The sequence below is a fragment of the Sparus aurata genome, chromosome 6 (assembly GCF_900880675.1).
Source record: "Sparus aurata chromosome 6, fSpaAur1.1, whole genome shotgun sequence".
NCBI lineage: Eukaryota > Metazoa > Chordata > Actinopteri > Spariformes > Sparidae > Sparus > Sparus aurata.
The window spans coordinates 24,605,022-24,867,133 of record NC_044192.1 but is presented as its reverse complement, the minus strand read 5'-3'; the positions used below and the strand labels follow the sequence as shown (position 1 = coordinate 24,867,133).

The 262,112-nt window shown below is 41.3% G+C and overlaps 4 protein-coding genes and 1 long non-coding RNA gene across 19 annotated transcripts; 3 read left to right on the top strand and 2 right to left on the bottom strand.

Moving 5' to 3' along the window:
* Positions 1–4,090: 4,090 nt before the first annotated feature.
* On the top strand, positions 4,091–26,879 carry srpk1b (SRSF protein kinase 1b). 4 transcript variants are annotated; one of them, XM_030420285.1, is made up of 16 exons: positions 4,091–4,173; positions 4,834–4,888; positions 18,222–18,349; positions 18,548–18,656; positions 19,359–19,446; positions 19,557–19,644; positions 20,491–20,597; positions 21,194–21,359; positions 21,913–21,938; positions 22,051–22,288; positions 22,404–22,805; positions 23,397–23,491; positions 23,655–23,762; positions 24,731–24,800; positions 24,981–25,073; positions 25,389–26,879. In XM_030420285.1, the coding sequence occupies exons 1-16, from the start codon at positions 4,161–4,163 to the stop codon at positions 25,571–25,573; spliced, it is 1,971 nt and encodes a 656-aa protein (XP_030276145.1). In that variant the 5' UTR covers positions 4,091–4,160; the 3' UTR covers positions 25,574–26,879. The 4 variants fall into 4 exon arrangements, with proteins under 4 accessions (XP_030276145.1, XP_030276146.1, XP_030276144.1 ...); XM_030420286.1 differs by lacking the exon at positions 4,091–4,173 and adding an exon at positions 4,284–4,431; XM_030420284.1 differs by lacking the exons at positions 4,091–4,173; positions 4,834–4,888 and adding an exon at positions 8,347–8,606.
* A 262-nt stretch (positions 26,880–27,141) lies between these two features.
* On the bottom strand, positions 27,142–33,066 carry lhfpl5a (LHFPL tetraspan subfamily member 5a). Its single transcript, XM_030420288.1, has 3 exons — positions 32,447–33,066; positions 28,174–28,410; positions 27,142–27,408 (listed from the first exon to the last, which is right to left on the bottom strand). Exons 1-3 carry the CDS (start codon positions 32,847–32,849, stop codon positions 27,398–27,400), a joined length of 651 nt encoding a protein of 216 aa, XP_030276148.1. The 5' UTR covers positions 32,850–33,066; the 3' UTR covers positions 27,142–27,397.
* A 9,551-nt stretch (positions 33,067–42,617) lies between these two features.
* On the top strand, positions 42,618–107,151 carry kif21b (kinesin family member 21B). Of its 9 annotated transcripts, none has more exons than XM_030419469.1 (35): positions 42,618–43,069; positions 67,495–67,717; positions 68,619–68,801; positions 69,707–69,856; positions 71,770–71,904; positions 72,184–72,369; positions 72,880–72,995; positions 73,540–73,735; positions 74,848–75,037; positions 75,150–75,213; positions 75,496–75,726; positions 76,535–76,667; positions 76,762–76,897; positions 77,084–77,272; positions 77,374–77,573; positions 77,661–77,768; positions 78,389–78,705; positions 78,931–79,108; positions 79,524–79,727; positions 79,829–79,930; positions 80,450–80,615; positions 80,949–81,009; positions 81,230–81,278; positions 83,029–83,273; positions 84,548–84,616; positions 84,713–84,823; positions 88,648–88,686; positions 91,657–91,793; positions 92,408–92,588; positions 92,886–93,050; positions 93,756–93,873; positions 93,964–94,134; positions 100,397–100,596; positions 102,112–102,248; positions 103,840–107,151. In XM_030419469.1, exons 1-34 carry the CDS (start codon positions 43,029–43,031, stop codon positions 102,209–102,211), a joined length of 5,094 nt encoding a protein of 1,697 aa, XP_030275329.1. In that variant the 5' UTR covers positions 42,618–43,028; the 3' UTR covers positions 102,212–102,248; positions 103,840–107,151. The 9 variants fall into 9 exon arrangements, with proteins under 9 accessions (XP_030275329.1, XP_030275327.1, XP_030275328.1 ...); XM_030419467.1 differs by having other exon boundaries at positions 78,928–79,108; XM_030419468.1 differs by having other exon boundaries at positions 77,081–77,272.
* Positions 107,152–110,944: 3,793 nt separating this feature from the next.
* On the bottom strand, positions 110,945–114,934 carry LOC115583064 (uncharacterized). The gene is made up of 2 exons (XR_003984297.1): positions 114,817–114,934; positions 110,945–114,727 (listed from the first exon to the last, which is right to left on the bottom strand). It is a non-coding gene; the product is annotated as an uncharacterized LOC115583064 (long non-coding RNA).
* Positions 114,935–122,715: 7,781 nt separating this feature from the next.
* Positions 122,716–254,571, top strand: cpne5b (copine Vb). Of its 4 annotated transcripts, XM_030420713.1 has the most exons (23): positions 122,716–122,835; positions 123,005–123,283; positions 154,067–154,107; positions 154,474–154,520; positions 163,021–163,124; positions 165,784–165,823; positions 166,703–166,717; positions 169,476–169,552; positions 206,456–206,519; positions 215,866–215,969; positions 217,378–217,482; positions 230,353–230,394; positions 230,663–230,738; positions 233,051–233,104; positions 233,222–233,269; positions 233,769–233,830; positions 237,472–237,518; positions 240,066–240,247; positions 240,379–240,506; positions 241,891–241,993; positions 248,814–248,871; positions 249,452–249,525; positions 251,076–254,571. In XM_030420713.1, the coding sequence occupies exons 2-23, from the start codon at positions 123,165–123,167 to the stop codon at positions 251,262–251,264; spliced, it is 1,779 nt and encodes a 592-aa protein (XP_030276573.1). In that variant the 5' UTR covers positions 122,716–122,835; positions 123,005–123,164; the 3' UTR covers positions 251,265–254,571. The 4 variants fall into 4 exon arrangements, with proteins under 4 accessions (XP_030276573.1, XP_030276571.1, XP_030276572.1 ...); XM_030420711.1 differs by lacking the exons at positions 122,716–122,835; positions 166,703–166,717; XM_030420712.1 differs by lacking the exons at positions 122,716–122,835; positions 166,703–166,717; positions 233,222–233,269.
* Positions 254,572–262,112: the final 7,541 nt, after the last annotated feature.

Below are 262,112 nucleotides of genomic sequence, written 5' to 3'. Positions count from 1 at the left end.
TATATGCAACTCTGATGTATTTCACTATTTAGCTGAAACATCAGACTGACTGAGAAGAAGAACTTAAGAACTTAACCATTCATTAACATTGACTGTGACTGTGATTAGATCTGACTGAATATAAACCTTCAACTTCCTCCATCACTGACTTATCAAGTGTTGGGGTAAAAAACTATAGTCTTCCCTGATGCCTTCCAGTTGCTCTCCCGAGTCCCTATGCTCGTCTCTTTTTCTTTTTTCTTTTTTCCATTTTACTCTGTTTGTATCCTGACTCAATAGAGCGGAAGATCCACTCATAAAAGCTCGAGTCTGGTAACTAGCCTCTTGTGTCCTCACTGAGCAGTTACAAAACGTTAAAGTATTTGTATAGTATAACATTTTGATACACTCTTTAATAAATCAATGATTATCTTACTGTTTTTGCCAGTTGTCTAATGAGCTCATGGTTATTTATCTTGACTGGCTTTGTTGTAGTTTGATTTAAAATGAAGGAGCCTAAAGACGACTACGTGTGTTGCACAGAGGTTTGGTTATAAATAACATTGCCAGAAGTCTCCTCCAAGTCTTATTATTAGCCATTTGATAATCCTACTTTGATTTACTTTTTGCTCAGAGATGTGAAACAATGCACATGGTTTACTCCAAGATAACTGAGTATGCAGGAGAACTGTGGTAGAACACCATGACGCCTGTCGATACAAAATGGAACTGTGTTGACCAAAAAAAAATACAATCATGACTTGTTTTGGTTTCATAGAGCAGAGGACTCTTTCAGAGGGCATGTGAGAGTGGACGTGGACCAGCTGATCAGTCTACCGGAAACACACTTAACCATTCTCAGCATCCTTCCTGCTCCCAAACCCTGAACATTATTCAATGAGCCAGTGTGTCGACAATGGACTCCTGGACTGTTTGCTGTTTTTTTTTTTTTTTTTACAACTTGACAAGGTTGGTGTTGAATTCAATAAAAGGCAACATCAGACATCCAACATGATGATGTGTTATATGACTTTCTTGACTTCGGTGATCTGTAAGTTACCACAGTCAGTAATTTGCAGGTGATATGTGTTATAACATTTGACTGAAATCTTGGATGAGAGGGGAAATGTCTTCAAGAAACTGAAACAAGTCCAGTTGCCGACGATACAGCACCTAGATTTACCGTGACCTGGATGACTGAGAATCTTCATCAACACTTGGCTAAACTGCTTCCAAATCAGTCCAGTGTTAAAACTTGACAGTTTCAGTGACTACAAAACTTTTATTATAGGTTAATACAAAAAAAACCCCCAAATAAATAAATGTGTGTTTATGGCATGTTATTTGATTGATTTCATGGGTTGTTTGTCAATATCTATCAGAATTTAAATTGTTTTTTTTTTTTCTCAGAGCATCCTCTGAACTATGTCAGAGGAGTAGGTACAATAGACACAGCAAACAGAGAATTTATTTTCCGGCTGAGTGAAAGGTAACACCTCTTTCTATAAAAAAAAAAGCCTTTTTTTCTTTACTGGGTTACTGATGGTACAGTCATTGGGAGCTCTTATTTAATCTATGATTTTCCATGTCGGATCATTAGTTCAAAATGGTCAGTCAACACAAGCCCCTTCTTTTAGTGTGGACTGATCGAACGAAGAGCGCTGTTGAGTGGTGCATGATGTTGAGAAAGGAGTCGTCTGTGCATGTGTTTGATTACAATCATTAAAACAGGGCAATTTCAAACTTATAAAACTTTTATTCATGATAGTGAATGCTCTATTAACTCAAAGTGCCTCTAGGGTGTGTGGTTTCTTAGGCAAGTGATCCACTTTGCGGCTGACCTGGCAGGAGCAGACCTTAAGAATTGGCTTTCCGTTTCTCGGAATATTGCCAACGCTTTGTGCAACACGTCTCTGCCCAGTTCAGTAGAAAGTTGCTGTCATCTGCAAAGACCAACAACAGCATCCCACAGGCAGCAGAATACACACAGTACACCTGCAGGTAGTTTGGTGTTATTTTGGTGCTACAAAAAAAGGTAATAAGTAGTTCCTGTGATTATGACAAGTTGCTGCTAAATTCTATTTATTCTCATAGGCTATTAATAAAATAAAATATGTGTGAATTAGCAGCAGCAGGATTATTATGGGAACATGTAGACTTTATTTGAAGCACTACAGCTGCATTTCCTACATGCAAATGTATCCAGACATTACCAGGACTGTGCCAGATAATTAAATCATTACTGAATACTAATTACATGGCATTTTTTGCTATTAGTAACATAACCAATTGCATTACAAAACACATGTAATCTAATGTGAATACTTCTGGATTAGTTGTGGATTATGATAGACTCAACATTGAAAATATTGCACCTTACACTAAAAGCCACAATAAAATGAGTGTCACTACTTTCCTTTTGTTTCTTTAAAAAATCTGAATCACATTTGCCACAAGACTTTGTTTTAAATTCCAATGGGTTTTGGTTGCATATGATTTAATCATTAATGGAAATTTGCAATCCCAACAGCAGTTTTTGTCCTGGTGCCCACTGGCAGGTGAATCCAAACATCCAATCCAAACTACTGCTATGCTGTATTTACAAAAAAAAGTGTTTATATTCACTTGGTAAATGTCTCAATCTACATGCAAAAGATAACACATATACATAGTTGCCAACTCTCCCGATTCACGCGGGAGACTCCCGATTTTTAACCCTATCTCCCTCGATGCTCCCGGTCAGTAATTTCTCCCGTTAATCTCCCGATTTTACAGTAAAGGAAACAAGTAAGATTGTGTCCCTATATTTGTTGCAGTATCTGGCAACCCTGGCCTGCCTGTGTGGACGAGCAGGTGTGTGATTGTTACTGATAAATCCCGCAATCCGGCTTTTCCGACCTGAAAATGAGGCTCTCGTGAATCATGCAAATCCGTTTTTCTTTTTTTTGGGGGGGGGGGGGGGGCGTTGCGCAAGGCACGGTCGGTCGGGTATTGATAAACATAATGACATTGGATTTTGATGATGACGTGATTTTTGTCGGTTTAATATCACGAGCGAATGGGGAATTTAAGTTGCACACAGTGAAAGCACCACACCCCAAGTTATCTTGAAATCGATTATTATTGTCATTACTGCTATTTGTACCGTTGAAGTTGAGTGACTGAAATCCTCGTCATCCTATTCAAAGGCTGCAACGGGCGACTCATCGAACCGGGGTGAAGTTAGTTTCAGTTTGGATATTCTGTAGATATCGGGTTCAGCTGAGACTTTACTGAGGTTCTCCCAGTGTCAGCAGCAGGAGGACGGTCAGCTCACCTCTCAGAGCCTGGCGCTGAAACACTGAGACTGATTTAGGGACCGTCATTAAATTACTTAGCATAAATAAATTAATACAAAATAACTGCTGTTTTTTAGAATATCTTTCATGTCATGTGACCCAGTGACTCCAAACCAGCTGCAGATTGTATCAGTAAACTGGACGAGTAAGACACCTATTGTTATTGTATTTTAGTGCTTCCTCTATTTAATATGAATATTAATATGCAGAAATTATGATGAATTATTATGATAAATATTATGAATTATTTCTCAATAGCTTCCATAGCATGTGGCTCACTGACTTCTGAAATGCTCAGGATGTTAACATATTTTCAAGCAGCAATGTCAGCTTCTACACTATTTTGTCTCATGTCTTAGATTCTGATTCTTAAATTCTGAAAATGATTTTCTTTTCAAAAATCTCACGAGTAGGTGAGATTTAAAGGGTCATTTTCCAATTTTTTTTCTGGGGGGGCATGCCCCCAGACCCTCCTAGTGTTGCTAGGTTATCAACTCAGAGCACAGCTGCTATAAAAAAAATTAGGGGAAACACTGTTCTAAGAATTTTGGACATGTGTGGTTTAAAATACAAGGCAAGAAATTATGACAAATAAATCGCACACCTGGTGAAGGAACCTTGTTACTTGGGCCGATACACCGATGAAAAAAATCTCCCTATTTTTCACAACCCAATGTTGGCAAGTATGCATATAAATCACAGATATGATTAGTTGTTGTTGTTGACAGTTTCTACACACTCCGCCCCCCTGCAGCAAAACTCGCCGTTCATTTTCGCGCACTTTACAGTTCCGACATTTCCAACGGTTCCTGAATGCAACGTAGCTCCTGACTGGGTATCAGCATGGAAAGAAAAGGTAACGATGTTAACCGCTCCGAGATGATTTTTAACACGTATTACCTCAGACATATGCACTTTTCTTGAAGACATCTCTGTGGCGGGTTAACTCTTCAATGATTTTAAGAACGCGAACGAGCCGCGTAACAGTTGTTGAAAGTAAAAGTAGACCATGCGCTCTGCTGTGTGTATGTGTGTTAACAGTAAGCTAGCTGTAACGTTAGCCCTCAGACTAGCATCCGATCGTGGACGACTTTGTGCCAAAACTTCCATCCAGGTTAGAGTAAAAAAACAAAAACAAAAGGCGAACTGTCCCTGGATGTAGTGGCGGGTTTGTCATGGCTCGGCATGATAAATGACAAAAGCTGTTAGTTGGAGTGAAAAGCAGCACGTTTCTGTTAGCAGCTAACTTGAAACGGCTCTCATACGGGGCGACCCACCGCCCAGGCCGGTTTACTTTGCTTTTGGGGAGGCTGTTACTCTAAGCTTAGTACCTGCTAGCTACTCACAGCTGCTAATATAGCTAACCCGTAACTATGAGTATTATTACACCTGCAGCCTGGAGCACACCATGTACTCTATACCCAAAATCTCGAAAATAGCCGTAACAGCCAAGAACGGTATCGTCAAGATCCGGCTCAAGCTCATTGTCTCACACTGTTTGTCTCTGTGTTGTTAGTACTCGCAATGCAAGCAAGGAAGAAGAGGACAAGGCCCAGGAAACCTGGCAAAAAGTAAGTGGGGGAGCACCTGCCGCTTGAATTCATATCCCAGTTTGTCTCTCTCTGGTCCGTAAACACACCGCAGGAGATGTAACGTTACTCATGATAACTGCAATGTATAGGCACGGTTAATTTATTTATTTAAACTCACAATGCACAATAATGTAAGAGACGACGAAATAAACAACGCAAAGGTACTTCGACATCTAAGCACTCAATTAGGTTGTTTGGGGGTAGTAATTAAGTCATTTAGTTGTTGAAAGTAGTTCGTTTGAGTGCTTGACTGGCCATTATAAGAGCCAGTTTGCAAATTGATTGCATGTGCACGTGACTTAACATTTTTTTGTTGGGAATATTTGTTTTCTAACTCTACATTTAGTTACACATGTTGTGTTGTGAAAGTTGTCTGAAGTTCCATGATCTATGGAATGAAAACAAAAGTTTATTCTGACTTTGAGCATAAGACACCAGGTTAGTAGGGGTCTGTCTGTTCTCTGCAAATGAGATTTTTAAAAGCCTTAGTATTTAAATCAAATAACCCCCAAGATAACTACACATCAATATCAAATCCAATGTGGTTGATTTTGCTGTGACAATAAGAATATATAGCAAATCAATTAAATGCTACAATAATCAAATTGTGTGCCTCCTTGTCACCTCGCTCCTCTTTCCTCCTGCGTGTGACCCAGAAATTGATGTTAATGTGCCATATTGAAGGATGTCTTCATTCCTAAAATGCTCCTCGAGGAGAGAAGAGGCTTTTGGAGGCTGTATGGGGGAGGATATTCAGGTGTATTGTTTTTCTGCAATTCTTTTTGGCACCCGTGACCAAAAGAGACACACATTGGAATATGCATGGACCAATTATGGTTGAATGTGGGTGTGCAGAGGATGGATATAAGGTGGATCTGGGATTTGTTAGGAAAATGTACACCGGCTGGCATACGCAAGGTTTTATAAATCAGGATATTTTTTGCCGCAAGTACATTTCCTCATTTTTATATACACGAACATCTAGAGTGGATTCTCTGCAGAGTTTTATAAACAAGACCCTTTGACTGTTACAGTTCAGAGAAGCTCTGTGGTAAGGGAAGTGACCAAAAACTTGATGGTCGCTTTAGCTGTGGTCCGCACTAGCCCTTTTTACACAGCAACGCCGCCTTATCTCTGCAGCGTTGGTTCGCCGATTCTCCGCTGTTGGTGATTTACACGGAGCGAAGCATCTCCGCCTTAAAGACGAACCGCTGTGTAATTCACACAGAAAGCCGGCGCTGCGGCTCCTAAAGAGGCGTGATGGTTAGGGGTGCAACGGATCAAAAAAATCACGGTTCGGATCGTTTCACGGATCGGATCATTTTTTGGATCAGCAAAACAAAAAGACAAGACAAATAAACATAACTTTGTAAATGCCGCGGTGATAAGCGGTTGTTGAGCAGCCTTCGTTTTCACTCACTGTTAGTGAAACACTGGGGTGAAGTTGCTTCAAATGCGTGGCCGTGCTTGATGTGTTTCCACTGTCGTATGGCTTTCTTGTGCCACAGTGCCTACACACCGTCACGGTTTTATCCACTAACCTCTTTCCTTCATCATTATATTTGACAGTGAAGCCAAAATGCTCCCATACAGGGGATTTAAATGACGCGGGGCGTTCAAGCTCCTACGTTCCTCCGCTCGCCATGACCACGCTGCACTTAACAAGTGTGTGGATTGAACATGCGCACTACTTTTTTTTTTTTTCATAAATCAATCCACGGATCGCGTGTGTGCCAAACCGAAGATATTGATCCAAATGGATCACGGATCAATGATGATCCGTTGCACTGCTAGTGATGGTACACATCATGATGATGACATCTGTGTGTTTTCAAGGTGCTTCCCTGGTGTCCCCCTGTCAATCTAAACCTGCAGACAGTTTATAATCATATGGATGCTGTTATAATGTGTAGTGATTGAGATCCTGACCCACCAAACATCCTGGAAAGTGAAGAAGTTACGTTTTTTAAACTGGACGCTGTCTGACTCTGTCACTCGCGGGGATGGAGGCTTTTTTCTGGGGGAAAATTCACTGAAGTCTCGGTCAGGAGGGCTGACAGTCACAGTGATTTATTTTCATCACAAACGCTCGGTGAGTTGAAGTTGTTTGCTGGTGACAGACTCTGTTTTTTGGGCAGAAATGTGAAGAGCAGTCGGTAGGACGGGCTGGAGGACAGACAGGAGGATGGACGCTTCTCCACCTACAGCTGTTTTTTTTTTTCCCTCATATAAGTTGCCAAAGACAGTTCCAGTTACTACGTTACTTTTGTTTGGTCATGTAACATTGCTTTGTGGGAAATATATCTATTTTAAGTTGAGTGAGGGACCTGTGCAGTTATCAGACTGTACTATCCACACGCCACCGCTTCGTGCCGCCGGCTTATCCACTCATACTGGTTCAGTTCGCCAACAATACGGCACTGATACTACCTCCAGAGGCAGATCAGCACCGTAGCAAAATTTCACCACTCGCTGCATCTGAAACTTTCACACAGAGGAGGATGCGGAGAATTGGCGCAGGATCCCTGCATGCAAACAGTGTGAATGGGGCTAGTGAAAGACACGTTTGTTTAAAAAAAGCATGAAGGGAGCATGCTAACAAGCTAGCCACTTGGAACCTCAAGAGTTGATAGTCCAATAATAAACAACACCAGCACCTCCCTGCTGTTCTGTACTCCCTGTCCAGGTGACTGCTTATCTGCACTGTTTGAGTGAGTATATTAGCTAATGGCAGCTGCAGTTGGCAGTAGTTGGCGATTACTCTGATGATATGCTGTGCCCTATGTGTTCGTAATGATAGGCGACCAATTCATGCATATTGCACTTTTTTTTTTAATACATTTTTGCATTTTGTGTTGTCATCATGGTGTATTGAGTGTAGAATTAAGAGGGAAAATAATTTTAAAACGGTTTTAGCCCTAAACTGCAACCTAACAAATTATCTTTTGTCTTGCTGGAGGACTGCACAAGATAATAACATGTTAAATGTTATATTTATGTACATGAGTCATAAGTGATGTTTTCTAATTTCCTCTGCCAGCTTTTTTTTGTAAAACAGCTATGACTATTACCACATTCTACAATAGCCTCAGGTTGGTGAAAGCTTGTGCTTCTCTCTTTTTTTTTTCTTTTTAAGTAACTGCATTGGTTTAAATACAGCAGCGTCATCACATCCTTATACTCATAGCTATAAGGCTAACCTCTACTGCTGTCACAAGGCTACAGTCTCTCCTTGTTGTGAAGTAATTTCAAGTTTATTCCAGGGTTGACTTGGAGCAGCAGTTTTGAAAGTCTGTCATTATAGAAAGCTGAGAGAAAATGCAGATTTTCTGTCCATAACCATCAAGCATGTGGCGGGCATCCAAGCATAAAACGGCTCCTCTCTCTCTCTCCCCCTCGCTTGCCCTTACACCCATCACATTCCTTCCCTCCCACTCTTGTGTCAGTCGCTCTGTTGTGTTGTTGGGCTTTGCTGAGAGGACCTAGCAGCCACCGTTCATTGGGGAGAGGAGAGGAGAGCAGACCTGGCCAGGCCCAGCTCAAGTGTAACTCACCTATTGCCAAGTTTAGCTTAACGTAGACTGGTGTGTCACATACAGTAGCTTTAGCCAAGGGTCCTCTGGGTCATGTGGCTCCTGGACTGGATCTTCTCAATCAACACAGCTGTGGTGAAGCTAGCCAGCGGTCTTACATGCAAGTGAGTAGTGCAACGAATACATTTTGTTTGTATTTGTGTGTGAGGGAGAGGAGGCCAGGACGAAGGAAGAGAGACGTAAAAGTCATACTTGTCTCCTGTCTGTATTGCCTGTTGTATCGGTGAAAGTGGTGGGAGTTTTTCAGCCGTGTGTGTGTTTACAGTTAGGCTGACTTATTGATAGGCCGATCTATTTTTCATTAAGGAGCAGATGCTGACTGTTGCTGCTGTGCAAGGTACCTGACTACCTGCGTGCGTGCGTGCGTGTGTGTGTGTGTGGGGACAGGACAGGACTGATGATGTCCCTGGTGGATTTGGGCTGCCAGCTTTTGAAAGCGCTCATCGCCCACTGCTTCTTTTTCCCCACTGTTTTTCTGCATTGCAATATCGTATTTATTGGCATCACTTCAGATGTGAAACCACTTGTTTCTCTGACTCTCTGTGCCTCAGATGTAATTTTAGTGTTACATGCACACTCAGGAGACTGAACAGGAATAGCCAGCATTGCAGAGTATTTACCATCACAGTTGCTTTCTGTTGTGTTTTGTTTTTTTTATCTCAGCCTCTCCTCTCCCAGCAATAGCTGCAGTTCATTACATAACCCATCAAATCTTTTATCATCTGCAGCCCACTACAGCTCTGTGTCCCTCTGTCTCCCTCTCTCTGTCCTCACCCTGCAGGTTAACTGCTGCCCCTGCTTGTCATCCATCAGTTTGCAGAAATGTATAAATGTTTTTTTTTTTAATGTGTTGGTTGTATAGGCCTGTGAAGATATTGGGTTTCCGGTCTCTGTGAAGGGGGTTTGTTTTCTGTGAACTTGGAAAGAATACAGTGGTTGAACCGGTGCTGTAGTACAAAGATGTAGTGTCCTCTTTCTCTTGTTACTGGAGCATCACACTGTTTCTGCTTCGAGGCCCAGTTAATACATTAAACCGTGCTGCAAACATGAGACTCTGTCTCTTTTTTGTAGACCTCAGCCATAACTGGATTATTGCTTCAATAAGATATTGTGGGGGGTAAAAAAAATGTTATATTGCTTTAACGGCCACTAGAAAAATAAAGTATTAAATTATGTATCTGTGATTAAAATCGGCAGACCAGTGTATTGGTCGGTATCTATTTATTTGTACATCTTGGTGGCATGCTAACTAACAGCTCAATAAAATCACAACTACTTGCATGGCATGTACATTACAGTGCATCTCGGGACCATTTTTCTGTCAGAACCCGAGTCTGAGAGAGCAATAACGAGGCCTAACCCAAACTCATAAGGCTTTCTGTTTTCAATGTCTGAACTCAACTCAAGGCCGGCAGAGTTGATTTAAGCTGAAGCACTGACTTTGTGTTATCCTGTCATGCATTTGTTACCATGGTTACAGCCTGCCTATCTAGTAAAGGTATGTACACTGTGGAGTTACATCCAGGCAGTAACTAGTACTGACATGTCCGAACCCAACCTGAACATTGTTCTAAAATGTTTTGGGAATCAGGCCCGGCCTGTGATGGTTGGGGTATCATTGCTCTAATGTGCCTACTGTCAGCAGGTGTTGGGGTCCTGAAGTAAAGGTGCTGCGGCGCACTCATTTACACTTTGTGTGCATTGCACCTTCATTATAGCTACCTAGTGCTGCTGTTTCATTCTGCTGCTCAGGCACTTGGCATTGATTTTATCTGGCGGTAGGGGAGGAGAAGAGGAGAGGGGAGGAGGACGTCGTCAACTTTTTGGCCACTCGCCATCCCCAAGAGCACCTCTTCCTCTGTGCCCTTGTTTATTTTGTTCTAGAGATGTAATAGGGCTGGATGGGTGGAAACAATACAGCCAGGAGAAACCAGGAGACACTGACACACTCTGTCATGTCAGATGTGTGCACAGGAGTGATGGAGATGTCAAGTGCTTGTGGTTCTGTATTAGATTTCATTGGCACAATCACTTACCCATAGGAAATGTGGTCCGGGCTGCAGTGAAACCATTTATTCTGCCCTTTGTGTGCAGGACAGTTTCAGAACCAGCTTTGAAAAATATTTTGAGGAGGTGTGAAAGTTTGTGAAAGCAAATAAGAATCCAGTTTATTTCAAAGTAGGTCTTCACATATAGAGAATTTGCCCTGGTGATCTGGCGCATAACAATAAATAAAGTAAGTGTGAAAGATACAGAAATAAAAAGCAAGAACTGTAGTATAAATAGAAAATTGACAAGAACGTAAATACAAATGTTATGGTTGAAATGAAATAAGTTGACTGTACATTTTTGTCTGGGAATGATAAAAAGTATTGATCAGGGAATGTCCAAATTTCACAGTATGCAGTATAATATTTGTGCAAAACTGAAGTGTGCAAAGCTTTCAAAATTGGGGGAGGGACTATTTTAGATATTGCCAGTGGTAGTGTTGTTGTTGTTGAAGGTTACAGTTAATATAATTTTTCACAAATGCCACATGGATGCTCTCTCCTTCACTTTATTACTACCAGCTGTGACGGCGTGGGATGGTAATATTCTCACTTTGCAAGTCTGTGTGTGTCCATGCGGTCTTGTGTTGTTGGGTTTAGTGTTAGTATTTACACAAGGTAGTTTGGTAATTCCCCAGAGAAAGTGCTGCCTGTCTCTTAATCATAGAATGGACTGGATTGACCTGATTTGTTTCCACAATACACCAGAGCACGTCTGCACCTGTCATTTGCTTCTATGCACAAGCTGCAAAAATGCCATCACAAAAGTGTAATCTGAGGAGAAATGGCTCCACTGTATAAATGCATTTATTGGTCAATTTATTTTGCCAACTTGTATATCTCTGATAACTTAAATTAATGTTTATTACATATCGTGCAAACCTTGAATGACTAAATCACATTGTACTTGATCCTCACATTAAGAACCTTGGTGTTTGATATTGGCTCTTGAGGAGGAGGCATTTATTTAACTTTGCCTCAGCTCAGACATGAGAGCAGATCAAAGATCTGTCAAAGATTAACCTCTGTGTAGTGAACAAAGAGAAAGAACGTAGTTAGTGAATGACTAAAGCAGTGATAAGTAAAATAAAATTAAGATAAATAATGTCCATGTTGTTGTCAGATGTCACATGCTGCCATCAGCAACTTCAGTTTTTTTAATGGCAAAATGATGTTGAAAAACTAATGTTCAAAAAAGTAATTAATTACGTAAATGAAGCCATGCGATTTAGTTGAGAAGGTGGTAGATCATTTTTGGCACATTATTCCAGTGGTGCAGGATTGTCCTTTTTTATAATGTTTGGCAAGGGATTGTGATTACAAAACAAAAAACATCCAGAACAAAGTGACAACCCTCAACAACACAGGACAAAACATGAACATACAAACAAATGCTGATGTAATTTTTCTGTAGCCGTTACGTTGTGTGATCAACGTCCACGTGATAATGATACATTAATGCAAAATACCTTGTCTGTTGCCAGTTTGATAATTAATCCAATTTCATTCATCTAAAATTGTAAAGTAGAAACTCATCACATGGGCCACCTGCAACTTTAACATGAAAAGCAAACACTCCGTAGGCTGGGACATAATGAGCGTACAACAAACATTCTGATTAGCATTGTTGGACTGGCACGCAAACGAGATGGGTGTGATGATGATGATGGACAGACAGGGGGGCAAGAGGCAAGAGGAAAACATGTTGTTTGTCAGACAAGGAGGAGGGGGGGAGGTTGCTGGCTGATGTCGTCCCTCACCTGCAATGCAGTGCTGGCCTGCATCACCCAATCATCTTCAAGCTGTCAGTGAAGGGGGCGGGCCAGAGGCTGACGACAGCCAAGGAGAGTTCTCGGTCAGACGGAGAGAAAGAGAGCGAGAGAGCAGGAGGAAAAGTGAGCGAGGGAGTCAGCGAGTGCAGTGGTGCTCCAGGACTCAGCCTACAGCAGAGCTTCTACATTTCTCCTCTTCTTTCTCTTCTTCCTTCCCTGCACTCTGCTCCCTGCTGTCCTCTTTCCTCTGCTCCTCGTCTCTTCTGTTTGCCACCCCCTTCCTCTGCAATCTCGGCTTTTCAGTCATCAGCATTGATTGCTCTCTCTGCTGCTTATCCACACTACTTTTCACTATCCATTCTTCTCCCTTTTCTCCTTTGGTTCTCAATCGCTTTTTTTTTTCCTCTTGGCGGATGGAGTGAGAGATTTCTTTTAACACCTGCACTCTCTCCTGACCTCTTCCCCTGCATCACGTCCCATGGGCATCCGTGCATCTTGCAGGTAAGAGCAGGATGTGTGTGTGAGGGAGTGTGGGCAGGCGTGACAGCTACAGACAGTTAGAGGTTGTCTTGAGGCAGCTCCAGGTGTTCTGGAGTGCTGCAGAAGTCCTTGAAGTATCCTGCTTTCGGTTCATGTCTGTGGACCAGGGGACATTGATCTGAGTGTCCATGTGCCGCAGTGAAAAAAAAAAAACTTGCATTCATGATCTTGAGAGGCATAGATACCTGTCCGTCTTGTGGCACAAAATGTGTGAATGCTCTTGTTAGGTTCAAAATTTAGTTTTGATATGCTTAATGTTTCTGCCTTTTCCCAATTCACCCTTCACCATTCTGTCAGTCTATCTCTGCTCTGTACCTTGATGAAAATTGATAATAATGTTCCTTTGGCCTGGGATCGAAGGCTCATGTGTCAGTTTTTGAGCTGAGCTCTGTGGCGCTACTGTTTTGTGCTGGAAGCCATTCGTTAGTTTATGTTAGCAGACTCCATTTCTAAACAAACGGTCGCTCCGGTTGCTCTCTGATGGCGGAGTGCAAAGAGGCACCGAGACGAGGCACTGGAGAACGTGCATAAAGTCACATTCTTATGGTCTGTCGCGCAGTATCCAACCTGAGCCCTTCCCAAAGACATCCACAGTCCAGCAGCATTATTGTCCATAGTCTTGTATAGACGACTGAGAGAGAGACGGGGATTGTCACATTACAGTCCGCCCATATAAAGCCATTAAAAAAGTGATTGATACATGTAAATAACTGCAAGTTTTTTTATAACTTTTTTTTGTAATTGTGTTATCCCCTGAAGTGTTTTATCCTTTTATGTCCACTATCTGGCCAAGCCATAAAAATGTGGCGTGTGAAGGTTTTCAAAAGTACTTTTATAGATTCTACATCACATGTTACAATAGGATATCCGCTCCACCAAAGCTTATAAATACAACAGATGGACAATCAAGTTCTAACGAAAAAATGTGCTGACTGACCTTGTCCGTGCCAGCATGGTGTTAAGGTTGGGAATTAAAAAAAAAAAAGAATAATAGAAATGTTGATGTTTAGCAGCATTTGAGAAAGGAATGATAAAGGATTTTCATTGACTTTTGACGCTGTGGGAGGGATAAAGGATGGGTGTTTCTTTTTGTGCTAAATTTGTACTGTGTGTGCATGCAAGTAAATGAACAAATGTAATGTTTTCTTCACCTTTGCCACACACTGTGTGTGGGCAGAAAATGTTCTTGCAAGAGATTGAAATTGTTCAGCCACAGTCACAGTCAAGACTGACGGCAGTGATCCGTCTTCAGGTAATTTTAGTACTATAATGTCATTTCAAACTTTAATCATTGAAGCAGTTTTGCAGCCCCCTCACTTTAAATTTTCTTAAAGATTCTTTTGCTCATTCTGAGCGCATGAAAAATTGTGAGTGTGAGCACTGCGGTGACACCTTTTCTTTTTGGAGAAATTAGAGAACAATCACAGCAGATGCGTGAATGTGAAGATTAATTATCACAGAATTAATAAATCTCAAATCTTTGTGCCCTAGATATATGAGCCAGATAGATCATCAGGCCAATATTAGTGGCTGATATTTGGAAATATTAGATATATGAGATATCCAGTTCAGAAGTTGCTCCAAACACTTTGTTGTCAAAGTAGCGAATGACCTTATTTATTAATTAATGTCTGCAAGTCTGACTTGGCTTGTTAATGACCTTTCCCCCCCTCAGGAATGGTACTAAACAGTTGAGTTCAGCAGGCAGCCGAGCATGTTAATTTTGTAAGCATGTTTTGCTGTAATGCAGCCGCAGTTGGTAGTCTCTCTGCTCTGATTTAAGTCGGTGAGTGATTAGCTAGTCGATGCTAATCCTAATGACTTCAACATAGTTCACATTAAGCAGGTAACATCAAAGTATCTTCAACCAAAGTAATCAAACCAATGTGTTGCAGCCACTCCAGTCAAGTTCCATTGTTAGAAGTCAGTAAACAGTTTTCTTCAGAGTTTATAAGTGAAAAATTCAGCTGCCTCGACCCTCTCACAGCTTAAGAGATCATATGTGACTTGCTTTAATTAGCTCCAAATCCTCCTCAGCCTCCCCACCCTCTGTTCACTGTTTGACTCAATGTAGCACACAGCACTGTGGATGGCTCGGGAGATACTGTATGTTAGGCCACCATGTGTCTTTAAACAGTGTGAAGTAAAATAATGTTGTCTTGTCAGGGGAAACATCTGTCTGTGACGCATGCAGAGAGCAGTGTTTCTTGCTGGAAACTGTTGGCTGTTCTTACCTCCACAGTGCTCCACTATCAGCCGTCTGCAGTAACACAATGAAGCACCGTAAGGGCTCATGATGAGATGGCTGAATAACTGTTTGCTCAGATTCTTAGTCTTGTTTACTTATTATTGGTTGTTTGCTGATTATGTTTTTTTATGTTGGCTTTCTTAAGATTTTGCACAGCTGTTTGCATTAATGCAACATTACACTAGAAGTGACAAGCCAACGTTTTAGATGTTTGGTTCACATTCGAAGAACATTTATGAGTAACATAACAAATGAGGAGTGTCTGAGGCCATCTGTCAAGCATGGTGGAGGAAATGGTCTGGGGGTGCATTGTTACTGGTAAAGTGGGAGATGGTTAAAGCGAGTAAAGAAGTAAATCACTATTTTGCGACATCATACCACACCCTCTGGAGGGTGGCTGTTTGGAGCCAACTTCATCCTTCAACATGATATGAGGCTCAGAGCACACCTCCATACTATACAGGAGCTATTAGGGAAGAAGCAGTCTGCTGGTATTTTGTCTATAATGGAGTGGTGTGCGCAGATCTCAAGGTGTTAATCAAGCCAATCCAACGTGTGAGAGGTGCTCCTGGAAGCATGGAGTGAAATGTCTAAATATCGCCTCGAGTGTTGTCAAAAATAGCAAAATATGGGTAAAATATCGATACTAAATATTTGAAACTGTTTCAGTATTAAGTTTCCACAGTATCGATACTGGTACTAGCTGAGCTTCCTCGCTCTATCAGTCCTCCGACAGCGAGTCAGCACAAACAAACACGCTGCTGCAGTGTCCACATATGCCCGCATCCTCCCACTCCTCTGACCATTGTATGGCACCTTAAATCCTGTTTTGCTTAACACACAGTACACACATGTCTTACATAAGCGCATGCACTAGTCCAGTGTTTTTCAGTCCTGGTCCTGGGGCGTCTGTCCTGCATGTTTTAGATGTTGCTCTGCTCTCAAACACACATGAATCAAATGAATGGGTCATTATCAGGCTTCAGCAGAGCTTAATGGTGAGCTGATCATTTGAATCTAGCGTGTTGGAGCAGGGAGACATCTAAAAACATGCCCTAGTCTAGCTTTTCATGCCATTAATTGAATTTTCACAAAACCTTTTAGAATGATGCAGTATTCTTGTTGAATTCTTTAAATAGTACTACAGGTGACAGCATTTACTCATTGGTTTAAGGGTGTTGATGTTATTCAGCGTTATATTTTTAAGTCTGTGGTTTGGCTTCAGTGAGACAGTGCAGTCTCTTCTTTCAGCACCACGGACAGCACTGTGACTGAAGTCAGTGTAACAAACCAGACGCTTTTCCATTTATTTAGAAACGCCTCATTTAGATCTTCAACTCGAGGTACAGCACGTCGTGTTCTCAGAGTTAATGGATAAGCTGGTTGTAGTTACATGCTGCACCTTCACAAACTATGGGTGCCTCTTGTTGCACTTGTTTGATTTCTGACCTGAGTCTTGTGTGTGTCCTTTTTCTCTGTAATAGTCCAGTGAACTGCTCTATGTGAACAACTGAAGTATGGGTTTTAATAATTGAGCCCACCGTGTTTAACTTCACACAACACAGCACGCTCATTTAAGCATATTGGACTCACCATCAGTTACTCAGCAATACAATTAATGTTTAATGATATTAGGTCTTGGTTGAAGGGTTTAATACTGTTACTATACTGCTAGTACAGGTTTTGTGGTGGTGTTCGAGCCTCAGCAGGTGGGTTTGAAGAGGAATAAATCACATGTATCTTACCGTCCTTTACTTCCTGCTAAACCAATGGTAATACATGTGACTACACTGCAGAGCTTTAAAATGTACTTATCATACTCTTCCACACTGTTTTATATTAATACAATTCCACTTCAGAGTCATATTAATACACTCTATCAGTGTGATAATGTGTCTCAGTGGAGCTTCGAAGAAGATGGTAATTGATATTCACACTTTAAATCTAAAGAACTGTTATATAAATAGTATTGTATAGAGAGAGAGATATGTTGTGTTTGTTCTATTTTATATATATAACACAACATAATTTCTTTGTCTCTCCATAGATAGATGAATAGATAGAATTACAATATTTCAATATTCAATACTCAATAGAATATGGATTCAATAGAGGGACAACACTGAAAGGGAGATTTTATAGCATACTTGACGAGAAAACCCGAAATTTTATCGGCTGTAGTACAGTATTATGAGGATGTAATGCTCTCTCGTTAGTCAGGGAGATCTTGTTATAAGAAAAAATGTTGTGCCAATTTCTTCTTTAAGTTTAAGCTACAATTTCTTTCTCTCAAACATCTAGCATGACTTTAGATTCTCAAGATAGGAGGGAAAGAGAGGTGGAAAACGATTTATGAGCTCTGCAGCATGCTCTCCTAACCGGGACACTGCAGTGATCCTGTGCCCTTCACAGGCGAACAGTGTCTCTGTTCCGTGCTTTGTATGTATTCCATAACCATAAATGCACTTTTAGCACTTTTATTATATTGTTGAAATACACAACTAGTAAATTTAAATGGGCTTATCAATACAGGTTGCTGAGAGAAACAGATACTGTCCGGATTTTTAGGGCTGAAACAATGAACAAAATGGTTAAATGTTTCTAATTTAATCATTTTTCTGTCTAGACATGGTTGCTATCATGACTGGATAGTAGCTTTTTGTTTCGGCATTCAACTGGTGTTGTATCAATGACAGATACTAGAACATTGTCACTCTTCAAAGCCATAAAATCATCTTTTTTTTTTTTTTTTTATCAAATGCTCACCTTTTTGTTTCCTCTGCATTTTCTTTAAAAATCTTTTTTTTTTGTCTCTGCTTCTTTTCTTCTCCGTCCTTTTGTGCTTACAAGACACTTCTATCATGACAGATTTGTCAAACTGCCTCTGGATCTTTGCTTGCTTGTCCTTTTTGTGAAATGAGAATTTATCCTTATCCACTGTATCGCTTATGAGTTTCTCTGGATGAAACGGCAATGTAAGCCTTTTGATAAAATGTCTCAACTCTGAAAATGACATATCATAGAAGCCACAGTCTTGGATGTTAACTATTTCCTCTCAGTGATGCTTACGTCCATATCTTGTAGTTACTCCCCCTCTTCCTCTACCCTCAGACCAGAACCTCACGGTCGTGGAGGCGGCTCTCAGCCGGGCCAGGCAGACTCTCCACTCCCAGAGCAGGACGAGGAGATCCTAGGCTCTGATGACGATGAGCAGGAGGACCCCAACGACTACTGCAGGGGTAGAACATTTCTTACTCTTCTTTGCACTTCATATGTTAGACCTGTGTGCATATGCATGCCAGTTAATAAGCCTTAGTACAATCACAGACAGAAATGGGTTCTTGTGGCTATTGTCATTTATTTCACATTTTCGCATTACAAACAGCACACTGATAAAACAACATCACTTGAGTTTATCTGCATCTTTCTTCGGTCAGGTGGATATCACCATGTGAAGATTGGAGATCTGTTCAACGGGAGATACCATGTGATCCGCAAGCTGGGCTGGGGGCACTTCTCCACTGTGTGGCTGGCCTGGGACATCCAGTAGGTTTTGTTCCTTAACTTGAACATGTTTTCCGTAATAGGTCCAGAAAAAAGGGTCTGAAATAGAGTCTGGATCGTTCACAGTAGCTAAGGAGTGCTGTGTGGATATATTCGCTTAGAGATCCAATGTTTCTGTTAGGAATGTAAAATATGGATTCTTTTTTAGCGATAACAGATAATTACCTGCATCTCATGGCCGATAACAATATCTCATCATTTTACATTTTTGTATTCTAAAAGTAGGTTCCTAGCCTGTACTTTATGCACACCTGAGAAAGAAAGGCTAAGATGTGTGCAAAGATGTGATTTGATATTCCTGAGCTCGGATAAATCTGTGTTGTGTTAAATCTGGTAGACTTTCCCTCCTTTCTGAACCCTTCTCCTTTGTCTTGTTCTGTGCTTCTTCTCCTCCTCATCCTCCTGCCCCTCTATGTTTATTGACAGACCACAAACCAACTTTAAAGGTGCATACCACCACCTACTGTATGTGTGTGCAGAGCTGCGCTTGTAAAGTCAATGAAAGCAATTTGGCTTCATATTATAATCTATTTATCAGCTAGAATTTCAGCGATCCTGATAAATGGCTGATAAAATAAAATTCCAAACATCGGGCCGCTAACTTTTTGGTTCAATACTAATTGTGCATCATTAGTTTCTACTGTTGATATGAGTTGAATTACTGATTTCATGTGTGTTTTTCAGGGAGAAGCGCTTTGTGGCCATGAAGGTTGTAAAAAGTGCTGAACATTACACAGAGACGGCTCTGGATGAGATCAAGCTGCTCAAATCCGTAAGTCAGCTGGTCATCACATTGAGATCTTTTCACACCGGCTCATACTCAAGTTACTCCAGTGCCTGCAACTGTCACAACCTTGTTTGTGTGCGTGTTTGTTTTTCCAGGTGAGAAACACAGATCCAAGTGACCCCAACAGAGAGAGAGTGGTGCAGCTTCTAGACGACTTCAAAATTTCCGGCATGAATGGGACTCGTATCCTCTGTTGGGAAAGAAACTTTTTCTTGAGAAGAAAGTTCATGTATACCTAAACAACAAACATTGATTTAACAGCCTAAAACTTGGGTGCCTTTTAAAATGGTGCAAAGCATACAGACCAGTCCTCTGACAGTGCAGCTGATGATTAACATTGTCTTTAAAGGAAGTGAACATTGCTACAATAGCAACTGAAAAGCTTGGTATCCCTCCATTTTCTCCTCCCGACTGTTGCTGTGTCAGTGCGATGGATTTGACATACTGATTACTCTCATTCCAGGCCAAATAGCTACTTTAGTGTCAAACACTCAAGGACAAGACTATGCCCTGTCAGGCTGGAAGTTAATTGAGTTCATCCTTGTTATTGTGCTCGAAGGCCACGTTACTCCTACTTTGACTTCTACCAAAAAGACAGAGTTTGAGTGCAAACAGCAGTGACAAATTACAATTAGTGCCGTCATTTGGCAGTCCAAATTGTCCAGCAATATTATTACACCCCCAGGATTCACAGTCTCTCCCACGCCAACCAGTCTACAGCTGTGTATTCAGGCAATTTGCCCAGACATCTTCTGGAAAATGAAGTAAACTTTGTGGAGTCTACTGAAAGACTGTTTATCAGTTTCAGTCAGGCAAACTCGGCTGGCAGAAAATGTAGTTTGATTTTTCAAATGCAAGTTCTTGTACTTTTTGAATCGGATGCCCTGCAAAACATTAGGATGATTGACTATTATTCAAGAAAAATAATGTTTTTATGCGTGTACGTAATCCATTTACTGGCTTAGGTCTGCTGTGTATTGAGTAATTTTAGACGCTGTGCTGTATTACCTTGACCTTGTATTTCTTTAGATGTGTGCATGGTTTTCGAGGTGCTGGGTTATCACCTGCTGAAGTGGATCATCAAGTCTAACTATCAAGGCCTCCCCCTGCCCTGTGTTAAAAGCATCATACGACAGGTAATGTACAGCTAATACAAACATCTAAATATCCCTCATCATTACTGCTAGGAAAAAGAATGATTACATGTTTTGGTTTGAGTGGGATGTCAAATTTGAAAGTTAATTCCAGCAATTTTACTTGTTAAATTGTGTTTACGGGTCTTAAAGAATCACTCCCTCATTGTAGTGTAAAGCCTTTTGTGGCTGCCTCCAATGATGTCACTCAGTGGCTAAGTTGCATTGTGGGTAATGTAGGTGACCGTACAAAGAATGTACACGTTCCTCCATCCTCTAAAACTTGGCTGCCTACATTACCAACAGTGCAAGGTGGCCACTGAGTGACATTACTGGAGGCAATTTTGAGATTATGTGCAGCTTCCTTGGAGACAGAAAAGGCTTTATGCTACTTGTACACATGTGAGGTAGAACAATTTAAGACATGTAAACACAGTTTTATGTGTAAAATTGGTGGAGTTACCCTTTGACCTGCTTTTATAAAAAGCAGGAGATGCATCAGAAGTGTTTGGCTTATCGTGGCCCAGTTGTGAGATCGTTGGAGAGTCATACATTTTACTGTTCCCAGTGGGACTCATTTTGACTTCTCTGCGCTGCAGGTTCTGCAGGGTCTAGACTACCTCCACACCAAGTGCAAGATTATCCACACAGACATCAAACCAGAGAACATCCTGCTGACTGTCAATGAGCCCTACATCAAGAAAATGGCTGCTGAAGCTACGCAGTGGCAGAAGACTGGCGCCGCACCTCCTTCTGGTTCTGCAGGTCATAAACTTTGTTTCCTTCAGCACTCTGCTAAGCATCTTTTTTGCAGTTTGATCGGCATGTTGCTGACAACAAAGAGGTTTACAGGTCAAGCACTTTTCAGTGTTTGACTGACGCGGCACTTATTGGGTAGTTCACAACATTAATGCGAGCCTTTGTCTTCAATTATTTGAACAGATGTGTTAAAACTACTACATTTGATCAGTTGCAAATAGGCAAATTCTCCAGCTCTTCCAAAATCCTCCTCTCTGTGTACATTCTGAAAAACTAGTGGGATTTGACTTTGAATCACGCTGAGGATTCTAATAAAAGAGGAGCTCTTAGCTGAATGACGGTATGAGTCACTGCTGGATTGGTTATGGAAATTACCAGCATGCTCAGAGGAGTGTGTGACTCCCACTGAGCCGAGTGCCGCTGCAGACACAGACTATTAGTACAGCTTGGTGTGAATCAACTCAGCCACCCGAACAGAATGCTAATTATAAAAAGGCGAAGGATATACCACATATGTTGTTCACTAATGTAATCCTCGGATATTTTCTGTCTCCTACAGTGAGTACAGCCCCAGTCTCCAAACCAGTAAGTTATGTTTATTTATTTAACCACATCTAATGATCTTAGGACAAACACATTTAGAGTTGAGTCAGAACACACATTTTTCTTTTTCTGTTTTTCTCTCCACTTTGCCAAGATGGCCAAAATGTCGAAGAACAAAAAGAAGAAGATGAAGAAGAAGCAAAAGAAGCAGGCAGAGCTACTGGAGAAGAGGATTCAGGACATGGAGGGAGGGACAACACCTGAAGGAGGAGCAGAAGAGGAGGATGATGAAGAGACGACGACAACAACAGAGACCACCGAAGATGCAACATCCTCAGCCACCCTGTCCATGTCTGCCACGCTGCAGGACATCGCCAGCCATGCAATGACAGGTGGGTGACCAGTTAAGCTACAGTTTAAGAGATGTTTTTGTTGTTTTAAAAAATTAGAACAGGTGCTATCCACTGGTTTGTGCTGAGAGTTGACTCATCCACACTCTTCACACAGACTCGACTCCTGATGAGCAGCCGCAGCAGACGCCAGAAGAAAATGAATGCAGAGAGGATGCAGCCGAGGATGACAACAGGATGGAGGTGAACTGCAATGGACACGCCTCCACACCGGAGAGCGAGAGCAGCCAGGAGGTACAAGGGACCAAGCTGTCGACGGAGGAGCAGGAGGACCAACTGAACGCAAATCGACCAGAAAGTAACTCGGAGGCTGAGGACATGTTGGGTAACAAAGAAGAGCAACAGACCTGTAACGGTTCACCCGAGGACCCGCAGCATCTCCCTGCCTCCGTCAGCCCAGACTCTGTCACTGTGGAGCTGAAGGAGGGAGACAAGGAGGAGAAGATGGACACTCGCAGGGAGACCAAAAGAGAGGAGGAAGAAGACGATGGCAATATCGGTAAGTTAAATGTAGGGATTGATAGTATTTGATTTCCAATATATGCAGTTTATCTTTTACCTGCTTGAAGAGAACATCAAGATTCTCCATTTTGGAATATCATTACGCCCACTGTGATTGGATGGCCGACTGGCAGACATAGAATGTTTTTTGTACACACTCATTGGCCATAAAAAAGGAAAAAAAATTGAGTTGCATGAGCCTTTTGTATTCATGCTTGCCCAAGAATCTAATATCGCATTTAACAGCACATTACATGATGAGAAACAAACATTCACTGTAGTTTCAACTGTAGTGTCACTGTCGGCATGGGCTGTACAGTTTTCCATGACAGCAAGGAGTAGTAGAGTACTAGTGAGGCCAATACATATAGACTATCCCGTAACATCGATAACAGCCTCTACAAAACTGTTACATCTCAGAAAAAAATCCCGGCTTCAAGGTATACATAATCATCACTGTTATTATGAAGGCGATAAAACAGACAGATTTGTTTGGTTATACAAATGTTTTATTATTATTATTTCACAAAATATTATGTACTTGCATTTTCTGAAATTCTTCTACTTGATTCTCTCCTGTCTTGAACAGATGCATCGGCTAGTTTGTTAGTAGACCCCCTGGAGCCTGCTAATGCTGACAAGCTGCAGGTTAAGATTGCTGACTTGGGCAACGCCTGCTGGGTGGTGAGTGCAAATATACGTTAGCACTTTTATATTTCAGTGACCACTGTAAAATGCACCTGTTATTCAAATGTCACTTAATTAAAAAAAGCAGCACTGTGTGAACACCAGCTCAACAGTTACCATGTGCATCAGCATTCAGGCTCTCTCTCTTCTCTTCTTGAAGAACAAACATTTCACAGACGACATCCAGACACGGCAGTATCGTTCTCTTGAGGTGCTGACAGGAGCCGGATACAGTACACCTGCAGACATCTGGAGCACGGCATGCATGGTAAAACACACACACACACACACACACACACACACACACACACACACACACACACACTCTCTGGGAACCTGTAGAACTATACAGTACCGGTCATTGACCCTGACTGGAAAGAGAAACTGTGAAGATATTTCTGAACACAAGTTTATGAAATACATTTGTCGTTAAAACACAGTGTGTGTCCTTGAATGTCCCTCTTACTCCATAAAACACATGCAAAGCCTTTTTTTAATGTTTTGGAACCTGTATTGTTCACATCAGCTTTCTGCTTTTCCCCTTTTGCTGACTCATTGCTACTTTTTAAAGGCATGATCCCCACCCACACTGTTACTATACTTGGCAGAAACGTGTATCAGTGTTAGTGTGCACGTGGAGGAGATGAGATAACGAATATCTGTTAAGCTAATGAACAAATATAGCTCTACGGCAACACAAGTGGACAAAATCTCCACAAGGTACACACACGAGGAGCTGTAAAACCGTCTTTCAGTCAGTCAGTCAAACTTCATTTTTATGGCACCTTTCAAACCAATCAAAATGCATTTCAAAGTGCAATATATTTTTATTATAATTAATATATTCACAGTAGAAGTGAAGCCAACTGTATTCAAAAACAAGACGGAGCCAGCTGAAGCCACTGCGAGTGGAGCTGGCCCAGGCGTGTGTGAGCTGACCAATCGGAGTAGACTGGGTAATCAGGAAGGGCTAAAACAGAGCATTTCAGACAGAGAGGCAGCACTGGACAGTAACCCTAACCCTAACCCAACACACTTAAGCATGTAAACCTATTCTAGATCTAACCCAACATAAAATTGTGAACCCTAAAATAAGCATATTTTGTGTCATTTAAGATACAGAAAAACAACACAAAAAATGAAATGAGTTTCCAGGTTCCACCTGACTTGTGTTTCATTAAAACTATGAATCTGCCAGTTATTGAGTTCATGTGTGCGTTTGTGGTTATTCCTCAGGCCTTTGAGCTTGCCACTGGAGATTATCTGTTTGAACCCCACTCTGGAGAAGACTACTCCAGAGATGAAGGTTGGTACCCCAAAACATTTGGTTTTAATTAAGGATTAATCCAGTGGCATGGTGAATGTCAGGTTAATATGGAAGTTATAGACTTCATGTTATGAATGCTATGCAGTGAGTTATCGAAATGGCACTGTTTGCCGTGGTGCTTGATCATCGGTGTTGGTGTGTTTCTCCTCCTCCCTATAGACCACATAGCGCTGATCATCGAGCTGCTGGGTAAAGTTCCTCGGAAGCTGATCCTGGCAGGCAAATACTCAAAGGAGTTCTTCACCAAGAAAGGTAAACACGCCCGCCCTGCCACCAGCTGTCTGCTGCAGCTCAATCCAGTTGAGCTCTTAGAATATGCTCGGTATTTCCAGCAGAAGGTACTCTTTCAGACTGAACACCTGATGGCTCTGGGGAACAGCCATCTGCTCAGTTTGAGGACAGAGCTTGAAAATTAGATTTTGTGCAGTTCTTTACAGTTCATGGAGGTGCTGAAGTGGATTAATTTCATCCAAGTCAAACACCTTATCTACATCAAGCCATCTTTTTATATAAGACCTGTATTAAAGTAATCATGCTAATGCTGTTTTTTTTTTTTTTCTCCCCTAGGTGACCTGCGTCACATCACCAGGCTGAAGCCGTGGGGGTTGCTTGACGTATTGGTAGAAAAGTACGAGTGGTCCAAAGACGAGGCACACACCTTCAGCAGCTTCCTGCTGCCCATGCTGGACCTGGTGCCTGAAAGGAGGGCCACGGCGGCCCACTGCCTCTCCCATCCATGGCTCACGTCCTAGAGGCCAGCTGCACACACCTCCACCCTCCATATTGTGAACAGATAAATTAAGTTTGAAGATCCTGGGCTTGAAAACACACAGCAAACAAACGCATTCATATCTGCCAGACCATGAGACTGCATCTAGCCTGTATCCTCCTGTTGTGGCTCTGTGAGGCGACCTACACACACTTTCATTATTACAATAAAAAGAGAGACTGCTGCCGAGGCTTGGTCCTGATTTGGATTGCACTAGTGATTGAAGGAACTCTTGGTCCTCTCCCTATATTTATGACTTCTCTTCTTCATGGCTGCGCAGGACTTTTTTTTTTTATCTGATCCTAGCTCTTTCTCTGCAGCACATAATTCTCTGTATTTTTAGCTATAGATAAAGGATTTAAAAGGAGGTTGCACTTGTCTACAAATGCAGAAGAAAGCAGGATGTTAACAGAAACGTAAAGATCGCCACCAATATCACATACTGTTTAGGTAGTAAGTCGAATCTGTCTCCTGTTTACCGGTCATCACGTGAGCTGTGCCAGCTTTTATGCCTTTGGCTGTCAAATGTGTGCAAAGTGCTCAGAGTTAATAAGTGTTTTATGCTAACGGGCATGAATTAGAGACTAACAATGTTCTTAGCACTGTTAGCTTGATCCTTAAAACCTTTGTACATTTATATACAGGCAGAGCTACATGATCAGAAAGCTTACATTTCATCCGTTTAAAAGTTGTTCAGCAGGTCCGGAGAGACTCATCTGAAATCAAGTCTACTTTTCAGGAAGCTGTGTAATCTCAGATTTTTCAGCATCACCTCATGTTGTCTTAATAAAGCACTTGGAACAAAATGATGTGAAAAACATTTAGATTCCTTCTCTACTCCATGAAATGCAAATTTAATTAATCTGACATTTCCGACATAAGCAGTCAAACCATATGTAGATCCACATTCTCAGTACAGTCCAGTGTACCAAAGAGTCGGCCTTTAGTCTCTCCCTCTTTGCACACTTTCTTGAGACCGTCAGCGGTGCAGATTTAAGGCGCAAGCTGTAAGGTTTGAGCTTTCTCGCCCTCCTTTTTTAGAATTGCCTTGAAGAATGTTCCAGTCAGTTCAAGTTGTGTGAAAACAAAGGTTTCGTTCTAAGCTAAAGGCACACGGAGGTGTTGGATTAGAGAATAACAGATTGTACTAAAAACAAACGCTTTGAATCCCTTCAAAACCATTTTGCTTGTTTTTCTACAAAGTCTCCTTCTGTCCATGTCTTCTCTCTTAATTTGATTGTTAATTTCTTTTCTGTAGGTAATAAGAATAAAGATTTTTCAGAATCTAACTGGATTGTATTTGCCTCTTGAATCACCACCACAGAGTTTCCATTCTATCCAGAACTATCATTACCTGAAATACACAACTATCACTTGCATAATCCAAAATGAATTTTACTGTTTGGGGCATATTTTTATATGATGTCCAACCAAAATTGCTCTAAACTCTTCTTGAATGTAACATGTTGAGCTAAATATTGGATGAAATTACATTTGATATAGTGTCTTAACATTTATGATAATGATCTTGCGAAAATGACAAGGAACCGGTCATTTCTGTAAACAAAGTCCAGAAATTCACATGTTTTATTTCAAAACACAATAACAACTGAATTTATCTTGGACTGTGAGGTCTGAGCTGAGGTGGACGGTGTTAATAAGATGTCACAATTTTAAGGGACAGGATGAAGTTATTTTTAGATTGTAATTAACCATCCTGAATCCTCTGAAACATCTGAATCCCTCGTGCCAGCGGTGGTCCTCGTTAAGTCTCTTCCAGCTCCTCCCTCTGCTGTCCACAGGGGGATTAGGCGTTATCTGTAGTCGAGAGAAAAAACATTACTGGAAAGTATAGTACAGACAGTGGCGTAGCTTTGTGTTGTTACATTAGTAACTGAGCTGGATGTTAACATACGTACAGACTACACCTTTTACATGAAAAGGGTCTGCCACCGTGCTAGCAGCCGGACTGAATGTTTAGCGGGTGAATAGTTTAGCGTGTTAGCATGCCACATTTTGTAACTGGTGCTAAATGCTAAGTGCAGCTGAGGTTGTTGGGTACGTGATTGACCCGACAATGATGCTCAAGCTCGCTCAAGGCAATCAAGGGTAGCATGGTTCATCTTCTGGGGAACATGAATGTTTGTCACATATTTTGCGGCCATCCATCCTGTAATTGTTGATCAAAAACTAAATGTCAACCTCAAGGGTGCTAGAGGAGTGATTAATATATTGACTGAGTCATTTAAATTATTTGTTTGAGAAAGGGGTCATGACCTCAGTAAATCTTTGGGGTCGGACTGGTGCCAGCTGTATTGAAGTCTATGGGATATGTACAGAGAAAGGCACTAAAACCCAATATATCTTCAACGTATTACTTCTAATGAAGAAATACCTCCAGAAAATTAAAGTACGCGCTGCAGAGAGTAGGTTAACCACTGATATGAAACCTTTCACCTTTCCTCCTGCCAACATCCTGGACTCCACGCTTTTCCCTATCTCCTCCTTTCCTCCTGCTAAATATCCTCATTCCGGCCAGTGTCTTCCTCTCCCAGCTCTCCGCCCTCCCCTTCACTCTGGTACCTTTGCCCTCCACCTGGAAGTCCTCGGGCAGCAGCTTGTCCTGCCGGCTGCCCAGGCTGAAGGCCACCATGGAGAGGATGAGCGAGTCCATGATGCTGATAATGGCCAGGATGTAGGCCCAGCGCACCGTGCAGTTGCCCAGGGTGTATTTGTCGGTCCGCTGGCCACACATGCGCTTCACCTGCTCCGAGTCCCAGCCGTCAGGATAGATCATACAGCCAATCACCATGCAGGTACCTGAGAGCGAGGGAGGCACAGGAGAGAGGATTTAGACCTCACTGCCATCAGCAGTAGCTGTCGATTTATTCAAATTAATACACAAACTTCAGAGGATTTTGATGTGGGTGCTATTCTTTAGTACAAATTTGAGGTACTTGAGTATATTCTTTTAATGCCACTTCACTGCTGTACATGTGAGAGCTGACATTACAAGGGTACTTTGCAAATTAATATTTTTGCAGGCAAAAAATGTGGCTTTATAATAAAAAGTAACCAACTATAAGTATAAGAAGTGTTGTAAAAGTACCTGTCATTCTTCAGTAAAAGAAAGATATCGTGTGAAAATGTTACTTTGGCAAAGTGAAAATCAACCATACAATATCACTTGGATAAAAGTTGTGAAGTATCTGATATCAAATCTACTTAGGTTTCAAAAAAGTACAAGTTAAAGTAAATTATACATATATTTAAATTTTTGTTTATACTGGATACTATTGGTCTGCTATTATTATCTGGTCTGATATCAGAATGAAGGTTTTTTTTCTTATTCAGTTGGTGATCAAATAACTTCATATAGAAACGTGCTGTTTTGGCTCTGATGCAGTGTGCAGTCTGCAAAGTCACTTAAGTTATCAACTTAATATACTGCAATAAAAAGTGCAATATCTGTCTCCAAAATGTAGTGGAAATTGTACTTATGTCCAGTGCTTGAGTAAATGTACTTAGTTTCATTCCATCGATGCATACAAGTAGAGCTGAAACATAAACTGATTGACAGCAAATTAATTGCAGTTTATTTTGAGAATCACTTTTTTTTATGTAAAACATTTCATGGTTTTCAGCTTCTCCAATGTGAACATGTGATGATTTTGCTTTTCTCAATCTCAAATTGTTTGTAATCGTCTTGTGGTCATCTTGCAGTCCAGGACATTTCTCACTATTTTCTAAATGGTTGATTGATGGAGAAAATAATCAGCATATTGATCCATAATTGATATAATCAGTAATTGCGGTGCTGTACAAAATATTTCAAAATCAGCTCCACATCAACAAACTGACACTGTAAACCAACGTTTTAACATTACTGAATGAGTCATATAATAATATAATGATATACAATATAAAAGTAAAGCAGTCACATGGGACATTTTCTGTATGAAGTACTTTTACTGATAATCTAAGCACATTTTCCTGATCTTACTTACATACTTGAGCAATATTTTCATCGCAGGAATTTCGCTTTTAAATGTGTAGTATTGTATTTTTCCATTGTGGTTTTAGTGCTTCAACTGAATTAAGGATCTAAAATACTTCCTTCACTGACTGTGTTTGATTTTTATGTAACGAAATGTTGACTGGTAGGAGAGCGTCTTGCTGCTGTAGACGGGCAACATCACAAACCACCTTGTCCACCTCCACCGTCGAAACAAAGAACAAAACAAAGACGCCACCAGAGAAATTAAACAGCCTCTATATACACACTCCTCACATTCAGGTACACACACACACACACACGCGCACACACACACACACACGCGCACACACACACACACGCACGCACACACACACACACACACACACACACACACACACACACACAGGTGAGTTGCCTAGCAATTCCATCTCAGCTCCAGAAAGATGAACTTGTTCATCCATTATTGATTGTGCAGACAGACAGCCGCCCACCTCAGCATGAAGGGCCATGCAAGGTATCAGGTGATGAGGTGAAACATTACCGCACACACACATGCACACGCACACAAACACACCTCGCTTTCACTTTCTGAGCCTCAGACACCTTCACTGACTTGTGTTCTCACGCTCACTTTCTCAGGTTTCTTCCTGACTATAAGATAGATAAATGATTTAACTGTAGCTTCTCACCTGGAAGTTAAATGTTGACGCAACCTGAAATCAGCAGGGCTCAGTTATTCAATTACATTATATCAATATATCAATATATATATATATATATCAATATCTATATATATATATATATATATATATATATATATATATATATATATATATATATATATATATATATATATATATCAATATATATATATATATATATATATATATATATATATATATATATTCTTTTTTTTCTCCTGGGTTTTGGTATCTTTAAATGCAAAATGCAAAACCTCTTATGTGACCTCGAAGTAATCCTTTCAGACTAATTTAGAGAGCGGGCTGGATTCTAAAGAAATAATTATACAACTAGATACAATTAGAGGCTGTGTGTAATATACAGGCACAAAGAGTCTGGCATTCACTGAGGCACACACACTGAGGGGCAGGTGTGAGGGAGCAGGCTGAGGAGAAAGTGTAACAGCACACCTCCAGGTTAGTCTCATTATTTGTTTCATTACAGGCTCGTCCTTTCACTTGCAGCTACATCTGTTCACAAGCTGCTTCACGTTGCACAAAACAGACTCAGGTTTCAATTCTGACCTTGTGCCTGTGTGTGTGTGTGTGTGTGTGTGTGTGTGTGTTCAACAACAGAGAAGTCGCTGGAGGTTTTTACTGAAATCACCATTTGAAATCATCACTTTGGTCTTTCATTGATGTTCTGGTCTGACCTCTGATTATCCCAGACAAAGTTTTTTATTGTTCTCCTGCGGGACCCTGTTAATGCTGGCGTGTGGTTTTCCTTGTATTTCTGCATGAGGCTCAGATGTACTCCACTTTTTTCCAAGAATAACCAAAGGGCCAGTGATAAGCGGGGCCAGATGTCCTGAAATATCTCACTTTATATTCCACATACAGCTACAGTTATTACTTACACATCAGATCTACACAGAAAACCGGCACATTTTTAGAATGATACATTGTGAAGAAATAACAGCCCAGCCCAATACTTTTGTAGCCTTCTCGGTGTGTAACTGATTATTCAAAAGTTAGACCAAGTAAGATTTTCTATGTTTTCAAGACTTGCTTAAATGAACAGAGCTGAATAAATAACTCATTCAGAACTCAATAACTGTAATTGGTTTTGTTCCACGCTTTTGGGGTTAGAATTATGCATGAAGGGGAAGATTGAGTGCTATGATGTACTATAAAAAGGTCCTTGCCGGTGATGTAATATACAGCAAATGCACTGGAGATGCAGAAAAGCCACAGGATTTTTTTTCACTTTTTATCAAGGCTAACTTTTCGTTGTTGTCTTTTTATTAACTGGCGAAAAAAGGGCTTCCATACATATGCAACCCATTATTTGTAAAAAATTAAGTTGAGAACTATCTTTCTGTATTTTCTTCTTGGTTTTTGCACTACTTTTGTTTTGTATATGAAATGTTAGTTTTACTTCAAAGACCACAACTTGAGACAAAATTTTTAAAGGTGCAACATGTAGGAATTGACCACATAGTAAACGTATCCTCAAAACAAATGTGGGCAGCGGCATATCGCCAGAGAGACCGCCAACTGCTGCCTACTGTCGTGCAGTTAGCTAGTTAGCACAGTTAGCTGTGCAGCTAGCAGTCTAGACTGGGAGCTCAGAGCACTGTTGGTGATAACATTGGTAGCACGGAGCTTTGGGGTAGCTGGTTAGCATGCTACCCTCGATAGATATCTCTGCAAAATCAGAACTGTTGTTCTCTCAGTTTGTCTTGACAACCTTTTTTTTTTTTTTTTTTTTTTTTTTTTTTAAAGGTGCACTATGTAGTTTTGGGGAAGAAACTTTAATCAAAAGAGAAAAATCATCCTTGACTGTTTCTTTAATAGCTAAACAAACAAAATTAGCAAACTTTTTGTTTTTATGACAAAATAAATAAACTGAATGAAAATGTCATACTGTTTTACTTTGTTTATATGTGGCGGACCCTGCCACCTTTCTAGCTTCAAACAGTGTTCTGGGAACCGTATCCTCCTCTGAGAACAGCTTGTTTATTCAATCATGGAAAAAAGGTCCCTGAGTTTGTTTTATTACCTCATTAATATTTGAGTTTGAATCTCTTCTCCGAAACCACACAGTGCCCCTTTAACGTTCTCACCTAAACTTCTCTCACAGTGACCTGCACCTGGCTACGAACTCTGGTCAACTCACTGGAGGCCAGCTGCATCCAGGCGCAGATCTTGTACACGCTCCCCGCGTTGCAGAAGAAGAAGAGGCTGAAGCAGACGATGCTGCCCACCACCAGCAGCATGGAGATCCCCACGAAGAACATGGCCGTCTTGAAGGCGCCGGACGGGATGGAGCCGAAGTCCAGCGCGCTCCCTTTGCAGGTGAGCTCCGAGGTGAGCGCGTTCCCGATGCAGTAGTGGAAGAGGCCAAAGTAGCCGGCCTGCGGCGTGTTCACGCTGTCCCCGATCCAGTAGGGCTGGATGAACACCACCACGGTGATGACGGCGAAGGTGATGGTAAACACCGTCCACAGCACGCCCACGGCGCGCGCGTTACGCACGTAGTTGGTGTGGTAGATTTTGGCTGCCTCCTGCGCCGGAAGCATCGCTCCTCCACGGGTGTAAACAAGTTTGGGAAAACCTCGTTGTTGCGTTTTCTGTTGTCTGTAAAAGTGCTAAAAAGCGAACAGGTAACAGCCTTTATCCTCTCGTTACAACAGGAGCATTCTTTAAAACCCCTCTTGCTGGATGAAATATCAATCTAACATTAGAAATAACTCCACAGAGGAAATGTGTCTCCACACACCAACGTACTCTGTCCAGTGCGTTTAAATCGCATCTGTGTCAGCTGTGTTTCCTCTCAAGGGGGAGGCTGTGGTCTTCAGATAATGAATGATTAATGGTTAAATGATCCACAGAGTCGAGTAACACTTCTGATAAGTGGCTGTTCTCCTTTCACTTTTGAAGGTGCACTATGTCGTTTCAGGGAAGACCTTTTAAGAGAGAGAGAAAGATCTTCATTGACTGATTCTTCGACGAACCTTATAAACAGATTGTCTTTGTTTTCATGACTGAATAAACCAAATAAGCAAACTGACCTTAAAGGACAACACGGTTTCATACTGTTTTCCTCTGTTTATATTTGGCGGACCCTGCCACCTGTCTAGCTTCAAACTGTGTTCTGGGTGCCTTATTTTCCCCTGAGAACAAGCTTGTTTATTCAGTCATGAGAAAAAATGAATATTTCCGAGTCTGTAGTACTACACAGTGCCTCCTTTAAGGTCACAGGCTCTCATCGCTTTAATTTATTAAAGTGTTTAAAAGTTATCTTGGTCAGACCAACATCAAGTTTCATGTTTAATTTGCTCAAGACAAATGAAATAATGTGTCCACGATGTTTCAAGTCCGTCTTATATGCTCCTATTTATATTAAAATGTTACTACTTTGCCCACACAGGTCACACATCATTTTGTTGTGTGCTCTGCGATCCTTGCCACATACCAACTGTCCTGTTACTTCAGATCCAGCGACTCCCCATCACCTCACCTCCACCGCCTACCTGTTCACCAGTTCACACTTCTCCTCATCAGCACTGTAGTAGGATTTACATACCGGCCCATTTCTACTCATTCCTGGCTTTTCGGCCTTATTTTCTGCCTCACCCCTTTTTAGGATAAGTTTGTCTGTTTTTATTTGCCCTCCTGATTTTGACTTTTGTCTATTTCGGGCCATTAGTACACATCGACTTTGACATATCTTAATCGGCTACTATTCAAAAATTGCAGCTGTCTTTGAATAAACTGGTGAGCCAATGATGGAAACACACCCCAGGTGACTTGTATGTACTACAGTCTCACACCAGATGGAGCTACTGAGCTTCAGTGTAACTACATCACCATGCCAGTGATTCTGAACCCGGTTGAGGTTTCCACAAATCCCCTTCCAGACAGTCACCAAGCTGGGTGTTCATGAGTCTTTGATCACACAGATTAAGAAGAATAAAGTGACTAATTAACCAACCCAGTGGGGTTCATCTGAAGGAAACTGACAGGGTTTGAACCTCGTACCTTCACCGAACAAGGCAGATGTGTTTCTATTAACCATCACAGATACAAGGGTATCTGTGTATATGTTGCCCCGATATACGCTGATATCAAACCTTTTTTCCTTAGAGATTATTGTGCATTATTGTGCAAAAGATGCTTCGGAGTAATTAAATAATTGAATTCAAGTAAGTTTACTGTTTTAGTGCCCTGATGTCCTTTTAGACGATAAAGATTATTATTAAAAGGTTAAAAAAAAAAATCCTCCCTTTTTTATATCTTTGTCACAATTGTTTGACGACAACATTTGAGGGATTGTTGCAACAATGTGTGTGTATTGGCTGACATATCAGTCTCAAAATTCTTGACTTCCTTTTATCGGCATCAGCGCCAAAAAAAATTACATTTCAGTTCACTTGTGGGTAGGTGTCAAGTGTCAATGGTGGAGTAAATATAAATAGAGTAAATGACTATTAACTACAGCTCTCATATAAATGTATTAGACTTAACAGTACAATATTTCCCTGGCCTATAAACCCTTGAGCTTGTGTAAGAGAATGTCATACTTTCCTCCTTTCCTTCTGATGTTGTGTATTCACTCGATCGTCATCATCAATCATGGGGAAAAACCCAGCATGATATGTCACGTCTGCTGCGTTTATTTCAGCAACATTAAATGATCATGTCGATGTATCGTCACAGTCACATGTGGGCTGTGAATGCAGTTATGTCCACAACAACAAAAGAGGAGTTGTGCTGCTGCAACGTAACTCATTCGGTCGCTGCATAGTGTTTTTCCATGTTGCTGTTCCATGCTTTTGTTCTCGGTGTTGGCCCAGATACTGCTGCACTGCAACAACACATGACTGTATTGACTTAAAGAAGCCTTTTCACGTGCTCGATGCTGACATATTTGACCTGTCGTTAGCCTTCAGGTCCTAATCAGCCGATCCTTAGTTGTACAAAGCCTCTATCAGACTCCCTGGAGCCTGATTCTTGACCTTGAATCCATCATTTCCCCTGAATCATGTCTGTGATGTTCAGCCTGCTTCATATTCTTCTTTACTGTTTGAACACATGTAATGGGTTGACACATCTGCAGCGGTGTGTGTGTGCATGTGTGTGTGTGTGTGCGCGCATGTCTTTGTGTGCCCATGTCTTTGTGTGTGGGCGCTGGCGTGTCAATGCACTTAGCTTTATTAAGTGATACCGCCCCAGAGTGAGAGGCAGGCTGTTTATAATCAAGTTATTCAGGAGCAGCAATCCAATTTCCCCATGCAGAATGGAGTAAGATTTCGTGTGTGCGTGTGTGAGAGTGTGTGTGTGAAGCCTGTAGACGAGACAGAGGATGGGATTTGATGCTTTTCCTTTGCATTTTTATTTTTTTATATTGTGCGTTTGTACATGCCTGCGTTTGTTCTCCAAGTGGATGCATCAACTATGACTGTCCATATCAGTGAGAAGACTGCGAATCATGACTGACACCGGTCTTAGCTAAACTAAATTAAACACTTTTTGTTTTACTAAGTCTTTAAATAGAAACTGATTTAAAAAGTTATCTGTAGAGCTCTGTCACTTTGCCTTCGAGAGGAATTTAGGACTCTGGTGATGCTCCTTATCTTCCGTTTCGCCTCAGGTGGATGCCGTGCGTACGTGTGTGTAATTAACCCTTTGATAACCCCATTAGGCCTATTTGCTCCGAAAGCCTCTGAGAGCACAAAGAAGCTTTTCTGCCATTTCAGCATCTCTTCCTGTCCCTTTCTGCCTGCCTGCCTGCCTGCTCCGGAGGCTGTTTCCATAGAAACAGGGTGCAGGATTGCCCTCGCAGAAATGAGTCGGGGCAGGATGACAAGAGAAGATGAGCACACTGAATAATTAGGTAATTGTACTGATTTAACGACAGGTAGTTAGTCGGTGAAACTAGCTTGTGATCTCACTTTCATGAACCATTAAAATTCTGTTGTGTCAGGAAATGTTTGTTTTTTTAATCCAGAATTCACAAAACATACTTTTTCTCACTTTTAAATAAAGTCGGGGCAGCTTCTCTCTGAAGGTGTGTGTGATGGGGGGTTGTAAGCTGTCACAGATGGACTCCATTAGTCAATGTGTGAGTAAAGGCATGCAGTGGGCTCGGGGCAGGGGACCGAAGAACAACCACTCCTTGTTGACCTCCTCCTCTCATCCCACACACGCACATACAAACACACACACACACACACACACACACACACACACACACACACACACACACACGCTCTGGCCTCATGCCCTGTGATGCAGCAGTAACTCAGTCAATGAGTGTCACCACCTCTCTGAAACACCCCGAGGCTGCTGCAGCCACTACGAGCCACCCTCCAGCCTCCACCCCGGCTGCTGCCTGGTCACAGCCAAGGAGGAAGCATCGGAGCCTGGGCAGAAATGGACCAAAGTGTGGGTCAGCCTGTGCCCCCTGGGTTGGAAGCTGGAATGTAGGTCTGCTCGACAGGGGATCATGTTTCTGACTCATTGCCGATCGCTCACCACTCTTACATCCCTCTGTGACTGGTGATCAGTGTGTGAATAGTTTTATGAACATCCATTATATCAGGGAATGATATCAAACCATGTGTCATCATATCGGGATACATCTAAAATGTTTGTTTGCTGCAAGTGCTACAGTTTCCTTCACAGATTTAGATTAAACACACCACAAGGAACTTTTAACTGCTTATGAAACAGTCTCACTTTAACACTGATGCTTTTACATGACCTACGAGACCAGGAGGAAGATGAGCTATTTGTGTATAATTCTTGGGGTCTAATAAATCATAAAACAACTTTTTTTTTTATGACACAGTGCTGAGGAGGCACTGAGGATTCTCATGGGCTGAGGAGAGAAGCTGCTCTGTAGTCTGATGGAACATTATGGCACTAGAACAGTTTACTCGTCTCAACTTCATCATATTAGAGTTATTAATCTTACATTTCCACAAATAGCCAAATCACCACGTCCTCATGCACCCTGCAAGCTGCTGTTATATAAATAGTATAACAAAAAAGTTACCTGTTTGTTTCACTCCATTTAAGAGCAAATGCAGGCGCTGACCAGATCAAGATCTTCAAATACGAGGCGGGGGGGCTCATACTGCTTTTGTCCACAGGGGGCTCCAAAATCTGCAAACAATTAAGCTCCTTGTAGCAGCTTTAAAAAGAATACTTAAAACATTAGTGAAACATACTTTCTTGCCAGAGTCAGGGGAAAAAATAGATACCACTCTTATATGTGCCACTAAATAAGAAATGCTACAGCCAGCTCTAAACACAGCTGATAAACCACGCTGTTCTCTGGCCTCCCTCCCGCCTTTCAGCTGCTGCTGACAGGGGTCACTCATCCTCCGGAGCCGCTGGGAAAAGGTAGTAACAGCTAGTTTAACTCCATTTAAAGTTCACAAAATACACCGACGCCTAGCAGCGCCTCTAAAGGTAACTAACTAGCATGTAACTAGCCGGTTAGCATGCTAACTTCAGCAGATGTAGACGTCATAATGTCAAAACCTTCTTCCCATTCTGTGGATAATTTTTGAATATTTTCAGCTGAAATCCTTACATGTTGCACTTTTGATGCTAAGCTATGCTAACAGACCACAGCTTATATTCAACAGAAAGATATGAGAGCAGCAACAATTATGCAAGCATGACAGAAAACTTTATAGTGCACTCAAACTATCATCGCAATGTTTATATCAAGATTTGAAATTAAAAAACATTGTAATATGTGTCATTTAAATTTCACTCGGCTGGCATCAAAGCAGCGGCTCTGAAACTGGGGGCCATCCTGAGTCAGCGTCTTGTAATTGAGAGGTCGCTGGTTCGATTCTGCATGTTGAAGTGTTCTTCTACAAAAGGTCTGCTAAATGCCCTAAATGTAAATGTCGTGCCACTGTAGGGTGAGTGTGGATGACAAGAGGGGGAATATGGGGTGAAGGTGAGTTGACTGAATATGAGGCATCTGTCCGAGGCACCTTTATAGTTGCTTCCCCTGTCACTGTTAATAATTGTAAAAAATCGAGGGGTGGGGAGCGTGAACTTTGTCTTCTGGAGGGGAAGCCTGGCCTGAAAGAGTTTGAGCACCACTGTATTAAAGAGACTCACACCACCTCCTCTGTAAGCACCGAAAGCCGAGCTCTGCAGGCTGACACAGGGGTCCACACCTGAGAACCTAGAACCGAGAACCTAGGAGGACCTGCTCCGCTTCATGCAGCTGACACACATAAATCTGCAACACATAAGCAGCTCCTCTGGTCGCACACACACACACACACACACACACACACACACACACACACACCCCCACACACACAAACACTAACACACACACACGCACACACACACACACACACATATCAGACATCTGTGCGCACACTCAGCCACATATTCACTGACAAGTGAAAAAAAAAAAAGTGTGCACAATTCAACTTCCTGACTTTTCATTTCGCCGATTGCACCTCTTCCTCTGCCAGCCAGTGAGTCGTCAAATGTGCGTTTGCGTAATCCTGGGCCCAATTCACGCAGTTTTGTTACGGTAAAGAATGGCGGATTAGTTTATGGAGCTTCAAAGCCAAATATAGCATGTGAGGGGATTACAGACACATCAAAGAATATGGATGGAGAATACATTAGGGTGCAGTCTCATCTTCCATCTCCCCCCCACCGTCTTGTTTCTCTGCTTTTTTCTCAGAAGGAGTTCAGCGAGAACATTGGCAGTGGATGCATCCCGTTTTATTTATCTATTTTTTTAAATTTTTTTTTTGCTCAGCTTAATCCACAACACTGATTTATACGTTTAACAGTCTTATAACGCTGGACATTTGACAGCGGATGATGACTGTTTTTGGTGTTTCTTGTACTATTTTTTTTTCCGTCAGTGTGTGAATCAAATATATTTTTGATTCACATTTTATATATTCAACTTTAAAAAAAAGAAAAAAAGAGGTCGAAAAAGACTGCGGCACAGTAAAGTTGTGAGTCATATTCTTGTTTTTCGGGTCAGGATATAATCACACGCTGCAGGAAGGAAAAGAAGGGCCATCAGCTAAGATTCCTGCAGTGTGTGTGTGTGTGTGTGTGTGTGTGTGAGTGTGTGTGTGTGCGTGTGTGTGTGTGTGTTGCTGAAGGAAGATAAGTGCCAAATCCGAGCAGGAGAATGAATCGCCGATTTCACCGTGACTGACAGAACCCGAGGGCCGCTGGAGTGAATGTATCTGAACGCCTCTTATGTAATTAGGGTGCTGCTATTTTGACTTCACGTAGCCCTAAATGTGGGGATTATGCTGCAGTTTGGAAATTGCAAATATTAAAAATATCTTCAGGGTGTTATAACCCACACAGCTCGGTTATGAAATGTGCTTTTTACATGATAAAGTGCTGAGGAGGTGGTGGCACGCAGAGGAGGAATCAGGATTTAAAACCTGTAAACATGCCTGCAGAGGACTGAAGGGGACTTAACACATGCTTAGGAAAAATCGGCGCAGCCTAATTATGTAATAGTCCGTACGAGTCTTAAAAGTTCACCAGACGCAAAGTAAGGTGAGGGTGTGTGTGTGTGTGTGTGTGTGTGCCCGCGCGCGCGTGTGTTTGTGAGCGCACCACGCTTGTTTGTGCGCTTTGCTGCCCCACTTGCAGTGGCCCGTTCCCAGCACATCTAGGAGGATTGCAGCTTTATCCTCATAACTGGATGTTAATCTTGTGTGGAATCCAGCACTGCTTCCCCGTGGAGCGTGGCCTGTGCAGCACTAACACCGCCACCTGGTCCCCGGGACAACACACACACACACACACGCACACAACACGGTCAGACTCATAAGCTCCTCTGTGTTTCGTTACATAAAAAGTGATTGTGACTGTGTGCAGGGACTTTACTCTGCATCCAGACTGAGAGCAGTGTTTTTCTCTTGCACCACTGCACGGTCAGCTGGGCTGGTTTTCTACAAGCTCGTACACAAAAAAAAGTTTTTGGAGTTGTGAAATCATTAGCTGTATTTTTGTAATACTGGGAGATGACTTGCTGTACGACTGTCACTGGCCAACTGTCGGTTTTGAACATGAGTCATAGATCGTGAGGAGGATGAGGATTTGGAAAAGTTGGAGTTTTCTCCACGAGTGTGGACTTGACTGCTGCCTGGATACAATGATGTGGTGAAGCCAATTTGCATAGATCATTTAACACAGGAAACTGAAGTGGAGGGAAGCGGGCAAAAACATAGTGGTGTGCTTGTGTTACCAGGTACATTTGCTTAAATGCAGTGGTGTTCCAAACGTTATTAATGTAATTTAACCATATCTAGGAAATAATAACTAGTGAGATTATAATGAAGTTATATTTGCATTCCTTTAAAGCGGCACTGTGTAGTTTTGGAGAAGCAATTCAAACTCAGAAATATTTATTTTCTTGCAACACTGAGCAAACAAGCTTGTTCTCAAAGGATTATAATGTCCTCAGAACCCTGTTTGAAGTTAGTAGGGTGGCAGGGTCCGCCAAATATCAACAAAGTAAAACGGTATGAAACTGTCCTTTAAGGTCAGTTTGTTTATTCAGTCATGGAAACAAAGAGAGTTTGTTTATCTAGTTCGTGTAGACATCACAAATCAATGAATTTCCCCAAAACTACATAGTGCCCCTTTAAGGGCCATTGTAACTGGTAATAATTGAGTAATACCTTATACTTTGATATTTTCCTTAATAATTTACACTAAAAGATAAGGAATAAAACACTAAGAAGGAAGAGCAGCATCTGTGTTTGACTGCACAAAGAGAAAGGATTTCAATTTCCCCTTTAGAAGAAATCTGACTCAGCAGGAGGGGGAAGTGAGCAGAGAGTGACTTCCCATACAAACCACAGCAAATTAACTCCATCTTCTGCCCGAACATAATAACCTCTGCATGCTTTTCGGCCTTTGACCTGAAGGTGTTTGAACCTGCGGCCCCTCCTCTCCGTCATGGGAACAGGCTCCCTCTGTTTATGGCAGTTTAACGGACCTCAGATGTCGCCGCTGGCTCGATGTGCTGTAGGTTTGTAATCTTTACTGCCTGATGTGGGTGTGCTGCCGGGAGGGGCCACACCGGCCTGTCGAGCACGCTGATTGGCTGTTTTATGTTCGATGAAGGCGGGGCTTAATGAGCTGTTGGACGAACTGCGAGTCAATCGAACGCGATTACGCTGCTTTCAAATACTGCTCGTTCTTTTGGATAGTCGTGGAAAGTGCGGTTAAATTAAGGAATCAGCATTTTGTCCCTCAGTTCATTTGACCTTGTTGAGGTGGTGAATTTAACTAAGTGTATTTACATAGGTGTAAATTAAAAACAAGTCAAGTTATTGCACCTTACGTACATACTACTATTGTGCTTGTTACTGTAGTGATTTGTTAAACTTCTTTACAGATTAGTATTCTGCATAAGAAAATGTTCCACGCCTATACAATGTGATGAATAGTTGTAAATTAAACTACCCAACAGTATGTTAATCAGTTACATTAGCTCAACTAGGACCAGTTGCAACATATCCTGTTTAATGCATATGTAGGAGTAACACTATAACATACAGTAATATATACAACTAAGACGGGCTATTCTGCTTCAAAACAAAAACATTTATTTTAAAACTTGATACTTTTACTGATTTTAAACATCAAATTTAGTTTATTTGTTAGGAGGGGGCCTATTCAAACTATGAGTTATGTTGTCTGTAGTGGCTCTGCAGGGAGCTTTCTTACATTAATTCCACAATATTTTAAACAGAATGCCTTTGGAGCTTGAAAGAAAAGGACCATATGAATCTAACAAAGGATGCTTTCCAAGTGCTTTCCATTTCCTGGGAAATGTAGGAATGAGTGGTTTTAGAACTTGACCGATAAACTAGACCAAAAGTCAGTTTACCTCAGCCTTGTTGCTTTCATACATCTCTTGCGAGTCACCCAACTTAGTCACATACAAAATTGGTGGAATACCCCTTTCAGTAAAGAATGTGAATATCTCTTCAGCCTATGCCCATATGTGCCTTTATAGTACTTGCTTATTGTGTTGGGAATTTGCATAATGTAATAGAAATATGACTCAGAAGCTGAGCCAGCATTTCATCTATCAGTACCCATGGTGAATGTTTTAGTGTGGAAAGTGGTTAATGATACTTATTTATCATTTTCCTTTTTTCCCAATCATATTTCCAGATAATTATCCCCAACCCTCCTGTGGTACACCACTGTGATGTGGAGTTTCCACAGCCGTCTGTGCGACCTCCCCCGAAGTTGAGCTGAATAATTCCGACAGTCCATGAAGGCAGCAGCACCGCCTCTAGTGTACTGTCTCAGCGCCGCTCCAACGTGATCGCGTCTGTCTGAAAGCAGCGGTGTGGCTTCAGAGGAGCGCTCACACGCTTCGCTCGTACGCACTTGAAACAGGATGTAGCGGCTGAGACGGAGCACGGAGAGAGACAAGAAGCAGCGAGTTCAACTCCGCAATGTGACAAGAGACCGTTGAGCCATACAATGAGCGCAACAGCGGAGGGGAAGCAGAAGAAGCAGACAGGAGGAGTCCCAATGAGGCAGCTCACCGCCGGCAGGTCTTGACGGCTGCTCCCGCTGACCTGAGACACTCCGCACCGCCGCGGCACCGCACGGTCTGCAGGCACTGAAAACCAAAAAACCCCCAACAAAAGCCAACATAGCCGAAATACTCCAAATCCCTTCGGTGGACGTTGAAAGCGATAATGGCGTGTCTGGGCGACTGCTGTGTGAAGGTTGCGTTGAGGTAAGCCTCCCCTACTACGTCTGTCTACTGGAAATGTGCCGACCTTAGCAGACCACATTGTGTCTGCGCCTCCGGGCGGTCAATTAAACGCATCCCGCACACCTATAGTCTCATTTACTCTTTCACTCCTCAATGTCTTTGCTCATTGTGGCATACAGCGTGTTACACAGCTACAGGGAGAGAGAGAGCATCACACCTTGTTTGCTAACACATGGGTGGTGCTCTGCTCTGTGTTGAAAAGCCCAGCACCACCACCACCACCTCCATACGATTGTCTTCACGTATGGAGGGGAAAGAGTTATCCACAGCATCAGTGTGGTGGATGTGAAGCAGAGGGGTGCGTTCAGGGTTTATCATTGGGTGAGGTGACAAGGACGGCTGCAGACAGGTGCAGGGAGGAGAATGGGCGTTTCTCTCCAAACCATTTTTTATTTTTTTGCATTATTATTATTCTTATCCTCACATGCAGCTGCCTGCAGTCTCACCTTATCCTAAACCATGTCAACTGAACACCTTATATGGCTGAGTTGGCTCTTTAAAAGCTAAAAGCTTGTGCTGCTTTTGTTTTTTTTTGGGTCATTTTTTTTTTTTTCTTAAAGGCTGCCTCTGCAAATGAATCGAGCACAAAGAGATGCTCTCCTCCAGAGCTGTGTCATTCAATGCCTTTGTTGGAAATGGACCCAGAAGCTCGAGCAGCACACAGTAGCATTTTTTTGGATCGGGAGATACCGGCCCGAGCAGCCTATCGATTGTGCACGTGCCAGGACTGAATGCTTGATTTGAAAGATGAGCATATATAATGTGCATGTGCTGGCCCCCGTGAAACTGCGAGGCATGACTAGAGTGGGGTGTGTTTTGCGGCTGCGTCTGTGATCATGCTCATTTTGCAGTGAGGCGGTGGTCCGACAGGCAGAGCCGCTATCCTTTAACTCAGACCCTCCCAGACCTTGTTGTACAGGCCAGTGAATCCCACTGAGAGTCCTGCATGAGAGGATCGTACAGCACAGATGCAGAGAATGAAAGTAGCCTCTCGTACTGTGCAAATGTAAAGAAAGTCATAGTGGAATTTAACTACTCTTCATCGGGGATCCCTTTTAGGTCTTGGGACCCATTTATCGAACTTAGTGGGGGTGGGGGATGGGGATGGGGGGGTGAGAAGCCCTCGCAACCGATGGCCCCATTTCCCCAGGGGAGGCTTTCAGAGTCACTTGTCAATCAGCCGCTGAGTGAGTTTCCTTTGTGCTACTTCACAGCGACAACTGTAACAGGAAGTGGGGAGGGTGGTGCTGCCAAAAAAAAAAAAAAAAAAAAAGACAGCAAAGAGACAAAAAAGGTGAAAGGAGAAGTCAGAGAGAGGAACAGCTGGTGGCTGCTGCTCAACTGAAGTTATTGATTAGAGTCTGGAGAGCAACTCGGAGCCTGTTGATGGAGTGTAGCTGGATGGATGAATGAAGGTGACAGCTATGCACAAACACCACACGTCTGCCTGTGTGTTTAGCTGTCCTCTTTGAGATGACGCAACATCGACACGATCATTTCCTGAACCCGATCAAAAAAAAAAAAAAGGTCCAAGCAATATAATCATAGCAATCAGTTTTATTAGCACGAGTTTCATGTTGTAATTAAACAGCCCCGGCGTAATTATGCGACTTCGCTGGTGGCCGAGCTCCCCCTTCTCATCATGTGTGATCTGCGTGTGTGTTCACATGCCCCGTGAGTTGCCACCAAAAGCCTCTGCGCGTTTGACAGGAAATGGGAAGCCCACAAATAAACACGCGGAGAAGGACGACTTCCTGCAGCATAAGCGACGGTTTCCCCAAATTTCTTTCCCCAGAGAAAGTCGGGCGCTGATAAGAGAGGGACGGTGTTTAATTGCTCCCATGTTGTGCAGACCCTTCAGGGAGACTGCAGGACTGTGTGTGTGTGTGTGTGTGTGAGAGCATGCATTTGGAGGGCAGTGAGTTTGTCATGCGGGCCAACACACACACACACACACACATACACACACTCACACACAGTCTGTGTAGTCGGCATCCATTTCCTGAATGTCTGCACTGCTTTCCCCTTAAACAATGTCCACATAACCAGTGACATGACCTACAATCCTGCATTCAGACCTGACCTCAATGTGGACACACACACACACACACACACACACTGAAGTCAAGTCAAACCTGACGAGATGCATGTAATGGAACTCCCGACTAAGTGGCTGCTGTTAAATTGCATCTGGCTCGGCTGTTTTATCTGCTGCAGGAGCTTAGTCTGATGCAAACAGGCTATAAGACTGAGAAGTCTCCTCCATTATCTCAGTCATTTAAACCCCCACACACAGACATATGTGCAGTTTCACTTCACCTCGAGGGTGCCTCCTCCTCCTCACCCTCCAGCTGATCTCATGTTGAGTGAAGCTTTACGTCGGGGGCTGTCTCTGAGTACGCCTGCGCCACCCATAAATGTCAATAATGCAGCTTTTGTGTTTACGCGTGTTCACGACAGTTAAGACCAGTTTGCATATCGACCCGTCTCTCTGCTGTTTCTCCGCAGCTCCGGCACTTACTCAGCTTCAACGGCTCTCCCGCCAAAGTGCTAAGTCAGCCTCGGTGGCTGCGTATAAATAGACACAAAGACAAATCTGTTTAGTGCTCTTGTGGTCTTTGACCTTGTGACTGTTGCTCCGTGTTCTCACCTGAACAGACAGCTCCTCGAGGCTTTCATCTCCGTCTGATCTGAATGGAGAGACCTGTGGAGGACACCAAGGAGTGATTCAACAGTCCTGTGCGTTTCCTACATTTGTGGTTCGACATGATGACTGATATGGAAATAAATAAGACAAAATATTCAGTGTTCTGTCAAAACCCCATGTGTGCATGACTGGGCTGTTTTGGACAGCTGTGACGCAGAGCACTTTGGCTTAAAGGCGATGGGAGCTCAGCTGAGAGCAAAGATAGTATTTTTTATCTCTCTGGTCCACTACCAGCTCTAAAGTGGTGCATCGCACAAGAAAAGAAGGTTATCATAGATCCATAAAAGTGTTGCCACCTCGTGACCAAAACACCGGCTTCAAAACAAAACAGGAGTCGCAGTGGAATACAACTGCGGAAGGGGCCCCTCACAGCTGATACACAAAAGGCTTTAAATGGGAGGTTTTCTGTTTCTGGATGTATGTCCTGTGTAGGCAACCAGTCTCGCCTGTTTCCTGTGTGTGTGTTAACTGTTTGCCGCACAGGCTCTGTCTGGGTTACAACACCTCCCCAGGGGGGTTGCCTTTTAAAAATGACTGGACTCTGGTGGGAAACTGTGGATGTGTTTTTGTGAGTGTGTTATCAGCCTACAGTATGTACCGGTCACACAGTAGTGCCGCAATGTAATCTCCTCATGAGTGCATTCTTACACTCGGTCTTGACATTCACCCCCCCCACAGCGTTTTTACTGTCACTGGTCAGGAAAAGTGAAAACAGTTTTGCTTTGCTGATTGGAGTTGACGCTGAAGTTGTTTCCAATCAGTGATTCGGCCTCGCTCGAGGGCAGAGGAGCAGGAAACATGACGGGGCACACGCCCAAGTTGTCTGTCCGCAGCTGTGCATCACTTCCTCCTCACGCTGGCCTGCTGGTCATGTGTTTTTTTTTGTTTGGTTGTTGTTGCCCTTCAGACCCATCAGACCCAACAGTTTTGTGTGAATGTCCTTTGTAGCAAGCGTGCTAAAGACGGCGTCTGGACAGTAGGTACTGTATATGCAAGTGATGGAATAAACCTCCGACGTGAGGCCTGACAGTTGATAGAAACATCATGGACAATCAGGCTCAGTGGCTTTACAAGACGATTGTGGCGGAGGAGGTGAAAGAGGTCTGCAGGACAAAGAAGATCCCGAGGTTGTCGAGCGACATCACTTTATCCTGCTTCCCCAAACAAATACACCACACCTCTTAATGACACGTCTGATGACAGGTGTATAGAATAATAGAGCGATTTGATCGTGTTTATGAGACACCCGCCTGTCAGGGAAGTGCTGATTGCGTGCTGATGCATGGGGATTGAAATGGGTTGAGCAACAATGTGTTGTCTGTCGATGAACTTCTTCTCTAGTCCCAAATGGCGTGCTGCTGTTGCAGAATGACTTCCTGTAAGACTGCCGCTGGACTATCCATGCTTTCCTGTTCACTTCCTGCTCTGTGAGCTGCTGATGAGCCCACTGACACGATTCGGTTAAGACGGAAGCCTCAGCAGAGAGCGTGAAACTGCAGGAAAATAGACTTGAAGCTAAGCCTCGGGGCATTTTTCTATAAACCTTCGAGGAATCAGTGTGCTGCTCTGTAGCCCGAGTGAGAGAATCAGCTCAAGTCCTACTTTAGAGGAAGACATTTTTCTGCTCCCCTGTGACGAATAGGCCCGTTGGTCCTGACTAAAAAACTTGGAGAAAACAATCGAAGCAGAGTGTCTACATGTTTGCCTCATCCTTTTATTTTCTCTTGCTCAAGCTCGTCCGCGCAATAAAGCGTGGAGCTGTGACCGAAACGTTGGAAGCTCACCAGCTTTCTCCCCCACTTCGCCCACTCTTTGCACGTGCACACACAAACGCGCACATAGACCTGTATTTATTTGAATTTCATCCATTCGAATTCAGCGAGGAATGAAAGGCCCTTCAGTGTGAGCATTTGCATCTTCCTGTTATCAGGGTGTCATCGTACGTCGACTGGAGCTTAGCTTCCAAACAGCCCTAGCTGTCATCGTTCATTCTGCTTTGGTCAGCGCAAAAAATAATGAATTTCCTAATTCTTTAGCATTTTGGTGAGACTTAAATACATTTGTGCAGTCTGCAATTTAAAAAAAACAACAACTAGTTATTGTGTTGTTGTGGTCAAAAGAGGCATGTGAATGTGTGTGTGTTTGTGTGCATGTGTTTGGGAGGGGGGGTGAGGCGGAGCAGAGGCCCTTTAAACAGAGCACCTCATGGGTGAGCGCAGACAGAGGACACAGTGTGAATGAGTCTGATGTCACTGCAGCTCTTTGTGCTCTGTGCTGAGTTTGCACACATGCACACACACACACACACACACATACACACACGCAGATAAAGACACACATCAAGCAAGGGCAGAGAACTGGAGGGCAAAACAGGGATGAAGAACGGGAGGCCGTATTTTCAGACGGGAAGGGGTGAAAGAGTCAATTTTTGATGTCGTCTTTGTTCGATGAACTGCTCCCTCTGCTCTAAAAAGGAGCAACGCTTCCTGCAATTCAACACAACAAATACAAAGAGAAATCAAAGAGGCAAGGGGACGGAGGAGGGTGGGTGGTGGACAGAGGGAGGAGGAGGAGGGGCGGGGTAGCAAGTGTGTCTTCTGTTGTCAAAAGTGCTACTGTAGCGTGCAAATATGAGCTCTCAGCCAATCGTGCAATCAGTGTGCGTCTGCATGGGGTGCGTCCGTCCGTGTGTGTGTGTGTGTGTGCACATCTGAGCGTCGTGTGTGTGTATAAATAATTTGGGCCCAGCTGCACGTGTTTGCCATATTCCCACACAGGGAGGAAGATGCAGAAAGACGGAGGCCCTCAGGTGTTGTGTCTAGACTGTATATAGATTTTATTCACTTCTCTGTTTTAATGTTTAATGTTCGTCCTAAACAGACTCAGATTATATCCTCTTTGCTTTTTTTAAAGCCGTGAACTAGAAACATGACACAGCTTGCCAGTAAACGAGTGATTCCTTCTCCCTCCCACTCTTATTAATCACTTTATCTCTAGAAACACTAAAACGCATCATTTCTCAGTTGCCAAACTGTGTGATTTTACAGCATTGCGGACCGTAAGCAGGTCAGCGTTTCTGAGGGAGAGCTTCACTGTGCTCTCTCTGCCTCTTCACTGCGTCCATCTGAGGCGGAATTATTCATATTCACAGTGTTTTTCCTCCTGAATTCATTTAAGTGGATTTTTCTTTCGGGCCCCGTGTGACTTTCCTGGACAGCGAAGTTGGATTTAGCCTCCGATGAGGAGTTGTAGATATTAATATAAGACAAAGCATGTGAAGATCTCTGAATTTGGGCCAGGCTGTCTGCTTTGTGTTTGTGTGCATGCTTCAGTGGAGCTGCTGTCAGGGTATGAAGGGGTGTGTATGTGTGTGTATGTGTGTGTGTGCGTGTATGTGTGTGTGTATGTGTGACCAGCTGGCCCATAATCACCTTCAGCGCTAAGTAGCTTAATCGCTGCTGGAGTTTGTGTGTCTGAGTTTGTTTTGTGTTGTTGTGTGTCTGTGAATGGAGAGATGACAGCAGGGTGAGGACGCTTCAAAATTGCTGAGTTCAACTCGAAAAAACCTGGCAAACTTAAATGTATCTACTCTATAGCTGTAGTTTAACAATACTTCCAACACCGTGAAGTGCTAAATAGCAGATGTTAGCATGCCCAAATGGTTCACAAGGTAAACATTACAATGACAATGCTAGCATGTGATGCTGAGCATCACAATCGTAATGTTTGATGTGTTAACTATTTTGGCATGCTAACATTTGATTATTAGCACTTGGAGGTGTTATAAGTATTGGACAAATTAAACCAGGATGCTAGCATGCTAGCATTGTCATTGAAATGTTTACCACGTTAACTGTTTTATTCTAGCGTGTTGACATGCTAACATTTGCTAATTAGCTCTATGAGGTGTCAGAAGTATTAGATTGACATGAATTGACATCAGTATGCTAGCTTTGGCATTGTGAGCATATAAGCATTCTGATGTTAGCTGATGTTGACATTTAGATCCAATCATAGCTGTGCCCTCAGTGCAGCTATGCGGAGTCAAAAACACGGACATCAGACTTTTTCTGTTTCACCATGATGAAAAGTAAAGTCTATGGACACTAGCTTCTGTCGACTGTCAGCATTACAAGCCATTGCGTTGGCTAGTCCAGTACAGTGTTGCGAAGAAGCTAATTGCATCATTATTCATTTACATCACACACTCCTTGAGAAAGAAAGGGCAATAAGGGTTAATTTACGTCAGCCATGTGTAGCTTTTTTGTGTGAACCAACACTATTATGTCATTCTGCTGATTGGCCTTAACACAGTGAAATCAGCTTGTGAAGTGTTTAGACTGATTCAGGAAGTGTTATTAATGAGCATTGAAGTACGTACCGCAGGACCAAGTGCCTTTGAATACTTCTGTATGTTTAAAGACATCAGGATTATTTGCAGATTGTGTAGATGGGACTATGCTACCACCTTGAAGCCTGCACAATAAAGAGGCTGCTCAAAAGCAGCTGCAACTGCTCTCTCACCCGGGAAACAAAGTGTCTGGTGCTCCTGATGACTTCTGGTCACCCTTATTACTTTAATTCTGCCCAGACAGGCCAGCAGGATAAACTAGTTTAATGCCCTTTCTGGTAGAAAATAAGATGAATTTAGCTAAAGCTCATCATCTTATCTGCTCAGCCATCAGACTAATAATCATCATTCCAAGGCCAAGGCCTATCTTTAGGTTTTTCACCTTACCCAAAACACCCCTGCATAGACAAAGAGAATACACGTGTATGTGCATGTATCTGACTGAAAAGCAAGGTCTGTACCCTCTGGCTAGGTTTAAATTCCTGCAGACACACAGACATGGCGGCTGGCTACATTAGCACTCATGCTAAATGCTGTCTGACAGTGAGGGGGGGGGGGGCTGGGCTGGTGGTAATGCTAAGCAACCCTCCAGGGAGACAGACAGACAAGCAGAGTCACGGCAGGAGTCTGCAGCTCTGCAGCTCTTGTTGTACGCCGTGTGTGAAAGAAAAAGCCGAACACTCCCACATGTTTCGGCAGCTGTGTGTTTTCTTGACGTGCAACATTTATATACTTGAAATATACCTCCACAACATACAAGTATTGCACGACACCTTGCATTTTGTGTGGCTGTGTGGGCTGCAGTTGAAGTCTTCTCGGCTCCTAGGCATCTAAACTATCAGATAACACGTGAAACAGCAATTCACATTTGAATAATGCACAAATAGACGCATGTGAGATGCAAAGTACCACCTGTGAAAACATCGACTTCACATTAATGATCACTTTTTAAACACATGTTGACACATTTACACACAGGAGCAGGATGAGGAGTTTGTTTATTTTACATGCAAAGCAAAAAAACTGAGTAGAGTGCATACCTTCACCAAGGCGGTGAGTATAGAAACAGTCCCTTTTTGAACCTACCCATAGATACCAGACACCTAAATACACCTGATTTTGCCATGCCTTATTCCCTGAAAAATGTATTGAAAAACGCCCTATTCTTCGAGAAATGAGAGTGAGAAAGAATTTCTGGATCCAGCCCCTTTATCTAGGACCAGACCAAAAGTTAATGGGGTCTGTTCTCCATCATCCATCCAAGTTTAGTGGAAATCTGTTTTGTATTTTTTGGGTAATCAATCAACCAACAAACTAAACGGACATGGAGGAAATCATAAACTTGGAGAATTAAAAAAATGCATAATAAAAGCACATGTGAAAAAAAGAGTTCTGAACCCTCGATAATTTACAGCAAAATGTGAGCACCACCACATTTCTGCTCTTTATTAAGGACTGCTTGTCGTTGCCACTTTCCTTTTGATCTTAGATCTTTTTATGAACTCTGTACCGCCAGCGCCACTGCAATAATTGATTGTCACACTTGATCCATTTTGCGACCTAATTTGTTTGTCGAGTCCACCACTTTGCACATTTTAGGTATTCACATGTTGGTCCACACAAAAATTTGCACGAATGCATGAAGCACTTTGGCTAAATGCACCCAGCATCCATCACGAATAAGAAATGTTATTCTAATGGCCGTGTGCTTGTTGGAGTTAATTGGCATCAAGCTGACGTTGTTTAGGACCTCCCTGACCTTGACAAGGCCGTCTGTCACCAAAGTCTAGGAAAGGAAGCTAATTTGATTCTTTCTTGTGTTTCCACCTCCCCCCATGGAGCGGCAGACGGACCAGACAAGGGGGGGAGGGAAGGGAAATGAGGAGGTGGGGGTGAGGAAGTGGGGTGGGGATTGACCCAGAATCAACTCTGATGATGCGGACTGATGTGCCCTTGTAACAATGAGAGATGTTCATTTGAAACTGAGAGATGGTTACTAGCCTTTGACAGTGGTGAGAACTTTATTTCTTATTGAATGGCAGAGTTCACACTTTGATGATCAATACTTCCTCTATTATTACACAGTTATTACTATTAGCAATATGAATCATACTGTTATAGTCATAGTCAGGTGAGTTACCAATCTCAGACTTTAACATCAAAGTATGATGCCACTATCTTTCCCAGCTGATGTTCTTCATGTTGTATTCTGGTTTCATTCATAGCCTGCTCAGCTTTACGCACAACTCCGTCCCACTTTACCTGATATTATCAGCATAAAAATGTGATATTTGAGGCCCCTGGAGTGTCCCACAGATCCCAATCTCAAGTCTTGGCTCCACTCCACATTTTATCTTTGATGCTCTGGCTTGTTGTCACGGGACATGGATGTCTTTTCATGTTTTTCGACTGCAAGGACAATAGACAAAAGGCAAAAAGAAAACAATGAGACTACAGTTATGTATGGAGACAGACCTTAAACTTTCGATGACACTGTGTGTCTTTTGATAATAAATTCCTGATGGAGCTGGTGAGAGATTACAGCTCAGTTAGTTGATCTTTCTTCGACAGGCGACCTAGCTCTATCTAGACAATGTAGGACAACTCTGTCCTTGAAGTCTGGCTCAGTTAGGAAAACGCTCATGTTAACATCCATGAACCAGTTTGCTCATCTGTGCTCCAGTGTGCGACACTGCATGCTAATGCAACCAGTCAAACCAATGAGCAGAATGTATGTGAGTGCTGCTCTCCCTTATCGCTGGTTGCCAATCGGCAGCAGTGCCCGGGGCTACAGGGCCGCCAGTCTGCGAGGTTAGTTCGATAGATAAGGGTAACACACAGGCTGTGAGCTGGGGGCATGCGTGTATTGTATGCCATTGTATTGTATATGAGTGTGGTGGTGAATAGACTGCTAGAGCAGCATCAACGAGTGTGTTAAAATGCCTCTCAGAGAATATCCTCTATTGAAAGAGTGCTTGGATGTATGTGTCTGTATGTGTTCAGTTATCATTCTCTGTACTGTGGCAATAGACCTTTCGTTGTTCTCATGTTTTCACATTGGACAGCGTTGAACACCAGTCCATGAAATTGATGTCAGTGCTTTTTTAACATGGGATGTAATTTCATTGGCTGAGAATAGCTGTCAATCACAGTAGCTGTCAGCAGCGAGTGCTGTTAATGTCCTAAAAAAGTGAATAAACCATCAAATTTGAGAAAATGGAAGCAAAAAAGTGTTTGCCATCAGGTCTTATGTGTGTCAGAAAATACTAGGACTTATTTGGATACCATTTTGGTAAAGATTCAGTGAGAATTGCCTAGGACAGGATGGGGGTAGAGGGCGACCATATTTGCCTCTAACTTGCAGTCATTATTAAATTCTTTGCTATTGATCTAATTATGAGTTCAGCTGGGGAAAAGGACCAGAGGGGAGAAATCATAGGGCTGGACGATATATACAGTACATGTAATTGTTATCGTGTTATGGTCATTTTGTGTGCTGGTTTGAGACTAATTAAAAGCCCGGGGAGGATCTCCATCTCTTACCTCTTTATGGGTGCAGCCAAAGGAAAAATATTGCTCCCTTTTAAGAATATCACAAAAAATGACTTTCTGTTCGATATCAGTATTCAAACACTGGTTTTGACATGATTACCATGGCAACGGGAGGGAAGTTTCCAAGCTCTGAAGCATTTGGGTCAGCCCTAGTTGAGTCTGTTTCGAGTCTACACTCACATGACAGTAGGGCAAACACCAGCAGCGGTTAAAGATAATGTCGTATGACTACCAACAAATGGATGTAAAATTCTCAACTAAAGATGTTCAGTTACTGTCCCTATAAGACTACGTATAGCAGAAAATCCTCACAACTTCATACCTGGCATTGGTGAATGTTTGACTTGTAGAATAACAATTAATCAAATTGACTTATTGATTAATCATTTCAGCCTAAATGAGGATAATACCCACATAACAAGATTTTACACGGAGTATGTGGTTATTACAGTGCACCAGGCACGGCGGTCTGGGAGCATCGTCACGTGTGAGCCATTGTGGCAAAACAGACGCCAAATGGGAGTGGCAGACGGTGTCCACTCGGGGTCTGCCCGCCACCACCTGGGCAAGCCAGCTGTCCACACCCAGCACCAGCCTCTTGTGACCACTGTCCCACTTCCTTTACACATGCTTATGAATATTTGCTCATGATTCACACTGTCCTCTTTGCTTTCCAATCAACATAGTCTACACTTAGTCAGCTCTCCCCTCCATTTGTTTCATGCATCACTGCCTCAGTTTGTCCGAGTGTTCCTTATTAGTGCTATCTCCTCAGGTGCTCCCACCTGAGCCAGCCATTTACTGTCTGAACCCTTTCTGTCCCCTTGTCTCTTTCTTATCCTGGCACTCTAGTCGCCTTAAGCCAAGGTCAAAGCAAGCTAAATGCAATTTCTCACCCCATATTCAGTTTTAGTTGACGCCAGCTTATTTCATTCATAGCGAACACGGCCTTACCTTGCCAGGGACATGGCACAGTCAGGAGCCCATTGCTTATTTCTGCCATGGTCAAGCATATGAACTTCTGAATGTGTGTGTGTGTGTGTGTGTGTGTGTGTCTGTGCACTTGGCTGCCAGCCTGTTAGCCCGCTGGGATGTTGGGCCCATGTGGAGGATTGGAAACTGAAGTGAGAGACAGATTTTGAGGGACTGGCCTCCTTCCACAAGCGATTATCGAAGCATGTGCCGTTATTTCAGTCGTAAAAGAAATGCCCTTTAACCCCCTCTAGACTACATCCTGAGTCGTATTGTGCGACTACTTAACAATATAAGCAAAAAACTACATTCTCTGCATTCTCATATCAAAATCATGGATTATGTGGGCTTGAACCAACCAATCCCAACCATTAAAATGCTGACATTCACTCATCACTATATCTTCAACTTTAAGCAGCAAGGGACCAAGATCCATTGTAGCAACAGGATACTACAGTGCTTGAGAGTGTCTTCAGGTGTTAGCCACAGCCACTTTCAATCAGACTATCTTGGTTCCACTCGAAAAGACGTCATGCAATGGAAGCTAAGTACGGTTGAAATGTTGTTCTATGGGGACTTAAACTGATTACTATAAGAGCCTGTCGTAGACTTTATGGGAAAGGTGTCTTAGATGGATGTTAGTGGATAGACCAGCAGATGGATGTGGAGACGGAGAGATGAGGAGCTCGATTGGAGGCGGAGAGAGACGGCTGATGGTTTTATATGCGGAATCACCGCAGACGGCTGATCCAGGAAATCAATGGGAGCACTGATTAAATGGGAAGCAGGACAGGAGTGCCTACTGTAGCTCAATAATCAAAAATGGTGCCTTTCAGCTGCACTGTGGTCGTGTTTCAATGAGGGGGTATTACAGTAACTCTTTGATGAATAGGCTTTAATTAGGGAAGCGCTAAGATTCGAGAAGATCTTCATTAACATTGAATTGATTTGTGTTGAGATGAAGGAGCTGCTATCAGAAATCTAATTGGTTAACAAAATTGCGCTAGCTAATTAGGATGCAAAGGACTACGTACTATGAATATTCATGTCGCTTGTGATTACATTTAACAGGTGACATATTTTAAGATGTTTGAGAAGTATATCAAAAAATATAGATGAGCTAGAATATGCTAGAATAGTGGTGCCAGAAGGTTTAATTTCTATATTTAATGACTATATTTAATGCAGACATTAATGGTCCCCAGAGGCTTCATTTGACTGACTTTGATGATCCCATGATGTTTCACCTTGTGTCACAATGACGATGCCATTTTTTGTGTCTTTTAGTGAAATGTCTCAACAACTATGGGATGGATTGCAATCAGATTTGGGAAACATGTTCGTGACCTCGTGAGGATGTAATAACTTCAGTGTTCCCTTAACTTTTAATGTAATGTCATTTGTTTGAGTACTTAAACCAAATCCCTTACAGGTCTATTGTGCAGGATTTATTCGTAGTAAATTAAATATAATTTCATCATGATTATGTTTTCGCTAGTTTATAATTATTATATAATTACCTTTGAATGAGGCTTTTATATCTACAGAGAGGGTGGGCCCTCTTCCACCAGTCCGCCATGTTGCACTGCAACATTTCTATAGTAGCCCAGAACGGACAAATGGACAAATTGACAGAATTTTCAAAATAAAACATATTCTTATGCTATATAATCATTCTATATTCTATATATTCTAATTATAATGATATGTCCATCCACAGTACAAACAAGATTGAATCTGACTTGACAGCTCATCGTTTGGAAAACCCACTGATCAATTGACCTTGAAACAAATGCTCTTTTTCACATCCGTTCTGTTTTGATAGTCCTTTTGTTCCATTTTTTTCCCTTCCAGTTTTGACCTTAGCAGCCACTGGTCTGCCTCTGCTCCATCAATTGCTGCACCTCGGGGCATCTCTCATTTCATCCCACAGTCACTGATATGCCCAGAGCTCCTCATTTAAAATAGGCCAAGCCAATTTCCTGAGTTCTCAGGGCTTTTCATGTCAAACATACTGCAATCTTCATGAATTGCCATATTGTCCCTCCTCTTCTCTGTCCTTGTTCTCATTTTCACTTTCCCTTTTGTTCCCTCTGTCTGTCTCTTGGTCTGATTCTTTCACAAGCGGGACACAGAAAAGAGGCGGATACATTGAGAGAGCAACATGGGAGGTTAATGGTTCAAAGGGTGATAATCAGCTCCATCAGCAGTTGTGTATCAGGTGTACAGTGGGACAAAGGCTGTAACCAAGTGTTGAACACCTAATTACATGTCATGGTAAAGTCAGAAAAGACGGAGAAAAACAGCTTGCATTTCATTGTTTGGAAGTTAGTACTTTTTTCACACATTTGTTAACTTCTTTCTGAGTATCTGCTGAGTTATCTTGTCCCAGTTGCCGTGGGAACATGACCTGGGTTGCTCACGTTGACAGATAAGAGAGGAAACACACACTAGACATTTAGCTAAGTTGGACGTCTGTTTCTGATCCTGGAAATGACTTCTCGAAGGATTTTCTTCACCGTGTGACTAAAAGGACGTTACAGCTCCATACCCTCTTTTGATAATACTGTTACAGTCTCTATTTCTCTGTCAGTGAAAGTATTCTCATATCTGAAAAGGCAGTGTGTATCCCTCTCTGTGGCATGCACACACACGCTCGCTGCTGTGTCAGTTGGGTTAATCCTAATCTGAACTCCGACAATGACAAAAGCACTAATCGGAGGTGCGGTACAAGCAAACAGAACAGAACCAGATTACGACACTGCGCTCCTGTTTATGTAATCTCCGTTGGGCCGGCTGCGCGAAGTTAATCTCTTTCAGAGAGGGAAAGCGGTTCTGCTCGGTAAATTAAGCAACAATGCAGCGATGGTATTAACGCCGCTTCAGGTGTGGCGTGTATTTTGCATCCATCGGGTTGCGGGCTGTTATGTCGTCTTACTCGCCATTTGGTTTTACAGAAGTAAAACCAGAGGAACTTCATAAAGAAATGATTTTATTGTGTGTAATATAAACACTGTTTCTTCTACGGTATGCTCATAGATACGCACAGCTTTGAGTTTGGCAGCAGTTCAAGAATCAACTGTATATTCTTGTTCATCTTAAGATCAGACTGAGTGACTTGGTTGATAAATGGAGGCCACTGCCGTAAGTGTTTGTGCATTATTTCACGGCAAAGTACTGTTGCAGTTCATGAGAAATAAACCTGTAAGCTTGTAGTGTGTATGTGTGTGTGTGTGTGTGGAGCCAACACCCCAACTGCTGACTGTGTGGTGGGGCAGTGGTTAAGGGTAACCAGCAGGGATGCATCCTTAAGCAGTTTTGAAAAACCACTTGGCTATCACTGACAGGCACCAACAGGCATGGAATTAGAGGACAACACCTCTTGGCACGGTTGATACTCCTCAGAAGAATAATTATAAAGACTGTTTGATCTGTAATACACTGCATCGCAACATGTTCTGGAGGTTTTGATAACATGAATGCACAAGGCCGACATTCATTTGTATGATTATGAATAAACAAAGAACGTGGATTCCTCTTCCGCTGTAGACAGTTTTCCCACCAATATTGAGCTGTGAGACAATAACGGACACTGCTTGTTCAGTATTTCAGAGGGAGTGGCCCTCGCACGAGCACCTCGTCTAAGCAAACACTCATTTCACAAAGGAAATGAGGTGTGGGAGAGAGAAACAAAGAATACCATGACAGGTTTTACACCTTTCTCTCTGCTGAGCTGTTATTAATGAGTGGGATGACAACTGGGGGATATTAAGTCTCACCACCTCCTACTTTGTCATCCTGTGGGGGGAAGAGAGGGGAGAGCAGGGCATCAGCATGGGACAGGGCTGGGTTTTAGGATACAGATGCAGTGGATCTATCAATCCAGAAAGAAAAGTTATAAATCGTATATAAACCAGTTATTCCTGCAAGCAGAGGTACATACAAAGATTTTGTGTTTTTAAGAACTTGCAGTGTTTCTTTAGATGAATCAGACCAGATTACAACGAATCCTGCCATATTTAAAGGTGCAATATGTGAGAGTTTTAATGTAAAGCGACAGACCACCCTTTTCCCACATTGTCTCACCTTTAATTCTGTTGATTCTGTTTACTTTGTAAAATGAATATTTTGTGTTCAGCCAAACTTCCATCAACACAGAGTTCTGCTCGACAGGATTCATCTGCCTCATGTGTGCTTCACACATTTATATGTATGTGACATGAATCAGGACAATGAATGTGTGTGTATAAACCCCAGTGTGTGTATGGCTTTGTAGGGGATAAGCTGAACTGAAACATACGGTTGAATAAGTTCAATGAAGTATTTATGAAATCGTAATATTCAAGTACATTGTCAAAATCGCAGGAGCTTCAACTTTTTGATGAAGGTAGAGAGTGTCTCAACATGCCATTATTACCGAAGCATTGTGATGAGAGATGCAACTACACCTCCAGAGAAGCAACAGCCAACAAATGAAATTCTCCAGATCTAAGGGCACATGCTTATTAGATACAGACCCCAGCAATTTTTTCAGTGTATTTTTTTTCCTTCTGTCAAAATAATCACAGTATGTTGTGAGGTAAACTATGGGAAGGGGGGGCTAAAAGACAAAGATGTAGCTGTTGTTACAGGACAGTTTGGCATCTGTGATCCTCATGAATGAGAGGATCTGTGGGGAACATGATCTGAGATCAGCAAACTCCTTGCTTTCGCTAAACACAAAATCAATTCTAATTTACAGCCTATCTTATGCAGGATTTACAGTGTAAACAGAGCTTTCTAGTGTATCTTCCATTGTATACAGTTGATCAGTGTCTTTTACAGCACAGTAAGTCACCTGTAGAGCTTGTATTCTCTACCTGTCAACACAGCCTTTCCTGGATGGCAGACTGACTGCTCAGTCATCTGTCAAGAGTTATTAGATCTGCCGTCTGATGGGAGGGGGGGGTTAAGTGTGTTTGTTTGCATTTTAAACAGTTGTTAAGGAACAGACACAATGTCTTGCAACAGATGATGGATATGCTTTTCCATGATGAGGGCAATATTTGATCGATAGAAAGAAAGAGAGCCGCAGGGAGAGGAAGTGAGGCGCAGCGAGGAAAAGTCCACATAAGCGATTAGTCTCTGCTGTTATCAGGAGAAAAAGGAAATGGAACAGGCCCCACTGCTGCTTCTGCCATTCAAGCTTTTGTCCTGTCGCTCTGTTTTCACTGGCAACAAATAAGTGAGGGAGGGATAAAGAACAGGCAGAGGTGTGAGGACGAGGACAAGAGCACAGAGACAAAAGAAGAGCTAAATGATGCTTTCCTGTGCAGTATAGATAACGCTGAGAAGAAAACATAACAGGGTAAGACTGAGCAGTAAAAGCGGAATAATCCTTGATCGGAACACTAAATGAGAGTAGATGCTGTCCTCTGATAAATGGACAGAGTGTTAAAGGGAACATGAACGCAGCGGCTGGCTTCCTCCGCTGGCTCTGTGCCAGAGGAGAGACAACAGAGCTCTGAAACACTCACAGCTCGAGAGAATACGATTAACTCTGTCTTTTTATGTGTGTGTATGTGTGTGTGTGCACGCTGCGTCTTTACTCAAGTGTTTACATTAGGGAAATGAGCTCTTTGGCTATCACTGGCCTGTTCTTTGAAGGTTGAGTGAGCATGAACACGCACAAGCACACACACACACACACACACACACACACACAAACACACACACGCACGCACACACACACACACACACACACACACATGCACACAAGCGCGCGCACACACACACACACACACACACACATATTCACAGGCATTACTGGCACTCGCTTTCACTGGCAGCGATCACAGCGGCCTGATTTTATTGGGTCTCTGGGCTTGTTGGTAACACACTTGGCATTTGGTCCTGGCTACTTTTTGGATCTTGATTGGATAGCAGGTCAGTGGTTGCGTTTCAGGTCAGGATTGCTGTAAGATTGGCTCATGACGGGGTGTAAGCATTTTGTAATCTGCAATTTGCGCACTACTAATAAAAGGGGTACAATAGTGTGAATACAAACCCAAACATGCACATGCAGTCATTGTCAATGAGTCCCCGAGCACTGCGTGCAGTTCCCAAGGAAACAGGACCCTCCTAAAGCGTTCCAGCTGAAGGAAAAAAAACAAACTAGAAACGAGACTAAGACTCTTTATTTCTGTTACCATTCATCGTGTGTTAGACTGTGTCCATAGTGAAAATATTGTGGTACGAATGAAACGGCTCCTTCATGTGAGAGTATCGCACAATAAAAAAACCTATTCAGGAACATGACATGTACATTTCTACATATTCATCAATACAGAAGTCTGTCTTATATATTGTTTCAAATCCAATCAAAATTGAAGCTGCTACAAACAAGAGCTAGTTGTTTTTCCTCTTACAGGTTTTTCTGCAAAATTATGCAACTTTTTTTTTACTGAAAACACACTTGACTTGTTCATTACATTAGGACATTTAAAATTCTTTCAAAATGATGACTTCGGCCCAATCCCAGTACACCCCTTGCCCCTGCCACTGCCACTTAGCATGAAATAATCCAAACCAGTTTGATGGTGTCTCAATTGCTAACTTTACATTATTATACATACGATTTGTGTATGACAGTCCCATAGTTTGATGACATGCGAAAACCTGAAACTTGACAGAAGTCCAGTAGTGAAGTGGCTGCAGTTGGTACTGCTCCTCTCATGTCAGTGCAGACCGGCAGGGTCGGAGGACGGGTTGGCCTTTAAAGCGCTGCTAATGTTAGCGGCTGGTAACGCAAGGTGTTCTTTTTTTTTGATGGCTTGATTGATACATACATATATGAAGTTAGATATATAAATAAAGTTGTGAGCAAATTGCAATCGTCCATGCTTTTCTATCTCCATCAGATGAATGGCATTGTGATAATACCGGGATTGCCTCAGTAACACGAGAGAGATCAACCCAGCAAAAGACGTCCTGTTAGAAAAATCTGGTTGTATCGTAAATACCATTGATGACAAGTGATGACGTGGAGATCTCAACCACTACCCTTTGTAACTCTGTTTTGAGGGGCAGTTGGTTCACTTGAAAATGAGGAGTAGGAGAACATGATTTAATTCTCCAACTTTTTTATCCTCCTTTGAAAATATTTATCCCTGACAATTAGTATATTTTTCAACAAAATGCCTTTTTATCTTATTAAAGTGCCGATGATGTCAAAATCAATGTTTGAGTGTTTGTTTTATCATTGATGTCTCGCTCTATATCTCACCTAGATGTTCGTATCAAGCCACACAATGGCAATCGTCTATCAATATATGTTCTCGAGCTGGCTGTTTTTACAGGAACACCACACGGAACAAGCAGAATGTCATGGCATGTGTTTGATATTGTCACGATAGAAGCAACAGTAATAAAAACACAAATAAAGAGTAAAATTAGCAATATTACAATTTTGTAAACGTGTATGAGGTTTAATACCCAGCCATGCACTCAAAAAGCACATTTGACGTCACATTCAGCTGCACTTCTGTCGCTCAGCCCATATTTTACTCTCTTCAGCAGTCACTATCTCTGCTTACAAAACAAAAGTGACCCCATCTTGACCCGGTCTGGACCTCGCATGGCACTCCTGTAGCTGCTGCACCAGTTGTGCTTTATTCTGCTCAGTCAGGTCGCTCTGGTACTGATCCATCACTGAGACAGCGGCATCTCCATGAGCCTCACAGTATGTTTTGTGATGTCAGCTGGATGTGTGAATGATGGAGCCCCTCTGGCACTTAATGGCAGCTGAAGGGCTCCCTGCTAACAGTTTCCATATGCCCGAGGACACATAGAACTTTTTTTCCCCATGCCAGGTAGTAAATCAGACTGTAACTTTATAGTGGGGAATCTGGAGAGATTCATATATTTTTGTCACACCTGGAATGAGGAATTTAAAGAATTTTAAACTATGAAAGGCAGGAGTGGGATGAGGGAAGCCACAAATGTCAGAACGGTCTTGGTCACTGTGTTCAGTATTCTGAAAGGTCTGCTGCCTCTCTCACGCTGCAGATTACTTCACTCTCAAATCACGCTTCAATGACTTTTGCTGCTATCAAAGGTTGACACGGCAATTACTCTGTGTGTGTGTGTGTGTGTGTGTGTGTGTGTGTGTGTGTGTGTGTGTGTGTTTGTTTGTGTGTGTGCATTTTTGTTTATTTGTGGTTTTTGGAGTCTGGTCCTAATTAGCTCTGTTGGGTTTGATAATTATTGTAATAAGTGAATTCCCTCAGAGCTTGTGGATAATGAGTTTCTGACTTTGTGTGTGTGTGTGTGTGTGTGTGTGTGTGTGTGCGTATGCGTGTGTGTGTGTGATTGATAAATAGATACATAGATAGATAAATAGGTAGATAGATGGGTAGATAACTTTCCCAAGGGGAAATTAGGTAAATTAGATACTATGTTGTTACCTTTTAAATTCAAATATTTATATAAAAATGTATTAAAAGAGTACAGAAAGAGGAAGAAATACAGGTGTGTGTGTGTGTGTGTGTGTGTGTGTGTGTGTGTGTTTGACTGTTTGGTCCCCGGGGTATTTAAGCCATTTTCCTATTAGTGAGCAAAGATGAGAAGAGATAGACGTCTTAATTTGCTGCATCAGGGATCAACAATCTGCTTCTCTGTGTCTCTCTCCTCGCCTGTGACTCACACAGACATTTAATCAGGGTGTTAGGGGCTATTTTTAGCTACTAAATGTCCTTTAGTGAGTGTGTTGTCTGAGTCTGGATCTGTGTGTGTGTGCGTGAGCGTGTGTGGGTGATGTTTCTGTTTCGATCAATGTTATGGATCCCATCTTTTGTTGGTGCAGCTGGCTTAAATGGTTCATCCAGCTGAGCCGCAGTGTGCTTGTGTGTGTGTGTGTATGTGTGTGTGAATTGATTATTTATAGCTGTTCCATTTCTTTTCCCTGTGGATCATGGGCAGGCTGTCATTATTGTTTTTTGTCCCTTTGTATGTGTGTGTGTGTGTGTTTCCTGCTCTTGTTTGATGCAGAGCTTGTGAAGACTTTCCTGAATTCAGCCACACTTGTATTAAGATGTTTTCTGCACCCTGTGATAATGAAGGAGGACACTCAGAAGAAACACGTAGGGTGTTATATCTAGACAATTCTTTTCATCATTGCGTGAGCCCAGTGATCACCAACTGGGATTTCAACGTTAATTTCTAACTTTCTATCTACTCTTTCTATATTTCTGTGATGTTTTGTCTGGACGTGTAAGACTACTTTTCATCCTCTTTTTGACCAGATAACATGTGGTCACAACATCAACTTGTCTTAAAACGCAAACTTGTGTGATCATTTTAATAATTTGGGCAGTCATGGGCAGTTTGAGAGGGAGGTGATACTGATTAGTGTCAACGGCGTTTCCTCACCATTGCAGTGAACATTTTTTTGCAGGATCTGCAAAGAAGACACCTTATGTCCTCTACATGGTGTAATTAAAAGCCTTAATTAATTATCGTTATCTTTCCAATTTCTCACTTGAAAGCGAGTGCTGCCTTCCCAGTAAGTGAGACAGTGATCAATGTCAGATGAGATGAAGTGAAACAGAAATGCACTGACTGTCCCCAGGAAACATGCCAAATGGAAAATATTGTGGGGATGCTTTTTTTTTTTTTTTTACTGATAGTGATGATGAAGTTCATTATCTTAATGGGGGGAAGAACTGACGACTGCAAAATGGTTTGCCTTATAGAGATCCAGAGTAGATGTTCCTTCCTTCCTTCTTTCTTTCTTTCTTTCTTTCTTTCTTTCTTTCTTTCTTTCTGTCTTTCTGTCTTTCTTTCTCTTAAATCAGGGTTACACCTGACACTTCTGACCTATAAATATTGCACACAAAAGACTGAAAGAATTGAGTGTAAAGAGAAGAGAGAGAGGAATCACCTCCAGCCGTTTACGATACAGCTGCAGCTGACACACACACACACACACACACGCGCGCACACTGTCCTTCCTTTGTGCAGAGCGGGTACACTCCTCCCTTTCTGTATCCATTTTATGTTAATAATTGGCTTAAACAGCACTCATATGGGATCTGTGGTTTTAGGGACATTAACCTCAATGTCAAGGTCACCTCCAGTAATAAAAGGGGCCTCATCTGTCTGCCAGCTGCTCTCTGTGTCACACTGTCTGCTCGTCACAATGAGGTGGTTGGGGGGTTAATATGCTGCTGCTGCTGAATTGGTCTGTTCTAATGTCTTTAATTCCTTCCTGGAAGACCCTCTTCGGTGACGCCCCGAGCCCTGAAAGAGGTCCAAAAAGTGCTGTTGTCAGCTGTGTGTGTGTGTGTGTTTCCGCAGCACTAAAACGGCGTGTGGTGAAGGGATTATTGTGAGTGGTGGGTGTGGTTCTTAATGCATGCTTGAGAAGAACCATGTGTGAAGTGAAGATAGTACAGTAGGCTGTCTTTGAACTGTGTGTGTACAGTATTTGTTACTAGACTTACTGTGCGTGTCTTTGTGGTTATCCCTACAGCAGCTGGATGTGGTCGGGGATTTCTCCAGCTTTTTTACGACTGTGTACAGTATGTGTGTGTGTGTGTGTGTGTGTGTGTGTGTGTGTCTTTTGTTGCAGCATCCCATAGGGGAGTCTGTGTTGCTGTCTTAGTGTGCGGGGGAGTTGATTTGCATCCCCTGAAGATTGAACTGGGGTGGCGGGGGGGGGGGCTTCGCATGTGGAGAGGTGGACCCAGTGCTCCGATACTGCTGCCTCATTGCTTTTTCCGCAGCTTAAAGTGATTACCTCCCCACTGTGTCCACATTGTACCTCTGAAAGCCCAAGATTAACAGTGCACCGCGTGACAGATCTTATGTTTTATGTACATTGCGTTATGGGAGAGCACCTCTATAAACTCAGTTTTCTCTCACAGTTGAGCACTGCGGCAAAAGCAAACAGTGTCACTCGTTTAAACTATGTGTTTCTGAATTCGAGATAGTGTGTCACCTCAGAGTTGTCCATCAGCACTCCACTTTGGTCCTTCTGTCGATATGAAGGCAACCTCCAATTGTCTCACCGCGCAGAGAAAACTGTCCCCTGTCACCAGTGAGGGGAGTCAGATCGCAACTCTCTCACATCCCTGCATGGCGGGTGTCCGTCATACATCTTTGTGCTAGATTCAAAGGATCTCTTGCACTGCCATGAATGTGACAAGGTGTCTTAGATTGGCCCCTTAGTTGTGCTGGTTTAAAAAGAAGCAGCTAATTTCTTTTCACTATCTCACCCACATGTCACTAACAATAACAACTCCTGGCTTGTACGGCAACTCCTCAGAGGGGACACACTACCTTCTTTTGCTCTCGCTGGTGTAGCGCCCCATAAATCACAATGTTATGATGGTGCGGGGCTCAGGAGTCCATAACTGTAAGCCGTCTGCGACGGATGATGGCATCATCTAGCGGCCAAACCCTGGATAAAACTAAACCGGACTAAGAAAGTTAAAAACAATAAAATGTAAAATAATCATTAAATAGATTTCCAAAAGAATACATAAGATAAACACAAGGGATAAATACAAACAACAGGTTTATGGTACGCCTCATGAACAACCTCCTCACTCCCTCAGGGATCTAGCACAAACTGAACATATCTGGCATATGAAAAACAAAACAGCCAAATTCTGAATAAGTACAGCATACAAACTGGAAGTCAAAAGTCCAGTTTACAATGATCGGAAAGAAAGTCTCTTGCAGTCACAGAGGAATCTCGCTTATTCCTGGAATTTAAGCAAGCGAGTCCGGATAGGTCCCAGGAGGTGAGCACATCTTCCATGTTGCCTTTCAATCTGCTGAGACTGGACTCTCAACCGAGTCCAGTGTTTCATATTTAAATATTTAACTTCCAATATCTCAAGATAATTCTGGAAGCAGTGATCAAACTGAATGTTTGGAAAATAAGTTTTTAAATAATTTCCACTTTATAATCTATCATTATGCAGCGAGTTCCACTGCCTAGGGGCATCAAAACAGAAGGCGACAGCGACATCTTCTAATCAGCCGTTTTGCCTGCGAGACGTACTTCTGTTCCGCTCCAACAAGTGAAAGTGATGCTGAATTTAAATACTCGGCCCTCATTCTGTCACTTGGTTCAGCGTTCAGGTGCTGTTGCTGCTTTGCCTTTGAACTCATCTAATCAGGGATTATTTTACAAGTCTGATGTCAGGTGAAAGCAATTAACTGCAATGAAGTACCTGTCAGGACGTGCAGCCCAGCAGACCTCTGAGGATTAAAAACTGATGTAATAATGACTTATCAGGCAAAGTCTGACTTCATGTCGTCATCGGCAGCAATCATTTTTTCTCAGAACTTTCCGTTGAATGCCTCATTACTCATTCTCCACATGTCCTCTTAATCAACAGCACCAACAATTTTGCTGTTGTTGATGCACGTGCTTGTCCTCAGGGTTGTTCCTCCGTCACAAATTTCGGTTTAGTTCCAGACTTTAACGTTGAATGGATGCGTTGTTTGTCTTCTGTGAGTCATTTAATGCTCCTTTAGGATAAAGATGTTCATGAGGATGATGTGAAGAAAAAAATCTGAGCGTTCGGAGTAAGAAAGCAGGCATACAGGCCTGTGTAGGCAGCTCATCATTGCAAGTTGAGTCATGTGGATTAAACCGCCACACTTGATCTGCACAGTGCATCAATACATTAAAACATTTCCGGCACAGTCAATATCATAAGATGATGACAAGTGCAACGTTTTACATTCTTGATTCATGGTGATACAATCGCTTCTTCCCGTCACTGACCATCTCTCTCCTTTTGTTCTCAGGATTCGTCCTCAGATGGCCAAGGAGAAGATCGAGGGCTGCCATGTGTGCACGCTGGTCACACCTGGTGAACCGCAAGTCCTCTTAGGTAAGGACAAGGCCTTCACCTATGACTATGTGTTCGACATCGACTCGGAGCAGCAGAGCATCTACCAGGCCTGCGTGTACAAGCTCATCGAGGGCTGCTTCGAGGGCTACAATGCCACCGTGTTCGCTTATGGTCAGGTATGTCAGAGTGGATTTTATTATTAAGAGTTTTTTTATGATTCATGAATACAGTAAAGTTTTATATCTTTTGTTGACTGTGCAATGGTGTGCCAGTTGCTTTCTTTTTTTCTTTCTTTCTTTCTTTCTTTCTTTCTTTCTTTCTTTCTTTCTTTCTTTCTTTCTTTCTTTCTTTCTCTCTTTCTTTCTTTCTTTCTTTCTTATTTTTAAGGTGCAAAAGAATTAGCTACCTGTAAAATTCACACTGAAAAAAAACAGAGGGCAAAGGAAATGCTGACTCTAGCTGCCGTTAGCTACTTAGTGGTCACTGTTGTTTACTACGCCATGCATGCATGCTTACTACAGTATTATTGTGTGGTTATATTTGTTTCTGGTCGTTATTGTGAACTACTATTCTAGAATGTCCTGTAGGCAGGCACATGAATCCTTTTGAGGTTTGCCATTTATGTGTCTAGTCTGGAAAATTGGAAAAACAGATCCCAACAAAGCCATTTTTAAGTTTATTTAATTCAGGTCCTCAGACAAAAGCCCTGAGCAGAAATTGATTGATTCAACCAATTCCAGTCTATTAAAATAAAATAGTGATGAAGTCGCATGTCTTTCTCAAGTATAAAACAGAACTATAGGGGCAATGCCCATGTCAAGTTTGAGAGCAAGATTCCTAATATATCTATATAGAGGATAAGGACCTCAAAGAAATTTAAAAAGCAGAAATTAAAAACAAAATACATGTCAATATTCTGTAAACTTCCCATACTTGCATCAAAACATGCACACCTTAAGACACAGTTAATTGAAGTTGAATTAACTGCTAAATCATACATGCAATAACCGGTTGTTGCACATAAATGTGTGATGTTTGGGTGTAAGAAGTAAACAGAACTCATGAACTGTGTTTCAGACGGGTTCGGGGAAGACCTACACCATGGGGACGGGCTTCGATGTGAACCTGAGCCAGCAGGAGCAGGGCATCATCCCGCGGGCTGTTCACCAGCTGTTTGAGGGAATCCAGAACTGCAGGGAGCGTGCCCAGGAGACCGGCAGCCAGCCGCCTGAGTTCAAAGTCAGCGCCCAGTTCCTCGAGGTGGGCGACGCGTTCATGTGGATGTAGAGCACACGTACAACACAATCTTGCTTGATCTCACACTTTAACAGTGTAGTATTGATATCTTTGCTTGTAGATCTCTCTGTATGTGTGTGTATGTGTGTGTGTATGTGTGTGTGTAGCGGGATGGATACTGGTCCATATTAACTGTAACCAGATGGGACAAAACAAGGAGATGGTGGATGGGGGATCAACCCCCTCTCCCACAAACAGGAAGTGACAACACATTGACAGATGGGCAGGAATGCCTGCTTGTGCTTTGTTGGTCCTGATTAATGTTGGCCATTACCCCTGACATTATTCCTCATCACTGCGGGGTGGAAGATGGATAAGATGGAGGGAAAGGAGGGAGGGAGGGATGCTTGTGTAGGAGCAATGAGATAATATGACGAGTAATAATTTCCCCCAGAGGTTTCTGGTAGGCAAATGTTAAGGGTTGTCTTTAGGGGGCCAGGTGATTGTGTATGTGGGTGTGTGTGTGATCTGATTACTTTAATGATTATTCTGTTTTGAGTCATTTTCTTTCTAAGTAATTTTCTTAAGTCATTTTTCTTTCTGGCTTAATCTTATTTTGTTCTTATATCCTGCCTGTCCTGCCCTCTGTTGCTAGTGGGTTCTTTTTGTATGCTTTCAGGTCAAAAGGTTATCTCTGTTGATGGTAAACAGATGTGTGTGTGTGTTTGGCAGCGGGTGGGAACAGCTGAGCTTTCAGCTGACCTCTGTGGCCCCTGGCCCTCATTGGTTTCTGAGGGGTCAATCTTTTGACATGTGTATAAATTAGAAACACAGCTGAGAGAGAAGGGGAGAATATATTAAATCATTAAGTTTAATGGTGATGTGTATAAATTGAATAATAATGCACGTGTGCCTTCTGTTTTATGCAGTTGTATAATGAAGAGATCCTGGACTTGTTTGACGGATCCAGAGATCCAGATAGTCGCAGCAGGAAGTCTAACATTAAGATCCACGAGGACGCCAGCGGCAGCATCTACACGACCGGGGTCACATCCAGACTGGTGCACACGGAGGAAGAGGTAGGTGCATGTGTGTGTGTTTGTTGTATGTGTATGTGTGTACAATTGATCAGTCGTTTATACAGTAAATTCACTATACAGTAAATTCTAGACTTGGGTGTTATCCAAAATGTGATATTGTCCTGCCAATATGTTGCATTTGTGGCAGTGCCCCGACATGTAGCCTCATTCCAATGCCTTGGCTCTCCAATTTTTTCCTGCTTTAAACCCAAAATATTGCCAGATTGCAATATTGCAACATGTCGCTACGTTAGGCCCATTAACTTAGAGTAATACCCAAATGTTGACACACATTTTAGTTCTGCATTGACTGTGACTTGACTTTTTTCCCAACATAAAAGCCTGAAGATGAATTAACATTCAATATTTTGAATATAAGCAAATACAGTGATATTCTATAATGTCTAATATCCGCCCAAGCCCCGATACCTTCTTAGAGCAGTAACTCTTATTTTTATGTTTCTTGTTCTTATATCCTGCCTGTCCTGCCCTCTGTTGCTAGTGGGTTCTTTTTGTATGCTTTCAGGTCAAAAGGTTATCTTGGGTTATCTTTCTTGGTCTGAAAAGGTCCTAAAAGTTAATAGAATTATTAAATCTAAACAATAAATTATTCTAATCTTTTTAACCTCCTGCACCACTATGGCTAAGCCTGTATCAAATCCTAACTCTGTACTTTTTCAAAGCTTATCTTGCTTTGATTCTTTAATTTTTGATGTTTTAAAAGAACACATTTAATGATGCAGTCATTAAGTTTTAGTTCAGCTCAGATTTTCTGAATAAATTCTGAATGTCTTTAATTTCACGCAGAAGCTGTGCATGTTTATGATTAAATTGGCATTTACCAGGAACATGAAACAAAGGGTGTAAGGTCGGATCAAAATTGCCTCGGTTAGTTTTCTATGACCATGACCATGATCATGGAGAAGAGACTGTGAAGACGTGGAAAAATGCTGACTGGTTGAGGCAGAGCACAGGAGCTGCCACAGATCCCCAGCACACTGAAAAGTCTGGCACGAACCATCTGGCAGTCAGTCGTCAAAACAAGAAATAGGTCGAGGATAATAAGGGAGACTTGGCTCAAATATGCTGCCTCTGAGCCAGACTTGTTTAAACCATGAGGCTATTTTGTGTGAGAGATACCACTGTGTGGTGTTTGATGCAGTAAAGTTGGTGGCCATCTTCCTTGAAAAGTTTCCGGATATCAGGATTAAGGCATTGTGTTTATGAAGGGGAACAGATCAGCAGCGACAGTGTGGAAGAAGGAGAATTTGATGGGGTGAATAGGGCAGGAGGAATGTCTGCCAGAAGAGAAGCGACGAGACACTGACAAAGACCTTAACAGAGGTGGCTGGTGGTTATTTAGGGGGGAGTACTACAGTGAAGTCGCTCTTGTTAGGTATTATTCGGACTCTTTCCAAATGCGTGACAGGGCAGAAAGAAAGATGTGCCCGGATTGTGAAATGGAAGCAGAGAGGTGAGTGAAGGACTTTGGGAGAATTAAATTCCTTAAAAATCCGACAGCTGAGAGACCAGTAGAGACAGATGGACTCTCCTGTGGGAGGGATAAAAGAAAATGTCAAAACAGGATGAGGGAAAGAGAAGCGTGGAGGTGATGGAAGTTGAAAAGAGGAGAGGAGTCAGGTTGGAGGTGAAAATACGAGAAAAAAAGTCTTGCGGATGGCAGCATTTTGAGTACACAGAGATGTAGGAAACTGAAAGAAATCCGAGAATGATTGGTGTGATTTTGATTTTGATCAAACAACCAAACTAGGCCCTTCTTTGATAAATTGATCAAGAATGATTTTCATTGAGCATGCTAATCATCATGTTGTGTCAACAGTTATTATAGTTTTTGATCATAACCATATCTCCTCTCTGTATTGTGTGTGTGTGTGTGCGTGTGTGTCCCTCAGCTGCTGCAGTGTCTGAAGCTCGGCGCTCTGTCCCGCACAACAGCCAGCACCCAGATGAACGCCCAAAGCTCCCGCTCGCACGCCATTTTCACCATCCACCTGTGTCAGATGAGAGTTTGCCAGCAGCTTCAAATGGTGAGATTGTGGTTTTGAGTAGAGAGATGGAAGTGTGAAGGCACTTGGCAGGAAAGGATATATGAATATGGAATGGAGAATGGAGGGTATGGTTAAAAAGAAAATTAGAAAAGAAACAGAAAAAAGTAATTTATATATTTTGCAAAGAGCAAGAAAAGAAAAATAATAAGGAAAACAATAATAAAAGAAGATCAAAGTGTTACAAAGTGCGATGAAATAATTGCAAATTCCAAGCAATACACTCATTCTCAATTGTTTTTGTCCACCCCCCGCTGACAGAATGGAGGAGGAGGAGGAGAGAACGGGGAAGTGAACGGTGTGGACTCCAGCGCCATCACCCAGCCGGAGTTCGAGACACTGATGGCCAAGTTCCACTTTGTGGATCTGGCCGGCTCTGAGAGGCTGAAACGCACTGGAGCCACCGGAGACAGAGCCCGCGAGGGAATCTCTATCAACTGTGGACTGGTGAGACGGCCAGGAGTAGAAAAATCTCTGTGTGCATGTGTGTGTGGGTGGCATCGTACAGAAAGACAATGACAGAGCATACATCAGCTGCTCTACTGTCTCTCTGTACTTGGGTGTATTTTTTTCAAGTTTACACGTTTTGAAATCTCCCTTGAAAATGAAGTCTGAGAGGTGATCCAGTCAGGCTGGCGGCCTGGCACCATTTTTCTGTTTTCATGTCTGTTAGAAACTAAATGAATACATAAACTCATGTGTTTAACTCTATTGTTGGTGTTAACGACCATGAGAAAAATGGAAAGCTATCTGGTTGTCTTTGGCACCAACAATAACATCACACGGAAACACTTGGGGAGCGGAAGTTGTCTGTTTCCTTTTTATATACAATATTTAAATAACTGCCTTCTGTTTTTTTTCTAAATGTCAGACTGTTACTAGTACTTGAACATTCATTTTTGATCAAATACTGATTTTGTGTGTGTGTGTGTGTGTGTGTGTGTGTGTGTTTTGTAGCTTGCACTGGGAAACGTGATCAGTGCTTTAGGAGACCAGGCCAAGAAAGGCGGGCACGTCCCTTACAGAGACTCCAAACTCACTCGTCTGCTCCAGGACTCACTGGGAGGCAACAGGTACGCACATACAGAAAACACAAGATTTGTATTGCTATGAAAATCTTCTAATTCTGCATAAATCTGAATATTGTGAAAGATTAAGAGGTTTGTTCCAAAATTTGAAAGGAAGTGGGAAGTTTGATATTTTATCAAGGCGTTGGTTGTCAGGATTTACAAAAAAGGGACCTGAGCACAGACACAGAGGCCGGCAGGCTGAACAATGCAAGGTGAACTTGCACTCCAAATTCCAAAATGCAGACAACAGAAAGCAGGTTATCAAATGATTCTGTGCCTCTGTGCTATATATGATAGAAAAAATTGAAATCTTTGTGTTTTTGATTGTTGGCTAGATAAAACAGTATATCTGAATAAAGCATGTCAGCCTTTTGGGAAATTATAATGGGCATTTTTCAGCAGGCTAATCGATAATGTATATGCCATGGTGCTCTGGTTTCTTGACAGTAGTTTCTCTTAAGCCAAAACAACAAGGTTTCTCACAACCCTAACATTGTTATACTGCATGCACATTTGCCTGCAACCTACACATTTCCCTCCTCTCCAGCCGCACAGTGATGATCGCCTGCGTCAGTCCATCAGACCGGGACTTCATGGAGACGCTGAACACACTGAAGTACGCCAATCGCGCCCGAAACATCAAGAACAAGGTGGTGGTGAACCAAGACAAGACCAGCCAGCAGATCAGCGCCCTGCGTGCTGAGATAGCCCGGCTTCAGTTGGAACTGATGGAGTACAAGGCGGTGAGAGATGGAGGGGGTGGATGGTGATAAGAGAGCGGGAGACAGTGTTGGGGGAAAGAAATGGATAAAAAGATTTTTAAAAAATAAGGACAAGGAGGAGCTCTGAGGAAAAGATGAGAGGGGCCAAATGACAGGGGGGGAAGAGATGAGGAATGAAGAGTGACAGGCGGGAAAAGAAAGCAAACACATGGCGTCTGTGTAACTGATGCAATGAGGCCGTAAGAGAGGGGTGAAAGGGGTGCCTTGATGGATGAAACTGAGAATAGTAACTGAGCAGAAGGAGAAAAAGGACGGGGCTAATGGGAGCAGGAGAGGATGACATTGGAGGGCGAGAAAGAAAAGCAGAGGCCGCAGCTGCAGTAGCTGATTACTCTATCAAATTAAAGATCTTTACTGGAACACACACATCCATTTATGCCTTTGCTGCTGTGCTCAAGTATGAAGAAGATTAATCAGTGCAAAGTCAGCATTTTACAAAGTAATGCAGGGATAAATTGATCCTGCCGCTGCTGAGAGGCTCTACATGTGCTCTGTGTAACGTGGTTTCACCTGCGAGTGCAGTCAGAAGACATTGTAGGGAATGATCCGAGCGAGAGTGACATGAAATAAGGTGAGAAATTCAAGGAAAATCTGAGAGTCTCCGCGTTTCATCAGGGTTTGTTTGACCTCCGGGGCGTCAAGAAAAGAGCAGTCATTTAGCAGGGTTGTCAGACTAGAACGCGATTAAGTGGGGGTTACCACGGTTACTAGAGGGCAGTCAATGTGTGACTCCGACGAGGGCCTGCGAGCTGACCTCGATGCGGTAATAAGGGATGTGATGTGACTGGAGTCTGGAAGTAATGGAGTGTTGGGTTGGTGGAGGTAATGACGACTGCGAGCTATGACTGCATTAAATAGTGACTCTCTGTTCGAAGCTTACACAACAGGATTCTTTCAGAGTTAATCATTCAGACTCGACAATAGCCGTCTAAAGAGCCACATGCGGGCCAGCTCAGTCTAAACAATAGCCTGAAACATCAATTTTATGTAAGAGTTTGGATTCAGAGTTTGCTGCTGGTGCTCAGGGTCAAGCTTATTGTTCTTCACGTTGCCTGTTGTTCTTCTCTGTGCAGGGGAAGCGTGTGGCAAGTGAGGATGGTTCAGAGGGCTACAGCGACCTGTATCAGGAGAACGCCATGCTGCAGAGAGAAAGCGACACACTGCGCCTCAGGGTTAAAGCCATGCAGGAGACCATCGACCACCTGAACACCCGCGTCACGCACCTGCTGGCCAATGAGGTCAGCACTCTGCTGACCAAGTCAAGTATGTGAACTCTTGTTTCTGTCTTAAAGCTTTTATTTATTTATGTTTAGGTATTAAAGTTATTTATAAGTGCTTTCTGTGACGTGGGCCACTTTCTGCTCCTGATCTGTAGGTGAAGGCAATGAGGAGATCGGGGCTTTAATCCAGAATTACATCCGAGAGGTTGAGGAACTCAGGTAAAAGCTGCAAATCTTCCAGGATGCCATTATTTGCTCTAGTATTACACTCACCGCACAAAGTAATCAAACCTGAAACTGTAACAGCACAGACTTCCCAAACTTTTTCCTTCACTGACTATTTTTTTTTAGTTTTCAAAAGAACCAGCGCAGTGCCCTTTGGCAGAGATTATCTGCTAATGTGAGGGGTTTACAGAGCCAGCCTTAATCCTCCTTAACAGACTCATCAGGGCTGCCCTGATACTATCAAACGTGTCTTGTCGTCTCCTCCTCCTCTGTCAGATCCAAGCTCCTTGAGAGCGAGGCCATGAACGAGTCGTTGAGACGGCAGGCGGCCCGACTTTCCACGCGCACCCCGTTCCCCTCCTCCAGTCTCAGCCCCGCGCCCGGCCATCCGCCTGGCTCCTCCCCTGCTCCCTTGTCCATGGAGGCCGAGATGACGGACGTGCTGCGCCGGGCCAAGATGGACATCGAGAGGCTGAAGAAGAAGGAGAGGAGGCAGAGGAGGATGAGGTGAGGACAGAGGGACACAATGCAGATGTAACCGCATATTTACATGCTTATTTATACATCATATAATATCAAACAAAGAACAGGACATAAGTCAATAGAACAGGGAAGTTCAGATTCATGTAAATTTAATTTCTCATTCCTCTTGCGAGCCTATGAACCAGTACATATTTAAAAAGCCAAGAGAGCATGATGAGTACATTATTGGCCATAGAGTCTTCTGTCCTCATTACTTCTCTCTTCTAGCTTAAGAGCCACAGCACAAGTCGATTAGGGTTTTGGGACGGCCAGCTTCTGAACAGAATTGGGATGCGGCCAGTGCTGAGTTTTAACGCTGGCTCAGACACAAAAAGGTCTAATTCAGTCGGCCAGTGGGTCATGAGAGAGAAGAGTACATAGCCTAACAGGCTAATTGAGGTTTAATGGGATGGAGATGGAGGGAGATGGGAATTTTAAGATGGGATGGGTGATGAGGGGGATGGCTGTAAAAGAGGGAGCAAAGGGGAGAATTAAAAAAAGCAGTAAAATCGCGAAGAGCTAAAAGGGCAAGATGAACAGAGGAAGACTCTGCTAATGACTTCAGAGGACCAATTTTGCTGCGAGCACATCACTTGGCAGCGATCCCAAAGGCCTAATGGTGGTTGTTAGCAGTGTGTGACATCTCACTTTCATGGAGGAGAGTGTTTGTAATGAATTGTAATGGTTGGAAAATACTCTGGATTGATGGTTGACCACAGATGAAAACAGTAAAGGGAAAGAATTGATTGTCATTTTTTGAGAAACATTCTGGACTGTTTTTTTCCTCCCGCAGCCCAGAGTTGGAGAAAGGTATGAAAAAGCGAGTGAAGCTGCACACTCATGAGAACGGAGAGAACGGGCAGAGTCGGGAAAACGGACAGAACGGACAGAACGGAGAGATCGATTCAGACGACAACTACACTGAGGTACGCTCTATGCATGTAGAATTCATAAGAGTTCATTAAAAACATAAAGAAACAGAACAGAGTCTGATGTGTCCGTGTGTGTTTCTGTGTGTAGGACATCATGTCTCCACTGCAGGAGGAGAGTGGTTGTGAAGATGAGGGGGAGGACGAGGAGGAGGGCAGGGAGGAGGAGGATGGGTTCGACAGTGACGAGAGCCTGGTGGATTCAGACTCGGACTCTGATGAGAAAGGTATGTTTCTGACAGCTGCTACGATGACATGACCAGGCCTATTCGCCTAAGGTTTGATATCAGAATATCAGAATGAAGCAGGCATTAAATTACGACTTTAACATAGCCGCTGATCCGTAATGTGAATGCTATAAATATAGTCATCCTGAAAAATGTAGAATTTAATTTTAACTCTTCTTGAAGCAGCCAACTTCCAGGCGGACCTGGCTGATCTGACGTGTGAGATCGAGATCAAACAGAAGCTGATAGACGAGCTGGAGAACAGCCAGCGGAGGCTCCTGATGCTGAAGCTGCAGTACGAGGAGAAGCTCATCCTTCTGCAGAACAAGATCCGAGACACTCAGCTGGAGAGGGACCGCGTACTGCAGAACCTCAGTGAGTGCATGCACCATGGGATTTGTATTCTACATATGTGGTCATGTGATTGAAAGCCCAGAAGCTGATCAGGTCATTAACAATATTACACGGCTACACAGTGTCCATGGAGAACTACACGGAGGAGAAGGCCAACCGGATCAAGCAGGAGTACGAGAAACGTCTGAAGGAGATGAACCGAGACCTGCTGAAGCTACAGGCGGCGCAGAAAGAGCACGCACGTCTCCTCAAAAACCAGGGGAGGTATGAACGGGAGCTGAAGAAACTCCAGTTAGAGGTCAACGATATGAAGAAAGCCAAGGTAAGGAGAGAGGAAGCAGAGTCAGCGTGGAGTGAGATTGTTTGAGCAAGGGCACTTGAGGAGATCTGACCTCTCTGCTGTTCCCAGGTGGCGCTGATGAAGCAGATGAAGGAGGAGCAGCAGAGGAGGAGAATGGTGGAGGCAAAGAGGAACCGTGAGATCGCACAGCTGAAGAAGGAGCAGCGACGTCAAGAGGTCAGGATATTTACAGATATCCCTTTAATGGAAATTCACCATGATCAAATTATCCTTTGTAGGTTTTATCCTGATAGGTGAGCAAATCTTATATCCTCACATCCCTAGTTGAAACAGTATGAGCAATGTTGTGTAGGAACCTGTTGAATCTATGTTACGGTGTTGACAACACGGTCCATATACTAGTTTCACTTCTGTTTTTAAAGAGTGATTCATGCTGGTGAGTTGGCATGAACGCTTGCATACATGTGTGCAAAAGCACAGTCGAGGTTCTCCATCTGTTAGTCCGCCTGGCACATTAAGTTACGTATCATGCACATATTGCACACAGATTTTGGTATCACTATTATGTTGAAGATAGGTACTGTATATACTTTCCTTACATCCATTCCCATCCTAATTTGTTTTCCCTGGAGTAGAGGTCTTGTAAATGAGCATGCACACATTTACACTGTCACACTGTAATCCTGTTATTTGCAGTTTAAGTCTTAAAATCCTTTCATGATCAACACCTTGTAAGCCTGTTGTGTAAAAAGCTCAAGGATCTGATTAAAATTTGAAGAAACATGTAGTTGAAGGCAGAAAACTGAAGAACCCTTTCTCTCGCTCCCGTCCATCAGTACCAGATCCGAGCGCTGGAGTCTCAGAAGCGGCAGCAGGAGCTGGTGCTGCGCAGGAAGACGCAGGAGGTGACCGCCCTGCGCCGCCTGGCCAAACCCATGTCGGACCGCGTGGCTGGGCGCGTGGCTCGCTGGAACCAAGCCACCTCAGTGACGGACTCTGGAGCTGAGTTGTCGGCCAGCACTACAGCCAGCAGCTCTGAGCCTGAGACCGCGAGGACTGTGAGCGGGCTGGTGAGGCAGTGGAACAACAAAAACAATGTGTTTGGATACATGGGAGAGAGCGAAGGGAGCATTGACGGAACCAGGGTCATCAGGTAAGATGGGTTGATTGTCCTCCAAGCAGATTTCATGGATTCTTTTTTTATTTTTTATAGAAGCGATGTATTAAAGAGGTGAGCCTACAGACAGTTATCACCTGCATCTTCAGCCTTTCTGGGCTTTATAGAGCTTCATAGTTTCTAAAACTTTAAAGATTTAATTAAAGTTTTTACAACAGTAACCAGCTACTTGCAATTGCTCCTGTTATCTCTTCTCAGCAGTAGGAAGAAGTTGCAGCGTAAAGCAGCAGGCATCGGCACCGGAGTGGCGGGCAGAGTGGGCGGCTTCTCCAAGTCTGCCCGTCAGAAGTGGCAAGCCTTGGAGCGACGCATTATGGACATCGTCATGCAGAGGATGACGATCTCTAATGTGGAGGCTGACATGGATCGCCTTATTAAGGTAAGAATGGCCTTCACATATTTACCTGAGATTAAGGTGGGAAAAAGCTACTTTTTGAGGTTTTGTTATTTGGGATTGTAATTGTTTTTTTTTTTTTTATCACAGTGGAGGTTAAATAAGCAACTGAAGTTGCACATCTGTATAATAGTGGCAGCAGAACTTAATTAGTTTCTTACATCTTAGTTACTTTTTTAGCTGACTTCATCTCAGTAGTCAACTGAGACCAGAGTGTGTGAGGCTTTTCCTTCCTTCTTCACAGATATATACTGTGAAGCTCACACAGTACTGTACAAGTAGATGGGGTCTTTCTCTATTAAGATAAACGAACAAACCTTTTATGTCAGCTGTGTCTGGTTCATTACATCGAAAACATTTTTTTTTCTTGTTCTGTGTGTTTGTGTTTTGGCTGAGTCAGAAGCGAGAGGAGCTGACGGTCCAGCAGGAGTCGCTGTCACACAAGAGGGAGGTACTAATGGCGGATGGGGAGGGACCGGAAGCAGAGGACCGCCTCCTTCAGGAAATTAATGAGGACATTGAGGTGCTGAATGCCAACATAGACTACATTAATGACAGCCTGTCTGACTGCCAGGCCACAATTGTGCAGATAGAGGAGACCAAGGTATGACTACACACACACACACACACACACACACACACACACACACACAGATATGTTCACCGCCGCAGGTGTGGTAATGCCCAGGATTGTGTCCTCTGCAGGATGAGCTGGACTCTGTGGACACCTCAGTGGTGATCAGCTCCTGTTCTCTGGCTGAAGCACGCCACCTGCTGGACCACTTCCTGAAGGCCTCCATAGAGAAAGTGAGTTGTCATACAGGACCTTCAACGAAAACAAAGACTGCATAAAGAAAGACCTGAGGTGGATTTTGCAGGCTTGAAAATTTTTTAAATTTGCACTGTGCAATGTGTAAAACTTGGAACAAACTTTCACCTCTTCAGTCAGAATTTGATGAAAATATGTTGCTTTAATTATGAATAAAGATAAATTAATGTAGGGATCTATTACAAGTGTTATGAATAAAGTAAACAATTTTGTTGTTGTCATATTATGCTACTGCCAAAAAATATAATAATTTTATGTAGTGAAGTTGCATTGAATTTAACTGAATGCTTAACATGGTTGCAGCGCCATCTAGTGGTGTCCCTTTCTACTGCAAGATGAAGTCAGGGGTGTAATTCATCATAAAAAAAGATCTATTAAAAGAAATTGACAACTTTCATTTCATTTCCTGTCAAATACTACTCATCTAGTCTGAGAGTTACAGAGCGTATGTGTGCATTATCATCTTTGACTTGTTTGCTCAACATTTTCGTTCACAGAGTCTACAGGTGGCTCAGAAGGAGGCTCAGGTCAGACTGCTGGAGGGTCAGCTGAGGCAGACGGACGTGATTGGCTCATCCCACAATCACATGATCCTTGATGCCCTGCGAGAAAAGGCAGAATACATCCCTGAACTCCAGGCTCTCATCCACAATGTACAGCAGGGTGAGTGGTGGTTCTCGTACGTGTTTCGACTCATCGTGGCAGTGTGGGAGACACCTTGCAACTTTTACTTTCTGTATTTGGATATAGACACATAGACATTCTTATTCCCTTTTCCCCACATCAGTTCATACTGTCTTTTCAGCAATGTTTTGATGTGTGGGCTGAACAAAAACAGATAAGCCTTAATCAGCCTTAAGGAATGTTTTAAAAAGAGATGACACCAGATATTAAACTTGGAAATATGGTAGTGGAGTTAGGTTGTGGCTATACAGAGTGGCAGTGTATCAATGATCTGCTGGGGGCTGACAAGTTGCATGTTTTATGTTCTTCCAGAAAATGGTTATGCCAGCACAGACGAGGAGCCCTCTGAGTTCAGCCAAGCTTCTGACAGCAGGTGAGACTGCAGTCTGCTCGCCTACACAACATCCTCAATACATAACATCCTCCTCTCACCCTGATATTAACTACAATCTGCTAAAGTTGGTCTTCTTTTTGCAAAAAGCATAGTAATCATCCAGTAAAATTCTCAAGTGAAATGATATATGTACTCCATTTCTCATTTCTTGCTATTTTTTACATGTTTATTTTCTCTCTTGCTTTCTCTTTTTCTGCAGTGTATCTCAAATGAAAGAATCCAACAGCCAAGAAGACATCAAGATAAAGGTACAGCTGATCAAGCACAAACGTTATTTGGCTCTATTACATATGAGCGACACAAGCGTTAAATCCACATGTGTCTTGTTTTCTTAAATCCAGATGTTAACATTACAGTACTTGTCAGTGTCAGTGCTCAAAACATCATGTAGTTATATGTCTTGCAGTATCCAAGACTCTAAGACCCTTTATAAATCATGATATTTTTGCTGTAGTGATCGTGTTCAGAATTAGAATTTTATTGTCACTGCACAGCGTACAAAGCAGCATCCAAGTATTCACACAACATAAGAATAGAGTAAAAAGTACGAGTAAAAAGTACAAGGCAGTAGGGCAATGTAAGTATAAAAAATAAATAGATAAATATGTACATTTTTTTACAATTATTGCACATGTGCGTGTGTGTCAGTGCCCGTTTGTGTTCAGTGCAGTGATGGCTTGTGGAAAGAAGCTGTTTCTAAGTCTGTTTGTTCTGGTTCTGTTGGACCTGTAGCGCCTGCCAGAGCTTAGCAGGTCGAACAGGTGATGTGCAGGATGGGTGCTGTCTTTGCTGAGGCAGTGGGATGAGTAAATGTCTTTGAGGGAAGGGAGGGGGCATCCGATGATCTTCTGTGCTGTCTTGACCACTTTCTGTAGCCTCTCCCTATCTGCCTCGGTGCAGTAGGTTAAGATGCTCTCAGTGGTAGAGTGGTAGAAAGTCACCAGCAGCTTCTCGCTGATGTTACTTTTCCTGAGTACTCTCAAGAAGTGCAGACACTGATGTTCTTTTCTTGATGACAGCTGAGATGTTTGCAGACCAGGAAAGGTTAGCAGAGATCACAGTGCCTAGGAAGGTGAAGGTGTGGGCCCTCTCCATGCAGTTGCTGTGTATGTCGAGGGGAGGTGGATCTGTCCTTTGTTTCCTGAAGTCCAGGATGATTTCTTTGATCTTTGTGGTGTTCAGAGACAGGTTGTTTGCTGAGCACCACTCAGACAAATTTCAGGACTTCGTCCCTGCAGGCAGATTCATCTCCCCCCCCCCAGATCAGTCCCACCACCGTCATGTCGTCTGTGAACTTAACAGTGGTGTTACTGGAGTGGGCAGGTCTGCAGTCTGTGGTGTAGAGGGTGTAGAGCAGCGGGCTCAGCACACACCCTTGTGCAGCGCAGGCCCTGAGCACCTTCCCCGGGACACCGTCAGGTCCAGAAGCTTTCCTGGGGTTGACCCTGCTTAGCATCCGTTCCACCTCCCGTGCCTGCACAGTCAATGGTTGGGAGCTGGAAGCTTCTGGAGAGCTGGACACTTCTTGGACTTCTTCCTTCACTGTCAAAACACACGACACAATTTCTGTCAAAGCAGCTGCAATTCTCGTATGAATCCATGCGGTGGCAGTAAAAGCAAACACATAGGAGGAGGAGGAGGAGGAGGAACCCCCTAGTATGACACCAGTCCCTTTTATCCTCTTGTTAATGCTCTGTTCTTGATCCTTCATTGTGTTCTGTCGTTATTGTTTTCTCTATCCAGCCTTTATTAACCCCACATTGGATGCTCTCTCACATCTAGCCTTTTTCTTTCACTGTTTTCTTATTCTCTTTGCCCTTTTCCCTCCTGAGTGTTGTTTTCAGGCCTTGTTAATATCCTTCTGTACTTTAATTAAATTCAATCTTTATCTTTACTCAAAGTCTCATTATTTTCTACCCCTCTGTCATTCTTCTTTCTCATTAAATTTCTCCCCTCGATGATCCTCTGTAACACAAATGGTGCGGATTTCTCACCCAGATGGAGCCTCGTCTGTCAGCTCAGATGAAGGCGGTGTCGGCGGAGTATCTGGGTCCCATCCTGGACCCCTCATCAGGCGGCAAGCAGCAGCACATCACCAAGTCTCTGGCCTCACTGACAGACATCCAGGAGGACGGCCTGAGCCTGGCAACCGCAAGTCTGGGGTTCAGCCTGTCCCTACGAGACTCCTACCACAGGGAACGGGCGTCCCGTACCATCAGCCTGCCTATCAGGGGACACACCTTGTAAGTGAATCTTGATGTTCACTCAGATTAAAGCTAAGGCAAAACAAATCCTTCTTGTGTTACCAGGAAAGGGGAATGTCAAGGCTTGTCTCCATCATTACCAGTCTGTGCCCTGTTGACCTCACACGCTGGCCTGATAATTACTGCAGTGATTTTTTTTGTCCTATCAAAAGTACAGCTTTACTTTTTAGTTATGAACAATTTATCCATCACCTTTAGTTAACTAGCAACCATGTACCATTTCTTCCAGCCAGCTATTAACCTATAATCAGTTACTTTTAGCTAACTACCATTAATCAATTACATTAAGCCATTTATCCATTACTTTTATCTAACTAACAAACAGTGAGCTTACTATAAACTATAATATTCCTTACTTAGCTAACTATCATCTATTACTTCTAGTTTACTATTATTGATGTATGCATTACTTGCACTTTTTTGAAAAAGGGCACCATGTAGTGTTGAGGTCAGTGAGTGGATATGATTTTCATACAGTAGTTTCTATTTTGTCAAAGTTGTTGAGCGACTTTGAAAATCTTTGCCACCCGGCAGCTTCTGAAGTACCCCCTGAGGTACAAATACCAATGATTGTGAATTACTGCCCCCGGGGTTTGGGACAGCAGGGTAGCTTGTAGTTAGAGTCTTTTTCAATTAGAGAATCCGTATTTAAAATCCCCATGCTGATAAACATTTGTTCTGCTGAGGTGCCTTTGAGCACGATGAAGAGCAGAGTCCTTTAAGGTGATGACATGGGCTGAATTTGAAAGCCTTTGAAAATCTTTGAACATAAGAGATAAACAAACAAGCGAGAGAGAAACATGAGGTTAATTGCATAACCATGAGTGAATCGACACCCTGTGGAATATCACAAATGCAGCAACGAGAGAAAAGAACATCTTTTTACATTTCATTTCCTGACAAAGGAGACAAAGTTGTCAAGAATGTGCGTGTCTATTTCTGACTGCACAGTGACAACCTCTGGAAACCTGCCAGAGGCTTAACATTTTTTAGGTTATAAAACTGCTTCAGGGAGGGAAAAGGCAAAATCAATGGAATCTGCATCAGTCCTCAGGGACGGGAACAATGTTTGTGTGCGATTTGTTATGAAAAGATATGAGCCTGCCAGTTGTTTTAGCCTGCTCGAGGTGTTGTTAAATGGCATAAAACCCTTGTTGCTTATAGATTCCCAACAGTTTACATAGATGTATGTCATCCGCCTGTGCACTCCCTTGAAGATTTGCTTAGTTTGCTTTTGTGCGTGTGTGTGTCAGTCCCAGGCAGTCTCGGGGTTATGACACTTCCCCCATAACGAGGAGGAAGTCTTACGACCGTGCGTACAGGTACATGCAATGTAATACTCAGATACATTTTTCAGGCCAGATCAATTAAATTTTTTGACTGTGTGATGTATTTAATGTTTCTTGATCCCTTAACAGGCCCACTGACGGCTATACTCCCCCTTCCTCGCCTCCTCTGAGGACCAGGAACGACCGCAACGTCTTCTCAAGGCTCACCAGCAACCAAACCCAAGGTTCAGCTCTGGACAAGTACGTACACTCCTGCGCAGACACACACATTCATTCACAAACTGCCTTTGTTCTTTTGTCCCCACGTTCTCATCTGATCAATTCAGTCTCACTTTGACCGAATGAATCATTTCTTTAGTTTCTTTTCTTCTCCTCCATGGTTTGAGATCTTCAACGACCCTGTTGATAGGCTGAAGGTCAAGCCTTTTGAGTGGAATGTGCTTTTGTCTGCGGTGATGAGCCCTAAAGAGTGAGCTATTCCAGCTGTTTATCTTCAGATGAATCCCACTCTTAGACAAAACGCTTTTTATCTGGCATTAAAGTAGGTCCTAGGGGGGCAGATGGTGCCAACATTCACAGAATCCAGGTCCACAGGTGTAAAATGCATTCAAGACGCATTTGAAGATCTTATCATCCAAACCACAACCACAGGCTACTCAGGGCTGCATTTAGCAACACTAGCAATGAGGTGTAATTGCAATCCATGTATGGGAGTTACCAGGAAACAATTGAAAATCGGGAGGGTGAGGAACATACTCTGTAGAGACACGCTGTAAGGGGCATTTGTGATTCAGGGGATTGAGGGAGTCTGTTTTAAGAAGATGTGATGTGCACGACAACAAGGAACATGATTGCATTTGGACGAAAGAATTTAAGATCAGCTTGTGCAATCAAATCTAATCCAATAAAAAAAAAAAAAAATGCCCCACAATAAATCTTTTGACACTATCTGAGAGAATCTAATTCTGATCTATGGTAATTCTTGAGGCTGTCGTTGGTCGTAGTGTCAGACTAATCTCATCATATTTACATACATAAAGGTAAAATAATGGGATAAGCACCTTTCGATTTATAAGCGGTCCAGCTACATCGTATGGAAACCATTGTGGATATGAGATGCATGTTAATAATGTCAGCTGCGAAAGTGCCAAGATAGAAACGAGCGACCGGCCTTCTCCCTTCCTGCTCACAATCAATTCCGGCTTCCTTCCACCCAGACAAATGTCAGCAGTTAATTTCAGTCAGCGTTCGTCTCCGCTGTAAAGTTGTTTCTTGTGTAATCTTTATTAAACTGGAACATTTCTCAGCTTTATCGACCCCTAATTGTTGGCGAGGATGCTGTGTGAGATGAGTTACGGTGTCGTGTTTTTTGTTCGCGTTGCTGTATGTGTGAATATTTGTGCTGCGTGTGTGTGTGGGAGCCTGTGGGTCCTCATTATCTGGAGCAGGGGTAGGTAAATGACTTGGCTCGTGTCATCTTTCTATGCAGCGGTTGTCATCGGTGGCCATTTTTATTTGAGTCAGTGTGACAGTGTGGGAGGATATTTATGTTTAGGGTCTCATCTGTAGGTCCCACTGGGGAAGCCCTGCTACAGAGCATGATGCAGGCTGGCGAAATGTTGTGAGGGTTTTCCTTTTATCTTCTGTTGCAGGGCGCATTTGCATTTTCTACAATTCACAATTTGATGAACTCTATTAACATCATTTGGTCATTTGCACTTTTGGTTTAAGTGAGGAGTGGGTGGCATTTAAATGTTTTGTTCACTGAATTTAAAAGTTGTTGTTTTTTTTATTATTATTATTATTTTTTTTTTTACCAAACATTCATCATTTGAAGGGGCTCTATGTAGTATTGGAGAAGAAATTCAAACTCAGAATTTTTACATTTACAATATTACTGAGATAAAATACATTTTCCAAAACTGTATAAACAAGCTGTTTTCAGACAAAAATAAGATCCTCGGAAAACTGTTTGACGTTAGAGAGGTGGCAGGGTCTGCCAAGTATAAACAACATAAAAAAAAGTGTTGCCCCTTAAAGGTCGGTGTGTTTATTCAGAGTTTGTTAGTTCATATGACAATAAGTCAATGAGGATCTTTCTTTTCAGATGGAATTCTCTTCAGCAAAACTACAAAGTGCACCTTTAAAACCATAAATTTGATTTTGTTTGTTTTCATTGTCCCAACATTACTGACACTGACCCAAGTATGACACTGAACTGATTATCACAAGCATAAATCCAAGGTTAAATTAAGCTAATTTATTAAAGAATAATTAGAAAGCCAGCATGAATCGTCTGAATCTTTCTGTTTAATTAGATGTCAAATGAGAAGCCTCCTGCTAGGACAGAAGGAAGATAGCGACGTTCTCAAGTTTATCTTTGCAAGTTCACAGAACCTATTAAAATGTAATAAGACATTTTTTGCGTAATTGTGACTGTATGGATACATTCTGCTACTGTTTTCTGACTGATTTATATTGGAAGAGCCAATGAGGCTGGGATCAGGCATTCGACACAGATTAAAAAAAGGAAATTTAATTTCAAACAAAGTTTTCCTGTTGCCTGTTGGATAAGGAGGCGTCGAAACCTAGATCTGCTGTTTTTAATCTTCACACAACATTTGCATCCTCCAAAACCAATGAATTTAAAAAAGGATTTTGTCTTGAGAGAAAAGCGGATATTACTATGCTAATAGCCACCGTGGCCAGCAGTAAATACCCAGAAATGGAGGAATTTGATTCACCTTTTAACACTGTGGCTCCCTCAGGACATATCCACAACCATTTTGTTTTATTATTTCATGCTCATGAGTGTAAAGCACTGGCTCTCCTGGTGACAAACCTGAGGCTATAAAATATTTACAATATAATAACCCTTTTATTGCACTGTTACACACATGCCAGCCTTTCCCTCTGAGCTATTGTGGAGGAACTGTATTGGTGTGGTCGAGATTTCTTTCCCCTCGACAGCTGTGAGCGGGCTCGCCTGTGAGTTTGATTGACAGCCTTATCCTCCATCCTGGATCTTCCCCTGTTCGCAGTCCCTTATGTTCTATCTGTACTTTTCTGTACCAAGATTAGATGTGGGAGTGGGCACTGATGTCAGAAGAGTTATACATTGGGGTTAAGCGCAATAAAAGTGTAGAAATCGTGTAATGTGCAGTTCTTTGACCTCTGTGTATGACTATCCTGGCATCGGTGCTCCCTACTTGAACTTCCCTTTTCTTTCAGTACCTTTTTCCTGCCTTGTTCTAATGATTAGTTCAACATTTTGCAGAGAGTTTGATGGGTAGATTGATGCCACTCCCATGGTTGTATGCAGACAGCCAGAAGTTGGCTAACTTTGCTTAGCATAAAAACTGAAAGCAAGGGGGAGCAGCTAACCCAGATGATAACAAAATCTGCCTCTCAACACCCCGAAAACTCTGAAAAAATGAACATGCAGCATAGAGATACACAAATTGTCATCTCCACCAATATTTTTTTAATCCAAATGAGGCATAGTGTTAAACACATGTTAATTAGTGAGCTTTAGAGGTGCTCTGAGTCAAATTTTGTTAGCTTCAGACAGAGCCAGGCTAGCTCTTTCCCTTTGTTTCCAGTATGCATGCTAAGCTAAGCCAACAGAATTTTGTTGAACATACAGACGTGAGAGTGTCATCGTTCTCCTCATCTAACTCCTAGCAATAAAAAGAATATGGGTAGTTCCCAAAATGTTGAACTATTTCTTTAAACATTTAACCCTCAGTGTTAGCCACAAAACCAGCCATTGCTTACTGTGGGTGTAGCGACAGTTAACATCCTCAGACAGTGGTCAAGGAGTGAAGCCTGTTCAGTGGTTGTCTTTGAGAAGAAGCAAACTGCCTGATAATCACTGACCAAGCTTTATTGTTTGGCTAAGATTTCCTGCCTGTTTGCTCACTGCTTTATATCTAATACCCTTCCTCTAGTCACTCCTCCCTATAACCCTCTGCCAATAACCCTTCTGTCTTTCCTTAGTGTGGTTAACCCTTTCCTCTTCCCGCCCCGCCCTCCCCCCTCTCCTGCTCCTCTTCTGCCTCCAGGTCGGATGACAGCGACTCCTCGCTCTCCGAGGTGCTCAGGTAGAGGAACTGTGTTCGTCACTCTTTGTTCTCCCATTTGCCTGTGAACTCACCTGGTGTCGTCTTGTCTCCACCAGTAGTCAGTGCCACGCCTGGCCTCCCCTTCACGCCCCTTTGTCCCCCTCTGTGGGTGAGGTCGACGTGGTGCATGTTTTAACCACACGTGGCTTTCCCTTCCCGGCGGCCCTTTCCCTTGATGTGTTTCTTTGTGGTGTTGCTTGCACACGAGATCTGGATGAACCTTACCACTTTTCTACAGGCTGCAAAAAATAAGGAAAAATGAATATCAGAGCTGAACAATGAATACAAATATCACGGAAGAAACAACATTGCCGGTGGGGTATCCAAATCGCTGCACAAAGAAGGAAAATGTGTCAGAACGTACTATTACAAATGAAGTATTGTGGTGCTACAGAGCTACCCGCCACTTAAAAATTCATATTCTCCAGATGAAAGAGAACAGACCCCAGGAAAAAAAATCAAGTCATCACCTTTTTTTATATTTTTTTTGTGAAAATAAGAATTACCATCCCCACTAAAATCACATTCAAATCGCAATATGTCTCAAAATACCTGCATTATTCATTCTTTCATCATTTCTTTAAGATATGCAGCCGCGTAGCTTAGCTCAGCACAGAGTGGAAACACAGAAACAGCTATAGAATGCTCTTTCGAAAGATAACAAATTGTGTTTTTTATGGAGGGTTACGTGGCTCCGTCCACAGTGGGTCCTTGGGGACGGGTGTGTGAGAGGTATTCATCTTTCATCGACCTTTCGGCAAGAAAGCGAATAAGCATATTTCCCCAAACTATTCTTTCAAGTTTATCATAGAATTCTATCTGATCAATACTTTCTATTCCTGGGTCTTTATCACACACACACAGACATATACAAATGGATGCATCTCTCACCATGGCTCTTGTGTCTGTTTTTCTGCACTGCGGAGAGCACACACTGCTCTCCCTCCATATTTTCATTAGTCTGCTGGTCTCATGGTCCTTGGCCCCGCAACATCCATTAGCAGCCCTTACATAGCGAATAACACAGCACACTATGATACCTTCCACAGGCGCTGATAGAATGGGAACACTTTCTGCCATTTGGACCAACGCTGCGCTGTAAGAAATGGAGTGCTGCATTAAAGCAGTGTTGTGCTACGTGCATCCTGTCCTTATAGAGAAAAAAAAGCAGAGACACGGTACAGAAGGTACTCAAAATAATACGACATAATGGTTTTCCGGCAGGTGAACAAAGCAGCTTATGACTGTAAGTTTAGAGGTTCATGTTATATGATGAGGGGGGAAAAAATCTACTTAAATTAATGTCATGGCAATAACACCAGAACAACGTCATAGTTAACTGACCAACGAGAACGGAGCACCAGACCCACCGCGTGCAACATGATAGCCCTCAGAGTGATAAGGTTCATTCAAATGAAAACGCTGCTATTTTTTGAAAGTCTTCCTTCCCCTCTCGTCTGCAATCATTGAAAAAATATTATTTAGAGAACGGTCACATGTAAGGTTTCTCCTCTTTTTATTAAATTATCTGTGTTCTATCATCAGTCTTTTCAAAATGGGATTGACAAAAAAGAGGGCGGAACAGATTGTACGTATTCACTCTGTTCACTCACCATCACCGTCAGGTTTTGCACTTCTGCAGAGGAGCACAAGCTGATAACCTGACTACATTATCGACTTGTTACACCTCTCCCTGCATACATATATACCACATACCCTTTCCCCCCGGGCCCTAAAAGGCGATTGGCCGCGGAGCTGCTGAAACGCGAGTCAGCTCCCACCAGACTGGCTGAGAATGGATGCTGCATGTGGTGATGATGACGTCTCAGGACGTTGTGCTGTGGTTTATTTTTGAGTTGCGGGCTGTTGTGAAGTCGGTGTTGCAAGGCTGTGGCTGATATCATCATTTTTTTTTAGCTTATTCTGTGCAAGTCGGTTCTCTTTTTATGTTTCCATGAGACTTGGGCAAGACACGCATGCAATCTTTTTTCACTGGCTGATAATCGACAGTTTTCGATTTTGGTTGTCATTTTTATGCACTGTAAGAAAAAGATACACAGAGAGTATGGTTCAGTGTTCATATTTTTGATTTGACGTGTGTATTTGTGTGTGTTTTCATGCTGGGACAGAAGAGGGGCATGTTGCCATCTTTGACATGTTTCAAGCACACCCTTCTTTTGCTCACTCTGTGCAGAACCAAACCTGTCTTTGTGTGTAATCACGGATTCTGTTTTCCCTGCTCTGGCTCTCCCTCACTGTTTTGCTCTCTACCTCACTTTCTCTCACACACTCGCATACACACTAACCACCACTGGTGCTATTAGGAAGCCCACCAGGGGCCAATTTTCCCACAATCCTTCCCTCTTCTTCTCACCCTCTGCCTGCTCTGTCTCACTCTGCTGACTGCTCTCCAGGCACTGTGGGACTCTGGCCTGTCAGAGGGACATAGATTGGGAGGGTGAGGGGGGCAGAGGTTCAGCTAGAGACGTTGAGTGCACATAGTATAAGAGGCTGTGTGTTTGTGCACATGTAGGTGTGTGTGTGAATGTATGTGAGAGAGAGAGTTGGGGGGGGGCAGAAAGACAAGTTGAATAGGAAAGCAGCTCTTACCGTTGTAAAGCCTTAATTGGGCTGTTCTACAACAAAAGAAAAGCTGGGACGGGGGTGTGGAGGCAGGCCAGAGAGACGGAGCAGGTAGAACCGACAGGAAGTTATGTGTGCTTCTAGTTCTTTTTTTAGAGGAGTACATCATCTGTATGTATCCAGTGAGGTTTGTATGGATTTGTATTGTCTCTGTAATGGAAAAAACATTTGTGTTTGTGTGCATGTTTGTGATCAATCTGTGCGTACAGTGTGTACATCTGTAGTTGCTTGCAAAGACATCAGCCTCAAGGCCTTTATGTGTGTATGCACAGTTGACACTGTATGTGTGTGTTACCGTATCCTTAGGGGTGTGATCAATCCCATCGGTGGTGTGAAAGGGGGTCGGACGGCGCCCCTGCAGTGTGTTTCTGTAGCTGAGGGCCATTCGAAGCCAGTCCTGTGTGTGGATGCTACAGATGAGCTGCTTTTCACTGGATCTAAAGGTACACATACCAGCGACTGTACTGTAGGATCCTTCTTAATCCTTAATTCAATGTATATGTAGCATTATATGTGATTGTTAAAGCGCTTTTAAATGGATCCTGAATACATTGGAGCCAGCAACATGACAACTCAAAACTTGTCATCTCGAAACAATTACACTACTTAAAGATTAGTTCAACGCTTTGGTATATGAACATGTTTTATTCTCTTTTAATGATGGAATGATTATGTACGAAGCTATTAGCGGGAGGTGATTAGCAAGAATGTGAATAAGTTTATTCTCCAAAAATATCACACAGTTTGTAGTTTTTATGCTGAGCTAAGCTACCTGACTGCTGGCTGAAAGCGAGATACAACATATTAATTAGTGAACTTCAGAGATGTAGTTGGAGAAATGTTTTAATCTTTGGAGAGAGCCAGGAGAACTTTTTTTTTTTGCTTCATGGTTTTTGTTTTAACCCAGCATAAAAACTTCATGTACACCTAGTCCTGGCAACAAAAATTTAAACTGAGCGAATGTCTAAATGAAAAATAACAGCAAGAAAAGAATGATGCGTTCCATTCAGTGCAATGAAATTTGCACGTATGTGAGCTGCTCTCTTCCCTCCTCCAGATCGCACCTGTAAGATGTGGAACCTGGTAACGGGTCAGGAGATCGTCACCCTCAAAGGCCACCCCAACAACGTGGTGTCAGTTAAATATTGTCCTTCCTCCTGTCTGGTCTTTTCTGTCTCCACCTCTTACATCAAGGTGTGGGACATCCGCGACTCTGCCAAGTGTATCCGCACCCTTACGTAAGTTTCCCTGCTGCAACAAGCCACATGAGGCAGTTTGCAGCTGTTAATCTTAAAAAAAACTGCAGCTGGGGAAAGATTTGATGGAAGTGATTAAGGGTGTGATTTTTCTGTTCAGTGATGTGTTTCATGTTGCAGAGAAGTGACGGATGATATGAGGGAAAATCCAATTTGAAATCCATCTAGATGAAATGTTAAATTCACACTGTCTCTGTCTCTAATCCTCTTATTTGCTTCTTCTTCTGAAGTCTTTCATTCTATTTCTCTTACACTGTTTGGCTTCTCCTTCTCCCACAGTTCATCGGGGCAGGTGGTTTCAGGTGATGTGTGCGCTGGCACCACCACCCGCACAATAACTTTTGCGCAGGGCGAGTGTCAGATCAACCAGATAGCCATCAACCCGTCAGGCTCTGTGCTCTACGCTGCTGCTGGAAACACTGTTCGCATGTGGGACCTCAACAGGTACATTCATTGAACTGCTCATCCATTTATGTATTCAGTCATACATAGATCTATGCATTCATCACTTCCATCACTGGCCCAGGCTTCCCCACATTCATTCATGCAGATAGCTTCTCTACTTTAAATTATTCTACAAATGGGTGTGGGTGTATATATTCACCTCTCAGGTGTTAATCAACCAAAGAGATGATTAACATTTGACTGAAGAGATTAAAATTACTGTCAAAAAGAAAGTTCAGGAACTGGTGATAAGAGTTTTCTATGTGAGTGAGTTTCCCACAAGGTAACAATTTCTGAAATCCTGTGGTAGTGCCCTCTTCTTCTCAGTGTTTCTGCTTCCGGAGGGAGTTGATTAACAGATTGGACCAGACAGTTTACGCTGAGGGGCTCAGACCCACTTAATGATGCAGAAATAAAATATAAATGCATTAAACATTTCGTCAGCATCATCTCTGCCCATGGCATCGCTGTGTCTCGCGGTTTTACCTCACCCTTGAGACGGAAAGTGATTTCATTCAATGAGACTGGCACATTGGAAATCAAATTCTTGTAAGTAAAGTAATGAATTTCACAGATCTTTGCTTCACCTCCTTTGCTGTGTGCCTGTGTGTGTGTGTGTGTGTGTGTGTGTGTGTGTGTGTGTGTGTGTGTGTGTGTGTGTGTGTGTGTGTGTGTGTGTGTGTGTGTATATTTATATGTGTGTAGGATGCAAGGTATGGGGAGGCTGACTGGCCACATCGGCTCCGTCATGTGTCTGACAGTGGGGCAGTCTTTGCTGGGCAAAGACCAAGTAATCACAGGCTCCAAAGACCATTATGTCAAGGTAACACACACACATATTTAAACCATACCTGAGTGTCACGTATGCAGACACATACTTTACAGTCTCCCGCTTCCTGCACTGCATTCTCAGGTGTTTGACGTGGCAGAGGGAACCATGGGTAACGTAGGTCCAGCTCATAACTTCGAGCCGCCCCATTATGACGGCATTGAGTGCTTGGCGGTACAAGGAGATGTGCTGTTCAGCGGGTCGAGAGACAACGGCATCAAAAAATGGGATCTGGAGCAGCAGGAGCTCATTCAGGTTTGTGTGTTTGTTCGGTGTGTGTGTACATGTACACGTGTGTTTTTTAGTGTTTTTGTTAAGATTTGTGTTATAGATTTCTTAAAGCTTGTGGTCTTTGCAGTTTTGTAATCACTGTAGTTTAGTGATTATTCTGAAAACGTACTGTCACTCCCTGAGGGTTATTCAAAATTAAGGCTGCAAGTGTTTCATATTCCTACACTGTATGTGAGGTTAGCCAGGGTTGAATTAAGCAGGAAGCAGAATGATTTCATATTCATGTGGATGTAGAGTTTGTGTGTCAAAGTTTAAAGCCTGGACTATGTGTCAGTGCTGTGAGCCCTCAAGTAGAAATGATGTCACTGTTTTTCTTGAGGCTATTAACTCTTATCATCCTGTTAGCAAAGCTGTTCTTTCCACTAGATATGCGCAATGTAGACAGAGTGCTCACACAGTTTGAACAGACTTTGAGAGATTATTGATGGAAAATGATTCCTCTCAGAGAGGGTGCCACATGTGAAGGACTGCAGCTGAACTGTTTTTAGTGTGGAGAAGTTTGATAATGAACCATTGTTTTTGGTATTTATCAAGCAGCTTTAGATTTAGGGTCTACAGCCTAGAAAACTGTTTGGAGAAGGCCGGCACCTGCATAATTGTGATTGGACAAAACCATCAGATCAGATCAACAGTAGGAGAGTGCTACCAACGGCAGAGCCAGTTGTTAACTCTTACAGAAGCCAATTTGGAGTGGAGCCAAAACTTTTCCATCAAGAAAATCCTTCAGTTACATTCTTGGCCCTTCGTTAAATGAGATGTACTCTCCAGCACTGTTGTTTTCAAACTAACACCTAAACCACTCATGTAGCTGCCAGTGGTTTCTCAAATCACACTGATGGTTCAACCCCTGTGTGAAGCACACAGCTTAAAGCCTGGCAAGATGGAACTGTTGTAAAAAAACACATGATCATGTGATCTTGAAAATCCAGCAGCCTTGCGAGGTAAACCTGAGGGTGGCACTAGAGTAAAGGTCAGGAGATTATCAAAGTCAGTAGATTTCATCCTCTTGGAAACCATGAATGTCTGTAATTTTCTTGGCATCCAATAGCTAATGAGATATTTGAGTCTAGACCAAAGTGGACTTCGCCATCATTAGAGCCACTAGCTTGGGTAAAACTGTCCAGCTTTAATTCTGTTTTCTTTTTCTCTTATTTCAATAATTGTGTGGTAGAAAGAACAAGCAATTTGAAGATGTTTTCTTCGGGTCTTAGGCCTTAAAGGCACCTCTCTTGCTGTTTAAATGATTAATCAAAGAACTAAATAATTGAGAATAGAAACAACTATTGGTTGTTGTCTGGTTTGAACCAGAGAACTGAACTAAGATTTTCTTTCATGACTGCTTACTTTGGCTTATGTGGACTAGAGCTCTTAAACAGGTTTGTGTAGCAGTGCTGTCTCTGTAGAGAGAAGACGGTGCACACACTCTCTCCGCCCGTCCAGCACTGCTAGAGAGCACACTTCACTAGTTATCTGCCACTGGCCTGGCGGTGACAGAGAAAAGCTGTGTTGCCAGTTGAGCGCTCGGTTGGTGGACAGCTCCCTTTACGTCTTCCTTTACCCGGAGTGTTCACTCTGTGGAGAAAGTCAACACAGAGTCGTCAGGTGTAATGTAGCAGGAAAGCACTGTGTCAACATCAGGGTGCCAACACGCATCTCAGGTACCACAGAGGAAAGTCAGAGTGTGTGTGTGTGTGTGTGTGTGTGCGTCTGTGTGTGTGTGTGTGTGTGTCTTTGTGTGTGTGTGTGTGTGTGTGTGTGTGTCTTTGTGTGTGTGTGTGTGTGTGTGTCCGTTAACTCTTGCGGTGTCTCTTTTGCATCCTCTGCTGCCTGCGTATGTTAATAATGAATAACAATGCACTACGTGGGTGGATGCGGCACACTCATTTGCACACACTGTAATATGCATATAAAGCAGCACTTCCTCAAGTTGTATGCGTAAGTTCTGCTTAGCCTTTGTTTATCCGGACAGAGTAAACAGGAACATTACACATTATTATTTCCCTTCAAAGGCTGAGTTAGATCAACTCAGTGCTGTGGTCTGCGGCATCTGACCTTAACCTCATTTGTGAAGCAGCCAACACAATCCGTTTTACAGCCTCTCTAACTCAGTAGTCTCTGTCTAATTATGTAATAGGATCAAATTGCGGCCGGGGGTATAATAGAATATATTACAGAAGACTCTGAAACTCCTCCAGGATTGCTGCTGTGAGTTGTTCTGCTATGACCCCTCTGTTGTTAAAATGCAAACGCCATGGTGTGTTTCTAGGGAGATTACGTGAGGCAGTTTGTTTTCTCAACACTGTAGTTTAGTGATCCCAGTTGCTTGTTAAACATTTTAATGTACCTTCCAAAAACAGTTTGTGCGTTGTACTTGCCCGACTACGGCTTATGCAACTGTTGCTGCAGTGTGGTGTTGCTCAAAGGTGTCGGAAAGCATTAACACGTTTTTTACCCATGGGTGTAAAGTTGTTTCAGACGGTGCCGTAGATGACATGTATGTGAGAATGTTCCCTTTGTTTTTTTTGTAAAAGCCCTTTCACATCTACGCCTCTAATTGCACTTCCAACTCTCCGTGGATGGGGGGGGGGGGTCTCTCTCTGTTTTTCTGTCAAGATTTCCTCCATTTTGCTTTTGTGTTGAGGAAGGTTTTCTCAACCTTTTCTGGCCCACAGTTCCCAACTAAAAATGACAAAACTCTGCTGACCCCAGGAATTAGGGAGTTGTCCAATTGTTAGCATGGAGGGGCTCCAAATAGATTATACAGAAATGACGCTGTATTTGATTTATTATTTATATTTAGTAAAAGTTATTAGAAGTCATCAACTGCATTCACTTCTACATAAAAAAAAACAGCAATCTGCACCTAAATTGAAAATCACTGAACAGAGCTGTAATCTCTGTTGCCTGCTGATATCTTCACACACACATCACCTAGAGGCAGTAAAAAAAGAGCCTGACCCATACTGGACATTGAGGCTGATAGTCAGTAGGTGATTTGAGGGGGGATGAGGTCGGATGCTATCCCCCTCCTCTAGGCACTAATAGCAGAGAGAGTGCAGGGGCTGAGGGGTTATATAGTAAAATGTTTTAGTCTAGGCAAGGCAGAGTGAGGCATGTTTATTTATCTAGCAGGTTTTATACCCAAAGACAACCCAAAATACATATTACAGGCATGAGCACAATAAATAAGTTGTAATAATGATAATAAAAAAATATAGAAGCAGACCTGCCTGACTTCTTGATCCTTTATCTGACTGAGGTTTAAGATTTAAGTTAAAGTCTATGGCTCCGATCCTGGCTCTGAAATGTCAGTCTCATCAAGTGTGCTGTGTATTGATAAATCAATGGCGCTGTCCGTGGTGCTGAAGCAGCAGGCGGCCTTGTAGTCGTGCCTTTTTCTTGGATCTGTAATATTCTGTAAACTTTATACTTATTCAGTAATACACTATATTGTAGCATTTCTATTCTAATGTCACCTTCATGATCAAGATCAAGTAGCAATGTGTAGTCGCAGAAGAATGAGAGGATCCTTTAATATTCTTATAATGTTTCTGATCACTCAGTAGTGTTAAAGATGAACACATCAACCACTTATTACAGCATTATCTGTATCAGAGAGTTCAAATAAAAGTATATTGACAGATATTAGTTTTCAATGTAAACACGCAACATAATCAAAATATTTTACATAAAATTATTAATTACGATCGAACAGTAAACTTGTCAGCTCGCTCTGGTGTGCAGTAGAGTCACTGCTTCTGCATTACCTCAGTTATGTTTTTGTCTTTTGTGTCAACTCACTTGTTAAGTTCAAACACAGAATGGGCAAAACAGACATAATCCATGATGTGAAATGAAAGACAGGAAGGACACACAAACACACATAATAGCTGAAAACATCGGTTTTCTGCCAAAGGACATTTCTATAAACATGAACCTTCAGACCGTTGAGATGTGGCAGCAGCTGAGGTCTCTGCCGGGTGTCACTCCTGCCAACAAGATGACATTTTAGACTGCAGTGGCACACATTTCCCAACAAATGGTTAATTAAATAGTGGAAAATGTCCTCCTGTAAGGAAGCACATTGCATTCACTGGATAAAAAAAATAGACACCATATCTCGTAATTACGAGATCTTTTCTCGTAATTACGAGATCAGGATTGTCGTAATGACGAGATAAGATAAAGAAAAAGGAAACGTCTGTAAATCCCCTCTCAGTGGCAATGATAGCGCCATCGCAGTTAATCTGCTATTACTACCTTCTGGGTTTGAGACACTGGGAAATACTGATGTTTCTTAAAAATGAGGATGGTATTAATATTAGTATGTCAACACTGCGCAGGCGTCGCAAGCCGTTTGTTCAGGCGGAAAGCCCAGTCTGACGAGCTGGATGTCGCTCTCTTTCTGCAGGAGCAGTTGAACCAACACGGGATGCTTCATGGATACAAATTCATGCATTTCAAATGCATCCAATCTGGATTGGTAGTGACGCAGAGAACTGCACGGCACGTGTTAAAAATCCTAGATCCTCAAGGAGTACAGCTGAGGCAAATGAACCGTCTTAGAAGACGCCTGTACACAAACCAAGGCCCCAACTTCTTATGGCATGTCGATTCATAAGACAAACTGAAACCTTATGGAATATGTATTAACGGTGCCGTTGATGGATTTTTTCATAATTACGAGATCCTGATCTCGTAATTACAAGATAAGGTGTCTAATTTTTTTTTTTATCCAGTGAATGCAATGCGCTTACGTACTCCTGGCTCATCAGATCCTACTTATGATGCTAATACAGTAGATCAGATGTATGAATTGAAGGGTTCATTCAACCTGCCGTCTATAGTGCTGTCTGTATGTTGTAACCAAACATTTTACTGTTTCTGTTTCTGAATGGAGAGTTCCAGCAGGAGAATGTGTGGTCTTAAATTGTACTTTCAGTATTCTTGGTAGCTGCTGAGTCTTATTATTTTTGAAATACAGACCTTTGCTTTTACAAAACAATGTGATATTAGCACCAGATCAAGTGGTAGGTAGTAAATTATAGCCATTTGGATAATGTCACAGTATTGAAATCACTCTTGGATAGGACTGTTGTTCAGCAGGAATAACTTACTCGGCGCATGGTATCATGATTAAGTCACCCTCAGTATAATAATACAGATTTACTGAAGAGAACAACAGTGGTTTTATCAAAGTTGCGGGTCCTTTATTTGGATAATGTGGAGCGGGGCTAAAATAGATAAGCGTGCAGATGAGGAATATATGTAGATTTTTTTCTTTTAGTAAATTTTTTTTAGCTTGCTGATCATAAAAACTTGAAGAAAACAGCCAAGTAACTGAAACGTACGGAAAGATATCTGCAAACAAATAATGTGAGATACCTGGTGGATACAATAATGGAGAGGAACTTAATCAGCGGTGTTGTTTTGTTTGAGAGCTAATCTCAAAATATCAATTACCGACAGAAGCAAATAAAAAACAACAGGAAAAAATAGATAACATAATAAAAGTTATCTCCCTCTGCTGTGTTGTGCTGTAACGAGCTGAATTAACCTGCAGCCCAGTTGGTTGAGATAAACAGAGTATTACAAAATCTGCTAAATGTTTCTCTGCTATTAGAATGCTTGGGTGTATGTATCTACATATATGTATATGTTGATATATACCCACTTATTTATCGTATTTATTATTATTATTATTATTATTATTATTATTATTATCATATCATTATTAGTGCTTTTGATATTATTATCAATTACCCACATGTGCCTTCTTGTTCTGTTGTTCCGTTTGTAAAATTAACATGTGCAAAAAATAGATGTTACAAAAAAAAGTTTCTCTGCTGTACTTTTTATAGTCTTATGTCAGTGTGATCATCTTAATGAACACAAGACAGATGAATTCGTTTTTAGTTTATAAATCACGTTTGAAGCCATTGTAGAACAGCGAGCATGCAGACACAAGAGATTAGAATAACTACAGTATTCAGTCAAAAGACAGCGTTAGTGAACCTCAAGCCTCAATTGCACTTGTGTGTTGCCTAGCAACAATGTGCATTTTCCATTCAAGAAATATATACTCAAGATGATTTATATCCATTGAAAATGAATCCCACATTTATATTTTTCTACTGCTGTTTTTAAAAGGCAATAACGAGATAACTCACGTTCCTGCATGAGGTATAATATCTGTAATATTCTCTCTCTGCCTTTCACTCTGCAGCAAATCCCCAACGCCCACAAGGACTGGGTGTGTGCTCTGGCGTACGTCCCAGGGCGGCCCATGCTGCTGAGCGCATGTCGGGGCGGCATGCTCAAGGTGTGGAACGTTGACAACTTCACCCCAATAGGAGAGGTCAGGGGTCACGACAGCCCTATCAACGCCATATGTACCAACTCGAGACAGATCTTCACTGCGTCCAGGTAAAAAAAACAATACATCCCTTTTCTCTCTGTGTAGATAGAAGGCTCCATAAAATGCTGTCCATTTATAAGCTTTGATTCTCTTATCTGTCCAACATTCGGTCGATGTAGCGAACAAATGAATTGGCAAACTCATTTCTTTAGAATATAACGACACAAACTGAGCAAAAATGTGAAAGCAACGCTTTTGTTTTCATCGAGTTCAAATAAAAGATCAATGACGGCACACGGCAGGATTATTTTTCTCAGATTTTGCTCACAGACTTTAAATTTAAATCCGCGTTAGCGAGCACTTTGCCAAGATAATCAAACCCCCGACAGGGGCGCCATATCAAACTGCTGATTAAACAGCATTATTGTTTTTCAGGTGTCTTTTGGGCTCGTCACCATAAAAGGAGACTCTAAAAATGTGCACATCATTAAAAAATGGGTGCAGAATAATTTTTTATGCAGTGTACTCTGAGGGCTAGAAACCTCTTATGTCTTAATTAATGTAATTCATGTATTTATTATTTATTCACAATAAATTACTGTTATGAAAGAGTTTGTAGAATAAAGCACCATCAGCTCTCAACTGAACCATACACAGGCTTTTAAGGATTAGACATTATATTTTTTTTTTTGTCAATTAAAATCTAACAAATAGATCCTGCTAACATATAGCCTGCCTCATACATCTTAGTCCTCACGGCTCAGTTATTGTCCAAACTTTTAAACTATTAAAAACACACCAATGATGATCATAGCGCACTTTCCCACATGTTTTTTTATTGTGTGTTGATTTATCTCATTAAGTGTCACTTACGTCAATGTGTGTTTATCCCCTGCTGAAAATAGTCCCTAACAAACAACACCAAACCTGTTTGGTTAACATTTGCTTAAAACAACAGTGCCTATCTGATTCAGAAAATGACTTGGCCTCCTGTAAAGAAAAAAAAAAAACTATGAAAGAAACTACACAATTTTAAGATCGGGATATGAAGTCATCTATTTTTTGCTCTGGTCTTTTCTTGGAGCAATAAGAAAGGCCTTTTACCACAAGGGCAGCTGGAGGGGTTTAGAATATATGTTTGTATTTTATTGTTTTTTAACTGGTACAGACTGAGAAAAACTGTTTAAAAAGTATCTCAGCTTTTCCTGAGTGAAACACTGGATCATGACTCATGCTTGCTTCATCTCAAGCATTCAGCTCCAGGTGTGTGCTAGTCAGAGAGGGTCAAACTACATCCTGTTTTTCTGAGCTCAGGCGGGGATTAAGCGTATTTACTGTGTGTGTGTCTGAGTGGGTATGTGTGTGTGTGCCCTTCTTACTTCTCCTTCAACTGGTGGGCTTTCAGCTGAAGTCGACTAACTTTCTTTTTCCTCTTCTTCCTCTTCTTACTCTCTTGTTCCATCACTTCTTTAATCCTCATCATCTCTTGCTGTTCTCCTGCTGTCTTTTCCGTGGACAAATGGTCTTCATCGCCACCTTCCTTCTCCTCCTCTGCTCCTCCCTGCCCCCCGTGTTGACCCCAGTGACTGCAGGGTGAAGTTGTGGAGCTATGTGCCGGGCCTGACCCCGTGTCTTCCCCGACGGGTCCTGGCCATCAAGGGCCGAGCCACCAGCCTCCCATGATTGCCTCCTCTCCGCTCACCAACCCTCCCTTCCTCTGGTACTCTTTTAACTAATTTCCACCTTCTTTTCCCAGCTGTGTTTCTTTTCCCCTTCTTTTGTGTTTCTTCACTTGGATGGTTCTGTTCGCTTCAGTTTCCATCCTCCATCATTTTTTCTCCAATTATTTATTAATTCGGTTTTTGTTGTGTTGTCTTTACACATTCTGCTGAGTTTGGCTCAGTTCAACTTCTGTTCTGTAAAAACTTTTATAATGCTTGCTAGTTCGTTAGCAGACCACTGACTGCAAGACAACACAAACAGCTTCTCACTGACTGACCAAGTGACTCATAGTTTTGCTTTGACAAACTTCTGAGCAAATGAAATGTGTCTCTTAAAGCCTGTTGCTGTACTTGGTGGAATAATTCATAATAGCATTTTGTGAAATGTGCTTACTTGCTTTCGCACCAAGAGTAAGATGAGATGATCGATCACACTGTCACATCTGTCCATTCAATGTAAGGCTACAGCCAATAAATGGTTAGTACCCCGAATAACAAACACAAAAACAGGCTAACCCAAAAATCAGCTCTGATCGGCTGCAATGAAAACATGACACAAGGGAGGACACGGTAATTTTCGCCCCATCTCTGTTGTGATGCCATGACACACTTTGAAGTTGAGGATGTTTGAATGCTTCACCATTCACTTTCTTTCCAAGCAACACTCACCCACTGAAGTAGATGGGGACTTGTTTTAAACCTAAAAAACATCAGACAAAAAATAAGATAAGATAGCTCCTTAAGGTTTGTCTGGCATAACCCAAGTCTCCAGAAGCTCAGAGATCCAAAATTGAATTGAAAAAACTTTATTTACATCCTTTTTAAGCTTAAATCTTCACTGCCGCTGCTAAGCTAAAAGGACTAGCTTAGCATAGCACTTTTGGAATCAAAATAGTATAAGTGTGGTTAGGGGTGCAGGTAAGCCACGCTAGCTAGTTTATTTCAGTCTTTATGCTAAGCTAAGCTAGCTGCCAGTTGTCAATAGCTTCATAAGTATCTTATCTTAGTTGTATCAATCTTCTCATCTTACTCTGGGCAAGAGGGCTATGAAAGCAAAAAAATCTAACTATTTATCAAACCCGTTCCGCATCTAATCTGTTGGTAGAATCAACTCTGTTGACATTTAGTATCTCCTAACAACAAAAGTGCACAGCTAACTACTTTAGACAGTGTTTTTACTGACGAAATGTGATGCTATCCTTGTTATTGCCTAATCGACTGACTTATTGACAAGCTGTTCACTGACAGCTATCACTGTGGGGAGAACAAGTTGGGAGAATAATTGTGGGCCAGTTGAAGATATTTACTTGTTGTTATGACTCATACATGTACTTATTTCTTCACTTTTCTGAAAGGGCGCATTAGGTGTTTTATTCCTACCATCACCATGGAGAAGGATCTCTAATGAAATGTGTGTGGGCAAGTGTGTGTGAAGCACACTTTGAAGTCAATGTCTTTGTGTTGTGTCTGATGTACAATTGGTTTGTTTTGAAAGGGAAGACTGCGCGATTGATGTTCTGTTATTTTCTCCCTTTGTTGTGTTCTCCTTGTTTTCCTTCGCTCATCATCTCTCTCCCTCTGTCTCTCCAGCGACAAGACGGTTAAGATCTGGACGTCAAAGGTGTGGAGGAAGAGGTGACAACCAAATTGGATCCTTTGTCGACCATCTTCTGACTACTGCAGCCACTGATCCGTGACCTGCTCTCTTCTAGTAATGAGATGTGACACTGAAAACAGTTTCCAAGGCAATCAAGGTGTTTTTCTTTCACTTTTTGTCAAGGTGTAAATTGACAAAGCTGAGGCTGAGCATGTATTCAAAGGCTAAACAACTATTTGCCTTTCAGATGTTTTTTTTTTTTTTACTGCCTATTTGAAAGTGCCATTCAGGTGTGATGCTACAAGATTTCTTTCCGGCCGTGGACATACCAGGCGGAAGAATTTTTTTTCTCCTGACAAAAAAAAGACCACAAAAGTAAAAGTGTCCTTCTGTTCGATCACCGAGGTTTGACAATCCTTGTTGAACAGCAACAGATGAATTTGCTCAAAGACGTGTGTATTCATGTCAGAAGGTCAAGACGTGGACTGAATTTTGAGTCCCAGAGGGATCTTATTTAAAGTCTGGGACTTTTCTGTTTCTCCATTCAAGAAGCTGAACACAATGGAGGGTCATTGTTTGTGTTAATAATGGTTGATGATCAATAGACAATTGATGTTTGACATCACTGCAAAATTAGACAAGATGCCATCACTTTTAACGCCAGACACACCCTCCTTTAAGTTCAACTCTCTCTCAGTATATCACTGAAACTTAATTGCGTTCCACAAGTCGTGTTCATTTCCTTTTTTTAATGACTTTTACTAATTTATTATTTTTTCCTACCTCACTTGTTTTGGACTTTGGCGTGAGGTGGGAGGGAACATTTTACGGGTCTCTGCGCACAAAACACCTGGTGCTCGACATTTCTCAAGTCTTTTATTTGATGCTGGCTCTTCATATCTGTGTGGATGTGTCCTCTGTGACCCTGCGGCTATCAGACTGTCTCGCTGCTGACCTTGCAAACAGGAAAGCACACATCCAGTAGCACAACAAAGGTAGCACTGGCCCCCCGGAGGATTCTGCCTGGATTGTATTATCTGCCCTGTAAAGTGCTAACAGGGGTGAAAAGAAGAAACACCCCTGCGTCATAATGAAAACAGAACACACTACTCAGACGTTTGTGAGTCGGGTATTCCATCGAGGCCATAGTGCCAGATCATTATCTCGACCATCCTACGGTATGTGGCCCATACCTGCCATATATTCCCCACATGAACGGTAATAAGAGCCCTGCCAGTGTACCCCCGCCTGCTTTTAGCTTCGTTCGGAACTTTAAGGTTTGCAACTGTGTCAGACTGACCAGCCTTACCCACCGAAGAGTCCACCTCCTTCCCCGCTACTGAACTTCTCTGGGAAGCTTTTTTAATTAGAGGTCTCGCAGCTTGACCGGCTGCTTTCAGGCAAGATTACTTGGATGAAAGTAGGTCATAACTGAGAGGGATTTCTTATTAAAAATCCCAATTTTCTTCCACCCACTATTTGCTGCTACATTTAAAGGCAGGAAAAAAAAAAACTTCCTGTACCAGTGCACTGATGTACAAATCTGTTTATGTGGCAGATTATGCGTGTGGGCAACACACACACATATGCACAAACTGTGGACTCACACAAACACACGATTTCAGAGGATGTTGCGGTTATCCATCTTGCCTGATAGGTCTTGGCGTCCCACACCGTGTTGATTTAGTGTCTCTTTAATGAAACAAATTCAGCACTGCAGCACTCCACTGACACACACGTATATGCACACACATACACACGCCTATAGGCGAACAGTAATAACACAAGTCTTAAAAGTCAGTTCAACTTTCTTTATCTTCTGAATCTGAATAATTTTTTATCACTTTTGGTTTATGAACATTTTTTGTGTAACAGTCTTACCGCTTGATAAAAACCCAATTTATGTCTGTATCACAATATCACAGATGACTTTTGGTGTTAAAGGGTAACTCCACCCATTTTACGCATTCAAGTGTGTTTGCAGGTCTTAAGAAGGACCTTTGGTGGCTCCAGAAGAAGCTGCATGTAATCTGATGAATTGCATTGTGAGTAATGTTGACACCATGTTTTGAAAACTGAGAAGACTGTGTGAAATGTAAGACCAGTGAACTGCTTTTGAAAATGTAATGCCTACATGACCCACAATGCAACTGAGCCACTAAGTGACAAAACAAGACTTGTGGACAGTTTAAACACAAAAGATGCAGAAATGCAGAACCAGAGATATTGCCTTTTTATTCAACACATTCTTTTTAGATTCAAAACCTGGCGCCTGCATTATCCACAGTGCAACTCAGCATTGTGAGTGACATCACTGGAGGCGAATTATCAGATTACATGCAGCTTCCTCTGGAGCCTCAAGATCTGTAAACACGCTTCAACATGAAATGTCATTGCTTCTCTTGATAAAAGAATAGTTTGGTTTCTTCCCTGCACTTTTCCTTATGAAAGACCCAGAAACATGTAGTTGAATTAAAAGAAGCTTGGATCGTGAAACAGCAGTCAGTGGTGTTGAAGTTAGTAAATATTTTCAACATACTCTCTGCAACTTCTCCTGTAACAGGGAGTATGTGCTGCCAACACAAGCTTGAAGCTGCTTACACTTCTCCAAAAGCAATGATGTGGGTTGTGGTTTTATGTTGGGGAGGCATAGCTAATGCAAATGTGTGGATGGGGTTGATTTGTTGACACGTTCTTGGTTTTGATATTTGTAATGCTTAGAAACTCAGGTAAGGAGTGAAGGATAATGTTAGTCATACGTTAGTGATTACTTGACCCTGTGAGTTTAGGTAGCTCTTTGAATCGACCAAATGCCTTGTTTGAGATATTTTTATTTTACTTAAAAAAGGTACTACCAGTGTACCATCCCTTTTTTTTTTTTTTAAAAAAGAGCCATTTCCATGTTTTGCTTTTGCATTAGATTCCCTTTACTTATTATCTATGTACTGTGCTTTCTGTACAAAACGTACACATCTTAAATGACATCTTCCCAATTCTGGCCAAAGCTGAAAGTCTCGCAACTCTGAGAAGATATGCACTGATTTTTGACCATAATTGTTTAAAATATGTATAAAGTGTGGTAATTGTATAGCAGTTTGACTATAAAACTGGCGTGGGCGGTACAAAATGTGGTCAGTAGGGAAATTAACCTCCATAATATTGTGGGTTGTACACTTTGACCTCGAGTCAGACCCCACTGGGCCCTACACTGTACACTATGTATTTTTATGTGCTAATTAGCCAAACTGACCCTGCTCGCCACCTTACGGTGTGTTTGTGTGATAACAATGCTAAGACAACCTTTATCTCTGTGTTTCTTTTATCTTCTCCAGCCTCTGACTTATTGCTAGAGAAGATGTTGTAGTACTGAAGCTTTAGGCACTCTCCTCCTGTGCGTGTACATATGCTGAAGGTTGCATGATATTGTGCTTCATCGGTTGCTTGGATATCTCAAAACATGGCAATTCAGAATGCAGTTCATTCCTGCTTGTATTTAATGTTTAATGTGTAACACCCGAGTGGATTTGTTTGCAAATTCTTAGTAGGATTTGGCCATTTGTTTGCATTCTGAAGCATTGACAGTCAAAAGGCTTCACAGATGACACTTGCTTGCAAGATTTCTGAAAGCCAAAGTCACCCTTATGTTCTGAGGCCAGTTTTCAGCCAATGTCAGCACCACTCGATGCTGTGTAAATAGGTGTGTCATACCTCTTTTAATATGCTAGACGTGATTTAGTCGAGGTTAACTGACTTCTTTCTCATCAGCTGGCCTTAGAGCAATCTCTTCAGGTTAGGATTTACATGCACTTTGGATAATGAACACTGCTGTGAATACTCTATGGACAGACATGTGTTGAGCCTAGTTTTAGACTTAGTTTGCAAAAGAAGAGTTTAGGAGTCCCACATGGGGCCGGTGTAAATTTAATCCATGGTCTGAGTTTTATCAACCTCAGAAACGACCGCACGACAACAATACTCTGCAGTAAATGTATCCAAATATAAACCTCCACCAAAAAGCCACAAATAATGCTCAGAACAGCACCAAACTTCAGCAACAGTACAAATAGGGATCTCAGCACATAGTCCGGGGCATTAAAACTCCACTAGTTTAGCTGGATTTCTACTGAAAAGCTGACTAAATTTCCCACTCTTCTGCAGCAGCTTCCTGTTGATGGGAAGTCCAGACGACTCGATTACCGAGTGCAGTAGAGTTCCGCGGCTCATGGATGAAAATGTGTGATTATGACTCCATGGAAAAGCAATCAAAGTTCATATGTGTCTTACCTGCCAGTTTATAACAGTTATTATCGAGAGCAGACAGGGAAAAGAACGGAATTGAGCATTTCTAACCGCACCCGGAAGCTGATGGAGGAGAGTTGAAATCTGTTTTTAGCTTCCCAATAGCTTCCCTAGCTAAGCTAGCGGAGGTTAGATGCCCCAGACTATGTGCTGAGACCCTATTTGTACTGTTGCTGAAGTTTGGTGCTGTTCTGAGCATTATTTGTTGCTTTTTGGTGGCAGTTTATATTTGGATCCATTTACTGCAGTGTATTGTTGTCGTGCGGTCGTTTCTGAGGTTGATAAAACTCCGTAAATTAGCGGTCTGCTAACTTGATCTCTTGAGAGGGAGTCTAACACAGTTTCACGGTTATTTAGACCATGGATTAAATTTACACCGGAATATCCCTTTAAAACAAGGAAAATATATGAAAATATGAAAAGGACACATCTGTTAAGCTCTACAGTAGGGTTAGAAACCAGTTATATTAATGTTTGTGCTGATACAGTATGTTAGATAACAGTCAAGACTCCAGTACGTCCCTGCCTTTAAAGCCCTTCTTCCTTTGAAGCAAATGATAACTGAGAATGCAGATTTTCACTTTGGCAGAGCAGCACACGCAGCATTGGTGGACACTCAGGAGAGTTCGGCTCCATCCTTATTTCCCTGGCTGTCTGCTGGCTTTCAGGCACTGTTCTTAATATTACTGACCACAAACAGGTCATATTACTCTATGAAAGATATATTCAGAGACACAGGATGACAAAATGCAACCTAAATTAACTGCTCAAGCATCAGTCAACGAGGGAATGTCTTTTCAGAAAGGCATGTTATCACACTAAATGTACCATTGATGTAGTATGTCTTTGATAAATTCTCCTCTCTGATCCTGGATTGATACACCAGTTTGTGGCGATGTTGTAGCCAAACGTGGAAAAAAGACCCTGCTTTAAATTGGAAAGCTGTCTGCCCAAAGCTTAAAAATCACTTGAACAGTTGATACTTTGCTTATTCTACAGTATGTGTGTCCACTCGAGTGGTAGTAAAAAAGAAAAAGCAACACTGACCATTTGCAAACCCCCGCCCCCTAGAACTTATGCAGTTTACAGTTATGACTCTGTGATCTGCTGCTTCCATGTTCGCATCCCTCTTGGATGCCCCTGGTGTAGCTAAAACATGATAAAGTGCCCTATAGGGTGTCCTTCCAATGCCCTTTCTGCACTCTGGTGCCACACCACATACAGCTGGTGGCCTTTTTATCAGTCACCCACTGCACACAGAAGTAAACAAAGGCAAGCTAGAGTATAAAGAGTTAGGTTAACACATAAATGTTTGTATTTCCTGACTCGGAACTGCTTAATTTTAACCAAAGAAAAAAGATTTGACAATGAGGAATAACCAATGAGTTTGGCAAAAATGATACTGACTTCCTGAAAGCAACTAAAGAGCCACTAAATGTATACTTAACTCTGATGTTGAACATATATTTTAATAATGTTACTGGTAACCTCACGTAAAAAATGATATTGTTTACTAATAATATGCCCCTTGCCCTTGTTTACCTCTGCACATACTAAGCTAGTTAGCCAGACATGTTAACGTTTACATCTTATGGTAAAGCAGATAAACACACAGTTTTATCCAATCTTTCTACTTTTTCTCTTGAGTTTTTGGTTTTGGAAAAACTTAAAGAAACACCAAACACTGTTTTGGCATGTGGAGAAACCCGACAGACCTGCCATGCCCAGCCAAGTTTGCTAAAGCTATATTTGGACAATCGCTGCTCGGGTGCGGAGGTTTGGCAAATGGTCAGTTGTCTTAAAGTAAAACATGGACTGCAGCAGATTTCCAGAGCAAGCTTCTCTCAATCTATGTTTATTTATATAGATTCTGTAACCAGTCTGTATCGATTATAAGACCACAGAACAGATTGGAGAGTCGAGCTGTCAGTCAGTGATTGTGTGATTACCACCTTCAGCACCTCCAGCCCGGCCCAACCATCTTGTGACTACGAGGAGATGAAACCTAAGTAGTTGGCGTCTCAGCTTCAGCCTTGTGCCTCAGCCAACAGGCCCTACTGCCTTAAAGAAACAGAATGTGAACCATCGTTATTACTCTGAGGATTGTAGCCCGTCCTGCAGATTGGAGGAATTCTGTTCTAAGTCAGACAACGTCTCCGCTCGCTTTATCAACATACGGCTGAAAAGACTTTGCCTCGGGCTGCTGAGGGGATGCGATCTCATTTAGACACAATCAAGAGGGCACTTTACTGAATCACGATCGCACACCGACACACGTCTTCTTCTCTGCAGCTGCGCAAGTAACATCTCCAGTTGTGTGTGTTTTCACATCGGGCTAACATACGCTAACATGACATGTGGAAGTGTCTGTGAAATATATGTACTCACGGGACATAAATGCAGGGTCAAAGGTCATTTGTGCCTTTTATTGCACAGACTACTCCCTCTCTTAAACGAGTGTAAATGTGTGTACAGTTGTTTTTTTTTTTTTTAATATGACAATGTGCATGCGATCAAGCCTTGTAAAATATCTTACTGTAAATAATGTAAGTAAATATTTAATGAAGGATTCAATGTTCCATCAAGGAAATAAACAAGTTAAAATCAGCCGTCTTTTGTTTCCTATGGTGTGAGGAAATGAAATCAGAATCTATTGAATATTGCTTTCTTTTGTACAAGATCGCAGTCCTGTTTGTTCCTTTAACCAGATTGATTGGTGTTTTGCTATTTACCCAGCTGTCTGCAGATTACAACACTTAGTACTTGATCTCCCCTGTTGGATATTAAGACCAAAGCAGCTGAGGAATAAAATAATCTTTTATTTTTTGCAGATGGACGCAGAGTTAACTGATCACTCAGAACAAAAAGGCAGACAGGTTGTAAAGCAATAGATGCAGACATGGGGAAATGTTTTTCATCCAGATGCATTTCTCTCTACTTCAGGGCCAGAGATACAGACTCTAAACACATACATCTTCATTTCCCTCGCAAACTCTGATCATTAACTTGCGTCGGGCTGCGCTTGTCCCAGCAGCAACGGGAGACACAAGCACTGTGATGCACGACGCCCATTAACGCCTCCGAGGAGGCAAAAACCATTTGAAGATGCCAGTCACAAACAAATAAACATCCATACACAGACCCTGTCACGTCGCAGCTGCATGTGCTCCATCTGCTCTCTCCATGTAATAAACTCCTGAAATTTCATCTTCGCCTGTTTCATTAGACGACGTCGCTCCAGTGAGTCTGTTCTTACCTGCTGATCTATCCTTGTCCGACTCTATCAATCAGCCTGTAAGTATAAAAATCAATTTGATATTCATGCCAAGTACCCCAGTTGAATAGTAAATACGACATTCATGCTCACATGTGAACAAACTAAAATGAAGTTGACTCCAGTATCACAAGTAAAAAATGCTGCAAATCACAAGCGATGGCAATGTCAGTGGGTCAGTTGTTCGGTCCACTACACAGACATTCATGCTCCCCAGAGGCTGAATTTTGTTATAACTTTGGTGGTCCAACAATTCAGTTTCTACGATAAACAGCTTAAACAAATTGTCCACAGGATTGTATAGACAACTGAGAGACGGGGAAGGACTGATGTTACAAGCCGCTCACATATGGTCAATAACAAAGTGATAAATACATGTAAATGTTTACAAATTGTTACAAAGAGCCCCTTTAATTAACAAATGTTGGCATGCTAATATGATAAATTAAGATGGTGAACATAGTAAACGTACTTGCTGAACAGTTGTTATTGTGAGGGTGTTAGCAGGCTGAATAATAATAAAAAGGCCTATATCCTGCCAGAAAAACAGATAATTATTTCCCATCAAATCTACGGAGCGCTCCAGCGCTAAAACTCAGATTAACCCACTGTATGCCAGCTCCCAGCACCAAAAGGCTGACAAAGTGCAGCTCAGTGAAGCATACAGCAGCGAAAGCAGTGAGCAAAACAGTGCTACATAACATAATAATCTCTGATTATTGGGCTTGAATTTGTCAGGTGGACACAAAACCAACTCCAAATGAACACTAATGCTGCTCCAATGCTATCTGTAGGATGTGTTAATAAACCTTTTAGACGTTGACCATTTCAGCTTTACAAGTGATAATCTATAAAACATTTGTGTAGTGTTTAAATGTTTCAGCTGCCACCAAGTGGCAAAAAATATCTGTGATGTAGGTCTACAAACAACATTAAACTTGTTTGTAATTAATAGTTCATTTACAATGAAGTACAATGCATCTTATTGACATAGAGGCAGGCAAAGTTACTTAATCATCTTCACATCGGTCCAACATATGTTGTTTTAGTAATTTCCTTAAAATGAATCACATTCATGTAATGACAATAACACAAGGACAGAAATCGTCTTGTGACAATTTCAGATCCTGTCTTTATCGGCGTAGAAGGCTTTTCTGTCGACTGGTGAATACAACTCTCCAATAGTGATAATGGGAGCATCATTGAAACAAGACAGAATGCATCGAAACAACAAGAGTAAGTAGTTCAGCCAAGAAGACTGGATGGAAAGTGAGAAGGATGCTGTGAAAAACAAACAAACAATAAATGATCACTGGATGTTCAAACTCCTATTTTTACATCATGTCGGACGCACAAGGCAGCAGTGACATGATGATGAGCAAGGTAAACTGAGAACACTGTGAACATTACAGCCTGTAGACGTGTAGAGAACATTATGATTTTTATTATCACCTTCTCTTTCAAACTTGATGTGGAAAACTAACAGGAGAAATAACCTTAATTGCAAATGCTTGACATAATAATTAATCACCTTATTTACCCCGCATACTTTAAATTATAAGAAGAGAAACGCAGCGGTGTGAGAGGCAGACAACACATTCCGAGCCTGGAACACGACTTCACACAATGTGGACTCAAAGAGGGTTTTAATGCTGAGGAAAGAAAAAAAATCCCCACTGTTTCTCAGAAACACACAGCGAGCATCTGCACGACCGCTCGACAAAGCCTCGGTCTATCAGCTAAATAGCATGGTCTAATCCCATTATGCACTCTCTCTTTGAGTCCAGTTTTACACAGTGCACACACAGCACTACCAGATTTAGCCACATCAGAGCGACACCCAGTCATTCATGAACACGGTGGATAATTAAAAAAAGAAACAATGTGTGTTTGTTATAATTATGTTATTATTATGTGTAGAAAGCGTCTGTGTTTTCATTCATTCAAAGATCAGACACATTCACGTTGATCTAGGTGGTGTTCATTGAGTTAATTATGTTTACAACACACATTAAAACCTTACACAGATGATCCTGTAGGTCATTTTGACAAAGTACAAACTGCTGTTTTTGGTTTAAATTAAGGTTTAAGGAATTAATATATACACTCAACTATAAAGTCATTGACTCACTGTGGAGGCAATCACTTCTTTCTCTGTCAATCCAGAGCGATGTGATGGCATATTAGCATGCAGAACATAATAACAATTCAGAAATGGAGGGAAAAGATGTATTATGGCTTGTGGCGGCTCATTAAGTTCCTCACTTAAAGGAACACTTTCACATTTGGGGAAATTCTAATAAATCAATCAAAATTAAATGAATCCCTTTCTTGCCAAGAACTAAACTAGAAGATTGATAGCACACTAACGATTATCAAGTTAATATGTTGCTAAAGCTGATTAGATTAACTTAGTGAGCCTGATTCTGTTCATTCTGTAGGTAACAAAGTATGTCTGCCAACACCTCTGAAGCTCTCTAGTTAAGACCTTACACCTCTCTTCCTGGATCTTGTCATTGCCACAGAGTTGTCATCGAACCAGCGCAGACTGCTCACGGCTAAGAAATAATCAGGTGCATACCCCTCCTTCAAAGTCAAGACATGTTTTTACACTGTTACCACATACAAGACATGTTAAAGAAAATGATTTCAATCTTGAATGTGTTGAAATACAGTCTTGTTACTGGCCAAAAAGATACTCTTATGTTTTCTCTTCTTCTTCTTCTTCTCCATTATGGTTATTATATGTAATGGAAACTGTAGATGATCTGTTCATTTTTGTCATAAACAAACCAACAGGAAGTGTAAAATGGGTCAATTCCTCTGCAGAAGAGTACCACATGTAGCTGGATAATGTGCTGTCTTTGTCCACAGATGTTTACAGCTGCAGCTGAAAAACACTTCTGTGGGAACAGGTTGAACTAGCAACACATTCATTTACTTTCTGTTACAACCTGTTTGAACAGACCGTCTCTTCAGCTCCACACACGCTCTGTGTTATCAGTTTTTCTTCTTCTTCTTTGATTCTTTTCCCTTCGCAGGCTGCTGCCTCCAAGGCAGGAAGTTGTAGGAGATCAGGGCTGTGAGGAGGTATGTAGCCATGCCGGTGTATGCTCCTATCACCAGACACAGCGGCTGCGCCAACACAAACAGGCAGAACACGTTGATGGACGCCCGGTCATCCAGCTCCACCCGATCGTCCTGTGTGGCTTTCATCACTCCAAAAAAATACAGAAGTGCCACTGCCGGGTAGAAGGCCAACTCCACCATGATGCTTAAGACCAGGCCGCTCCCACACACTAGAAAGCCTTTGGATTTAACATGTGCAGATGTGTTGGAAAGTAGTTTGTAAGATCCAGTGAAGTGTAGATGGGAGTATTTTCTGAGACACACTCACCTAGAGCAGATTGGCACTCACTCCAAGACAGAAATCCCTGTGAAGACTGAAGGTGGATCTGACAGTGAAACAGACTCGGACCTTTGATCCGTCAACAGTCCTGTCAAACATTATCCACCTCCTCCTTATCAGGACACTTGACAGTTGTTACCTTCTAACACAAGCTGCTGTTTTGCTTTTAATAAGCGCACGTGTAGAAGAAACCTTTTGAATAGTCACAAAACCAATTATACTGTTCTCTCAGGTGTATCACACAAAATCCACTCAATGGAACTGTTCTTAGGAAAAGGTCAAAGTGACCTTAATTTTTCAGAGTGAGTTAGCTTGAGGGAATTGAATAACAAGCCATAAACGTATTATGTTGTAAAAAACGTGAACTTTACATCCACAGACTTTCTCATGTGGAGAATGTGCTCTTTGTTTTGCACTTACGCACGCTTTGTGTTTTGCGATATGAAACAAGTGCCTTTAAACTCATGAGATGGAGAAACATTCTCAATCTTCCTGAGACATTACAGACGAGAGATTGCAGCATTAGTTGGAGAATAAAACATTGCACTAGCCCAAATAAATAAATAAAATCACACTTATTGAGTATCTTGCAGAGAGTTGGATAAGATGATCAATGCAAGTGTCATATAGAGTCAGGAGACGGTTCACTGAGCTCATCTTAGAGACTGTAAACAGAGGGCAACAGCTAGCCAGGTCCTGCTAAAGGTTCACAGGCACCTCACATGCTCATTAGTAATTAGCAGCTTTTATATCCAGTTGCCTGCAGGAACTGCATTCAGTGAAAAATTGATGTGTGAAGATAACATGGTGTTTTCTTTATGGAAAGTTGCTTACTGAAATTTATTTTTGATAAGCCAGAAAGTCACACGAGCCCAGGCAAGATAAAGTTTCACCATGTAACTTCTTAAAGGAAAGAATTTCAATCTCAGATCATCAGTATTTACAGTATTTATGAGGTAATAATACAAACTCAGAAATGTTTTTTTTTTCCTTAACTGAATAAACAAGCTATTCTTTGGAGAGAACATAGCTAGCTGTTTCCTGTCTCCATGCTCAGCTACGCTAATTGCTAGCTGTTGACCAACATTTGCAGCCTGCGAATGTGAATAAGAGCTCTGATATTATCACATGTATGGATTGTGTTGCAACGATATATTACAAAGCCTTAGTGCTAGTAGTCTAAACAACAATTCCCCCTTTCTCTGAGCTAACGCAGTTAGCAGTTAACCTGGTGGTATGCTGCCCCCTATTAGTTTTCAGTATGAATTCAACAGCTGGTCAAATCTTACATATGGCACCTTACTGCCCGTTTTATTTACGCTGAGTTCATTTGTACTTCCATTACGTGCTGGGTGAGAGGCACAGCCCACCATCCTTTAAGCAGTACTTTACAAAAATATAAAAGTATCTATCATTGCTTTTAGAGACATAAAAACTGGGTGTTGGTCTGACAATGTGTCTGACTACTAATGCTATCTATTATCATTTCTCACTCAGTTAAATTCAATTTAAGGATATGATCACAGCATCAAATAGGCTTTAAGAAGCAGAATTACTTGTATCAGAGCAGTCATCTACAGTGTTCCATTAACGTAAGTTCCAAGGTGATTCAGGGTAAAGATAATTCATTGTCCGGTCTCATACACTGGTCATCAAATGCTGACGGTTGGTGTCAGACCCGGGCCAGCAAACCAAAGCTTCAGTATTTGACAACTCCGGGATGACACTCAACAATCAACCGTCTTGCACCAGAAAGTTACATATTGTTGCTTTAAGCAGCCTGTGAGCTGAGTGCTCTCTTTAGATTTTCTGAGTCCCTGGTGGAAACTTTGCCTGCAGGGTGTTCTTGCTTTGCTACCCAGTCTGTCATCACTTTCACTTCATTTACAGCGTTTAAACTCAGCCATGACATGCACTTAATAGCCAAAAGCTGAACCTTCTAAACATATGCTACGTTGTTAAAAATAAAGAGGCCAGGCAGCTTCCCTGAAAGACTCAGCAGTGAACTTTGCCTACAGCAAATAAACTACTGTACCATTAAAACTTTCGGGTGAGTGGCTATTCATCTGACTACGGGTAGCAGCAAGTGTAAGAAGTTCATAATGAGTTTCAGCGGTTGTGTATGTGGACCTGTTCAGAAAAAGTGTAGTTATTTTTATTATTGCTGGTTTGCAGCTCTAATCCGTCAACCGGTTCTTTGAATCCCCACTGCTGCTGCAGCCTGAGGGAGCGCTGGGCCGTTAGCCAGTCAATCAGCCACCTAGGCTGCTGCAGCCTCCCACAAATACTGCATGGATGTGATTGTGTGTTCCTGTCTATGGGTCCCTCTGTCTGTTGGTTTGTCGATCTCAGAGCAGTCATTCATTGAAGGGTTCCATGTAACGTTTGCCACCTCAGGAGGGGTTTGATTCCGGATTAAACCACTGGGACGCAGAGCAGGATTACACTCTGGGAGGGAACATGTGGCCCTTTTGAACTGGGGTTTATCAAACCCCCCTACCTCTCTACATAAATAAGAGCTCACTGGTGTTCACTTAAGCTGCACCAAATGGGCATAACTGTCATAATAAGACACTCTTTAAAACAGCATTATGTAAGAATTGGTATTTATTGCGATTTGGTCGCCCTATAATTTTGGATTGCAATTCACTCATACAGCACTGTGGTAAATGTTTGGCATTTTTGATGATCATTTTTATTATGATCACAAACTAACAAGTTGGCATCTTTACCCACGCAGTCAAACATCAAACAAGTGCACTACACAAGATATGGCAAACCAGCTATTATTAGAGCAGCAAGAAAGCCAGCTTGGCATCTGTCATGCTGCCTTTCATTTCGCTACAGTTCACTGTCTCTGGCCTCTCGCTCAACCAATCCCTCATTTTCTCTACCTAGCTTCCTCTATTGGAATCCTCTTCGGTCTATTCGTCTCTGTCCGTAGAGGCAGCTGAGCCTGGTCCTGCTGCCTGCTCGCCTTGCTTCAGTTCTTGTGCCCATTCCAGTCCTGCTCCCCGCCAACACACCAGCAATCACGTCAGCAGTTAGCGGGTCTTGGCCTTCAGGAAACTCCGGCAATCACAGAGGTGTTGCAGCAGACTTCAGATTGAAAGCCAGAACATAATTTCTCCATGAGTGTGATCCAATTTCCCAAACATAGCTGGTGGCGAGTGACATAGTGCCATAAAGCGCTATCACAGGAGACGCCATCCGCCCACCTAAGTTACAGCAGCCAAGTGCAAACAGCCATTCAGGGTGCACAGCGGGAGAGACAGATGTACCATTCTCCCTATAGTGTACAATGAAAATGACTTTGCAGCTGTTATTTTAAGGTAAAATAATTTTGCTTTAAATGTAGAATATGGCCAACATTCAAAGGTAGCGCCAAAAAACACGGGGGGCAGCATGTCACCAGAGTAACCAACCACTGCCGCTCTCTACTAGCTATCCTTGGCTGAAGCTAGCTACCATTAGCTACTTAGCGTATGACTCAGTTTGCTGCTGAAAAGGCTGGTACTAGCTGGTTAGCATAATAACTAGACATTTTAGTGATACAATACATAGTAATCGTTGGTGGTTGGTCTTTCAAAATAAAAAAATGTCAGTTCATAACTAACAAATTTTCAAAAAAAAAAGTGTTTCCATATTTAAAAGTCTGTTCCCAGTGCTGTTCCAAGCTGTTGCTGTGTCTTAGTTCATCTACTGTTTTGTATTCCAAAAGTCTTTATGCAAAAAGGACACTGCAGATGTACTGCTTTTAGCTGAATTGATATTCAAGTGTAAAACTGGATATGATTAATTGAGAAAGTCCTGTAGCCTGTGCACCAGGGGTGATAGAGTTTAAAGATAAGTCTTCCTGATAGTTAACATTTCTTTAGCCTCAGCACAGCACAACATTAAAACTCTAAAAGTCTTTTGTTGATGTATTCTCCTTTTTTCAAACTGACGTGCTCAGTTTGCAAGTTCCAACATTTCGGAGGAACCTCTTAAAACGCCAGTTGAATATTTTACCTTGAGCTTGAAGCATGAAGCAGAGTCAAAGCTTTCCAACTTGAGAAGAAGTACTTGAACCTCTCATTTAAAATACATCATTACAGTTCTTTAGACTGCAGTGCATTGTGGTTGGAGGTAACTTTTTTTTTCTTGGAGAAACAAATCCTTCCCCCCACTGTGATCTATCTTTCTCTAGGTTCATTCATGAATACATACTCCTGCTCTTTGAAGGGGAAGTAGTGAAGTACTGCAATGTATTTTTTGGTACTCTGGAAAAACCTCAGTTCGAAATCATGTCATCTTCATTGAGCCGGTAACACACGATAACAAGAACATTTCTCCACCAAAATGGGCCCCAGAAATGAAAAAAAAACTGATTGTGTTATGGGGGATTATTTCTCCAGGAAATGAAATTCGACACAATTTCCCACACAGCAGAAGGCATACTGTCTCTCAAGAGAAAACTGCGCTAACCATCGACCGCTGTTCTTTTTCATTACCTCCACCAGCAGGCACAATATTAGCTTTTGACAAAGACATACTTAGCCGATGACAAATTTGAAGAAGACTGCGGTTAAAAGTGTGCGTCACAGGCCGAAAATACCAACCGAGTCCCAGATTAATGGGTACGTGCTGACCCCTTTCCTGTGTTTAGGATCAAGTCTAAGGTTTGACACCCAGAATGTATTAATTAGGAATTATGTTCCTTTTTGGAATAAAACAACTGAGGACTGAGATTGGAGAGTGAACAGATGCCTTTATTTTCCAGGTTGTGGTGAAAAACAATCACATATTTTCATTGTAAAGAGCTTCACTTGTTTGACAGGGCATTTGTCTGTTTTTGCATAATTGCTTCCAGAAAGGCGGTATTTTTGGACAGCGTGACGCAAGTAAGCATAAACACAGTAATTAGTTCTTAGGGAAACTGCAGGGAGCCGCAAGAACAGGACAGAGAAGGAGGAAAAGGGACATTTGAATGAACCATAGTGTTATTAATGTGACCAGCAGTACAAAGCGCTGACCACCTCCTGGTCCAATCGGATGGCAATGAATAGCATTTAAAGGAGAAATCCCATGTTTTGTCGGTCACTCAACACGTTGAGACATATAGGATACAGTTCTGTGTTTCTTCAGAACGGTCAGTTAATAAACTCCTAAAGATTAAAAACTCGTGACAGAAAACTATAGAATAGTCTGCAGGGAGCACGCTGCCAGACGGAAAACATGTGAAAATATCCAAAGCAGTCTTTGTTGCCTCACAGTCGATGCAGCAAGTTTCCTGGAGTGTTACATTTTTTGCGATAATCATTCCGAGTCAACTGTTGATTGGAGTGCTGTTTGTTACAGAACTGATCTAACTGTAGGAGTTGTGCCGGAAGCCACAATATAAATGATGAGCTGCAATTCATTTGATTCCAGGTTTGTGTGCATTAGGTTATTACTATTCAAAGGGAAGTAGTTGTCGTGAAGGTCTGCTTCCTCCCCTCTCCCATTTTGTTCCCCTTCCTTTTTTTTTTTATATATTAGTCCTCTGGCCCTGCTCCTGCTAACCCCCTCCTTGGAACATCTGCAAAAATGTGCTCACCCACACTAAACAGCAAACCCTTAAAATACATGAATCATCCATGGAGAGAAAAAAAGGGTGTGTATGTAGATGTGTGTGCCTCTTTATCTCTATTTATGGGCTGTTCAGTAACATATGAACAAGTAATTTGTTTTTATATGTCCACATTGCTGCGCACGATCAAATTGTGTGTGTGTGTGTGTGTGTGTGTGTGTGTGTGTGTGTGTGTGTGTGTGTGTGTGTGTGTATTGCTGATCCTGAGCTGGAGGGCTGTGTGGGCAGACGTGTCCTGTGCCGGTATAAATTGATTTCCAGAATCCAGACGCTAGGTGCTCTGTGGAGGAAAGAGCTGTGTGCTTCTGCACCCATTTATGAGAGGAGGAAAAATGTGTGTGTTGGTGTGTGAGGGAGAGGCAGTGAAAGAGAGGATGGAGAAGGTACAGTGATGCCGGAAAACTCTGACGTCTCTGTTTCCATATTGACCAAAAGCCATAGTTCTAAGATAAAGAGCACCAAGTTGGTCGGAAGTGATTCGCTTCATGATGCGTCCAACAATCTGTGGGGAAACAGCTGGTCATTTGTTTATTCATGACTACTCGTGCTTACGTGCATTTCATATATAGAGCGTGTGTGTTGTTTGTGCATGAAAAAAGACACAGAGAGATGTCGGGCGTCAGAAGGAGTGAGATAAAAAGTGAGGCAGTGGAGAGAAGATAAAGAGCACACACACACACACACACACACACACACACTGGCACTGCATTTGGAAACTGTTGTTGCCCCAAAAATGACAATCCCATCACTTTCTTGGCAGGCGGCTGCACCAGTTTAGCATATTCATTACAATGTGGTTTACAGCGCAGGTCTTAGCTGCGTACAACAGGCTAATGATGGATGGCGGCCATTAAAACTCTATGTAATTCCCTCCCTGCAATTCATATAGATGTTTTTTAGTCAGCCGGCAAGAACACGTTTTAATTGGTGACTGCATTTCTTACCAAATCTCCCACCACAGGAAAACTGACAGTGGGAATTTTCTTGTCATTCCGTCATTTGGACTGAACGTGTGCGTTTGAATGTGAAGTTACTACTCAGCATTACAGGCTCAAGAAGTTTTCCATCTGCTGGGGTTTTCACCATTATGGAGCTGGATGGTTTGTTCTGGGAGCTGTTCTTTGCTGTGGTGCTGAACATTTTCCTTTTTTTTTTCTTCCCCCTCAAAAGTCGTTTTGCAGCAGCTCTTCCTTTTTCCCATGACCTATCGCAAAAAAAATAAATAAATAAAGTTATGTCTGGTTGAGAGCCCTTGTCATATATATTGAGAGTGTTTGAAGTGATTGGCTTGCTCTCAGGCTGATTTATTTGAATATTCTTTAGCAGGCTGGTGAGGAGAAATTATCTAATAATCCACATGGGAAAACAACTGAAGCAATGTATTTCTTCCTTCTGCGTTTATAGTTTCCAGGATATCACGCTAGCAGTTAACATTTCTGCAAACCACAGATATGTCCAAGTCTGACGTTGCAAAAGACGTATCATACTGACATTTGTACAAACCCCCGCCATATCATGTTCGCATTACATGTTTAATAACTGACGATCACATCTGGAGGTTGGGTCATCTCCAGCCATATTTATGGTGAACCAGGTGTTTTTTAAATTTTTTTTTACAGGCAAGTCTGGCCAACTCCTAAAACCATGGTGTTTTTGAACAGACATCAGGACCTTTCCAGCCGTGTTTGTGGTGACCAAAAGAAGTATTTCAAGGGGAACCATGATGTTTCCCTCACCGTGATCACATGTTTTTTGTTTTTTTGTGTCTAAACCTAACCAGAGCATGAGCCCAGTGTTGTGACAAGAGATAAATAGAAAAATTAAACCTGTTGTACATCTGAACTCATCTGTGGTCTTGAAGAAACACACTTGCCCAGCATTTATTCCAGCGACTGGGCTGGCTGATCATCTCAAGACCCCTTCGGTCAACCCGAACAACCGGAGACCCATCAGCGGGTCCAGACCATCATGTCTGGAAACACTTCCGAGCACCATGTGCCTCACACAGCAGGATCTCACGAGCTGTCCGCTCTGACAAACTGAGCCGTATCTCAGTGGTTTTGAAGGATGCTTACGCTACATTCTTTCTTCCACACCTCAGATAGCGTCATGAATATGAAATACCATCAGTGCCTTAATTAAATTACCACGACAGCCGCTCGCACGCGCTCTCAGCGAGCCGCACGGAGGCTGTTGCAGGATGACAGTAGCAGCAGCAGTAGCAGCAGCAGCACCGGGGCATGGGCAGGGTTTGCTGGTACTTGAGTGTAATTCGTGTGGGAGGAGGAGGATGGGTGTGTTTCAGTGTATCTGCCTTTTCCTCCTCACGCGCTCCTCCGCTGTGCGCGCAGACTGAAGACAAAGCGCAGAGAGGAGTCCAGCTCTCCATGCGGGCGGTGAGGGCGCAACAGTCATCTACTCTCCGAACATTTTTGTTTTGTTTTTGATTTCATTCACGCTGCATGGACAGTTAAAACAAAGTGCGCCTTTTTTTTTTCCTGGTCTCCACTCACTCAGCACCCTCTCCCCCTCCCCACCCCGCCCCTTCTCCTCCCTCCTCTCCAGCGCCAACATTTGTGAAGTGGCTGCCTCACCCGGTGGGACCGGAGGCCGTCTGGTCTCCGATCTGGTCTCCGGAGTCACCACCGGAGACTCGACGCGCTCCGTCAGGGCCAGGCTGAGCGGCTCCCGGATCAGACCCGAGCCTCCCAGAGATCTGGCGGTGATGGAGATGATGGAGGGAGACGTTATGGACAAGCTGGAGGACATGTCATCGGTGTACGACTTCGACCCGATCACCGGCAACATCCCCGCCACCAAAGTAGAGATCACCGTCTCCTGCAGGTGAGTCAAGGCGTCCGCGCGGAGAGGCGAGAGCGCGACGGAAAAGTTCGGTGTGCAGGCGGTGGAAAAGTTGTGCCTGCGCCCCACCCTTTGTGTGAGGTTCAGTTAGAAATGTTCAGCTGGGGAAAGAGACAACTTATCCTGTACTCTGGTAAAACGCATGATAGCTGCAGGTTTTGGGTGGGGACAGTGTCGGCGCGGTTTTGATTTACCTGAAGGAACTTATCCAACCTTTTACGCGCATTGGTGTGAGAAAAAAGTTGAGAGACGGCTCTCACTGCAGGCGTTACCGACCTGTGCCATCACTCCAGTCACTCAGGAGACCCGGAGGTGTCAGAACTCCACATTAATCCATGCATGCCAGGCGTTTTACATCGATTCTCGTCAAATATCAAAAGACAAATGTCACACTATTTTACGATCTAGGGCTCTGAGGGCCTGCTTGAGGCTGGCTCGTCTGTCTTTGTGGATATTCTGCAGATGCACAATGGTGCTTATGTATGTCAGACACATGCAATACGTTAGTGTAAGATGTCTCTTCCATTTTGGAGCCCACGCTGCGCCCACTGTTCCCATTGGCTGCCTTCAGCATCAGCAGTGAAAGGCTCTCTCCTTCCTCCCCTACATTCTTTTCCAAGTACAGGGAGTAAATGATTTAAAGGTTTACATCCCATTCACACATGTGCTTGTGTCCCTGACCTCAATCTCCCATTCTTTTATTATTCAGTTCAAGGGTATTTCCTCTTCTCACAGTACTCCAGGAAAATGAATCTGCTCTCCTCCTGCAGGGCTTTCTCACTGAGAATAAACAGTCACTCCCTTTCCCATTAGGAAAGGTTTTAAAGTCAATGCTTTCAACGCCTTTGCGCCTGTCAGACATAACCTCAAGTGCTGGCATGTGTGCACACACACGCACAGGCACACAAGGTTTTGTGAGCCATCGGAGCAGAGTGAGTTTGAGCTATAACAAGCTGTGTGTGCATTATTGATGGGCTTTCTGACGTTCAGAGAATCTCGCTCGCTGCCACATCTCTCAGCTCAGAGCGAGAAGAAGAAGAAGAAAAAAAAATCTAACTCTGGCAAGTAACGAGTGTGTTTCAATTTGCTGAATGAACAAGCACTTGCTTGTTTGCGTTGTGGAGGAACTCGTGGGCGATAGTGGAGAATCAGTTTAGAGGCAGAAAGGATGGATAGCGAAGTGTTGCACACCAGTCAAAGCCCTGCACGGTTTGGGATTTTGTGCCTTTCAGCTTGTAACGATGAGGTGATTGGGATTACATGCCTCAGTGAGGCACAATTAAGCACCATTCAGGTAAATGATGAGACCTATTCTGACAACCCCCTGCATTTATGCAAATAATTTCTCTGATAACGTGTGTGTGTGTGTGTGTGTGTAAGTCTGTGTGTGTGTGTGTTCTTCAGGCAGCAGAGTGGTGGTGCAGATGCCTCCTACCAGAAAGAAGAGGAGTTTGGGGAGAAGAAAATATTAATCGAAAGGGGGAGGGTCGTGCTTTCACCCTTCTGCTTCACTGCTGCTTTATGTGTGTGTGTGTGAGTGTAAGAGAGAGAGATAGAGAGAGAGAACAGGAGCACTAAAGGCTGAGAGAGGTTAGCCTCAAAAAACATACATTTGGTAGGAGCCACATTCAGACTTTCAATGAAATGCCAGTGATTATGCACTTAGTGATGAGGGGGTTGGCTTCCTGTGATCATGCTTGATATAGGGTTGTCATGATTTGCAGCCTAGTGAGCATGAAAGGAGACCTGATCATTTTCAGGTTTATAATTTTATTTTGAGTCATTGCTAGAACAGGTTTACTTGGTTTAATGCCCCCAAAACACCTCTGTTTTCTCATGCTGTCCAGCACTGTAGTCCCCCTCAGTTTGAAATGCTCTGCTTTAGCTCCAGAGTCTTTAAGCCCCTCCCCCAAATACCCAGTCTTATCCGATTGGTCAGCTCGCACATGCCTGACCCAGCACTGTAACAACAACAGAACAGCTGTGCTATATCAGTTATTAGCTGCTAGGCACAGCTTATACAAATATGTGACATGGTGACATAGTGTGATGTCATGAAATCACAGCATTACAGGCAGGACTTCTGACGAGGCATTTCAGGAGCAGCATTTTCTGTGGGAGAAAGGGGCTTCTGTTGAAGTTTGGCCTTTTTAACTTACAAGATTTTTTAAATGCACAAATACTTATATGAAACACTGGAGTAATTTTAGAGGAGAAATCCTCAAAGTCATAATTTTTAATATATACAATATTAAGGGGGTAATGATACAAACAATGTCAATGAAGATCTTTCTCTTCTGGTCGAAATGTTTTCCCCAAAACTACATTGTGCACCTTTAAAGATGCCTCAGGTGGGCAAAAGGTCAAAAACTCCTGTTGCGTTATAGCACATAATGGATTGTAGGCAACTGTATTAGGCGCTCTTGAAGCAGAAGAACTCAACAGTTGAATCATTCTTCGCCATTCAAACGCTTCTATTAACAGTTCAAGGCCTCGCAAATCCTCTAAATCCTCTGTACAGATGTTGTATGACTCAGACTCCTATTCAAGTGAAGAGGCTCCCTGTTGATTCTCTGTTGCTATTCTCCGTTTGTCGTCATGTACACACACTTTCACTTAAACCCCCAAACCATGATGATGATAGCTGTTCCCTCCGGGTTAATACCCCTTATTACAGGATACACTCCCTGCGTTTGACAGCGTATTATTATCAGGAAGGAGGGGTGGGTACGGGATCTGTAAAATAACAGGGGGAAGGATAGGAACTGGATCGTCTTGGATTCAGGGAGAAGACTGGAGGATTTGGTGGTAGGAAGTTGCAAATTGCGGGACATTCATGTTTAGTTATTCTGCATTTGCAATTCGTTTAGTTTTATTGCAGGAAGTCAGGATTTTTTTCATGATCAGAACCTTTATGTGTGATTTCCGGCACTATTGTTTTGTTGGAAAGCTTGAAACAGCGGCACACATTGTCTGAGTCGCAAAAATCCAATCCAAAATCCAACCTGTGGTTTCTCTTGAACTGGTGTCTACACTCCCACGGGGCTTGTCCGCCAATGGTCTGGTTCCTGGGGGGAAGTGAAGGCAGAGGGAAGCAATTGGCATGTGGATAGAAGAGCAGAGGTGTAAACCAAACAACCACAAAGCCCTTTGTTCAATCCCTCCTTTGCAATTCACAGTGGTCGAAGTGGAAGTCTGCCGTCCAATTTCTGCTCCGCTGTCTGACTGTCTACTCAATCCAAACAGCATAAAGAAGTACTTATGTGTCTAATGTATCCAATGGCCATTTACCAGTCTCTCCAGTCAGCTGATGAGAGACTGTCTGACTTGTGTTTTGAAGAGTTGGTTAGTCAATGCTGGAGAACCAGCTGCTGAGAGTGATATTGATAAGCAATGAGCTCATCTGGCATTACGTGTAGCTGTGTTGCTGTGGGCTGGAGCCAATGTGAGAAATCCGACAAAACCAAGCGGCTACAATTTGGGGCTTTCTAAGAGGCCAGTAATTCACTTTCATTTCACCACCACTGAAGACCCACAGCCCCAGTTTGTGCCTCTCGTGTAACATCATTCCATTTCAGTAAAGCATCAGTTTTTATGAAAAATAAATAACTGTCGATGTTTGAACGCCCTTGAAGGTCGTTTGATAGCGCTCACTGCTGTTCTGAAGATATTTCCAGAATCCTCAAAGGCTCTTCTAACCATCTGGATGAAAGAATACTTGTACCAAAACTAAGAAAATGAGACCTGAGCCCAACCTGTACCCTTGCCTTTGAGACCTATCAGTACTGAAGTTTCCTGGCACTCACTCTGTGATGTAACAGTCACCTGAGTTATTGGTGATTTTAAAAAGTCTGTCTTTTGCATGTTTTTTTTTTTCTATTTCATTAATTACAGAGAGCTATCATACCAGACACAGTCTTTAGTTTCATCAAAACAATCAGACTTGAGTTGAAGCTTTACGCAAAAAAGATATCAGACTGGTCCTGAATCGTTATCGCTGACTTGTTATGAATTATTTTCACATTAAAATATAAGATAATAAAAAGTAGCATTGATAGACAATGTTGTGCATACTTGTATTTAAAGAAGTTTTTGACAACAAGTCTCCTTTTCCACAACCCCCACGGCAATATATTGCCTCGACTCCACCGGTAAGGTTCAAATGGTCGTTCTCTTATTTCCCTGTTTCCTTCCTATAACCTTCTCCCAATTGATTTGTAATTTAGGACAGTCCCACAATATGTACAGGTATGTGTTGTAAGTGTTGGTGTGCAAACAAGATATCTCAGTGCAGATTCAATATTGAGAACTGTAACTGATGATGAAGGAGATTTTGGATGGTATTTTCCAGCTACCATCTTTGGATTATTTGTATTTATTTACTTCTTTGTATTTATCGTGAAGCAAAGGGAATTTACTTTTCTCATCCAGGTGGTTGAAAACATGTCGTCAAACGTTGTTATCATAGGTTTTTTAATGTCACTTGGTAGTTATTTTCAGAGGAACAGATGTGACACAGATGTAATGATAATAATCAAATCAAAAAGGTTTGATGGGGACCAGATCGAGGCAGGAAATGGTGAGGTTTGCCCTCCAACAAGCAAAAATTCACATCGACTGAACTCAGAGAGAACCAATTAAACCATTATCGGCTTATCCATTTTCTTCAGACTGACACCTAATCTAAAATCTTCAATAGGGTGAGGACGGGTGTTGTAGCAGCTGAAATTTACTCTAATTGGTGGTTTGTGGTCGTGATATAATGATTCTATTCCTGTAGATAGTGTGTGGAGATGTGGGATTTCTCAGCTTGTTTCCTGAGTGCTGGGCAGGCATCGCATGTGTTGTTTAAACTCCTCCGCTGAATAGTCTAAATTTGCATATAGCTTTGTGCTCCTGAGGACCCTGGTTTCAGCATCTGATAGGTTCCTGCACGGATCTGCGACGGATATGAAAGCATCTCACACCGTGTAGGAAACCCCCCGGGGAGACCCGATGCCACGGCCTCTCATCGCTCTGATTTCCCTCGCTCTTCCACATCACATCTTTCTAGGTCTGAGCACTTTTGGTGTGACTCTGTACCGCAATGCAATCATCACTGCAGTTAATTAACCATATGAGGAATGTGGTGCATAAAACATGAGCTCGGCTTTGTAGAGTGCAACATAATTATGTTGCAGATGACCCACACCCACATCACCAAAAGTAAGATAAAGGTCTCTCTCGTGCTCTCTTTCCCTCACACTCACATGCTGTCAGTGATTTTGTAGCACAACAGACTGGGCACACTGCCCGGTGTCACACAGTCTAACTGACTTTAGCCGGTTAGGGAAAATTAGGTGTTGAGCGAGAGATAGAGGCAGAGAGACAGAGAGAGAGAAAGAGAGACAGAGAGAGGGGAAAAATAGTGTGGCTGGTGAGGGAGCAGATATACAAGACAGACTGAGATGTGAAACATATGGATGTGGGCATGCTCGTCAGTGTACTGTGACTGGGAAGGGAATTCATTAAGAAATGCAAATAAGATCGAGAGAGAACACGCTTATAGAAAAACAGAATTATTAGATCTCTGCTCTTGCAGGTGATTTAGGTTCTTAATCAGTTTTTTTAACAGTGCGTGTGCTGCAGGTGAGACTCAGTTGATTATTTGATGCAACATTTCTGTGAAATGTGAGCATGAGCAGGAATTAGATTGATGATGCTTCAAAATAATAATGTTGTCTGAGGGAAAGAACTTATATCAACTGACACTTCCAGCGATAGACATAGGAGCTTGTTGTCGATAAAACCTCATTAAGACAAACTTTGGTTATACAAGCACTTAAAAATAAAAAAAAGTGCAGCATGTTATGATATTCAACATAATTATGAATCTTTAGCCACTAATGACACATTTTTACAGAAAAATATTAACTTTAGATTATTGACTGTATAAGTTACAGTGTAAATATATTGTTCAAACAGGGTGCCAAGGAAAGGGACTACTTTAATTTACAGCCCAGTATTTACTCACCAATTTGAAAACATTACCTATAAAACTCTAAAATATTTGATAGCTTATATAAAATTTTGATTTTAAGAACCCTCTACACTTCAGAGGGTTCTCAAATCAAAATGTTATTATTATTATTGTTGTAATTTTTATTACATCAACAATATTTGGTATCCTTCAGGATACCAAATATTGTTGATGTAATGATGACTTGGGGTAAAGTAATCATGCCAAAATTAATGGTACAAGTTCCAGTCAAAAAGTCACCAGTCAATGATCCTTTTAAGTACAATACATAGACATGCAGCAGTATTTTGTCCACAAGAGTGTTATTGGGCACTCGAGCGACGCACTCCTTCAACCGTGCAAACCCTCCTGGTTGCACCTCTTTGGATAAACGCCACTCGTGACCTGTCTGCTCTGGGATCTGAAACTGGACCAAAATGGCACCTTGTTTTGAAAAATGGTTCACATAACAAGAATAAAAAAATTGTTTCTGAAGACATTTTTCATTATTTTACTCAATAATGTGTAGTTTCTATAGTTTTTCTGGATTTTCCAGAGAGTCCCTGCCCCTTGATTTGCATAAAGTAACACAGACCTCAACTTTATGCAAATGAACAGCGGGTTCCCATTGCTACCAGAATGCATTGCTCTACTGCTTACACAGACAATGAATGGGAAGTGTGGAAATTACGCTAGCCTAAGCATTGTTCTTGTTTTGATAGATTGGGCCATATTGTTCTAATATGGTTGTTAGGTCAGACAGTAATCATTCAGATTATTAGAAACCTACTTTTACAGGAGAAAAGGCTTTTGCAGACAAACATATTAAACATGAAGACATCGCCTCTCATGTAAAACCGTAGTTTGAGTATATAGAACCACCTCCCTCACAGTCTCAAAAGGGCTTTTTCTAATCAAACCTATAACCCACAAAATAATGTTGTGAGCTCATCATATGGCAGGTGACTTTTATTTATGTAAAAATATCTAGCTGATGTGAGCAGCTTACTTTAGAACAGACACGTTGTGAAATCTCTTCCTAACTCTTTTGTTCTCATATTTTTGAACCTCTTCTCTCTTTAGACACAGAGTAATGTTATTATTAACTAATAATCAATTTGTTATATATATATTTATGTCTTATGTTACTCTTACCTACCTTCCATAGTCCCTCTTGTTCTCCATGCCCTTTTCTTTTGTTATTGTTTATTGTTAAGATGCTGTGGCAACATTGTATTGTATGCAGTCATGCCAATAAAGCCACTTGAATTAAATTGAACTGAATAGAGTAATGATCTGACATGTTGAAACCTTCAGCCATATCTAATTATGATATTCTGCTAATTATGTTTTTTTTTTAAGTTTTGTTTTGATAATCAGTGTTCAAGGAAGGGTTTAGAAGTTAGTCGGATGATATTCCAAAAACTCGAAATCAAATGCAAAAGTTCTGAAAGTTCTGAAGCATATTTTCCACGGCATTAATATCCCATGAATGCCTAAAAATACATTTTGCTAGTTAAGCTTGATTCCGCCAAGGAAAATGTGAAAATAGAGAGACTACACCAGCAGAGAGAGAGAGAGAGAGAGAGAAAGAGAGAGAGAGAGAGTATAGAATTATGCGTAACTAAATTCAGACGAAGACAAAACCAAGAGGCAAATAAGAAAACTGATTTTCTCTCCAAAATATTATATAAAATATAATATTTCAAAAAACATGCACATAAAATTAACCCTAAAAATTCCCAAAGAGAGGCAGAGATAATATACTGTTTGGCCTGAAGATTCATACAACCATAGGGGACATCAGACTACCACCTCTGCCTTCTCTCTCTCTCTCACTCTCTCACACACACACACACACATGATTGCCTACGCTGCGCAAAGCATTTGCTTATAGTTTATGCATTACATTTTTAGTGGAGCCATCTCCATTTATGGGATTTTTTTCTCGGGTTGGCCACACAGACCTTGCTTCTTTTCCTTTGGCTTCTCTCTGTGTACGCTGTGGTGTTATTAAACTGGAGTAGCACCCCCGACCAGGGCACTCCAACACCTGCAACCTCGATGAGTCTGCCTCTGACTCAAACTATCTTCCTACAGACCTGGCCTCTTGGGGGCAATTGAAGGAAATCCGGTGATAGCAACACACAACCTTTTCTGCCTTGCTGTGTTTTCGCAGATAGCCGGTGGAGGGATGTGTGTTCACTGGCGTAATGATGCTGTTTTGTCACAGAAACGAGGTTCATTTTGCGAGACGAATTACAAAAAGACTTTACGAAGCTTAGAAGTGGCAGAAACATTACATTTGCATCAGCGTTGTTGTTTTTTGCTTGCAAAACACTTTTTTCTTTTCTTTTTCAAGACTGCATTGATCAACAGAAAGCATATTGTATGTCAGCATGTCTGTGTGGGCTCTGTTTGAATTCAAAAGACATTTGGATGTCTCTACAGCATGAATCACTCTCTGCTCCTGGCCCTGAAGGAGCCAATCAATTATTCTCTCCCCTCTTACTTACTTACTAACACCTTGGGTTAGTGCATTGTAGAGAGGAAACATCACTTGTGAGCACAATATACTATCTTTCACAGTTCAATGCTGTTATTTGCCTTTTTAAATGCCATCTTTTTTGAGCCTTCTGAACACTGACGGACAGACTGTGACTAATGCTTTCACTAAATCAATAAAGTGGACTGTAGGCATGCTGAAGGGAATAAGGACGTGCACATGTCAAGAGCTCGTATCTACAGGTGAGAGGCAATATTTTGTCTTGCTTGCTTGTTTTAAATTGATATAAAACAAAATGTCATAATCTCTAATGCCAAATACACTTAAAACATTTTTTTTTTGCTTTCATTTTCATGATATTACAAACATGCCTGATTTTTATCCGTCACTCCTCACCCGACACCCAATAATCCCCTCCAGCCATGACAGGAGCACTGTTCAGTTGTCAGCATCTTAACACAGCAATAGCTATAATCAGCTCTGTCAGCTCTGCTGCCTAGAATTAACCGTCTCATTCCTGTGCTCATCAAATTCTTCCATCCACACTTGTACCGTGTTGTTTCTTTCCATCTTGAGCGCCCAGGCGAGAGAATCTCCTTGAATACAAATGAGGTCTTGTGAGGCCGTGGTCGACAGCGGCCGAACATAAGTGATGTTAAGTCCAATGGAAGGAGGGTAACGCTCTGTGTGTGTTAATGATGGTTCAGTGTCATGCTGGCTTTCGTGGCTGAGAGGCTGAGACGGTGCTTTGATCCGTGCGCTCTGGCTCACAGGCAAGCTTGGCTGACTGGCAGGAGCAGAGGAGTCATGGGAAGACAAAGTCAAATTTATTGGTGAAGGACTGAAGGTCTCTCCCCTTCTCTCTGTGTCCCAAATACCTAAAACTGTGACCGGTAAACATGTTAGAGGGTTAAAATGAATTTCAATTTCGGTTTTGGGATGGGAGTCTGTAGCCTCTGTTTGATGCTAAGAGCTGTGAAATCTAACCTTTGCTTTGAAGCTCTGGATTCAGAAGAGGGCCTACCTCCGCCAAGGCCCACCAGTCCCCTCTAATTCAGTCAAGCCTAATCCGATGTCAAACTCAACAGCCCTGTATCATTCATGACTGTTGAACGCCTAAAGCTGCTCAGCCATAATTTAGATCTAGGATCTGCATCAAACTGTACTCACTACACTAACCAGAACAGAAAATGTTGAAAAACTCAACATTTTAAAGAAAGTAAAGTTAATGGGGTCTATTCAGGGGGCGAGACGAATCCTCATTCCAGTTTTGTGGAAACCTGTTAAATGTTTCTGTGTATTCCTGCTGACAAACCAACCAACCAACCATAAAAACGACCAACCAACCAACCAACTAACCAACCAACCAACCATCACACACAGGTGAAAACACAACTTCCTTGGCAGAAGATTTGGTGACTCACGTCACCACCTGACTAAGACTTCCTCACGCCTACTACTGCACAAAAGGCTGCTTCAAGAAGTGACTCTAGAGGGGTGCCTACAGTGTCAGACTTTGAAGCCGAGGGCCACTGACCAGGTTGTATGCTCTTGAAAATTATACACCACTGCTGTATATCCACTTATATATATATATATAAATATTCAATTTTATCCTTGAAAACACTTTTGGTTTATCTCCAAAAGGGAAACTTTTCCCTCTGTAGTCCATAATTCATTAGATATTTGGTGGCAGTGTTTCCTTTTTGACACCCTAAAAGACCAAACTTCAAAGCTATTTTCCTGTTTGTGATGGTTAACTGACGTTTTTATACTTCATTTTCATCAGCTTTAAAGCAATGGATGAAAGCGCCAATGTTCCTCTCTGCACGTTGCACAAAACGAAACACTATGGAGAGCTTTGTTGTCTCTATGATGGCAAGAAGGGGCTGAAAAATGACTAAATAGCATAATTTAATATTGTAATTTTGTTGGTTGGCAGCAATGTGTTGGATGACATGTAAAAAACTGCAATCTGTTTGCATATCACACAAGTAACACATTCAAACGAGGCACTTACATATTTGCATGTATACTGTTCCTACTGTGAAAGTCAGAGCTGTTTCTTGCCGCCGGTCAGGGATTGATGGGGATTTATACATGTTTGATCTGCATGTGGGGAATCATGGGTCAACTGAGTCATCTGACTAATTGGAGGAGCCATTAATAACATTTGACTGGGGGTCTGCAACTCGCTTGTCTCGACTCCCTGATTAACATTTTTAGCAAAGTTACAGTGGACTGAGGTGTTGCTTGTGAGTGTAATTACATTATTTTATTGCATAATTGGATTCATTTGGCTTTTCAGTTGGAGCTCCTGACAAAGTTGAGAGGGCACATCTCTGAAGGTACTAAACATCATACAGCTCACAACAAACAGACAAGAAGGAGGCACACAGTATTGGTATAAGATGACCTGTTTAATGCTTTGAGATCAGCCTTGGGGCAAATTACCATTTTCTCACATTAACCTCTGAAAATACACAAAATGTGAAAAACAAGATTCACACATCATTAACTTCTCTAAATCGCAGATTTGCTGTGCCCTCTGTGCTGCAATAAATCACAGTTAGTACGTTCAACATGTGGGATATGTGTGAAATTGCATTTTCTTTCAGCTGCTGAATATCTTGTTAGTTTTCCAAAGCCGTGTCAAAGAGTTTGTCTTTTCAACTGAAATATGAAAAAAAACAACAACATGCCAAAACCCCGGGCATCAGAACCTTTTGATCAACAAGACAGGTGCATGGACAGTCATTTAGCCGTGTGAATTGCACCCATTGTTCAGTGGTAGAAGCATCTGTCCTCAGCATATGTGATGGAGTAATGGGAGCTTAATAGCTCTCAGTCAGAGCTATTGAGGGAAGTGAGTCACAGCTGTGGACAGCTAGCTTCACCTGGTAATTAGAAAGATGGGGCTTTTTCATTCTCTCCAGGACCACATCCACCACAAGTCATGCATCCTAATCGAATACAATGAAGTAAGTTGTTTGGGTGGCGGACGAGTGAATGCAGGTAATTTGACTCTTCCTGTCATTTGCTGTCAAGACTTTGGAGATCATTTAAATGATCTGTGGTGCATAGTCTAAAACGCATGGTGTAAGTGCATTTAGTGAGATGCAAGTGGGTGAAATCTGTCTTAAATGAGGGGAAAATTAATGACATTACCTGCAGGGATCCTCCAGCAGCAGATACAATATCTGTATCCCTCCCTTAGCAACAGCGGATAAACTCCATTGATTATTTAACTCTCCTGACTCGTTGACAGGATCGGCTAGTATTTCATGTTAATTACTGTGGCGTGAAGCAGCTGTCTTCTTGAAAAATCTAAAAATATTTATTTCAGAAGCTACGAGACATGCTGCCGTGACATTACTGAGTAAGATCCTCATTTGAACACATTTTCTTGGGTGATGGTGATTTCAGAATGTTGCACTTAAAATTAGAAGCTATATCTGGTACGCTTCAGCTAATGAGCTCAGCTCGCCCCAGGCCTGTGGCCTCAAGTTTTGATCTGCCAGTCTATCTCCCCACTGGTATATGATTGAGCCGACGAGCAGACACATGGCCGTCCAACACCAACGTCCCCATGTTTCCAGTTTAACCACGCCACATAAGATGTTTAATGTTGATGGGATTTACAGTTCAAAAGATGGAGCATTATTTTCAAGCTGAAAGCCCAACGTTCATTTGAGGCTTTATTTGTCAAAACAGAGTGTGGGTGCAGTTAATTTGAGATGACAACTAATTTGCAAATCCTTCGCAAACTGTAGCTGTGGAGCCGTTAAAACTTATTTCTTTTCACCCTCAACACGATTCTGAAAATAAATTCAGACAATATAATTAATCAAACTTTTTTTTTTGTTAGACTGCAAAAAAGAATGTAAACAGCCTAATGTGATCATTTATAATGCCAGTTCTACCAACTGTGGGCTGCTAAGCGCCTTGCAGTGAGTGATATGTGATTGAGTTCACTCCTCAGAGTAGATGGGAGAATGTTTGCCTTTTCTGGGCCTGCAGTGTTATTTCAGCTCTCGCTCTGTGTGTCCCAGTGCAGGACGGACTGATTGGACAAGATGGACTTACTGCAAAACTGGAACGAGTGTAAAGTGTGTGGGTGAGATGACTGGATTTGATTATGGAGCTACCAACCCAGAGGGGAAATAGATAATGAATGTGTGTGCGCAAGTGTGTATGTGTGTTATTTTCCTGGCTGCATTCATAAAGACGTGATTCCAATTGTGGTGGGTAAGGACAGTCATGGTCGGGCATTTTAATTCAAACAAATGACTGTAAATAAAGCTGTTCACTTTTTAATGTCAGCCCCAAAAGCAACGCAGTCCTCTCATCAAGGTGTTATCGGAAGATGTATCTGATATTGCTGTGCTGGTGTTGTTCCCGGAACATCATAATTAATGGCGCTCCAGGACCAACACTGCAACTAGTGATGAATACCACATCTGGAGCAAACCGTCATGGCTGAGTTAGTTACGTTAAGGACTCTCAGTCAGGAGAAATGGATTAATATCTTATTTGAACACATTACTATACTGTTCAATTATTATTTTCACACAAATTTCACATATTTCTTCAGTTTCTTTTCTGTCTTCTGTTGCATTTGGTTACGTTCAGGAAACTAAAATACTCGGTTAGGTTCAGGAAAACATGGCTTGGTGTACCTTTCCAGTATTTTTCCAGTTGCTGAGCTATAACATTACAAAAACGTGATCGATCAGTTGCAACAATGGTCCTGGTGAACTAGCTTTTCTAATACAGATAGTATTGCCTGGAACTCTTTCAAATCTTTGGGGTTTTCTGCAGTTTCTAGCCATGCTAGCATCGTGGCTCCAGGGATTGCAATGTCAGAATGTTCTGTCGGTCAAGACTGAAATATTGTGACGATTTAACAATTGGTTTGATTGCCCATGAAACTCTGTATCAAAATTCATGGTCCAAATGTGCAGAATTCTTCGCGGATCCTCTGACTTTTCCTCTGGCGCACCACCAGGTCAAAGTTGTTGTTGTTTGCCATAAACCTCAGTTCTACTTTGCATTTAGTGCAAAAAAAATGCTAACATGTCAAATTGGATGGCTAAGTCGTGTCCTGCCCTAGTCTGCCTCTGATTGGCTAGTAGTTGTTTCCTACGTTAGTTGGTTGGTAAGATTTAGACTTGAGGAGTGAGACTGGTTAGAGTCAGGCTAAGAATATCAGAATAACAGTTAGCATGCTGATCTAGCAATTAGCTTTGAGCTTTGCACAGCTGCTAGTCAATGATTTGAGCCATGTTTTTTTTTTGTGAGAGCTGGAATGTCATCAGCTAAAGAATTCATCAGAGGGACATCTGACATCAAGATTCTCCACATTGACCCACTTCACACATTTTACACTGACCTACTTTGAAGCGGTTTTGGAACTTTTTTCTCTCAGGATATCATTTTTACAATACGGGCTGACTTTGATATCCATTTTCGCTTTTCATCTGGAGAACTCTGCTGCTGCATGTACTTCCAGTAAATCTTAAGGCAGCGAGCTCCACTTTTCTTGGCAGTCTTTCAATTGGAGAGGAGCACACAGGGGGATATTGTAAGCGGGTTTTCGTTGTGTGACTACATCTGCACCACAATGTGAAAAACGGTCATTTTTGCCTGGTGAATACTCGCATTCTGCATCTCGCAGAAAAAACGCAAGCCGCATAACATTAATTATTAAATAAACCACAGTTTGCCAGGGTCCTAACCACGCACATTGCAATGCTGCTCTTTACCTGACCTGCGTTTACTTGGGCTATGGCGCAATCAACGCTGTTGGGAATTTTGCAAGATCCCGAGCTTCACTGCCACGCTGCAGCCTCGCTGTGTCTGTCTGGCAAGCCGGGCAGGAATCTCCCCAGAGGAGGTCCTGGCCTGAATAATTCAACAGCTGGTGGGAAAAACGATCCTGCCTGGTTCTGCCATCGATCCGACACTAAAGCAAAGCCAGCTCTACAGTGTGGAATCAGATGATTGAGGCTGTGAAGAGAGCTTTATTTGTGATCACTGCTGCTTGTTTTGTCATGGACGAAAAATGAATTGGAGAGCATCATTAGTAGAGGAGCCTTAAACTTTACGTTATGTCATTGTTTATGTCACTGTTAAAGTGTCACATATATACAATATCATGTATTAAAGATTGCCAGCGGCAAAATAATAAGGCAGCCAAGTAATAAGAAAGCACAAATGTCGAGACAGTGATTAGATGAGAGATGGTGATGAAGGGCCTGTGAAAGCTTCTTTTGATACATCATCCAGCTTTAATAACACTGTGCTGCATAATGCTTTACCCAACGCTCTTGTAAACAGATTACTCTCCTCCTCGCACCTCCACATTTCCCTCTGTCGCTTCCTCTACTCTCTCTCCCTCCTCCATCTGTTTCATCTAACTCCTCTCTCCTTAGCTTACCTCTTTTTTCTCTTCTTTTACCTTGTTCTGTCCTCCTCCTTCCTCATTAACTCATCCCCTCCTCTTTCATCTACCACCACCACACGTCCCTTTCATTTTGCCTCACCGGCAATGATTCTTCATTCAAGATTTTGAGGATTGCCTTCTTGTTACAATCCATCCTAGCTTAAATGTCCTTGAGTAGAACACTCGGCCTTTTCTCTTGTGAAAAATTGTCATTGCTGGATGAAAACCTCTTATTTTCAAAGCATCAGGTTTTTAGGAGGTGGAAAAGCAGATCCTTCTTTGGCTTTACTGTTATGTGACTTTTCTTTTACCAAAATTAATTTGAATGGGACTAAGATTTGTTCAACATACAGAAATGTAATCAGTGTCAGAGCTCCATGTGTGTAATCTCTGACATTATGTCTAATTAATATATGTTGAACCAGTAAGTGCAGTACTATATACAGCTCTTTTGGTGATAGATGCTCTAGGAGAAGTGGCTGATTGCATCAAAGTTATGAAATACAATGCTAAACCTTTTTTTTTTTTTCAATATATGTTTATTATTTTTCAAAAGAGAGAGAGACAAAGAGAAAAGAAGAGCATAGGAAGGAAAGATAACATACAGAACATAGCACATCTGAAATTATGATATCAGTTCATGGTCATAGGCAAATGATAAAAGAAAAACATGTATGAATAAAATAGAAGAATAAAATGAAGCATATGCAAACTCATATACATCGGTGCACAGTGAAGTATTAAGTTTATAAATCTTGCACCTTAAAGTATCTCAGTACAGGGTCCCATGTCTTATCAAATACTTCTCCTCTATCTTCGTTATAAAGCCTCAGTCTCTCGAGATGTAGTGTGTTGGACATTTCTCCCAGCCACAAGTCATATAAATTTATTCATAGCCTCAAGAATATCATGTTTGGTCAGAACTTCAAATTTTGGTATGCTTTTCTTAACAAAATCTCTTATCTGTAAATATCTGAAAAAGCTTGAGGCAGAAACATTATATGCGGTTTGAAGCATCACTCACACTACTGATGCCCCTCTGTTCCAAGCAGAAAAAACTACATCATTCAGGCCAGGTGTAAAAGCATGATTTTACAATGCTAAACATTTTTGATGAATGAATGCTGTCAGTGATGTTGTTTATGTGACAAGTGTATTTTCTTTATCTTGTGACTCCTTGACAATAGAAGTTTTCACCATAGTTGCAGTGAGAAATGTTGGATTTAGATTAGCAGTAGCTCAATACAGCCACAGATATGACATCAACATGGAAAACATTAAACAGTAAGGCTGACTTCATTTAAATTAAGCAACAAACTGTAACACTGGGTTAAGTGCACATATTGTTTCCTGTGAATATCTTGTGTGAGGGTAATTAATTAATTCCTGACAGAATGGTGGACTAACTAATTCAAATAGACTGAATAGCTACTGCTGATAGAGTGTAGACATTAAAATGATAAAACACAGGGTTTGATTTTCAGGAAAATATAAAAGATTTTGACTTGAAAGCGTTTTTGCACGCATACAAAAGGATCCTTCTTAATTTTGGACATCAGTTGACTATGTACTTGTCAGACATGGTATTGTGGCTGCTCATGGATGTAACATAGAGGGTCCTTGATGGACAGTGTATTAAATTGTGTTGTATTTCACCATTGAAAACTACCATTATAACAAGTGAACAGCAGAAACAAGTTGTGAACACAACATTGACATACCATCACCTTTTAAGCCACCTGTTAGAAGGCAGCTTCTTATGTACAGCAGCAGTTACAGAGCAAAATGATCATTCATTTTAAGTTGTGTTTTGTGTTCAACACCTCCTAAGGGAATTATTTGGCTCTGTGCTGCTAAATGCTCGGCTGTCTTCATGAACTTTGTCTGTCTGCTTTTAAAAATATTTTTCCAGGCATACATTTTGCCAAAATATCTGTTTAGCTCAATTTTAGTTGTGCTTTCAATAGCAACTCAGATCCTGCAGGTGATGAATATACAGTTTTGATCACACACACGCACACACACACACATACACATGTTCTTTCAGTCTTGGGTTTTGCTGCATTGTTTGCCTTCGAGAGGTCAATAGGAGGTCTGGATGAATACAGTATAGATTCATTTTACACCCACAAACTGTCCTCTCTGAACCAGAAAAATACACCCTCGACAGGAACCTTTCACCCTCGATGCACGCATGCATTTCACAGTCTTTTCTTGGCTGTAAATTTCCAGGGAATTCTTTGTTCGGAACGGTATTAAATGCATGTTATGTTGGCTCCAGTCCATAAGACTTCTGTTCAGAGTCCTAATTTAAGTTACAATCTCAGCTCCCAAAGTTTTAATTTTTTGCCTGTGGCGGCATTTTTAGGCTGACTTGTGCTTTATTCGAAGTCAAGAATCTCATCCACTCAGTTTTCATATCTTGAAACGCCTCCTCAAAAAAAGAGCCACTCACCCTCAGATATTTATCATCCTTTTCTCAGCCTGCACTCAAAGCAGTCATAGTTGAAGGGCTGAGGAACCTCCTGCAGATTATAGGCAAGAAGGTGTCTAATTATTGTGGTTTGCTTCAGATTTCTGTAAATAAAGTCGGCTACGTGTGTGTGTCTGTCTAACGGGGGCTCGTTTCTTCCCCCCTGTGCCAGAGGAACTCCGTTATACTCTGTCTACATTTGATCAACTCTCTGAGGACTCACTTTTCTCTCCCTCTCTTTCCGACTCTCTCTCACACACTCACATTCTCTGACACACATTTCCTCCTCTCCTTTTCTTCTTCTTACATTTGATTTTCTCTTACATTCCTGCTCTCATAATTTCACAAACTCCCTTGTGCACAGAGACATACATACCCAAATCCTGCCCCCGCTGCCTCCACGCATTTCAGATCTTTTCATAACCTCATTTACATAAGGGAAGTTGTGTTTCAGGAAGTTAGTTTGAAACCCCTTTGGTATTGCCGATCCCTTTAGAAATGGATTACGCAACACCTGATGCAAATCGGGTGACTCATTTTAAATATTTAATGATCTAGCGGTAGCTGTTCTGTGATTATTCTTGTTCTTGTAGACCAGGCAATCTCACGTATAAGCTTCTATCAGTCCTAATATTTCTGCTTTTCTCTGCAAAATGCATCTTAAACAATGACACTTCTTTCAAGCCACATCACATGTTCAGTGCTTTGTGGAACAAGATCAGGAGAAGGCACTGTTCATAAAAGACGACAGCAGTAATTATAAGTTGTACTACCATTTCCGAGGTCTACATTGGTTCGTCTGATGTAGTTTTGGGTGAGGTTTGCTTCAATATTTAGGGCAGGACCATTGTTGACTTGGAGCGGGTGTGTAGGAAGTCATATGCTGTGGTGCTGTGGGGGCTGCACTTGACACAGGGTAATAAAGGAATCACTTTGATGAGGTTTTGTTTCAGCAGACCTACATTTGAATGCAAACCTTCTGGCTGTGTTTTGCTGCATCCCTTTGACTCACTTCCTGGTTGAGTGTCCTCATATATGCATCCCAGAGTATCCCCATTCATGAATGTAGACTTTGTGCCACAGTTTGCATGGCTGACTTGAATCAGCCGTGCAAACTTGACTTGACTGAATCAAACTGGTGCGTGTAACAGTGTGTGTGAGAGGGTCAGTGTGTGTTACATATATTAGACTTGCTGACATTGCTGCTTCTAATCACACCACTGTGACAGAGGGATGGGTATCATTAGGACTTTATCAGTACTACTACCCTAAATGATGCCTGTTATCGGTAGGGTTCTTAGTGGTTCCCTTTATTACAAAACAACTGCTTTTTTAAAAAAATGTATACTGTATTATTTATGAAAAGACTAAATAAAAAAAAGGAAATAAAAAAAAATATGTGAACAGGAAATATGTGAACTATTTGGAGGGGGGCAACAGCAGTGTTTTCCCACACAATCATTTTACCCTGGTGGGGCAGTCAGGTATATAACACCTGCCTAAGTACATCTGGTGACCCATTTTAGCACTTACACTTTTATTTATTTATCTGTTCAAGAGAAGTATGTCATCTGCGATAGATTGTGGACAATCTGCCCTTTGCTCTCCCCCTCTGTTCCACTGACATTCACAAATGCTCACATGCAGAGATAGAGACGCTCTCTGGGGCTTACTTATGATGTTGCTTTGTGCAGTACAAACTTGTAAGTGCACCTGGTTGCTGCGATTGTCATCATTCGGCGCATATTGGATTTGATCCGTTTCATAATTAATGGCAAGCTTCCTCCACACGTGGCTCGCTGTCTGTTACGACAATGGAATCGCATGTGAAAAAATGCTAAATGTCAGGGGTGTTTTTCTAACGATGTTAAAAAACATACACCTGACGAAGACAGCAGATACTGTAGCACTGTTGGTAGAGGGAAAACAGAAAGGAGAGGCAGGCCAGTGTGCAGGCATTAAGCTGAAAAATTAATGCAACACTGTCTTATGTAGGCGAACTACACTATGTTCTACCCCTTGTATACAGCCACTCTGTGGGAAACACTGAACAGTGAGGCTTACAACAGCAAAATCTCACTGGAAACAAACCTTCAATGTTAATTAGATAAATAATATTCCTGACATCAAAGTACTGAGTGAAATTTAGAAAGAATGAAGAACACGGACACATTAGTCAGTATCAGTCAGTAACTCAGTTTACAAGAACGTGCTATATCATCTTTATCTTCGCTAAACTTTGAAGCATCATATATTACTTTTCAGTAGCCTACTACAACAGCTCACATGGTAAATTCAATATGTACACAACCGAGTCAAATACTAAACCACTCTCTAAAATGTTCACATATTGGCTAATTTCAGTATTTGGTCTTTGCCGTACTGCTGATTGATGTTAAAGGAACAGTTCCCCCAAATCAGAAATACATATATTATCCTCTACTATATGGGATTCGTCTTGTGAAACTCGGCGGAACGTGACTCTTGCTGTACTCGGAATTAGTGCTGTGGGAAAAAACATTATACTGAATGTATCAAGACAAACAAGTAAACATGGAAGAGCAGTGAAAGGGGAACGGGGGAAATCAAGATTAAAGGCTGCCCCAAATAAAAGCCTGGTTCCCCCAGCCGCTGGGACAAGAATTTACAGTATTATACTTCATATACTCATATACAGGACTGGTGGGAAAATAACTGGAACACATTACAGAATAAAGAAGATAAAAACAAGAACACACACACACACACACACACACACACACACACACACACACACACACACACACACACACACACACTATGGCTGATTGAAACCGTCGACAAAACTCTTACTTTACATTGACAGTGTCTGTTGCATGGCTGTTTAACTTGAATACACTAGATTGCACACATGATCATTGCACAACATCTGTTTTTAGAGACACTGATACCTTCTTTTTGTTTCCTGACTGCAATCACCATGCACTTCAGATTAAGTGAGCTGACACTAAATTGCTGTTGTTTGAGGTCCAAAGCACAGGTTTTAAAACATACTTGTCAGAAAAAACAAGCCTTTAATTATTTAATGGCACAAAATGCTTTTAATTATTCAGCAGCAGACACAGAATGACCCTCTCATAGTAAATAAGTAAAAGTATAGGACTATTTTGTCTGCTTTTTTGGTGCTGTAGTCATTAAAATCATGTGTAATTAAGCTGTAATCATGCAGTGTTTTTTCTCGCCCCATTGTGTTGGACATAAACCAAGTGTCTCTCATTGTGTTGTCTGTTTTCATGAATATGTAAAAGATTCATTTTTCAGACAGGCCCAGCTTTTCTTTGATGAATGTTAACATCATGATGGTCACTTTTCATTTAATCTTTGCAACATTCCACATAAGTAGTATGTGGAAGTGTTTAGATGAAACATACAGCAGTGTATTGGGTTGTGTTTTCTTGAGCTGCAGTGCAATGAGCTTTTTGAGCCACTATACAAGAGGCCTGACTCAACACGGTACACAATAAAAACCTTAAAGGTGTCACTGATGACTTTCAGCCACTTAATGAGGCAGTCAGTCCTCCACTTCCATTAAATGAATGTCAAAACCCGCTGTTGTTTGAAGGATCAATCAATCAAGCAATCAATCAATCAATGTATTTGTATAGTGACAATTCACAACAAAAGTCATCTCATCATGAAAGTTTCTAGATTGAGCAGGTCTACACCATCCTCTTAAATTAATTTATAGCCAACATTTCCCACATGAGCAAGCACTTTGCGACAGTGGCAGGAAGAAACTGGCTCGGTGGTGGGCGGTCATCCATCTTTTGGACGCTTGGTTCAGTGGGTTATTACAGTATGCTGGGGGCAAACTGTAGAACTCTGCCAATTTTATGTTTTTTTTTCCTTTAAACTGGCAACTACCAAGAATGTTGAAGCCCATGAAATGCCACTTGATACCAACAGTGATACATGCTCACAAACCTCATTAGAAACTAAAACCAAATTCATTTTGAACCTGACAAACACTGTAAAATTGTTAATTAACAATCAAAATAATCTTTTAAAGGAAAACAGATTATTTTATTTTGCACCTTTCTATAGGCTCTATAGATATAATTATTTTCTTGATATTTTTTGTCTTAGAGTGACATAGACTGAATTATAAGTATATCACCATGGTAACACAGGCTGCTCATCTATCATGCTCTACACAAAATCATGTTTAGGTTATTGGATATTGCAATTACCTCTCTGGAAAAATGGCAACACTGCTCCCAGAGGACTTTGTGGCCCAAACCACACTGTACACAGCACCCTTTCTGCCTGAAGCAGAAAAAAAAACAGGATGCACTCCTTCAAGACATGAAGAGGATGTACTGTGTTTAATTCAGTGTGTAACAACCCCTATACACAGAACATTATTTACTGAATGGAAGGCCGGTCTGCTTGTCATCATTATGTATTATATTATAGATATTCTGTATATACTGTATATGGCATTATCTTCACCTTTGGGACTTTGACTATGAAAGACGGCTTCCAATGAAGAGCTTACATGAGATCAGTAAGGTATCAGTTCTGAAAGACAGTTGCTGTTGGCCTGAAATGTGTTCATAGGACAACAAGGGTGATTGAACAATTAAATAACATGGACCTTGCCTTATGTATCAGGAAGGAGGCGTTTACAGAAAATCTTTTATCACAGCAATGTAACACTGTTTTAATCAAAAGTGAAAACTGTCAAATCCTGCAGAGAGATTTTTCTCACACATTTACACCATCTACAAATTTTTGTTATTTGAACCTGTGATCTCTGGCAGGTCAGAGCAAACCGGCTGCTGGTCATCTCTAAAAATATATGCGTAGGCTGAGTGAACGTTGGAAAATAAGATGGCACAGGGATGAGAGATAATGGAGAGGGATAATAAATAGCCGACAGATAAACAGGAGATGGAAAATGACAGGATATAGAGGAGGCAGTGGTGGATGACATATGGGCTGACTTATCTTGAACCAGTGTAAAGGAAAAAACATGATCGAAATTAGGAAAAGAGAGCGAGAAAGGGACAGAATACTGAAATAATTGGTTGGATGAAATGTAACAGAAATAAAAACTAAGTTGGTCAAAGTTCTAAAAAACAGCAAATGTCAAGTGTCCACTGAGAATATTACTGTTCTTGAGCAAGGCGGCTACTATAAAAACCAATCACTGCACTACAGTCAGCTTGACATCAGTGACGTGATTCACTTTCACAGATGGAGATATGGGTTAGAAGGATATGAATAATGTATGAGGTAAGTTTACGATGTTAGCACAGAAAGGCCTTCACTGATTCACTTGTGCTAAAACTAAGAATAGAAAAATATCATCTATCTGCTTTAACCCAATTGCCAAAATAAATTAATGTGTCTGAAAAGCATGGATATGTTAATAACATTATGTTTCTGTATGTCAAAACTTGACATTTCTTTAAGTTCACTCTTCAACTCTTTTACAGTTGCTGTGCTTGTGGTCTGGTTAGATTTTGGCCACTTGGTTTGGGGTTCAGGAAAAAACATGTTTTTTTGCTCACATAGTTTTGTTGCGACAAGCACAGCTGGAAACCTTTTGTCATCTAATTTAAAATCTGGTGTTTCTGCCACTAACACACAATATCCTTACGTCTCGTCAAACATGTCCAGTGGATATTGCGCTTCAAAATGTTGAAATGCTGTCTCTATCGAGGATTGCTGGCTTGGCAGCTGTCTTGCCTCTCCCGCAATGAAAGTTGGCTCATATATGTGATGTGAGCATGATATGACAAGTATTGTAGAAATGTTGATATGATATGTACAAAACACATGGAAGCATCTGTTGTTTGAAGAAAACATAAATGCCAACATTTTATTCTGCGTCTGGGCTATAAATCTATTAGATGGAGAACTGCCCCAAAATCTCCTGCATCAAAATGATAAAACAACCTTTAATAATGCGTCCTAAGGCCCCTCCTATGGTAATTTTAGTTCATCTTGTACAAGATCTTTATACAGGAGGAGGTGACTCTGACATAATTCCTTTACAAGTCTTTATTTTCCAATGAATAATGTCAATGACAAATATGAGTCACAGCAAATCTTTGCATTCTCAACATCTCTTATTTGTTGCAGCATTACATTGTTTCATCTACTGCTAATTCAAGACAAATCTTTAATTATCTCCTCCAACACAGACACGTTTCCTATTTTGGAAGTGAAACCTGCTTTGACATCTACTTAGTTTCTTCTCTATTGTTATTCTACAGACACACACACACACACGCACACACACACACACACACGCACACACACACCAAAGTACTGTGAGCCCGTTTGTGTCAGCGTTTGATATAGACAAATTAAAAGAAAGTGAGAAAAACAGCAACCTCGTCTAACCCAGGCACAGCTTTCAACTTAGGCCACAGAGAAAAAGACATAGTGAATCTTCCATGTGCACTGATGTTTTATGGAAAGTACATTTTCTGAATTAAACACCTACTCACTTCTCTTGAATGAGCATTTCTTTTTCAGGTAAGAAAGTTGCAGTTAGATAATGTTTAAAGGTGACCAGCTAACCCCTTCCATCTTATTAAACAGCATATGACTTTGTTAGCTTAGTTAGGTTGTAGAAGCTAATGAGGGTTAGCATGGGTTGGCGATGTGTATTTGGATATTATTGCCCATTTTCAGCACACAGGAGGAGCCCGCGTGTTTTTTGTACAAGTAGTCGTTGTCTGTATGGTCAGTATGAAAGGGAGAAACTCAAGTTGTAATCCGATGAATTTTCTTTCTGTCAGCGATCATTAACTTATTGGTCTCACATTTCTAAGAGATCAGAACAATGTTTAGACTATGTAACGTTGCCACTGTATTGACTTAAGCTCTCACACTCGAAGTGTAACAATGGACTCGAAGTGAATAGGGATTGTTGGACCGCGTTGTGTGCTAATGTTCCCTTCGAGGGCTGTTAGGGGGCTTGGTGAATGGAAACAATCCAAACGAACTGAATAAGTATTTGGAGAAGGGCTGAATAAATTAAGTGAACAAAGCATCCAATTACCAGAAACAATGCAATCCTGCGACATTTAGCATAGGAGCATGATAAACTAACAACAGCAACACATTCTGTTTTTTAAACTTCCTTTCTTCTGCTGGAGTTGTAGCAGGGCAAAAGATTTCTGCAAAAGATGAAACCACTTTTAAAGTCAGTGCTGTGTCTGCTCCGATTTGATTATTTAATTTTCTTGCTCTACTCGTGCCAAATCCATTTCTCTTTTCAATTTAGATCAAATTGTAATGAAAGGCACTTTCTGCCTGGACCTTGGACTTTAACGCAAGAATTTCCAATGCTGCAATGCCTCAACTGCAGACACTTTGACAATCACAGAACATCAGCAGGTGTCGTCTTCATCATTTTGAGCATAAGATAAAAAAAAAGAAGAAGACATTTCAAGATTTCTTGTTTTTCTTTCATGTCGGTAATTGTCCCTACAATTCGCTCTTTAAATCTATAAAGGGAGGGAGGGGAAACACACAGCAGCCGAGGAGAGATCGAAATAGATTGCGGCTGATGGAAGAACTCAGCTGAAATGAAACCAGAAAGAAACAAGAATCAAAAGAAGCCAGCAGGCCTCTCGTGTCACTGTAGTGTCTCAGAAAAAAACATGAAGCCTAATAGTGTTGGTACACAGTTGCCTCTGGCAGGCATTATGAAAAGGTCAAGCAAGCATGATGGAGGTGTTAGGCGGACACGCGATGACACTCGATACATGGGTGGAGGTTTAGAGATTAGAGAGAGAGAGGTTTCTGGAAAAATGCATCAAAATAAGGCTCAGCAACAGACCAAGACAGGCAGAATGAGGAAAGAGCATGAAAATATGTAATGGCATTCAGCCAGATGGAAAGAATGTAATGCACATGTCAGGTGAACCAAGAATCTGAAAGCCTATGCGTTGGGTGAACAGATTTCAATGAAGGAATCTGTTGCTGTGCTGTAACTGGGCATAGTTCTTGTAATATGCATGGCTGGTTCCGTGCACTGGCATGAACATACTTTATTTGCATAGTCAGTTAGACCAGACTAGAATCAGTATTTTGGACCAAAGAGAAGCAATGCCTTCCTTCTGGTCTTAGTTAATAATGAAGGCTGAACTTTATAATACAAAATGTAAAAGTGCATTTGTCTTTAACCTTGGACCCCAAAGAACACCTTCAAAGGGTCCTCTTTTTGAGCTGGTCCCCGTCTATTAAAAGCCATGTCTTTAGAGTTTGGAAGTCAAGTGTAATATCTAATATTTTAGTTATATGCAACACTGTATAATCATAAAAAAACAAAACACAAAACAAACGAGCAATAATACTGGAGTTATCGCTTTTCAGTGATAGTCGTAAATGTAATTGCACAGCCTGATTTCACCAAATGATGTAGGAATAATAATAACATATGTAAGATGACAGTATGAATAATAGCAATATCCATGTATTATCACAATGCATTTATTTTTTTGGCCTTTTTATGGCTTTATTGATAGTACAGCTGAAGATATTACAGGAAACAGGGGGAGTGACACGCAGCAAAGGGACCCGGGCCGGGAGTCAAACCCAGGTCCGCTGCAGAGCCTCAACACATGGGACGCGCGCTCTACCAACTGAGCTAAACAGCGCACCCACAATGCATTTTTTATTGTTGTTGCGTGTTGTTTTCAATGTCACAGAGAAAAACAGTTCAGGTTAAGTAGTTATAAAGAGCGAGAAACAGGGCATTCACCAATGAGACTGTGTCACGTGTCAAACCAAAAGTCAGCGTTGAATTAATTTGGAGTTACGTTAAGTAGGTAAGTTAAGTTATGTAACATTGGTTATCAGTAATCACTGTGAGCAGCGCAAGTTACTCAGAGCGTCCCCCAATGAAGCCCAAACGGCAACATAGTTTTTCTCGGGAGATACTGGAAAGTACTCAGAGCCTCCCCCTATGTTGACCAACGACAACATAGTTTGGAATAGAGAGACAACGGCATGGCACAGGCCGACGCATGTTAGTCCCCATCCCACCGCCCGCTTGCTTGCATGACCCATGACAGAGGAGAGGAGAACAGATAGAGGAAGAGAAGGTGGAGCCCTCCAGGCACTCCTGTTATACCTGAATCCCTCCCATCAGCTAAGACACCAGGGTCACAGCGCCCCCACGGGGGAGTTGGCTGCATGCGTCTGATGTGCAGAGCCCCAGGAGAGAATGTGGTGGGTGCAAGGAAGAGATCAATGATAACGGGAGGGAGCAGGACTCGCCAAGCAATGAAATATTACCAGGAATGAAGGTCCAAATCCAACAGCAGTCCAATGAAGAAGTGAAGAAGTACGTCCTCTCTGGGGTAAACTCCTCCTATCAGGTTGTTGTCTTTTTGTTTAACAATGGCCAAAGCAGGCCCTAGTCACTAAATTGGCTCTGTGTGTAAGTCATGGTGCAGGGTTTATCTCATGTACATAGAATAAGCAATGTCCCCTTAGTAACGAATGTTAACCTGCCTATATGAGGAGCTTTGGGGCCCAATCTAACACCAACCCTTTTACAATGTTTATCACATGTGCATTATTGTCGCCAGGTCAGCAGACTTGGTCCTTTTCTTTACTTCCAAATTGCATAAAATATGGATTATGTTAAATCTAGCATGAAAAGCTTAGAATGAGACCGAAAGTATTCTAAAAAATAGAATGCTATTTATACCCCATCCCACGAGATCACTTTGCATTGTACATATACGCAGAGAAGAAAGTCTTAACACATCTGAATGATACAATGTGTGGATGCATCAACTAAGTTAATTGGCTGATCCAACTTTTGTTAAAAATTTGCTTTGCGTGAATAAGGGAAAAAAACAAACATCTGAAGCTTATACTCGAAATGTGAACGGGTAAAAAAACCAAACAGTTATGGGAAAGTGATTTCATGCAGCTGAGAAGAGCATGTTCCAGGCTCCCAGCACCCACACTGTCAGAGATGTGAACCACTCACTGTCAGGAGCGAAGGAGTCAAATGGTGATTAAACTTTCAGTGTTTTCCCAGATAAAAGATTCCCTATATGTCACAAGTCTTTGAGATTATGATGAATCTATGAGCGATTACGGCACATAAATCAAACAATATAATGAGAGAGGCGTGCTGTGTTTTGAAACTGATGGTCTCTGAATTAAAGATCAAAACATCTAAAGCCAACATGAAAACTTGAGTGACAGTTGTGAAAGTTGTCAAACACAAAGCTTTTTAAACAGCACTTAATACAGCATTTATTCTTTTCATGCATGTTAAGGCTAAACATCTAGAGGCCACACTTCAAGGATTGAGCAGCGGAGACTGGATGATTGGGTGGGAGAACTAGGCGGAGAAGCAGACAGTAAAAAAGACCCTTGAAAACAACCTTTTTGGACTTTCCCCTAACATTACACAAACCTACAATTTTCTGTCTCTAACCTTTGCTGTAAATCAGTGCTGAAGGCACTAATCAAACTTCAGCTTTAGAGGATTCTTTTAAAATGTGGTCCGTGAGCTGCCTACTGAATTCATGACTCCAGATATTGTCTGTTATTAATTTGCTAATAATTAGTCTGGGAATTGAAGATACTCATTACAATTTACAACGACTGACCTGTTTTCAAACAAGTTTGCATCTGAAATTCACAGGAAGGCGAAGATCACTTAATAGTATAATTCACAGAGCAAAAGTTTGTTACCCTGCAATGATTTTTGATTCAATTAAAAAAGCTTGAGGTTACACGCTGAAGACATTGCAAGGTTGGAGGCGTGGTGGATGTTTGAACAGCAGAGAAAGAGATGGGCATACACAGACATGCTGGTAATCACGCAGCTATTGTATGAGATAACAAACCCAACAATTTTCTGCACTGATATGCCAGCCAGCTGATTCAGTATTCTGTGAATGTATAAAGGAGAATGTCTGTTGGTTTACATGCAAGAGGTTGTAAATGTAAGAATAGTTTGTGCACCCAGACAGTTCATGGCTCTGGTTTCATGCTAAACTTGATCCATGCTACTAAGTCCAGACATACAGTAAAATGTATTTAAGTAGCACATAGTGTCATTGATTAAAACCAGAACTAAATGGATGAAATGATTTGAACTTACTTTGGAAGAGCGCCAACACGACCACTGTTGACCACTGACTCATCAGATGTAGCTTGTGGGTATAAGCCTGATATTGGCTGACTACTTCAGTCGGCATTCTCCTCGTTTCTGCTATCACTGTGTTAGATTTTTCGAAACCCTTTTTCTTTGAGAGGAACAACAACAACCTCTGAGCAAGCCATCCACACATTAAACTGAACCCGGTTGCTAACGATATGAGCGCAATCAAGCTGGGGCCGTACACATGTGCTAGCTCTGCTTGACTGGATTTGACTCGGCATGTGAGCCCGGCACAGCGGGGATGTGCATTTCCATGACAACAGGGCTACCTGCTTGAAGCTATCTTTTTTACTGATGATGCACTTGTCTTGAGTAGTGTTCAAATGAGAGTTCAAACAAAAGGCAGTAAATACTCTTCCACGCTGCAGCTCAACTGAAGAATGGCAGCTAACAAAGCTCCGCTACTCAGTTTAATTTCCTAAAAAATCTTCACAATTAAGGTCCCTGTTATTTTAAAGCTTTTATTATTAAGTAGCAAAATAAAGAAATGTTGGGTTTTCACCAGCCATAACTTAACCCAACTCCAACAGTAGTTGAAAGCAAATGTGATAAAACAGAAATGCTGCAGTACAAAAAGGGAAGCTGGAGAGAAACTACATTTTTCAGTTTCAGGCTACAAAACTGAAGACAGAGAGTCTTTTAGAAACGCCTCTCTCTCAGGTTCAGGTCCTGCTCAGGCATGTGTTAGGTCTTGCAACACATGAATGTTTGAGGGGGAAAAGGGAGGTCGTCATGCGTTGGCTACGGTCAGGTCACATCTCGGGTACGACTTGGCTGAACTTGGTAAAACTGGGAACTGAAAAGCAAATCGGTGCTGCTGACTCGTCGTCATACAGTAGCCTACTACTGTATCTTAGTTAGCAGCTTTTCCTTTACTGGACAATATAAAGGTTCTGATAGTTGCATTATACTGTATACAGGTGTGTACAGGCATATCTGGAACTGAGGCTCCTACTCCGCCATGTTTCACCCACAGGTGATTTCACTGACTTGACTGATTAGGCCTGTTCTTGTCTGATCCTGTTGTTGTGAGCGTGCACAGAGTCTGTCCAACATAATCCTATCCAGACGGCTAATTATCCAGAATAAGAAACAGTTTCTTTGGTGAATTTATATGCATAACTTGCCTGCACACTCATGGTAAACCCACACAGGTGATTTTAATCATCTTGGCTAAATAGTCCTCTCAGGACTGTGTGGGCATAAAGCAATCACATGCTTAATCACTCTTGCTCACGCGGCTCAGTTCGAGACTTTCCTACCAATGGAAACAATATCAATGCCTCAAAATAACAATTATCATGTTTACATTAAGTTACAATGCCCTCTGGTGGACAGAAGTAATTACGCCAGGAACAAAGGAGGAAGTCGGGGGGGCGGGGACAAAATTCTCAATACGTGTTAATTATTTTTAACCATTTAATGACGCAGCTGCCCTGACCACAGGAAATAGGTCATTTTACCCTAAGTCATGATCTTTCCTCTAAACCTAAACAATTTGTCTTGTTGTGTTGTCTAGCATGGACAAGTGTCATACAGTCGATACCATATCAGAGAAGGGTTTTATTTGTGGCCCTTACAATACAGATTTTGTCTTTTATTTTGAGGGACTTGTTGTATAATACAAACCCAGCAGAGCTTTTATTAGCTGTAATGATTAAAACCATCAGTGTGGTTGTGCACATCCTTTAAGATACAGGTTAAATTACTGTTGTGGAAGTATCCTGGAAGTACTTTAATACCTTATTTTGGAATAACTCATTGCTCAAGCAGCCCCCAAAGAACAACTCACTTGGGCAAATGATCAGAAGCAGAGAGCAGCGCAGCAGGCACGATTAATGATTAATGCTGAGGGTGTGGAGGCACATCTTTTTTCTTCCTCTTCTGTAGAATGTTTAAAGTTACATCGACACTTCCGTGTTTAATTAATTCCATCAGCTATTTGCAAGGTGCTCGATAGTCTCTTTAGAGACTTTTTGTATTTTTCAAGAGTCAAAACATAGAAACTTGAAAAGAAAAAAGAAAAGAAAAATTCACCCATAAGTGTTTTTTGAAGTGGCCAATTCAGACCTGCACGATAGCAACATGTCAGCAATAAGAGGTTCTTTGTCAACGAGTAACAATTGTTTCTTTCTCCTTTATTTTCCAGAAATCTACTGGATAAAGACACATTTTCCAAGTCCGATCCATGTGAGTAGTTTGACTGATTGTTTGACTGATTGTTTGTCTGTGCTCATCTATCCTTCCTGTGCAGATCCTCCATCCTTTTATTTAAGTAAAAATTTCACTTAATTTTTGTATTTTCACCTTCTTTTGTGGCTGAGGTGTCTTTTGTCTGTCTTTGTGGAAATGTTGCCTTGTGATTTGGGAAATCTTTGTTTTGTTCAGAGTGCCATGGCTGTTTGTTCACTGTGGTGGAGCTAAAACCCTCACATTGATTTCCCATTTGGAATCTGCCTCCTGTTCTCTGATTGTCTCTCTCTTTTTGCCTCTCATTTCTCTTCCTTTCACAACATTTCCTCTCTTTTCCGTCCCCTCTCTGCTGCTTTTTTGCAGTGTGCGTGCTCTATACGCAAGGTGTTGAAACCAAACAGTGGAGAGAGGTGAGTAAAGGCACAGTTTATTGTAACTGTTTATGCATGTGTGTGTTGGTGTGTCAGGTGAGAAAAGTGAGGCTGTGGATGAGACATTTCTGTTCTTGTGTTATTTCTCCACTCTGTCAGCATGCAGTACTGTAGCTGGCTCTAACATTTCATTAAAGCTGTTGAGCCGTCAGTTGTCTGAAAATGCTGGGGATATATTCGCTAATTGGGCTCTTCAGCCGACAAAGAAAAAAACCCTCCCAATGTAATGATCAATTTGTTGAGACTCTGGGGATAAACAAAACCCTGGGGAGACATTAAATCCGATCTGTCTGAGCCTTGTTTGGTTTATGTAGGCTTTCACTGTCCACTCGCTCTGCTGATGAACTGACCAATCAATCTGTTTATCCTTGAAGTCCTTTGTTCTGCAGGTAAAATAAAATCCAATTGGCCATAAAAAAAGAACTTAATATCTAATTGAGCCACTAATCTTAGCTTTCTTATTACTGCCTTCTCCAGCCCTGAGGGGTGGTCAAAACAAAAAAGGTCAAAACCACAAATAACACTAATGTGGAAGCCATTTACTTGAACAATCCACACTGCAAAAACCATCGTGGTGGATGATTATAATAATCTTTATTAAAGAATAAGGCTGGGTATTGTATGCTTTGTCCAAAACCAACAATGAATTCATCTGACTAACAGGTACTGTCCATGCATGAAGGCCTGATATAGTTCATTATTCTGTGCCATAGAGGGCCATTGTTATCCAACGGCTATTAAAAAGACACCAGTGAGCATTCACGTTGCATTCTGGAGTCAATTGTAGGATTGGAGTCAGTCCTACAAACACTTCCTGCAGCTGAAATACTCACTAGAACAACAGATCAGTGACTTCAACTTCATAATTTTGATCCTCTTTTAAGCACTTGTGGCCAAGACCCACAGAAAGGGTAGAGAAGTTGGAAAGTATTGAGACATGGATTGATATACACCCCTCTCCTCAATAGCGCATATACGTCTTGCAGATGTGACATGGGTTGTGTTGGAAACACGTTGTACGGGAAGTGTTTGTTAAGAGGGAAGACCAAAGGCCAACATCTCACCCACATGTGAATGATGTTGACCCTCACATTGAGGGTTTTGCAACATCTGCAAGGCAAATGTGTACAATCTGGGTTACACTCCGCTGTTGTGGCAGCTAAGATCACAAAAGGCCCTTTTTAGAGCCATTTTATCCCTTCTGGGCTACTGTAATAAAAATGGCAGTGCATCATGGCGGACTCTTTGGAAGGGGACCATCTCCTTCTGTAGATATCAAAAACTCATTCTAAGATAAAGGAAACATGATTCTTAGTTTCAGGTGACACAGAAATATGATCAAGTCTTTATTTTGTGCCATTTCCAAATGACTTAAAGTCTGAATAACTGCTTTTGTTTTGTGTTTCCTTGACATTTTCTGTGTATTTATACTTAAGCAGAGGTTTGCATTACAGACTGCTGTATATTAATTGTCTCAGTGTCGGCCCCAGTGTTTGACATCATTACTCATCCCACTGTGCAACCTGTCAATGTGTCAGAGTGGCCACAGATATCATTTTCACTGACCTGCTCCATCGATGTATAATGGGTCATAATTTAATGCAGTTCATATGTATTTATACAGTCAGATGACCCTTAAATCCTGTTTGTGTGTTTTCCCACTGAAAGCAGATGGGTGTGTGGGCTGCTGGCAAGTGGGGGAACTCTGTTGTATGTGTGTGTTTGTGAGAAATGTGTATACGCATGTACTTAAAACGTTCATATATTGTATGCAAAATCTTTCATCAACTTTTTTACACTTCTCACAAAAGACACTTTGTTTTTATTTCCTAGTTTGACACTGAGACAGGCTGTTATTTCTATCAAGTACACCCAACATAATAAATATAATGAGCTTCTCACTTTGGCTTATTATCAAGACAAAACACACTTCATTCTGTCATGTTCGCTGGTTTTGTTCTAATAATAGAAACATTTAAAGCAGTCACTCAATCCCAGCGATAAAAACTGTCAGGTCCATAATCATATCACTTAGAGGCGGTGGGTGCTGATGCGGCTCCAGGTAACACTGAGTCCGAAACACTCAGAACAAACAGGTGATTCAATGAGGGAGTTTAAATAAGGTTTTGTGGCAGGATCCTCCAGAATGTCATTCAGGCTCGGTCACATTTGGAGAGGATCTCTATGAAGGTCTTAATTCGGACGAAGAATATCTCCATCATTTCTGCAGCCATGTAAAATCACAGAACTAAATAATCTGTGTGCTTTTGAGTTGCACATGTTCATTCTCCTGCATGGTGTTTAGATTTACTGGGAAAATATTTATAGGGTGATTTTATGCTTCGGCTGATTGGAGGGGTTTTTCCTTGTCCGGAGGCCATTTTTCCCAGAGAGTTCAGTGCGTTTGATGAAGTGTGAAAGCTGTCATTTAACTTGGGTGCATGATTATCTTGGTTATGAGCTGGAAGCTGAACAACGTGATTGTTCTGCCTCCTATTGACTTTGTTTATCCTGATGTAGAATACTTCATTTGTCGAACAAAACAAACAGTATTTCAACAGTATTTCGAAACAATGGAGAAAATTAAGCAGGGTGAAGCTCTCAGGTCCTAGCAGATTTGCAGGCACCAGGTAGGACTGTTATCTTGCGACAAACATGCTGTTGAACAATGTCAAGTATTGTTAACTAATGCAACCACAATGCAGAACTGAAAGAACTGTCAGCAAAACACTTTGAGAAGAAAAGAGATCTGTCTTTAAACAACTGATATCAACATAACTGTCTCCCGACGTTGTTGTCAAATAAGGTCTAATGCATCAAAAATAATCTTAAAAGAAAAAGAAGCAGACATTCTCCTCTCTTTTGATGTATCTGTCTCTAAAAAGAACCAAAGAAACCCGGGGTTGAATCAAACACAACTCTGTAGTTTTGGAAGTCAATTACAACAAATTATTATCGAAGCATGGTTGGGGAATAAATCCTGTTCAGGTCTGATGCCTCTCCACCGGCAATCATAACATCTGAAATGACAGATTTTGGGGATTGGCCAAATATTTCAGCTACCTTTAAAATGAAGTACCTTTTTGAACACAAAAAGCAGTTTTTAGACACAATATGTGTATTGTTATTCAGATGTGTCCTCTTGGTTGGCTGATTTGTCAGCAGGATCCAGATTAAGTGACAGATACAGGAATTTACTCTTATTTTTCTTTATTTTGGGAGAGGGCATTCTTCCGCCTTTGCTTATATGGATCTTAATGAAAAAAAAAACAGGCATATTTAGGTGGCTGGTATCTATGATTAAGTACAATTTGCTCAAAACCCAATTATAAATCCAGATCTCGTCGATTTAAATATGTTTTATGTAATATTAGTTTAGTCTTGATTAATAATCAGACTGCTGGGCCTTTTGCGGATGTATGCACTCCACTGAGTGCCATTTTAGTTATTTTATAGTTCCGGAAATCCAGAAAAACACCATGGATGTACAAAGTGAAACTGATACTGTGTTCTGTGACGATGCCTCCTTAATACACATCAAAGATCCTCATGGGTACATCCACCAAAAAGGTCTTTAAGCCTTCCCCAGGCTCTCTAAAGCATGCACATTAGAGCCGTTCTGTGGCTTCACATCCGAAAATAGATTGCCAGTACTGTTTTATTTGTAGCTTTTGCTTGACCCAGTGCATTACATTCTAATATTTACCATGCTACTAGCCTGGGTCCAAATGTTTGAATCCACCCACTCCACCGAGTTGACTGATTGTGGCAACAACAAATTGACACTTCTGTCTGATATGAGGCAATCGTTTTAAAGCTGTTTATTCTTTGTAATGATTTGACAGAGATGTTTTGCTCCTGGATGCTTGAAGCAAAAATTATTAACTTGACCAAAATGACATCTATTGAAGTAATGCAGCCTGTGTAGTTCTGTCTATACATCATTGTGGGAGTGTTGCCAAGACAGTAAAAAAAGCAATACCACTTACACAAGAAAAGGTAGAAATGCTGTTTTTCTATGATCACGTCTCATGCTACTTTTGAGAGTGAGCAAGAGAGGAGGTGGATGATGCTAATTTAGAGCAGCTTTATGAAGATATGACACAGCTGACCTTTCATTAATCTTTTCCAATTTTGCCTCTAACATAAAATTCTAACAGAAACTGCTGGTGGGTACGTGTTGCTGTAGCTGTAGTGTCTATTTCTGTGTACCTATACAGTACGGCTCATTATCAGACACAATTACAGCTCTGGCTCAAAGCTCTAACAAACGTTAGGATTTATTTTCCCATGAAGCTCAGCACATGTGTGAGGCAGAAGTGGTTTTCAGCTGGTTGTTCGGCTCTTTCTCCTGTCTCAGAAACTCCTGACTTATTTCAGGGATGGTGGGGATGTTCAATATTCTGTGCTCTTATATCTCTATGGTGGAATTCGAAACACACCCCAGTGCATTTCACCGAGGGCCAAAACAGGAAAAAACACTCAGTCTACACTAATTCACACTTACGTCATTTTCCCCTCTCTGTGAGAACACCAACCTCCACAAACTACTGTCTACAGAAACATGGTGAAGGAGAACTAAATTCCATGCTGGCCTAAGCACTACAGGACATTCAGATGGCACAAATCCTCAGCGGTGGTTCCTCTGTGCTCCAGGGAAGAAGAAAATGAAATCTTTGTCAGGTTTGGAACCAAAGAACCTCACAGATAATGAAGGATTAAACCCATGTCCTATTTTCACTTTCCTAGGCTGGAGCCTTTATTTTACTCAGTGCTCTCACTTGCAGTGTGTGTGTGTGTAAATGATTTTAGGGACATGTTCACATTTCAATATCCCACGCCGCAGGTACCAGTGTAGCTGGCCATAAGAGTTCAATTTGCCATATGTACATGCATGCCAGCAGCCCCTCCGCAACTGTCTGTCTGTGTGTGTGTGTGTGTGTTCGTGTCAAGAGTGCGGGTCAGGGACTTCAACGCCAGATTCTCATTAGCTGGCTCCAGCAGCCCAGCAGTACCTAATGAACTCTGCAGCGCGGTATTGTCTCTTCCACTCAGCGGGGAAATCACATTATGGAGCTCATCCCAGCCATCACCCACCTCTTTACTAACATGTGCTCACAGCCTCATCAACACCTCGGAGTCACTTAGAAAGTCTGTGTCTGCTCACAGATTCAACATCCGTGTCCTTTTTCTCGAGTTTTTTCCTTCGCTGGCGTTAAATTTAGTTCTTCGGTCAGTGGGTTCACACAGAGAGACACAGCCTCAAAAAGCACAGAGTTCAAAGAGGTGTTTAACATTGTGTAACAGCACAGGCGTGTGTGAGTTTACAGCAGTTTCGTCGTCCTAATTTCCCACAATGTATCACATTTGTTGTTTTGACTGTATTGATTGACAAAAGGTTCACACACACACACACACACACATACACACACACACACATCCGCCTACACTACCTGCCGTGTACATTATGGAAAAACAGGATCGACTCCTACAAATGGCTTCTTTGACATTGATTGAAATAGTAGATTTTGGCAGCTCTCCAATAAAACAGAGCTGTGTATAATGGTTAGCATCGGATTTTATATCTTTATTGTACAGTGCAGGCAAGAGGCACTTAAACAGTGCTCTGATTTATTAATTATTGTGTGAATTGAATCACCACCCCTGCAGTTGTAACAAAAATTCATGAATGATTTTGATGAAAGTCAATTTATTTAGATTAATTTGACTGAGACAATTAATTAAGAAGAAAACAATCAAAGGTAACTTGAGAAACAGTCATTAATATGAGTTACCAATGACTGGAATCAAGTTTTTGTTCTTTATCTCTGTAATGATAAAGAGTTTCACTAAACAAATGACGTGTCGTAGTTTTGTTCGACCTGCTTTTATGAGCTACAATGATGGATGACCAACCTGGCAAAAAGGAAATCTGCTTCCTCAAATAGGGCCCTATAAAATCCGTTTTATTTTTTCCCAAATTCCGTTTTAATTTTTGGGAATTCCATTTTTTCCATTTAAATTTTGGGAATCCAGTTTTTTTTTTTACCTTTTACTTTTATTTTACTACTAAAACAGTGTTTCTTTAATGTAAATGACAAGATGTACACAAATTAAATAGAAATTACCTTAAATTCATTGAGGTGACAAACACATTTCCTCAATACTGTACCGTAGAGTGCACTAAAGTGCATCAAAAACATCTGATTTCATCATGTCTTCATAAAATAGTATATTTTGTGTTTTTTATGGGTTTAATTTGGGTTTCATTTAATAAAAACATGGTCAGCTCTCAGGCAGATCCAGTAAATGTTTGCATACCAAATTTGTTCTGAAAATTTAAGTTGTAAATATTCAAAAAATTAGCAAAGATGACCAACAAAATGAGAAATTACACTGTGAATTATACCGTGGAAACACCAACTCTCCCCCTGTCCTCTGAGCTCCCAGCCCAGGCAGAGTCAGCTAAGAGGGCTGTAGCTAACGGGGCTAGCTAGCTAACAGGAGCTACTGTTAGCAGCAGTTAACAGTCACTCTGGTGATATACCGATAATATGAATTGGACAGGTGTCTAACTCTCACGCATTACAACTTTAATTATGATTTCTCAGGTCTGCTTCTTTGCAAAACAACAGTTCACCTGACACATACAAGTCGTTCGGGAACTGCTCGGCTCTGTACTGAGGGGTTAATGTCGAGTTTCTAAGTTTCTGAGCTGCTGTGGGCAGCCGCTTCGCCATGCTTACATTGTTTTGACGGTGGGGTGGGGACTTGTTGTGCCACCCAGATTTGCTTCCCTCCGTGCAGTTTTCCTCAGACATACGTTCCTCTACCACACGAAAACAGCATTTCAGTGAAATTATGTCAAATTCCGCGATATTCCGCGTTTAACAATAGATTCCGTTTTAATCAGCCAATTCCGCGATTCCGTCCGCGATTCCATGATCGCCGAAATCATAGGGCCCTACTCAAAGGCCCCGGCATCACCGTGTGTGAGTTGGTTGGTTTACTACTTAACTACATAATCCTAAATAAAGTTTACTGATTACCTCAAATTATCAGACTGACAAAACGATCAGCGAGTTCTCCACCATAGGACCACCTGTAAAAGCAAAGCAAAAGTGGTTGTGTGTGTAATACGTGTGCTGCAACTTCATGGTGCATTGACTTGATGACATTTTAGGAAATGTTCAGCAACAAGCTATTCAAAGTCTTGGGTAGCTACCAGTGAAGTGGGGCTTTGCTAAACAAACTACTTCCTGTGGTGTGTCCTTCGACCTTGGCAGAAGGCGGAGGTGTTTTCAAAACTATTCTGTTCTCTTCTGTGGCTTGAAAAACTTGCCCTCATAGCAAAAATAACCTGATGTAATGAAGTAAATTGGCAGCCTGGCACTGGTGATCCAGCTAGGTTGGCAGCCTGGCACCATTTCTAACTGCTTTCTCCATTGTAGACTACATGAATGGATAAACTTGTGTCTTGTCCTGCGTTATTGGTAGTTGCTGCTCTGAGGAAAATAGACACATCTTTGCAACACTGATGGCAACAATAAAACCACCTGGAAATGCTAGTGTGTTTCCACTTTAAGTAAATATCCATCAATATCACTGTGTATCATGGAGTGCTTTAAGTCACAAACTTTGACAATCTATGACTATATTCTCTGTGCTTGTACCTTATTAATGTTTGATATAAGTGACTGTGCAATTCAATAAAGAATCAATTCACACTTTATTTTGATGGAGTATTTGATTAAATAGGGTAATCTTAGGAGGCTTTAAAAGATTAATGTATGTGCTGTATCTCATATTTGGAAGTCCTGATCCTTTTTTCGTACAGTATAGGCATGTGGCATTGCTGGGTCTCTGCCAGCTTTTTCTCTGGCATTTTTCCCTGCGTTTGGCACATTGGGAGCGAGAATCCCACTAATTAGGAGGCCTTAATCACTGCATTTCCCCTCCTCTCCCTTCCCACTCTTTTCCCACTCCCACTCCCAGCCCTGCTCCCATTTCAGTCCGAACCCTCCACTCCAGTTCTGCTACCTTTTCATCCCTGCTGCTCTTCCTGTACCTCTTCTGACATTTTTTTTCTTCCTCACTTCCTCGCCAAGTCCGCCCGTGTTGTTTCTCTCTGTCTCTTTACCCAGTTTCCTCACCTCTCCTTTTTCTCTCTCTCTGTGGGGTTGATGTGCGAGTTATCCCGCTGTAATTAATGTGGGAGAGGAGGGAGGATCAAGGAAGTAGGAAACACACCCCAGCCTTCCTCTGAACAGCGGCGGCGTGTGAAAGCACCCCCATTAATCAGGCCCTTGTAAATGTATGTGTGTGCATGTGTAATAAGGGAGAGGAAAAGAGCGAAAACAAAGATAAAGTGCAAGCAGGCGGCCGCGCTAAGTGTATTTGTTTATTAAACAGTGTTTTGTTTCTTTACCTTTCATCATTTTCTCTCTGCTGACCTCCATCTGTCTTTCTACCTCCACAGTTTGGCAGAACGGAGGTGATAGACAACACCCTAAACCCAGACTTTGTTCGAAAGTACATCTTGGACTACTTTTTTGAGGAGAAGCAGAGCCTGCGCTTTGACTTGTGAGTAAAGTCAGACAATCATGGTATCTTCTCTCCTGCCCTCTGTCCTCCTTCAATGTGATGTATTTTTTCTGTTCTGTGCTGATTGAGAGCTTCGCAGCTGCAGTCTCGGGTAAAACCCAGCCCCCTAACAGCGATAGCCCAATCATTCACTCATAGCAACCCTAACGAGAAAAAGCGTGAGGCTCTAATAAGAGCAATACATCAAGAGTTCAGAGGCTGTTGTCTCTAGTTTTTATTCTTTGCACCACTAAACACGCACGTAAAATGTGAGGGATGGATTAACTGTGTGTATTTATGCCATGAGCATTAGTATGCCTGGCTAATAAGTTTACTACCTGCAGTGAGCTGGTATTTCCAAGGGGTTAGATAACTACATTATTTTGTGGTGCGGCGGGCTCTGATACATGCACTCAGAGTGCTATATCACAATGTAGAGTAATTATAGTTGCTCCGTCCTGCTTTTTCTGTTGTTTGGGGAAGTTTGCACAAAAACTAATAACAACCCATGTGTTAGATAGAGTTTGCCAAACTTCGTGATTACTCCTCCTCATTAAATTGCCTTCCCTTGGAAAATGAAACATATACACTATGAACATTAAAGCATAAACCTGACTTCTGCATTGCTTGTCCACACATCCAAATCATCCAGTGAGGGTAACGTTGGAACAAACAACATGTATATTTAGCCAACAATTGTTTATATTTAAGAGCCCTATATGGAGTCGTGAAGACATGCCAGCTCTGTATTACAGTAGTACAACTGTAGTAGCAGAAGGTGATTTAAGGGGGGACTAAGGGGGACACCATCCCCCTTGTTAACATGCCATTTCTCTCCATCCCCCCAGAGACCACTGATAGGTACATGGTAAATATATTTGTCCGGCGCATGTTAGAGTCCTTTTGTGAACAGACTGTAGCTGGGGTGGGGTAATAAATGGACTGCCGTCTCGGTTCTGACCCAGGCGCCATTCAATCTGGACCAGGACCTGTAACTGATAGATTAAATGATTACAGTTTGAGTGAACGTTTTTCTACTGTAACCGGTGTAGCGTTTGACCACCACCAGAAGCCCAGGAACTTGCAGATGGATTTGCTTGCCGTGTAAATCATTCATGTGAGACTACTAAGCCCTTCAAATCTATGCGTTGCATTGAGCATTGTGAGTCAGACACACACACACAGACGAGAGACAACTGTCAGAGAAAATAGACGGAGAAAACAGAGCGGTGGACTCTGCATCAGTACGTCTCAATTCTGAGGCTGTGGTGATTATTAAATGCAGCAAAGTGATGTGGCACGTCTAAACAGCACATAAGCACTTGAATCCAACCTGAGGGCACTGAAAAGAATTACTTAATTTGGCACCAACTCATAATGCAAGTTCCTTTTGGAAATTTCTGCTAACTGGACCTCTTTTTTCCTCTTAATCCTGCCGTTCTGTCATTGTTGCCTCGGATCATCTTCTGTAGCGGGCTGTGGTTAGGGTCCTACTGAGCAGTAGTATAACAGTAACTACGTAACTTGACATGGGCCCTCTTTGCCCACTGTCAAGTTTCAAACGCAACGTTCTCAAACAGAAACAGGGCTTTGATTTTACACTGAAGTAAACAAAGCAGGCTCCTCATTTCAGACTGACAATCGCGAGTATATTTTATCATCTGTAGGTAGCGAATTCATGCCGATGCCAACTGCAGTGTTAAAACATCATGAGCTGTAAACACTGTTTCTGGCTGGCATGTTTAAAAAATGTGTTTAAATCAAGCAGTTCTTTTCTTTCTCTGTCTCTCATTCATGATTTCTGATCAGCTGAACCAAATCTTTCTGACACAAGCGAGGCATTTTTGAAAATATGTATGTCAAAATATTATAAATGTACTAAATGTAAAATTACAAAAATACATGCAATTTGACAACTCTATATCTGTTGATCTTTTTTCAATTAATACTAACAGAAACCCATTAACACTGTGGTGTGTGTGCAGAGTTTTTTCATGTGCTTTTACACAAATCATTTGTTAATTTCTGTCCGTTAATTTGTTCCTGATTAATCGCCGGGCGAACAGGATCTATCATTTCATCAGATGTTTAATCTTGGTACATCACATATGCTCCATTTCCCTCACTTTCATGGTTTTATATTCACATGCAAATCAGATCAGGCTCCAACTCTCATTATTATGGAAAAAGGGGAAGAGGTCTTGTTGAACCCTTACCCAATTACTCCAATGTCCCATATATAGTAACATCTGACAAGATGCGAAGATCCCGCCCTCTTTATATCTCGGCTCATTTGACATTTTATTGAATGTCCGACCAATCTCTTTACATGTTGTGCTTTTTAATTCAGCAAATAAAAAAAAAATCATCTTTCTTTTAATTTGTTAGACTTTCTTAATTCATACCCTTCCCCCAATTCCCTTCTCTAGCAATTCAAGACACACCATGTCCTCAAACCGTACAAATAAACAAACATCTGATAAGCCAGAAATGCGATAAGAGAGGCTTTCTGATTTTGTTTTTTCTGCCCCCAGTGATGACAGATCACCAGGGTTCATTTTTAGATTTTGCTTTCGGAGCCCATCAGTAAAAAATGTTCCCACTTAGATAAGAGTTGTTGAAGTAAAATGGCTTTGCTGCTTTCATTTTGTGTCCTCAGGTACGATGTGGACTCCAAAAGCCCAGACCTCTCCAAACATGTGAGTGTGCGTACTTTAACTTTGAACCACAGATAAATGGAGGCCAGTCTTCAGTCAAATCTGTATTATTGGCTTGAATGGCTCTGAAAAAAGTAAATACTGCTTGATGTCAGATGGTGTTTAAAGTGATTTGAGATTGGCCAAACTCTTTTTTTTATCTGTGGTCTAATGGAGGCGATGTTTGTGTTTTCTGTTTTTCTATATTTTGGATTCGGTGTTGCGTGCTGCACGACTTCTCCTTGATGGAATAAAGCAAACCCGTTTTATTGCCTGATCATAGAAGTATCCAAATACAAAAATGTTTATTTTTCTTCTTATTCAGTGTCTCTCCTTTTAGCTTTTAACAGATGTTATCTGTGGTGTAATTGTGCTATAATTATGCAATATCTATCTGTGATTTAGTCATATTTAGATTTATTATTTTTATTTGTTATAGTAGTAGGCATTGTGTAATACCTTACTATACACTCATGAAGAAAAGCTTTGATTATGCAATGCTTTTATCCATTAGTTTCCATTATGATGTGACATTACATGATAATTTGTTGTTGCACTACTAAACGTGGTTTTAACAGCCATAAGGCTGGAAACTATGGTGACAGAAAGCATTGACAAAAGTTCAAAATAATCAGTTGTGATGATTATTTGATGTATTTGGATCACTGGGGTTTGCATTTTTCCATCACTAGCTCTAATACCACCACCTATTTTTCAGTTCTGACACAGCATGTTGTCTTTCCTCTCTCACTTCGCCATCTTGAGCAGTGCTAGGAGTGCTAGGTATTTGGTAGTGTTGTGTCTTGGTATATGATGTGCTCTGTTGTTGTCGTTGTCATTGTTATTGTTGTTGTTGCTGCTGCTGCCCAACCTTTCTGGAAGCCTGCAGAACTCAACGTAGGTCCCAGCATCTCTCTCACTTCTGACACTGCATGGCCGCTGTCTCACATTAATGATCCTTTTCCTCAGGAGGAAGGATGCTATCACTGATCAGAACCAAAAAAAACAAGAGTCAAGCCAGCATATCATCACAATACAGAACAAAATACACAGTCGTGTCTTTCAGAAGTTTTTGTAACACGATGAAGATGGCGAGATTTTCCAGGCTCTTCTTTTTTATAACTGTGAGAGGATTCAGTGAGCATACCAGACTGGAGACTCACTGGAATGAAACACATGATAACCCAGAGATGAATTATTGAGTGTGCCCTGTCTGCCAAGGCCAAAGTTAGGGAGTCTTTGGTTTGGATTCCCACACATTCTCACTGTGACTAGTTCAAAAAAGACTGTGTTGTCTTTTTTGTCTTTTTTTATGTACCAGATAAATACTCAGTGATACTGAGAGACTTTGTCTGGTGTAAGAAATGAAAGCATGTGACTCCAGCCCGTTTTCATTCTCAATCAGTCAAATACAGCAGTGTGGTCAGCGTGTGTCAGGAGGTGGTCAGGCTGATTGAAATGGTCCCACTCAGGAGACCCAAGTAAGGGTCTTATGTGAATCCACGGTCAAGTTCAGTTGTTTTAAGCTTGTGTGTAAGTTATGTGAGTAAATAATCTTTGCGTAATTTATAATATTTCAGTAAAACCAAACGCTTTGTATGTTTTGCATGCTTTAATTGTCCATCTCAATGCAAACACACAGACTCGCCTTAAATTTCTGTTTCCGTCTCTCTATACTGTATATATGTTTGCTTTGATGACTTTATTCGTTTGTTTTATAGTCACCCAAAAAGCACACCTCGCATTTCCTATTTTTCACCCCTGATTCTGTTTTTCACAGCAGCAGGTGAGCGGTGTGTATAAGAAGCTTGTCGAAAATTACGTAGCGTAGCGAAACCCACTTGGTAAGGAATGATAACCAGGTGCACTTACAAGCTTGGGTGACACAACGGCAAAAGTACGCCACAGTAATTGCGTTTACAAAGGGGTTGAAATAACAGACAGCATCTCTCTCTGTGTTTCCCTGAAGAGCATGTGTGATGGGAAAAGTAGAGTGAGGGCAGATTGTCCACTAATCAACCGCAGATGGCCTCGTTGTCTTGGACAGATATTAAAAACTAAAGTAAAAGATGTTAAAATGGGTCGCTCGCCCAAGTAAAGTCCATGTGTGGGAAACACTGATGTTCATTATTACTAACTTGACCGTGGAGCCCTACATGTACAAAGCTGATGCTCGAGGGGTAAGTGGAGAGTCGAAGCTTCAGTCCTCTGACCAAGCTGCTCTATTTGATGAGTTGGCAGTGAGAGCATGTTGGTCACTCTGTCTCTAAAAAGGCATAAATCCTGTTATGAGTCATGTGTCTTCATCATTGTTCATGGTGCTTTCAGTCTCTCCATCATCCTCCGCAATTCATTAAACCAGTGGTTCCAAACAGATGGGTTTTGGGTCCATTTTGAGTGGGTTGCAATTATTTTGCTGAACTTCATCAAACAAACAGACTGAGTAAGTGGAGTCACAGCAACATCTTCACAGTACAAACAGCCTATAGAGTGCTGTAGAGATGACGTCTTTTTGTAGGCCAGCCCAGAAGTTAGCATCACCCAGATTCTCTGGTCAAAAAGCTTATTTATGAATTAGGATTTTGCATTATCACCAAAGATAAACTCTGTGACAAACATCAGTCTGTGACTGTGATACTTTCAGGTTTTGTCCAGCAAGATTATCATTAAAGATGAAACACCACTTTTATGATTTATGAAGCGTAAATGAAACGACTAGAAGTAAAAAGCTAATGTTAGTCTATAAACAAACTACACTGCGGATGTATGACTCCTGTCAAAACACTAATTGACTTTGATACAAGGGAACCAAAAATGCAAAAATGTTAACTGACTTCCAGATTTTAGGAACTCATTACCACACCACTCTATTGTAACCAGTTTTGTGTGGCAGTTCGTTCCCCCATCCAAGCAGTGTTTTACTCCTGTCAGAATTTTATTATAATAATGCAATATCATTTTAGTAACCTGAAGCCTGAATTAGTTTTAACTACTATCACAATACATTTATCATTTCTAATCACCCCCTTACTGCAAATTTCATTCTTTCATTGAGCCATAATGAGTCGTAATAAAGTTACTCAAGTTTTAATTTTGTGAAATTAAGTATTGCACAGCGGTTGGCTGTGTCTCACAGCTAGAAAGTCCTGGCTTTGAATGCACCGACAGGTGAATTGGGCAGATGGAAATAAACTGAAGGGGTGTTGAGCTGATCTACTGCTGATGTTTACCTGTTGAGAACCACTGGATTTATCCATACTTGTCATGCACACAGAGTCTTCGTGGTTACAGTATGGCAGCATTTGAGTTCAGTTTGACAAGATTTGTTTTACATTTCACAACAAACCTGGATATGATGTCACATTGTTGAGCAGAGCACTGTAATGGTGTCTTTAGGCAAAAGGAGATGCTTAACATCTAGGAAAGCCATTGAGTACAACATAGTCATTAGTCTGCAAGTACAATAGAAAATGGGTTCACGTGAAACCGCTTCAATCAATGGCTTATCCCATTTTCTACCATAAACAATGATGCAACAAAAACATCTTAAAGTCTGACTATTCTCTGGTTTGCCCTTCATATATGCCAACATGTCCCCCCTTTCCCTCCTTCCTCCTTTCTTTCCTTCCTTTCGTCCTTTCTTCCTTCCTTCCAGGACTTTTTGGGTCAAATGTTCTGTACCCTTGGAGAAATTGTGGGATCGCCAGCCAGTCGACTGGAGAAACCACTGGGGTGAGTACAACTTTCAGTCAATTTTTCCACTGCATAAGAACCCCTGACTCCAAATGCAGGGGAAATTTACTGGAGAGGGTGTCAATTTGTTTGGCGTATGAAGGAAAAGGACTCAAAACTGAGAGAAACCGAGTTTGGGGCACAGAGAGAGCGCTAAGAAGTGAGATGACTGGAGGATAAGGAGGAGGAGGATGAACAAGAGACACACTGGTGATTTAGTCAGACATGAGAGAAAAAGACATGGCTCAGACAAAGACGGAGAGGAAGGGTGGGGGAGACAACGCATCCTACAGATGTTTTCCACAGATAATTATTGTCATTAAAGGAAAGGGTGAAGCGCGGAGCAAAATTACCCAAATTACTGCTCGCCTCCTCATCTTGTGCTCTCACGCTGGAGGAGAAAAATGTGGCGTTAATGGGATATTCTGTAATCTATCTTTATGCATCTATCACCCATCATCCATCATCGCCATCATCTTCAGCAGTCTGCTGAGCTCTTGTGTAATTTAGGTGAAGTTATTTAAATGTGTCATTCAGTGAGATTTGCTGGCTCTTAGCTCTTGATACCTCGGAGAACACTGAGAAGGAATATTTGAATACTTAGATTCAACGTGAAGCTGTATGAGATGTTATTGCCATGTGGTGGTATTGGGGAACATTAAACACTAAACTATAGCTGCAAAAAAATATTCTAAGCTGATTTTTAAGTGTTTCACATGTAATACTGAGATTTAGAGAGACGTAATCAATGGTTGGTTCATGTTTATCCCAGCTTGTCCTCTTTCCTAGTTGTTATTTATTTTCGTATGCACTGCAGCCATAAGACTATAGTGTATTTATATTGCACAACAACTGCTGAAATTGGCATTATGAAAGCACATAGAGAGATGTTCTGTTCAGATAATCCTTACTCTATACAACTGTGTGCGGCTAAAAGAAGCGTTTCTAGGTAACTGCAGGGCACCGAGGGTTCGCAGAGAGCCCTGTATGAACCCCTTAAACTGCTCAATATGAACCCATAGTCCTGTGTGCATCTCTGAATCACAACTTTTCATGAGCTTGGGCAGTTTTTAACAGCCTTGTGTTTAACTTGGTAACAACGTGTTCCTTGAATCAGTGGGGTTTTTAATTGTTTCTTTAGCATAAGAACTAGAATTTTATCAACCTGTAAAGGAACACGTAATTCTTCATTTTTACAGAAAATGATTGGAATAACCTAATTTGAAGATACATGATGGTGGTAGGTTAACAGTTAGTGGGTCGGGCTTACCGGAAGTTGATGATTTAAGCCTTCACTTGATGTAGGCTGATCCGAAGGAATTGAGGGTTGTAACTGAACTTAGATGAATAGTCAGTCAGCCGGACAACCAGGATTTTCCGGCATTAGAGTGTGGATATTAAGACGTTTCACTCCGATGACACTCGTACTCGCAAAATTCATCTTTTTTTTTTTGTTGCTTTTATTCATCATCAGGAATGAGAAAGAGAGGCCAAAACATCCTTGTAACTAAATGACTGAATCTGTTGATTGCCATTGACTCTTAAAACAATATACGACCATCATCATAAGGTGAATATTTTGAATAAGACCCCTGTTTGTTTAGGTTTAGGCACCAAAACTAGTAGCTACATCATGATGTGGGTTAAAATAAGCATGTTAATGACAGAAATATTGAGTTAAGTTTCTCAGGGAAGTTCATATAACTCATCATTGACGTTCTCATTCACACTTGACATTAAAAAACCGGTCTGTTGAGTGAATATTATGTGTTTGTTGAACCATCAGTCCACCCGAAGCGCCTTCATCTGGGAACTGTGACCCTCTTTATGCACAGGCTGAGAGAGGCAGATACCTCATCTTTCACAATTTGTGCTGTAATAATAATAAGTAATATGTAAGTAAAAGTGCACATGAGCATACCAAAAGTTTCTCCCCTCAGCACAACCCCTGGTGATGACACTGTTGCAAAACTGTTGCAGAATCTTTTTTTCTTTGCATGTGTCTGTGAACAAAGTACATGTACTATTAATGTTGCTGAAGCAGACTTTAGTACGACACTTTATTGAGAGCATGAACCATCATAATGTTATCACAAATTTAACAACCATTTAATTATTTTAAAAACAGAATTCTTGTTGCATGGTTAGAAAAGGAAATGGATGTCTTGCCAAATTATTTGATTTCATTTTGAGACACTCTGCAGCTGAGCGATAACACGACTGCTTGCCAGATTTTATTTTTATGTTGGCCTTTACTCTTTCATTAAAGCCTCTCCTCATGGTGGAAACCCCTGAAAGAAAAAGTTTTCTATTTCCAGTATGTAGGATGCATGTAGGGCAGTTTATTTTATCACATTCATATAATAACGATGGCATGTGTGTATTTTCGTCACGGTTTGATGAATCAGTTATTGGGATCAGATCCATTCTCTTTCTCACATGGCAGCTCGATGAATGAGTGTGTTTTCTGTCGGATATTAGCCTCCAGTGTTCATTATGTTCAGGATGTGAGGTTTATGTGAACTCCACGAAAAACTGTTGATCAGCAACTTTCAAGCTATACAGAAGAGGTTGTGCAGCAGCTTTGTTTTACCTGTCTTCTGGGGGAGAGTCACTGAGGTAGAGGGACCAGCGTGAAACACACACAGAAGCCCGCTGAGCGCACACACAAGCACAAGTGCACACAAAGTGATGCATTGCCCTGGCAGATTTGCAACCCAGTGGAGTCAGTGTTCATGTTTCTGTGGAAATGAAGAGTGATTCATGTTTCATTGCTTGGAAATGTCAAGACATTTGTCTAAGCTGTGCTGAGCCAATGGGAGAATTTTTTTAGAGCAATGTGTTTGTTTTTCACGCGTGTCTCCACCAGTCCTCTGCTCCTATTTTCACCTGCACGCACAAGACATGAAATGGAATAAATCTTTGTGTAAGAAGTGAGTGAAGGGATCGTTTGTAGCATTAGGCTATGTGTCTGTCTGATGGATGGACTGCCCCCGTATCACAAACACCCAAGAGCTGTGACTTGATATAATCTTTTTCTCTTTACTCTTTTCTCTTGGCCTTTAAGTGTTCACTTTAAGTGCAGACACACGCATTTTTTTAATTGATTTAATGAATCCTGCTTCTTGGTTAAATGGCATATGAATGCACAGGAGTGTATTTTTATTCTTGCTCCATGTTCCCTGTTCTCTGGCTAATTGTAATGGCTTTAATCTTCCTGAAATGAGTGCTTGTTTAATTAGGAGGCAGCCATAGTGATTTTCATCACGGAGGGAAAAAAAAAGGCTCCTGAAGGGAAAGAGATGGTGGGGAGTTGTGCGCTTGCGACACATAGAAAGAGAGAGAAACGCAAACGACAATGAAGACACAAACAACACCCCATAATTGGTAGTCTCATCGTACACAGATGCACAACACAAGTTGCCAGGAAATAACAAAAAGAAGCATTAGAGTAGAGGTGAAGAAGCAGGAGACGGTAGACAACAATCGGTGAAAATGTCTCAAATGAATGCTGTGAACGTTGCATGAGGTTTTCGAAACATGGGACCTATTTATTTACCGCAAGATCTACATAATAATGTACTCACACAGTATTTGCATATCAGCGAGCTAACAAGAATAACCTCTTGACATGACTCTTGGTGATTTTTATTACGTGGAATATTAAAGGAGACATATTATGCTACTTTTTAGGTTCATCATTTTATTTTGGGTCACTACTAGAACATCAGCTTCCTCATACTGTCTGGTGCTGCAGTGTTTTACAGCAATGTATCCCCCCCTCTGTCTGAGACGCTCTGTTTTAGCTCCTGTCTCATTAAGATGATTTAGGATGACTCTGATGTCACAAAGTCACGGAATTAAAGGTGAGATTACCGACGAGGCGTATCAGGAGCAGTGTTTTCTGTGGGAGAGGGGAGCTTCTGTTGGTGCTTTCCACTTAAAAAAAGGACTCATTTAAGATGATTTTTTACCTACACAAGAACATTTATGAAACACTGAAGGAAAGAAGAAAACAGCATGATAAGTCTCTTTTAAATAATGTCCCTGCATTTTTTGTACAGGCCTTTATTTTGTAATAGGTGCTGAAGAAGCTTTAAAGCCAAAATAGTTGCACAACCTAGAAGACCTCGATATCAGCAGAGGCTTCCATATTGATTGATCTTGCAGCTACTTGTTCATTTGTGTGTCCCTGTATGACACAAAAAGACTGTATATTATTGTAAGGCACAGATTAATTAACACTGACTACTAATGAATGTATCAGATTGCATGGCCTCAAAGGCTCTTCTCAGTCTTTGTTCACCGCACTGCGTTGCTTACAGATTCCCTTTGAGGCCACTCAAGCACACAGGAGATGCACACAAAGTCATACAAACACAGACACCAGCGTCCGCTCAATATAATTAGGTGCACGGGCCAGAGTGTGTGTGCATATGTGACTACGAAAACAGAATATGTACAGGACTGATCTCCTGTCCATCGGCCGTATAAAATATGGATGGTGCCTCCGGGTCTGTGAAGTGAATCCAATATGGAAGTGTATTAAACCTACATTTCTATTTAATAGCCAGCAAGGGGGAAGCTCCACTGGTTGCAAAAAGTAGTATGATTGAATGTAAGCTAATGAGAAAATGACCCTACTTCTCACTTGATTTAGTTCCTCAGTAAACAGTTTCCTAAAGAGTTTATGACCTCAATTGTTAATTTAAAGTCTCCTTTAATACAACATCATGTTCATTTATGAAAAATGTTGGTCACATTTAGAGTGAAACAGATGATAAAGCAGGGCATGCTGTAGGGTGTGGCTACCATGTGATTGACAAGTCGCTGATGTGGCGTGTCCCTCGTTGATAAGATGACAACCTTTGGACCAATGAGACACTTGGCTTAACAGATCACATGTTGTGACTGAATTTAAGGACAGTTTCATCCACTACTTCACCATTAGCAGAGTGCTTGGAATGAATATGAGACACCAGAAAAAGTAAAGTTGTACACTTGTAATAAAGTTTCATAATTGTATTGATGTGGACAGGGGATTTGTGAAATGGTTCATTATATTATTATAGTGTATTATATTATATCGGATGATTGCTTCACTGTCCATGCATGGACCATTTTATGTTAATGATCACAGGGAAACGGCCTCAAACTTACCTTGAAAAGATCACAGTTTTACAACCAAACAGTTGTGTTCTGTGTTGTGAAATAACAATCATACTAAACTATATTTAGCTGTGTTATGATTTAACCAGGTGCTTCATGGTAAAATTAAGTAATAAAAGTAGATACAAATCAAAAACGTAAAGGTGTAAAACAAGACAAAATAATTACATTCCAACAAAAACCATCAGTTGAGAAAACAGTATTGCTAAAAATGAGAGAGAAAAGAGCTCCACAGCTGAGGGGCCCAGGCAGCAAAGTACCGCTTGCCTGAAGTGTTCATTATGTACCACTTGTCATCAGAAAGGACTATGTACTTGGCAACATCAACCACCCTCTCCTTTACTTGCAGGTGTAGAGTTAGGCAATGATAATTAACGGTTGTTAATTTTAATGACTGTTTGTCAGATTGAAAAAACTTGTTAAGCTGACCTTTAACACATCTGATTGTGCAGTCCCTCTTCAGTTGTTTTAAAAGTTTAAATCTTTGATTGTACCTTACCTTTACCTTTACTCCAACTGGAAGACAGCACAGCCCTAAACAAGGATATCAGACCAATAAACATTTCAAAGCAAATATTTAGCCATGTCAAAGCAGAACAAGCCCACATGTGATAAAAATCATTAAAGTGATTATTCTATTTAGGTGCTCCAGTTCCAGGACATTGTGCATGCTGGCTGACTAGAAGGCTTAGTGGATCACTGTACCATTATTGGTGTTACAAGCTGCAGCTGTGCTTTTCCTGATTATGACGAGTCAAAAAGCCATGAAAACGATATTACGTCTCATAAAACCTCCAGTGCACACAGAGGGACGTCTAATGATAATCAGTGCACGTTTTTTATCATCTCATGAAACACGTGACTTATCCACTTCAACTTAAATGTTAATGACACTAATTCGTAGAGTGTTTGTGTGTGTGTTAGATTGAAAAAGACAGAAAAAAAACAGCGCTTCCGCCAAACAAGACATTTGTTTCATCTGAGCATCAAAGGCGCTCTGCTCTTTTATGCTTGCTTCAGATTTTACTGTCCTCTCTTGCCACGGGCCTCAAATGCAAATTTTATTTAAGAGATTTAAATGATCTTGTCATTGGGATTTATATAGAAAGGTGATTTGACCTGAGAGTGCAGTGACACTGCTAGCTGCGCATGTGTGTGTTTTTTTTTTATTGGATGCTATATGTGTGACACAATTCAAAATGGTTTTAATGTTTATTATAATATTATGGCTATTTCTAAAGCAGCTTCCCAAAAAAAGAAAAGAAAAAGAAAGTAAAGTTAAAATCTTTGAAACCCCATATTTCATAAGTCTGTTGGTGAATGATGTAAAGTTATATGCAAAATTATTCCTTTTGGTTGTTAGAGTTGCACTGTGGTGTCCATGCAAGATCTTAACACGTCTCTGCCATATTGTGCCAAAGTGCTATTTATAAACTCCATTTTAATTAATTGTATTCCTGTGCTCGATTACATTATTCTATTCTAATAAGTCTGCTTCAGTCACATTCTTCTCATCTTTATCTTTTATTTTCAAGCCTTCAGCAATGATTGGGATCTCACAACTGATGATGGTTTTCAGATGCACATGTATGAATCAATGACACTGCAGCAGGGTTGCTATTTATATCCACAGCTGCACTCAAAAAGGATAAGAGAGAATGGTAGGGAGTTGTGTGAGGCCTTGCAATCAACCGTGCACATTGTGGGTATGTCAGCAATTATCTATGGTTTATATGTAGAAGTTGAGATTAGGCTTGAGGACATGAGCAGGACTGAGATTTATAAAATGCAGCCTTGCATACACATTTTCTACACCAAAATGAGAGAGACAAAACCATTTCCCTGCGTTTAGAGTACACAGCACTCACTGTGAGAGGGAAATAAAGCCTATTATGTTACCACGAGAAGTACAAAGCATTTTGCTAGCTAATATGGCATGCTGCTGCTGTTCCGTTCTTCTTTGACTGCTAACAAAATGTTTATACAAGTGAGAAATGAATTGTGCAAAAGGTTTCTTAAATTTCTGCTGTGCTGGAAGCGAAAAGAAAGCCTGTCATTGCAGGTTTTCTGATAACGGTGGAGAAAATGTCTGAATGCATGCACTTTGATGACCTGCTAATTTCCCTGCTTGATTTAAACCCAACCCTGTTCCTTTAGAACAAAGTAGTAGCATCAGTATAACCTCTGTACATTAGAAAACCACTGGTCATTTACATATTTTTCTTATATATCATTTATTCTGTTTGTCCTCGCTCAGTTTCAGTGCTGTGTGCTGTTACTGAGTGTTTTAGCAGTAAATCACAAAACTTTTGATATACACAGGTCATGGACACAGTATCATTAACACTGAGTCTGATGAAATCAGATACAACATTTCTCATCTGTGCGGTACTCTGTGAGTAGTGCTTAACATGTGAACGGCATGTGCTAACAAGCTAAACTAAGACGAAGAAATAAAGTAAGTAAGTAAATATATACATAAAACCAGTGTTGTTAAAAGTGCCCAAAAGTCATACTTGAGTGAAGTTAACAATATCACGTTAAAACATTGCTTTGGCAAAAGTCATCCATACAAATACTACTATGTAAGATACTAAGTATCTATAATTAACGTAAGTAATTTATACATATATTAACATGCATGTATTACTGGTCAGCTGATTTTTTTTTTAAATATGTTTTTTTAGCAGAGCGCAGATAAAACTAGAATGGCACAGTTAGCATTGTGATAGTGAAACTCAAACCCCAGAATAAATGTTGCTAATGTAAGTTTCTTCAAACCACAGACATTAATGTCTTTTTGTCTTTGTATTCCTTTTGTTTCTGTAGGTTAAATTTTCTATTTAATCTTGTAACACCGCTGTGCTTATTGCCAAGTTAGGCCCAAAAACCACTTGGGCGTTTTGTTTTTATTTTGAAACACAGTCTCAAACTGGGATGTCTGGCTGGAATTGGTCTTGACCAGCTGTCATGCCACCACTGTCTGACATGGAAGTCTGCTGACATACATGTAATGTGAACATGAATCGGCAGATGTTATTCTGGCGCAGCAATGTGAGCAAGTTAAAGTATACTGACTTATCTCAAAGTACTGCTGTGCCTAAACAGCCTCACAATAACACAAGTGTAGTTGTGGGACTCCAAATGGGTCACATTTGATTTTTTCTCTCCAATTGTCAAATCCAGAACCATACTTCATAAACAGTATTTATATTTGATTCTTCACCACAAAGCAGTAGAAGAACCCAACACAGCTACTGAAAATCAGCTACAAAAATCAATGATGCAACACATTACAAGAACAATAAAACAAATCAAGACAATGTACAGTGAGGAATGGAAAAAAAATAAAAAGAAAAGAAAATCATAAGAACTATCACATCCTGGGTGCATGAAATAGCACCAACCTCAAACCCTAGCACAGACACCAAACAGGTAAAAAAAAAAAAAAAACGTCTTCAAAAGTTAAAACCCCAGGCGAAGCACTTCAGACCAGGAGAATATTGCGGTACTTTATTGCTTTTACGTATTTGGGGTTGCTCAGCTGTGCACACACACACTCCTTTATCTGCAAGGCCTCCACCTGCACAGTTAGCATCCTGGAGCTCACCCTAATCGTCACAGTCTTCACCTAAAGCCCTCAGAGCAGCTCCATCACAGCAGATGGGGGTTAAATGGATCACTCCAGGGAACATAGATAATAGACAGGCAGCACAGAGGAGGAATTATTGTCATTAACATCAATTTTTCCTCACAGTATCACTTAAACCCAAAAACCCTCTACAGTCAGACACAGCAGCGTTCTATGTGTACCTTTTGTTACGCTTTAAAGGTCCAATATTATGAAAAACATGTTTCTCTGGTCTCTACATAAGCTGGTCCTCCCTAATCCTACCAACTCCCAGAATGAGGAAAGCAAACGAGTCCTGCATGGTCTCTGCAGCCCACCCACTGGTTTAACGGCGCTCCTACAGGCTGTTCAGATTCAGCTCCTTTCGTTGCATAACGAAAGGAGAGATGTTCATAGTCCGGCCTCCTCTGTGCGGTGATAGGAGATATCCGAGAGGGGGGCATCCACCCCAGAGGTGAAGTTTGGTGTGTCCAGCAGTAAGCTAGCAGTGTTTTGCAATGTCATCGCTCAGAGCTAGACACACAAATTGCTCTGTTGTTGGTTGTATAAATCAACATAAGTGCCTATATTCTGTCCCAGCTATAGAACAACAGAAGAGACGGTGGTTGCATTTCATTTTTTACGACAACGTGCCGGCTACGCTTCCTGTTAGTTTGTATGTGTGTGCTAACCACTTTGCGTGGGACTGCTTCAGTAACGAGGGTCAGTACAAAGCTGGCTTTGCCTCGACACTGACCCTTGTGAAAGGATCAGTTGGGAACCATACGGGATCAAGCAACTGCAACCGAGCCACAGGTAAGTGTCGCAACGTTTTGATAGAATTTACAGTTGCCTATGAGTATGGTGAAGTCAGCTGGAAATTGGCTAACTAGTTAGTGCCGCTTCAGTCCGCTATGCAATGGCGTTTGATGCGAGTTTAATGTTAATAATATTAGGATGGAGCTTGGTTGTCACAGTAAAAAGTCTGGAAACATGTGCGAACTGGAGACAGAGACAATGCGAACAGTGTCCAAGAGTTTGGAGACTGTGTTGGAGACAAACACAGCTTTCGCTAGCTGTCAGCCATTAGCTACATGGTAGTAAATGTAACAACACATACGAACGAACTAAACAACATATTCAGACACACTAACCATCCTGAAACATCCTGCTGCAGCCACAGAGTCTGAGTTTCTTCAGGAGCCTCTCCTTCTGGTTCTGATTCTGGGTCAAACTGGTATGGTTGAACGACAGCATCTCTGCGAGTCATAGCGTTACATCAACTGTAAACATTAGCGCATGCTACCGCTAGCGCAAGCGGCATCCTCTCCCTGAGAGGGGCGTGTAGCAGGCAAGGCAGGTGCTGACAGATGGAGCTCATTAGCATTTAAAGGTGCGGGCATAGAAACAGCCTGCTCTCAGTATGTCTCAGTAGAGCGACTTTTAGACAGCTGAAATTCAGGACCACGGATGGGTCTGGGGCAATACATTTCAAATACAGTGTTGCTGGACCTCTGACAGCTGTGTGAAATTGATGAAAAACAGTATAATATGGGACTTTAAGTTATCAGTTTTGTTTGTTCATTATATTCAGCTAAAATGGTATTACAACACGCAGTAATTGTTGGTTATGTTTTTATTAAGACCATACAACCCTGGATCAGAAAGCTGTGGGGGGGGGGGGGGGGGGGGGGGGGTTGAAGGGAAATGATTTGCGAATGTGAATACAGGCACGTGTACAGCTTGGTATGATGACAAACTGGCTCCATGGTCTCCCTGTCTCCAGCAGCTGGCCCCAAGGCGCTCTCAGAGGGAGTGATAGGAGACCGGAGGGTGTCTGCCACCATAAAAACTCCTGATGGGATAGTATATTCTATTTACAGTGTACTGGGATTATCACTGTTACTGTTATAGATAGCTCAGTGTTGTGCTTTCAGAGGTATCGCCTGCAAAACAGCAGTTTTGTTCTCTTTTTTAAAGGGTCAATTCATAAAAATTGGAGGCAGATTGGTTTTGCAAACAAATAATTACACAAAGCTAAATGCAGTCCTGTTTGTTCCCAGAAAGTCTGGTTACACTTAAATCATGGGCCTCTCTGCTAACAGTTTATATGTAGCCCACATGAAACTCTCATTCCCAAAAGTAAAAAAAACCCTTATTGTTTCGTACATGTTCACCATCTCTGCTCTATTAGTTGTGGTATAAGTTTGAACGAAATAAGTTCAAACATAGGCAGTTAAATCGAAAATAGCTGCAGGGTCAGACACTTTGAGTTCAAGATTAGTTTTATATACTGAACAACTTGCTTATATTCCTTTTTATTAATCCTTGATATCAACATCCAAATATCACAGTGGTGTCCAAGACCTGTCTAAATGCCAGTCCTCATGACTGCAACACTATTCACTCAGTGCCCACTTTATTATGTGCACCTGTACAACCTTATTCAATCCAAGACAGTTGTTCCATCATAAAGTTGACTTGATGATGCAGGTAATGTGGCCACTCAGTGTGTCTGTGTTGGATGCTGGGATATGGATTTTTAAGAGATGCACACCCTCTTTCTCTTGTAAGGCTGGTAATGCATTGCAAAAAATGCTTAAAATTGGAAGGCATTTTTATTAAGCACCTGCCAATCCAACCTTTATACACACATGTCTGAAAGGCTGGAATTGCCTCTGTGACAAGGTAAGTGCAACAAAGTGAAATGCTTTCAACAAGTATGATTATTATTTTCTTCTTAAGAAGCTTTTTTCCAACCTCACCCTCTGCAGAAATAAAGCTCAAGGAAAATAGGTCTGATGCTTCTGTGGGTTTACACAAAAATACAACCAGTATTTTGAGTGCAGCTTAGAAAAAAATCCGAAACGTGAAACATCCTGAAGTGCTGAGACACCACACTGGGAGCGGGGGCTGCAAATATGGCTGGCAGCCATGCCTCAGTCCCCCATTGCAGTGTTGCTGCTTGTGTTGGCGATGAGTTTGAGCTCATGTGGTCAGAGAGGATGAGAAACAGAAAACTGAAACGGAACCCGACCTTATCCCAACAGAATATCTATTGTTTAGTATCTAAAATGTGTTTACATAAAATTTGCACATAGATGGGCATTTGACACATGTGTGGTGCTTTTTTGTAAAGCATTTGACTGTGCAACTATTAATTTTCTTGCAGTAAGTCAGGATGGATCACCCACTCTAACCATTTCGGTTCTCTCCGACCTAATCTTAGCTTAAGATCCACTTACACCAGTCAGAATAATGGATTCTACTGTACTGGCTTATTCCTCAGATGTTCTTAAATATTTAATGGAGCTTCATAGACTGTATTCACATGGCAGCCATTTTCTTCTGATAGCACACTCAGTTTGGGATGCTCAAACGTGGTACTGCAGTGCAACAGGTTGCAAGTCGTACAGACACAGGGAGTCTGATAAATCTTCATCATTTCACTGCGTCCCAGGTTATCAGCAACAAAACCCTCACTAATAACCCTTCAGCTTCTGTAAGACAGCAGCGTCCGTTAGCATTCAACCACTTCCTAGCTGACATAAGCATTAGATACATGTTCAACAGTACAAGAAGAAAGATGAGAATGAACTCAACACACATCTTGGATGCATTATTTAAGCCTGAGGGTGAAACGCAGCAGATTTATCAGCCTGAAGCTAATGGCCTATCAAATATGTTGTTAAGCCTTGAAATTTTGCCCAGTGTCCGTCTAGATTTCACTTATGATTGATTTCAGCTGCTGATCAATCAGGAAGAGGTGTAATCATTCCTGTCCTGATCGTGACATCAGTGAAAAATACCCACTGTGTGAATAGACTCTTAGCTTCCACAAAGTGAATGCTCCTTAGGTCCTTATTCACATTTTGAATGAATACAATAACATGAAATAAAATAGAATAAATACATAAACACAGGTTCTGTTCAAAAAGTCTCAGTATCAACAAGTCCATAAGACAAGATACAAGGCAAAGTACGCAGACGAGAAATAATTGTAGAAATGAACAACAACAACCCGCCATCGGGACAAAAACTAAATTGGGACAAGCACACGGCTCAAAAATAAAAATAAAGAAAGGAAAAGCAAACAAAAAGGCACCAAAACAGTTTTAAATATAAATTGCATCCATATAAATTATTCAACGCATCTCCCTTTTGAGGAGAGTGTTTTTTGTTGGGAGTTTGTTCTACGCTCTTCACACAAAAGTTTAGGTGTAACCTTCTATGTGGCGGTTTGTGTGGGTACTAGAAGCCTTGATCTTAACTTCACCTCAGCAGTGATTCAAGAAAGTCTGTCATGCACTTTTTTCACACCTTCTCAGAGTTTCCACTGTAAAATTCTGTTTAGATCTCCAGCAGAAGCTGTGAGCTTCTGAGACTCTCTCCTCCAGTCTTTCGTTCTGTCTGTCCGTGGAGGAGATGCATGTGTCATCCAAACATGCAGTAATACATCCTGACCCTTTTGAGTCGTGCATCACAATCATTCCCCTCAGCTATTCATCAGTGAGCAGCCCTGCTGGGACTGAAGTGTCCTGCTCAACAGCAGCTCACTGATAGCAATTGGGGAGCAGGATTTTCATTCACCTTATCCATCCAGACTCTCCAGCAGGTTTAAAAATTTAACAGTTTGATTTCTCTCTGCAGGCCAGGTACATCTGCCTGACTGTGTCTATTTCTTTAGACTTTGCTGCTTCTCATCTCTGCTCTTTCTATTTCCCGCTCACCTCGTCTCTCATAAAACCGCACATCTCTTTCAGTTGTTGGCTGACGGAAGATTTGAGGGAGCCATGCTCCACTGTGCCTCATCATTTTTATCCAGGTTATGCAGATGTACAGAAAAACTGGCCCTGGAAAAAAGAAAAAAAGCTTGTGGCAACAGCTCCTGTTGGCGTCTTCTCTGGGTGACATTTTTGTGTGATAAAGATCTTGTGGATTTCTGGCTCCTCTGGAAAAAAGTGACATTTAGTTGTGTTGATGAGATTTGAGTCTTCAGCTTTGTGAGCTCTGGAGTGTATGATGTTGGCTGCCTTTGTGGTTACGTCATTTGGCTTGTAACAGGTGCAGGTGCAGTTTAGATGTGCTTCATGTTAACCATATGCTTTGAGACTAGTGTTGAGATAGTGACTGAGCCTAGTTCATAGGAAGTGATCATGAGGACATTTATAAACACTTTTTAGTCAAAGTATTTAGATTTACAAAATATTGGTGGTTAAATCTGGTTCCAGCTTGGCCTCCTAAAACTGCTATATGTGGAGGTTATATCATAGTTTGGGTTGATTCGTTGGACAGGATTACAGGTGTGTCTCAAACCAATCTACCCATTATAAAGTTCTTTCCTAGCCAAACATTCCTTATTTGGTTTTCCGGTTTTAATTTTCTACTTAATGTAGGTAAATTGTTTCTTTGTCACAACCATTCAAGAACTGAGTAAATTATTACACAAACAGTGTAGTAGTAGTTTATGGGGATATTGTTTTGTCTGGAAAAAATAAATATTCCATTGATTTTTCACCATCACTATCGTGTTATTACAAGCCTTTGGAAATTGCATTATTATTTATTTCAACTTGAAGTCAGTATAGTATATATATAGTATAAACAAACAACGGATCTTCGAATACTTGTGAAATAGTTCTTGGAGACTATCATAGCGTTTTTGCTTGAACTGTCCTCCCCTAATAACTGACACGTCTTTGTTTGGTCCCAGATCTCTAAATTGCTGCTTGCATCTATGGAAACATGGATAATACTAATAACTATATATAAGAAGATGTAAGTTGCTTTTTTACAAGTAACTCTCTTAAATCAATATATTTATTTGATCTTGGTGAAAATGTTAAGTGAGTGAAGTGGATGGGGCAGATATGTTGTTTGTTACTTATCAAGCTCCCTTTTCCAAAACATCCATCAATATGAACTTTATGTTATTATGGCTAAATGAGTTCAGTCTGGTAAAATTCCCAAATGTAAAAACCACTGACTTCCTGTCAGCAGATATACTGTGGAGGACAAAGTGTAAAGACAAGATTTAGGAGAATTACAAAACAAACAATGTGAGCACCAGTATGTGGACAATACAATCCCATCTGCACAGAGTGATCCCCCAAATTGTCTAAAAACACACACGCACACACACACACACACACACACACACACACACACACACACACACGCACACACACACACACACACACACACACACACACACACACACACACACAGTAATCCATCTGTGTTTTCCTCCTCTGGCATGGTGTCCTAATGGAGGTCTGGAACAGTGGACTGATAAAGCTGTCACACTGCCTCTCTCTGCTTCTGTCTTTCTCTAATACAGAGTGATAAATCAACTCTCTCGTATGGCATCACTTCCACAAAGAGATTTCTGTCTGCTAACACATGCATACACACAGACATGCACAACACACACAGACACACACACACACACACACACACACAAACACACACACAGTCATCCCAGACGAATACTTCAGGTCTGTGCTCCTCTGCTCAGGCTTTGAGAGCAGCTATTCATAGCTTATAAACACCATCCCCACACCTATCCCTCTTTGTTGGTCATGTAGCTTTCGTTCACTCACCCCTCACCCTCTATCTCCCGCTCACACACACTGACACCTCGTGACTAACCCTTTAGATTAGTCTACATTCTTCTGTATCCAGTGGCAGTAGTGCTTTGCTCGCTCTCAGGAGAAGCCTTCAGTGGTGGCCTGGGTCTCTGTCACAAGAGTAATGTCTGCTCTGGGAATAACTGCAGAGGCAGGTTTCCCTCCGAGATAAAGATCATACAGTAAATATGAGTAAGACTTATTTCCTAGGGGGGATTTCGGTGGTCAGACAAGAGTAATGGCCAAGAGCATAATTACTACTAGAGGGCTCCTTTTCCACATGAGTACCTAACCTCCTCCTCTTCCTCGTCTTTGCTCCGTCTCTCTTTAAGGTCGCAGCTGATGTGAAGCTGGTGGTTATTTCTAAGGCTGCAGCTGCCTCTCTGTCTATATTGGGAGGTCTATATTGAATATGGCTGCTGTAGATCTTATTGAGGGGAATAAAGAGGCTTCATATAGCTCTTTACAATCAGGTCACAAGGTGCGAGACTTTGGTTACAAGTTACTAGATGTTTTCAGCTTATATGTCTCTGTATGGGCTTGCCATAGGTTGACAAAGTTGATCACTGAATTGTTGATGAATCAGCCTTTTAAAAGTCACTTTTGAACCCTTACTCTGTACATCCACTCTGCAACACAACCTGACATAAAAGTGAAAATATACATGCCTACTATAACAGAGGACAGCCCCAGGGTTGTCACAGCAGCAAACTACAGTCTTGACTGAGCATTTCCTCCAAGGACAAGGACCACACCATTGAGGAACTAAATTAGTTTGTGGGGTGACAGATTATTGGACTAGATGTTTTTTGTTTTTTTTCATCACTTCTACGTCACTGTGTGGAAGCAGATCTTGTACACTTAGCTCGATATCTGGTTAGCAGCCATAAATTGCATATTGAAAATCTCTTTTACAGGGCTCTTGTGGTTAAAACAAATCAAATGGAAACAATAAAAAGAATGTGATCCGGAGAAAGCATTTAACACTTGGCCTGCTTTTGTCCACTTCTGACTGAAATCCTTTAAGACATTGTTTCAAAAATTTCGAGACATATAGCTGCCTCTGTTATCAGTGTGAACTGCGTTATGTGTCATATGAGAACGGAAAGCTTGACAGGCGTAGCCACAGTAAGTAACTGCGGCAGGGTTTAGTGAGCAGGCGTATGGGGGCCGCGAGGGCAGAGGATGTTTCAACTTGCTTTTCTGAAACAGCGATATGACTGTATTGTCTGTGTCAGTCACCGGCTATATTAGCCTCAACAGGTCCAACTGTGGGAGAGAGATCTTTTCACAGTGTGGCTGCATTTTGTTTCATGAATTAGTCAGTGCTCCTTTAATCTTTGAGGTTCAAGCGAACCCGCATCTCCATGAAGGAAGGAAGGAAGGAATATTTCCCACTACCCCCTCCAGCTTCTGCTCTACAACTGACAGGGAAGTCTTTGATGCTGTGATGAAAAGTGACGGCTGTGATGCCCAGGGCGGCTCGTGGCGAGGGACTAGGTGAAGTGAAACGGATGGTTCAGGGGTGCTGAGCTCCACGGAAATGTGCACGCCAGAGACGGGCTCGCCTCTCAGAACCATCACCAGGTTGATCCAAGAACACTGAGTAGAGGATCTTGTGCATTAGAAGATGATAATTATTGATAATTTCATGAATGCAAAAAAAAGCTAACTCTGGCAAAAATACACGTTTAGGAACTGACACAAAATCCACAGATGGGGTTTTGATGCATCTTTCATTGCCTCTCTGCTGTGAGAGTGAGTTGTGAGGCACAGAGAGAGAAGACTGTCTAGCTTCCATCTGGCCCATATATATGCAGCAGCACAGTGAGCAATGTGAGTGGTTAAAAGTTTATTTTGCCTTCTGACACTGAAGTGCTATAATTACCACAGCCATAATTGTTTTTCTTCATGTTGTAAAAGGGTAGCAGTTAGCCTTACACTACCAGAGGTTAAAGATTTGTCAGCATCAAAGGAGACAAGTTATGCTGATTTTCAGGTTCATAATTTAATTTTTCGATTACTTCCGGAATAGGTCAGCATGCTTTAATGCTCAAAACTCATACTGTCCATTGCTTCATCCAGCTCCTGTCTCTTCCAGGCCCTCCTTCCAGAATACCCAGTCTGCTCTGATCAGTCAACTCACACGTTTGAACCAGCACCGCTAACAACAACATACCAGCTCTGCTGAATCAATTCTTACATGCCAAACTAGCCACTAGAGATTCTGAGATTCTGTTGGTGAGGACTTTGACCTTTTTAACTTGCAAGATTTTTTACATGGACAATAACACACTGAAGGAAAAGATTAAAATGAAATAGGTCTCCTTTAAAGGCAACGTTGTGATAAATGATATGCATTTTCTTTCTTTAATCACTTTTTCACATTCTTGTCTTAATCAAACTTTCCACCGAAGCCACATCCACTGTTTAAAAACACGTAAGCGTAGCATACACACCTAAGTTTAAAGATCTTTTGCCAAAACTGCAAACTTAGAAGAAGCGTTCAAAGTCACCTGTTAAAAGCTTGAAATGTTAATTTATTAAGACACTGACATAAAGCTAGATGTCACATACTTGTTCTAATTACTTAAGAAGTAGTTGAATGCAGCAGCACACACTGCTCTTTAATTAAGTGTTCTGATAATGAAAGGATGTAACAGATGCTGTAATGCATTTTATATCAGATTTACCAGCAGCCTTCCTGCACTTCTGGGACCAAGTGTTGGCATATTGTTCATTAGGCAATTTCATGTTCCGACTGGCTCATGCAATTTGACCATAATTCAATAATTAGCCCGTGTTAAATACACGCATTATGCGTGGAGATAGAAAGTAGCAGGGAAACAATGCTGTGTGACTGATCCATCGCTCTATTCTGGTCTACATGTTTTCACATTCTCCTAGAGGTCAGAGTGACTGGCAGAGACAAAATGTCATACCCTCCATGCCTATTCAGTAGCTCTGTGTCAATAGTAATAATAGTGATAAGCGTAAAGAAAAATGATACCTTGAAGCAATCGTTTATATTTGAGAATATATGAAAAAAAAAACCAAGGTAATAAAACTCAAATTGAAAAAATAAATGAAGGAGTGTGATAAGGTGTTAAAAAAAAACATATTTCCTCTTTCGTGAAACAAAATAATGAACCTCTGATCAGGAAAGATAACAAGGATAACAGTTTTCTTTCTGGCTGCTCAGTTTAATTTGTTTTGTTGCGCCAGAGTTTGACTCATTTACCTCAGCTCACAATTCCCCGTAACATAATTTGAAACCCACCAACAAGACAGCAGGATGTGTGTTTTTACACATTGCTGTCTCTTTTCATGTACAGTAGATGATGTCTAACTGAATGTAGCTGTCAAGTGAACCAATTCTGAGATGGCATCTCTTCATTAAATGTTTGTGCACATCGCTGGAAAAAAACAACAGATCGTCCATGACAGATATAGAGATTAGAAATTGCAGCACAATTAAACTCTGAATTAAAAGCCTGGTTAAAAAAAGAACAGGTCTTTAATTTCCTTTAGAAAATACAGAGAAAGCTTTTTCATTCAAACATCCAGAGCCAATGAGTTCCACAGTTCAGGGGTATTATCACAGAAGAGATTCTTGGCGTTCACACTACAGGATTCTAGACCTGATCGTCCATCAGCAAATGACTGACTGTTCTAAGACGTCACCCAGGTGCGCAGTGACAGCTTGCACAGGTGATGCTGACGTCCACTGGATATCTAGTGAGGGCTAAATATCTGGTTGAGTCGCAGACAGGCCATACATTTATTCGCATGGTGAGGGGGACAATAATAGCCTATAGATTCAATCAGAATACACTCACACAAGCCTTTTTCAGTGTTTGTAACTGTGTTGTCTTTGGTGAATCACAATGCGGGCAGGCGCTTTCTTGTTATCAGTGCACAAACAGCTCAGATGTTGTCAGTCCCACGTCACGTCTCGCGTGTGTGAGACCCCCCGTCACTGATCCGTCACGTGGTGTCACAAACCACAATGGCTGCAAGACTTCAGAGAGTTGTGTAGTGTGAACAACGCAACATTCTGAGGACTTTGTAAGTAGTGTGGCAAAGGCACAAAGAACATTTAAAAAGAAAAGCAGTAGACAATCTTGTGAGATCATTTAAAGCTTTATGAAAGAACTTTAAAATCAGTTCTGATCGATGCATGTAACCATTCAGGTGTCTTCAGCAGTGGTGTAATTTGATTCATGATAATTCAATGAAATAAGACTTTACAACTCTGGGGCATTCATTTTATCCTCCATCTTAATGACTGAAAGGTACGGTATGTTCCAAAATCATATTCCAGGAATGTACATTTGCACAAAGTTTCCAGCACAGTGTGCTGCCAGATGATAATGAATTGAAAAAGAGGAGCCAGGGTGAACTTCCTGACACTGCTTTGACACCCCTGCTGCGCCACTGTAGTCGTCTCATTGAAATTAATTGACAGGGCTTCACTTTTCCACGGAGCACTATTGTCAGTCTGAACATGACCGCACTGTTGTTCTCTTCCTGGTTGTGAGCAGGATCCTGAAGCGGCTGAGATAACCCCTGCAGACCCTTTCACAACAAAATGGCTTTCTCCCTGCATGTTCTTTTTTTGAAGGGGAAAGTGTTTGTTGTCTGGATGAGAGCTCATCCACTATTGATACCCTTGTGTCTAATATCTCTGAGCAAAAACTCTGTTTCCTGTTTCTGCAGGCAGCCATTGATCATGGCTCACTCTTTTCCAAGCCGAACCTTTGTCAGGAAAACAATATTTCTGTCATTATGGATTCAATTGGAGCTATCCATCAACTCGACACAGGAGGTTTCCCACGCTAAATTAACAAAATCAGGAATGCTTTTGAGGATTTACTGTTTTATCAGGTTACAGTGCGCTCTGAATTCGAACCTTGCAGTCATCTGTTTGGAAATCTACAGGACACTCTCCTCCCTCCCGCACTAAGCCCAGCCTGTTTAAACATTTGGAGACAGCTATTTTGGCAAATAGCTTTGATTTCCCTCCAAAACGAATTTGAGGACTCAGCAGCATTGATGGAAAACAAAGCATTACGGAGATTGGCTGCAATTGTTACAACGCTAATTGCCGGAGGTGTCATTTGCTCCCCAGCAGAGAGAGGGGGGAAAGAGGCTTTTTTCATTTCACCCTCTGTGTTTGTGGCTGTAAACAAAGGAGGAAAGAAGACAGAGAAGAGTCAGATAAAAACACATGTAATGTAATTTGTCAGGTCTGTTTAATGTGCTCTGCTTTGACGATCGACTTTCCTCTGACACACTTTTCATTCGGCTCGTTTTGAATTTATATTTCCAGATGTTTCCTTTGGCAGCCTCTGTCCCGACAGATGAAAAGACTTCAGAGTGAAATGCAATATTAACCAAAAACTGAATATTAACACATCAATCAAGCACCACTGCCCCTAATTAGCACATATCTGTCGCTTACTGCCTTTGTTTCCAGGTTTTTAATGAAACGCACTATAAACCACAGCTCCTCCACCTTGACAGACATGTCAGCGCTGCCTTTTGATGCAATGTGTGCTTCATCTGAAGCATGATGGATGCTGCTTCTCTCTCTCGCTCTCTCAGGCAGAAGAGGAGGTACAGCAGCCATTTCAGTTCATCTCTTGGCTTTCCTGGGTGGCTGCTCACTCTTTCCCTCTTCTACTTGATTAATGGCACCGTCTCTCTGGTGGCTGTTGTAATAAAGTCAAATGAGGTCTCCAATGGCTGCGGCTTTGTAGAATCAGCAGTGGGTAATTGAGGAGGTGGATGTCTCAGGCGGAGGGGCTGTGTCTGTTCTCTGTCCTTAAGGCAATGAAATAGTGTTTCACTTCTCCCATCGGCAGAGTTAGTGAAGTCAGTAATTGTGTAAGAGTGGCCCCGCTTCGTTGCACATCGGTGTATGTTTGGATGGTTGTGCCCGTGTTCGGCTTGAAAGGTCACCAAGCTGGTGGCGTGGAAGAGACATGCCTCCTCCTCTACGAGTGCATGAACGTGCGAGCAGTTTGTTTCCTGAATAATACAGTGTCAGAGAAGTGATGAATTAAACACTGTAACCCGCGGTATCTTCTCCCACAAACGTTGATGCTCCTTTGTCAGAGAGACATGTTTGGCTTCCCATGCTGAAATCTGTCAGAGGATTTTCTAGAGAAATCCCGCCTGAAACCTGGTGATCCTTTGTATCTTCCCTCACCAGGCAAGATTTGACTCTTTTGTGAGCAGATACTTAGCTCTATATGGGATTGTCTACGATAGGCTGTTTGGGAAGTTAATGGGTAACAGGTGCAGCAGAGCACTCTGTTCCTGCTGGGAATACAGCTCACCAGTCCTGCCCTCGCTTTGAGTCAAATTCAGTCCATTCTGAAAAAAAAAACAACGCAGCTTCACACACACAGTAGGAGCTAAAGTTAGACCGAAGACAGCGATTTGTGTACGTGTCAGGTGTGACATTACAACCTAACTGACTGTTTATTGTTCTGCTGTGTCAAAATTTTACGGCTCAAGACCAAAATATCCGTTGTCATACACACTGAAGACATTTACGGACTATCCTCTGTGACGTGATGAAGTGTAGCGTTGCAAATCACTGTCAAGACAAGAGAAGTGTACATCATTCAGCAAGGTAGAGGTTTTTGGGAAATTCAGAGTATATCCTAAAATATTTCAAATCATCAAGGATATCATTGTTGCCATCAATTACTTTTTTGAAAATACCCATCATACACCGGGCAGTGCCTGCTGTTAGCAAATAAGAAAAGTACAAATTCAAGCAGAGGGTGACTGACGGAGGCACTGTTGTAACACTGTGTAGAAATTGTGTGATAAACTACCGGCGGTGCTGTTTTGTGCAGAGCTGTGGTGGTGCTGAACGGACAGCTCCTGTAAAGTGACTTTAAATGAATGTTTTTGCTGCTTCGTTCTTCCTTTGCAGCAGTATTTTTCACTGTCTCGACCACCAGATTTAATAATAAGAGGGGCCCAAATAAAAAAGAAAAACTCTGGATTTCAACTTGAATTTTTTAAGGACAATGTCATGATTTCAATTATCATGAAAAAAATATATCGACGTGAGCTTTCGATTTTGTTTTCTCCAACCCTGCCTAAATGCACATGTCCAAAATGGAGATAAAAGACAAACACAGATGGCTCACCGGCAGCCGGCAGCTGTACTTCCTGACACTCATCCTGTCTGCATGAAGGCAATCAACTGACTGGCACCGGCGGAAACGTTGGGTTTATTTTCTTTTTCAGACATCCTTTAATGATTTGTTTGGCAAGGAGGGCTTACTCTGAAAAGATTTGAGGAACCAAACTTTGTAACAAACCCAATTCTATCCTTTCTTTTGGTTTCAAATTGTTGAATAACTGAAGGGGTTTTTGGACTTGTGGACTTGTGGACTCCAACCTGAATACAAAAAAGCCACCAGGATAAAATCAAGCTCTTGTTGTAAAATACTCTTATCTTTTTAAGATAGACCTTAAAGTTGAAATTCAAATGGAATCTGGGATGCCAAGAATCATGATATGCCTTATTAGACTGATCATGCTAGGCTGCACGGAAAGTATAAAACTAAATATTGCAGATTGAAAACTTGTACCTACAACTGTCACCTTCAAATAGCTCCTCTATCAACCACTGATGGGTTGTTTGTTAAGTTATTCCACCCAATGTGAGCTGATGAGATCAAAACTAACCCCTGGGAAAGTTTCTGGTTCCTGATAGAGGAGTGGGCCTTGTAAATGCAAGTGTAACAAATAGAAGAAAGAAGTGATTGCCACCAGAAAATGACATGTAGTCTACGCCAAAAAAAATATTTTGATTATAACTTGAGTCCTTGGTAGAGTAAAAACACCACCATTAGCTACTACCCAGTATTAATTTTAGCTTTAACCACCATTTACAATGTAGAAAAAACTGTTTTTTAACTCGTTTGAGTTCCCCTTAACAGCACAAACAAACACACAGGGAGCTAAACACGAGTTTTTAGAGATCCTGTGTGAAGAGGAAGAGATATTAAACTTGTTTATACTGCATCCAACACTGGGCCCCTCATTAAAGAGCTGTCCAGTAACCCCAAGCTCCAAGACAACAGATGTTTGCCATATTAAACTTAATGAGACTAACCCAGCAAGAACTCATGCCCCAAACACGCCTGTCCTCAGTCCTCCTCATTTGTCTCTTCCCTTACTTAACATTCAAAGAACACTATACATCTTCTTTACTGATGACATGTCAGTTTAAAACAACCATCTATAGGAGAGTCATGTTAGAATGGTGACAGTGTCTCATGCAGCATGTTAAGACTGGTCACACACCGCATACCATAGAAGGTATACACTCATATAAGGAGTGCTTTGTTGAATGCCCTAATTACAAGTGAATTTAAAGTAAATCCCCTCAGTATTTCCTCTTTGGCTCATTAGTCTGAATGGGAGCCAAAATGAGTTGAAAACACAAATGGCAAAGACTTGTCCCTCTGTTTTTCTTAATTGGTATCTCTACTGTCATGCTACGCTGAGGGTCGGTCACCAAGGCAATCAAAAGGGGGGATGAGGGAAAAGAAATGGGATTTAGGTCGATAAGGTGTCAGATTTTATGAAGAGTCTCCTCTGGAAGAACATTTTTATATATTGGGTGATCCTCCAAAACCTATTTTTTTCACATTTTTATCTTTTGTTTTAAATCAAATAACGATATTTTATACAATATAGGCACATGGAAAATACCATATAGTTAAGGTTAGAAGAAATCTGATGATGGCCATGAATGCATAACTAATGGACCTACTGGGCCAGAGTGTCTGTTTGAGGTGACTATTAACATTTATTGCACAATCAATAATGCAACTCAAAGAGATACATAGGTACTACAAAGAGACAAAAACCAACATAAACACAAACCTACCACAAAGAGATACAAAACAACTACAGAGTCACAAAAGTACCCCAAAGAGACATAAAACTACCACAGGGAGAAAAAAATGAAGACATTAAAAAAAGACATTAAACAAAACAAAGATATGCAAAAGTGCCAAAACAATACATGATCAACTACAAAAGACACAAAAAAGTACAAAGACTCAAAAACAAGACAACTGCAAAGACTACAAAACATCTACAAATGGACAAAAAACATGTTATTTGCAGGTTAGCAATCGGCTATGAACTTCAGTCTCCTGCATGAGAGCTGGACTGGGTCACACGTCCATCCACCACACTGAAATCCAGCCCGTCTACTTGATGTATTGCTGCATAATGTATATGGTACATGATGTCCCCGTAAGCACTTAACATTTACAATAGACATAAATTGTGATTTGCAGATTCATAAAGATGTAGTTTCCAAAAATACCAGGCTGGAACAAGCTGGTGATCAAAAAATACCCCCTACAGTATGTTAGACAGAGGCTGTGTTACAACTCAGTAGGTATTTAACACTGACAGTGTGTCTTTGGGCATCTGCACTAGACTGCAAATCATAGTCCCCCTCTTTCACCCATGGCATTGTTTTAATTTGTGCGCGCCGCATATTGCTTCTCTGCCTCTCCTTCTCTTTTACCACATAGGTGCTTTATGATACCCTTAAATAACCCTACATTTAGAGATGTTTCCCTTCTTTAAAACAGTATGACTTCCAGCAATTTGCTAAAGCTATGGATCTTAAATCCATGGGCATCTTATAGCTGCACAATTAACATAAACTGGAAATGTTTTATATGATTTTTGTTAATCTTTTTACATATATTTTGCCCAGATCACTGTGACATGTTTGTGTGTCTGTGAAGCTTTGAGTTCTAAACTAGAATTCAAAGCAAAGTGCTTCATCTGAACAACTTTTGGCTGCACAGCACGACTTTTAAATCATCCCAAGCACCATGCAGGCTGTGCATAGATGTGGTTTGATTCATTAGATTGTACAAAGCGAATCTGACCTGACAGTGGTCAGACCTGCTTGTGATCCTGAAATGATCAGATGATGAAAGCTGTGTTGAGTCAACCACACTGAAGCCCTCATTCCAAATTTGTTGTAGAAGACTGAAAAATAGAAATACATGCACCTGTCAGCTGTGTCAAATTTCCTGTATTTGTCAGTATTTTCAAACACTTACATCTCGCCTGTATCGTTCACTTTAAAGTTTTATCTACATTGACGCCAAATATGCTTCATGCACATTTCTAAATGACCAGCAAATTGCTTCCTTTGACCATTTCAAAAACACATAACCATGAAAACAATCTGTGCTCAATGTGTTGTTTTCCTCACAAGATAACCCAATTTGCAAAAACAGGTGAGCATAAGTGTCTATAAAATCGGTTTATTACAAGAAGCAGTTAGGTTTTTTGTAACAACAGCAGGCAGTATTCATCATTGGTAAGTGCCTTCAAGAGTTTAAACCTTGCTATCAGCAGCCATTTGTGTTTATGCCTCCCGAAACACGCTGATGAGCATTTGGTCCGTTTTAATGGCGGCCGATAATCACCACCTCTGATAGGCTCCCTGAAGGACTCCCCTGTGGCGCTTTTGCTTTGTTGCCTCCTACTCAGCTCAGACACAGTGTGAAATCTGTAGCCTGAAGACCAGTTAAAGCCACCGGGAGGTTAAACACACTGCCGTCTTTTATTCTTGATCACCATTTTGGACAAAAGCTGTGGAGTGGAATGGATTAGGTGACCTGTGGGTGGGAATGAGACAAACCGAACACTGATGCAACTGGAAGGCAATTCACTGACCAACATGCAGCATATTGAACTGACTGTGTGCACTGTGCAGATTATTAAGGGCTTGTGCTTCTTTTGTTGAGTTTTTGTGCAAGTACATAGAATTTCATAAAATTTTATGAAGCTATTCAGAATGGATTACACGCTGTCTGCTTTCCATACGCTATTTTGTAATGTAATTAAATGTTTAGGCTGTATTAACCTGCCAATGTTAGCAGCAGATGTGTGTGAATACATTATATCCAGTCTCCCGTACAAATTGCATGATTTTAGTTATTGATTAAAGAGAAACTTAACAAACTCTGCGAAACAGCAACAGCAAATCCTAAATAATGAATTCCTTCTTGTAAATTCGGCATTAAATTCAATACATGAAGTTGTTTCATTCCTTTTAAAAAGTGTCAGTTTGATGCTGCCTCGTTGTACCAGCCATGTCTAAAGTACGTCTTACTTGCCGACGTGTAACAGCAGTTTGGACACACTGATTCAACTGGTTTCACTATTGACATTACATTTATGGAAGAACATTTTTTAATATATTGGCAATTTCCTTTGTCACCCGTGGAAAAAGCACCAGAAATGCTGTCCACAACAAATTCTTCACCATTTGGACCTTGTTGTTAATTCAGCAAATGTTATATATGAAAATGTTTCTTTCTTTATGTCCATTTGTCCCAGTGATGTACGTATTTAGTTGCGCCTAGAGCTGGTCAGAGAAATCACAAGTGGTCACTGGAGATGCATGTTAATGCCAGGTGTGAACTGAGACAGCAAAGATAATGAACTATTAAGTTATACAGCTAGATCCGTATGATGATGGTGACTGTGGATGGATGGATGGGGTAGAAAAGGTTGAAGCCCTTGCTCTGATTATAGCCCATGGTTGGTGTCTTTACTATCTCATCCTTAGGTATGGAGTCATGCATGCAGCTGACAGAAAACAACGTGCTCAGAAGTTTAAACCACATTTGATTAATTTCCATTGATCAGTGCTCTCCATTACTGATTTAAATCAGAAGTATGTCTAATAAAGTGATATTGAGCTTCCACCATCAGGGCAATAAGTTACTCTTCTTTATAAGGCAGATGATGATGTTCTCATGCTGTTTGACGCGGTCATTGATGAACCTTCACCAGAGGGTGATGACAGCAGCCGGTGTTGTTGAGTGAGTTGCTTGTCTCCTGTGCACAACCTCATCATTGTTAATGATGAGGTCTGTGAGGGAAATGCCATCTGTGGTCGTTAATAATTTCACTGAGTGGCAGGATGCAGTCATTTGTGTAGTAGGAGTTAAGGTGGAAAACATGTTTTGTTGTGAGAAATGATCGAGTGGGAGGTACATGTCAAGTCCATATATTGCTTTGAGTCTGACAAATATGTCAGCAGATTGAGGGATGACGTATCGCAATTTCCTATGGCTCACTTCCGAGAGTGAAGCTGACGTTCTCCTTATAGATAGACTGCAGACGCTAGAGCGATGAAACAGAGACATATCCAGAGGCAGCAGACAAGAAATAGGGCTTCTTTATGTCTGAGCTGCTGGCCTTTAGTGTAAATGCTGGAAGGTAATAGCAAGAAATAGTTTCAGAGATTCTTATAATCTATCCAAATGGAAAATACAATGGCTCTTCAAAACCACCCGACACACTGGTGTCAGGTTTAGGAAAATGGCAGGCAAGAACCCAATAACACGACACAGAAAACAGTTCAGGTGCAGAAACAGGGTTTAATAAGAAGCGGAGGTCAAACCAGGTGGTCAATCAGCGTAGCAAACAAATCCAATAGGAGCAGGCAAAAGAGAAAGTCCAAAGTCCAAGAAGGCAGGTCAACATCCAAACAGGCAGGATCGGAATCAGAATGACAGAATGCTGGAGAGCTAGGTGAACACACTAGACAATCTGGCAAAGAACTGAGGGAAAAGGACCGGTACATATACTGAGGGCCGATTAGCTGATGAGGAGCAGGTGAGTATGGGGGTGGGGCAGGCCAGGTGAATCAAATCAGCAGATAATGCAAAGCAGGAGGGAGTGGCAGAGTCTGAAATGACATGAGAGTTAGTGTGGCAAAACAGGAAACAGACAAATGAAAAACTAAAGCCTCGCTGAAGTTGTGACAACTGGCCCCAGTAGATCCAAACAGAAATCCTGAAGATGGACATATTTTGGTGATTAACAGTAATCCATCAAACAAGCAAAGAATTGCCAATATCAGGCAATGAATTATTTGAAAAAGGTTGTATATGCTTCGTAACACATTCAATATGCCCTTGCATTCTGTTAAGTGGATCTGTGTGCCTAACACGCGTATTTGTACACCTATTGTGTACAGATATAATGACTTGAAATGAAAAAATGCAGAAAAATGGAGATACATCGAATGGCTATTGTTAAAATAACAACTTACTAACTTTACACAGAAAAAAAAGATGTTGCTTAAAAACTGAGTTATGTTTCCCTGTGCTGAATTTGAAAACTGAATAAAAGTTACAATTTCATCGATTTGATGTGACTCTCTCCGTTGCCTCTCTGTGATTGAGTCCTTGAGTTTTGCCTTTAACTACAATAACCCGCACCTTGTGCAATACTTTCACAGCTCACACAGCTGTTGTGTCCCCGCTGCTCATTCCTCGCCCTCTTTTTGCCCTTCTCCCTCAGTTGAAGCCTCTCATTTTTCCCCGTTAATCACTGGCGACTTTTCCAGTCTCTCAGTCGAGCTGTTGCGCAGAGTGAATCAATGAGCGGGTTATTCTTTGCTGCGTATCTGTTTGGTAGAGTGCTCTTCTGGAAGGCCTCCAGCATGGTCTCATTCTCAAGAAGTCTTATTATGTACAATGGCCCTTAACCCTGGATACAAACTTCTGCGCTGCGAGTTTCTTAGACGCCTTGGTGCTGTTACTTGATCCCTTTACTTGTTTTGGAGTATATTCATTCAAAGATAATGTGACACTTGGACTTTAACTTGATAGATAACTTTGAGGATTTAGACTAAATGTAAACGGTTCCATGTCATACTAAATTCTCTGTGACCATACATTTAATGAAGCTGCACATGTCTTTAGTTTAACAAGACTGTTTTGAATCCTCTGTTTTCATATTTCACTGAATAGCATTGACAAACTATACTATACTCTCGAGATGCCAGTGTCAGTCTGCTGGTTGGTCCATCTGTCTTTTCTCTCAGTCCACCTCTTTCAAGACTGAAATATGACACGATACATCTTATATGTAAGAGCTACTTCACAGGTTGCGATGACATTTTCTACAAACATTGATGGTTCCCAGAGAAAGAAGCTGACTGACGTTGGTGATGATGACCTTACCTTTCCTCTAATGCCAAGAGGTTTAGATTTGTGGTTCTCAGTGAAAGTCTCAAACTTTTAGATTAATTATCATGAAATTTGGCCAAGACATTTCAGGTCACATTTGGGATGATTTTATTTTACATAGGTTAAGTTATCAGAATATAAGAAACTTATTTAAAAGATCTTTTTCAAAAAAATTCTCTTCCATTCTTTCTCGTTTGATTAATTCAGGGTACTAATATATTAAAAAAATCATTTAAAAAATATCATCATTTGTCATTTGAACAAATGCATTTTAATGAAACATGCTGCACTTTCAACACTTCACAAACATCATCCCACTGGATCCTTCTCTCCTGCACCTGAGAGAATTTGCTGCCTTCAACTTTGTTTTTGGGCGAATGAAGCGCACCACACCGTTTCACCTCTTCTTGTTTGGGAATGCATTCCCCTGACAGCTCAATTCCTGACTCTCCCTCAATAATTGTCAACTTAATCTTTCCTGCCACATCCTAGTCCTCTGTTTCCTCATGTATGGAAAAATATGAATAATGGAAAAAAGGAAATTCTGTTGTCCCCCACAAAGTATGTGTTAGAAAATGTATTTTGATAGGGTTAAATTTAACATGTACTTCTAAACCTTTAATATGTTAGTTCATATATTTATAGATTAAAAACACCTTATGAAGAACATAAACATTAGATCATTATGTATTTGATAACTAGCCTCCCTTACTGCCATACTGCCAAGACAGAAGATGCGCTCCGGTGGCATCATCATCATGTGTTAAATCAATTGAAAGCCCAGGATGTCTTCTTGCCAGTGAAACAGGACTCAAATAGTCTTCATAAATGGTGCTTGACTTCAGAGGTCTCAGAATCTCCCAAAGAGGGAAAAAAATCAATTGCTGGGTCTTAAGGGTATGACATAATAAAGTACAATAGTGAAAAGGTTAAGCATTTTATTTGCTGAGCATCAGCATGTTAACATAGCCATTTAGAGGAAACTACCGAACATCTCAGAGCTGTTAGCAAGCATGTACACTCTATTTCTTAATTATAAGCTGTTAAGAAAAGAGAGAATAGTTTCTAGATTTGCCCACAGTTACACACTTCCAATCATCCCTCCATTTCTTGCCTGCCTCATGTCCCCTGCGGCAAAATTTATTTAGCTGTTCCTTATTTACAGCAACTTTATTATTATTATTTTTTTTTATCTTTGACTCCCTGGAGATTTCTGTAATTACAGATCCTCACCACTGTGAGTAAAAGATGAAGCATGTTTGTTCATGCACAGCCGTCTCTGTGTGTCTTTATGCTTTTAGGGACTTTGTGCAAGTGTAATTTTACATGTTTTCATGGGAGATAATGTCTCTCTGTCTCTAAGTGTTTCTGTGTATGTATGTGTGTTTTAATGTACAACGCTCCTTTGTTTAATATCGGAGGTTCAAAAGCGCTCCTGTGTGTACCCTGTGGCTCTTTGAAGCTTTGTGTTAATGGATAGGTTATATTATGCATGCACCGTTGCTTCGACTCTTCCAAGACAAAAAGATTATTTTCTTTCTTTCAGGCGTCCTAAGTCTACGCAAGAAGAGCTTTCTAATTTGCCCAGGTGCAGTTCAAAGAATAGAATTAGCTCGACTCATTCATTAGATTACTTTCTCAGGTTATGAGTAATATAAGGGAGCTGTATCCCCTGTGTGGCACCCTGAGGAGGTCTGTCCTCCGTCACTGAGGCGAATTATCAATCAAGTCTGATTTCTTTTTTCTTTTTTTGCTGCTGCTGCAAATCAATAGCAAGGTGCAAATTAGATCTTATCTGATCATTTTCATCTCCTTTTTCCAATATATTCCTTTGCAACAAGATGGGTGGGATTTTTGGCAAGCACAGGCACACAAGAGGGATTGAATCCAGCAGGAGACAGATTGCAGTTCAACACCAACTGATTTGTTTTCCTGTCTGTGAGTTATCCAGGAGCAGAGTAATGATGATTATGTTCTCAAAATATGGTTGTTTACAACCTCTGATGCAGAGAGCAAAAGATATCAAAGTGATAGTTCAGGTCGTTTGATGTGAGGTTGTCTGTGGTACTTAATGCTCATCAGTGCATTACCTGCAATAGATGATCAGCTCTCGCCCCTGTTTGAAGAAGCAGCTCGCAGCACCAACAGGGAACAGAGCATTGTACTATTAAATGGCACAGAGAGATGTGTTTTAGCAACATAAAAGAAGGCACATCTGAAAAAAATATATAGCAGTTTGGGTGTAGGTTTTATTTTGAAGATTGTTTTGGGCTTTACATTGCCGCAAGACAGCTGAGTGATACAGTGCGGGGCAGGCACAGCTCTGCTTTTGCGTAGGAATATGGACGTTGTACAGTTGTGGGAATGTAGTGCCAATGGAAAAGGTTGTCTGCGGTGATGTAAAGCGTCAGACATTTAAAAAATATAGCGTACACTCAAAGTATATTCCTTTTTATTTGTCATTGGAAAGAAACTCAATCGTCGAATATTTGGATAATTGATTAACTTTTTTTCATTATTCATGCAGAAATGGTAAACGTAGCTCTCTCTTTCTTTTGATGATTTGCCACATTCTTTGAAGGTCAATTGAATATTTTTTGGTTTTGGACTGTTGGTTTTAAAAACAGCCAATGTATCAGCTTTGTTCTTCAGGAAATTTTGTTTTCGTGATAATTTTATGTCAATTTATACTCATATTAGCCTTTTAAAAAGGGGTATTACTGATTGTCATTCACTTAAAAATACAGGAAGAAGTTTTATATGCATTTTAGGATCGTCTGTAGCTTAACTCATATTCTCAGCAACAGCCATTTACTGCATGTCTACATTTATAAAAAGCACGGGGAAGTCGGTAAACTACTTTTGTTCCTTACTTATTTTGTAACTTACACTTACTTATGTTATTCTTCATATATCTCCTGTTTACAGCATTTTATTGTACTTATCAGCCAACGAATGACCAGAAAACATGGGGGTTATGATTGAATGCCTGTTTCTGTGGCAGCACATACGTTGTAGCTATACTGTAGCTGCTTTGTTCTGCAGCTCCCGTGTAGCCACAGCTTGTCAGCACTGCTCAGATTCACTTATGTTACCCGTCTCTTTTGTCTCTTGAGTTTAGCTTCTCAGTGCGGCATTGAAATTATATTCTATTTCTGGGAGGACCTGAGAGGGAATTGATTTGGTTACAGGAGGTGAAAGAAAGAGTAAGCGGAGAGGGGTGTGGATACAGAGTCATTTGTCTTTTGAAAGCTGTGTTTTTGAGCCAGTGGCTGATGGGGTGCCAAATGTCTGAGTGTGTAAGATTTTAGGTGATAAAGAAACCTTCACAGTTTCCTGAATGACTTGCTCATGCGACCAAGATGGTTTTCCCCACCTGAAGATCAATGGGAGCTTTTACTGTGCGGATCAAAGGTCTCCATCTGCTTCTTAAAACACCTTCACCTCTGCACAAAGAGCAGAGAGCACTTATACACACAGCTGGAGAGCACTTTTTCCAGTCTTTTGACCTCAGAATGAAGTCAATCGTGAGCTCGTCAAGTCAAGTCTGTCAATCTTTTGTGGACATTTATGGACTTACTTACTTCATTGCCAAAGCTGTCACTCTCATCTAGCTCATAGACCTCTGGCCAGACTCAAACTCTGCTTTCCTGGTGAAATCACCTGTGTTGGATCCAAACAACCATCCCAGCAATCCCGTTTGACTCTCTTGCTGTGTATACCACTGCTACAGAAGGTCACTTCGAGAAGTGTCTTTAGATGGGTACCTGCAGTGTGAAACTTATGTCCGGTCCACAATAATGTGTGTGATTTTAGCACCCATGGCAAGTGATGTGGACCAGGCATTAAAAAGCGTAGGCTGTTAATGAAATGTGTATAAAGGCTGCTCAGTTAAACAATAGATATAGAATACTAGATAAGAGATGTCATGAAGACTTTCCATTCTGGGATGAATCCATGTGGCAGTCATCCTACAAGGGTTCAGTTTTAAACTTTGTCTATTCTATGAATAAAACCAAGCAGGGTGGATGAACTCTATTGGGCAGCTGTATGAGAGTACTGCATTCTAGCATTAGTGGGAGGTGAACAGTACATGGTGAGTATTTTATTTATTCTAAAGAAAAATGGTGCAGAATTTTCTTCACCTCTGAATTCCCAGAATCTTCTGCTAGAACTTGAATAAAATATCTCATCAATGGCATGCACCAGAAAGTTAATATTATCATCCTAATTAGCTGCTCTGTTGATTTTTAGCAAGTGTGAGAAGTTAGCACACAAACTACTCACTCCTGTGCAACTGGTCTGAAACCAGCCTTATATAAAGACTTCAGTCTCCAGTTCACTGAACTGTGAAAGGATCCCCATGAAGGCCGCCCACGACCACAGTGCGGCCCTTACACCTTCAAACTAATAAGACACATTCCTCTTACTGTGACACACAGCTGATGAATGAGGCAATTAACACACATGCAGAACGGCCACAATAAACTTCACTGCCCCCAGGTGACAAGGATAATGGCCCCAGATATCTGACGCACTGATGTAACACAGGCAGATAAATGAAAGGTGATACATTTTGCGGGGAAACACGAGCAATGCTAATAAGTGAAAGCATATTTTGTAAAAGTCACCTAAAAGTGTCTTATACTGACAAAAAGATGAGACGGATTGTGTGGATACAGTTTAAAACTCAATTTGCTGTCTCAAAACGCTTCACAGAACAGATAAGAAAAGAGAGATTACTAAGACTGTCATAAAATCGTAACTTTATCTTGTACACACATAACCAACCAACCAGCAGACGGACAGAAGACAAGAGATACACTGTGTTCTGAGCAAACCTGTCACTGTAAAACATTTCGACCTCGACCTACTGTGGGGTCAGGATCTCATTTCTCTGACAGTGTTCCATGAGGACAGGAGTTCACTTATATAATCAGAGGCAAGTCTATTCAGTGCTTTCCCGACAAGAAACAAGCTTTCAAACTCTGTTCTACGAGGGAGAGCCAGAGGAGGTACAAGAGAGTTGTTGGGGTAATATTGTCTCTCTTTCTTGATAATGTTAAAAGCCTTGGCGCCGCACTCTGAACAAGCTGGAGACGGAATTAAAAGGTCTGAATGACACCAGAGTGTAAAGAATTTGCACTTATAATGGTGGATGGATACGAAGGTGTTGGTGACTTTCTCCAAATCAACCATGGAGGGATAGCCAGAGAGTCCAAAGTGGAGGTGGCTATTGTAGCTCACTGAATGAGCTGTGGCCTATTGTGAGATCTACCTCAGGTGAACCATCCTTGGACAAAGTATAAACTTCTGCACAAGAGAAGACTGTTTTGCTGACATTTGCAGACAGGAAACGACATTACCAATAAGTCTCTGAAGTAGCTGTGTAAACTTATTTTCCGCTGTCACCTCCACTAACGAGTTTGCTGGCATGACAGCAGCTGGCAGTTTGAAGTCTTTCACAGGGATGTAGGTAGTCAGTCAGAGGGAGGAGCAGTGGGAGGTCAGTCTACATAATGACATCACAGTTAGGGGGGCATTCATGACATTCATGTTTTTTGCATTCATTTGAATGGCCAAGAAAGCTTTTATTTAATAGCTATTAACAAACATTTACAAAAACAGTTTAAACGTCACATTATAGTGTCGATCTTTGCGAGCATTCCCAACTGAGCCCCTCTTGTCCAGAGTGGAAACCCTCTCCATAAGGCAGTCTGGTCATTTCCAACCAACAATCCCGCAGTGCTCCAAGATCCCAGGCTGGACCACCAGCCACATGTTAAATAAGCTAGTGGCTACAGTTAGTAGCATTTAGAAGTTACGCTAGTGATATGCTGCACCCATTTGTTTGATGCATGCATTTAACAGCTGGCCAATTTTTTACATATTGCACCTTTAATGTTACAGAAGAAATTATAAAATCAACAAAACACCTGACTTGTTTGTTAATTTACACAGGCCAGCCACTCCCTTTTTTTAGAAGAGGTTCAGATTGGATTACTGAATGAACCGTGGATAGCAGAGCAGTTTTAAGTGAATAACCCCCCTGGCTCGCGTGTTACGGTTAACTCACCAACAGCAGCTTTCTGGTGTGACTGGACCTTTAAAGGGTGGATTTTCTATCATTTATGTGTAGAAAGTATCTTATGTGTAAGTATTTAGTGAGATGGTGGTTATTTGGCTAAATATAGATAAATTCAGGTGTCATCAACAAAAAAGAGAAACAAATATTGCAGTTTCAGATCATCAGAAATCTGTAGCAGTACAGTCCAGATATTGAAGATATATTTTTTTTTTTCTACTCACATTCTAATACATGAATCCCATTTCATGGGCATTACAATTCAATTCCACCTTTCACCTTGAGGGGACTAAAGGATGGGGATTTAGTCTTTTTTGACAGCACTCTAAATATCCGAACACAGGCGCACACACAAACACACACACACACACACCCACACACACACACACACACGCCGTAGATCTACATGGAGAAAAAAAGGAAAATAAATCTCTGGTTGCACTCCAAACAATAGGAAAGAGTGAAGTGGGAAAGTGTGGGAAAATGCAGAGAAAAAAATGTTCTGGGGGCTTCAAACATATTGGATTCCCCCTCTGTGCTCTGTTTGAGTCAAGTGTAATAAGGGAGACAAGAGGGTTGAGCCTTTGATGGCCTCAAATCTTCTTTTTCTTTTAAAATTGAGAGATGTGACAGAAGTGAATAAGCACGTGACCCCAATCTGCATGAGATGATAATACTTACAGCAGCAACTCAGGGATGTCGAGGTTCAAACCGGCACTGTTAGTTTGATGCAGCCATCACCTTCATTAATATCTGAAATGTAACACATATTATAGCAATGATTGCAGGAAAAAAGAAGGAATATATCTGTATGATTGTAACTTGGTGTACAGCAGGAGATTCCTGTCTTGGTGGCTTGATTCCACAATATTTTGCAGGAATCACATGATCTGTAAAAACATGTTAAAGACTTTGCCTCCTGCGTTATGATTCCATCAAGAGATGATGGATTGATTTGTCACTAGGGGTTAGTTTAAAAGTTCTCCTCAAAAGGAGAGACACCACACCAGCTATAAAGCTGTCCAAACAGCTATCATAGAAAAAAACATATACAGCCATTTGAAGTTATTTTCTGCCCTATTAAGTAATATAGGAAATCTATTCAATTAAAAACACTTGAGTGACACTTAACCGCCAAGAAATGTCAAGTATGAGCTACATGAAACTGACTTTGTTGTTGAGTATGATCAAGAGAACTCACAGATCAGCTGGATAATGAAGATGCTTTTATCACTGCAGCCGCCTTTATTGATCACTTATGACCACCAGCACTGGAAAAACGGAAGATGTTTGTTTCTTCTCATTTCTCTGAAGCTCTTATCATTTTCTTTCTTTGCTCCACAGAGGCATCCCGGGGAAGAAATGTGGCACTATCGTTTTGTCTGCAGAGGAGCTGAGCAATTGTCGAGTGAGTAAACCATAATAATCTGCCCTGCCAAACACACATTAGCAGGCAAACATCCATCATCAAAGCCTGGTTAAACAGACTTTTAACAAAAAAGTGTGGAGGCTCAGTGGGGCAAATAAAGTGTAGGCCCACAGACAAAGCAAACTCCTGTTGACACTGTTTGGTAAGCTCAGGGTATCAAAAAATTGGATCTACGTATCAAATTATCAGTCTTTGTATCTACTGTATCTGTCTATCCGCACACTTACCCAACTAACAAGAGTGCATATCACACACACACACACACACCCCTCTGAGAGCACAACATACAGGGCAGCTGCTCTCACACTGTGGAGACTCCCCCTGTCTAATGAAATGGGCCCAGGAACATGACGGGGTGAGTGCTGACTGTCCTCTCAACCCACGCTGTGCCGTAAACCTTTTGGATGCTTCGCCCTGCTCACAGCACGCAGATCAGAGGAGGATATTGAAAAGCAAGAGAGTGCAACGGAGCAAATGGCAGACAGAGAGCGAGCGAGAGAAATAATGGCATGATGAAAATGAAAGAGCAAACGAGTGGTGATAAGATGGAGAGAAACAGACATTTGTGCGTGTGTGTGTGTGTGTGGAATAGTGAGAGAAGAAGAGTAAGACAGACAGAAACAGATACAAAGACAGTGAAGTGAATCGATACAGGATTATTTCACGCCCCATGTGTAGCAGCTCTTAGCTATGAGAACAGCGTGGCTGATGATAGTGTGAGACTGAGCACTGGTTAATTAAAATGCAGCCCAGCCTGACCTCGTCCCTCATAGCCTTGTAGCTCAGGATACACACACACACACACGCACACACACACACACACACACATTGATACACAAATCATACTTTCACATGCTTGTTCACAACCCACACTGATGCTCATTTACACACAAGCACACCTACATTAACATGGAGCTAGCAAAATGCTTTGTTGCATTCGATGTGACCTGCACAGTCTGGAAAACAAAACAAGATGGATCATTGACGTTGACAGTTAAAGCTGCTATAATCAAATGTGTTTCAGTTTACAAAGGATCACATGGCTACTTGTATGTTACAGCTGTCGCTTATTGTGATGAACCTGTGAATCATTACCACTAAAATCTGCATTTCAAGTCAGATCCACAGGGCTCTACTCAGCAGCCATTAAATGGAGCGAGAATTGTATTTATTCGTTCAAAGATGTATTTACTTCTTTTGTTATTTCTGTATTCCTTTTTCTTTACTATTTACAAAATAATACAGAAAATACATTAAGACCTGAATGATTTTTTTAATTGATAAATGAATAAATAAAATGGTAAAACACCTGCGAATGTAAGTAAATAGGGGAATACAGGAAATACAGGCGCAAAGTCCAACAGAAAAACATGAATTTATTTATTTATATTTTGTAGTTTTGGTCCTCCATACTAAGTGACAGCAAAGTTAGCAATTTGAAAGTGAACATAATTGAACAGAGCACCATTTCGCAGCTAAAAGCTAGATGTTCCCTTTGGAAGTTGGTAGAGACCAAAACAGAGCTGGATGGAGGAGAGAAGGAGGAGAATGGATATGAACTAACATTCATCAGGTTGAGTTTGCTGATTCAGCTCCTCGTCTGCCAGATGTGCAAATAAGAAACCATCTGCCAACAAAATTGCTAAATTAACTTCTGAGTTGACGTGTCAGTGTGTTCACAGCTTGTTGCCACTGCCCCAAGTGAGGCAGAGCATTTATATCTAAATGCAAAATTTTGACTTAATGACAAAAACATGGTGTACTGTATTTTCTTTCGTCCTGACACTGAAGCTACAATCCTCACATTTAGTAAAATATTTAAATCCAAGTGCACAATATTACACATTTCCCCCTAATCCAGCCTGACACTTTTTGCACCAAGACTATAATTTAAAATAAAGCCCTCTGAGTTTTGCACAATGCTTGTCGGCACAACATGATTTTGTAATGATGAACCTGTCGTTGGGTCTGACGTGGCTGAGAAGGTTAACACACATTAAGCATTCATGAGATGACATTATTCACCACTTTCCATTCTGATTTTGTCTCAAGAGGAGTGCGTATGTGGTCGAGTGCGAGTGTTTTTTGTGTTTTCTGCTGAAATACCCTGCGGCAGGGAAATGTGATACATTTGGACACGCTCATGATGAAAGTTGATCAGCCAGCCATCTTTGTGACAGTGTCTAGTGTGCAAATTGTCTTTCTCTTTATCGTTTGGCAGTTTGAAAAGAGACTCGTCATCAAACACCCCTGGTTGGTGGTTTTCAAATAATTCTGGGATGTATTTGAACTCGCCATATTTAATTTGTTAAAAACCTTAAATGACAAAAAAGCAATGAAAATTATTTCCTTTCAAGTCCTGAACATCTCAAGAGAACAAAGTTAACCTGGGAACTGAATGTAATAGTAAGTCAGCAGAGCTGTAACTCTAAAAGTGCACTATGTAGTTTTGGCAATTATATTTCAATCGGAAGAGATAAACAACAACATAAACTATTTTTGTTTTCATGACTGAATAAACTGAATAAACAAACTGACTTTAAAGGACAACACACTTTCATACTGTTTTCTCTTTCATTTTCATATGTGGCGGACCCTGCCACCTTTTTAGCTTCAAACATTATTCTTGGTTATTGAACAAATAAATATTTCTGAGTTTGTATTATCACCTCATTAATATCCTAAATATAAAAATTCTGAGTTTTAATTTCTTCTTCAAAACTACATAGTGGCCCTTTAAGTAACAGCTACACTGTAAAAGTTAAAATGCTGAAAGACATCCCTGTAGAGACACAACACACAGTCTGCAGGGTTACTGGAATTGCTTGGATATCTTTCAAAACAATTGTCCTACTTCATGAACACTTAATATCAGATTCATAACATGCGTAAACTCCTAAATTATAAACAAAGCGACTGCAGTTAGTGACAGCGAATGCAATTCTCACATTAAATGACCAGATCTGCATTTTTATTATTATCGTCAACTCGGCAACAATTAATCAGTCAACAGTGCTCTTTGAAGTGCACAGCGGGGTATTTATGAAGAATTAACTGTCTGAAGGTGACCTAGGTCTATTGTGGATTCAAAAGATAAACTAACAAAGACCATACAAACATAAAATGCTGGTGAAATAAATCAAACCCAGCAGCAGATGCTGGGAGATTTATTCTCACCGCAAACAAACTCTTGCTCCGTCTCTCCAGTGCACACTTTCTCTCTCTCTCTAACAAATATGCCTGATTGTGCATTTTCTCCACCCGTTGTTTATCTTGAAATATAGCACTTTTACCAACCCCAAATATAAATCACTTGTCTGCTGCTGATGTTGTTGTACTACTTGTTTACTATCACCCCCCGGTTCTTGGCTCTCCCTGTGTGGTGGCAGTACCAGGAAGGGGCCCGACTTATCTCTGGCATATGGGCTGCAGCTAATCTCAGAAACACAGTGGCTTCATTACTGTATGTTCAGATGCTGTAACAGTAGATTCTCAGAGCCCTTGGCCTTGCACTGAGCAGCCGTGGCGCCCCTAATGATAGCTTAATAGCTTTTTAATGTTGCAGTTTGCACCTTTTGTCTGGCTGTGTGCCTTGTCGCAAATCAGCAAAAGAATGTGTGTGAGGCCGAGAGTGTGACAGAGTGCGAGTGAGCGCGAGAGTGCTTCTGTTCACATATGCCGATGCCTATTTTAATTCCTGTGCGCGTTCTTGCCACAGCGTCCTCTGTGTCTTTATCACACATAGCCAGGCACCGCACAGCAAACACTTTGCTCACAAACACATCCACTCCGCTCCAGCAGTGAGGGGAACTTTATCTGTAGTCCTACCCTCGCCCTGAGGACACATACACACCACACCACACGTCTGCCATTTCACACAACCCTCCCACACAGAGGACTCTCACTCTGCTTCATTCTCTTAAAAAACACTCCTTCAGTCCTCCAGGGAGCTGTTGGCTCTCATGCCGTGTACTGATTGACACACAAGCAGTTCAATGCTTCTGTCATCGCAACATGTGAAAGTAGAGATATCTGCTGCAGCAACAGATTTCATTCCATCTCCGTTGCTCTGTCTACCATCCCTCGACACTGGGAGTGTGCAGGCCCTGTACACACATGCGTGGGTATTCCTTTAAACAAAGCTATTTCTATACACCCACTGTTTGTTTTAAATTAACTGCTCCCAAAGGGGGAAAAGTTCAATGCACATGCTGAGAATGTTCTTCTAATCTGCAAATCGGTGATGTAGACTTAATTGCCACCTATTGGCCCGGCATGCCTATTTCAGCATTTGTAATCGTCTTTGTTGTCTCTTGTGTACAGATATTTAAAAAAAAATAAAGGTTGTGTGGACAGAATTGTTTTTTTCAACAGAGGGGGGAAATTTTTGCTTAGATATATATAAGTATTAGTGTGTACAAGGTCTTGTACTTGTCTTGTACTGTATTCTTGTGTCCACATGTTAATATATCATTTTAACATGTGCATTACATACTGCACGTGTGACTGACTTTTTTGGACATGGATTAGAATTTACACATGTGAAAAAACAAAACATGGCACACATGATTACAACGCTGTTGCTTCCTCACATGTGAATTCTGCATTAAACCAATTTTTTATGTGTGATTTTCGATTTTCACAGACATTTTTACAAGTGATTAGCCTGTTATAATGTTAATTATACACTTCACATGGTTCTTTTCACATGTGGATTATAATCTACACATGTCACATTCACTCACTTGCAGTTAAGGTTGCCCTCAATGCAGGTTTCCGTGTTCGAACATGCACACTTTGGCCACGTTGCTGCTATTTGTCAGAGAATAGAAGGACACACTAGGAAATCTCTGCAGAGCTAATAGGCACATAAAAGCATTTATGGTGATGGAATGTGTTGGGGGTATTAAATATGCATCTGCTCCCGCCTCATTAAGGCTCTGTGGCACGAACATACATTCTTGCAAAGGTCTGTGATCAACAGCCATTTGCTAATACGGAGAGAATCAGGGTATCAATATTTAAAGAGGGGCAGTGGGCTGGATAGAGACATTGACACCCTCAGGGGAGCAATGACGGAGTGTTTGTGACAGGAGAGATGAGCACTAATAAAGAGAGGAGAGATGGGGAAAGAGGTAGTAAATGTATAGCACAGGGGCCAAAGCAGCGCATTTACATTATAATCACATAGGCATGAATTAGTGTGGAACGGCATTTGTGTCTCTCTTGGGTTAAACGTGTAAAAAAGATAGATGGCAAAGGTGGAAAGGAGAGGGGAGAGGGGCTGGGGGTGTACTGACTCAATTAAAGGCCAAAGTGATGAGGCTGGGAAGAGGAAAAGAGAAGGAAAGAAGATAAGGAAGGTGGCCTTAACTTGTTAAGCAATGACAAATGACTCTCTGTCTCTATGTCTGGTCACAGTGTACACACATGAGTACACACTCAAATTCGTGCCAGGCAACATACAGTAAGTGATCCTCTGTGATTCAGTTCCTTGTTTTACACGAGCGATTCAACACACAGGTAATTCCTTGCCTGGATTAGCTTCATATTTTCTTTTTTGATTCAAAGACAGATGATGGGAAATCTGCGGCTTATATTGTCCTGTTGGTTTGTAGCATTTAATGAGGGTTGCCAAACACTGTATGTGAGTGGAATGAAGTGGCAGCGATTTCTGATCCCCGCTCAAAGCATCTCGTAATCACTCAACACCAACCTACTCCAGGCTTTCTATTCGCCACATTTGATGTTCTCTATCTCACGTGTCCTGTGCTCACGCAAAGAGAAAACCTGTTCCAGTTTTTATCGTAGTGAATGTGGTGAATGCCAACCCTCTGATTTACTGCACAATGTGAAGCGAAATTCAGAGTCATCAAAGAAGCGAAGGGAAGGGAAGCACTGAAAGTGAGGTGGCCGGACATGGATTTGTCATGTGTGGTGAAGCAACAGTTCTGCCTGAGAATCTGTGGCGTTCCTGTGGACATAAATGCACAGGCAATGGTTTAAAAAGTAGTGCCTGGAAAAGCACTGGAGTTATTTTCAAACACAGACAGATATATACGTTCCAACAGTTAAATTTGTGTAAATAAGGTGAAATGAAAATCCTCCTGAGGTTGTATCAGCGGGCCCGTGTGAGGGAGATTTATCTCGAAGCGAGAGGGAACACAGGCAAACGCTCCAGGCCAATTCACGCTCCTCTGCTCATATATCCTCTTGTAAATATGTTTGGAAAAAAATGAAAAAGAATTCCTTCATGGACCGGTCTTAGATTGCTTTGTGGTTGAAAGCTGCATCTGGACTGGGATCCTGTTGGTCCTTTAGGATTTAATAATACAGTGTAATTACTGGCATGTGGGCAGGTGCAGGCAGTCAATATTGTCTTGAAATTTCATACGTGAAATTTTAAAATGCTATTATCATTAGACTGTGAGCATCCACCTGATGCTCCAGCTTCTGGCTGCTATGGGTAACGGAGGAAATTCAAGATTCCACTGTACAAGTTGAGGCTTGTCTGAATTTATTACTAAAGGTAATTTAATAAGGGTTACCTTTAGTTCTGACCTTTTAAATGTGGCTATATAAAAGTCGAATGATTCTAATGTATTATTTCTTTTGATCAAAAAAATCAAAGCCGAACAGATTTTAATGAGAAACAACAGAGGGAGTGGGCTGTATTTGTGAGTAATCCTGCAGGATTTACTCTTGCATTCCTCTATTTGGAAGGCTGCCGAGCAGTGAGCCTCCCGCCCCCGGATTGTTTTATTTGCTCGGAGCTGTAACCTTCCCCGAAAATTGTTTGCTTCAGGTGTGTCGATAGTGTTTTCAAATGGAAGATAATCAAATTTATATAACCTGATATTTGATAGTCATAGTGGTTACATAGTTTCAAAAATGTTCAATAACCAGCACATGGAGTTTGAGAAATGTTTCAATTTACTTAAACTGATTACTTTAATGGACGCCTCAACACATCGATCTCATGAGTAACAATCTTTTTCCTAACCGCCAGTTCTGTTCCTCAAGTTCTCACATGGTTTAGATTGATCTGAGCCGGACTGCCGTGAAAATCACTTTGTTCAAAATGATCAGAACAGTTTTCTACATCCTACACTCAGTTGTTGTTCCTGTTTGCGACCTTTGACATTAGACTTTGAAATAATTCAAACTAAGTCGGTAGATGCCTCGGGCAGAGAGCACAGGGTCATACAACATGGGACATTTGCTGTGATATTTATATTCAGGTTGTCTTCGAGTTACAGGCATCGGCCAGCTCCTGGTTAGCAGATAGGTATATATATATATATATATATATATATATATATATATATATATACTGACCAATATTTTAATGAGGCTTGTCATTTTTGTTATCTATTTCTTTTTTTAATCACTACTTAATGTGTTCTGTAAAGAGATAATCTAAGCTATACACTGAAGAAATGTGCTATGCTAACCATAAATTGAATTAAACATGCAAAGAGAACTAATTATGAAAAATAACAAACATTCTATGATTAAATCATGTGCCAACCTTCATTTAGAGGTAATTACTAAAAAGTACTTTTCACTATATGATTGATTGATCTTGCATTTTTTCGTGTAATGACTAAAGCAAAGACTATGAACATAATTCATATCTAAAACATATTCTATTCCGAATGAGACCTTCCGTAAGTTTTGGACATGTCTCCAAACTGAGAAGAACATTTAGTGCCTTGTTATCTAACCAAAACAAGTAGCAAATCAGCCCTCCAGACAAATTAGAATAAACAAAGCCCAAAGCAGAAAATGTGTTTTGTGTTTGATGTTTCTCTGAGGCTGAAACATACTTGGAGTTCTGATGCTTTCCAGACAATGTGACAGGTATCAGAAGAAGTTAGCTTGATGGCCATTACTCATCCTAGAATTATACTTGGTAAGCAGCTGACACTAATGTTAGCAGGAGTCCTTGTGGGGGCGGATATGGTTCGATGGTTAGGGACTGCAATGTGTTGTAGTTCATGGAGTGAGTGCATGTAAGCAGGTGACATTCACACTGCACAGACCAAAACAATGGGCACTGTGTACACCCACATCCTCATACATACAACTTAGAAGAGAAATAGAAGAGCTTAATTCCAAAATATGCACTTTGCATTGTGTGATTCATTAAAAAGTTGTCCTCATCTTTCTTTTCTTTTTCCAGCATTAGTTTTACATCCGTGGGTATTTTTATGAGGTGTGCGTGTGCATGTGTGCGTGTGTGTTTAGACAAGATCTCCACTTGTATGTTTGTGGGTGAGGATGTACTGGACAGGACATTGAGTCCTATACTATTCTTACACTCCAGCTTAAAACTAATTGCACTCGTCTCCAGCAATTAGGTGGTGACTCACGGTGGCTGTGAAGCGGAGGAAAAAAAAAACCACCCAACATTGATCCATGAGGTTTTCTACTCCATCATGTCCATTAACATCTATATAACTTAGCTGTAATTTCCTGCGTTGACTAATTTGAAATCTGAAAATTCCATGGCTACCACATCAGCTCTTCACAGCGGTATGTCCGTGCCACTCAAGCCAAATCTCTCTCAACCAATGTTTTTAATATTTATACTGAATATGTGTAATATTAGAGTCTCTAGTACTGCAAATCCCACCATGAATTTTACATTTTACAGCTGTTTTGCTCTTCCATGTGGCTGGGACTTCATGGTTTTCCAATGGCGCTGAAATATGTAAAATGCTAACTTGTTACCTTGCTCACAGTGCGGCTGAGCTTGTAGTTGGGGCTGACAAAGTGTAGAATAGAATCACAATAATTTAGAAAAATTGAAATATATAGAGTTGGGCCGGAAAGGTGATTATCCAATGCCCACAGGTAAAACATTCTTTAGTAGACAAAAAAATAGCAACGTTGCCTGATTTTCATCCATCCAACTAGCTTTGGATTGGCTGGCTTTTCATAGTGTGTCACGACTAAATCAGTGTGCACATACGCTCACCTTGGACTGACTAATTTGTCCTTTACACCGCTAATCCAATGAAATATCATCTATAAAAGCTTCTCTGTATATCTGTGAAAAGTAAGATCATCGCAGTATTCCGTGAAATATGAAGAACGGTAAACACACCTACACACATTGGTCCAAACATAGACTACAGTATATATAGCATGATCATCATTATTGCGTGATGTTAGACAGTCACCTCCATCTGCTGTCCCAGTTCAAAGATAAAATAGAAGAAGAAGTCAGTAAGAAACACATAAAATGGACAGTTGAATAATATCTACTCCCCAACCTTTCTCACGCTTCTCTCCCTGCATCTCCATGTGTCCCCCGCAGGACAGCGCCACTATGCAGTTCTGCGCCAACAAGCTGGACAAGAAGGACTTCTTTGGCAAGTCGGACCCTTTCATGGTCTTCTACAGAAGCAACGAGGATGGAACGTAAGTCGTTGGTGTGGTTGTGTTTCATCATTCTAGTGAAGCTGCAAGTGCTAGTGCTGCCAGTGGACCCCTGACATATTCATACTCCTTAGAGATGTAGTCCTGGCACAGTAAAGTATCCGCTGTCAAAAGAAAATTTAGTAAATTTTGTGTTATCAAAGCTTCCATGGTGCAAAGACACTATCAGACGTGAGGTTACATTCCTTAAAGCCGGGTAAATTAGCTCCTATGAGAGTCTGGAAAATAATTTTTTTGCGACATGGGAAGATTTTGTTTTAAAGTACAAAATCATAAAGGTCACAGGAACATAATAAAAAAAGATCAAATGGAAATCATCTGGTGGAAAAGGGAGCGGCAAAAAAAAACAGAGGGAGCATTAGAGGAGATACAGTATAGTTGAGAGGGATGAAAGTACAGTATGCGAGAAGAGCCGCAGTGGTTACTGAGGCGTGTGCGACTTAAGAGGCTGCACACAGAGGCAAGTATCGTGTTCATAACAAAACCACGGCTCCCCTGACTCTGTCTTACATAAATGACTGCAGGAGAGCAAATAAGAAAGAGAGGCAATTACTGTAGAAAGCATAAAAGCAGAGCGTGAAAGCAACAAAAAAAAAAAACAATCTGCATTTTCTATCAATAAGAAAAACACTGTCAGTTTCTGAGGCAATTCACGGAGGGAGGCATAACACTCCCCCATCTCCTCGCGCTTTCCCAGAGTGCTCTTCAGCCTCCCGAGGGGCTGTGCAGTTGTCGCAGCGTCAGCCCTATCTAGCCGGAGATGCTTCAGCAAGTGCTTCATTAACCGTCTTCAAGCTTTTCTCAGTATTTTTTTTTTTCATACATAACAGGGTGGCAAATGGATCCCCAAACATGTGCTAGAAGTATCCCTTGTTGGTGCCAGAGGGGGGTACAAATTAGAGGCCTGTGTGACCAACAGAATCACAGGGCTTTTAAAAGGCTTGAGGCACGAGTAATCCGGGGCTTTGGGTAGAAAAAAAAAGTGATACGCATTGTTGCTTTTCGAGAGGATATTTTGAGGGGGCATTTGATAGAAATTAATGTGGCTCGGCTCTGTGCAACATTCCAGATATCAGAGAAAAATCCATTTGCATATCATCGTCACACTTGTGGTCAAGGGAAAAGGATTTCGAAGCCAGACTGAAATATTAAATTATTCTCTGTGGTCTAAAACACAATATATCTGGGAGCCAGGCCAAGCGGTAAACAAAGCCAGGTACAACCCTATTTGAAGTGTCTCTCCTGGGACTGCAGGGTTTGACATTGTCTTTCCTGTTGCCTCTGTTTCTCTCCATTTGCATGCTCCTCCCCTCGTTCCATATTTATGTCTCTCCCGGGCCTGTATAATATAACATACCTTGTCCTAACTTCCCCGCTCCTCCTCCTCTAGGTTTACTATCTGCCACAAAACAGAGGTGGTGAAGAACACATTAAATCCGGTGTGGCAGCCCTTCACTATCCCAGTGAGGGCACTCTGCAATGGAGACTACGACAGGTACGATGCACCCTCCCCCTACTTGACTGTATTTTCCTTCCTTCCACGGCTGCTGTTTATCCGTTTAACTTCCTCAGTTGGCTCCATGTATCACCTCTATCACTCACTTAGAAATACTTGCACACACACCCTGAACAGAGTTAGTCAATAATGCTGGCCCCATTGACATCATCTGCCTTCATTGATTTCTCCCAATCTATCGACTGCCCTCGTGGCCCCTAATCAGAATCTCTCTCAATGAAAAACTACACACTGGTGACAGCCATTACTACGCCCTCAGTGTCGATGACTTTAACCAGCGGAAATCGATACCAGCTTAACCTGGTGCTGTGTCAAGCCTCAGATTCTCTCCATTGTCGCATTATTTCTGGTGCTGTGGTCCGAGGGCATCCCTTAGTATTGATCTTTACTTGAATAGCATGGGTACAGGTATAGCCTCTCTAATCTCCAGTAATCTTCTCCTGGTGTTTCTGTTATCAACGGTGTTCTCCTCAAATGTAATCTCTGAGGGATAAAATTGTTCTATTATCACACGTAGTTACATTTCGTTGAGTCCAATCATACATTAAGAGTTTGGAGGGTAGTTTACTTTTTGCCCTTACCTAAATCAAAAACACCAGCACAAAAATTTACCGAACTGATCAAAATGTGCGCTTATTTGCTCCAAAGTAAGCTGGAAGCTAACTTGATCACTACTTACTTGACCGAGCGTGACCTTCATGGCCATGGAGATTTTGTACTACATTATTTTGTGGGAATACAGGTTGTTAGAAGCCCTCTTCATGGCTCGCATATCCACTTTGTGGTGGTCAGTCCTGGATGCTAGGGGGTCAGCCCTAAGGTCCCACAGCCCTATGTTCCCACATTTCTAAGAATTTTTTTTCACTGAAAATTAGGCCCTATGTTGCCACATTTCTAGGACATTTTCAAAATTAGGTCTTGTGTTCCTACATTTCCCTTCAATTTAATGGTTAGGGTTAGGGGTTAAAGAAACCCTAACCCTAAGGAAATGTGGGAACATTGGGCCTCATTCACCAATATCTTATTAAGAATCTTCTTAGATTCCTGCGTAAGTTGTTCTTAAGATCCTGGATCCTGGATAAGAAAAAAATCATGAATGCCACAATCTTCGTAAAATCTTCGTAAGTGAGACTTAAGAACAAATCTGTTCGTAAGAACGGTTTATGAATGAGGCCCATTGTGACTAATTTTTTTTTTTTTTTTTTTTAATATGTGGGAACATAGGCATACTCCTGATGCTAGCATACTATATCACAGCACTAACGTTAGCCGACTGTCCGGCTCCTTGTTCGTTTTGGGGCATTTTTACATTCCAGCTACCAAAGCGACATTTATTAATTGGGGTAGAGATACTTTGTTAGTTTTCATCCTAGAATGCTTTTCTCTTTTAACGTTAAAGTAAAAAATATACTGCACATTTGAAAATAGGAACAATGCAGCATAAATCTCTGTCTTTACTGTTCAAGCTAAGCACTTAAACAAGGTTAACGAAGTGTGAGTTTGATCAATCTCTCTTACTTCTAATATTACAACCATCAAGCCCTTCAAATTTAGCCTAGCTCACATGTCTCCCACATGGATTATCAATCTGTTAGCCTGCCAACTTTTTGACTCACCTGTATCTTTAGCCTCACTCTTTTGCATTACGCAGTGTTGGGGAAGTTACTTTTAAGAAGTAGTGTTTGCTCGTTACTTGTTACTTCTTAAAACCCTCTATGGAAAGTAACTTTTTACGTTACTCATTACTTTTATGTTACTTTTATGGTGCTCGACTTTGGGCAGAACCCCATCTCATTTCCTAAATGTGTAAAGGTCTACATACATTTCCGAGTGAAAACTCGTACTGTAATGCGCAATGCAACAGCTGTGTACAGAAACTAAAGGGTGACATGGCTTAGTGAGTGGTCAGCTGATAAATGCTTGTAGTGAAAAACATTATACTAAGCAAATTGACTTGAGGGAATAAGTTATCAAAATGCACTCTATGAATGTGGAATTCAAGAATACCTTGAATATTCTTACTGTATTTTGTTTTTCTTCATTATCACTTTTTTATTCTTTATTTTGGCCCCAGGAAACACTGATGAGGCGACACTGCTGACTAAACATCTAAAATAATGATGGGTTGCTCTTCCCAGTTGGCTCATAATTAATGCAGACATGTAATGTCAGAGGGGACATGAATTCATTTCTCTCCCAGCTTATCTGCCTGCCTCTAATTTAAAAGACAGTGCTGGGAAGAAAACAAGCTAAATCATGAAGGAGCTGTGAGGGAAGATGAAACAGGAGTGACAGACAGATAACTTTCGCGGGGGGAAATATTTCATGTGTCATTCTCTATCTTTATTCTGCCACTCCCTCTTTTCTCATCTCTCTCTCAAAGGTGTTTCCACTATCTTGTTGTGCTGAGTTAAACTCTAATTACTGAGAATGCTGGGAACTTGGTGTGTGCTCAGAAAACTGTGATAAATCCTAGGAGCAGGAAAGGCAAGACTGATGGGGTTGCTTCTAGAAGCGTTTGATATATTAGGTGATATTGTGTGAGCCAGCCAATCGCACATGACCAAGAAGGGGTCACTACCCTGTCAGAGCCAATCATACACAGGGGACTGAGCTGGGCATCACTTCCTAAAATGCTCTTGTGCCATGCAAACATGCACAGACAGACACATGCACGCGCACACACACAAGAGCGCCCACACTTTGAATATAATAAAATGTGACAAGCCACAAGCTGTAACTGCCTGAAATGCTGCAAGTCTTGAAATATCACCAAGACAGTGCTATAAACAGGTTACATACTTGTGCGTGGGTGGGATAGAAACTTTTTGTGTCATTGCTTGCTTGTTGTTGTGTCCATATTTCTATCAGAGGGAAGTGGGAAGGTCTGTCTGTCTGTCTGTCTGTCTGTCTTTTTAATTATATAGTTCTTAAGAGCCAGTAATAACATATTTTTTCCAACCTCTGCAACGGTACGTTATCATGTAGGCTGTATTCATGCAACAAACACTATTCTTAAAGGCTGTCAAGGTTTTTGACCTGTGTAATTACTGTTTATATTCATCGGCTAAATGAAAGCTTCCAGGGATTTGAAAGGTGCTGACGTGGTGTCCGTACCCTCAAGAGCCAGTGAATAAAAAAACAACTAAATCAATTAAGAACCATTTTTTATTAGACAATGTATATAGAGGTCTAAAAGAAATAGGGATGTAATGCTTCAGCTGTTAGAGGTCAATCTATCAAACAAAATAACTGAACCACATTGCCCTGATTAGACCCTATAGGGGCAAAGCAGCACATGAGTGTCATCGCTAGTTTCCAAATGACAGCTGTTATTTTCACGCCCAGCGCCCACGTTGCATAAGTAGGAATTGTACTTGTGCCCCTTGTGTGCTGACATGTATGTATGTCTGAAAAATGGGGTGTGGTCAGGCACATTGATGGCAGAACAAAAAATGACTGTGCCTGAAAAAATGTTGTCTAAGGTCAATGGTACTGTATTTTTCCTGATAACTAACTACATGGAAACGTTCGTCTTCATGTGTGGGTTCGCAGTGAGGGTTCTTTTGTTTCCATGCACGCATTAACCTGACTGAATCAAACACTAGCCTCTTTGACACTGCCGTTTGCATGCGGGGATCCTGCGCCAATTCTCCGCACCCTCCCCTGTGTGAAAGTTTCAGATGCGTAGAGGGGGGAAATTTCGCTCCGGCACTGATCCGCCTCTTGAGGTAGTATCAGGGCCGCATTATTGGTGAGCCGTCCCAGTGTGAACGGATAATCCGGAGGCGCGGAGCGGGGGCGTGTCAGTTGTGCAGTCTGATAACTGCACAGGTCCTTCACTCAACTAAATACAGAGAAATGTCCCACAAAGCAAAGTTACAGGACCGAACAAAAGTAACGTAGTAACTGTAACTGTCTTTGGCAACTTATACGAGGAAAACAAATACCACAGCTGTATGTGGAGAAGCGTCCTTCCTCCTGTCTGTCCTACCGACTCTTCCTCACATTTCTGCTCAAAAAACAGCGTCTGTCACCATCAAAAAACTTTCACTCACCGAGTGTTTGTGATGAAAATAAATCACCGCGACCGTCAGCCCTACGGACTGAGACTTCAGGGAACTTTCCCCCAGAAAACAGCCTCCGTCCCCGCGAGTGACAGAGTCAGACAGCTTCCTGTTTACTGATGGTGATTATGTATAATTATGTAATTTAGCGCGAAAAACTTAACTCCGTCACTTTCCAGGATGTTTGTTGGGTCAGGATCTCAATCACAACACATTAAAACAGCATCCATATGATTATAAACTGTCTGTGGGTTTAGATAGACAAGGGGAACACCTGGGGAAACACCGACGTCATCAACATGACGTGTACTGTCACGCCTCTTTAGGAGCCGAAGCTCCGGCTTTCTGTGTGAATTACACACGTGAAGGCGGAGATGCTTTGCTCTGTGTGAATCACCATCGGCGGAGAATTGGCGAACGACTGCTCCGGAGATAATGCGGAGATGCTGTGTAAAAAAGGCTATTGTGGCACATTTAAAGTGAAACTCAAGCCAAAATGCACCCTGGGTTTTTTTTTGTGAATGTACCCGAGTCAAACCTTATGTAAAAGCATAATTACGACAAAAGAGGCACTTTTAAGATTTACTGTATTTCCGTTTTTGGGTCAAAGTCATTTTCAATGGGAGTGCTTGGGGCAAATTAGTGATAGCATCAAAATCACTATTTTTAAAACACTAAGAAGGCTCGAACATGAAACTTTGCCCGTAGTATCACCAGGGTCTCTACACATGAACACTTGCATTGAGAACATTGGGCCTCATTCACCAATATCTTCTTAAGAATCTTCTTAGATTCTTTCTTAAGTTGTTCTTAAGAGGTTCCTTAAGAAAACCCTACGTCAGATTCACCAACGCGTTCTTAAGCCTCAGAATTGTTCGCAGCTGTGTTCTTACATTGATGAAAGCCGCAGGAGCAATATATATGCCATTGTTTTGCGGGCCTTGGATGGTGAAATGCCACGTATAAATATGGTGGGGGGGGGGGGTTACTAATTGATGGCATGTTTCCAATTTACTTGATTTATCTTAAATCATTGGCACATTTAATTTATTTTAGAATTTAAATTATTTGCAAATTACCAAAAATATGAAATGAATAAATAAATGAATAAATATGTAAGAATTATCACTGTAATATTGCATTTTATTGAACTACACAAGAGAAGAAAACACAACCATGCCAACATTTCGGCACTGAAATGTGCGTAAGAGTACTCCTGAGTGTTCGTAGGATTTGTTCTTCGTTCGTTTCGTTCGTTCGTTTTCTTCCGCTTTATCCATGTGGGTTGCGGGTGATGTTACCGCTTTTATACCACCTTATTCAAGGTGGAGCGGGGGTTACTGGGGCCAAATCCAGTGACTCTATGGGCGAAGGCCAGGGTACTCCCTGGATGAGTCGCCAGCTCATCGCAGGGCCCTTACTGATGGCAGTGGCTGCCATGAAGGTGCCAACTGCACATCAGGAGCTGTTGTTGTTGGGGTTCAGCATCTTGCTCAAGGATGCTTCGGCATGTAGCTCAGTCAGGATTTGTTCTTGCCTAAGAAAAAATCCTAGATAAGAAAAAATTCATGAATGCCACAATCTTCGTAAGTGGGACTTAAAGGAGAACTTCGGTCGATTTAAACATGCAGCTTCATTGCTCAAGCTACCCTTGACTTGCCAGTACCGAAGACGCGAACAAATTTGGTCCAGCCATTACAGAGCTCCGTGAACGGAGACTTAGCATTGAACGCTAACAGCATGGGGTCAGAACTTTACACTGTGTTTTAAGCGTCTTAACATGCTCCACATCTCACACCAAAAGTTATGCAACATCAGCAGACACCTTAGCACACAGCACTGTAGCGTGTATGACTCAAAATGAATAAAAAAGTAGTTGAAACAATGTTCTCAATGTCCATTGAAAATGACTTCGACCTGAAAAACGAAAATCTTAAAAGTTTCTCTTTCGTCGAAATTATGCTTTTACACAAAGGTTTGACTAATATACATACACAAAAAAAGCCTAAGTTGCATTTTGGCATGAGTTTCACTTTTAAACCTATAATCCGTGGTTGTAAACTTGACAGGGCAGAGTAAACTCTCAAGAAGAAACAGATTTAAGGTTTTTAAAAAATATATCTTTTAAACACATTTCTGATGGAGCTCTGGATTTATCAGGAGGATGACTGCTATACGTGTACGAATCTGAGCTGTGTCTGTGAACAGATGTGTAGAAGAACGTGTGTGGACACCTCCCTCGTGCTCCAGCCTACACACCTCCGTCCTCCCCACTAACTCTCTGAGCCTGTCTACCTGAGCTCCACTCTGTACCCCAGCGGGAAGAGCCACAGCATAGCCAGCAACCCATCTGTCCAACGTTCACCTGAGTTTGACCTCAAGTAACCCCTCTGCTCATGGAGCCTACCTGCACTCAGCCCCTGGCAGATATTCCATCTGCACCGTTTCACAATACATTTCTTTAAACCTTTCCCCGTCTGGGTGTCCACCTTTGGGTCATGCAAAACTATTACCAATCGTCACATATCGTTTCTGCTGCTGGGCGATTGACGCTGTTAGCATAGTTAATATTTTCCTCATCAAACACTAATTCACCCATCCATTATTAATCAGGATGAGCATTTTCATGACCCTTATGATCCACAGATTGAGATCCGTGCATCACTATTACGCACACAGGGACATGTATCAGCAATCCTCCTACTCAGTTAAATACCAGTGCAGTTTGCTCTTTCAAACACAGTTGCAGATGCAGATATCTCATACAAGAAAACATTGCTGTGTTTACTGCTATCATATCTGGGTGGAGAGGCAGTGACTGGGGCTCCAACTGCATGTTATCTGTGTTGGCACTTACTCCACTCTGTCTCACTCCAAGTCCAGCACATGTTTGAGACAGGCACCGAAGCACCTCTATCTGTTGAGAGTACTAGCCCACGCAAGTGTGTCAGTGGATGACCTACTGTGGATTTACTTTGCTCTAATTTGATCAGTGCTTTAGTTCAGACATTTTCCTCTCATTAGATGCACCAAAGGGCAAAGGGAAGAGTTGGATGGAGTTCAGAAAAAGGGTAATCTGCTTTCCCACCCCTCCAAAGGAACAAAAGAAGGAAGATGCAATCACTTTCTCTCTCAAACAAGGCAAATAAGCACTGGTGCAAAGGCACCAGAAAAATAGTGCTGTACTGTGTTTCAAAGAGCCATTGGATTAGAGACGTGAGATCCACTTTAAATAATATGTTTTTTTGTCTGAAGTCAGAAGATGTAAATAACAAACTTGCATTCCAGTTCCACGGTCTCGCTCAGTGACTGTCTCTGTGAGATGTGCATTGAAATGACTGTAAAGATCTCACTGACAGCTGCATTTCCGCACATTTGCCCCACCTAGTCACATCTTTGAAAACAGACATGAAAATCTCACTCGGAATTAGCTGTATGTCCTCTTTTAATTAAGAGCTGAAGTGTAGTTACAGCCTCAGCCACATCTTCATTTACATGCTTTAACAGAAAAGCAGTGTGGGCCAGAATAATGAAGACAAAAAAGCACTACTGGGGCGCCGTTTAGCTCAGTTGGTAGAGCGTGCGCCCCATGTGCTGAGGCTCTGCAGCGGCCCGGGTCCCTTTGCTGCGTGTCACTCCCCCTCTCTCTCCCCTTGTTTCCTGTCATATCTTCAGCTGTACTTTCAATAAAGCCATAAAAAGGCCAAAAAAATACTTAAAAAAAAAAAAAAAAGCACTACTATTGGATTTGTACCGATGGTTGCCAAATACATTTTTGTGTGTGTTTTTATCTGTGACAGGACAAAAAGTGCATCCGTAATGACCACTATTACAAAAACTTTTTGCCATAGAGGAAAATTTTAATGTTAAATTATTATTATTATTATTATTTTTCTGCTAAAAAAAAAAAGCACCAGCTAAATAAATGTGCAGCCACACTGAAAAAGGCTAAACTGGACCGATTCTGCACAAAATATGTGTTGCTTGTTATTGCCAGGAAAACAACACTTGGAAATCCTAGATCTGAATCATCGCCAAAGGCTATCTGTCGACAATATTTTAGTCAGATCTGTTGGTAACCTTTTAAAATATCTCGCAAACACACAGACAAGGTTAAAAACATCGCCACCTTCCGACTTTGCTGGCTGGCTTGCAGGGTGGCACAGTGATTAGACTCACTGTCCTTCAAGCACCATGATCCAGTTGAGTCTCTGTTGACAGCAAGCAAGTATCCTTGAGCAAAAGCATCTCTCCATACATACACCCTCTCTGCTCTGAAAGCAACAGATTACATTTTGGCAAGGAAGAGAGAGTAGTTGGAAGGGAAACGAAGTGGTTTGCTGGGAAGGGAGGACAGGAGGAGAAATGAAAGAGAGGAAAATAACAGATAACAGGCAGCAAAGGCACGTATACTTGAAGTACAACAGAAGGAGAAACAGAAATCCTGAACGTTAAAGAACCAGTTCCAGCTGAGTAAGTCAAGAAGAAGAGGATAACGAAGTGCAAAGACAGAGGGAGGGAATTCAAGTTGTTATGTATTCTGCTCAGGAACTGACAAGTGAGGACGTTTTAATTCCCTCCATCTTTCATTCACACCCGCTGTATCCTGTGCTTTCTCTGTGTAGGTGGTAACTAAAAAAGAGAGGTTTATTTTTATGGTGGCACTTCATTAAAAACACCAAAATAATCAATTCCTTCTCATTACTATGCTCACCCAGGTGACTCAAGCGTTGTCTATTTTCATCCCCGGCAAGAGATCACAGACAGATCCGTGTAATTGGAGTTGAAGAATTGTTCAGTGTCAAACGCGATCTCCCTTTCTTTTTTTTTCCTCTCAATTATATGCGCCTCCATTACAGAAGATGAGTCATGTTCATTAAAGACGCCTTAGAATAGTAGCCCAAGATGTCTGTGGAAGATTAGTTTTGGAGTGTATATTGTTCTCAGGGTTCAAGGGGCTACTCAAGGATCTGAACACGGCGAGTCCTTTGATGCAGCCGTAAGTTATGATTTAAAATAAAATGATGTAAAATGGTGAGGGCTTTGAGCCGGCCTGATGCTTTGTTGGAGAAGCATGCATTTATGTATGAACTAGTCTATTGGAAGGGACGTCCTCCCTCTCTTTCTGTATCCATCTTGCATCCATCTCTTTTTCCACGCGGGAAGAGAAGCATCATGTTTCTACCACCTAGGTGACGAGCACATTTTCGCTCACTCACAGCCTTGAACGTAACCTCAAAAGAACAACCTGTCACCACAGAACGACACGGGCCAGGTGGCAGGGAGGAAGTTGGGCTTATTTCAGGGATCTTTCAATTCCACAGTGACAGGAAAGAGTCTCTGATGTGCCGCTTGCTTCTGTTTTTCTTTGGATCTGGGATGGTGTCAGTACTTGTGTAAGACGAAGAGGGGAGAGAGGGGAGACATTGGGGGAAGATCAATGTGACTCGGGCATGAAAGAGCCAAAAATAAGTTTTTATTTTCCCCCCCACCCCTTCTTCACTCTACAGGGACATTGTTTCTGCTGCATTTGTGTAGAATGAGTGTCTTTTTTTTCCTGATGTTCTTTGAGTGTCGGCGCTGCAGTTTGCAAGTTACAATTTTTTAGAAGAATGTTTCATAAAAGTTCACTTAGTTGCTCTAAAGCTGGCAAGTATCCCGGTTTTAGAACAAAGCGACATCAATTTTAATTGAATTTTGGGGTTCCCTCAGTACAATTTGCCTTTAAAACACTTTTGAATAAAAATGATAATACAGTATTTCTTTAAAAGCTATGTTTTTGATGATTACTGCTGGGATTCTGATTAAGATCCACTCAACCCACGGAATCATTTAGCCATTAGCACACCAAACTGAAAAACAGACTCTTTTAGGAACAGACATCCTCAGTGTCTCTTTTCCTCAGGCACTCAGTGGTGATAATGAGCCTTTATTTATTTTGGCACAAAAAAAAATCTCTGAGGCTCGAATGGTTGGCATGACACAGGAGTGCACACATTCGGCTGCTTTTTCCTGTCCATCACAAAAGCCTTCGTGGCGGCAATGAAGTTGTGTAGTGAGTCAACGAATGTAGGAGAACTTTTAAAGGTGCCCTGGAAAGTTTCTCGACCACCAGTTCTGTACAAGTGGAAACCCCTGTCTTGTTTGTACGCACACGTGCATTTACACCAGCAGGCAAATCTACATCGTGCAGCCGGTTTCACACGACTGTGCTGATAGATAGTTGGTGGCTATAATGTGCCAACAGACGGAGCAATGTGCCAACAACGGTAGTGAGGTAGAAGACTGCCAGTGAGTTAACAATAAACCTTTTTTTAGACGACTTTTATAAAAGAGACGTCTGTAAAACTGTTTACAGGACACCTCAAACTGCAAAAATGTTCAATTATGCCTCTTTCTATTATGAATTCTTGATCCATCGTGGATTTATATTTGTAAGCCTTCCTCAAGGCTGGAAAGCGACTGACAAATATGTGACATCACAATGCAAAATCTATGGACTAAGTGGGCCAGGGAGAAACACGACTGCACATATTCAGTGGGCTGCATAAGCATGAAGTTTTTTGGCATATGTCTCAGGCGAGAATAAATAGACAGTAGGCACCATCTTTGCCCACTGTGTCCAGTTCTATCATTAAATCTATGTTGATCTATGTTGGGTTTGCTAAATGTTTTTCAGACCACAAGCGTACACACAGTGGGGTATGGTGGATGCAAACATAACTTTTGTTTGTTTACAAGAAAACTCCAGATGGCTCTTTTGAATGCTTTGCCTCAGAGATCATTTTGAAGCCGAAGAAGACAGACACTGGCGAGCTGTTAGAGGACTGCTCTCTCTTAGCCGAGGACCGAGTAGACGGAAGAGAGCTTGGCAGCGTGTTGCAGTTAACAATCTCTCATCTAGTGCAATATACATCAGTTTGTGCAGTGACTTGACTGTGTGAACGATCTCAAATATCACCCAAGCTTCGCCCCTCTGTCTCAGCTTGCTGAGATGGGAGATATATTTTCTCTCGATCCTGTATGAATATTGAAGTGATACCACTGACATAGGCTCTCTTTGCAAACAACTGTCATGTTCATATTTAAACCTGCAGTCCATTTAAATATGGAGTAACAGATGTTACATTCAAGCCCTTGCTGACCCTTGTGGAAAATTTCTATACTTTACCTTGAATAGAAAACTAAAAAAGGATAGTACTTTTATATTTTGTGTTTAAAGCCCCTGTACGGAGTTTTTAACTGGATATAGAAAAGTCTCTGGTTTCTGCTGATGTGTCTCTGTTACCTACAACAGCAAATGAGCCCATCAGCGTGAAGATACGCTTTTTCTAAGTAGTATAATTCTATACCTCTGAAAGGCCTTGGTCGGGTCGGACCACTGACGAAACGATTTACGGCAGTCAGACCGGAACTGACGACATTCAGGATACGGCATAGCTGTTTTGTTGCTACGCTAGCCAGTGCTAACCGAGCTAAAACTTTTGTCATGGCTGATAATGAGACAAAGAAAAGAAAAAGAATTCGAACCGAAGACCAACGAAAGGCCAAGAGGGAATCCGATCGAGCTAGGGCTAAAACACGGATAAACATTGGCGATTCCTTCCAGAGATGGAGAGAGTTGCGGGGCTTGAAGGGAGGGTCGGATCCAGAATTTGCCCGATTCCTCCTAGACAGGTTTGTACATTTTATTTCATTTATGAAATGTAATGCGGGACGTAGTTTACAGCAATACATGAATTTATGTTGTTACAACAAAGCTGGCTAACGTTACCACTAGATTAGCTCTAGATACTACACTCGTGAAAACGACAACAAACGTCTTAGATCACGCATCCATTTCAGCTGTGTGTATCAGCCCAGCCGACCTGCAACGATGCATCGGTAATATCCTCTGTCATTATAAATGATTCAGTTTCTTACTTAGAACAAAACATCCATCACAATCACTGTGACTTTGCTGTAACGCTAGCTCTGTAGCACCGTGGGTAATATATATAGCTGGGAAATTGCAGTGCAACAGCAGCATTACTTTGTTTCACCGGCGGCATATTATATTAAGTAGAAATACAAATAGACACATTACCTCGTCCATATGCACGCTGCAGGTAGCTGCTAAAAAAAATAATAATTAAAAAAAAAGTTTTCAAAGCAAGTCCCGTCGTCTTTCTGACGTTTCCAAAACAAATCTACACGCGCCGGTCAGACAAACGTCTTCACGACAGTGGGCGCCAGAGCTCATGGGAAATGCAGTCTCCATTCCGGCAAAACACTACCGCTTTTGTCCAGCGGGGCCGCCAAAATCAACACTAAATGAAAAGTCTGTACTGGGGCTTTAATTTTAAGTATATCTAAAATGTAATTTGAAAAAGTATACTTTGTTATAAGTATATTGTAAATTGAACACACATATACTTTTAAAAGGTATACTAAATTGCAAATACTTGTCGGTATGCTTTCTTGAGGTGCACTATAATTTTACTTAAGTAAAGCCTTGTTTCCCGTGACAAGTATGTCAAGATTTGATATATTTAGTAGTCTGTGGCAACTTTACGTAAACCAGTAATGACTGGTTTGTCAGAACTGAAGGGGGGAGCAACAGTAGTGACGGAGGAGGATGCAGCAAACAGGATTATGGAGGAGCCGAGGGCAGCATAAGCATGCTGACCGTGTATGTGTATTTACAACAAAATACTGAATAGACCTTGCAGTGAGATTGTTTGCCAACTAGCACACTGCTTTTAAATCTGATTACCTGTGTGTCTGATGTTTTTATCTCCAGAACAATCAAGGTGGAGGTGTATGACTGGGACAGAGATGGCAGGTGAGTGGGATTGCCAAGACATGTCACTGCTGGTTACTGAGGGAAGGGAACTTTAACTTTAACTTTAACTTAACTTTTAACTTAAGGGAACTTTAAAGAAGAACCACCTATCTTCAATTTTATAATATGAACTCAACTTTCTCACAAATATTCACCCAATCCTTTCCTGTCAAGATGTTCCAATAAGTTCCAAACACCTGTCCTGTAATATGTACCTGACATTTGTTTCCTTCTCACAGCTGTTTCTCTCCTTTCTATCTTCTCCCAGCCATGACTTCATCGGAGACTTTACAACCAGCTACCGAGAGCTAGCTCGAGGGCAGAGCCAGTTCAATGTGTACGAGGTGAGTAATTCCAGAGTTTGGTGGTTCAGCTGTCTGCTCATGAGATCTGGAATCCCTCTTCTCCGGTTGTCTTGGCTCACAATTCTGATACGAGTGACTTTTATACCTCTAATATCACTTTTGCACTGTTTTCTGTTGCTCTGGCACATTCCTTCCTGTCGATATTTTCCACTCCTGCAGTTATCATGTTGAAAAATGTATTCCATACATTTCCAATTTACTTCTTTAAAGGGCACTTGTGTGGTAGAGTATTTGTGCGTATCTCCCTCCTTCCCCAAGCAGTTATGAATCCAATTAAATGTTTTTTGTGGCCCTGTTGTTCTTATTTTGCAACAATAATGACTTAGATGCTGACACTCACAGGCTTGGAGCTACTAGCAGCAGCAGCGTGAAACAGGATTAATAGTGGAACAATCTCTTTCTCACCACTCTCATGGGATAGCACACAATGCAGTGCTGTTTGAGAATTACCATCACAAATAATTTAAATGTCAAATTCCAGAATCAGAGGTAGATGGGATAAGCCTGAAATTGAGAATATCTAGATCACTGCTTTTATTATTATCATTATTATTTTTTTAAACAGAATTTATTTTACTTGTTCCAGCTGTAAGATACACATCTGCCACCCTACCTCAACCATAAAGGAGGGCATGTCAATACCTTCATGCCTCTGTGGTCTGCTGGCCTTCAGCCAGAAGACAAATACCTGTCTTTTGGATGTCAGCCCCATTATACGCTCCTTGTGATTCCTCACTACCTCCCAGTGAGACTGAAAGGCCCTTTAGTTTTTGCATCAGCAGATTGTTCATTGTGTCAGACAAATTGCCATCCTTCCATGTTAAATTAGGGGCTGTCACTTTCATGCCCAGCAGCCATAGAGAGGCAAGGTAATGAGCTGAGACGTCTTGTGTCTCCGGATTGACATTTCTCTCCTGTTGCGGCGCCGATAGAATATGGGTAAAGTAAATGTAAGTCTTACAAGCTTAAGCCTGTCTCACCCATCGATTCTTTGTAGCTGCAGATTTGTGTTTGAATTTCCATGTTATCCACTTTAATAGTATGACTGACGTGAAGCGTTTCTTTATTAAGTGCAAGGCTTTTCCTCTAACAACAATATGTTGCTTCATACACACGTATGTTTTCTCACCTTCCTTAACTTCTCCTGATTTTACTCTCCCTTCAAATTGGAAACAACAAGTGACGGCGTACGGTTCTCTTCCTGCCTCCCACATACACATCTTCATCACACTTGTTGCATCCAATTATGAAGGATTATATAGTAAAACTACAGGGTGTGAATGTGCGTGAAGGAGGGTGAAATGGCAATTTGGTTTGAATTTGTGTAAGAAATACATTGTTGCTCGCCAAATCCAGCCAACAAGATATAATGGGGACTCTTGCAATGATTTGCTACTAATTCAATATTTTGCTTGGATGCATTAATAGTTGACTGTGTTTCAATAAAGTGTTTGCTGCTGAAGAGCCAAGCAAATGAAAACAGTTTTTCTTAATTAAAGATTTTTTAACATATATGCTCGGATTTAAAATGATTTTGACACATGCCTGTTTAATTTGGTTTAGTTTGGTTTAATTAAATGTGCGATATGTAGTTTTGGGGTGAACTCAAATTTCACATATATTAATATTTATTCTTTTGATAACTGAATTAATGAGCAATTCTTGGAGGAAAATAAGGTCCCCAGGAAACTGTCAGAAGCCAAAAAGGTGGCTACTTAGGTAACACAGAAAGACATTGGGTTGTCCTCTGAAGAAAGTTTGTGTATTCTTATTATTTAGTCAAGAAAATCAATCAATCAAGATTTTTCTCTGATTCAAATTTCTTTCACAAAATTACATGGTGCACCTTTAATATTCTATTTCATAACTGTCACGGGCACTGGTTCACACACCTGCACAAAGTGTTTAAATATAGCCAAGTGTATTTTACATTTAAAAAGACTGTATGTAGTCAGTAAGACCTTTTATATGGAGAAGTTCTGTATTATAATATACAAGGGGTGATCGATATGTTAATGGCATAAGGTTAGAGTGGACATGAGCTATACAGCTCCCATTCCATGCATGTATATATATTTGACTATGTGATAAAGCAAAGCATTTAAAGTTAGTAACATTTGTGGTGTTTCTGTATTGCAAGTCAAAAAGTTGAGACTTGTACAAAGAAGAGATCCATTTGCTTCACAGCCACTGGACTAAGTGTGTAAATGCAGGAGAGGACAATGTTGAATTGAAGTTTAGTTAAGTTGTTCATTTGAGTTCACCTGTACCGCTTTTTATCTATTTTGTAGGTGATTAATACCAAGAAGAAAATGAAGAAAAAGAAATATGTCAATTCTGGAACAGTGAGTATGGCTTCAGCAGAAAAAACTAAAAGCCAGACTGGCACTGTGCCTCTTTTCTGCTCCACACCTACTTCTCTTCTGTCAAATGATTCCTTCTTTAATTATCATGCTTTTCAGTGTTGGCTCCTTGGAAGAAGATGCAAATCTGTGCCCTCTTTGAAAAAATTAAGTAGATTTCCTCATTAATTATCATATCGCACACCAAGTAATTCAACGTTTAAAAGGACACATTTCTAAGCTTTGTTAATTCAGTAGTAGCCAAAAAAAAATACATTCATAACTACAGCTGTGTGTCTGGATGGCAGTTATGTATGTAAGTGGGACAAAATGAAAGATGAAGCTGCTGCAGAACTTGAAGGACATAAGATCTGAGAGATCAGAATGAGAGACGCCAACGACCAATCCTGACACCAATTTTCACACAACTTACCCAGCAGTGTGGGCATCTGCAAGCAATGCATACAAATGGATCTCATCCTCTCTTCAAATTTGTCCTCAGGCGATGTAAATGAATCTCATCAGAAAGCAGCCAACTCACATCTTGTACCAGAGTGTGTGTGTTGGGTGCCGAACAACATCAAGATGAGGAGCTTTTTTGTATTTCAGAGGAAAAGTTCATTACCTCTAAGATTTATCAAATGCTTCTCCTTGTGTTTAATCCCAGGTGACCCTGCTCTCGTTCTCTGTGGAGTCAGAGTTCACGTTCTTAGATTACATCAAAGGAGGGTGAGTGAGAACGACTGTCTGCATACTTAAAGAAAGCATGAAGGGCTTTCTCTCTGTGCCCTTTCATGACCACAAATTCCTGTTCAGCCAACAAAACACAGTGAAACACAACATAGTGACATTTCATTCCGAAGTGAGGGCAGAAATTAATGTCGTTACCAGTGTGTTTTTTTCAGGGCTGATAATGATACCAATTATTGGTAATCCAGGAGACATTGGAGCCATGATACGTTTATGGGAAAAATACAGATCTCATTGTTAAAGTTGAGAAAAGCCTTTTAGGAATGTAACCAACTACAGTATACTCAATTACTGTACTATGTACAATTTGAGGTAATTTCCATTTCCAGCTTTCTGCTTCTTAATACTTTCAGTCCACTCCAGTTATTTGACACATTTAGCTACTAGTTACTAGTTAGCTACTAGGCTATTACTCAGAACGGATGCTACATCAGAGCAGAAGTACCGCATTGTTACATTTATTTATTTTATAAGCAATCAAAAACACTAATTAAGATGATTGGAAGAATGCTGAATATCTGCCACAATAATCAGCCTGTATGATAATCACTCTGCCCCTGTACTTTTAAATAATGGGTTTTTATTCTGTCTGCTAGGATTGTTGATTTTATGAGTTGTTGTGATCGATTAGATCAGTTACTGGCTCTTCCCTTTGGAATTCTGGAAGCAACAATTGCTCGGCGAACAAGCTGGTATAAAGCAGAGCCCAGTTCAGCAGGGTTAGTACGCAGGAATTTACACTTGCAAAACAAACCTTACACAATGCTTAATATAAAAGAAGCACATGTAAATAAGTGGATAGTTATAAAATATCGAAAGTGGTTGCAGAACAATGGGATAAGCAGGGAATGGAAACAGCTTGAGTCAAGATGAGTCAAGGTTGGATTTAGAAGGCTGCTTCATCTGGAAACAACTCTGACGAGAGCCATGACACTGAACAAAACAAGTATAGTTGTGGGTGGTAAATCCTAAAGAATGAGCTGAAACATGCTTGAGTTTTGATGATAATTGTCGATGACTTAAGCATTACAGGTGAGCCCCTTTAAAAGTTATTTGAGCAATTGGCTCAAGACTGCCACCGTCATTCCTGTACTTAAAAAGCCTGCAGTATCAAGTCTTAATGACTGCTGCCTTGTGGCTCTCACCCCCATCGTGATGAAGTGTTTTGAGCAGAGTGCTTCCCCAGCACATCAAATACAACATCCCTGCCAGCCTGGATCCTCAACAGTATGCTTTCAGAACCAATAGCTCCACAATTGTTGCCATATCGACTGCCCTCCACTCAGTCTTAAGACTAATAACAACTCTTAAGAATAAGAACAGCTACATTTTTGTATTAAAATGCATATATTTCTACCACGTTATCTTCTAAGTAGTGGCACCATAAGTGTTCAACTCCAGCTGTGTTGTTGTTAAATTGATGAGTTCACAGTAGCTGCTGTCTGTAGTTGGCTCTACTTAAGTGCCAAATATATTTCAACAGAGCAAACTAAGGCCAAATTGTCAGTTAAAGAGCTTTAGGTTGACATGTGAATATCAAGTACGTCTCAGGTGAAGTGTGCCTTTCAGGCGAGTTGGACTGTGCTTTGATCTCCACTGTCCTACCACAGCGGGTAAGCTGTCATGGGTTTTATGGGCCGTGGCGGCACTGACAAGTGTGACAGATTCCACTGACAGTTCCTGGCTTTGGCTGATGTATGATACAATAACCTTAAGGTTTAGCGGCCTCACTTCAAAAATATCATTCTCATCAGTCTACCCCCTAACATTACTCTGGCACTTACTGAGCCTCTTGCTCTTTAGAAAATGGATGGAAGTGAGGAAAGTGTGTCACCAAAAGTGTCCAAGCTGCATGCAGCAAAGCAGGTGAAACACCACGTGTCAAAACATTTCTGCACAAGGTATTAAAGCCCTTGTTGTGTAATATTTGGTGTTATAGGGGTCGTCATGATCCCAAATGAACCGGCCTTTCAAAAAATAATTATATGTATTAACCTGATATGAGAAATACGTGTAATTATTATACGTATGAGAAATACGTATAATAATTATTAGTATTTCTCATATCAGGTTAATAATCGGAAGATTAGCTTTTAATAGCAAAAAATTTGAATCAGGATGAAAGGTCCCATATTATGCTCATACCTTTATTTTGGGCGTCTACTACAAAATGTTTACGCGCTTTATTGTTCGAAGGATTTAATGTCACTCTCAGGCTGAACACTATGTTTTAGTGCCTGTCTCTTTAAGGCCCCCTTCCCAAAAAGACAGTTTGCCCTGATTGGTTGACTCTCACAGGCCTGAGCAGGGTCTGCCCATCATGTTATGTTCATCAGCTCTGTCGCTGTTTTTGCAACCTTGACTGTGCCGAGGGCGTAGCCTAGGGCAGTCATTGTATAGTTGTGACATCACAACCGTACAGAAGTCCTGACGGCTTGTTTCAAGAAACTGTTTCTGAATAGAGGTTGTGTTAATTTCTGTCTTACAATACTTTCACATTATTTTAAGTATAGTATATTATTTATAACCAAAATAAATGGAAATCTCACTTTCTACAGTATCAGACCTTTAAGTACTGACGTCAAAGGGAAAAACTAAAACAGGAACAGGAGACATTTTAGTAAAAGTATGGCAACAGTAGATATTTTCACAGAGTAGAAGAAGACCGTTGCTATGTTGTAGCTGTGTTAGAGAACATTAGGAAGAAAGAGAAAAGGAGATTGCAAGGGAAAAAAAGACACGGAAGATTTAAAGTACTACATGTCGGCAATGTCAAGTAAGCTTATCTTACAAGGGCTCAACAGAGTGACAAGACTCTGCAACAGATGATGATGAAGTGGAGCTTATTTTTTAAAATACTGACCTTTAGCTCGAAGACTCTCACACACTCAAAAACACACACACACAGAGCAGATGGGGAATGCACGTCTACATCTAAAAGAAAATCACAGTGAAAAACATACCATTCATGATGCATTTGTAAAATTGTGCTTGCAGTGATAGCAATACATTCACAAGTCCTCATAAATAAATGAAGTCAGGTTTAATTAATGTTATCAAGGTCGGGGTGTGGCATGTTCTTGAATCTGAAAAGTGAATGTGAATCTTAAACATGTTAATTTTATGTTTTGGACCATACTTTCGCTCAGGCCCCCCTCAGGCCTTGTCTCATCGTCACTGTAGTGCTTCATCAGCAGGGAAAATTGGATTATGATTTGCTCTTAAGTGCTCCATCAGTCTAATTGCTTTTTACCCCGCTCAGCGTCTCAAAGGCTGCTGGGCACCTTGTGATACTCCTTCTCATGGAGGTAAAGTCAGATAAAGAAGGAATGTAATCATTCATCTTCTTTTGACATCTGAGCAACTGCACTTAGTGTCTTTACACTGATGAAAAAGGCAAGATATGGCAATTAAATATTGACCAAAATAGATAACTGCCATATTTTGTGTTTGATGGTTCTCTACTTAAGGCATCATCTTTTCTTATATCAGAAAAATGTGTGTGTATGTGTGTATGTGAGAGAGTGCTAGAATTTAATGAGGCCTAGCATGTTGTTATTATTGGCCGGTCCTTGTCGTTGATTTTTTCTCCCATGTCCTCCTCTCCATCCCTCTTCTAGGACGCAGATCAATTTCACTGTGGCCATCGATTTCACAGCATCTAATGGTGAGTGATACTCATGGCAAAGTGTGTGTTTGTGTGTGTGTGTGTGTGTGTGTGTGTGTGTGTGTGTGTGTGTGTGTGTGTGTGTGTGTGTGTGTGTGTGTGTGTGTGTGTGTGTGTGTGTGGAGGAGGGAAGAGAATAGATAGGAGTGCTCTTTGAATGTGGCAAGTCCAATTTCAGAATCAATCAGACCACCAAATACACGCAAACAGACAATGCGGGCACACACACAGTCACATATAAGTGATAGCTTTTCCAGGATTGTTCTTCCACCTAAACGCTCTGTCAGTACTAAATAAAGGTTATAGTTGCCGTTTTAGCAAAACTGAATTAAAACCAATGGTGTAAAAACCTTTCACTTGACTTAAAAGACTTTTCAGTGTGAAAGGACGCCTTATTTTTTTCTTTTTTGGGGGGCCTGGATGAGCTCACTGCTGTTTGAGGAAGTGTGTATTTCCCATCAGCCCCTCGCTGACCAATCATAGCCTAGCAATAACAACTGAGCAATATAAGATGAAAATGTCAGCATGTCTTTCTAACCAGCTTACCACTTACAGTTGTAACAACAAATGTTACTTCAAAGCTCAATGATCATTTTATTCACTTAAATACATTTTGTGGTGTTTACAGGTCACAGGTCATAGTTCATGACCAGTACATCCACTGTGCAGTATTTCTATTCACTATGTTGCAGCTAGCCCTGGATGCTAACCTGACACATCAGATGGTTTGTTATACAAAACCATCTTGAATGTTGTCCATGGAAACTGAAATAGGGTGGGCACTTTTAGAAAAATATCATCCATTTATAACCATCCATTACAGGCTAACTTCACCCAATCAGATCAACTGTGGGAGAGCGCTACCAGCAGAGCCTGATGGTAAATCAAACTCTCGCCAAGCCAGTTGAGAGGAGAGTGAAAAGCCTTCAGTGCTGCTCTTTGCTCTTAATTCACTGAAGAAATACTCTCCAGTTCTTATATAACTGATGCTATCACAGCATCTATGCTAACTGTAAACACATCATAGAACACAAATACCTACATCCGTCGGACCAGTCACCATGTCTGTCGTAACATCAACATGACCTGCCTTCTTTGCTTGTTTGCAATGTTTGTCAGACTGCTTTAGTAGAAGTCTCTCTTCCAGCTCGGTCAGCTGTCATGCCGCCAAATGCCAGGACAGGAATTTGCTAAAATGTATTAAGGAGCAGATTTACATAACCTGACTCCTAACTTCCAGTGTGGACAGGAAGTTAAAAGATAAAAATTCAGACAAAATTCAAAAGTCAGGGCACTTGATTGCTACTTGAACCCATGAGTCCATAAACTTCAAGCACATCCTCACACCTAAACAACCAAATAGGTGGATTGTCAGCATTTCCCAAAGCAACATATATTATTGTTTCGAAAACAACATGACAGGTGCTACATAACAGCGACACAAAGTACCAGACTTTCTACATAGGTTTAGGCACTCAAACTACTTGTCTAGGTTTTGGAAAGGTATCTGTTAAAAACACTACGTTATTCTGTTTCCTCTGGTTAAAACCTGCATACATTACCTCCGGTTCTTACGTTACGTCAGAGACACGTCGGCGTGACGAAATTTCACTATGTTAGTCAAATAATTATACTCGCTGTTGACTTCTGGTTTCAAACTAAACATCAACAGCTGTCTCCTGAATAAGAGTTCTGTGCTGTTCAACTGACCATCCATCCCCGACCTCCCTGTAGTCCTTTCACTCTTCATACTACACCCTCTCACTTCCTCCTTTGCAGCTGTAATAATTACATCAGCCACTAAAGATCACCGGCAAACAACAAATGTAAATCCGGGTTGTAATACGTTGCTTTTGTATTTTTACCTATGTGGTTGTTTTTCTGATGAGGACAGACTCTTAATTATACTGTATATGTGCCATATGAAAAGAGAAAGCCACAGTAAAAAGACAGTGAAAATTCAATTTCCCCAAACAATCGAGATTTTCAGTCATGGTGTTGGTCAAGGTGACATGCGATTTGTTGTTACACTCTGGACTCCAGATAAGATCTCTTGTGTTTGTGAGTACACAGTCGGTACAGGCAAACAGCAGGATTTCTGCTATTAGATAGCAGGATCAACAAATGAAATGGTGAGCGCCTGTAACCTAGAACCTCACTGGATGTAGTGACAATAATTTTTTCTGAAACACATCCTGGATATCCCAGCTGGGCTGTTATTGCTAAAGGATTTCATGGTGTGTTATTACAGAGGGGGTATTTTAGAATCATAGTTATTGAAAAGCTTTTTAAATGCTCAATTAATTTGTCATTCCGAGGTATCCAGTTTTCATAATTACATCCTGTTGTTTGTGAATGATTCATCATCTTTGAACAGAAAAGCTCTGCCTGGCAGGAAGCATGTTAGTTGTGATGCATGGCCGCAGCAGACAAAATCCTTGTATTTACGTGATGTCATTGCAAAGGAGGAGGATGTTGCATTCTCGAAGCGACGTCTTTGTCCCTCGTCACCCACAATGATCTTGAGATTGATCGTTCGGTCAACAGGTAACCCCTCTCAGTCCACGTCCCTGCACTACATGAACCCCTATCAGCTCAACGCGTACGCCATGGCTCTGAAGGCTGTTGGGGAGATCATTCAGGACTACGACAGCGACAAGATGTTCCCCGCTCTGGGCTTTGGAGCCAAACTGCCCCCTGATGGACGGGTGTCACACGAGTTTCCACTGGTACGTCGTCATGCTCCTCTTATTTCACTTTCTGATTATTGTTTCATGCTTTTTTATCAGCAACTTCAACACAACTGAATTTCCGTCCTAATTTACTGTGTTTACTATTATTTATGGTATCTCCTTTTCAGAATGGAAACATAGAGAATCCATACTGCAATGGTATTGAGGGCATCTTAGAGGCATACCACCAGAGTCTGAGGACAGTGCAGCTGTATGGGCCCACTAACTTCGCTCCTGTGGTGAACCATGTTGCCAGGTGAGAACGCAATGCAGCAAATGACCGGCTTCTGCTTTTATCTATTAAGTGGCAAAGAAGGAGTACAGTTTGGTCTTTGAATAAATGTGAGATCTTCAAACATACGTGATTGGCCGCACCATGATTCACCAGCAAAACCATTGCTCTCCTTTAGTACTGCCCATGTTGCCTGTATCACTGCCTTGCAGCATGCATTGCATTTATACAGTCATTTTAAATCGCATCGGCCCCAACGGCATCAAGACTCTTTCTACAGGTGCAGCCGCTTCATAAGTGCCTTGGAAAAGAATGTCAGCAAAATTGTAATTTATGGATAGAGAGCTGCCTTGAGAAATCATTAATTTGGCTGATGCTTCCTCTTGGTTTTTTGGATTATTGTGAAAAACTGCAGAGACTTTCCTCACAAATAGATGAATAAAGTGTTTGTATGCAGAGAGCGTGACACATTGTACATTGTTTTTCTGACAACCGACCCATTGACAATGATTTAATTGATCTTTTTGTCATCAGCAATTCGGAGAAATTCTGCTTTTGTGCCAGAATATAAGCATATAGATAATCAAGATTATTCCGGTTATCACAATAACACTCACATTACCATTTCTCACTGCTGGTTCAGAAATGGCTTTGATTTCCTGTGCCACTGCTTTTTTGACCCTGTAGACTGACGATATCTCTCCTGCTCGGCACAACAACAAACAGGAAGTAACATGCCTGAATATGAATTTAGATTGAATGACAGCTATCAAAGGAGCTGCAGATTTATCTGATGGAACAAAATAACAAAACAAGAACATAAAAGAATACAAACTATGAAACGAGCTGAGTGGATTCCTGTGCCCTTCGACATCCACCTCCACCTCTCAGTGCCGCTGCTTCCCTCACAGTCCCTTTTTTGAGCCACATCCAAACAATCATCCATCTGATTATGCCAATGGTCTCTCGTAATTAAAAATGTCATTCTGATAAAAATGGAAGTCACTCTTTTTAAACTGTGGCAGGGAGCCATGGCTGTAAGAATACACAACCGGTGTCGGTGTTTAGCATTTGAATAGGTGAACTCAAGCAGGAAGAGATTTTAACAATGGCGTTAATCTGCGAATCAAACAGTGTTGGCCAGCTTTGTTGCAGTCTTGATTGTTTGGTCTGATCAATCACTGTCTATTTGTGAGGTATTATGGTGAGTATTATCTTATGTACAGCAATGACAAAACATATTTTCATTGAATTTCCTGTGGTGAGAGTGCCTGATAAGACACGTATTGTCATGGATTTGTTTTCTATATCAATGTTGTGATAAATCCACCCATAAATCCTGAAGTCAAATTTGTACAGCATCTGTTAATGTCTGTTTGTATCTGTATGTGTGTGCATGTGTGTGCAGGTATGCAGCTGCAGTGCAGGACGGCTCTCAGTACTTTGTGCTCCTCATCATCACAGACGGCGTCATTTCCGACATGGCCCAGACCAAAGAGGCCATAGTAAATGTAAGGATGGGAAAAAACGGGATACACAAGGCTTTACCACAGTATATGAAGTTTGATAGTGTGTCATCTGGTTTAAACTAGAAGGAGATGCCTCTGAAGTCAATGACGTTTTGGAATGAAGGCTTTAAAACAATAGTCAGGTATTGAGATGAGAGGATTCATACCATCCCAATGTTTTTTAGGATAAATATGACACTGCAGCCAGCAGTTGGTTATCTTAGCTTAGCATAAACCCTAAGAGCAAAGGAACTGCTAGCTTGGCTCTATCCAAAGGTAGCAAAACCTCCCTGTGATAACAGGTCTTTTAGAAAGCTCCCATCAAAGAAACAGTCACACAGATAACCCCCCATAAAGCGGGGGACTAGCCATTGTTCCAGGACACCATTATTCTGAAACCCAATAGTCCAAAAAATGTCCCACTGGACCGAAGGCCTGTTTGTCTGACAGCCATTTATACAGAAAACAAACGCCCCGGGTGCCCATTGCCCATTGCTCCAAAATATACACACTCTCTGGGCAGTCGTCGGTTCAGTGAAAGACGGCCCTCTCGATGGTGCTGAATCTGATAGAAATTATCAGATCTAGACTGTTATCTACTATCTCAGAGAGAAAATGGGCTAGGAACTAAGATCTGGAGGGACTGTGGGTAATTTCAAGGGCACTGTGGTGCAATTTTTTTCGACTGTTGGGGTCATAATTAAGGGTCATTGGAACAATGGCATGGCACCTGTTAAACCACAACTTCATTTATCTCTTCAGTTTTGTTCGGATTAAACAAATGAGATGTAATGTGTTCATTAGTGAGCCTTAGCTATCTTCAAACAGAGCCAGGCTTGCTGTTTTTTCCTATCCAGTCTTTATGCTGAGCTAAGCTAACAAGCTGTGGTCCGTAACTATTTACCAAGACTCGTGTCTACCAACAAGCTCAAGACAAGGTAGGACTATTAAAAGTAAGATATTCAGTTCATAGTGATACAGAAAGAGAAAAGCAGAATATCCTCACATTAGAGGAGCTGAAACCAGCAAACGCTTGGCATTATTTGGTAATGTACACTATCACTCAAACAATTAGTTGAATATTAATATTGATGTCATATACAAACTAATTATTTCAACACCAGTAACGTATGTTGCGTGTCTGATTAACTCTAGCCCTCACTCTCAGACAAAATTGTGACACCCAGATGTTCGTTGTGGCTGTCACTCTGCTTCAAACAAATCATGCGACAGCAGCAGTTGTTCTGCAGTCTGTAAAGAAAAAGGAATTGGCCTAATGGCTTCATATAACAGACATTCTCGTGCTTTAATTGCTTGTATCAAACGTGAGTGCATATTACTCTCAAGATCAAATTAGCTAATGTTTTACCTGATGACTACACCACCGAAGTAGCTCAACAGCCAGGTGATGTTTTTTTTTTTCAGAAACACAGACAGATGTTGAGAATCCTCTACTGTACTTAATGTTCAAATGTGTTCCCTTCCCTCCCATTAAAAACATATTCATGAAATTGCGTCAGTAAATACAAAACACAATATTGTGTTTTATTCCTCTGAGCTCTCTCCAAAACCTATCCTTCTTTTCCTCCCTGAGTTACATGGCAGGTGGCTGGTCCTTTCCTCTTCCGTGGTCCCCTTTTCCCCCTCCTCCTCTTCCTCCTCAGCTCGCCACCCACAGGCACAGAACACCCAGCAGACTGGATTTAAAGGGAATTTGCGACTGTTAGTCAAAACATTAGAACAGCCACACCTTCCTTTTAAGATCTTGCCTGCTGCTCTATCTCACTGCCTTCACTCTGACTGCTTGCCGCTTCCGCTGCTTTTCTCTTACTCCCCACGGATCGGGCGAGGGAGGACACACTGCTGAGGTTATATAAGTTTTACCTCATACTTATTCATGCCGGCAGGTATCTTCAAGAAAACAGAAACAGCGAGAAAACAGAGTGAGCGGAAGCCCGAACATGCACAACTCTGCATATGATGAGTGTGAACATCTGGAGTCTGTTTGCATTTGAGCGAGCAGGTGTTTTTTTGTGTGTTTCCATGATCTGGACCCATGTGAGGGAACAGAGGGGGCTTATCAGTCACAACAGAATCTGCTATATCACAGAAGCCCACCTGTCAATCACCCAGCATCCTATTCCACTGCTGACGACTCGGCTGCTGCCTCGTTCTCCTCCTCGCAGACTTTCATGTGTCTCTCCATTTCTTCCCCTCTTGCAGATCTAAATCTCTTTGTCTTCATCTGCTCTCTCCATAACGCTGTCACCACATTCAGTCTATGAGAAAATCACCCTCTGCCTTTGATTTCAGTCCTTTCTCATCTTCGACTTGTTATCTGTCAGCGTTTTGTGCCTCATCTCTTTATCAGTGTCACGGCCGAGCAGAAGCCCACCACTTCTCAATTCATTGTGTGTCGGATGCAGGACTTTGTTGCAGAAGAGGTAAAGGGATACCTGGTGATGTGAAACAAAGAGGCAAAAAAATATCTCCATGTAGACAGAACAGCAACAAGTGCAATCCCCTCGATGGATCTCAGTCTGTATTTCTACATCCTCCAAGCATATCATGCTAGGACTAACAGTAACAGTTAAGAAAAACAATTTAGTTGCTGCCGCTACACCTACAGCCCGGCGCATCAATTCAGCTGACTTCAGCGCAGAGCAGACAGGAAGTCAGACACCGAAACAACATCATAACATCCAGTTAATTTTCAGAATAAAACACCCTGTGTTAAGGCCAGCACAAAAATCTCAAATGAGAGGCAAAGCGAAACAAGTCCACCCTACTTCAGACCTCCTCGGCCCCACCCCTCCAGCTGTACGGCAGTGCTCCACCGAGCTGCACTCAAAGCGGGGTCGGTGGGGTTGGTGGTTGATTCCTGGGTTACACTCTTGGACAGCACATATGCAGTTTAAAGCAATAATGTTGGCTGATTTACCTTTGAAATTCTCTGTCTTTTTTTTTTTTTAAACAAATGAGTCAGACATTGTTCAGGCATGATTTCAGACACATTAAGCTTGTCGTTTATAAATGCCAACCGTTACTGTAACAGAAGTTCTTCTTGGGCACTGAGGAGCTGCAGAGTTTATTCATGGTCAGACTGTATCCTGTACTGTATATTTACCTCCACTGGACAACTTCACTGCTGAACTCTCCTTTGCTCTGATCAACACCTGTCTGTTCTGAGCACTGTCGCTCTCTGTAGCTCTACCGCACACATGCTACGTACCACTGTCCTCTTAAAGGAGCTACTCGTTCAGCACCATATATGCTTAAGCCAACAGCTCGCATTTTGGGAGACGATGGGTGCCGTCTCAAAGACTCCTCTCAGTGCGTCTGCGCAAGCTAGGAGGCTAACGTATGACTCACGGGTTCTACTATAGTCGTACAACATTGATCCATTTGAGCTTAGAATTTTGAGCACAAGATGAAGTTATTTGTCAAACCATATTTGTCGAACAGTGTGGCTCATTAACATTGCCAGGAAATAAATATGAAATACCATAAAAATGCCAAAAAGCACTTGAGTGGGGCTTTAATGCTTCTTGTTGAATAAAGTATGATCAGGCTAAATATAAGACCAGACTGTTATTTAATTCTAACATAAAGATATTTTCGAACAGTATGTTTCACAAATGTTTAAAGTTACAGAGGAAAGGCTGTTAAGTTGAGGAAAAAGCGTTGTGATTGGCAAAGGTAATGTTATCTCAAGTAACATTTGCTTGAAAGAGTTACCCTGACAGAATCCAGAGCTGGCACTGCTCCCCAAAGTGGGAAGACACAACTATATCGATGTGTAATGTGAGTTTCTTTTGTTTTTTGAGGTAGTTATTATGTTCTTCTTGGCTGTAAAAGTAAATACTCAGCTCCCAGGCCTACCAGAGGCGACATTCGTAAGCTAGTTAGCACGTTCTTGCAGCCTACATTGGTGCCAACAAACACACTCCTGAATCTATTCTGTACATTTTTATTCTTGTTTATTGGAGTTACCTTTAATCAAACAATCATAAAGGGGCCACATTTTAAACAGCAGCCACAGGCAGTAAAAGTGCAAAAGTGGCCCATAAAAATACATTGCTTTCACTCGTCGTATACCTCTCTGTTTTCACAACATGAACCGGTTCAGGCTTCACTAGTGTAGGACTCACCAAACAAGGGGGAATACTTGGCGGTTAATTAGCAGGATATATACATTTGTTTGTAAAGTTATGCCAATGAAAATACAAATAATGTGTATATTGAAACCATTCCTTTACACTCAATTCATTTGGCAAACAAATATTAGTGGTTTTTTTTGTTTTCATAACAACTCTAAAGACTGTGCTGCCTTGGCACAGATATGTGTTCTCCAAGAGATGTCTTGTTGGAACATGAATGTGATTAAGTTAATTCAAGATCGAAGTTGTTCAAGTGAAATAATTGAGGCGGTGCCAATAAATAAACTGAATCTATTCTAATGGAGAAAATCAACAAAATGGATTGTTATGAATACATTCAACATGTGCCTTGATAGTTAACTGACAGCATTAATAAGTATGCTGAAATACTTTAGATTAAATCCTGACTTTTTTAAGCTTTTTTTTACACAATTCAGTTTTTACATAGTATGTGACAGCTGCTGATTATTCCTGATGTGCTAATCAAACAACTGGGTTAGGGTGAGGCCAGTTTACAGTGAATATCTGTTGAATATCACCAGTGGTTCTTGGTTTTAGTGCTCTCAACTAGCTGCTTTAAGCTTTACTCTAAAATAAGCTCTGAGGCAGCAATCAGAGATGTCTAGTGACTTAGTTGACCCTCTGTGCTGAAAGGACAGTCCCCTCTGCAAACATATATCTATAAACCTCTTTGTGTGCACATGCACACAGTCGCATATGCAATAACATACAGAAGCCCATGCGCTACATTTGCGTTCAAGCAGCACCTTCATAGCGGGTTGTTGGAGTAATGAGCGTCGACTGGCGCTTTGTTTTGTTGTCTCATTACTCTGGATCTCGGCTGCCAGTCAGGATGACAGGAGGATGGAAAAAGTGGGGCATGGTGGATTGCCAGGTTATTTTTGGTGGCGTTTGATGTTTTCATGTGTGCGCATATATCCAGCTACACACATACGCGCATGTGTCTCTGCGAGTGTTTGTGTGTGCGTGTGTGCGTGGGCGGACAGTCACTGACAGGAGCTGTGTTGAACACTGATAATCGGGTTGATGTGCTGCAGCTGAGGTGGTGTCGACAGAAAGTGCTCTCGTCCCCGTGGCAAAACAGGGTTCCTGATTTGGCACGGTACGTTTGTCTTGTGCCTGAGAAAAAAACTGCACTCGTTATAAGTGCTTTGTGAAAATATGTGACTGCGGAAAACTCATTACACATAATAGCGGCCTCTGCATTGGGTATTTATGTTGCCATCTATCCTGAAATTACAATAACAGACACAAATTTGGCCTGTCAGAGTGCAAGCGCAGTCATTGTCACTCAAGCAGAATGCAGAGAAATTCACTTTAGATGCATGTAATACAAATCTTTCCGAGAGAATGAAAGAAGCTGTTTACGGAGCATAATCTTGTGTAATCGTAACGGTGACTGTAGGGCTGGTTTGGCTGATATCACTACCAGGACATTGATTGCTTATATTGACATCCAATTGCGGCAAACTTGCAAATTGCTGAAATAGAACAATTATTTTTGTGATGCAGTGCAATGAACATGATTGCACATGATGCAGTGAACTGTTATGTATTATATCAGATACAGTGTGCCATTGCCAGGAGGTTGTTATCCAGGTCTATATCGGCGTTTGAGTGGGTGGTGCGTGTCAAGTGGCATTCACATGACTGTCATGATCCAAGGTTTCCCAGCAGAACATTGCACTGTAATGAGATTTGTACCAGTGTTTCTACAGACATTCACGAAAGGTTAGGATCATATCATCAAAACTCCACATACCATTATATCCTGACTCACAGCCTTACGTGTTCCATAAATGTTGCCATCTATGTTGCCATTTGACTGAACGCATTAGAGAGACTAACAGCAGTGCTGTCTGACTCGAGGTGTGGCTTGGGAGCGGCTGGGCGGGTGACTGAGGACGGTTGCTGTACTCACTGAGGTTGGCACCTCCTCCCTCTCCTTCTTCTCCCAGCTCACAAATGCCACCATAGCTTCACCAGCTTCTTAGAATTTATCTGTGTAATGTGAAAAACGTGGTTCTTTTGGCAGGTCATCATTTCTTCAATCCAGGCTGGGAACACTGGGGATACGTTTGATTAGCTGTCAAAACAGCTTGAGCACTGATACTACTGACCTGTTGGCCCAGTATCTCGGGGAAAACGCTGTTAGTTTTGTCAGTGAGTTTAATCTCCACTTCGGTCTGATAACCAGCATTCAGTGGGCAAACACAAATAGTCATTCTAAGATAAGAGCTGAGGAGCATTCATACGGCAGAAAATTGGATTCAGGGACAGAGGACGTCTCGGATAAGGATAGCTGAGACAAAAACAACTTATATTCTAGTATCTCCCTGTTTCGTCCTCTTTCTGTGACTCCCTGGCTATAACTGGCCGTACCTTTCTCTCCCGATGCCTTGTTTTATTAAAGGTTATTCAGCTAGTTAAAGAGTGAGACAGAACATTAGTGTGGCTGTAACCTGCGTGTGTGAGCATGTAACTGCTATAACATTGGATATACAGTAATGAGCACTACAGGTCAGTGGTGATGTGGACAAGCTTTATTCCTCTCTTTGAACAAAAGAAAAATGAGCATGTGTGTGTTACAAAAAGAAGAACGCTTTTTTCACTTGTTCCCTTTTTTTTTCATTTCTGTGCAGGGGGCCAAGCTTCCCATGTCCATCATTATAGTTGGAGTGGGTCAGGCTGAGTTTGACGGTACGGCGACTTTAATTCCTTTACCCGCTGCATGAATGTAATTCTAGTTATGTCATATGGCGAGCACACGCAAGAGGTTCTGGAAATGAAAACATCTCCTAAAACAGATTAAAACATGAGTCGATAATTGACATTTTAATTCAAACAACTCATTGTTGACACAGCCAGCGTTAACCTCTCTGGCACTTATTCAGAGAAATATCCCGAGAGAGAATTACCGTACAAACTCATTTGAGTCAGAGAAGGAAATGCGTTGGTGGATGCAGACATAATTGTAGAAGAAATGGCTGAGGTTAATTGCTGGGTTTGCAGTGCTTAGTTCAGATGTTTCTAAATTGCACACAGGCTACAGTAAAGGACTTATTAGTTGATTAGAGATGTAATAAAGATAGATAACAGCTGCACAGCCTAACATTCTCTCTCCTTTTCTGATGCTGAAGCAAAGGTATATCGTGTTAATGTTATGAATGATGACTGAACCTTTACATCAGTAGTTAATCAACCTTTTCCCTGCTCTGGAGGCAGCGGTTTTTGCTTGGTTCTCACTCTGAGTTTGTTTGTGTGAACTTGTGTCCTCCAGCGATGGTGGAGCTCGATGGTGATGACATCAGGATCTCATCCCGGGGGAAACTGGCAGAGAGAGACATTGTTCAGGTGACTGCACTTTACAACACAAAAGAAACTCTCCACTGTGCAGACTTAGACTCTGTATTTTTGGGGCGACAGTGTTTCTAATGATAAGCAACATTTATATGCCACATTTTTACATTTGTGTTGGGTGTTCACACTGTTAGCACAGTTGTGCTGGGACATTAAAATGTCTGTTTCTGACAAAACACCATCTGTTGCCACTGACGACTCTAACTGATTTGGACATCTGTGTGTTTCCTGTGAATTCCCATGGGGACAAGGACACTAAAAAGTTGGATACTGTTTTCCACTATCAAACTTTATGTGTTATTCATAGAGCTATAGGTGTTTCAGCCAACTGATCATCATATGCTTCTAAAGTCGAAACTTTTACACATGAATATGTGTTTACAGGTCTTGCCGTTTACTATTCCATATGTGAAAAAATGTGTATAGAGCCTTTCGCAGTTTCAGAGGAAGCTGCATCTGATAAATTATCTCCAGTGATGTCACTAAGTGGCCAAGTTGCATTGTGATTAATGTAGGCACCAGGTTTTGAAATGCACTCTAGTATAGTAATCCTACCACTGGTATACCCTTGTTGGACAGTTTAAATACAAATGATCAAAATCAATATCAAAGAACACACATAAGTCTCCTTTTCAAAACCTGGTGCCTACATTACCTACAATACTTAGACACAGAGTGGCAATGCCAGAGCCAATTTGTCTGATTATATGTAGCTTTCTCTGGAGCCACAAAAAGCTTTGTACTATTTTTTCACTTATGTCACAGGACTGCCAAAGACCTGAAAACACATATTTGATTTGTTAATTTGATTTGTTGTGGTGGAGTTTTCCTTTAAGTGACTGAGTAGTTGGCAAATAATGGAGTCCAGGGTTTGCCAAAGTGGTTTGCAGGGGTGAGACATTGCCCGATTCAATTTATGGTATTTAATGCCGATTATTTTGGCAAGCAACTACTGCACTTATTAAATTGATCATGTGATGAGATGTGTCAGGGTTAGGGTGGTTTACCACGTTTGATTAAGAAGACTCGAGGGGAAACCTTGATGTGCAATGACATAAAATGCAAAACAGGAGAAAAAAAATCGAGTAATCTTTTATCAAACCCTTGCAGAAAAACTTATCTTTTCACTCATTTATTTCCTCTCACTCCTGAGGGAAGCCAGAGCACAGGATTAGTAACAGATCAGCATCTTAAAGCTTGCAGGATCTGGCAAATGTTGACTAACATGGAGGCTTAAACATGAGCCCTCTGGATTTCTCCTTTCAGTTTCAGTACCATCCTGCTCATAAAAACCTACTTGTGAACATTGTCAGAAAGTATTTAGAGCTTTCCATGAATCACTGCAGCAATTGTCCAAAAACCCCAGATGGTGTTATGCTAGACAGAGAAAAAACATATGTTTTCAAGTCCAATGTAACGTTCTATTAAAAGAACAAAGGTTTCTAGTTTGGATTATTCATCAAATCATTCTTTATCCACATGATGATTAAGTTACATCCGTATATACGTATACTTATATTACACTTTGTTCTCTTCTCCCTCAGTTTGTACCCTTCAGAGATTATATGGACCGGACTGGCAACCACGTGTTGAGCATGGCCCGGCTCGCGAAAGATGTGCTAGCAGAGATCCCCGACCAGTTCATCTCTTACATGAAGAGCCGGGGAATCAAACCCAATCCAGCACCACCTCCCTACACACCACCTGGACACACACACCACACACAGATCTAAAGCCCTCGTCTGGGCTTTTCACTGACGACTGACAGCATGCAGCAGCCACTCAGAGTCCAGTGGGAACTCTCTGCCTCCTGTTTCTTGTTGCAAACAGAGGCTGACGCACCAGGAAGTGGATGTTGAATTGTGTGCCGTATCCTCCGAGTGACTATTGGAGCAGCGTTTTGTTGGTTTTTAATTTTTGGTTTTCTGTGATATATTTATTTGAATGATTTCTCTTAAAGAGAGGCTGCAAACTTTCCAGGACTTTGTTGGTGAAAGCCTTTTACTCGACTCCGAGGCAGTGACTGTTTCATGTCTGATCTGACAGCAGGTTGGTTCAAAAAGGTCATGTTGTGGTTAAAACTTGTGCCTGTCTGTGGTTGTTTCTCTAGGTGTATCAGGACACATGAACTTTGACCTAAGCCTTGCTCGTCAGTCATCGGTGTGGCCTATTACAGTGATATTTTTTAGACACCTTTTCCCTTCTGGAATTAGTTTTTATATTTGGGGATTAACTCCCGCTAATGCATTAGCTCTGATGGAGGATCACAGTTTATTACTTTGAACATTAATCAGGCTTTTCATACCATGAGGTGTCACATCTTCTCTTCTTTATTAGGTAAATGTTTATAAGAGCATGTTGTATGAGAATTTAATTCCCCCTATCCCAATATATTTATACTAGAATGTTATTCAGAGTGGCATGGACATATGATAGATCAGAAATTGTATCCATTTTGAAGTGGTCACAACTTCTTTTTAAGTGATTGCATATATTATTTTATTATATTGTATTCTGGAGGGAAAGTATGTCTTTAAGGTTATCATTCAGTAAGCAGCCAATTGCTCACTGGCACACAGAGAGCACTCCACTAAAGGAATACTGGTGGGTTGATTTGGGGAACAGTCATTGATTAAGGTTCATGTCTAATTTTTCCCCCCCTGGGGTCTAATAGTTATTCGATCTGAGCCCTGATACTATCCCCAACACACCAGCTCTGCAATCCAGTGACTCTCATGTCAGTGCAAATCTGTAATCCCCCAGCAGCCATGCATCAGCAGCCCCATAACCTCCGTGGTCATAGACTTCACGCTGTGAGTCAGTACGATCACAGCCACAGCGTTCCTCCCTGGAGATTTATATTTTACACAGCTCACAGCTCAGTACGTGCTGCTGTGTATTACATTTCTCTGCTGGGGGACAGTTCAGGAGTGGTCTCCAGAGCTTTAGGATTTTTGTTCACTGTATTCAGTGCATTCAGGACATAAGTAGTTATTTCATGTGTTCCTCTTCAACACTGCAGGGTAAAGAGGAATCCTTTTCCTCTGATCTTAGTTTTCTGTAGCCTCCTACCATCGGTGACGACAGTTGAGTGCGAAGAAAGAAATCCAAACTTGCCTCACATAGCAAATCTAGTTTTACCCCATCAGTGACTACGCTTGTAATTTGAGATGCATCTTTGCGCAATGATGCCACAAAATCCATAAAAGTCCTGTGTCACCCCAGGGACAGAAGAAAGGGGGAATATAGGAACTTGGAAACATAGGACATTGGGAACATAAGATCTTGGTAACATAAGAACTATGGCAGAGGGGACTCTGGGAACATAAGACCTTGGTAACATGGGAACTTACAGACATAGGCCCCTGGGAGCTTGGGAACCTGGGCCATTGTTAAGACTGGACCCATAAGAACCAGGGAACAAGGGAACCCTTGGAACATATGACAATGGGAACATTGGATCCTAAAACATATGATCTTGGAAACATTGGACCATGGGATAATGCTCCCCATAACGTGGATTATAACTGTTACACGGAGAGTATTTAATAGTAGTTGAGACAGTTTTTGTTGAATGTACAGAATACAATAACACTCCCCATCATGTCCATCACCTGACAAACTACATAGTAGTTATCCTCCATGACATAGAAGGAGTGTTTCTATCCAATTTAGTTTCTTTGGTGATTCTCTGACTGATCAGGTCAAAATTTCAATCCATCAAATACCTTTATTTAGGACCAAATAAATTCATAAAATAAATAAGCCAGCCCCTACCAGCCCCTGCTTACAAGCTAAAGTAAGATGGTGAACATAGTTACCTGTTCAACTTCGGAATGTTGGCATCATCATTGTGAGTATGTTCGCAATCTTTGAAAAGCCGCAGGAATTGCTGTAAGACTGACATAAAGTGCTTCTAAATCTAACTTTTGCTTTTTCAGTCCTCGTCACGTGTCACCACCTGTCATTTTTCCTCTAGTTTTGTTATTATAGATTTTCCAGTTTCACTTGGTTTTGCTTAGGTTGATACACCGACCTTCATACACCATTAATTGTTGCAGGGAATAATCAAACACACAAAAACTGACACTATGATGAGTATAATAGGCCCTAAAAGGTGTATTTTCCTTTTAAACTGACAAAATGATGCAGAGGCAGAACTGATTTGAGCTGAAAAGGTTCTCTTCATGTCTAATGTAGCAAACTAAAGGCCTTGATAATGTGAAAGGCAGTCACTTCATCTCATTGAGTCCTGTTTTGAAAGCAGTTCAGGTGGATGCATTCGGCTGTAAGGTGGAGGACATAATGAGTTAATGGTCAAATGGCAAGCAGCAATTTGCTTGTAAATCTTTTCATGGTGTAAGACAGGGGAACACAGTGACAAGTTGTGTTGAAATGTAAGGTGTATGTAACAGCTGGTTTGCATTTAGATCCGACAGCACTTTCACATCAAGAGGACTGCTTATTGTATATGTTTGATATATCTTTTGGGAATACTACTGTTTTAAAGATATTTATTTATTTTGACAAGCCACTACACATGTCCGTCTCTGTCATTACGATGACTTAATATCCTCTTCAAGCTCTGATTTTATTAGTGTGATGGATTGACAGCATGTTTTTCTTGGGGTACATCAAAGTGTTGACCCACAGTGCCGCCATCTGTAAAATAGGAACCAGCCCAACCAGATTACATGCATGTCAGTGCCAATCATGGCAGTACGTACTGTGGACTGTTTGCTATTTCTTCTCTCTCGTGCCTGGTTCTCCAAACATTTCTCGTCTCCGCCGTGGTTAAAAACTGTAGCTAATTAGCATGTTACAGTTGACACTTTTTTTTTATAGATTTTTTTTTTCTAATCCCGCAGGTTCTCTTTGTTGTTTATATCTCTGAGTTTTCTGATTTGCATGAATCCCTACTTTCCTTTAACTGGGTTTTTATTGTACATGATTATTGTCATATGGTGGGTTGTGAAATGCTTTGTATTGGATTGCCTTAACTGAAAATTAATTAAAAAATGACTACTTTTATAAAAGTTATTGGAGTGTTTGTACTTTGATTTCACTGGTCAGTGTTATAATTTGCTACTTAAAAGGCGCAACAATGTGATTAACTGAAAGAAAAAATGGAGTCATGCTGCTGGTTGCTGATTAGCTGAGAGGGGTTAAGAGCCAAATGCTTGAGGGAAAATTATGAGTGGGCAAACTCATAAAAATTCACATTATTCAACACTTTCACATAATACCTACAAAAATAAAAAGCCTGTAAATGTTAGTGGTTTTGTCACGGCACAACATCCTGTTTAGGACAAGGCATCAGTCATGTTGTCTGTTCTTTTCTATATTTTTATCATCAAAGTTGTTGAGTTTCCACAAAAAAAAATACATGGAAGAGTGCTGTCACATCAGAATTGCCTAACGTTAAGGGGCCAATGTGTCTGAGAAGTTCATTGTCTTCAAATGAATGACGATGTTCCTGCATTTAATTTGTAAATTGATATGAGATGTCAAGTATGCATTTAACAGAGCTTTAATTCAGCCAGTTATTATGGATCGGATCCCAATGCCAGGTTATTCAGCCATTGAGTCATTTTGACTTGAACTCAAATCAACTCAGCTCACTGTTCTACTGACTTGCAACTTGACTTGACTGAAATGCATGACTGGAGACTCAACATGAACTTGGAAGTTAAACACTTGTGACTTGACTTGAATCACGACAACTTGAATCACTGTTTAACAATGATGGCAAGGGTTAGTTTTTTTTCAATTGCAAAGAAATTAAGAAATAAATAATGATATATATAGTTGTTTTTTTTTATTTCAATGAATATCTAATATTAAAATACATTTAATTAGCGTGGGACTTGCTTAAAGACTCGACTTGACTTGACACAATCTACAATCTGTAACTTGACCTTGGACTTGCTTGGAACTTGGACCATCTGACTTGAGTCACATGTCTGCCATGTATGTTACATTCAAGGGAGTTTATGATCACCAAACACTTAGTTGTGGTTCCATAAAGTTAGTTTTAACTAATCTTTAATTTTTTTAAATCTTTACCATTGTGGAATAGGACCAGGGTATTACATAAATCATTTTGGAAATCATTTTTAAATTGAAAAGGGAGAATGTAAAAATCTTTACATTTTTTACATTTACATTCACTTCCTAATATCAATTACACTCAAAACATCCCTCTTTCATCCTCACAAAGATGTTTTTAATGCACAGACATGGTCAGCTTCTTATTGTTCTTTTGTAAAAATTATTAAGAACCAGATTAAAGATGTTTTCCTTTAATAAGAGCTGTGTTCTTGATTTTAGCTTCTCCATCCAGAAGTGGTAGATAATGTGCAGAAGCGACTTGGCTTTCAGTCCAATCAGCTCATTACAATCAGTGTAAGATACTCGAGATGCAAATAGATAACACAAGAATAACCATTATCTCTCTTACATATAATCAGTGAGTGCTAATGATGACAGATTTCTGCAAACGCCTCGTAATGAAAGGTTTGCCACTGGCGTAATCAGTCCTTCTATTAATACAACACAACTCTGCTTCCAGGTAGATGTTCACAGTGCGCCCAACCCACTGCAGGCAATCATACTATTCCCTTCTTTTTCAGTGTATTTGTAGTCCTGGATTACTAGTGTTTTGCTTGATAGATCTGACAGAGTTTTCCAATAAATGAAGAGGCCATCTTGTTGTTAAAAATTAGACTTGAAACATTCACAGACAGGAGACAAATTGACAGAAAAGAAAAAAAAACTTAACTTAAAAAAGATTCAAACGTAACAATGCTTCCATCATAGAAATCTTTGCCAAATCCCAATGATGCTAGACTCATATTGGTGCACAGGTAGGACCAGTGCTTTTACATTCAAATGAAGCAATGCCTTAATGTCCTCACTGTTCACTTTCTAATATCTTTCTTCGACAGTGTGTTGACGTAAAAGTCAAAGACAAAAATACATTCATACAGCCCATTAAGTCTAAAATAAGACACTGTTTTAAAATCCGTGCTAATTGGATCTCCTTCCCAAAACAAATGCAAATGTCTTATCAAACTTAGTGCATTGTTTACCGTCACTCTTCCGCAAACTACCACTTGTCTTTGCGGGGCGTGCAGACAAAGTTCCAAACAAACAAAAGTAGTTTCTCCCACACCAAGCTTGGAGGAAACTTAGAAATATCGTCAGGTTCTTTTCCACCTTGCGCAAGATTTTCCTCTGTAAATTATTCGGTTTGCATCATGTCTTGTCTCAGCAGACTGTGGTGGGTGTGGCGACAGCTGTCACAAAACTGATTCAAACCCTGAATATAATCCTGTGTTTACATAAATATGTTCACCTCAGCTGACAATAACTGCATGTGGTCTATTTGCTCCTCTGAAAATGCCTTATTATAACAAATAAAGAGTGAACACAAACAGCCGTTGCACCAACGTTTTCTCATCCTTTCATCTAGTTTTTAAAAAGCGTGGGATTTAACTGGGCTTTCCTGCCCACATTTTAAGTGGAATTTGCTGTCTGGAAGGGATTCGCTTGAACACACTCCAGAGATTTCTGGGTTATATAAAGTTTCTGGGTCAAGAAATAACAAGATAGGGGAAAAGAGTAATTTCCAAAGTTTTTTGGATGGACTGTTCTGTACTTGAGAGGCTACCATATAATTCACAGGGTGGGAGAATAATTCCAACAGACTGAAACTAATGAGCATGAAAGGTTATCCAAATAATGGCTGGATAAATAAGCTCTGCTGTTATCCTCTCCTAATATCTGTTTGGTGTTGTAAGATTTTTGCTGCGTGGCTCCTGCATGTCAGAAAGTGTATGTGCTTGCTTTCACAATAAGTTTTGTATCTATAATTCACAAACAACAAACTCAACTTTACAAAATGAAGGGACAAATATCAAGAACACAAAAGGTTAAACTGATCCTAGACTACTTACCAAAAGACGCTTTTTGGGAAATATCATGCCACCTATTTATATGACAAGCATACAATTCATATTAAAGAAAATGTATTTACAAAGCATTCACTGCCAGTGTAGGCTACTTTAAACATAATACATCTACAAAGCACACAAAATTATATATCTTCCTTCATTTAAAAACACTGTTATGATTGTGAATCGATTTTAAAATGGTTGTCGGATCCAAAAGGACTGTTTTGTTTATCTTTGTGTCCCAATTCTGGCCTTTGGTTCCAGCTTTTACCAAAATTTGTAAGCCAAATAGAAAACTGCCATTGGCATCTTGTGGTATCTGCATCTTTCGTCAGCAATCAAGAGTTTTGGTGTTTGGCAAGAGTTGGTTTGTGGGAAAAAAAACTAATTTGGCTAGTTAGCTGGCGTTAGCAATGCTAATGTTTGCTAGTGTTCGCAAAGTTGACATTTGCTAGCTAGTTTTGGCATCGTTGGCTTACATTCTTAATACTATATAGTCAGTTTTCTTGTTGGTCCCCTTATATACAGGAAATATCAAAAAGCAAGAAAACAAGATTGAGATTAAAAATGTACAACATGAAGTGAGAATGTCACATTTCAAGCCTAAAGCAAGCTTCCTCTACAAGGTTTCCCCTCAGCCTTTGCTCAGGCCACTGAAGTGTTTCACTGGAACAGTTTGCCACTTCTATTTTAGTTCACCCAGATTCGCTCTTTGCCCTGACAGTGTCGTCTAATGCATGGCGGGCATCAAACAACACTTGTGTGTTGGCACAGGACTGCTGATTGGCCTTTAACCCTCCTACGGCAGTGCTGTGGTCACACTGATGTTGCTGCTGTTGTGTCAACTGTCTCCCACAAATGAGATGAAGATGGCAGAAGCAGCTGGGATGTTAACAATTATCTGACTACTGCCAAGCAGTTTTATGACTTGGCAAACACTGGAGTCATGAAATGAGATGCTACCAACACAGATGTTCAGCTGAATTAAGCCCTGAGCACCTTAACTGAGCCCTGAACACACACTCTCAGCAGCCAAAGCCTCATATTACTGTGAATGTAAACGTATTCAGAAATGTCACCTTAAAAAAATGTCTTGACCAATAAGTATATGAAACATTTCCTCTAAATTACTATTACAATCATCAGTCATCATTTCTCTGCCTGTGATTTCTCTCAACCAAAAGATTAAAAAATAATTGCAGCCCACGCAAAGACAAAACATTAGTAAACTATTTAAACTGTTTTTACATGATTACATAAAGTGACAAATCTCCACCATAATCATTTTTATTATCCAGAGATTGCCAAAGGTTTCCGCTAAAAGCAACTTTGTTTGCTGCCTCAGTCTGTCTCAGGGCAGTTTTTAACTGAGTATGGATTAAAAACTGCTCTGAACATTTGTCATGCGACATTCCTGTCACCACAACGTCTACTCCAACTGCATCATCCCTCTCTTCTGTGTCTCAGTGTGTTTATCTTGTGTTTGTCTTTATGGCCCTCTTTTCCCACATCTGCACTCTGGGGGTCTTCAGCCCAGAGAAGTTTAGAAAATGGATGGATGGATGGATGGATGTTCCAGCAGAGACGACAGTCACCCCCAGTCATTTGTCAGATTGTCTGTGTTGTTGTCAGTTTGTTATTAATATCAAACCAGCACATCATAAACTGTAAGAGTTTGTTTTACGTCTGCTGTGGAATGGAAATGAAAAAGTATGGTCAGGAAAATAAACTTTCATACTGTTACTGTAAACCCTAAAGAAGCCATTTTGGGGTGGGGGCGGGGGGCAAAGATAAGGATAACAGTCCTGAGGGAGCTCAATGAACTACAAGACGTCACCGTCTATGCTCCTGTTCCTCCTGGATGTGTCTGCTGCAAACTTACAAGTTCGGTCCCTGTGGCTACAGCCTCTGGGCAGCGAAGAAAGCTGCAGATAGAATCATACAAGGTCAGGCTCCTCTGCAGGGGAACTGGCTTCACTCTGCTTGATATAAAGTGAGAAGTTCAAGACTTTCACACAGCTGCTCCTCTCACATGCCAGCTGAGGTGGTGTAGACACCTGGTAAGGATGCGCAACCTTTGGTGAAGCGTCTGGCATGACCTACATTAGGAGCACCCTGGGGTAGAGCCACATGCGAAGTGGAACTGGAGATGTAGTTTGTGGAAGTTTCGATATCACACTTGACAGGAATCGCTGAATCAAGGGGAAAAAAAGTTTTTATGTTCAACTTTCCTGAGCAGCAGATCAGCTGGTTTCCAGATTTTCTGGTGACCTTTGTCTGAATGCATCTTTGTCTACTCGGAGAATAAGGGAGTAACATTCTTTAAATAATCTGTTTTAGATTGTATTGAATGTTCCTGTCGGTTGGTGGTTCGTTGCCAGAAACTGATCTCACAGTGAAAAAGATTTCAAACCACCTGTTCAGTATCTTGTAAAAAAAAAAACAGTTTAGGCGAAAAGAAGCATCATTTCCACATTTCTTCTATGTCAGACGCTGCCAACAAATAAGGAAAAATGTTTTGATTTGCCATTTGAAAAGGGCACTCAAACACAGATAAAAAGGGCAGTGGCTTTCTTCCCCCGAACCCCAAACTCCCTCCCATTCAGGCTACTGGATATCACAAACAATTTAATACATGTGAGGCGACACAGAGAGGTCACAGCGTCCGGAGATATTCAGCTGGAACCATGAAGCCAAGACCAGTTTCGGTCTTACTTGAAATGGAAATAGCCAACATGTTCACGAGCAACTCCATGTCAGATAAATGCAACTGGACTGTGTGAGTCTAGGGATCAATTCATGAGCACAACTGGGAATTAGAGAATAAGCCATACATTATCCTGAGTAGTCAATAGGCCATTTCACAGTTTCCTAACTTTCCATCCAATTATCTGGAGGTCTACACATTAAGGGTATATAAAGAGGAGGGGAAGTGAGAGCAGTGATGAGAAGAGGATAATTAGTAAGAGCAACAGCAAGCAAGTAGTGCAAAGAAGTGTTCAATCCTTGAGAATTAATGAATGCACTTGAAAGCCCACGTCTGTTTCCAAAAGATGATAAACAAACCAGAATACAACATTTTGAAAAAAAAAATGAGCTGCCGACATCACTCTCGATCGCAGTCCAACCTGGGCTCAATAATTCATGAACTACATGCTCACCACTGCATTATTTCAAATGTTTCTTTTATTTTGATAGTGTAAACGGACGTGTAAATGTATTATTGCTAACTTGACTGTGCAATCAGCACGCATCCTGTTTTACGCCTTGGCGAGGCAAGACGTGACACTGACACGGTGGCCCAGCAGGTCTATTACACGCTTTGGCATTAGACCGAGTTGTTCATTACACAGAGTCAGGGGAGTGGATCCCAGCTAAGCTGAATCGAATTGAAAGCTTCTCTTCTCTAGCTTCTAATTTCCTTTTGATACTAATTCCAAAGCCAGAGAAATGACTCCCTTTGGTGCTACTATCACGTAGCCAGAAAACAAGCTGATGATGCTGGCAGCAGCGCCCCACTACCAAACATCAGGAGCCTCAGTTTATAGTGACAGTCGCACACAGTCGTGTCAGGTCCACGGTTAAGACACTCCCAGTTTAGCATTCTGCCCCGACTGAGTACTGAGACCTCTTTATCTGTTAGTTATAAATTGATGAAAACATTGCCTCTGGGTCGCAGTTATTGATGTCATATATTCTTAAGTCTGTTAATTCTCTGCCAAATTGTCTGTGTCGATGTACTGCCCTATTTTCTTGTCTAGGCTGCATGTCTAAGTGTATTTAACCATCAGCCTGCTTTGAGTCGTGTGCTGTCTTTTCTGATCACTGAGCCTAAAATCACAGTTTTTATCATTCTATCAGAGGAAAGGATCCAACAGAGAGATTTTGGGCTAAATATGTTATGCCTTCCCAATTACATCTATTGGCTGCTTTACAGGTCCTTTCACTTTCTTTTGCTTTTCGTGTTTTTAAACTCGTGTTTCCAGTTAAATGTGTTTTAATTGATTAACATTCAAACGTTACGCATTCAATACATGACGTGAGTAAAATACTTTCACATCTTCACACATCAGGTAACTGAGATGATGGTATTCAGGGGAAAGGGTCTTTCTGTGTGGAGTTTGCATGTTCATCTCAGTGTGTGTGTGTGGGTTTCCTCCCAACATACGTCAGAAACACATAGGTTAAGTCTCAGTTCAAAGGCATTGGCTTAGATCTGGAGATGGTCCCCAGACGGCGTATGATGTCAGCCCACTGCTCCTCAGGGGTAGGTCGAATTCAGAGAACAAGTTTCAGCACGTTGTACTCAGTATGATGGTATGTGACCAACAAAGACTCTTCTTCTTTGTCCTTGTTCACATTTTCCTGAAGATTTGCACATTTAAAGAGACTCGAAAATCAGTGTGCTGGTGGTTCCATAATGTCACAAATAATAAAACTGAATAGCCAACGATGCTGTGATCTCCTTATGCATAATGTAAATCTCATATATTTGCATGATAACCAGTCAAGCCCATGGGTTATGTTGGATAGGACACCTCTTCCAGTACCAAGGAAGGCTTAACATTCGGTAATCCCTTTATGAAGAAATAAATGAATTTTATTTCATCTGCGACTTGTGGAAAC

What these genes read in the sequence shown, in the direction of transcription:
- srpk1b (XM_030420284.1), top strand. Translation starts at nt 8,536, where the DNA reads ATGTGGCTCCTGGACTGGATCTTCTCAATCAACACAGCTGTGGTGAAG. An exon ending in TGGCTGGCCTGGGACATCCA is followed by an intron (nt 18,657 to 19,358) that starts GTAGGTTTTGTT and finishes TGTGTTTTTCAG; the next exon opens with GGAGAAGCGCTTTGTGGCCA. An exon ending in TGGGCAACGCCTGCTGGGTG is followed by an intron (nt 23,492 to 23,654) that starts GTGAGTGCAAAT and finishes CTCTTCTTGAAG; the next exon opens with AACAAACATTTCACAGACGA.
- lhfpl5a (XM_030420288.1), bottom strand. Translation starts at nt 32,849, where the DNA reads ATGCTTCCGGCGCAGGAGGCAGCCAAAATCTACCACACCAACTACGTG. An exon ending in CTGGATGCAGCTGGCCTCCA is followed by an intron (nt 28,411 to 32,446) that starts GTGAGTTGACCA and finishes CCTCGCTCTCAG; the next exon opens with GTACCTGCATGGTGATTGGC.
- kif21b (XM_030419466.1), top strand. Translation starts at nt 43,029, where the DNA reads ATGGCGTGTCTGGGCGACTGCTGTGTGAAGGTTGCGTTGAG. An exon ending in CATCCACAATGTACAGCAGG is followed by an intron (nt 80,616 to 80,948) that starts GTGAGTGGTGGT and finishes ATGTTCTTCCAG; the next exon opens with AAAATGGTTATGCCAGCACA. An exon ending in CAAGGTTCAGCTCTGGACAA is followed by an intron (nt 84,824 to 88,647) that starts GTACGTACACTC and finishes TTCTGCCTCCAG; the next exon opens with GTCGGATGACAGCGACTCCT.
- cpne5b (XM_030420713.1), top strand. Translation starts at nt 123,165, where the DNA reads ATGGAGATGATGGAGGGAGACGTTATGGACAAGCTGGAGGACATGTCA. An exon ending in GACTGGGACAGAGATGGCAG is followed by an intron (nt 230,395 to 230,662) that starts GTGAGTGGGATT and finishes ATCTTCTCCCAG; the next exon opens with CCATGACTTCATCGGAGACT. An exon ending in CGATTTCACAGCATCTAATG is followed by an intron (nt 237,519 to 240,065) that starts GTGAGTGATACT and finishes TTCGGTCAACAG; the next exon opens with GTAACCCCTCTCAGTCCACG.